At 48.1% G+C, this 222,040-nt stretch overlaps 1 protein-coding gene and 1 long non-coding RNA gene across 31 annotated transcripts; one reads left to right on the top strand and one right to left on the bottom strand.

The window, feature by feature from the left end:
- Nucleotides 1-85,622: 85,622 nt before the first annotated feature.
- LOC139361218 (disco-interacting protein 2 homolog C-like) lies at nucleotides 85,623-214,807 on the bottom strand. Of its 30 annotated transcripts, none has more exons than XM_071089727.1 (6): nucleotides 213,694-214,807; nucleotides 149,259-149,337; nucleotides 144,814-146,876; nucleotides 130,517-130,726; nucleotides 127,889-128,023; nucleotides 103,041-104,027 (listed from the first exon to the last, which is right to left on the bottom strand). In XM_071089727.1, exons 3-6 carry the CDS (start codon nucleotides 144,833-144,835, stop codon nucleotides 103,828-103,830), a joined length of 567 nt encoding a protein of 188 aa, XP_070945828.1. In that variant the 5' UTR covers nucleotides 144,836-146,876; nucleotides 149,259-149,337; nucleotides 213,694-214,807; the 3' UTR covers nucleotides 103,041-103,827. The 30 variants fall into 30 exon arrangements, with proteins under 30 accessions (XP_070945836.1, XP_070945835.1, XP_070945838.1 ...); XM_071089724.1 differs by having other exon boundaries at nucleotides 144,814-148,112; XM_071089722.1 differs by lacking the exon at nucleotides 213,694-214,807 and adding an exon at nucleotides 197,619-199,298 and having other exon boundaries at nucleotides 144,814-148,112.
- Nucleotides 140,905-145,127, top strand: LOC139361219 (uncharacterized). Its single transcript, XR_011618780.1, has 2 exons — nucleotides 140,905-142,449; nucleotides 144,730-145,127. It is a non-coding gene; the product is annotated as an uncharacterized lncRNA (long non-coding RNA).
- Nucleotides 214,808-222,040: the final 7,233 nt, after the last annotated feature.

Genomic DNA, 222,040 nt, shown 5'->3' on the forward strand with positions numbered 1-222,040 from the left:
TCTCATTTTCTATTTCTCCCCTAGTAGCCATGCACCCGGGGCAGGACATGGCCTTACATTTCCTTGGTTTCTTGATGATTTCTTAGGTTTAGTGTTTGACACAGTTAGGATTCTGGATAAAATCAGCCCTTCTGGGAAGTGTGTAAGTCAAACAAGGACTTTCTGGTGGCGTTATACAGGTTTCCCATGCCCCGTGAGTACAGGAATAGCCCCCTGGGGAAGGAGAATGGGCACATGATGGCAGGGAGCCATTCTTGGATGGTCCCATCGTTCTGCAGGAATTGTCATGCAGGAAGAAGAAGCACATGGCGACTGAGCTGGTAGTGATTCTGCTGATAGTTTTGATCGTTATGATTTGCTCCTGAAAGGTGATGTGGAATGAACTGCAATATTTAGAATGCTGACATTCCTTGAAACAAAGATATAGAAAAAGGCTTATAATTGCATGATGCCTTGTAGTTTTCAGCTGCTCTCATGTGGATCCTTTTTCGTCCTTCTGAAATGCTTTCCCAGGAGAGAGCGTTGTTCTTCGTGTATAGATGAGGAGCCTGGGTTTCAAATGGTTAGGATTCAGTGCACGCATTGGAATCTTTAGTTTCCTGGAACATTTTCTATTCAAGTATAGACCACATGGCCTCTAAAGGCTGGCTCATTCTTAACACCGCGAATGGGGATCCAGCCTCACCTCTGGGGTGGGTGGCAGGAACTCCACAGCCATCCTGGGTGCTCTGGGGTGGGGTGGCTGAGCTGTGGCAGCCCCTCCCAGCTGAGCAGCAAGGCTGGGGAAAGCTCATTCCATTCCCCTTGGTTCTAACCAGGTAGAGGCTTACACTGCACATTTCCTTAGCTGGGAACCTTTAGAACTTTACATGTAAATCTAGTCTGTGATCCAGGGGGTAGACACATGGGTATTCACTGTACAATTCCTACATTTTTTGTATATTTAAAAAATTTTTTTATGTGTCGTGGATGACAAAAGAAATGAGACCCCTTTGAGTTAGCTTTTCTGTACAGCATCTTCTAGAATCAGGAGGCTGGACAGGGTTTAGTTTCATCAGAAATCTGAATCTTTCTGGTCAAGAGACGGCACTATTAAGTTCTTGGTTGTGTGGTTTCTGGGAAAGAAATATTCCAAATGAGTTCCAGGAATCACCTCTGTGGGATTTCTACAGGAAAAGTGACCACTCTTGAAGCTTCGCTGTCACTAACAAGAATAATGGTGACGGTTTCTAAGCTGTCTCCAGCCAATCTTTAGTTCTTTTATGCAGAGTGCTTTTATTCCAAGTGAAGTGCCCTTCTGTTTAATAGTGACCTCCAGTTATTACAGGGATTGCAGCTGCATTTGATGGACGTGAACCTGCTCATCTCTGGCTCCCCAGCTTCGCCTCTGGGGTGCGTGGCAGGAGCTCCACAGCCATCCTGAGTGCTCTGGGGTGGGAAGTCTCTAGGGGGAGTGGACAGTGCATGGCCGGGACGTTCCTGTCCGACGTTCCACACTGGTGTATGGGCGTCTCTGCCCTGTTTCCTCCGTCCGTGCGTCTGTGGCGTTTCCTCTGTTCGTGCATCTGTGGACTGTTTTCTCCGTGTGTGCCTCTGTGGCACGTTTTCTCCGTCCATGCGTCTGTGGCGTTTCTTCCATCCGTGCGTCAGTGGCGTTTCTTTCGTCCCTGCGTCTGTGGCACTTTTCCTCCCTCCGTGCGTCTGTGGCACTTCTTCCCTCCATGCGTCTGTGGTGTTTCCTCCGTCCGTGCGTCTGTGGTGTTTTCTCCGTCTGTGGATCTGTGGCGTTTCCTCTGTGAGTCTGTGGCCTGTTTTCTCCATCCACGCTGAAGGCCGTCACTTCTCTCTAGTCACCACTTACTGATCGCTCCCTGTGTGTTGAGCCTGTGTCAGGCGTGTGGCGTGTGTCACCTGTGTGGCAGGGGTTTGCGTGACACACAGGGACACACGCTTGGGGATCTGCAGTGTTGGGGTCATAGCCACGCAGCTCAGCCCTCGGTCTGAGGGTCTTGGTACCCACCCAGCTCTTCCCGAAGCAGTCTCGGGGCAGATCCCAGCTCTGCTTTCTCTCCTCGAGGTACCTCATGAGGTAAACTAAGCAAATCGAAAGTAGGAAACAGTTGTGAAATGAGGCCTGGGTTCAAGTGTCCTTCTCGGGACCTGCATCCTTCCTCTGTGCTTCCTGGAAAGCCACACCTGGGACGTTGGAGTTCAGGCTGTCCTCCAAACCGTTTGCTCCTCTCTGAAGAGCGCCCCCCTTGACTGGCCGTGAGCAGCTGGAGTGGATTGCAGGGAAGGGAGGTGGGTGTTCCTGTAGAGACGCCAGGGTCTTACCTGGGGAGAAAGGAGCCTGCACTGGGCAGGCCGCCCTCCTGAGGAAGGGGATGGGGTGGGAGGAGGCTCTCGTGGACAAGGGGCCCACCTCCTGCCCTCCTTCCCTCTATCCCAGTCTGTTGTGAGGGAGGGCGGGACCCTAGGTGATTTCTATGCAGATCTTCAATTATCCACGCTGTGAAACAAATACTTCTGTTTTTAAGATCAGAGGAAATCTCCTTTGTTTGTCTGCCTTTTATTTTATTTTATTTTATTTTATTTTATTTTATTTTATTTTATTTGAGAAGGAGTTGCCCAGGCTAGAGTGCAGTGGCGTGATCTCGGCTCACTGCAACCTCCACCTCCCAGGTTCAAGCAATTCTCCTGCTTCAGCCTCCTAAGTAGCTGGGATTACAGGTGCCCGCCACCACATCCGGGTAATTTTTGCATTTTTAGTAGAGATGGGGTTTCACCATGTTGACCAGGCTGGTCTCAAACTCGTGACCTCAAGTGATCCACCCGCCTTGGCCTTCCAAGGGGTTGGGATTACAGGCGTGAGCCACCGTGCCCGGTCTGTCTGCCTCTTAGTTAGAACCTGTGTATTTTATGTTTTACATTTCACTTTTCTGGGTCAGAACAGTAGTGTTTCTTTTTCGTAGTGTTGCTATGAATGTCCTTTACGATTAGGAGACTGGGTTGGCTGCCCACTGGAGAGTGGTATCAGTGGGTCACGGTCACCATCTGCCGCAGCAGCGTCCAGAGTGTTTAGAGTCTTTCCTGGACGTAGACACCCTTTTGTCTGACATTCAGATAAAACCAATCACCACATTCAGATAAAGAGGTCAGAGCTGGGAACGGTTAGTGCACATCCACCTCTCCCGAGAGTGTTCACGCCTCTTCCACGCGGGGCTAGGCTGCTGCTGAGCATGGTTCTGCTGGCTGTGGCTGTGGCCTCTTTCCTCAACCACAGCCATCGCAGGCCTGCCACAGTTTTTATTCTTCTAGAAGAGAATAGGCAACACAAGAGAAGCAAGGTATGTTAGATATGAAACCGTTAAAAATTATTTCCTCAAACATTGTATATATTTTTTGCCCATACCTAATTTGATAGCAATTTTAAAAAGATTAAAATGAAAAAAAAAATTCCCCTATATTAAGTCTTTGAAAGGCATCCAACTTAGTTTTCATACAATTATTCTCTCTTTGGAGTCATACTTTATTGGTTTCAGTAATGTGTAACAAATGCACCAGCATAAACAGATTTAGGAGCAAACAACTGCTTCGTAATTATAGTTCAGCTCGCGGGGCCCGGCTGTGGGGGTGCAGCCTGCGCCTGCCTGTGCGCCAATAGGGCTGGTCACCTTGAGCATCTGGGAGTGTCTGGGTAAGTGAGGTCTGGGCAAGGCAGCATCCACACACCTGCGTAGTTCTCACTTTGTCCACGTTATCCGGCAATGCCACAAAATTATCAAGTAAGTGTTCTCCAAGCGCATATTCAGTTAGTGTTTGGAAAGTGCATAGGTACCTCATACAGCACCTTTAAGAGGAACTAGGAGCCCAGGAATGAGAGCGGGTGTGAGGCCTGTACTCTCTTTGCATAGATAAAATATGCATGTGCATATCTGAGGCCAGAAAGTTAGATTGGGGCCAGAATGTGGAAGTCCTTACCTGTGGGATACTAGGGAACCACTGAGGGTTTCGGAGAGAATCGTGTCTCTGATGTGCGGCATGCCGTGGAGCCGGGGGGTGACAGGGCAGGCTCATGCAGGGCACTCGCCGTGGCCGGAGGAGGAGAGAAGGCAGCCAGTGAGCTGAGCAATTCGGTGCCTGGGTCAGGAGGGGAAGAGGGAGTACAGGAAGGCGGATGAAGCTGCGAGTCTGCACCCCGAGGTCGCCGTTGCGCTTTGCCGGGAATCAGGAGAAGCAAGTGTGGACCTGACTCAGAGATACTTAGAGACACCACTGCAAGCTGCAAGTTTGGAAATACAGGAGGAGGCTTGGGGAAAATCTGGAGCAGGGAGCATTTGGGAGCCTCTTAGGTAGAAGTGCAGGTCAAGTAGCCAGAGTGTGAGGCGTGCATGTCCGGAGAGAGGAGGCCAAAGGAAAGCCCACATTTGGAAATGGAGGAAGGGTTGGAAGACCCAGAGAAGGCCCTGCTTAGAGTGCAGAGAAGAGCTGGATGGCACAGTTCACTAAAGCCCAGAGCCGAGAGTTTCCAGGAGAAAGTCCCAAGTGTTGCTGAAAACCAGGGGGCAGGACTCCAGTTGGAGCCTGTGAGGGGAGCCTGGCGGCCCTGATCCCTGAGAGCAGCCAGAGCCTGGGTGTCATGGTGGAAGTGGGTGGGAAGTGCAGGAAGCAGGTGGAGATGGTCCTTCAAGGCCTGGTGCTTCACACAGGTAGCCAGCTGTGGACCGAGACACAACTGGAGAGGGGCCTGAACCCGGAGCATCTCCAGGTGGAGGAGGGAGCCAGGAAGGGCAAAGGTATCTGGAAGAAAGGGGGCAGGCATGGAGCCAGGTCCCCAGGGAGGCTGCAGTCTTCTTTCCCTGTTCATGGACTGGTTGTTGGTTATTTTGAGTTCTCAAAGTCGTCCACTCGGTGCGGTCCAGAGAAAGTTCCCAGGGTCTCAAGCCGGAGCAGGCCTTGTGCTTTTCCGAACACTGTGCGTGTTGACTCAGGGTTACCGTCAATGGCTAATTCTAGCGTGTCTTTTGTTGAAGTCTGCAGAAGAGCCTCAACCAGCGCCGGCTTTTGAAGAACTTAGAAAACTTGTGTTCTTCTGATTCTGGGATTTTTGCCTGAAATGCCTCGTATATTTTTGGCTAGGTGTTGTTAGCACTTGTGTTACAGCATTTGGAGCTCTGTATTTTTGTGATGTGCTAGCTGTGAGGATGTTTAAAATTAGATTCCTAGAAATCAGGTTATAGGAGCTCTCGGCCATGCTTCATGGGTTATGTTTTGACCCCTCATAGTGGACCCCGTTGCAGTGGCTATTCTTAGTATTTGTGGAACACCTGACTGGTGATGCTAGGAGAATGTGATTTGTTTTCTTTGTAAGTCTAAAGTCTAACGACCTTGTAGAGTCTTTATACCTATCTCTTATAAATCAGCTTTAATATACTTGAAAATGTCCTCATTGTGCCCTTGAAAAGCAGGCTCACATTTTAAAAGTCATCCTTTTAAAATCCTTTTCTGCAGCCTGTGCCCTTTGTCTGTTTTGTTACCTTCACTGCAACATCATGAAACAGGGACAAGGGCTATAATCTATTTCATACACAGAGCTTGAAACAGGGACAAGGACTAGAATCTCTGTTTCATACACAGAGCTGAACTGTGCTGAGCGACCTGCTATGCTGACGTCTGTTTCTGTCATGAGAGGGAACCCAGGCCTCTTGACTTTTCCTTTTGTACATTTTCAAAAAGAATACTTTTTCCTCTCTTGGGTCCATTCCATTGTGGGATTCTCTCCTAAGGCTGTTTCTTTGCGTTCCATTTTGACAATTATGATTTATTTCTGAGATGATGAAAGGGCAGTGAAAAGGCCTGGGAAAGAGAAAGCAGGAAGAGAAGGAATTGTCTCATGATTTTAGTCAGAAGGAAATCACTCAGACAGAAACGCTATTCCAAATGGGTCAGATCCCAGGAAGTGGGATTGAATAAGTGACATGATATCGCACAACTCTGTTTTACATTCTTGCTGTTGCCAGGGGTAACGAAAAGAACGAGTATATTCATTCCGAGGTCAAATATATATCTTTGCTGACTCTGACTATAATTAGCAGAATTCGTTCAGTTCAAGTTTGAGAATACCTTTACAGAAGAGGGTCTTCGTGCACGTGTGCCTATTTCTATTTATATGTTCACACGTATTGGAGTATAAATGTGTGTGTGCTGTGTGTGAGACCTCATTATTTGAAACAAGAAATGTGCAGTAGAGCTTATTAATTACGGGAAGGTACATTTGGGGGATAAACCACTTTGTTTAGAATTGAATAATGGGGTCTTTGAGGGATGTATATATGTATGTGTGTTTGCATTTATGTGTATGAAAGTGTGTATTGCATGTATATGTGTTGTGCATGTATGTGTGCCTTTGTGTGTAATGTACATGTGCATGCATGTGTATATGTGTGCATGTGTATTTGTGTTGCATGTATGTGTGTGCATGTGTTACATGTTTAGGCACGACTGCACATATGTGCAAGTAGGCATGCATGGATGCTCATGTGTATATAGTTATACATGTATATTTGTGCATGTTATGTCTACGCACTTACGTATGTATGTGTGTCAGAATGTGTATGTATATGCATGTGTGTTTGAGTGTTGTGTGTATGCTTGTGCGTGTGTGTTTGAGTGTTGTATGTTTGTGTGCGTGTGTTTGAGTGTTGTGTGTATGTGTACGCATCTGTTATGTGGTGGTATTATGTGATTATGTGAACGTGTGTGCATGTGTGAATGTATGTATTGCATATAGGTGTGCGTGTCCATGTGTGTGTGTGTGTGTGTGATATGTGTCTGTGCATGCATGCATGTGCACATTTGATTTGTGAATCCTCTCTGGGAGGGGCATGTTCCTGGAGACAGTGCATGGGATCCTCCGCTGTCCTCTCAGGGAGAGAGACATTGTGAAAGTTCGAGCCATTAGGTAAACATGCCTGATGTTCTATAAAACATATATTTAAATATACCACTGGGGTTAAATATATGTTAAATGGGTGCAAAGCTGTTATATTGCATTAAAAGTCATGTTAGTACTTCCTGGTTAAAGGCTTTGTGAATGATTTCCTGTACATGGGACATAATACACCACACAGAATTACAGCAGGTCAATGGTATTTGCCAGGAGGTCTGGCTTATGATTGGTATTTCTAGTTGCAGACATGCAGGTTGAGCTTTGCTGGACTTAGAGGAGGGTCATTGACTCTGCCCACTGAATGATACCAGCGTCTCTGCTGCTTCCTTTTTCTGCCGGCTTCATCCAGAGCTGGGACAGCTGCTCTCAGACGCATTGTACTTTTTTCTACATAAAAATCTGCAGCATTTGTTAGCAGTCCAGTAGCAGACCGAGTGGCAGGTCCAGGGGCAGGTCCAGCGTCAGGTCCAGCATCAGGTCCAGCGGCAGGTCCAGCATCAGGTCCAGGAACAGGTCCAGCAGCAGGTCCAGCGACAGGTCCAGGGGCAGGTCCAGCAGCAGGTCCAGTGTCAGGTCCAGCGGCAGGTCCAGCCAACTTTCCACATGGCCCATGTGAAAATGTACCCTCTCCCTTCCATTTTTTAAAGCAGTATCATTAGTAGAGCCTACTGCCATTTCTCCTTGAGCTCCTCACAGTGGATGGTAAGCATTTGCTTTATTAAAGCAAAGTTCCGTGCTCTTTGTGCTAAGTCCCCTCTGCCTTTCTGTGAGAGGCTAGAATTGGGATCGACCCTCAGCTGTGCCAGAGCCTTGGTACATGTCTCAGTTCTGGAATCTACTCTGTGCTTGTTGCCTTCCATCCACCGACAGCCGTCTGTCTTCCTGTCACTCCTTCAACATGGAGTCCAGCAGTGTGCACACAGGTGAGCCTGTGTGAATGCTGGTTTTGTAGGATCTTATCGGGACCTTAGTCATCTTTTCACTAGGAAACCAGACACTGCAAAGGACTTAAAGAAAAGCCCAAAGAAGCCGTATCAGTAGAATCATAGAGACAGAATTCTACAACCATAGGAAATGGCATTGATTATCATGAAATGTGCATTTATGTGAGGCATAGTAAAACATCACATTTCTTACTGGGTAAGAGCTTGGAAAAGATTATGAAAGTATAACTGACTCTACTCTTGTATCGTAGAACATGGTAAAATGATGCAAGGTATTGTATAGAATGGAACAAACAGAATATAATTATATAGAGTAGCGCAGAATAGAACAAATAGCATAATGTTATATAGGGTAGCATAGAATAGAAGAAACAGTGTAACATTATGTAGTGTAGTATACAATAGGAAAAATCGTATTACATGGTCTAGAATAGAACAAGTGGGATAGTATTGTAGAGTATTCAGTTGAACTAATGACGTGGTATTGCATAGCATAATACAATCTAGATTAGAACACACAGCATAGTATTAATATTACGTAGTGTGGTGTGGAATAGTAGAGTCGCATGGCACAGAACAGAGAGGATAGTGTTCTGTAGCACTGATGCAGGAGTTTTGCTCTTTAGCTCAGCTGGGTCCAGGTTCTTGTCTCATGACCAGGAAGAAACAGGCACGGGGACATCGAAGAGTGAGTGCAGTGGAACTCGTTAAGCTAAAAGTTAAGCTCTCAGCGAAAAGAGGGGTCCTGAGAGCAGATTGCTGGTCGCCCCCTTCCCAGTTGACTACAAGGGCTTTTATATAGAAGCTGATGGGGCTGGTCTCGCTGTCTAAGGAGCAAATATCTGGTGGTTCCACCCCATTCCCTCGTGTGCATGGGGACCTTTAGTCTGCTGTGAGCATGCTTAGGAGGGCCCCCCCGTGCAAGTCCCCCTATCTGCACAAAACATGGGCTGGAGGCTCTCTGGGACCCTTCCCTTACTGTCTGCCTAAAGCAAGCTGGCTAACTCCTTTCTGTATAGAAGAAAATAGAATAGAATAGAACAGATAGTACAGCATTTTATAGTATGGAGTGAAGCTGTAGTATTCTATCATAGAGAATGGAATAGTATAGAATAGAACAAACAGATCGTACTAGTGTAGTATAGAATAGTAGCCTCAGGCAGCACGGAGCAGGGTTGTGCTCCCTATGTACAGAGTGTAACCACCAGGAGAGCGTTCTTCAGTGGGGCGTCACTGGCCCTTCATATTTCTTTGGTTCTGCGGAAATGAGGAGAGGAAGTTAATAGAGGGGGTGGAGGTTGGCTTTCTTACTTTTAAGGCGCTCATTACTTCTTGGGGATCATTTGATGGTCCCCTTTGGTAGTATTCTGTGAAGCAGTCTCTGTACTCTGTGTAGGGTGAAATGTGGGGCAGTCTGTGGACTGTGTAGGGTGAAATGTGGGGCAGTCTGTGGACTGTGTAGGGTGAAATGTGGGGCAGTCTGTGGACTCTGTGTAGGGTGAAACATGAAGCAGTTGAGAAAGGATGAAGTCAGAAGTAGCTCAGCAGAGATGCACCAACTCTTACCTGGGAGACTGTGGAGCAGTCTGTGGACTCTGTGTAGGGTGAAATGAGGTGTTTTGTGTGAATTGTTGTCTCATGCCTGGCACATAGCAGAGCCTCCGTGGATCTTGCCGTCGTGAACCCTCTGATAACTTCTCTACAGTGCCGTCCACACTATAAATACCACACATTGTGGGAAGTCCAGGCCTTTTCAAAGGCTGGGTTTCATTTTAACAAAATTGTTATGCCCTGCTCATTTGGAATGGCCAGATCATCCTGCACTTCTGACTTCACCTGTCCAGCTGGGTACACCTCCCTGCGTGCTGCCAAGGTTTATGGCGGAATTCCCTGACGCCACTACCCTCACTGCCTGCACCTGAATCTGCTGTGGGGTGATTTCCTTATTGGACTTGTCTGGGGACCTCCTGAGGGGTGGATGGGTGAGGACTGGGTTATCTGGGGAAGGTGTTCATGGCATTCCTGGTTGCAGTCTGTGTCTCTGTTGGAAGAGATGCTTTTAGCACATCCGTTAATCCAGACGTGATTAGCAAGGAGTGTCTCTCCCAGGTAAGAGTTGGTGCATCTCTGCTGAGCTACTTCTGACTTCATCCTTTTTCAAGTCTGTTACAAAGAGAACTTTGGTTTCTCAAGGTTTAAGAATTGATGTCAAAGAGCAATTTAGTGTTCTTTTTGAGTCACCAGCCTTGCTGTGGATGATTCATGAGTCTTTGGTGGTTAGGGCCACAGCACAATCGGTGGGCCGTCTGTTCCCCACCCTGGTGGATACTTTCTCACCCAAAGAAACGTATTCTGTTAACATGTCTCAGTTAGAATATTTTAGTAGGAGACAGAGTTATGGCTCTTGTTTTAATTTGTAATAGATGATTACTGTAGCAGGGTCAAGGTTGAGACTTGCAGTGTAGCTCATGGAAAACATTGATTAGAAACACCCAAAATATATCACCAGCTTTGTTGCTGCAGCTCCAAGGGACTAGGAATGCATATATATTTTTTCTTTTGTTATTATTTATTGTTTTTATTTTTGAGACAGAGTCTTGCTCTGTCACCCAGGCTGGATTGCAGTGGCATAATCTCAGCTCACTGTAACCTCTGCTTCCAGGGTTCAAGAGAATCTTGTGTCTCAGCCTCCCAAGTAGCTGGGATTACATGTGCCTGCCACCATGCCCAGCTAATTTTTGTATTTTTAGTAGAGACAGGGGTCTCACCGTGTTGGCCAGGCTGGTCTTGAACTCCTGACCTCAAGGGATCTGCCAACCTTGGCCTCCCAAAGTGCTTACATTACACACATGAGCCACTGTGCCTGGCCACCATGATCATTTTAAATGTGGCACTGAATATCTGCCTTTTTTTTTTTTTTTTTTAAGAAGTGCAAATGTTACCTCTCACACCTCTATTCTGTTGCTGGCCTGGGCTGGCCAGCAGGGTTCCCAGGCTCGAGGCCATGTCTGAAGTGTTGTTGGACAGTGTGGATCTGTGACCCCTTGGTCTTTGGGGACATGGGGCACCCCGAGACACCCACAGTCTTGCGAGGGCTTACGGCTCTGTGTGTGGCTGCTGTGAGGCAGCCTTCGGTGGGGAGGAAGGAGAGCAGAGCCCATCTGTCCTGGTGCGGAAAATGCCCAAGAAACCAAAGAAATGGTACAAAAAAACATCATCTGCCCTGGTGCCATTTCTGTAAAAAAAAAAAAAAAAAAAAAATTCACTCTGAATGTGGTTCTGTGCTTGAGGAGGATAGAAAATACCTGGAAAGGCACAGAAAGTGTTCTTATGGGGTCAGCGCCGGGAAGTGGGATGGGAGGCTTGGGAGTGTGTGCAAAGGAGGAAGTGGCATATTTTATTCTAGTTTATTTGGTAGAGCAAGTGATGAAAGTGAAGCTTGAGTGATCAGAGCAGCTCGGCCTGGCCATGGGTAGATCCCAGCGTGTCCCGCCTCCCGCCTGCAGCTGCAGCTCTGTTTCTCAGTCACAAATGAGACAAGTGGCCTGAGGTTGTGGGCCGAGGAGGGGCAGCTCGGTGTCCCCAGCACCTGACTGTCCAGGCTGCTCTTGGGCCAGCCTGAGGGAAGGGGCGGAGGAGAGCTGGGAGGGTGCACAGTGTGTCCTCCTCCCCCGCCCTGGGACTGAGGTAAGCCCAGGCTGCTGTCAGGATGGAGGAAGATGCCCTCAGGAAGGAGGAAGAGGCCGATGGAGTTTGGTCAGCAGCCAGTGTTGTCTTTCCCACAGGGGATACGCAGTGCCCCAACTAGCAGGAAAAAACTCTGCTTTAGTTTTTAAATTTTGCTCATTCTCTTTATCGTGCTGGTCATGGTAAGATTTGGATATTGTTGGTAGGAATCAGTGTCAATTGCGTACAGTTGACTCTTGTCCAACACAAGCTTGAGCTTTGCGGGTCAACTTATAGGTGGATTTTTTCAACCAAACTCAGGGAGAAAATACAGTGTTCTGCCACGTGAAACGCATGTCGGAGGGCTGATTCTTTGTACACGCAGAAAATACAGTGTTCCTGCCATGTGAAACGCGTGTCGGAGGGCCGACTCTTTGTACACGCAGGTTCGGCAGGTCCACCTGTGGGGCTTGAATGTGCCTGGATTTGGTGTCCATGGGGTCCTGGAACCGACTCCCTGAGTCCAGCGAGGCTGGCCCCGGGATCGACTCCTTGAGGACAGCGAGGCTGGCCCCGGGACCGGCTCCCTGAGGACAGCGAGGCTGTTTCTAGTAGCAGGTGGTTTATTTTGTGTTTTCCCCCTGGCTCCACACCCCGTTCTCAAAGACACGGCTGTCACAGGGGGACCAGCTGGGGCAGGGGAAGAGTGGAGGGCACCTGGTAGAAGTGGCCGTGGACTCTCTTAGGAACGATAACCGTGACACCTACCATAGACGAAGATGTTGGTCTGCACTCTTCTCGTGTTGGTCTGGGGCATACAGTGGCCGTGGGCTGGTGTGGTCCACAGCCCCGGTCTGGGGCATGCAGTGGCTTTGGGCTGGTGTGGTCCACAGCCCCGGGCTCCGTGGTCCCTGACCCCGAAATCCCATCCGGTCCTGTGTCACCTTGGGCCAGCTGTCTCCTGAGGGGAAGGGAACAGGGAACAGCCCTCCCCGCATGGCCTCCCCAGCACCACCCACCCCCAGGACCTCCAGTGTTGACCCTGCTGGGGGCTCCTCTCTCCTGGGGGGACCTTGTCCCAACAAGAGGACTCCATGGGCTGCAGGAGGTGTCGAGCTATTTTCTCTCCTGGAACTGGGTTGCTGGCAGCTCCCAGATGCAGGAGGAAAGGCTCAGAAGTGCCTTCATAATAAGGAGTTGTTGACGTGAACTTTGGACAGCAAACACTGCTTACATTTCCTTTTCCATTTTGATGCGTTAATGGTGTGCGGCAACACCGTGACACACGGGGATGCAGGTGATGGGTGACCCCCCCGCAAGGGGGCCATGCACCTGTTTGATAAGAAGGCATGCTTCTCTTACTGCAAATAAAAACTTTTAATGGTTTTCTGCCAGAAAGACCCTGTCCTTTATGTAGGATACATAGAGGATCATTTGGCAAGGGATTGGGGATTTGGGGTTAAACTAAAAACAAATTAATTTCATTTTGTAGCACTCTGAACCCATTTGAGTTAATTATTCATTGAGAATTTGAATGGCACACACTGTTCTGACTTCCAATTTCCCCCTAATGAACGGCATTTGCTGTAACATGACAAAAACCTTAGTCTTAGAATTACTGGGTAATGTGGAAAAAGTCAAAGTTGGTTCTCTGTTGTTTTGCTTTAAGGAAATTATATTACTTTGCAGCCACTTAGTTTTCTCCTTTCCAGTAAGAAAAATTGCTTTCTTACTACCTGAAAATTCGTGAAGGTCAAGGGGACACAGGCTGCAGTGCATTAAAAGCCACCATCAAATGTGGACGTGGACCGAGTTTTCCCCTGTTCTCTCCCACCATCAAATGTGGATGTGGACTCAGTTTCCCCCTGGTCTCGCCCATCATCAAATGTGGACTTTGACCCAGTTTCCCCGTGTTCTCGCCCATCATCAAACGTGGACGTGGACCCAGTTTCCCCCGTTCTTTCCCACCATCAAATGTGGACGTGGACCCAGCTTCCCCCTGTTCTTGCTAACCATCAAATGTGGACTTGGACACACTTTCCCTCTGTTCTTGCCCACCATCAAATGTGGACACGGATTCAGTTTCCCTCTGTTCTTGCCCACCATCAAATATAGATGTGGACCTAGTTACCTTCTGTTCTCACCCACCATCAAATGTGGGTATGGACCCAATTTCCTTCTGTTCTTGCCCACCATCAAATATGGGCATGGACTCAGTTTCCCTCGGTTCGTGCCTACCTTGCCACCATGGCTCATTTCACAATCACTCAGGAAAGGAAGAAACATTATTTTTAATAGGCATGAAGGCAGTTGTTTTTAACCTAAGGAACAGGACATAATTCCAGCAATGGGAATGACCAGCCGAGTGGGTCTGTGTGAGGTTTGGAAGAAAAAAAGGATTTTAAGTTCCCCTCTCTGTGTGTGCCCACCTCCCCCAGTTGAGAGTCACAGATTTAATTACTTTAATTTTGAGCTTAAAATAATTTGACAACCTAACAAAAACTACTACAGTCCTATAAAATTCTGCTGTGTGTTTGGTTTTTCAGTTGCTTTTCTGAATATGGTAAATGAATGCATTATGAGTTGTTATTTTAGTAATTGCTGTAAAAATTAATGTATGTTATAACCAAGTGTTATAAAGTTAATTTAGCACCAAAGTAAAGCTAAAGCTGCATTGATTTCCCAGTGTAGTTGTGCATAACAACGGCTCCATGAGGCAGGGGCTGTGACCCTGCAGTCTGGTGGAAGCAGGTGCCACCTGGCTGGTGCGTTCACTGCCCGTCCCCTCTTGCTGCCAGGCAGCTTTGCAGTTTCCAGGCTATGCGGGAATTGAGGCCGGTGGTCAGTAAGAGACGGTGGGGAGTTGGGTGGTGCAGGTTGGCGTGGGGTGGAAGGAGGCGTGGAGAGCCTGGGGAAGCCTGGACAGCAGCTCCGGTACCTGCACAGGGGGGCAGGGTGCAGCGGCACGGGACAGTGAGTAGCTCCTGGAAACAGCCGTTGGGGTTTTTATAGATGAGTCTGTCTTCAGCTCTGCATCCCTTTCCTGCTGAGTCCGGGTGGAGGGTGGAGGCGTCGAGCGCTTGTTTCTCCAGGTGAGGGCCCATCGGACACAGCCAGTGTTTCCTGGAGTCCCCTCACCTGGGAACGTGCCCCTGCTCTTTTCAGAACAAAACAAATCTTAGTTAAACTTGACACATCACCTTTCCAGAAGGTGTTTAAGTCTGTATGCCTGTTAAGTCACCTAACTTTAAAGAGTAATGATACAATATGCTTCTTTTTTGGGGAGAAAACCTAGCTGATTTAAAAGATAAAATCAGAGGTTGGGGTCGCAGCATTTTGGAGGAGACTTGGTTTATGTCCTAGTGGGCAGCAGTGTTTCCTCAACTATGGTGTTTGCTCTATTATTACATTACAGAGGTGACACTTCAAGCATAGGGAAATGGAAGGCAAAAGAGCGCCCCCATTCAGAGATAAACGTTATCAACATATTCATGCACTTCCTTCTGCTGTTTTTGCTCTTCACTTTTTGTTTTAAGACCACGTTCGTAGGATGGATATATAATTGTTTATGGTGACTTTAAAAGCACCTTTCTTGCTAAAAAGAGTATTTTTTCAGTCTGGAAAATTTAGACAACATGTTTTGTTTAAAAATTAATTATAATACCACCGTGAAGTCATCAATGTTTTTATACATTTTCTTGGTCTCTTTATGGACTTAATAGATACAATTTAACAAATTGGAAATAACGTAATATTATGCATAAAATGTTTCTTGGCATTAGAGATGGAGCAGAGAGGAGGCACAGGGCTTCCCGCTGGCTGAGGTCCTCCCAGGGTGTGACCAGCAGCCTCCCAAGTTTAGGGTCTGCACGGAGTAAGATTTCTAAATTGCCTTACACCACAACCCCTGCAGCCACGCGTCCCTTTGATAAGGGGGTGTAGTCTGATAGATTTTTCAAGACAAGAGTTTGCTGGATCTGAGGCTGTTTCAGCTGCTTCTGGAGACGGCAGCTCTGGGACGTTTGTGCCAGCTCTCCCTCAAGACCCCACGGATGCCACATCCTCATCTTTTGGAACCCAGTGTTGTAGAGGAGAAATCTGAAGCCAGTTTGATTTTTGCTTCTTGGTAGGAAGCTGATGTTTTCAGGCTTTTCCCCTTTATTTCCATAATGAAGATGATGTCCCACCTCATCCAGAGGTGTGTTTGTTACCTTGTCGGGAATGTCCAGCCCTTATGTCCCCCTTCAGGTCCTCAGTCCCTTTCTCAACTTCCTCGCAATCCTCCCCATCTCATCCATCTTCACTGTAATTCTGTTATTTTTTTCATTTTTGTGCTCACTTTCCCATGCGACTTTTGTTCTTGTTTCACAGATGCCCGTGCCAAACTTTATGTCTGGGGCTCGAGGGCCGTGTTTTATTCTGTCTGCCTCTGCATGTACTTTTGAGAAGTGGGGTTGGAGGTTGCCCCCCAGGTGCTGTTTCAGCTGGGCCTGCCCAGACTCTGTGAATTGGGGGCGTCGGGCAAATCCCATGTGGCTCTATGGTGGGCCGTGCCGCTGAACCGTACGTCTGAGGTTTGGGGGCCGTGTTTCATTCTGTCTGCCTCTGCATGTACTTTTGAGAAGTGAGTGTGGGGGTTGCCCCCTGGGTGTTTCAGCTGCACCTGCCCAGACTCCTTGAAGTGGGAACGTCGGGCAGAACCCGTGTGGCACTACAGTGGGCTCTGGTGCTGACAGAGCAAGAAGCCGCACTCCCAGGACGTGCTTGCAGCTGTGGGCAGGACTGGGATTGTGACAGGATCATTTCCTTCTCTAAAATACATCTCAACAGTTATCCAGAGGGTTGGCTGTAGGCTTTCAACAGCTTCACTCTTCTTAGTTACCAGGAGACAATTCACTAAACAGAGTTGCTGTCAGGGTTTAATTAGGAATTTCTGCGAGAGGCTGGTGGTACAGCTCCCTCTGCAAGCCTCCTGCAGCCTACCCGTCCCCACTCTTGGGCCCAGCCACCTGCATTGGTCTGTGGAGACTGCACATTCTCTGTTCTCCTAAGGGGCTCCTGGACTTCGGGACAGCCTTGGTAAGTTGATGTGTAACTCCCAGTCTCTTCTCTCTTTAAGTAAGTACGTTCATGGAATCCTGATCTTCGAAATTGTTTCATCTTTGTAAAACAGTCATAGTTTCCTAAGCCACCTTGTGTCTGAGTGTGAATCACTTGTTATTTTTCACTGCAGAATGAACAGAACTGGAATCATAAGATTTAGAGGGTGATGAAAAGACAGAGGTTAGCATATTCCATTTTCTCACCTTTTCCTTACACTTTTTCCTTAAATGCACCCCTCGTATGTCTGTGAAGTTCTTCCCAATTCTGTAACGTCACTCCATCCGCAAGTGGAACATTTGTGAACAGTAACAAGTATTGATGTATACACCTCTGCAACCCCGCTGGAATTAATGCTTTTTATTTATGAATGGATGGTCATCAGATGGCCAGAGGGATTCCCTGTGAATTGCGGGGGTCCTCATGCCTGCTTGTGAGTGACATGCACATGGCGAGGGCTAGGGAATCTGAGTCTCTGTGATTCGATTTGTGACATCGTTTACGCAAGGCAGGTGGATGACTCTTTGAGCTTGGCATGCTCCTGGGTGGCACAGCACAGCTGACATGGAGTGGGGCAAGGGCTTGTTCCACGAGTTTCTGTGTTTTTGTTGTTGTTGTTGTTGTTGTTATTTTTTTTGAGATGGAGTCTCTCTCTGTCACTCAGGCTGGAGTGCAGTGGCGCGATCCAGGCTCACTGAAAGCTCCACCTCCCGTGTTCACACCATTCTCCTGCCTCAGCCTCCCGAGTAGCTGGGACTACAGGTGCCCACACCACGCCCTGCTAAATTTTTTGTATTTTTAGTAGAGACGAGGTTTCACAGTGTTAACCAGGATGGTCTCGATCTCCTGACATTGTGATCCACCCGCCTTGGCCTCCTGAAGTGCTGGGATTGCAGGCGTGAGCCACCGTGCCTGGCCTGTTTTTGTTTTTTTGAGACGGAGTCTTGCTCTGTCATCCAGATTGAAGTGCAGTGTCATGATCTAGGCTCACTGCAACCTCCACTCACTGCAACCTCCGCCTTTCAGTTCGAGCAATTCTCTTGCCTCAGCCCCCCTAGTAGCTGGGATTACAGGCATGTGCCACCATGCCTGGCTGATTTTTGTATTTTTAGTAGAGACAGGATTTTGCCATGTTGGTCGGCTGGTCTTAAACTGTTGGCCCCATGTGATCCACCCGCCTTGGCCTCCCAAAGTGCTGAGATTACAGGCATGGGCCACTGCACCCGGCCCTGTGTTTGACTCTTAAATCTTCTTTTTCTTTTTAATATTTCTGTTTCTGGACGGCCACTCAGTGGATATGGAGGAAGAGTTCACAGATGTCCGTATTACATTTCTTACTTAAATTAGCCTCCCTTGAACACTGCTATAGGGTACAGATGCATGAAGGGCTGAAAGGGTGGTTGCGTCCCAGTAAGTGTGAGCGTGGAGCTGGTCTGTGAGACCCCGGTGCCAGTGAAGGCACCCGTGTGAGATGGCCTGGGATGGGGGTGTTCAGAGCCCTGACCGTGGCACACACCCTTCAGCTTTGATGTTTCAGGCCATTGCTCTGGTCATCAGTGAGCAGAAGGTCTAACAGCAGTGATATTTATCACTAGCTGTGTTGGCCAATGTGTTAGGAGGGTGAACCTGTTTGACTTAAGCTGTTTGACGGGTTTGCATTTAAATAGACAACTGGTGACCTGGTGCCTGGACGCTTGCTCTGTGACTTGCCCTACGTGGCTTCTCCCTCTGGTATGCGTTAGATGAGATGGGCGTGTTTAGGGTGGTGTGGCCCTAGACTAGAAATGCAAACCCTGCCTCACCCCAGATCTGCCCCACCCCAGTGTGACTTTTGGAGGTGGAGGCCCAGCATCCTTCACCTGCCCTCCAGGGTGATGCTGAGGATGCTGAGGTTTCAGAGCGCTGCTTTGTTGGCACTCCAGCAAGTCCTGCTTAAAGAGGCCAGGATCTGAAATGGCAGGTTACCAAATTGTATAGCAGAAAAATAGAAACGTTTCCTTAGAATGGGCGTAGGAAGAAAAATGATTTCCTTCACCATATCTGGAAAAGATTTCAAATTAGCAGGCACTATTTGGAATTATTAGTGGTCTCCTGTATTTCTTATCCTTTTTTTTGTTTTTTGTTTTTTCTTTATTTTGATACAGGGTCTCACCCTGATGCCCAGGCTGGAGTGCAGTGGTGCAATCTTGGCTCCCTGCAACCTCTGCCTCCTGGACTCAGGTGATCGTCTCACCTCAGCCCCCTGAGTATCTGGGACTACAGGCACGATACCATACCTGGCTATTTTTTTTTTTTTTTTTTTTTGTAGAGACGAGTCTTGCTATGTTGCCCAGGGTGGTCTCAAATTCAAGCATTTGTCCTGCCTCAGTCTCCCAAAATGCTTCTGTACCCCTGACCCAACAAGGAAGGACAAGAGGCGTGAGCCACACTCCTGGCCTCCTGTCTTTCCTTGTTGGAGTAGGGATGTAGAAGCACTTGCCGCAGCTGACTTGAGTATATCTCGTTTTGCTTTGTTTTCGTCACGGGTAACCTGGCAGTGCTGTGCACCAGTGCTGCTGGCCAGTTGTTTTTTCGATGGACTGGCAGAAAATCAAACTGAGACCCGGGTTCCTTTCTCCCCGGGTACTGACCAGGTGGGAGAGGAAGGACGTTATCTGAGTATCAACTTCATGAGGGCTGGTGGGGAAACGTCAACTTTAAGGTGCCTGGGATCTAAGGCATGGAACCCAGAGTGCAGCGGAACATAGGGGATGTAGCCTTGGGAGCAGAGACGTGCGGGCCAGTGCCCTCGTTCCTGGCAGGTTCTGAGTGCAAGAAAAGGTTAGTGACCCAGCCGAAGTCACGGAGCAACCTGCCAAGACCTGCCTGGATGTGTGGCTGGCATCTGTGCTGGCCCCAAAACTGCCCATTTGGGGATTCCTTGCAGTTTCAGACCCATCTAGGGGTCCGGAGAGGGTCCCAACCATGACCTCAAAGAACCAGGTGTTGCCTTGAGATCCTCCAAGGTGAGGGTAGGAATTTTTTTTTTTTCAATTAGCAATAATTTGTTGTGAATGATCTTGGACCTATTTTCCACTTCTTTGTATAGGAAGAGAGACAGAATAAAAAGTCTCAATGTGCCAGATGCCATGTAATGAAGTCGTGGGGTTAACATTGTTGATTATTATGTAACATCACGTTAAGTGGAACATATTCACACGTGTCCACAGCGTGTGCGTGTGCCCAGTCCGATGAGCAGGTTGGGTTGGGGTCGCTGCTGGTTCATGCAGCCCCTCTGGGTGGTGCTTTCTCTGTGACTTGCCCAACACCGTTGCTGCTGCCTCTGTTGGAGTTCAGCCTTGACCGGCCTTGCTGCCACCAGGTTCTCGGGGCCTGTGCACCCTCTTCCCCGCGCGCACCCTCTACCCCGCGTGCACCTTCTTCCTGGGGCACACCCTCGTCTCCGCGAGCACCCTCGTCCTCCGTCCTGCCCACCCGGGGTCTGCTGTGTGTTTCTACTCAGCCCATGCCTGCCTCTTGCTGTGAGCTCAGTTTATTGAGGTGCGGTGAGAAACCAACAGAGGGGAGCAGTGTCCCAGCTTGTCAGGGCAGGAGGGAGCCTTGGGCATCTCTTCCCCAACTCTGGCGACCCACCCTTCGCGATATAGTGCTGGGGAGAGAGGTGAGTTCTAAAGGTAAGACGGCCGTGATTTCCTGAGTCTTAATTACCTAACACTGGGTCATCTGCCATGTCGCCTCATCGAAGGGCACCTCTAGAGACAAAGCAAAGCCTCTGGTGGCCGTGGGCGGGGTGGCCATGCCTGTCTGTGGGTTCTGTAGAACCTACCCAAAGCCCCTCCAGCCGTGGGGATGTTCAGGCACTTGCCGCCTGTAGGAAGTGTGCGTTAGCCACGTGGTAGGTGCGGACGCCTGGAGGGATAGGCACAGGCCCACAGGCGTGGTGAGTGTGGGAGATTTAGCCACGTGGGGACGTGTGGCGGGATAGGCACAGGACCACAGGCGTGGCGGGTGTGAGAGAAAGTGCACAGAGTGCCCAGCAGATGGCGTGTGGTCAGCGGAAGCCGTGAACACAGGCCGGGCTCGGGAGACACATTTGGAAATACACTTTAAGCAACATCAATGGATAATGCTGCGATTTGGTTTCCTCCCGTGGTCCAAAACATGTTCTAGAGATGCCGCTGCTTTGTGTGTACCTGAGACAAGGGTCTAAATGTATTAGGGCCTTGATGTAATCTGTAAGACAGGTACAAAATGCCTATTTCAACGAGGCACTGAACAAGAAAGCGTGCTCTATTCAGTGCAATGAGAATGCTTCATTGTCATAAGCAAAGTAAAATGCCCCCAAGGCGAGCTTGCCATGTGTTTAATGACCCTGGACACGAGCCTCCTAAACCTGCCAGAAAGTGCTTCCAGCGTGGCTTCATGCAGTGGTTTCATGCAGTGGCTTCAGTGGAGAATGTGCATATGTGGCTGATACTGAGAGCTGCGCAGCACCCTCCTGACCTGACGCATGCCCATGTGTGGACCGTGAGCCGGACAGCACCCTCCCGACCTGACGCATCCCCACGTGTGGGCCATGAGCCGAGCATCCTGACCTGACAGGTCCGCATGTGTGGACCATGAGCCGGGCAGCACCCTCTTGACCTGACGGGTCTCCTTGTGCCCATTGTGGGACCTCCGTCAGTCAAACAAGTGACACATGTCAAACTGAATGCAGGGAAGAGGGTCCAGGATTGCACGCAGGCTGCATGTCTCATCCTTCTGAGGCCTTCTGGGAAGCCAGGAGGGCAGTGGGGTCTTTTGCGTGTTTCCTCCTGGTGGCTATGAATTTGTACCAATGGCTTTTTGCAAAAGGGCCCGGAGGCGGAATCAGACCCTGTCTTAGAAAGGATGACGTCTTCACGGGCACCTCTTTCCGCCACTCTAGTGCTCCTGTGATTTTTCAATATGTGCACCCTGCAGACTTCAGCCTGTTGGTGTCTTGGGGGAATAGATACCAGGATTGTTCCAATGTGTGCAAACCTGAAACAGGAATTTCTCTGCATTAAGTTGGTCACCAAAATGGGAGGTAAGGGGAGAGGGGAAGGAACTTCTTGGCCTCATCAGCCCTTTTCTTGAAACTCACAGTCAAACTTTGTCAAATTCTAGATGATGGTGCTTTAGTCGATGCATTTATGTATGTTATGTCTCGTTTTCTGAGTATGGTGCTTCGAGAATTTAAATATTAAGGTGAAATTGCCATGCACGGTTGAATTGGCACCATAATTTGACTCTCTGTAAAGCCTTTTGGTTTTCTGTTAGAGTGACTTACCATTTTTTGAGTTAACTGAAACAAACTCTGCTGTCAGCACGAAGGAACCACTGTCTAGTTAGGACATCCAATTAAATAGAATTCTCCTAAATAGAGCGTGCTCTTTTCATAAATTTTAAAAATTCATCTATTCATCAAACACATATTGAGTACTTATCACCCTGGTTGCTAGTCACTGTTCATATATATTTTTAAGGAATTACTTCCACCTAGCTCTGAAATAACATTGTATTTAGAATTTAGCCCAGAGGTGATTAAGCATGAACTTTTCTCAGCAGTCTTGTTTTCATTTTTACTTGATAACATGTTCTCAGACTCGGTGCCCAGCTGACGTTACTGTGCATTGCCCCAGGCACACACCTGGCCGGCGCTGTGTCTCTGGGGCTTTAGAGCAGGAAGGAAGGGCTGCCAGGTGTCTGGCCCTTCCATGTTTCCCTGGGGGAAGGATTAGGCCTTGGGCAGGAGTCTTGGCTTGTCTTACTGGATTAGCTGGTGTCATTCAGTCAGCTCTGCCTTGGTGTTAAGCTCTGGACTGACTCTGACCTCTGAATGGCAGAGGAGAGGATGGCGTTTTAGAATCAGTCATGCAGACCGGGGCACCCAGCAGGTCTCGGATAAAAAGTGGTGGCAATTGATCACTTCCCTTTTTGGGAGAACTGTGTGGATTGACTCAGACCTCTTTCTTTTGATTTTATCTTGAGACTTTGCAGAAGCAAAAATGCCTTTAAAAAAAATTAAATGATGGGCTTTTGTAATGTTTGTGTCTCCCCAAGATTCACAAGTTGGAATCCTCACCCGCGAGGAGATAGTGCTAGGAGGGGGAGCTTTGGGCGGTGAGGAGGTCGTGAGGGTCTCATAAATGAGATTTGTGCCCTCAAAAAAGGGACTACAGAGAGCTCCCTCGCTCCTTCCATGGTGTGCGGACCCAGTGAGAAGCGCCGTCTATGAACCAGGAAGCCCTCACCAGGCAAACCTGTCAGGCCTTGACTATGGACTTCCCAGCCTGAGACTGAGACTGAGAGCTGTGAGAAATGAACTTGTGTCATTTGCCAGCCCCTGCCCAGCCTGTGGTGTGTTGTTAGAGCAGCCTGGGTGAACGAAGGCAGGTCGTGAATTTTCTGTCATGCTTTCTGGCTTCAGATACTTGCTAGGGAGATGTCACCATCTTACCCAGGTGGAAGTGTCTGGAATCAGACGTTCCGTTATGATTTGACCTTGTTCTTGCCCCACGCCTGTGCCGTTCACACCTCCAGGTGTCTCGGCTGCCCGCGGCCCCTCCAGACGTTTCTGATTCGGGGTGTGGTGCTGGTCGCGGCCGTGCCGTCAGTGACCAGGAGTAGGAGCTCGCGCCCCTCGTGAAGCAGCAGCCTCACCCGGAAGCTGCCGAGAAGCATTTGACAGAAGGTGATCGCGCCTCGAGACTGAAACTTCCTGTTTACAGGGAATGGAGGTGCATAGTAGGGAATTTAATGATGGCCCTAGAAACAGATGCCTCTGGGGTAGGGGATATTCTGCAGGACAATGCAATGATCTTCTCGAAAAGTGAAGATCACAGATAAAAGGGGTGCGAGGCTGTCCCTGACTAAGACGGGGAAGGAGAGTCACTCAGCACAGTGTGTGCCCCGGATAGAAAAGACGTTTTCGGAACGATTGTGCTACCTGAACATAACCTGGACAACGATGCTCTGAAATCATTCTTGTCTGCCGATGATGGTACTGCGGCTGCAGAGGGGCCTTTATTCCTAGGGAACGTGTGCCTGAGGACTCGGTGAGGCAGCAGGAGCCTCTCACCTTCAAGTGGCTCCAGAGAAGAAACAAATCTGTCTCTCTGTCTGATCTACAGAGAGAGTGAGAAAGCAAATCTAACGAAATGTTAGCAGTTGTTGGAGCTCCACGTGGAGAAAACTTGACCACTCGTTGTACTGTTCTTCCACTTTTTAAATATGTTTGAACATTTTCATAATGAAAATGTGGGAAAGTAAAAATAAATCTGGAAATTAGAACGGAAGTGAGCCCAGCCAAGTGCTCTTGGGTTCAGCCGGGAAGAGCCAACGGTCCGTTGGTGTTCTCTCGACTCGTCGTGGGGATTTCCTCCTCCTGGGTTCACCACCTAGTTTTCCTTGTGATAGTTATTTTATACATAGCTATGAGCATAGGTGATACTGAAAACACACGTTTAGTGTGGTTTGTCATTAAGAATTTGGAGAACTGGCTAAATAAACCACTTGTACAGAGTTGAGATGAGCACTACCTGCCTCAGCGTCTGTGGTAACAGCTTCATTTGGGTGCAGAGCTTGGCAGAGGTTTGAGTGACTCTGTCTCGATGGTCCTCTGTCAGAGGACAAGGTTAAGCATCACCACCGAGGGCCCTGTTGAGCCTCTCGGCTGGAAGTAACCTCCCCCTGGCTGGTGAGGCAGCCTCTGAGGGCCTTTCCTGACAAAGCCCTTCACTGAGCTGCAGTTTGGCCATCTCTGCCCTCACCTCCCCGACTGCAGGGCCTCGAGGTCTCACCACCTCCAGCCTGAGCACCCAGTGCCCAGGGGCAATTTCCCACCTTCCCTGGGGGCTCAGGATTCTGGCTCCCGGGGCAGTGCCCGCAGCTGGGCCCCTCCTCCTGGGCTGGGGGTAAGGCTGGCCACGGCCTCCTGCTATGTCCCACTGGCCACTTCACCGCAGCTGCAGCCCTCACTGGGTGGCCCCTCCTGCTTCTGTTGGATGAGGAGATGCAGGCCTTCACCGAGGCTTCCTGGCCTCGCCCCTGCTGGCCCCAAGGCTGTGCCGCTTCCCCCTTCCCAGCCCCTGGTCTCTGTACAGTGTCTGTCCAGGATGTCTGTCCATCTGTCCTTGACATTCTGTCCAGAAGCAGCCACTGTCATCTTAGTTTGTGAGGGGCGAGCAGAGCCCAGGTGCGGTCGATGTGGAGATGCTCATGCACTTCAGTGTGCAGGGAAGTGAGTTCCTTCATATCTACAGCCTCTGCACAGCCAGCTGGGAGCTCACCCCATTCACAGGTGGATGTGCCTTGTTTTTTGGCCCAATCACCTGCATTAACTCAGAAGAGTCACAGTTCCCTGCTTTTCTGTCTTTCGTGACCGTCCACCTCCCTCCTCTGCCTGGGGCTGAATGGTGGGGTCTGTCGTGGGTTCGTGGGACCCTCTGTTCTTGTGCGGCCACCAGGAACTGTTATCCGGGCTGATTCCACAGGAGGAGTTTGGGGTGAGCTCCTGAGCGAGAGTTGGGAAGACTAACGTCTGTGTAAACCTTGCTTGTTCATGGTTATTCCTCTCAGTCTTCTTAAATTGTGAAAAATTGGGGACCATTTTGAAATATGGATTTAGGTATGGATTGGTGAGGAGAGAACGTTGATCTAATTGGGTTTACGTTGTGTATGATAATTTTACACTATCCTTGGGAAAAACTGAAGATGTTGACAGGGTCATGAGAATCGTTTCTTTCTTTCTTTCTTTCTTTCTTTCTTTCTTTCTTTCTTTCTTTCTTTCTTTCTTTCTTTCTTTCTTTCTTTTCTTTTCTTTTCTTTTTTTTTTTTTTTGAGATGGAGTCTCACTCTTGTTGCCCAGGCTGGAGTGCAATGGTGCAATCTCGGCTCACTGCAAACTCTGCCTCCTGGGTTCAAACAATTCTCCTGCCTCAGTCCCCCAGTAGCTGAGATTATAGGCGCTCACCACCACGTCCAGCTAATTTTTTGTATTTTTGGCAGAGATGGGGTTTTGCTCTTAAGGGCATTGTTCGTTAAGTATTAATTGGTGGCCTGCCGTTGAACTAATGTTAGTGTAGTGCTGACATCATCAGCCATGGCAGAAACTTACTTGGCATCCCTGGAAAAGAGGGCAGGGAAGCATAGTGCCCTGATACCACCTCATTCTCCAGTGCTACTTCCAACTCTGAGCTGATGGTCATTATGAGTGGATCTGCCCTGGACAATTAGTTTAGTGCAGCTGCCTTGGACAGTCAGGTTAAAAGTAACAAACCGCCACAAAACTCAGCTAATAAAATGTGAGGAGAGACATGGGGCACCAGGAAGGGGTGAGGCCTGTCTCCCTGTGTGCCATCTGTGTGGAGCCTCAGTACCTAGGGGACAGCGTTTACACAGAGCCCCAGGTTTTTATTAGCATTTCCCTGAATAAAATGTCACTGGTGAGCTGCGGACTGGGAGGCTTTTTCTGATGATTAGGTTTCGTAATGTGGGATCATCAGTAGGCAAGGTGGGCCTGAGGGCCATAGGATCTGGAGACTGTCCAGGGCTGCTTTCTGGGGATGACAGGCTTGTCCCTTCAGCAGTCAAGACACCAAAGAGAGTCTTTCTGAGAATAAAAGAGAGAAGCTTTTAAGGAAAAAAGCAGTTTCTCTCTCTGTTTGGGAGTTGAGTGCATTTTCCTACATTTACTCGGAGATGTTCCTTGGTTCCCACCATGTGCCATCGCCCCGCTATGGGGTAGGGTCACCCCACCTCGTACCTAACCCAGGAAAACTCCTCTGTAGTTATTTCAGAGGCTGTGTGCATTTCTCTTGCCTCAACGGGTAGAGTGAGTTTTTCTTCCTACTGTTTTTAGTCAGTTTTCTTAATCTAGCCTGTTACTGGGATAAGTTCCAGAGACGAGCAGTTTTAAAAACAATCTTTGTACGTTGAGTAGAGAGCAGTCCACCTGTAACCAGTTTGTTCTTGGAGGTACCGCAGCGGCCTTGGTTACGCGAGGGCCCCGTGGCTCAGGATGGGCCGAGGAAGGAGTGCGTGAGCAGTGGGCACTGGCCGGAGGCAGGGGAGGCGTGGCCACCTGTGGCTCGAACTCCCCCCATCCACTCTACCGCACCGCTGGGACGTGAACATTCTCGCCCTGGACGTTTTGTCTGAATGTTCAGTGCCCAGGCTCTTGGGTACACAGGCGGCCCCGGGTTTTATTTCAAAAGGGTGTCACGAACAGTGAAGTAACCCACGTGCCTAAGCTTTGATTGACATGAAGGAATGTAGAGGCTGCTGAAATCCTGGTCATTTTAGAACAAAGTATTTTATTAACAGTTTTCTAAAAGAAAGAAATCATTAAAAAATTGATCCCTGTTGAGGTAGAAGGATCTCGTCCTCATGCTCCTCAGTTCCTTCCAGAATCAGCTTCCAGTTCAGCTGCAGAACAGGTTCTGGTGGTGGCTGGAGCAGCCCAGGCACGTGCCGTCGGGTCTAAGTTCACACTGGTGTCCGTGTGGTCTCCAGTTATGGTGCGGGCCGTGGGGTCTGAGTTCACACCATTGCCCATGTGGTCTCCAGTTACGGTGCTGGCCATGGAGTCTGAGTTCACACTGGTGCCTGCGTGGTCTTCAGTTACAGTGCTGGCCATTTGTGCCTTTCTGGGAAGTTAGAAGGAGGATCATTTCATCACGTCTCTGACCTCCCACACCTGATCTATGCTGGGCCACCGTGAATTCTTCCTTTTAACTGTTTCTCTCATCACGGGCAACACTGGTGTTCTGTGGTCAATGTTTGCCATTTCTGAAAACGGATTCTGTGTTTCTTTATATAATCACCTGGTCTCTTTTACGAATTTCGCTTTTCTTTAAGAAAATCATCGTGCTTTTATCTCTTCAATGTCAACTCTGTTCCCTGACACAGGCTCTTACCAGCTCGAAAATTAAAAGTAATCTTTGATTATACTTAATACTTTCTAAAGTTTTCAAAAGTTTATCAGCATGTGGGTTACTGAACATTGCCTGTTTATTTAATGGAAAATTAGATTCTAAGTAGAGTATTAGAGTGAAAATGATCTTTTGATTTTATTAAAATATTCAGGTAAAAATATTAAAATGCCTTCGCCAAACTTCATGCCTGTGTAGCGTGAAAACATTAAGCTGCTCTCTGCTCCCGGGAATGCATGAGTAGAGTATGTGTTTGAAAGCGTCATTCCAGTCTTAAGTTTTAGGTATTCTTAAAGGGGTTGGCTGGAGAAGTGACATTTAGCATTGAGTGAACGTTTGACAAAGATTTGTCTCGATATAAAAATAGTTAAAAACAATCTTTAGTGTTTCCTGTCAGGGTTCACCCATTAAAGAATGGTCTTGTAAAAAACTCATCGAGAGTGTCGGCGCCCAGAGGTGCTACCTTGCCCACAGTTGTGTCATCTGCTGTCACCAGGCGACACGCCCAGCGTTTAGCTGCACGTCAGATGTGGCCACGGGGCCACAGGACATCCCTGCGGACGGATGTTCTTATGCAGATTAATGAGGATGGAGACCGCTGCAGAACTGTAAGCTCCCCAGGGGCTGACGGAAGCCTGGGAATACCCGAGACACCAGAGTCGCTGCTGCCCTGGGTGGAAGGAAACCTGCCCTGGAAGATGGGAAATGCAATAAGGAGAAAGTACCAAGGTACATGATGCTGTGAAAACGGAGATGTTTTAATTAAATTAACAATTAAAATCATTTTAATTATGTGAATTATTTGAATTCATGTTAGTTCTTTTTAGGAAATTAATACTTAAAGCAAGTTTGTTTTCTGAATTGTTTGATTTAATTGAGTCAGCACAAGAGTTAGCATTGATATCTGACCCTCTTCCAGGGTTGGGGCAGAGGAGATGGGGGCAGAGGAGACAGGCCTCCCACCCGCTTTCCCCTGGAGCTCAGCCAGAATTTCCCATTGAGGAGCCCTCAGCTCCCTGAGAGCCAGGAGCTCTTGCGGAGAAGCCGCTGTCGGCATGCCACCCGCTTTGATGGCCCTGCTCTGCCATCCCTGCGCTCCAAGGGCCGGACCCTGCCGCTGCCTGTGCCAGACGGGTCTCAGGGAGGTGCCAGCCAGGGGTTATGCATGGCGGGGCCTGGGCATCGCTGTCCAGATTCCGTGGCTGCCGGTTTCATTCTCTCGCTGTTTGTCCCCCTAGCAAGACTCATGAGGTTCCTTGAGGACAAGACCCCCTCCTGCCACCTGGTCTGTTTCATGAACGTTCTCTGCACGAGTACAGCCCCGGGATGCAGCCCTCGGGAATCAGGGTGTCGGCCATAGTAGGGCGGGTCGCTCTGCTGGGCACCATGATGGATATTAACCGCTGTGCTTCACTTTGGGGACGTGTTTAAGTACAAAAGTAATTTTAAAATTTCACCATTATTTCAAGACAGCTAAGAGCCTATTAGCACAGAATCCCTGGTCTGAATGAAATCAAACGGTTCTTATTAATTATTCATGATGCCACGAATATGTAGCCTTATTTTTTATAATTGCCAGTCTGTATAATTAACCTTTCATTTGGTTAAAGTACTTAACACTAAGTAGAGCTGTAATTTCAACTGTTTATAAAGCATATGGAAGAATGTTTAAATGTTTAATTAGAACCACTTTTTTAAGTTTCATAGAGAACTTTTTTTCTTGTCAACAAGGGTCTTTAATTATTTAAACCAAAAGAGAAAAACAGACCAGAAAAGAAAAACAACTAGTAAAGCTCGGAACTGCGAAGGTGGCATCATTCCGTTAGTCTCGGGTTTTGCTTCCTGGGTTTGTGACGTGGTCAGAGTCCTTGTCTTTGATTTCCTAACACAAGTTGTTAAAGTTGGAAGTGAGTGTGAAATTGAGTTAGTCTAGCTTTATTCTTTCACGGATGAGAAGTGAATTATCTTCAGCAAGGTGGGTGCAGGCGTGGTCCCCGGGGGTCACTGTGGTGAACAGGCCGCCCTTGTGGGGAGCCAAGTTCGTCATCACTGGGACAGAGCCCAGGACACTTCCCCAGCTGGCCAGCCTCTTCCTAGAACCTCACACATTGCAAAGGATGGAGTCCAGATCTATACCGTGAAGAAACGAGGGTGGTTACAGAAAGCACCACGATCTCAGCTGAGTGGCTCTGAGCACCCCAACGTTGGGGCACCTCAGCATCCTGTGTGGCTCAGGCTGTGCCCAGCAGGGAGGCCGGCCCGATCGAGCTGCGGTCTCCACCCTGAGAGTGAGGGCTCCTTCCCCCAGCGCGAGTTAAAGCATCATGTGTCCACCTGTGCAGTGGCTGGTCCCAGTGGCCCTGGAGGGCTGAAACCCTGGGTCCCGCCACTGGTCCGGGGCATCCGTTTCCCCTTCCTGCAGTTCCTGTGTCTGTGTGTCCAGGGGCCTCCGATCCCTGTCTTAGGACCATGGCTGAGGGGTCAAGTTCACCCGCTTTGGAGCTGGCCCGGATCTTGGTTCTGTGGATCCTCGCTGTGTGGCTCTGGAGCAGTTCTGTCCTCAGGAGATGGATCCTCACAGCCGCCTCTTGGGGCCATGAGGAGACTTAATAGGACGACCCCCGGCTAGCTGCTCAAAGCCCTGTGCGGGGCCAGCCCTGTGTCTCCACCAGTTCCTTTGCTCTGTGCTCCCCCCCACTGTCACATCGCCAGCCTTTATTTCCTTTACCTTGGACCCAGACAGCGAATGCTCCGCTGGTCTTGGCAGCCCCTTCTCTAGTCTATCCTCAAATCACTTCCTGACGGACAGCCATGACTAGCCATCGGCGTGACCAAAACCCCACAAAATAGAACCCAACTTTCCTATTAAGCTGTACAGAGCTGTCCCAGCCCCACTTCCCACAGGCTGGCCTCATTCACCATGGGATCCGTGGTTCTCACCTGGGGCTGGGGGTGCCCCTGGCATCTGGTGGGGAGTGTCAGGGATGTCCCTCCAGGCCCAGTACAGTCCCCCAGCCAGTGGCCGGCAGACAGCAGCACCCAACCTGATGTCCCTGTGGCTTCTGGTTCCCCGAGGCTGGCTGTGCTTTGCTGCCTCTACATGCTCTCAGACGTGTGCCCTCTCTCCACCTTCACTGGTTAGCAGTGTTCCATCCATTAGAGCTCAAAGCACTGCCTCCCGGCAATGCAGCCCCTTCTCCTGGCCTGCCGTCTGCCTGTGCCCCACGGTCTGTACCGTGTCCTCACGGACCGATCAGAGCGAGGCTCCCAGGGATGGAAAGGTTCCTGCTTGTGTCTGCTTGTGTCTCTGTCCCGCCTTCTCTGGACCCGGCACCGTGGCCTTTGCCGACAGAGGTCTTGGGTTGATTGTCAGCGAAGCAGACAATCTATATGGCTCTAAATGGTTGTGAACATGCTTGATTGGGTTATTTTAAAAATAGTTGTATATGTAAACATTTGAGTGTGACACAGGTGGATTTTTGGGCTAATGGTCTTGTTCTTCAGGGAGTAACCACAGGCCCATGCACAAGGACCATTTCCAGCCGATTTATGGAACGCTGTTCTACCTGGTTAATTTTCAACGTTATCTCAGCCTGAGAGGTAGGTCAGCATGTGACGAAGTTCACTGGTTTGAATCCTAATCTGCTCCTTAGGAGCTGCACCTTCCATGCCTTCGTTTCTTCCTTGGTTAGGTAGGGAAGGGATGAGCTACCTCAGAGTTGTGAGTGAGGCCTGCATCGAGTGACCGCATTAAAGTGACAAGGACTGCACCCGGAGTGTTGATATTTAAAGACCTTTAAACATCGCGATGCTGCATTTTGGTACCCAGGTAAAACAGCAAAGTTCTTTCAGATGCAGACACAGACCCTCGGTGAGGTGGGGGGCTGATGGCAGGAGGTGGACCACCGACCCTGTAACGAGGGCGTGGTCTGCTCGAGGCTGAACGAAGTGCACATCATTGCATGTACCACGGAAGTCCCTCTCGTGAAGTCCTGGAAGGGTCCATGTGGCTGAGCCGTGTGGTCTGTCCATGACGTCCGGCAGAAGCAGAGCTTTCGGGTGCAGCCTTGCTCTTGTGCGCACAGCCCTCAACGGTCTCAAAAGTCTGAGGCTTAAAGCAGGCTTGGGGTTTCCTTACACCTCCTGGACATCTAATTTGCCTGGCAAACATGTTTTTCTTGAGTGTAAAGGTGAAGGAGTGGGTGATTCTGGTGAAAGTGTACTAATTACTGTACTTCTGGGTCAGTGGCGCTCGGTTGAAGACACTATCTGCCCTGGATGGACATCTCTGGGATGGTGAGAACCGGTGGCTGGATGTCGCGGGGTTGCCAAGAAGATGCCAATTTTCTCCTTTTTCCTGAGTAACAACACCCTACTTTGTTTAGGGAAGCAGCACACCCAGCTGAAAATCCAATTCTCTTGTACGGCGGAGCGGCTGGTGACACAGGTCCAGATGCTGGGATGCTGATGGGGGGTCCTGGAGTGGGAGGTGTCAGGAGGCTTTCCTGACCCACAGCAGCCCTGGGCCCTTGTCCGGCCTTCTTGCCCGGGGCATGACACCTGGAGGGAAAGCAGCTTCGGGGGCCCGAGGGCCAGAAGGCAGAGTCCTGGCGTGTGAGGCAGGCCTGGGCCAGGCTCCTCGGAGGATGTCACAGACCTGCTGCCCATGCAGGGACCACCCACCTCTGAGCCCCACGCAGATTTTCCTCCATAGCCGAGTGAAATCCTGGTACAGCGAGTGAGGCAGTCAGAGGCACCTTTTGTGGAAGGAGGACAAAGCTGGAGAGAAAGAGGTTTTCCTAAAGGCACAAGGCGCTGATTCTGCGTTAGGGATAATTCCTAGGAGTGTGGTTGCTGGTGGGTGGAAAACTAGCCAGAGAATAAGTGGGAGTGGCACTTGCTGGTATTTAACTGATTCGTTCACGAATGGTCCGAACAGTTCCAGTGAAAAGAACATTTCGGACCCAGAAGTTTTCATCCTGCCTGACAATGAGCATGACCGTGGGCTGTTCCATCCTTCCTGGGCGACAGTGAGAGGGTCTCAGGCCCTTCCGGCCCTGTGCTGGCATTTCCCCAGGGTGTGTGCCCCATCCTGAATAGGCTGGAATGCCTCTGGGTGCAGCTGAGTCTCTTGAAAAGGGAAGAGACATGTGATGTGCTCTGGCTGAACAGGAAAACGAGGGAGGACAGGGAGAGGGGCCTGGAGGTGAGGAGGATGGTGAGCAACACTGGGGACAGAGGAAGTAGGGTAACACCAGGGACAGGGGGACGGAGGGTAACGCCGGGGACAGGGGATGGAGGGTAACACCACTTCTCCAGGTGCCTTTGGGGGATGCTGCCGCCTCTCGCACCCCAGAGTGAAGTCAACAGGATTCTGTCCCGAGGAGCCCCAGAGCCTGGCAGCTGGGATTGTCGCAGTATGAACCACTGTTCACTAGCTCTGCACCCTGGGACAGGCTCCCTGGTGTTTCCACCCTGGTTTCCCATCTGGACAGTGGGACCCTGAGTGTCCCCGTCCCAGCTGCGCCCAGAGCCCTGGACTCCAGCGTGTCGTCGGCACTCATTAGCGTTTCTTTTGTTGTGGTCCGTGGACGAAGTGGCTCTCTCTTTGTGTGTTCACAGCCCTCCTGCTCACTTTAGCTTCTGGGAACACTTTTTACATAGCTTCGTATGTGGGGAGGACTCGAGTGATTAATGGAATGTTTCATCAGGTGCAGTTCTTCTGTTTCCCAGTTTTGACACAACATTTGGTGAAATTTCCAGGGACTCCTGTGGTCAGCCTCACGGTTTCACTCTGTCACTTTCTAATGCAGTATTCTTTGGGAGTCTTTTCAATTAAGCGCCATCATTTAAAAATAAGTTTTATAATATGCAGTTTCAGGTTAATTCTTTACCTTTGTGTCTCAGGCAGTAGCTACCTACCTGTGAGTAGTCACAAAGGTTCACGCAGTTTTCTCTAGCTGTCCCTAGCTCGTAGCTCAGCAGGTCCCTTCAGATGAGTCAGCCAGCTGTGTACCTGCATGTTCAGGATACTTGTCAGGGGCCTTCCTCAGAGCAAGACCGACGCTCACCTCATCCTTGGGACTTTGGAGCCCGCCCTGGAGAGACTCCAGCCACGTCCAAAGGGGCCGTCCGGGTCCCACAGGCTGGTGGGAGTGACTTCTGAGCCACTCCAGACCACACTTTGTGTTCCTACACCCCACAAAGCCACTTAAAGTGCCATGTTCTGGTGCTGTGTGCCTCACCAGTGTGCCATACAAGCCTGCACGGGGATCTGAGCGGGCGCTGCCTTCCTCAGGCTATGCTGGAGTTTTGGGGCAACTGGAGCACTCCTGGCTGTGATTCTCGCCACTGTCTGGGCTTCCCTAGAGGGTCTCACCTGCAGCGTGAGGACCACATCGGCAGCCACTGAGGAGCCGCCAGGTGCAGCGTTGGTCCCACTCAGTCCTTCTCGACTTTGGTGAGAGAGTAGACAGCAAAACTTCAGCTGGGAGCCCCAGGCCTTCTCTGCTTGGGGCCCTGGGACTGACATAGCACAGATCCTGCCATCCACGTGCTGGGGGCCCCGCCGTGCGGCTCCCTCCTCTGGTCGGGGGCTGCACCCTTGGGCTGTGCAGCTCCTGGTTCTCACACTCAGGGGCCCAGGGAGGGTGGTGGATGAAGAGAGAAGGAGAAGGGTGGCAGTTTGAGCCCAATTGTGTTGGCTTCATCTTCCGCCTCTTGTCCCTAAGTACATTGGCAAAGTTTTCCAGGTGAAAACTCAGAAGGGATTTTTAATGACTGGAATCTGTGAATTCCATGGAAGCCAAGTCTGTCCACGTCTTTCACCCACCTCATTTCTCCCCGTTGGGGCTGATTTTGGCAGCGTTCATAGGGGCAGGGACGGAAGGGGTGGGGGCCAGCCGTCGGCCCTGTGTCCCTCCCTTCCTCCCCTCAGCGCCACAGCATTTCGGTGTCATCCCCTTCCGTGCACGCGTCCTCATGAAAACCAAGTGCGGCTGGAGGGAGATGCCTGCGCCCACTCCCGTGACCTTCCCGGCCGGCCTGGCTGCAGCGGCCTCTCGGCAGGCATCTTTCTGGTGCTGCCTCCGTGCCCCTCCCATCACCTGATGCTCGTGTTCCTGAATCTTCACGCGTGTGCTCTGTGCAGCCACCTCACGGGCTCCCTGAGAAGGAAGACAGTGTCTCACACTGGTCAGAATGCTCTTCTCTGTCCACTGAATAGTCCAACACAGAATCATTCCTCTGTGATTATTTATGCTTTGTTATGTAGAACTGGAATAAAGAAAAAGTGAATTTAGACATTACAGCCATCAGGTTGAAGCTTAGTAATTGCATTAGGGAATTAAATGGAAGCATTTGAGCTTCTCGAGTTCTAATTCCACATCTTCGTATCCCCATCACCCCCCATACCCAGTGTCTAACAGAGCTCTTGGTCTAGGAGTTTCTTGATAAATGCTTACTGAATTGAACTGGACTGAGCTTAACATTCCCACCCAGAGTTAGAAGCCAGTCCCTGAATAAATTGCATTTAGAATATGAGTTTGATGTTACTGTGGTAAGGGGTATCCTACACGTCATAATTCCTAGTCAATATCGGGTATTTAGTCAAATAGACTCAAGTATAGAGAAGCATAGGCCCATCTGGCAAAAGGGCAAGGCACGCTGCTTTAGGTCCAGGTCCCCAATATCAACTATGAAAATAAAACGTCAACTCCAATGACAGCCCTGTCCTCAGCTGGTCACTGTTTATGCTAACAATTATAAACAGCTTGAACTTGCTGTCCTGAGAGGCAACACACCCTCCATTCTCTCTGCAGTGTAGCTGCCTTGGTGGATGGAACATGCCCCTCCTCCCTCCCTCTCCCTATCCCTCCCTCCCCCCTCCTCTCTCCCTCCCTCTCCCCTCCTCTCTCCCTCCTTCCCCTCTCCTTCTTCCTATCTTCTCTCACCTTTCTCCCCCCACCTTCTCTCCTGGACAAGGGGCAGAAGAGAGGAGATCTCCGGAATCTTCTGCTTCATCCAAGCAGCTTGGGGGCAGCATCAACAGCTGCAATTTGGCTGCCCCAGCAGGTGCCTCAGGGCAGCCTTTCTAATGGGAATCCTGGAATCATGTCTTTCCTTAATGTGTCCTAAAGGCTGGAGGACATGAAGTGAAACAATGCTCCATGCTCAGTCCTGTGATTTTGTGTAATTATTGGACTTACTTTGAAATTTAACTAAATGATACCCAAGGTAGAGCATGAAAAAAAAGAAAAAACAGGCTATGGTGTTTGAAAAACAAACAAAACCGTTTGGTTTGTTGGTTTGTTCTTAGACCTTCACAGGCTCCTAGGTCACACGTTTCAGTTTCTTAGCAAGTGGCATTCTCTGCAGAAGCTGTGTCAGTCTCTGTTTGATGATGTCAGCCACAGCAGAAAGAAGCACTCCGTAGGCCCCGTGCTCAGCACCTTGGCGTGAGCTCCTGCCATCTTCTGTTCATGCTCATCACAGCTCTGTGCAGTGGGCATCCTCCTGATCCCTGTGGGAGGATGGAGGATGGAGGCGGAAGGGTGAGTGATGGCAGGATCACATGAGGGGTCTCTCCCGAGGTAGGGAGGGGAACTGGCCCAGGACCTTAGTGCCCATCGCATCCTTCTTCCTCCTCCTCTGCCTCTCTGTGACTGTTTGACTCAGGCTGCAGGGACAGACATGAGTATGTGCAGAGCCTGTGTGCACCCCTGGGAATGTGTGCTCATATTGGCAGGGAGGGATGTGAGTGTGTACAGAGCGTGTGTGCACACCTTGGCGGTGTATGCCGGCGTTGGCAGGGACAGATGTGAGCGCGTATGGAATGTGTGTGCACACCTTGGGGATGTGTGCTGGCATTGGCAGGGACAGATGTGTACAGAGCGTGTGTGCACACCTCGGGGTGTATGCTGTCGTTGGCATGGACAGACGTGAGCGTGTACAGAGCGTGTGTGCACACCTGGGGGTGTGTGCTGGTGTTGATAGGGACAGATGTGTACAGAGCGTGTGTGCACACCTGGGGGTGTGTGCTTATGATGTTTTGTAACCGGCAAATACGTGGCCTGTTGCATCGGGCAGCCCTGCGCCCATGCTGAGCCCGTCAGTGGCCCTCGGGTTGGGGTCTCCATCTGTCCAGACAGCACTCGAGTGGCTTGAGGTTTCAGATTCTTCCTCTACGGATACTTGGGCTTCCTCAGGACCAAACATCAGAACCAGCCAACTGCAAACTACAAGAACGTTCAAATGCATCTTCAGTAGGAAAAACAAAAGCAATTGGAAAAATTTTCCAACGTGACCCCGTGGTTAAGCCGTTAGATACTCCAGCCAACAGATTGAGTCACTTTAAAATTCACACCAATTAAAATGGTTGTAAGAGTTGCAGAGCTTTACCGCTAAACCTTGAAATAATTGAAGCATTCTGCTCCACTTGCTTACAAACTAGAGTTGGGGATACCTTTCAGTCCAAAGTAGCAACCTTCTAAATCCAGCTTAGATGCGAGGCTCCCACTGACACAGGAAGAGACAGTGGCCCTTGATTATTCTCCTGTGTTCAGATACTGTGTCATTTCTTTTTGTTTTTTTCTTTCTTTTTTTTTTTTTTTTTTTTTTTGTATCCTGATCATCACTTCTGCTTTTCCAATTCAAACTAAAGGGAGTTTAGCTCTGTTTTGGAGAAGCTGTGGTTAGTAGTTTCTTTTCATGGTTTGCTTAATCTCTTAAGTCTGGTGCTTACATTACCCAAATAGACTTTTCTTTAGTACGACAGTGCCATAACCCAGGGCTTCTCCCTCCATATCTGCTCCCCAGGAGGCTCCCTAGGAATGGGCGCTGGAGATCCAGCCCCCCTCCATGTGCCATTTTCTTTGAGTCCAAGGTAGCTTTGGCTCAGAGAAGAAAAGAGGCCTCCGGGTTAGGTGCCTCTGACTGCTTGCTTGTGAAATGTTTAATGATAAGGCGACTTCCAAACTAATTTACACATTGATAGTTGTAGCTTGAAGTATCACCGCAGTCAGAAGAACAAGAAACACTCCCATAAAGTAGATAAGCAGAAAAAAGCCATAGAAGTTTAATAAAGCGCAAATAAAATGGTGTTGTAAGAATGTCCAGTGGGAAATGCTCTCAGTCCAGCCAGATCCAGCTGTGGCGTCAGTCCAGCTGTGGTGTCCTCCTGTAAAAACATTCAGCCACATGTGGCCCTGATCGCAATCACTACTCTGAATTGTGATCCAGAATGTTCTTGGGGGCCGATGCTGGGACTGTTCCAGCAGTTCAATCTGATTGGGCGTCACGGTGGTGATGTGCTTAGCGCGGCCAGCTGGGCTGAGTGGTGGCCACCCGTGCACTCGCCACGTGCAGCCGTTATTCTGGTGATGGGGTTGCATGCGCCCCGGCTTGTCCACCTGGGCTATTAAAGTACTGGGAACCCAACCGCGGGCGGTGCCTCCCGATATGGGAGCTGTCTTTTTTATCCAGGGCCCTCTGGCGCTGCAGAACCCTGCTGCCAGTCTGAGCTCACAAGGAGGTACCGGAGGGCTCTGCTGGGGCATGGAGGTCCCTGAGCAGGTGGTCGCTTATTGCTTGTGGAGTGGTCCATGGCCTGTGAGTTTATTCTCGGGGTTTGTGTGGGCGAGGTTAACCAGTTCACAGCTGGGCACTTACCCCTTACACAGGTGACACTAGTTAAAGTGGAATCTATATTAGCTCACACGGGAGTGTGTGAGGAGCTGGGAGGGTGGGGAGGCTTGGCCTTAGCACTAGGTTCCCGGGCTCCTGACGTTTCTGCGTCTTCCAGTTGAGGGGCCGTCAGAGCCGCTGTGGGTCCTGAAGACAGTGGGTGCCATATGGACCAGGGGATGCAGAAGCCTCTAGAGGCTGCGGGAGGCAAGGAGACGGTCGCTTCCCCAGAGCCAGCCCTGCCACCACTTCGACGTTAGATGGTGGGACCTGTTTTGAACTCCAGCTTCCAGAAATGTGAGAAAATAAGTCAGAGTTTAGGGCGCTAAATTTGGGGTGATTTAGTGGAGAAATAGAAAACTAGCCCACAAATGTGCACGCATTGAAATGTGCTCTGTCCAGGTGTTCACAGTGGTGTGAGGGAGATGGCATCAGGGTTCTGGGAACTGTGCAGTTTTACTGAAGGAAGGGGGCTCGCCACGCCTTTCCTCATATAACTGAAGGTATGTATGCCTGCCACACTGCCCAGGAGACAGGGACTAGAATTCTGACTTTATTTCTTATGGGAACCAAGCCACAGTCAGAACACGGTGAGGGCCGAGACGAGCTTCCTACAGCGTGAACTGGGAAGAGGAATCGCAAGTAGTTTGTGTTTTTCTACACAGACCTGTCCTTTTCAGGTTTTGTTAAGTTTTGGAAAAAGGGAGAAGCCAGGCACACCTCGGCGAGGGACAGTGTTTCTGGAGGTGGTGCGGCTTCAGCCTGAAAATGGCCGTGTGGTTGGGAGGCTCAGAAACTGCCCTCCAAGGGCACTCATCTATTCCTTATTGCAGTAATACCTCGTTTACAGAAATCCACAGAAATGACAGTGCGGGAGGCTTCTGGTCTGGATGGGTTTGTGTGGACCGAGGTCACGGGGTGTTGTCCCAAGTGCTAATCCTGACCTGGCAGAGGCTCTGTTCCCAAATAATTATTCCACAGTTTCAGAGCCTATATCTGAGTGATAGTCTTTTAACTTTGTTGCATAAAAGGAAACAAAGTATGTCTTGAGGGTCTAAAAATCCATGTGGTAATCATGGCTGTAAACTCATACATGGGGCTTTGGGATGGAGTGAAAACCACCGTCACCTGGCGTGGACGCTGCGTGGTATTTTTAGCATGGTGGCCTGCTCTTGCCTTGAACTCTATCTGCAGTGTGAGCAACAGCTGTGCATTTGAGAAATGTGGACAGGTCAGGCTTGCTCCTCCAGGGGCCTGCAGGCATCCGGGTGAGGGGCCTGGGATGAGGCCACATCAGTGGGAAGGAGCTTGGTTGTGTCAGCAGATATGTCTGCCTCTACAGGCCCGCAAGCCAGCCAGAACCCAGTTTTCCTTTGGTCATCTAATGCCAGAAGAAACCTGTTTCTTAGAGATTTTCATAATTTATATTAATGAACCATTTGACCGTACATAAAATGTTATAAATGCATGAGGCTTTACAACTTGGCAGATGTGTAACTCACATGTCATTGTACCAAACTGTTGAAGATATTTGTTTCACTTGAAGGTTGTTAGCATTTTATGTGCAAAGCAAATGCCAGTAGCATTTTGCAGGAGTATTTTGGAATTTTAAACACAGTGGGATAGTGCTGGGTCTCTGGGATACTGGTGAGGTGGACGTGACCTCAAGCTCTTGTAGCTTGCAAGCAGGATTGCTAAATTGTCACAACTGCAGTGCTGGAAAGTCAAAGTGGATTTCTGTAAATGAGGTATTAGTGCAATAAGGAACAGGTGAGTGTCCGTGGAGGGCAGTTTCTGAGCCTCCCAGACACCCCAGGAGGAAGCGGGGGACGGGGGCAGTTACCCACCAGAACCTGGACGGTGAAGCTGGGTTTGCCGGTGGCCCTGCTTGGCAGGTCATTACATGCAATAAGAAACAGGTGAGTGCCCTTGAGAGCGGTTTCTCGGCCCCCTTCAGAACCACAAGTGGAAGACGCTCCAAGGTGGGGGGTGGGGGTTCGGTTAATCCACAGGAGCCTGGATGGTGGAGCTGGGTTTGCTGGTGGTCCTGCGTGGCAGGTCATTACATGCAATAAGGAACAGGTGACTGCCCTTGAGGGCGGTTTCTCGGCCTGCTTCAGAACTGCAAGTGGAAGACGCCCCAAAGTGAGGGGGGGGCTGGTGGTCGGTTATCCAGTGGGGCCGGATTTGCTGGTGGCCGCTGCGTGGCAGGGCACGGCGTGGAGCGATGGGAGGGGAGTGGAGTGGGAATAGAGGATGCACCCTCCACAGCTACTGCTGGGAGTTGGCTCTGGTAGCAGAAGGGGCATAGATAGAGGGATTCCCATCAGGGGCAACACGACTGGGGTCCCACGTGTGGTGGATGCCGAGGTGTGGCTATATGTAATCTCAGTCTGCACAGCCGTCCTGGTGAGTGGGTTCAGTTACCTTCCCATCTCACATTTGAGAAATCTCGGGGGCTCACATCACAGCTAGGTGGGTTGGAACTAATGTCTCCGGCAGGACGTTGGCCCCAGAGCCCAGATCTTACCCGCCCCCGCTCTTTTCAGTCCACCAAGCTTGTAGAGAGGGTTGTGTGGTGGTGGGTGGCGGCTGAGAAACCAACACAGTAGAAGGCGGGGAGGAACTAAACCAGGCAGGAGACACAGGCAGTGCTTGGGAGGTCTGCACGGGGTGTGGGTGTGGGAGACACCTCTGGGCCAGTGAACCCCGTTCTGTGCTCCTGGCTTGCCCAACCTTGGCCCTCAGCCACATGCTGCGTGCTTTAGGTGAAATCTCAGTCGCTCGTGTGGTGCGGGCATCTTTTCTCCCTGGCTTTGCCTCTCTTTAAATCACGGAGTCTCAGTGGGGATGGCGGGGCGGATGGTGGTCCATGGAATTTGCCCTCCACCTCCTCATCCTTGTCCTGTCCTGTCTGGCCTGTTACCTGAATCTGTGTCTCTTCAGAGCCTGCAAATGAGTGGAGGCCACGACAGCCTCTCGCTGACCGACCTCTCAAACTTTTATTCATCAGAATAGTGTTAAATGCCGATGCCTAGGCACCCCCATTGGACTCTACGCCTGCCTAGCATGGGTACTTTGGGGAAGGTAGAGGATTGCTGGGCTGTTCCAGGGGGGAATTTGCATTGTTGAATGTCTATTGTGTTCCTTCCAGCACTCTACTTTCCACGCACACGTGGCATTAAACCTGGAAGACCTCTGGGTGCTGTGCTGGTGAGGAAGCCCCGGCTGGACGAGGGGCTGCTGGGGCTCGGACTTGATTCCTGGGCTGGGGGCTGCGGGCTGCGGGCTTATTCTCTTCAGTGGGTCTGCTGATGGGATGCCCTGAGAAGTCCTGCTGTGCACTCAGGGGAAGGTGCAGAGACAGGCTCAGAAAAGACAGACCATGGATTTAAAAATTCCTACTGGAAAATCTTTTATGAGCAAAGTAATTTGCATCTAACTGAAGACAATCATTGCTTGAATAATTGGTTTGTTTACAAAGTTGGTCCTATGAACAGATTAAAGTTTTCATTCATGCCTTATCTATAATGTGAATAGGAGCTATTACCGCAACTTAAATTAGCTTTAAATTTCGTATCAGATTGCAGTCCAGATTACAAACGGCTGCTTGATAATCTAATTGATAAAACGGAGGAATTTAGTGCTTGGAACCCAGAGTGAAGGGAACAGAATTGCTTTGGTTTCTCAAAAGGGTGTTGACTGAGTGGTGACCTGGGGTGAAGAGAAGTGGCTAGAGTCATTACACTCGAGGAGATGATCTGCCCCCGCCTTTCTCAGCTGTCTTCTGGACAAAACAAAGGGTGATAAATGGAAAAAATTCAGCACTGAGTTCGTCTATGCCCTGAGCTTCTCATACAGTCATTAATGGGCTGTATCTGTGAAGCCTCCATACAGGCACAAAGGAATTAGGCTAGAGTAAGGCGGCCGGCGACCTCTGGCGTCTGGACCGCGTGTCACTTCCTAAAGCCCTTTTGGGTGAAATGACAGTGGCAATGTCGTTGTTCGGAGGAGTGTAATCTCACGTATGAGATGCAGATTTTAAACACCAAAGTCAGGAAGCTTGGTGGGAGTGGCTGTCTTCCAAGTGGTTTTCTGTGCTGCCATGGATGAGGCGTGGATGTGTCATCTGTTGGTGAGATCCACTGGTGAAGGGGCTAAGCAAACCATGGAGGTCGGGGGTGTGAAGCTGCATCTCTTCTGGCATCCCAAGGAAATACATCTTGTAAAACTTGTGAATTTGACCCTGACCCTAACCCCAACCCTGAGTGTTGAAGTCTGGTGCAGTGTCTTGAGCCCTCTTCTGCATTGAGGGTGAGTGACTGTAAATGACCGATTCCTCAGTGGTGAAAGTTCAAATGTAGCTTCCCTGAGGAAGCCAGACCTCGGTCACCCGTATCTCCATTGTAAACACTGCGGCCCCTACGCGGGTGGCTGCAAGTTTCCAGGCCTTCCTTGGAGAAGCAGCCGTGAGGTGCTTGATGATTTGATAACATCAGCCACCTTCTGTCTTCTGTCTAATCACGGTACAAATGATTCTCCTACAAGGAAATGGATCTGGTTTCTTCCTGATCGTTGGAAGAAGCAGCCTGCCTAGGGACTCCACCGTCCTCTGCACTTTCACAGCGAAGCCTGTGTCTGTCTCCAAGGAGTGTCACGTGTGTCGTGGGAATCGCTTCCTTAATTCTTCCTGCTTTTGATAGCTCGGGTAGCTCTGCCTGTTTCACCCGGGATGAGCAGCGGGTGGTCTCTGGCTGCTGTGGGACTAGGGCTTGGGGGTGCATCATCACATCCGGTGGCCTGTCCAGGTGGGCATCATTGTCTTTTGCCTGTTGCCTGAGGCAGCTGTGATGCCATGGGGGTCATGCTTGTCAGGGCCAACCCAGTTCTTCCCGTGTACACCTCTCCTGCTGGAGTGCCTTTCCTTATGATGACTTGTTGAATTAACGTGGAGAATGCAGAGAGGCTCTGGGCCTCTCTCTCTCCCATTCTTACTCCCTGGAGCTGTGAAGCCCGAGAAGGGAGCCCATAGCCAGAGGCTCCTTTAAATTGAATTAGAATAAAGATTTGATTACATAGCTAAACACATTTGAAAAGAACTTCACAGATGAAATTCCAGATTCAACCCTTCAGGCCCAGTGGCCACGTTTCGGGGCTCAGCAGCTGTAGGTGGCTGTTGTCTTTCTGTGTTGGCTGAGCAGATTGGGGCGTTTCCAGTTCAGCAGGCAACTCTCTTGCATGGCTCTGCCTGTGGTGAGGGCACCTAGGCTGGAGAGCCTCGTGGGGATCCCTTAGGCCTCCGGCTGCAGCCAGGCTGCACGGTTCCTGTGCCCCGGGTCCTCTGCAGGCCCAGATGGATCCCACCACAGAGCCAGCACTGCTAGACTTGGGTACTGTGTGCAGACAGCAGAGGGTCACGTCCGGGCCTTGCAGGGGCTGGGGTGACTGGCCTCCTTGGCCAGGCTTCTGTTTCCGAGTCTTCAGGGGAAATGCATCCACCATCCACCATCCACACCGTGCACCAGAGGAAAACTGCAGGCTTCTCTGTGGATGGTGAATTGAGATCATGCAGAGTGACTAGGTTTGGGCTCCTGAGCAGCGTGGAACCTGATACCTTTAGGTGGAACCTGACATGCCTCCATGTGTACATGGCAAAGAGAATGCAGCATTGTCAGCTTGAATCCAGATGTGCTCCCGTTTTGAGGTGGAAGGTTCTGGGAGTATTGGCCATTGGTGATTGTGCTGCCGTGGAGGACTTTGAATGCAGGCACTGGTTTGGGATAACCCTGGTTTCCTGGTCCTGTATGTGGGCATCCCTGAATATCCCGGACTGGAGGAAGGCAGGGCAGATGGGAGGGTGACAAGAGGTGTCAGGTGTTTCCAGCTTTGGGGACTGATGCCATCAGACGGCCGAGATCAGGATGGTGGTGGCCAGGGACCAAAGCAGAGGTGCGTGGAAATGCCATGTTCCTCGGAGCATGGGGAGGACCTCTTGAACTCTATTCCTGGGCAACAGATCTTCCATTCTCAGGAATCTGTGCCATTGTAATTGAGTAGCAAATTCTGTAATTGCTCTAATTACTTACTGTTAAGTCCCCATGCCAATTACCATAAATTAGCAACAGTGATAACAGTTTGCCTGGTCAAACCTTACCAAGAAAAACCAGTGGACCTAGTTTTAGTTGCCTCCAGTTCCCTCCAAATCAGATTCCTTAGCGGCTTGTGTCCCCACACTTGCTGCAGTTCCTCCTGGGCCTGGCAGGCACATTCCAGACATTCACATCTCAGCTCAGATGCAGGCGTGCACATTATTTATAGAAAATCGCACTGCGCTGTGATCGGCTTGAGCTGACGTTCTCTAGGTGGGAGGTGGAGGTTCAAAAGTTCTAATGGGATGAAAGTAGAAATATGAATTTTAAAAATTCACGTGTTATGAACTCTGTTCAGTGATTTTCTCTGAAATGAGAGACTATTTGCAGATGAGGCAGTCAGCCTGCAGCTCTCCTTAAATCTGTCCTAGACCTCGATGCCATCCTTCGGCCTCTTCCTGGGTGTGGGGTGCTCTGCTTGAAGCAAAACCAAAGGAAAGAACGTGGTCTGCATCACTACTGCAGCCAGCTCAACGCGCACACCCACTGGGAGGGGGGTTTGATCACTTAACATTTTAAATGCATTTAACATTAAACCAGCAAGTCAGCCAGTGCTTTCTGTACGCAAGCTGCCTGGCTCATGGGAACCTGACACTTGACTTTTAGGAAGAGAGTACTTGCTTCTGTGGAGTGTCAATATTTGCCTCATTTCTTGAGACTCTGCTCAAAGTGATGAACGTGAGTAAATTAGGACCTTTTTTTTGTAAATTGGGCCACAGACCTCTCTAGGCAGAGTCAGGGGAGTAAACGGCTGTGAAAGATGCCGCCTGATGTGAGCCACGGCCAGGCACTTTGGAACCTGGGATCCCATCTCCAGCCTTTCAAAGGACACAGACGAATATAAAATGCAGATGGGAGAGTTCATAATTTGGGCATCTCTGTTCTTTTGAAATCAAAGTGCAAAGAAAAAGTTTTGCCTTGAGGTCTTAACCCATACTTGTTTTTCTCCTGAGGTTTTAAGATTTTCTTAACTGCTTTTCTCTCCCCCAATCCTTGAGGAAGTTCTATCTTCATATCTTCTTAAAAGGTATGGTTAAAAGATATGGTTAAATTCAACACTGAAATATAAAAACATGCTTTCATATTTTTCTTTAAACTGAGGTATCTGACATTGGTGAAGAACTAACTGGGAGTATTGGTTTATTTTTATTTTTTTGAGACAGTCTTGCTGCGTTGCCCAGGCTGGAATGCAGTGGCACGATCTTGGCTCACTGCAGCCTCACCTCTTGGTTCACGCCATTCTCCTGCCTCAGCCTCCTGAGTAGCTGGGATTATAAGTGCCTGCCACCATGGCTGGTTCATTTTTGTATTAGTAGAGACGGGGTTTCAACATGTTGGCCAGGCTGGTCTTGAACTCCTGACCTCAGGTGATTCGCTCACCTTGGCCTCCCAAAGTGCTGGGATTACAGGCAAGAGCCACCACACTCGGCCTGGGATATTCTTGATTATAATTGTAACATATCCCTTTAATAAAAACAAAACAGAACAACAACAACAACAAAACAGCTGTCTGAAAAGTCTCGAAATTAAAGAGCTCAATTGGACAGGGATTTGGACACCAGTTGAATGGCCCAGCACACCATAGTTACATGGGCCACTCGGCCTGTTAGGTCCTTAGGGTATTTGAAGTCATATGGATATTTGCATTTCTGCCTCTGGATATCGTGTTAGTATTCGGCTAGTGTTTGAGGGCCAGGCTCAGATCCGGGAAAACAAGAGCCCCTGCCCTCACGGCACTTCTCTTCCATGTGTGTGTGTCAGGAAAATAGAAAGCATAAGATTTTTTTTCAATGAGCTGGGAAGATGGAAAAACAAGCTTAAGATGTTTACTTGTTCAGAAGAAGGGAAGTGCAAGGAACACTCAGCTTTGTTGCTGCTGAAGGAGGCCCCTGGTGGAGGCTGTTTCAGAGGTGGGGTTTCTCTGAGAAAGGTGGTAAGAGCCAAATAGGATGCCCCATCTGGTTTGCCAGAGATGGGGAAAGTTAGTATCCCCAAAACAGCTTCAGCATTCTGGCAAAGCTTTGGAAAACCAGCTACGGTGTAGGACCTTGTTGGCCGCTGGGTAGAAGGAAAACATTGCTGGTCCTGAGGACTGTACTGTTGTTCCACTGCTATAAAGAACTATCTGAGGCTGGGTAATAAGGAAAAAAAATGTTTAATCGGCATACAGTTCTGTGGGTTGTACAGGCTTCTACATCTGGGGAAACTTACAATCAGAGTGGAAGGTGAAGGGGAGGCCGGCGTGTCTTCACATGGCTGGAAGGGGAGAGAGAGTGAAGGGGAAGGTGCCATGCACTTCCAAACAACCAGATCTCAGGAGAACGATCATGAGGACAGCACTTGGGGGATTGTGCTAAACCATTAGAAACCACCCCCATGAGTCAATCACCTCCCACCAGGGCTCACCTCCAACATAGGGTTAGAGTTCAGCATGAGATTTGGGTGGGGACACACAGCCACACCATGTCAGGCTTCCCATTCTTCTCCTGCACGTGCTTCGCAAATGGTTCTTTCATTGGTTTTTGTTTCTGTTGATACATAATATACGTACATATTTTCAGAGTGCATGTGATACCTTGATTCACCCCTATATTGACGAAATCTGTGTACTTGGGATGTCTTTCACTTTAAATAGTTTCTTTTCCTTGTGCTGGTTATGTTAAGTTATTCTCTCCTAGCTGTTTTGAAATACACAGTAGATGACCCACTGCCATCCCCCTGCTGATTTATCAATAGTAGGTCTCGTGTTCCCATTAGGCTGTGTGTTTGTGCACATTACCAGCCTCTGCCCATCCTGCTTATGAGTGGGCTCTGCTGGGCCCTGTTGACCACCTACTTTTGGCCTCCATGAGATCTGCTCTCAGCTCCTGCTTATGAGTGAGAACATGCGCCGTTTCCTTGCTTGGCTCGTTTGCTTAACGTAATGTCCTCCAACTCCATCCATGCTGCCGCGGATGACAGGGCTCTCCGCTGTGTGGTGGAGTATTGCTCCTGTGTGTGTTCGGGCCACGTTCCCTTCATCCCCTGTTGACGGGCACTCAGGTGATTCCAGACCTTGGCTACTGTGGATGGAAGCTGAGAGCAGTCACTGGCTTTATACTCGGGGGACGTGAGCCACTTTGATGTTCTCAAGCAGCCTATCCCCAAAGCCCTCCGTAGAATGCCGCATTCGTTTGTACTCATGGCTTCTTCCACTAGGATGAACAGCTGGGAAGGGGCTTTGAGTGAATGCTTGGGTTTCTGTCTTTAATTGGTACCCAGCTACACTGGCCAAGTAGAGGTCCCAGTGACCCTGGACACTACCTCACATAAGGTCCAAAGATGCAGTTAGGTTCTTTTTTTAACTTAAAAAAAAAAAATGCTTTTGACCTGGGTAAGCTATGGCATCATCAGTTAGAGTTTTTCATATTGGAAAGGTGTATATTTTATTTTCTAAGAAGGAAAGAAATCCTGTTAAATACTCTAACCACAGATTAAATCATGTCAAGGAAAGAGGTACTATTTTGGGGGAAAATTACCCCTTCATGTCAAAGATCAAGGAGATGACTTACATTGTTTAATTGAGTTAATTATGAAATCTTAAGTGGTTTTAAGAAGATGAGCTGTGGATCCTACAAGACATGAGACTGATACTGATTTAATGTTAGTCAGCCCTGACAGAATGTGGCTAATATTTAAAGCTTGCTCCAGTATTGCTTGATAGATTGTAAGTTAATGTAAAGATCTGTTTGACGCTTTTATTTTACAAAATATTATTGAGAAAAAGTTTGACAGCCAAGGAACGGCCTTCAACCAATTTCTTCCTAATTTCTATCACCAGAAAATTTTGTCCTGTTAATTCCAGAATTTACTTTTGGAAAGTTCCCGTAAGGAGAGCAGAGGTATTGGTGGTTGAATGGTGACTTGAATTTAGGTGAAGATCGTTAAATATTTCATAGTCATGTTTGTCTTGGTGGTTTTAGCAATTTTATATTAAACTTAGAACTGTGAGTCAAACCAAATCTGTTCTTTTGCTTTTGTGATACTCCTTTGTATGACTATACTGGTAAAGAATGATAAAATGTGTATTGGGTATTTTTTCTGTGTAGATATTAGGATTTTTAGGGGAACAAATTAATCATTCTTCTAATATACACTGTGCTGTGTGTTGGGTCCTTTGTATATTAGTTGAATCACTCTAATGAGGACCACTTGAAAGTCTGTTTCTATAGCAGATGTTTTATATGTTGACTTGTGTTATGCAAAATCCTTCATCCTCTAAGAAGACTAAGCAATGGGTTGGAGGAGAGATTTAATCACCCATTAGGTCTATTCCGAATGCCCAGAATTGAATGCAAGTACTAATTTTGTTTTTGAAGTGGTGTGTGTGTGTATGGGTGTGTGTGGTGAACTCCTTTTTAGGTCATGGGAGGGAGGTAAAGCGAAGATGAGATTTGCTGATGAACATTTGTGCATATGCTAGTGGAGAAGTCATATGACTTGACTGCACCTGCGTACTCTGATTTTGGTTTCGTTAGTGTCCGTAGCCACAAGCCTCAACTGCCTCTGGGACCCACCCTGAGGGGCTGTGGTGAGGGTTATTACAGAGTCGTGCGTCTTAGTGAAGGGCACAAACGGCCTTGTGGGCCTACTTTGGCTTTGTTTGAACGTCTAGATTGTTAAACTAAGTTTAACATTTTGAGGATTATAAATTGTGATTCTTGTCTAAGAAGAGGTTTCTGTTGTCTCTGAAGACAGGAGCCCCAATACAGAGGGTCCCTGGCTCCCAATTGTTACATATCTGATTTTTTTTTTCAACCTTGTGATGGTGTGAACTAGTCACACTCAGTGCATTGTTTGGCCCAAGATGGGCTGCCTCTGGATGAACCCGTTGTAAGTTGAAACTATGATGTCAAATGCACTTTCTATTTAGGATATTTTCAGCTTACGCTGGGTTTATTGGAACAGTTTCATCCCATGGTAAGTCAGGGAGCATATGTGCTCATAAAAGTGGAGACGATCTCATAGATACCGTGAGATATAGTGTCTCTGATGTTATAGAGATACGATGAAAACAATCAAGTGGGACTTGGAAGCCTTGGAGGGACTCACATGGGCGGCTCCTGGAATGCAATCTTGAGCGCCACTGGCTTCTGAATGTGACATCTGTACCTTCTGCTTAGCCCAGTGTGTTATCGGCTGCTCTCGAGGGCAGAGAGGTCCAGCGTTCCTGTGTTTAGGTATTTGAGCTGCCTTAAGAGGCTAGGTCAATTCTCACTGGTGTCTTCAGGGCTTTAGGCCTTCTGAACAAGCAGGAGGAAGCACGACTTTGTAGAGCTTTGGAAATCTCAACGGACTTCAGGGCCATCCCCTTTGGCAGGAGAGAGCCCCACTGGAGGCGAGCAGGGTGCCGTGCGGGCCTCTGCTGGGCCCAGGCATGTACGGACGTTGTGAGGGCCACAGGACACAGATCGGTCTTGGTTCACAACTGGTGTCGATGGCCACGCAGCATTTCTGCCAGGTACATGAGTGCGGGGACTTGGGTTTTGGGGTGTGCGTCCTGGTTGCCTAGTTGCTTGGAAGACCCCCATTCAGACCCCAGCCTGAGTCACCGTGACAGGCCTCCTGCTTCACACGCCACACGGAAGCCGTGGCGTCGGTCACTGACGTCCACCGGGTGTCAGATGTGCGTGTGTATCTTCCTTGGTCTCGGGATGTGTCTTGTTTTGAGGTTATAGTAAACGTTCTTTACGAGGGGTTTTGGATTTTTTATGTTGTTTGCAAGGAGGCAGCAGGGAGTGCTTGAGCAATGAGATCCCCTTTCCAACCAATACAATTTCAGATCCCAGCAGGTAATTAAGGCAGCGGAGCTGTGGGATCACCTTTGCAACCAATGAGAATTCAGATCCCAGGAGGTAATGACGGCAGCGGGGCGGGTGTCAGAACCCTGAACTGTGGCTGTTTCTGGTGTCTTGCCCCGCGGACAGAGCGTGCTGGGGCCTCCGTGGTCCTCTGTGGGGTGAGTGGAGCGCATGAGCTGGGTGCTGCTGGGCCCTGGCTGGCTCCCCAGCCCGGGGTTTATGCAGGACTCGTTAGACAACTTGGAACCCAGAAAGCAGCACGAGGAGAACGGGATTGTGCCTTTCTGGATCCTTGGTGCTTCCCAGTCTCAGACACTGAGTAGGCTCTGAGGGGTCTCGCCGGGAAGACTTGCACAGTCGGCCCCCGGGATGGAGTGGGGCTGCAGCGGGTCTTGCAGGAGCTGGAAGTGGGGGTGAGTGTCTCGCAAGCGGGACCTTTCAAGTGGGCCCAGCAGGATGCATCTGTGGAAATGGTGCCACCTAACGCAGGGCTGTGGCCAGCAGGACCTGAAAGGCTACAGCGGGCTGTGTTTCTGCTCTCTCTCTCTCGAGTCTCTGCACGGTTTTCCTTGGTTTTTGTCTGTTTGGAGGACGCTTCCCCCTTTCTTGCGCTTACCTAGCCTTCTGAGCTTCTTTGTTGAGTACGACAAAGCCCTGAGAAGGCATTTTTATCGCATAATTGTGTTATCCTGGTGGCTGGATAAATGACCTGCAAATGTGGGTGACTCAGGAGCTCTGAGGGTGTTCAATATCCAAGACAGAGGTGGGAAGGAAATGTTCAGGCAGGCATCAGAGGATCTGTTCTCTGCTTTACACTGGGGCCCTGGTTTGCTGACAGTCTTCACACTCGATCCAAAATGGGGGATAATGAAGTCTCACGGATTCGGCTTCAGCTGAGAGCTGCCTCCAGCACAGTCTTGTGTGAGTAACAGTTTCTATGTTTGGTGCGAAGGGCGGGCGTCAGTCAGTTGATCTTATTTGTGGTGGTGCTTATGGTGGGTTTTCCGTAAGGAATGTAGACTTTATTAGCTTTGGCAAGGGAATCCTGAGTGATAAATTGGAAGAATGTCTCAGGAAATTCTGGAACCTGCAGTGAATCTGGAATCTGTATGAAATTGAGATTTGGATTCTCACGATTTCCTAATGCTACCCCGAAACCCAGTAGTTGAGACAGTCGTAGAGCTTCAGTTGTGCTGCCCCGGTTCCCCATTTTAAAAGGGACACGTTGCTTTCCTCTAGAATGTTCTGAGCTCTGAGTGCTGCCGGCAGAGTGACCAGCTCTCTGCATCAGAGGGGAAGCCAGGGCTGCGTTCACGGCGTCGCGGCAGCCGGGAGCTGACCCTGGACCTCAGGCACGTGTGAGGCTGACCATTTTCTGTAAACTCCAAGGGTGCAGTGGTCTCCTTGGCCCTTTACAGTCTTCTGAAGCTTTTGATGTGTCTGCACTTTGTAGATTTTTCAGAAGTAGACAGCCTTTTCCCACACCCTTGGGCTGAGTTTCGTCAGAGGCTGGTGTGTGGGAAGCACCACACCCACATTCTGACAGGGAAGACTCTGGTGCCCAACTGAGGTCAGAGTGGAAATTTGTTCTTCCTTCCCTCCAGTCTGGTCCAGCTGCTCCCTGCTTGGCCAGAAGAAAATCATGCTTATTCAAGTCGTAGGCAAACCCCCGAAGTCAAACATTTGTCTTTTTTCTTTAATATGCCCATTTAGTTTATATGGAATGATAGCTAGAGAAATGCCTTTTAGGGGAAAATTAATTTCCTTAATTACAGAGAACTTTTTGGATAAAAATCAGGAGGCTATTTTGTAATAAGATCTAGTTAAATACTACAGTGGAAAGCTCCTTATATTTGGTCTTACACTTGGGCCCTGTGTGCGTGTCCGCATGCTCGTGCTCATGACGCCAGGCGCAGATGTGAACTACAGGCACAGTACATACTTTCTGGTTGCTTTTTTGAACGTCTTATTGCTTGACCTCTCCGACTCAAATGTTGAGTTATGTTGATTCTGTTCAGAATGTTTATCCCTCCGTCTAGGGTCCAGTCGTCTTTCAGGGAGGAACCGTCTTCCTCATCTCTGTCTCCTACAGTATTGTATATTTAATAGTCAAATATTTATAGGTTACATGGGTGACTGATCTGTTCATTAGGAGGAAAACAATGCCAATTTTCACATCATTATAATGGACTTGTTAAATGATTGTTAGTATAATGAAGTTTCCATGGCAAAAGAGGCTTTGCAGATGTGAGTGTAACGGACAGTGAGATGGCGGAGGACCCTGGGTTGTCCAGGCGGGTCCAGTGTCTTCACATGTGCCTTTTGAGAAGGCAGTACGAGGGTCTGCCTCAGAGGAGGAGACCTGAGGACGAGATAGAGGCCAGAGGGCTGTGGGGGTGAGGGCAAGTGTGGGGCAGGGGCAGGGTCCGGAGGGGTGCAGGACTGAGGCCGGGGCAGTGGTAGGAGGGGTGTGGGGCTGTGAGCCAAGCTGCATGGTGGCTTCTATGAATTGGGAGACTCCAGGCAGGAATACAAGCTACTGAGCCCTTGACTTCAGCCCTGGGACTCCTGACTCCCAGGGCTGAGAGGAGGTTTGCATTTGTGGTAATTTGTTGCAGCAGCAATAGGAAGCTACTGCATTGTATCTGTTCTTCACCTCCAAACCTTTGAAAAGTAACCCTGTTGTATTGGCCTTTTGTGTGCCCTAAATTCTAATGAGATGGTTTGTAGGAAATAATGGACACAAACGATGGCAGAACAAAAAGTTGGACAGAAGCAGTGTCTTCTGTGGTTCTGTAGTTTGGGTCTGGGAAGTTAGATTTCGGTCAGAGTGTGTGGTCTTGTTCAGCGTATACCTGGAGTACTTGTTCAGAGCTCCTGGGGGAGTGGTCTTTAACACTGTTAGGATTAAAACTCCAAGCACATCAGGGCCAGAGTTCCTGAGTCAGTGTTAGGCGACCTTTGAATAAGAGTTGGCATGTAGAGTCTGCCCACTTTACTAGTATGAAGAAGCAAAATCTTTTTTTTTTTTTTATTTTTTGAGATGGCGTCTCGTTCTATCACCCAGACTGGAGTACAGTGGCGAGGCCTCGGCTCACTGCAAACTCCGCCGCCTGTGCTCAAGTGAGTCTCCTGCTTCAGCCTCCAAATTGCATGATTTATTTTCCTGTTTTATATACTTAGTATGTGAAAACTCTGCAAACTTTATTAATACAAATGACATGCCAGAACTTAGGAGAATCTGGTATTTTCCCATGCAAATTAGTAGTGATGTGGAATTCCTGGGCTGATTTGGTTTTATAAGACATGGGGCAGATTCTTTGCCTTATTTCCGTGGAACTAACAATTGTTAATCACCCAGCACTCTTACCTCCCCCAACAGCTCAGGTGAGGGGGGTGTTACCCCCACTGTCGTGATGAGAGGCAGGAGACTGAGGCTTAGATGAGCAGGTGACACATTACTGTCCAGCCCCACCCACCCTGTAGTTTCCTGCCATGGCTCAGCTGTCTTCCTGCAAGAAAGGACAGACACCCTGGTGCTGGGTAGAATTCCTTGTGAACCCCTTTCCATCCTCCAGGGAGTTCTTGCTTTACAGTGGTGGCTCATGGGGAGTCCTCTGGCCCACTGAGAAAGTGACTCATGTTGTGACATTACTGTCTCTGTCCGGCTGCTGTCGATTGGGTGATTTGTAAAGAGACATTTATTGCTCACAGCTCTGGAAGCTGGAAAGTCCAAGGTCAAGGCAGTCCAAGGTCAAGGCACCTGCACATCTGGTGCCCCAGGGCCTGTGGCTCACAGACGGCAGCATCTCGCCGGGTCTTGCGTGGCAGCGGTCATCTCGTCAGAACTCACGTGGTGGAGGAGCAGGAGGGCTCCTCCAGGCCTCCCAAGAAGGACACCAACCCTGGTCCTGAGAGCAGGACCTCCCAAAGGCCACACCTCTTAATGTATCCCTTCGGAGATGGTTTCAGCATGAGGTTTTGGGGACATTCAGGCCAGAGCCATTGCTCTGCTGGGGTGTTAGGGCTGCATGGCATCATTACTGCAGCAGAGCCACAGCTTCTTATCTGCATTTGCTGCAGGAGAAGGACGCAGGTGCCTGTGCAAGTTGGGGTTCGGTGCAAGAAGTGGAGACCCTCTGGGAATCTTAGCAGGAGGAACTTAAGGACTTTGAGAACTGACACCTTAGGACTGTAGTTTTCTTCAGACTGTAAAAACCTTGGTGTGTGATAATACTGAACATTGCCTGAGCCCTGTGATCCTTCAAAACAGTGATGGTTAAGACATTCCCCTTCCCCACAACTGCGCCCCCACTTTTACTTCAAGAAGCCCGTTCCCATGTGGCTTAGGCTGACTGGTGGGATGACCATTTACCGAGGACAAGACCAGGTACAGGCCTTCAAACCCCCCTTCTCTGCCTTATAAGTGATTAGCTAAACTGCCTGTTCCCACTGATCAATCACTTCCCACCTTGAAATGGTTCTTCGTGGTGCATTTGCGCCTAGGGGGATGGACTTGTCTTTGACTGTCGCCTTCCACAGAGGACAGTTAGGGTGGGCAGGAAAGAATTCTCTGCTACAGGTCTGCATTCCTGGCTGTTTCCAGAAGTGGGAATTCTGGTGCCCTGGAGTGTGGGAATGGATTTCTAGTGTCCCAGCTTCAGGTGGAGTTGAAATTGAGTGAGGCAACCCACCACACCCATCTGGAGCCAGGGACTAGAGCCATTTTTAAAGTGGCAGTTTCTCCATAAGATTACCCAAAAAATGCGCTCAGCACGTTTCTTTCTTTCTCATATGCATTTGGCCATCTAAAATGGGAATGGTGGTTTTTTGAAGCATGGATGTAGTTTTAAATTTTGAGTATTGTAAACCTTAATGTAGCTTCTTAAAATGTTTGCCTGATTATCTGGAGATTTACTAAACCTTTGGAGTGGTAATAATGAGTTGATCTATATGACTTTGCTTTCTATGATGCAATGAAAGTACTCTAATTAAAACCTCTGCAGTTGGGTCAGCACGCGATTGGCCAAAACAAATTCTGCTTTTTGGGTTTCTTTAACCAAACAAGGGAGTAGAGTGTAGGCTGAAGTGGCAAATTCATTTCAGAGCACGCCAGAGCCCTCGTGACACCACAGAGCCACACCTAGGAAGATGTGGTTTCTGTAACAAGCTTTGGAAAACCAAAGTTCAACTTAATTATCCAACTTTGTTACAGAAAAAGCTTAGACCAGATGGCCAAAGACCTGATTGTTTCATGGTTGAGACATGGTTATAAAATTGCCCTTACTTGGTGCCAATCAGTGTTGGTCCACAGTGATACTCCTCCAACCTCACTGAATAGTTTGGAGACTGATATGAGACTGTGAAAATCTCCTTAAGGTGAAAAGGTCTCTGGAGCACCTGGGAATATCTGCACACCCGTGGCCATTCCCCTATAAGATGGAAAGGACGGCTGGGTCACGCGGGAGCATCCGCACACCCGTGGCCGTCCTCTTTAAGACGGAAAGGGCTGCTGGGGTGCCCCGCAATGTCTGCACACCCGCGGCCATTGTGGCTGTCCCCCTTTCTGCTCAGTCACCTCTGTGTCCCCGCATTCAGGCTTTGGGACACTCATGAACAGCTCGTACCCTGGGCTGGTGAGGAAAGAGTGGGAGGTTGTTCTGAGGCTCTGTCACTGTCTGCCCTGTCATGAGCTGGGCAAGGCAGTGGCAGTGACCCTGGAGGAGTCTGGTCAGTGAGGGCTCCGGCAGGAAGTGCTGAGGCTTGAGGTGGCTCTGCCAGTCGTCACCAAATGTCTTCCCTCTTATTTCCATGATTCCTTCTAGTTCTGCACCTTGCACTGCAGAGTCTCTGTGTGTCTATAAATACACATGAGTTACGATACAGGTGTCTCTTTCCCCTCTTTCAGGGGCTGGGCCCAGGGAGTGAAGTGCAAGACTCCCTTACTGCTGGATGCCCACCAGCACGAGGCACTGCCTGCCCTGCTGACGAATGCCTACAGCGAGTCCTGGAAGCCTCCTTCTGAGCACCTGGCCTGTTGACGGTGTATACGGGAGACAACGGAGCTCCCCTTGCCCCACCCTGAGCAGAGACTGGGGAGGCGGGGGCAGCACTGCCCCCATGGTGCATCCTTGGTGCATGGAGGAAAGTCTGTTTAGCCGGGCGAGGTGGCGGGCGCCTGTAGTCCCAGCTACTCGGGAGGCTGAGGCAGGAGAATGGCGTAAGCCCGGGAGGCGGAGCTTGCAGTGAGCTGAGATCCGGCCACTGCACTCCAGCCTGGGCGACAGAGTGAGACTCTGTCTCAAGAAAAAAAAAGAAAAAAAAAACACAGCCCATCCTCTCAAAAGCAGGGTGACAACCACATTTACTTCTGGAATCTTAAGAAAGGGCCTGTCTCTTTGAGAGAAGAATGTGGCATGAATGTGTGTACCTCCTTTGTTTTTTTTGAGACAGTTTCCCTCTGTCACCCAGGCTGGAGTGCGGTGGTGCAATCTCAGCTCACTGCAAGCTCTGCCTCCCGGGTTCATGCAATTCTCCAGCCTCAGCCTCCCAAGTAGCTGGGACTACAGGCACCCGCCACCACGCCTGGCTAATTGTTTGTATTTTTAGTAGAGACGGGGTTTCACCGTGTTAGCCAGGATGGTCTCGGTTTCCTGATCTCTTGATCTGTCCACTTCGGCCTCCCAAAGTGCTGGGATCATAGGTGTGAGCCACCGCGCTGGGCCGTATGTGTGTACCTCTTTACAAGTCTTGCCCGATCTTGGCATTGAAAAATTATTGAAAACCTTAAGGATGTAACTGACAAGATCTTTATAGATTTCTCCAAGTAAAAATTTGGAAAAGTGAAGTGAACCCATAATTTGTTTTATTTCTGAGTCCCACACTTGGATTTTTAAATGTGGGCAAAACATCTGTATGTTCTTCAGCCTGATTTCCGTGGAATCGTGAAAGAAACGTGCTGAAGTTGCCGTGCGGATTTTGTTATGTGGCGGTGACAAGTGGGGCTGGTCATTAAACAACTGGAGGGATCCCTATCCTTTCTGTGCTCTTGTTGGACACTAGGCACGTGCTTGGGTGTTTTCTGTGTGTGTGGACAAGATGAGGACAGAATTTCCAGATTCACACGGTGGTATCTTCTCCCTTTTCTGTTAAAACGTGTCTTCTGCTGCTTCTACATAGACCAAGTGTTTCTTTCTCTTGCCTGTCTACAGAAACGCTGTTTAACAAAAACTGCATTGTAAGCATGTGAAGCTGAATTCCACATGATAAAGCAGATAGAGATGACTGAGTATACTGTTTTGTGGAAGGAAGGTTTAAAATGATTTTTAGCTTTTTCCCTGAAATAGGGAATACTTTTAACTTTTTCCCTGAGATAGGGAATAATGAAATGGGAAAATAATTAAATTTTCCCATATAATTGTTAGATTATATTTAATTATTAGATTATTCATGTATTGCAAGGGAAAAAGGAACTAGATCATCCCATGTACCCAAATGAAAATTTAAAGGGTATGGGCGAGTTCATTTGAACTCCTTTAATTTGTTTTTGTTTGTTTGTTTTTGACAGTCTCACTCGGTTTCTCAGGCTGGGTGCAGTAGTACAATGACAGCTCTCTGCAACCCCAACCTTCTAGGCTCAAGTGATTCTCCTGCCTCAGCCTCCCCAACTGCTGGGATTTACAGGCGTTAACCACCACACACAGCTTATCACCTCTTGGAGACTAGCTATGAGTTTGGGCATTCACTGAACTATATTTTGGTTAATTCTCAAAGTTTGTCACTGTTTATCTTTAATTTGCTAAAAATCTACATATATTGTAAAATGAGTTACATTTCCTTAGCATTCACGGATTCCCTGTTAGTGGGGCAGAGACGCAGAAGGGCAGAAGGCATTCGGACGTCATCAGGTTTGCAGTTGAGTGCTTTCCCCGAACACACTGGAGCTCTGGGCTCTGTGGCCCCACGGGGGTCCTCTGTCCACTGAGGGGGCCAGGTTACCTGGGAGGTCCCTCCAGCCTCTGCAATTTTGCCCTTTTCAGGTTAACATCTCATCGTTGTCCTGGACAGCACTGTCTTTCGTTCACTGACCCATGAGTGGACAGCTGGTCAGTGGCCAGTGCTGCTTCCTTCAGCTGGGAGGTGGTGATGTGATAACACTTCCGTGGAAATTGGTTCTTGGTGTATTAAGGGTTCAGTTGTATGTTTATTTTTAATCTGCACCTCTGAATTGGTCTTTTGATTGCAAAGAGATTGCTTACTGGATTTGTTTCTGAATATTTGGTGGATAACAGGAGAACCTTGCTTATCTGTGTGTTCATTTAATGTGTTTTTGCCAGGCATTTATATGGGTGTGTTAGCCCCTAGCCCACTTTCTGTGTGTGGTGGAGTCATTGAAATCATTTATGTGAAGTCTCTCTTCTATCAAGGCTAGAGGACGTGGGGTGGTGTCTCCCTAAACTAGAGGGAAATGGCATTGTTCTGCCCTCCTCCCTGGGAACGCTGGTGTTTCCAGGTCTCTGAACTTGGCTCCCACACTGGGAGAGTGGCTGTGGCTTCTGGAGCCCGTTTTGGGCGGGACTGACTCCTTCATTTGCTTTATTCCCCACCGTCTTTGCTGCTTTGTGACGCAGGGATGAGGGAGTTGGGCCCGGGGGCCTTGCCTGTGCCTGAAGGGCCCGATGCAGAAAACTCCTGGTGGGAAGGATGTTCCTTGAGGGCAGCTTTTGGAGTCTCTTCCTACTTTTAACTAAGAAGCAGCTATTCACATGGTTCTATTCTGCTGGTGTGTTTCAAAATAATTGGTGTAGAGTTGCGAAGATGTCCGAGACACCCATGATCCACTCCGGGCCAGTGCCGGGCATTGTGCTCAGATGCCTTCAGACCACATTCACATGCCAAAGATTCTTGCTTGGTTATTCTCAAACTTAAGAGAATCTAAAACGCGAGCCACGGTATGGATTTTCTCTTGAGCCCCCATGACTTTGCCTTGTATTTTGGGCATGAATGACTTCATCAAGGGGAAAGAATTTGAGGAAGGAGCCTCTGAGGCTAGGAGGGGGTGGGAAGGGGTGGGGGGAAGAGGAGGGAAAAGGAGCTGTAGAGGGAGGAACCAGGCTGGGGCTGGGGCGTCTCCCCATGATGCTCCCCCACCCCTGGCGCGAGGCCCCAGGGACTGACTGATTTTCCCACAAGAAATGTGTATAATTGCGTGTCTGTTTTGTGGGCTGGCCATTTGGATTGAGGGAATGTCTGTGTTGTGATTCCTTATTGATTCGAAGGTTGGAAAGGTTTGTGCTCAATACAGGGGTCTCTTGGTGCTATGGGAAATGTGATCGCAGCTGCCTTCTGGGTGGGGAGAGCCCTCGAGGCCATCAGTGGTGGCCGGTGTCGGCCTTCGCTTCCCTGGGTGAGCTGCCCTCAGGGTGGGAAGGGAGGCCCTCGGTGGTGGCCGCTGTTGGCCTTCGCCTCCCTGGGTGAGGGCTGCTCCATCCCCGGCTCTCCGACTCCTTGCCTGGCACCTTCCTCGTTGGGGGCCGTGATCCATCAACTTTGTCCACGCGTGTCCTGCAGACTAGTGCTGACTGCAGGTTGAGGAGTGGTCAGAGGAGGCCAGAGGAGGCCCTCGTGATGCAAAGCTAAACGTTTAATGATGGCGCTGCTGAGTGCATGAGCCACGTCAGCCCAAGAGTCTGAGTAAGAGGAAACCGCGGGGTGGAGGGAAGACTGGACAGATGGGTGCTTTCCTCGGCCCCTGGGAGCACGGCCATGTCCACGCTCAGACCTCCTGGTTTCTCCCATATTTCCATAAATAGCAAGGGAAGGATATGGGGCACCCAGGGACCTCAGGGGTATAAGCTGTGTCCTCGCGTGGCCCCAGCTGTGGCCAGTGACGTTATTCTCTTTAACCTCAGGCTTATTTTCTATAAAAACACAAAGGGACAGAAGTAGTTCAAGGGCCTGTAAAGACTTACGTAATTGTTAATAGGCCTACTTTTATGCTTTCTTATGTATTAAGAGCAAATCATGAAACAAACTCATTTCTGTTTGAAGAAATCTTTACTGCTCTCATTTTTGTGGCAAGCAGCCTTGATTCTTTGCTTAGTGAGCGTTAGTGCCCTCCTGCCCAGTGCTGCTGCCTGGCGTGTCCTCGCACACACCTCTGTCCATTGGTCTCCGTTCACCTTTCCGCCTAGAATTGTAGGAGGGGCGCTGGGATCTTAGGGCTAGAAAGAAACCCTGAAGACCACTTTTAGGGGCGACTTTTAGTCAGGGCTTCCAGAGAGACAGCCAGCCGGGTGTGCGTGTGTCTCCAGGGCGAGGCCTGCTGCAGGGGCTACAGAGTCCAAGAAGCCCCAGGACCCACAGCCTGCAAGCTATAGTCCTGAGAGGGTGTGGCTTGAAGACTTGAGAAGCGGAGGTTGCAGATCCGACCAGGGTCTGAGGAGCTGAGACCCAGGAGCACGGGCTGCAGAAGACAGATGTCACTGGCCCATCAGCCAGAGAGGTGGAGTGAACCCAGTTTTCCCCGCCTTGCTGTTTTACTCGGGCCCTGGGGGGATAGGGTGGTGCCCCCCACACCGGCGAGGATGGGTCTCCACTCAGTCCAGAGACAAACATGCATCTCACACAGAAATAATGCAGAACCAGCCATCTGGGCACCCCGGGCATGCTCAGGTTGATGCACAAAACCAATGCCGCGCGTGGCCCTGACATCTGCGTGTTCGCATCACTCCACACACATTGCTCAGTCATCGCCTTGGTGAGTTTGTAAGCTCGTTGTGTGGTTCTGGGGCTCTTTGTCCCTGGTGATGAGAGGCTCCCCACTGTCCCAGCTCAGGTATGGAAGGTGATGGCACCAGCGGCTCCTTGTTTCTCAGACACCTGAGTGGGTGCTCTGTGCAGCCAGTTCAACCTGCAGCAGCATCTGTTTCCTATGCCGATTCCATTCGGAGTATGTGCCTCCCTTCTGTTGAGGGTGCAGCCTTCTTTCAGGGAAGAACTGTGTCCTGTTCGCCTATATCTTTTGTGGTGTATCTCATGGCTGAATAAGTAGCTATAGGATACCTCGGTGGCTGAATTATAAGCCGCATGTTCTCCTAGGTTCTGGGGCCCTATCATAAGCCGCGTGTTCTCCTAGGCGCTGGGACCCTCTTGTAAGCCGCATGTTCTCCTAGGCACTGGGACCCTATCATAAGCTGTGTGTTCTCCTAGGCGCTGGGACCCTATCGTAAACTGCATGTGAGGGATCTCGGAGGTGCTCCTTATGAGGATCCGCTGCCTGACCTGAGGTGGAACAGTTGCAATCCAAAACCACCCCCCAGAAAAATTGTCTTCCATGAAACCCATCCCTGGTGCCAAAAAGGCTAGGTGACAGCTGGCCTAACAGGTGCTAAGATGTCAGTAGATTTTTGGACTTGGGCCTCAGTTGAAGAGGATTAGATTTTGAAAGGTGGGGTTTGAAGGCTTCTAAAGGGCAGATTTTTATCTCCAGTGGGGCCTGGGCAGAACTGGGTAGAACTGACCCAGAAGCTGACAACTAGTCAGGCTGGCTCACTGCCTGTGTCCTGTGTGTGCAGCCTTGCTGTTTATTCAATTGGTGTTGTGGATTCCATCCACAGCTTCAGAGTAGTGGAACCCATTATTTCAGGGCTGACCTTATTTAACTTTATCAAAAAGACATGAAAATCATTTAGTATAAATCTTCCAGATAGCTGTATCCTTTCTTTTCCCAGAGGCCTTTAAGTATTGCAACTTAAAAATCTTCAAAAATATCTTTAAAGGAAAACCTCTAAGTACATTTTTGATGAGCACCCTTGACACCTTTAATATGTGAAGTAAATTCCCTTGACTTTTGTACTCCTAGAAACTCGTTCATGTTTGCAGAAGACTTTGTATTTTGTCAACAGTGGCCACTGTTCAGTGACCATCATACCTGCCGTGTCTCATTTAGAAAGTTGGATGTGGATGTATTAACTTTTCAGACACACTAACACATGGGCTGTTTGTTTTTGGTTTTGATTTTTTTGGGTTCCCCCCCCCAGCTGAATTCAAGAAAGGGAAACAAGGAGACAGAGTAAGTCCCCGAAAGCGTCTAAGTGGCTGGGTGGGGGATCCTACTATGGTGTTGGATTGTGTTCTGCCAGACATCGCTCCTCGAAAAGCTGACCCTGAAAGGGCTAGCAGTGCCCTCACCCTGGGACATTCGTCTGTCTCACCAGTAAATGAAGAATCTGCCAGGGTACTGTGAGTCAAATTCAGTCAGAACTCGATTAACTAAGAGGGTTTGTCTCAAAGGCCAAAACATGAGGACACATTTTTAATTTTTAAGGATCGCTTTAGCATGAGTCAGTTCTGACGTGTACTGCATTAGGAAACCTCTGAACTTCCACGGTCAGGCCCAGAACTCTGAGGGAAAGTGGTTGTGCCCTTCCCACTGTTTTTGTCACTAGCTGTATTGATTTCCTTAAAACCCTTTTTATATGAGTTCTATTATAGTTTGAAAAAAATTCACTTAGGTAGAACTGGAAGCGTTTCCGCAGTATTAATACTCATGACCCGTTCTGGGTCTCGGTATATGTGTACTCTATAAATGTACATGTGTGTATGTGGTGTACGCATACTACGTGTATTTCCACTGTGCATGTATTTACAATGTATAGGTATGTACACTACCTTTGTGTCCTACACACGTGCATGCTGTAGGCATGCATGTACATGTGTATATGTGTGTATCTATGGTCACTTTGGTTATATGCACACTACTTGGACACCTATCTGTTCTGCATGTGTACATACATGCATGTATTTAATGCCATATACATGGCTGTGTACGTACACCATGTGGGTATGTGCACATTATTTCTGCAGATATATATATACATATGTGCACACAAGCATGCATGTACACTATGCACACTGAATAAACTTCTGGATATGTACACACTAATACATATACATGCTGCATATGTATGTACACTGTTGCATATGTGTATACGCTTTATACGTTAGTGTACTGATGTACGTTGTATACATGTGCATATGTGTACACTGCGCATGTGTATGCATGCTGTAGTGCACCTACGTACATTGGATAAGAGTGTATACTATTGGACAGGCGCGGTGGCTCACGCCTGTAATCCCAGCACTTTGGGAGGCCGAGACGGGCGGATCACGAGGTCAGGAGATCGAGACCATCCTGGCTAACACCGTGAAACCCCGTCTCTACTAAAAAAAATACAAAAAACTAGCCGGGCGAGGTGGCGGGCGCCTGTAGTCCCAGCTACTCGGGAGGCTGAGGCAGGAGAATGGCGTGAACCCGGGAGGCGGAGCTTGCAGTGAGCTGAGATCCGGCCACCGCACTCCAGCCTGGGTGACAGAGCGAGACTCCGTCTCAAAAAAAAAAAAAAAAAAAAAAAAAAAAAAAAAAAAAAGAGTGTATGCTATACGCACGTGTATACATATAGCAAATAGCATACCTATGTACATACGGATGTGCATGTGTATGCCATATGCATGTACATACAGGTTATAGTATACCTGTGTACGCTGTATGCATACAGATGGGTGTACGTGCTATGCATGCGCATACGTGTTAGCATGCCTATGTACATTTGCTATATGGATGTGTGTATGCTCTATGCTTTTACACACGTAGTGAACTTGTTTGTACACTATATTTGGATGTGTGTACACTCTATGCATGGATACCACATGGATCTGGATGTGTGTGCACTCTACGCAGGTAGTGCACTTATGTACACTCCACGTATTCGGATGTGTGTATGCTCTATGCAGGTACACGTGTTACAGTGTACCATATACGTACACTATGTGGATGTAAATGTGTGTGTGCTCTATGGCACCAGGAATAGGGCTCCCGCAGGGATCCAAGAACACACCATCTCGCTGGCACCGGAGAGTGTAGGATGAAAACAGTTGTTTGTTGCAACCTAGTTGAAATTTGGCAGGTTGCTATATCCTTTGCAATGATTTAGGAATAGTCACTTCATTGATGTGTGTGTTCCTGAAATCATAAACAGCTCTGTGAGGTGTGTCTCATCCCAAGACGAGAAAGGGAACCGAAACAACAATGACTCGGTCACTTAAGTGAGGTAGAACTAACAGAGCAGCTGTCTAGCTTTCTGTATTATAACTTTGTCAGCAGCTCAATGAGAAATCGGCACTCATCAGGAAATGTGTCCACTTTCTACTGTTCTTTACTCGTGGCGTATTTACTGCCTCGTGTTATTCCTCACGATGTAGCAAAATCCCTCCTAGAGTTGTGAATATAAACAGTTCATGACAAATGTAGTATCTTCTTTGTTAACATTGAAAATGATATGTAAGTTCATCTTCAGATACTGTTTGGAAGGATGAGAAAGAAGATGTTTAGGACAAAAGAATAGAGAGCTTTCAAGTAAACAGGGAAAATAAGGACTTTGTGCAAAATATTTCCAAATTTGAAATTTGAGAATACTAAATCTCACATCTAAGATCGTAGGTAGTTTTTTTTGGGGGGGGGTTAAAATTAGTACTTGGTTTTCCATGCCTTTGGGAATTTCACTCCTGATGGAGGATTGTAAGAATAACCTGAATTTTCAGAACAGAAGGATAGTCTGTCTCAAAGGTAAATTCCAGGTTCTACCATAGAGAAATAGAAAATGCTGTCAACTTTCTGTAAGGTTCTTCAGTTCTTTCCTCTTCTGTGGTTAAAAAACCATCTCTGGGTTTGGTCTCAGCCAAGTTCCTCTTACTAGGTTGCCTTACATTTCGCACAGCTGTTGAGAGTCTTCATCATTCGTAGTTAACTCGTCAAAAGTAAACTTTGTACTAGCTGGATCTGAGCACCTTGAAGGCAGGGCTTTGTTTTATATTTTTAATAAGCAGCAGGGTGATGGCAGGACTGGGGCCCTTCATCCCATCATGCGTTCCTCTGAGCTTTCGGAGTTCTCACTGCGTGCCGAGTGTGGTGTTGGCTGTGTAGCGTTTAAATAGGAATATGAGGATCTGTGACTTGGGACGCTCTTACCACCTTCATAGAGAGCTTGGTGACAGCTTAGCATGACAGCTTACACACCTGTTGTGTATACTTTATTACGGCCCCACAGAAAGGGTATTGATTTAAACGTGACTAATTTCTCATATTTATTTTTGCCTTTATTCCTAGTTACAGTCCCGATACTTTTTCTTCCTTTAAAATCTTGCTAATCGCTGGTGAATTAGTGATAAACTATATTTCTGTGTTCTGTAAATCTAGCGATTTAATTGGAGGTCGTTATTCTTGTACCATGTGTCAGTGCTGTGTCAGGAAGTCTCAGTTTTATGTTGTCAAAGGATTAACTAGAGCAGGATGCAGTCTTACTGGAACTTGCTCATTTATGAAATATAGGCACTTTATTTTTTGTTATACTCGAGGTGTGCTCAAATGTAAACATTTTGAGCCGTGTTAGAAGGATATACAAGATTGTAATGAAGAAATCAACAACTTGATCAAGTACCAGCTAATGAACTTTATGTTTGAAGTATATGGAACATGGACCTTGGCAATCAGTTTTCATCTTGACCTTTTATTTTTTTACTAGAATCTTGGTCTGTCACCCAGGCTGGAAGTGTGGAGCACAGTAGTACGACGTCCGTTCACTGCAACCTCTACTTCCCAGGTTCAAGTGATTCTTATGCCTCAGCCTCCCTAGTAGCTGGGGTTACAGGGTGTGTGCCACCATGTCTGGATAATTTATTTTTAGTAGAGATGGGGTTTTGTCATGTTGACCAAGCTGGTCTGCAACTCCTGACCTCAAGTGATCCACCCACCTCAGCTTCCCAAAGTGATAGGATTACAGGTGTGAGCCACCATCCCTGGCCTGATCTTCTGTTCTAATATTGGTTATTCAGTCTCAATGATAGCGCCTGGTTGTATTAACTTGTTGTAGAAAGCACAATTGCAATGAATTTGGTTGTGTATGTACGTGCTGACTTAGCGTTCATGGCAGCACTGTGAGGTGGGCATTGTTCCTGAAGGAAGGATGGATGGGCAAGTCGGGGCTTAGATACGGGACTTGTGGGCAGTCACTGTTGTCCCATGGCTGAGATCAGGCCTGTCTGTCGCCTGTACCCTGAACTCTTTTTTTTTTTTTTTTTTTGAGACGGAGTCTCGCTGTGTCGCCCAGGCTGGAGTGCAGTGGCCGGATCTCAGCTCACTGCAAGCTACGACTCCCGGGTTTACGCCATTCTCCTGCCTCAGCCTCCCGAGTAGCTGGGACTACAGGCGCCCGCCAACTCACCCGGCTAGTTTTTTGTATTTTTTAGTAGAGACGGGGTTTCACCTGTGTTAGCCAGGATGGTCTCGATCTCCTGACCTCGTGATCCACCCGTCTCGGCCTCCCAAAGTGCTGGGATTACAGGCTTGAGCCACCGCGCCCGGCTCCCTGAACTCTTAACACACGAACGAGCAACGGTCAAGAGTCGGTGCTCGAGTGTGATGTGGCCTGTGGTGTGTGCCTCTCAGCCTTGCTTTGGCTCGGGGTAGCAGGGCAACAGCTCCATCCCTCATGCGGCCGCCTGGGAGTCCCAGGAGAACCCACTGATACCGTTTATAAATGCCGGGCATCGAACGTTCTCCTTGGTACCAGCACATCTGGAATCGGACAGTGCAGTTAGATTCTCGGCCAGCAAACCTGTACAGGAGTGTGTGAAGTCTGCGTTTGCTTCTCCCGGACAAAGGTGAAATCCCGGTCACTAGTGGATGACAACAGGTGTGGCCTCAGGAGCAGCACGGAGACAGGCACCCGGGTGCAGGAAGAGCACCTGCAAGAGGGGTTGGGAAACGTGACAGACGCACGTGCGAGTTTAGCTGTTACCGTGGCAGGTGGGGGGTGGGTGAGACCAGATTTTCTCATTGTTGCCCCTTTCTGAAAAGGGCCCTGAATTGACTTCTCTGTGGCTCCTCGCGCCTCCTTGTCAGGTTGGAGGAGACTGCTCCCCTGGCTCAGGCCCTGCTTGCGGCAACACGGAAGCTGCTGTTGCTTGCCCTGCCCTCCCTGTGACGTCATCTGTGCTGTTGTCCGGGAACAGTTCTGCCGAGCAAGCTTGCACTCTGCTCCCTTCTGCTCTTGGATTTCATGTCTGGAAGGCTTGTGTTCTTTCCTGATTTTTGATAATGCTGAGCTATGTTTTCCCAAGGATCACACGTGCCCATACAGGGAGAAGCTCCTTTGCAACTTTAGCATCTTGACGCTCTCAAGCAGAGCTTGCTATCGAAGTTGACAGCCTCCTGTGTTTTTGTTTTGGCAGAAACTGAATTTCAGTCCTAGGACAGCTTCAGCACACTTGATCTTAGCTCTTCTCTCTCACTGCTCCCCTTGTGTGTGACAGAAATCATATGCCCTGAAGTTTACCAGTCCCTTCATTTGAAAATCAGTTAATGTATGCAATCCTCATGAGAATTTTTATTAAAGCAATCGCAACGACTGGGTTTTGTGAAACCAGTGTTTTATGTGTATATTACTTGCACTCACAATGAGCTTTGTCTTCTAAATATTTCATGTTTCAGATTAGCAGTGGAATCATGCCCTGGAGTAGTTTTACTTTTCCGCTTTTATTTTTGGCTAAGGTAAAGTTGAGAACATTGTGATATTAGGTGTAATGAGCCCTTTTAGCTTCTTCTATGTCTGTTTTCCTTTAAGCCAGAACCAGCAGACGGATACCAGTTTGTGAGCACCTGGCATCTCCCAGGCCTTTCCTGGGTCTTCCCTCAGCTGTCTCGTGGACAGAGCAGTCACTCGTGGAACGTGAACCTGAGAATTTGTGCGTGGAATTAAGTAAATGTCATAGCTCTCTTCTGTGACGAACGGAATCACATTAAGCCCAGTAAATTGTAACAGCAGGTTTTGCACATGCAAAGCATTGAACACCAGGACAGGTAACCAGGCTGCGACGCTTCTGGTCCTGCACAAGACCTCCGGTATCACAGCACATTTAATAAATTGGCTGCATTGAGTGCTTGAAAACGTTGTGTATGTACCATGTCCGTGATTTTCGAGGGCCTGGAAAAACACCTCTGTGGTTATAGCAATCTTGATCGTTGGGAGCTTAAGGTTAGTACTGGGGCAGACTGTGTTTTAAAGAATCAAGGTCTCTCGAGTATGTTTCGGTTTTCCCATGAAGAAGAAAGATGTTAGCTGTTCTTTCCTGGACTGTGGCTATCAGAGTGCCCCACCACGGTCACTCACACGTTTACTTCATTTTCATTTAACCGGGCTGGGCTTGGGCCAGAGTACTTCGGTTGTCAAATGTCATATGAGGCTGAGGAACTGTCTTCTGCTTCATCGTTGGCACATGGAAATACTGTTTTTCAAAGCATACTCTACTCTCTCATTTGTGTTTATATAAAATAATGGAATGGTTATTTTAACTGCAGTTTCCTATGCTTGCTTATTTAATTGCGGAAAGATAATGGTTTTATTTTGCTAAAATCTGTGCTAGGAATTGTGCAAAATCTTTGTGAAATGCCCATTTTACTAGCTTAAGTTATAGATCTTTGTATAGAAAAGAAAAAGCCTATTGCTACAAGGAGCATTGTCTTTACCGATGCAAAAAGCTTTAGGCTTATTGGCCGTGTAGTCAGTAAAATGCATTAGAATGTGGCGAACATTGAGAAAAGCATTGAAGTTTTAAAATCTGCTATGCAGTTTTCTTCAACTCCCTCGCAAGATACTTAATTTGAATAAAAGACAGAATAAAGTGTTCCCATTGAGGAAAGGGGCAAGAGGACTGTTGAGAATGTGTTCTGAACCTGAGCAGTCCTGCCACGCTCATCTGTGATGTGGTGGTGTCCATGGTATCACTTTTACAGAACTTTAAGAATGCTGCTTCTGTGAATAAAATACATTTATTCTTAGCGTTTCAGTTTTGAGTTTTGAGAAGTGTAAAAAGTGTTAATGGTTTCTTTCCCTTACAGAATTTGCTTGTTCTTTTTTTTTTTTTTTTTTTTTTTAATGCCTACAAGACTGTGAAGCACATTAGTCACTTAAAAAGAAAACAAAACAAAAAAGGGCCGGGCGTGATGGCTCACGTCTGTAATCCCAGCCCTTTGGGAGGCCGAGGCGGGTGGATTGCTTGAGCCTGGGAGCTTGAGACCCAGGGAACCGGCCTGGGCAACCTGGTGAAATCCCGTGTCTACAGAAAACACACAAATTAGTTGGGCGTGATGACTGCACACCTGTAGTCCTGGCTACTCCAGAGGCTGAAGAGAATCGCTTGAGCCTGGGAGGTGGACCTTGCAGTGAGTGGAGATCACGCCCTTACTGTCAAGCCTTGTTGACAGAGTTTGGACCCTGGCTGATAAACAGCAACGTTCATAACGTATGGGTGAACTGCCCGGCTGCTCTGTCTAGAGTAGAATAAATCCAATTATGTTTTTGTCTTTTATTAGCATTGAAATTTTCTTAATCATCCCTTTGTTTTCATTACATTGTAGCAATATATTGCTGCTTAGAGTCTGGAACAAGTAGGCTTCTCTGGATCAGGTTCTTACTGGATTGCTAAAACTTAGAATGATTTTTCCCCTCCTTGGATGTGACTTATAGAACTTTGCCTTTTGAGGTGATGTGTTGCATTTGATAGCGGACACAGGAACGCCCAAAGAATTCACTTACGGGGCTAAAATGTACGTACTTTGTAGTGTTTCCCTCCTAGAATGAAAACGGTACCTCTCATTTGTGGGTCGATGATGCTATTTGCTGAAAACATTTTAAATTTTATTTATTTTAATTTTTTGAGACAGAGCCTTGCTCTGTCGCCCAGGCTGGAGTGCAGTGGCACGATCTCGGCTCACTGCAAACTCCACCTCCCAGCTTCACGCCATTCTCCTGCCTCAGCCTCCAGAGTACGTGGGACTACAGGTGCCCGCTACCATGCCTGGCTAATTTTTTTTTTTGGTAGAGAAGGGGGTTTCACCGTGTTAGCCAGAATGGTCTCGATCTCCTGACCTTGTGATCCACCTGCCTCGTCCTCCCAAAGTGCTGGGATTGCAAGCGTGAGCCGCCGCACCCGACCGAAAACATGTTTCTTTACTGCCTCAGTCCTCAGTTGGGTAGTCTGTTCTTTGTAAGACATTCAGGGAGCGGGGACATCTTGAGTCTTGAAAGGCGCTCTCTGTGAGATGGGAATCTTCCGGCTGCTTATTTAGGGAATCCTGCTGGTTGTCATTTACTGTAGAGTGCAGTTTCCTGGCTGCCCTGGTCTTTGAGGGGAGGGAGACTGAGGGGTCATTTTCCGACCTGGACCAATGTGTTTATTAAACCTGGCTTGTGTATCATTTGGATCTTTTCATGAAGGAAAAGCCACATCTGTGACTTTAAGATGAGTGGAAGTCATGTTAAAATATATATATATATATTTATATATGAAATATATATAAATATATAAATATATATAATATATATATATATATATATATATATATATTCTGGCTACTATGGAGAAGTTTTGTCCTTGTGACCTGTGAATACAGTCACAGGAGAGCAGAATGTTCACGGTGTGGGTGCTTACAGTGTACATCCAGAGTCACATTCTTCACTAGTATTACGTTAAAAAGTGACAAATAAGAGAAAAATATTTTGCTCATTACAACGTCGGTAAGAAGCTGGCAGCACTCTTGTTTTTGGAGGGGTGTGAAGGGAATATTGAGAAAGTGTCATCAACATTAGACTCGCCCACTCTGCAAATCCTGTGCCAGCTGGAGTGAGGATCCCGTGATGGAAAGATGCACCCCTGTTCCCGGAAGGAGTTGAATCTTTGTAGCGCTCAGGACGCATGGTTCATCTCTGTATAAAGGCAGAGTGTGAAACGCCGTGGAGGCTGAGAGAAGCGATGTGGTTAGCAAGTATGAGTGAGACGTTTGGGGCTTGTTAGCACCTGGCGTGTGTGCAGCAAGCTTTGCTATCTGCACATGTGTGATTCTTAGAACACTGGCGTCTGGAACCGTGGGGGCTGTCGAGGGCCCCAGATCTCGGCGGGCTGAGGAGTTCCCTGTTACCACCAGGATAACCGTGATTTTGAAGGCTGTCACTCAATCCCAAGTCCTGGAAGGGGCTCCTTTCAGAGAGGAAAACACCCCTAGAGCCTCGGGCAGAATTCAGTGATTTTTCTTATAATGTTGCTTAGATTTCGCAAACATGAAACCAAGAACATATTTCAGAATGCTTATGGTTCTTCTGTAACCATGGAAACAAAGTAAGTTGCAGTCGATGGACAGTTTGCGGAAGCTGAACTGCCTACATCGTGAGCACGGCGCTCTCCCTACCGCCCTGGGCCTTGCTCCGGCTTGCTGGGGAGGCTTTGCAGGGCCTCTTGGCTGGGATACCTCTCTCATGTCCCATGTTGCTACTCCTGGTCACAGCCATACTGCTGGGCACCTGCGACGTGAGGACACTGAGTGGACACGGAGCCGCGGGGCAGCAGTTGGTCAGGAGGTGGCATCCACTTGGTCCGAAACAGGTTTCTGTTCATTAAGAATGATCATTGCAATAAAAACAGAGTGAAAGAAACCTCTACTGACCTGAGAATGCGTCAGCTGAGTTCCATAGGGAAGTGCAGTGAGGAAGGTGAGGGCTGAAAGGAAATGAGGGAGGGAGAGGAAAGGAGAGAAGGGAAGCAAAAGGGGGAGGGCGGATGGGAGTGAAGAGGGAGATGGAGGAGGAAGAAGAGAGAGGGCGGTGGGCAGGAGCCTGGGAAATGTGTCCCAGAGCCGGTTCCTGACCGTCGTGGGTGCGTCAGAGCTGATCTTCCAGGAGAGGTGGCCTGGGAGGGTTGACCCTTAGGAAGTGAGGGCCGGGGGAGCTGATTTTTTGGCCCTCAGCGGGGCTGTTGTTGACCTGAGATACAGTCGATAGTTTTCCTGAAGAGATCGTCTGCACAGCCACCGTTTGCTGCCAGGTTGGAGACAGAAGTGCTCCTCCCCATGGATTCTTTCTAGTTTGTGGATTTTTCCCAGTTTACCTGAGCAGCCTGTCAGTGGAAATGTCGGGGATTACTAACATGTCTCCATCCTACAGAGCAGTCGACCAGCTTCCGATCCTGTAGTTGTTGGGGGCACCATTCCGGTCCTGTCAGTGCCGGCCCAGCGTGGAAGCCGCAGCCCGAGGCGCTGGGAAACCTGCGGGGCTCTCACTGCCAGGGTTCTGATGGGAATCGAGCGCTGGAAGAAAGATGTCCTTAGGGCAGAGCCTGGCGAGGAGGGGGTGCTGCTGTTGCAGCAGTACGTGGAATTTCAAATGACAAATGAAACAAGCTTTTAATTATGACCAGAGCCCTATGCTCTGCGTTTCTTCAAATGGAAATGTTGTGCTGAAATGAAATTGCTGTTAATCGGTTGCCTCATGCAAGACGCAAGACGGAGGGCTGGGAGCAAAGTAGAACGTGGACTTATCTACAAAGCTTCCTCCTCTCAGACTATCATCAGTTGGATGGTGCTACACAGGAATATGTGAGATTTCGTGTGAGAAAGGTGATGGGTGCAGACCTGTGTGACCGGCAGGTGTGGGGGGAGGTTTGAGAGAAGCTTTTGGCTGAAGTGATGTCAGATGCAGGTGCTGAAGTGTGATGTCTGTCTGGATGGAAGAGCACACACGCCTCAGGGCTGCGGGAAACAGATAAAGGAGGAGGTGGGCAGACGTGAGTCGTGTCTTAGGAATGGTAGCAATTCAGGCAGACCCAGGATCAGGCTCCCACGGGGGAGGAGTGGATATCAGGACCCAGGGAGCGTGGGGCGGGGGTCATGCCCAGGCCTCTGCGGGTCTTGCTCTTGTGTCAGCAGGGCCCTGTGCTTGCCCTCCTTAAAACTTTCCTGATCCATAAAACGGGCACGACAAAATCCACCTTGTGACACTGAAGCTTAAATGAGATGATGTACATGGTGTCTTCCTTCCCTTCCTGACACATCCTAGACTCACAGCTATGGTAGCAGCGACAGACTGGATGGAATGCTGGAGCCGCTTTGCGCCTGGTGAAGCCACATGGATTTGTGCAGTGCTGGCGACTGTCTCTGAAAGCCTTTGGTCATGGCAGTGGCAGCCTGGAGTGGCTCTTGGCATACTTGAGTCTGTGGAGTGCAAGGTTGACTGGAGCTCCGAGGCCATTGATACTATCCAGGGGTGAGCTGATGAGGCCCTAAAACATGGGGGGAAGGCCGAGAGGACTTGGCTGCCAGAAGTATTGTAGATTTCTGGCTTTGAGAACTTGCTGACTTATGGACATAGGAAGGTAAACCCAGATGGCTCCAAAATTGTAAGTCCAGAAGAAAGGTGGGAGGGTACAATTGCTGACTAGGTCATGGTTGCCCTGTCCCTTTGTTTCTGGCCATCGTTTCTCCTCCCTGCCCCTGCCTTTGTGGGCTGGAGGGCCTGAGCCTGCACAGTGGTCTATTTCATGATGACAATGGCCGATTATTACCCTGCAGTAAGAAGTCTCTCCATTTTATTTGGCAGCAGTAGTTAAATAAATTTAAGGAGTGATGGTGTAGTAGTATTTGTTTTGTTTGTGCTTTTTTTTTTTTTTTTTTAGTGTCATTTAACTGAATGTTATTTCCAATTTCACTGATCACTTTGAGAGGCCAAAACATGCTTTGATTTGTTATTTTGTGTTTGAGCTAGTTTATTGCCTCACAGGAATGCCAAGTATTCTGTTGTCACACATCATTAAGTATCTCAAATTGTGTTACTATAATACTTAGCTGAATTACCTCCCTTATTTTGGCTTTTAAAAATCTAAAATCTGTGTGAAACACAGGATGGTGCATCTCCATTGAGGGTTGTTGAGAAGTGTGACTTTTGCTGGCATGCTTGAGAATCAGTGACATTATTTTATAGAAACACTTTGTAACTGACAGCAAAGCTAGAAGCTCCTGTAAAGGGCAGAGTAGGCAACGTGTTATGCTTTTAGGGCCACAGAAGTCTCTGCATATATGTCTTTTGTGAAAACTTCAACGTGTAAAAATCCATGTCCAAGGCTCGGTCGGGGATCATGGTTTGCAGACCCTTAACAGCAGCTTAGCTAAAAGCTGGTCTCCCATGCGGTGAGCAGGAGCCTACCTCATTGCTTCAGCCAGGAAGATGCTGCCCTGATGCTGGAATTTACTTCAAACAAACTTGAAAGCTCTGGCACCGCTGCTCATTTCCATACTGTTGCAGGCTATCTAAAATACGGAGGATGCCGTGGCGTTTTGATTTTGTTACTCCTCTTGAACGGCTCTGAGATGGCTCATCATGAGTTAGACATTTGCAGAAATGATCAAGCAGAGCTGCAGTCATCTTGCAGATAAAGTGAAGTTTTTTCTGAAAACTCATTACAGGCTTAAATTTCTGATCCCATTCCATCCACTGATCTTGTATGATTGGTTTCTTTTTGTACCCATTTGGGTCTATGAAGCGTCTCCCCACCGTGGTAGAAATTTAGCTCTGATTTTGTGCATGAGTCGGTATCCTCACTCCTCATCTGCGAGGAGAAAGTGCTGCAGGTCCTGTGTGGTTTCCATCCCCTCCCTGCACGCGGATGGATTGGGAGGTATTTGTAGTGTGTGAACTTGCTACACCCAGAGCCTTCTGCTTCATTCCCTGGACCGCTTTCCTCCCTCCTCCCTCCTGACTCACTCCCCTGCACCACACTTCTCCCTCCTGGTTCACTCCTTGGGCCGAACTCCACCCTCCTCCCTCCTGGTTCACTGCCCTGGGCCCCCACGCCTCCCTCCTTGTTCACTCCCCTGAGCCCCCACGCCTCCCTCATAGTTCACTCCCCAGGGCCCCCACTCCTCCCTACTCTCCTGGGCCACATTCCTCCCTCCTGGTTCACTCCCCTGGGTCCCCAATCCTCCCTCTTGGGGGCTTGGTAGTTTCTGATGTGCTTGTGCCAGCACGATAAGGCTGAGTGGCAGCTCCAGGGCTGCGGCTGCTCACGCAGCTGTGGCATGAGTGCAGAGAACTGCGGGGATGCAGCTGCCCTTGCTGTGATGCTTCGAGTGTCATAGTCGATATTGGAAACTGGGTGGGATGTGGATGTCCCAGGAAGGGACAGGAGCCTCCCCTCAGCCTCTGTCAAACAGTTCTCAGCCAGGCGTGGTGGCTCACGCCTGTAATCCCAGCACTTTGGGAGACCGGGGCGGGCAGATCACCTGAGGTCAGGAGTTGGAGACCAGCTTGGCCAATGTGGTAATTTTTGACGCATTAAGGATTAAGGAAAATGACTCACACTAGTTTGCCTTGCTTTTTAATTGATAATTGGTGTACCCCAGTAGTCTGAACTTGTTAAGCAACCATTCTTACCGAAAGACTAATCTTTAAAAGTCTCTTCCTCTGGACACGTCTTTGGCTGCTGTAATCAAATGCAATGTAATCAGCACTGGTTAATGGCTTTCCTTGCTTGGCTAACAAATGCTCCTCAAAAACTTTGATTTCTTGTTATTTTCATTTATAATTATGTTTTAAGCCTTCTAAATTTTCTAGCTTTCCTGCGAGTTGGGAATAACTGTGATGGGTGCTTAGTTTGGGATGTTGACATACACTCTATGCCCAGCTACTATGCCATTGTGTGAACACTGATTTCTCACTTTCTCATGAAGACTGATTTCACCTAGTTTGGTAAATTCTATTAATTTTAAGGAAGGGGGTGGAATGCAACTGCTGTTAGGAGGCTTTTCTAAGGATCGAGGAAATGTTGCCATGATTATTACCATTACAGAAGGAACATAAAAATGCGTGCTGCCTTCAGTCATGATGAATCTGTAAGTCCGCATCTGTGACTGCAGAAAACGGCAGCCCCAAATCCTAAAATCGTGTGGATGCACCAAGCCCATCTGCAGGGCACTGTGGAGCAGCCTGCATTAGCCGAAGTTAGCCCACAAGCCCTGAGGGATGGTGTCTGAGTTATGATAAGGCTCTGACTTGGGATTAAACAGGCCTCCAAATAGTGTGATATTCTAAACAAAAACATGATACTGCCCAGGGAGCCCAGTGGGCACCTGTAGGCAGTGTAGGTGAGAAAAGGTTCCAAAGAAGATTCCTGCAGCTCAGCTAGGAGGATTCTGTAAGGCAGTAGACACATCAATGTTCACATAGGAGTGTTGAGCTATATTCATTCCTTTTAAGCAGCCAGGCTTGTGTGTGTTTTTAGGGGCACTCACATGGCGCCCTTTCCACCCTCACTGCTGGTTGTGCCTGTTTGATGTTGCGTACTTCTGTGTTAAGTGTGTCCACTCTCCAAATGTATCTCTGTCTCTAGAATATTTTAGAGTAAACCATTTATTGTTTAAACGCTTGTTTTTAGTGAGGAAGAAATCTTTAAAATGGGCCATACAGACCCTGCTATAAATGTTGAACAATGGCACGTGTAATGTTTAACACGTAGTGTTTAAAGTAGAAGACAGTTTAATTTAGAAATCCTGTTGGAATGCCAACTTAAATTACGACCATCTGTACACATATGGAAAAGAATGAGAGTGAAGGTACAGAATTGGAATTTTGTCTATTTTGTAGAGATTCTGTAATGTATCAGGTACAAGTCTCACTTCATGATTTAAATGCATGAAACTGAAATTAGAAAACTTGACAAAAACATGCCTTTGAATAGTGAGCCTTTATCCTCCTTGAAATAGTGATTCATTCACTAAAACGTCCACCTGCAACTTTGTCAAATACATTTGTTGCATTAGTCCTCAAGTGAGCTCAGTTTTCCAGACAGACAGATTATTACTGTTTAAAGTTTGTCCTGATGATGTTGGTGAACAGGGAAAATCCTTTGACGTGGATCCTCTGTGTGTGTTACACATCAGACGCGGCCTGCCCAACCCTCTGCCTGTAACTGGGAACCTTGACTGTCAGGATCATTGTAGAGAACCTTGAGGAAAGCAAAACAAGCCTCTGGAGTAGCAAAAGATGTAGCTGATTTCATGCAATAAAACTTACACATTTTTCTTTAAAATGCTTCCTTCGGAACGTCAGCTTGCTGACTATCTTAGAATCGCTGTAGTCCGCTGACAGCAGTCGTGGGAACAGGTGCATGGCCTGGCTGATGCAGGAGGGTCTCAGAGTGGAGCCACACTCCTGACACTGAAGGAGGGGCTGGAGCCATCACGCTCGTGACTCGTGCAGATGGCCTTGGCTGACCTCCAGAAGAGAAAACGTCAGTATCCAAGGAGGAAAAAGTCTATTAATTTCATGAGTGTTTGCCTTCGCAATGGCTAATATCCTGAGTTTGTGGCACCTGCTGTCTCTGGAATGAGGAGTCTTCCCTTCCTGGCAGACAAGCTCTAGATGGGAACAGGAGCTGTGATTGCTGGATTGAAGAGATTTCCTTCTTGGGGAGGTGGCCTTCGAGCCTGACATGAAGGAAGCTGTGACTGGCGGGAAAGGGCCTTGGAGACAGTGTATTTACCAGGAGGGTCGGTGACTGAGAACCATCCTGTTCCGAGTGTTGCCATTCTGGTTCTAGAGTAAACTTGGGGAGAAACAACAGCCAAAAGCCCCGAGGAATATTCTGTGATGTTGATCACGTTTGGTAGATTTGTTGCTGAGACTGTGAAATGAGAAGCCCTGGAGGTGCAGGTCTATCAGGCCATGCGACGTGAGACAGCTGCTGCTTCAGGGGTTGGAGTCCCCGTGCCAGAGGCTCAGTCCTGCAGAGACTTCTGCACAGTGGGCAACTGATGCCTCCGGTTGATTGTGAGTCCCCCAGATGAATACCCATGAAAGGTACCGTGTCAGCAAAGAGTCAAACTCTGTGAAGCATTTGGAGATTTATTCTGAGCCAAATGAGTTACCATGGCCCTTGATACTGCCCTCAGGAGATCCTAAGAACATATTCCCAAGGTGGTCAGAGCCCAGCCTGGTTTTATAGCTTTTAGGGAGACATAAGACAATCAATCAAATAAATGTAAGATGTACATGGGTTTGGTCTGGAAAGGTGGGACAACTGGAAGCAGGGGTGTCCAGGTCATAGGTAGATTTGAAAATTTCCTGATTGACAGTTGGTTAAGAGAGTTGTCAGATAAGGGGTTGTGGAGACCAAGGCTTTGTCATGTGGAGGAAATCCTCCAGGTAGCTTTGGAGAGAATAGATTGCAAATGTTTCCCATCAGACTAAGCGTCTAAGTTCTGTCTAATTCCAGAAGGGAGGTGGGGTGATGAGGCAAGTCCGACCCCCCAGCAATCATGGCCTGGACTAGTTTTTCAGATTAGCTTTGGAATGCCCTTGACAAAAGCCGGGGCTGTTCAGATGGGCAAAGGGGCTTCGAATTCTAATGTTTTTAAAACCAGAAAGTGATTGTGTTTTTTTCTGTGGATAACAGCTAGTGTAGTAATTAATATTTTATTAGCAGATTAATTTGGAAGTCAATGTGTTTTCAAGTATGTTAATTATTAAGTCATCAACAAACAGAGAAGGGCTTACTTTGAAACCAGCCTGAGACTCAAGAGGCTCATCAAAGAAAACGATGGACTTGGGAGAACTGATTCACGAGTTTACTGCGCCAAGTTTCAGGCATTATGAGAAGTCTGTGCTGATACATTGTGACTTGAGAACTTAAATCTTGATGGACTCTTAAGAGTGAGGCTTTTTTTTTCTTTTCTTTTTAAATGGTCAGTGTTTCTGTCTCCTGTGTTTTGTCTTCCAGCCGCTGAGCACTTTAGCTTTGTGTTCACGTGGCCTTGTTCTCCGAACCACCTGCTTTGTGGCTCCTCTGTCCTGCCCACCTTGATCGCGTCTTCCCTGCCCCGTGGGTTTTATCCCGAGGACTGTTCTCCGCTGTGGGGAGGGGAGGATCAGTGGACACTGGCTTTACCGACTCATTTTCTGTGTAGCTCCCAGTTTCTCAAATTCTTAATTGTCTTGGATTCCCTGTGAAACTGGGAGTCAGGCCTTGGGCGCAGTGCTGGGTGGCCTTGGGCGCAGTACTGGGGCAGGAGGGAGAGATGAGAACAGGAAGGATGGGTTTGTCAGGGGAAGGAACCCCTTGCCAAATTCCTGTGTCTGTTTTAGGTTAAAGATGAATGGCCGGATGGTGGATGTCTCACCTGCTGTGGCTGGACCTCGCTGTGCTGAACCCTGAGCAGGGGCCCCAGCAGCTGCCTCCTGCCAGGCCGGGGCCACAGGGCTGGGCTTCTGCCTCTGGGAGGGCTCGTGCCAAGGTGCAAGGGTCTGCACCGCTCGTGTGTGACCTGAGGGGCATGTGGGAAGCTTTTCTGTGCTCCTCACCTGGGAGAAGTTGAGCTCATCTGGGCTAGAGCCTCTGGGGAGGTAGGAAGGCAGAGGCCTGGAATTCCTGCTTTCCCCAGACAGCAAGAAAGCTCAGCGTTGCACCTGCTCTGAGATGCCCTCAGCAGCCATATATAGTTGATTTTAACATGACGGAAGGTGCCAATTAACCCGGCTCTGTGGAGAGCTTTGAGGATTCCAGGCCCTGGGCCCCGGGCTTTTTAATATGTTCCTTCCTGAACAAAAAAGAACAAAAGATCCCTGTGGCTGATGTCGACTGCGTGGGGTAGGACATGCTGAGCTTGGGTGGGGCTTGCCCCTGAGTTTCCTTGGTGCTCCTCCCAGCCCCAACGGACACCAGCCTCTCCAGGCCGAGGCTTGTCCTGTTTAGACCCTCGTTGGTGGGGTCTGTGGTCCTGGATCGAGGGCCCAAGCACTTCTTTCATTATTATAAATGATTCACCAGAGATGCGCGGCTGTGCCCAAACCTCTCACGAGCATGAGATACAGCCAGTGTCGCTGCCGCAAGCTCATAATTCTAGTGGAAAGAGGAAATTTTACTTTTAATGTGCTCGTGTGACTCAGATGCAAATATTCAATTCCCATTAAACTTTCAAGACCTTGAGATCCTCTGAGATTCCTTGGGAAGCCGTTCCTTGGCCCCACGACTAACTCTCCTGTGGAAGGAGGCTGGGGTGGTCCGCGGGGTCTGGGATCCTGCTGCGTTCTCCAGGATTCCTTAGGTTTCATCATTAGTCCCAGCTCTTCAGCAGGTGGAGCTGATTGACTCTGACATTTCCATTATATTGTTCTTGTGTTGCCTCAGTTAACTTAGAATAATCAGTATTTACCAGAAATAATTGATGGCGAGATGGGAATTATTGGTGATTCCCTGACATAGGCAGCCTGTATAGATAAGCGTGTTACACGGTGTCTAATTTCTGAGATGTTGGTCCACACCTTCTCAGGAACACACTTTGAGGGGTAGATTCCTGTGCAGGAGAAGCTGCTTTTCCCCGAGACGCGGTGGCGGCTCCTGCACTGGCATGGCAGGGTGGCTGTGTGACTGGGCAGGGCTGGACATGCTCCTGCGCTGGGCGCCCACCTCCGCCCTACATCTGTGTCGAGGGTGCCTGCCTTTGTTCCCCCAGGTCGAACTCATAGAATTGTATACCTTCCTGACACATTCCTGCATAGAGATGATTAGATCTGGGGGCTGAATCTCAATCTGACATGCATGTAGGTAAATTATTGACGTGAATGACTTGGGTCCTCCACCTTCAGGGTCAGGAGGCACGAGGTGGGTTTGGAGACAGCTGCCTGGCTTCAGGAAGTTTCTCTCAGAGCCTGTTTCTTTCTCTAGCAAAGTAAATGATGCCTACCTCACCGGGCTTAACACACGCTCAGTACTCAGATGCTGTCTGATCTTTGTTATAGTTAGTATTTGGGGAACAGCGTGGCTGGTAAGAAAATGTGTTATCTTTACAATTTATACAATGTCATACAAGGCAAGCGTGAAACCGGGACACTACCTTAATCTGAAGATGCTGGTGCTTAGTCTTCTCCTCAAGCATTTTGTTGTCATTCTGGCGTGTGTCAGCCAAGTCATATGACGGTACCGCGTGCGTGATGCCAGCTCAGTTACCTTGGAATGGGGAACCTGAGGCTGCCAGGGAGCATCCCTCCTGCCTCCAGTCCTCGGGGGTTTCTCTCTCTCTCTCCTTTCCTCTGTCCCTCCCTATCCCCCAATCTTCCTCACCACTCCTGCTCCCCTCCCTACCCTCCTCACTTACTCTACAACAGAGGTCCAGACTTTGACAAATCCCAGCTGGGCCTATTTATCGCTTGGCTGGGAAAGCAGAGGGAAAGGGGCCCAGTTACTACAAAAATAGAGAATTGAAATAGAATGTGAGCTATTTTTGCGTCTTGTTTTTTATTTTATTCTGAATATAAAAGGCAAGTGTCAAACAAAATCGGTGCTAACTGCGCCACTCAGCTCCGAGTCTGCTTTGTCGGGGCTCCGTGGGTTCCCACGCCCTGGCCTTCTCCATGAGCGTCTGGACACGCCGTGGCTGTGAAAGGAGCATTCAGTTATGGTCCTTTGAATGTTGCAGAGTCATGTTTAATAAAAATCTTCACGTTTACCCACAGCCAAGTCTTGATTTAATAACAGGTACTGCAGGTCTCTGGGTAGGGCTGAGCCTCTGTTATAGAAGCAGCTGCACCATCTGAGGGGCAGGTCCGTATGGGCTGGCAGGCGGCCTGGTCCTTGGAGCACAGGGTGGACCTGACTCAGTCCTGGCAGTGGGGGGCCTTGCAGTTCTAGGATGTAGTGATGCAACCTGTGGCATAAATAAAAAGCCTCATGTGCCCCCATGAGAAGCTGGGGCTTCCCCTCAGTACTGTGGTGTGCTGTGTTTGTGATCGTGCAGATGTAAAAGGGTGAGGGAGATGTCTAAAAACCAGGCTCCCAAAGACAGCCCTTCATGTCTGGTGCTTTCATGTGTATATGCACACGTGTTTGACGCGTGTGCACCTTCACACGTTCACCTCTTTCATGCATGTACACCTGTTCCTGTGTTCATACACCTGTTTCGCGCATGCACCTGTTTCGCCTGTGTATGTGCCTGCGCGTTCACCCTGTATTGCGTCATACGTTGTATTTTACATATTGGGTATTTTCAGTTTGTATCGTGAGCTTGTAACGACGTCGTGAAGAAAAGAGGGGGCCCTGGCAGCCTTTGGCTCTGAGAAACGTGATGTCACGGGAACAGATGAGACAGCCCGGGTGAGGCCGGCAGAGGCCATCGTGGCCTTGGGAGTCCGTGCACATCCACTGTCTGTCGCTGTGTGACAAGTGACCCCAAAACCTAGGGGCTTAAGGCAACATACACGTACGACTGTACAGCTTTTTCAGGTTGGAAATTCAGGGCAGCCCTGCTGAGCGGCTCTGGCCCAGTCCCCCGGGTCACTGTGAAGATGCTGTCCAGGGCTGCAGCCATCTGTAGGCTCAGCTGGGCTGGAAGTTCTGCTCCAGGATGCCGTGCTGACGTGTCTGCGGGCAGAGGCCTGGTCGTCCACACCTGGCCACTCCCCGGGGCTGCCAAGTGCATTCCTGCCCAGGGCCGCTCCTTTCCCCAGAGACGTAGCAGTGCTGGTCTTATGCCCAGCGTCAAGGTGGCCGGGTCAGGAGCAAAGACTTGTTTCCCCTACTCGGCGGCTACTCCTGCAGGGCTGGGAGACAGTGGAGGTCGCGCAGGAAGGTGTTCGCTGAAGACCGTGCTCTGTGACTTGACGGGTGTTCCTCCCAGGAGGGTGAAATGGAGACTGGACGCCGGAAGCAGCATCCTGCGTGACCCCATGTGTAGTGGGGTCACAGCAGAGCTAAGTCCTTCCTTTACAGATACTTTTCAGAGTCTACCCGCCTTTAGATTCTCTGATTAACGTGTCTGAGGAGGGTCCCAGGAGTCTGCCACCTGCCAGGCCAAGGAGGTTCCCTGCATGTGGCTCTCCCCTGACACCTTGAGAAACGTGACTCGAGAGAATCACCGAAGTTTCCTAAATGAGTCACCTGCTTTCTCTTCTCTTTGCTTTCATGCCTCCCCAGGGTAGGTCAGTCCTGTCCGCCACAGCGATACCTGCATGCTGGAGTTCCAAGGAGTTTGGGGGTGTGTCGGGTCCCCCAGGGAGATTCGGTGACTGAGGATGCTGTCATAGCAGCCAACATGTCCTTATTGTTTTCACTTTTAATGAAGTTCAGTTACTAGGTTTTCTGAGGCACAATGATGTCCTTGTGAAAAATTGGTGATCAGGGAAGCAAGCAAGTGTGGGAAAATGATCCTGCCCTTAAATCTAAAAAACGATGAAACAGCAAACAGCCCTGAAGAGCCCATGAACCTCCTCATGGGGCGGTGAGGAGACACCTCAGTAATGGCTTAAAAAAAAAAGTGATAATACTGAAGAAAAGGTAAACTAAATTTTGGGTCTCCTATGGGTAAAGAGATTGTGGCTTACATTTTGGATGTATGCGTTTATATACTTATTTATTTTTCTTTGTTGGATTTAGAATTAGTTGAAATAATTGTGTTTTTTAAATTTAAAAATTATGGGGTATACGAAGTCTAATCTCTGTGTGACATTTCTGTACTGTGAGACTCCACATACAAAAGTGAAGCCCAGACTGTCTGTCTCTAATGAGCCAGAGAGAGGTGGTCATCTCCTGCAGGCCGGTCTGGTCTCCAGGCATCTGGCCATCCTCCCAGTCTTGGGCACACCTGCATCACTGGTGCTTTCTGCCAGACTGTGACTCTGCCCAGGTTTCAGGAGCACCCGGAACTGTTTTCCTAGGGGCTCCTGCTTTGTCCTGGCTCCTGGAAGCACAGGCTTTTGACGAAGGACTCTCCCCACTGCCAGGTAAATTGGTGATTGCCCCACAGTCTGTATTTGTCACATGGGGCACAGAGAGTCTGGGCGTGCTGTCCTGGCCCTGGAGCCAGCTCTAGGACTGCCCGGCGGCATTGCCTCCACCCCTCATCTGGGAACAGGGCGGTGGGGAGGAGAAGGGAAGCAGGGTCTTGACCCTTCTGCGTCTCGAGAACACGGGAACACATCGTCCCATTGCCTCACACCATTCACAGCCCAAGCTTGTGTGAAGTATTATTTTATAACCTCCCCTGACAATGATGTATTTTATATAAGCAGCACATAAAGTGGTAATTTAATACCCTATCGAGCAGGATTAAACAATAAGGAGCAGATATCACTGTAGAAAAGTTACTTTATCCGGGAAACATTTATCTACTGCAGGTGGATGTGAATCATGGCTTCCTCCTCGGTGGCTCCTGATGAGCCTGTGAAATTCTGTCCTGTTCACCACTGTTAGTTATAAGCTACACCTTTCCTTCTATGACGCGTTAGTTACAAGCTCTACCTTTCCTTCTATGATGTTTATTTCTTGCCTGTTCAGCACTGTTAGTTACAAGCTATACCTTTTCTTCTGTGATGTATATTTCTTGAAGGCATGGACTAAATCCTAATTCCACAGTATTCGATGCACATACTCAAGAGATACTTGTTTGAATGAATGGATTAATAGAAAATAGAAGTGGTGACTTCACTTTATTTCATTATGTCAAACTTTGTCTACACGGAAAATTTTATGGTCCTTTGGAAAAACAGGGCCTCTGTGCAGGGTTGTTAGAGATTGTGAGAATGCCGCAAATGGCTCTGTGGCTCTAGGCTCACAAAGGGCTTGAGGGACTTGGTGGCGCACCTGTGTTGAAAACTGAGTTATGCAAATCCATTGGAGTGACCTGCCAGCACCAGCACACACAGCCCTCCTTCCCAGTTGATTTCTGCACAGAGGCTTCTTCTGAATGCCCCAGGTGAACGTGGGTTCAGCCATCACTGCTGGGCTTCCACAGCAAGCCAGGGTGCTGCAGGGACGAGAGAGAAGAGGGGCAGGACCAGGATCTTCCTGGGCCCCAGTGCCCGTGTGGGGACGCTGCCTGGCCTGGCTTTTCTGGGGGAGGTCAGGGAAATGATGGCATGGAGGGACTGTTGGTATGAGTCGCTTGCTCAAACATAGATCCCAGGTCTGTGTGGGAGGCAAATAGAAATTTATGTGGGTATCATCAGTAACATAGCAAACATGGGCTTCTTCACTAGGGTGGCTGACCCTCTTGCTCATCTGCTGAGCAAAGGCCCGGCCCGGCCAGGCCCGGCCTGGCCTTCTACGCCTCCACAGTGAGCTTTTCTCAAGCTCTGTCCACTCCATGGAGATGGCCGGAGCCAGGGCAGATATGGGGTGTTTTCCACTTTTTATTTATTTTTTCTTTTTTGAGATGGAGTCTTGCTCTGTCGCCCAGGCTGGAGTGCAGTGGTGTGATCTCGGCTCAGTGCAAGCTCCACCTCCCAGGTTCACGCCATTCTCCTGCCTCAGTCTCTCGAGTAGCTGGGGCCACAGGTGTCCGCCAACACACCAGGCTAATTTTTTTGCGTTTTTAGTAGAGTCAGGGCTTCACCGTGTTAGCCAGGATGGTCTCAATCTCCTGACCTCGTGATCCACCAGCCTCGGCCTCCCAAAGTGCTGGGATTACCGGCGTGAGCCACTGCACCCGGCCAGGTATTTGTCAGTTTTTGAAAGCTACATTTAAAGAATGAAATAGACCGAACAGAATTACTTCCTTTTGAATATTTAATACTCAGTCTACCAGAACACTTAAATATAGTTAATGTATTCAAATAATAAGAAAGAACTTTCCCTCTGTTCCAAAGAAAAAGTATAAACAACCTTTTACTTGTCAGGGATTTCACTATGTTTCTAAAAAGCCAGCAAGCACTTTTCCTGAAATAGACCCATCTCTTCCTCTGCATAGACCCTATGAACATTTTAGCTACATTTCTGCTGTATCTTAATGTGATAGATTGTAGAAAATTCCTTGCTACTGGAACTTCACGATGCTTTCCTTTGAAACATCAAATAGAAAGTATGGATAGTAAATCTCAGACTAGTTGCAATTATCAGTCTTGGTAGAGCTGCCACCCACAGCCTCTGTCAATTACAACAGAGTGTGTCTCCCCAGCAACCCGGATTAGATTGCGGACCAAGCCAGGCTCACCCAGGATTCAGTGCAACGTCTTTCAAAGCTGTAGTCACTGCCCCTGGAGGAGACTTGAGAAGTCCTCCCTTTGATGCCTGTGCATGGCTGTTCTCAGATCACAGCAGCTGCAGCAGCATCTCAGAGGATGCCAGCAGGGGTGTCCTGGGTATTGACACCACGGTAGGGGCCTGCAGTGTCTGAATGAAATGGGCCGTGAAAGTGAGCACCCTAGAGGAGTCCACAGCCACGTTTCAAAGGTGCAGTGGCCCGAGGTGAACCCCAGAGCACTGAGGAGCCTGGAGTTGACCTGTCACGACTTCATTGAGAGAGCTGACTGAATTCCGTACCTGTGCGGGCAAAATATGGCTGTTTGCGCTTGGCCCCTTCTCAGTCCAGGGCTAGGGAGGTTGTCTGCACAGCTAGTGGGAGCTTAACTTTGTGCACACTCGGGGTTGGGTCCCACTCCTTTCTGTGAGCCCAGGGAAGATAGACATGCCGAGCTCTCCTGGAAGGAGGGCCCTGACGAGTGGAAGCTGAGCTTCAAGATGGTCGGCCTTGTGGTGTGCGTGGCGGGTTCGGAGTCTGTGTGTGCTGAGTGGGGGCCCGGCTGCTGCTGTCGCTATTGGGCTCAGCAGACGCTGCGGGGGACGTGGCTCCTGTTGTACTTGGTGGTTTTCTCCTCACAGGAGTGGGTTTCCCTGCTGTGAAGGTGTCGGGGCTGTGACAGGCAGCCTGGCAGGAGGAAGACGCTCGTGGGGTTGTGCCCTGAAGCCCCCTTCCTCTTGAGGAGCATGAAGGGGGTTTGGGACCCTGCTTCCGGCTGCGCTCCCTTGCTAGGTTCTTGGCCTCGGGGGCCAGGAGAAGCTGAGTACAGGCCTGAAACCTGGACCCCTTCCACAGCCTCCGTGGCGTTTGTGGTGTGATGCGGGACGAGGCCCTTGGAACTCCAAGCCCTACCCTGGCATGCCCGCCCACTGGGGCGTCTTGGGCACCTGCTGTGTGCTAGGCTCCGTGGTGGGGTGGGCGGTAGCAAGGGCTGTGGGGTAGAGTGGACACGGTACGCGTATGATGAGAAGCCTCAGGGAGGCAGTGGGAGCACAGCTGAGACCTGCAAGGAGGGGACTGGCTGTGGGTGTTGGGGCTCAGGGAGCTGCCTCTACCCAGAGCCACAGTGGCCAGTGAGGGCAGAGCAGGGGACCGAGGCCCAGGGAAGCCGTGTGTATGGTTCGCATCAGGTGTGCGGGTCTGCCGGGCTGTGCGGCCCTTCTCAGTCCTGGCTGGGCCTGGGGTCCCAGAGGGAACGGAGGGTCTTTGCATCTCCCTCCTCTTGCTTCCCTGCTGCTTCCTGGTCAAGGGATGCTTCTTTATTGCAACTCTGGCAGTTATTGTGCATATTAAGAGGAGTTTCACAAAATCGTAGGGGGGAAGGCGGACTAGGGATTCATTTTTTTTTCTCCCCCTGATTTTACACGGAGCCTTCTACTATCCCTTAGTGTGGAGGCAGAGTGCAGATGCTCTACAGTTATCTATCCAGGAAGAGAAGAGCTGATGGGAAGTCACAGATCTGATCATTGCAATAGCACTGACATTTTTAAGTGGGAGAATGCTGATGTCTATAATAATCAGAGTAAAACTTCAGTAGCTTCAACATAAAGATTCTGAGATGATCTTAGAGCCATTTCGTCCCTAGATCCTTCTGCAGTGTGGAGTGTGACATCTCTACCAGCCTCTGGTCAGTGGCCACCTGTGGGTAACTGAATGCTTGAAGTGTAAATGAGAACTTCTAATTTTATTTAATTTTAGTCAAATTTAAATAGCTATATGGGCCGGGCACCGTGGCTCATGCGTGTATTCCCAGCAGTTTGGGAGGTCGAGGCGGGTGGATCATGTGAGGTCAGGTGTTCAACACCAGCCTGGCCAACAAGGTGAAATCCCATCTGTACTTAAAAATATAAATAAAATAGTCAGGCGCGGTGACAGGCGCCTGTAATCCCAGCTACTCGGGAGGCCGAGGCAGAAGAATCACTTGAACTCGAGAGGCAGAGGTTGCAGCAAGCCGAGATCGAGCCACTGCACTCCAGCCTGGGTGACAGAGGGAGACTCTGTCTTAAGAAAAAAAAAAGATTTTAAAAAACCCTACATGCCCCTAGTTGCCTCTGTAGGAGACGGCATAGTTCCAGAAGGTAGACTTTGTGTTGAGGACTCTGCAGCGTCAGGCTGGAGACAGTCTCCCTTCCTAGCAGCGTGGGCCCCTGGGCTGTTCTTCTACCAGAAGGGATGGTGGCGTCTCTGGGAGGTATCTGTAGACTCAGATCTGTGTGGATTAGTGACTTGTGTTACTCACAGATACTTAATTTTATGGGTAAATGAATACCTGGACTGGCTGCAACTTCAGGGCGAGATTCGGGAGTAGGGAGTGAAAAGTGACGACGGAACCCTGGGCTTGTCCTGCTGCCCCCAGGACCCGGTCGGGGTGCCTTCTCGTCTGAAGTCCCAGCACGTGGTCAGGGTACCCCTTGCCTCTGAAGCCCCCAGGAAGTGATCGGGGCACCAATCCCCTCTGAAGCCCCAGCACCTGGTCGGGGCACCCCTCCCTTCTGAATCCCCCAGCCACCTGGTCGGGGAGCCCCTCCCTTCTGAATCCCCCAGTACCTGGTCGGGGCGCCCCTCCCTTCTTAAGCCCCCAGACCCTCCTGGCCTGCGGTGCTGCTTCTCCAAATGCTGTCCTTGGCTGTTTTCCAGGAGTCACCTGCACCAGAGCAGGCTGCGTGTGTCATTTCTTGTCGGATCTGGGGTGTCAGTGAAGCTCATTTATCTTGTCTTCCTCCTCATGTGCCGTATCTCACCTGTTGACTGTCTGAGTTTGTGTGAGTGCGTGTTGTGCGTTCTCAGGCTGTACTCGGTGCTTAGGTGACAAGAACGTCTTAGAGCAACGGACTGTCTGCTCCAAAGGACGCTGGGCATGAATCGAGACACAGTTTACTTGTGGGGTTTAAATTTCCTGGGTGTTGGAGGCAATTAAGGGGAAACAAGGTCTAAAAAACCCCTGCAGATGAGGAAGGCAATAATGAAAAAAATTACTCTATACACACTTAGCAGATGATTTACTTTGTAGGTGAATTTTGCATTTCGGGAACTACTAAAGCTACTGTTTGTAGGGATTCCTTGATGAGCTTCTTGTTTTCTGTCTAGAAAGTAAAGTGGATCGGTTTTGCCTTTAATGCTGACTGACTAGAATCTACTTCCTTTTCCCCCCATTCACGTTAGGGTGGGGATTGGACTGGAAGAGCTGTAGGATCTCTTTATTTCTGATCTTAAATGAATTTTTTCTTCAATGCCCGGTTCTTTGGTTTGGGAAATGTGCTCAATTTGTACCGTGCTTTAAATGTACACAATGGTCGAAATTGCTACTTTTCTTTAAAGTTAGATATAACATCTTAAGTAAAATGTCATCTATAAATCAGGCACAGTCTGGGGCCTGGAGACCCCTCTTGTCACTTCCTTCCAGCTGTGTCTTCTTCCCTGGCCACATTGCCCCTGGCCACATCTCCTCCCCAAACCACGCCGTGTCATCCGCCCACCACCTCACCTCTGGTCACAACACCTCCCTCCCGGCCACATCACCTGTGGCCTCACTGCCTGCCTCCCTCCTTCCTGGTGGCCTCCGTGGCTCCCACTGTCTGCCCTCCCGAGGGTCTGTTCAAGGCTCCTTCCCCGTTTTCCACTCCTGAGTGTGGGTCTCGGGGCCTAGATGTTTCACAGGATGCAAGTTTCTTCCCTTCCAGCCGTGGGTCTCTGAGCGACAACTCCAGAGAGGGCACTAAGCTCTCCTTACCTACCTGGGGGGCCCTGAGCCCTGACCACCGACCACCAGGGCTTTTCTGCAGTGTGTGGGGCAGACTCATGCATGAATTGGACTAAAAAGATGCTTCCAGGAATCCTTGTTTTAAGTGCACTGGAGCAGAGATGGGGAGAGGGGACCACCTGGTTTGCTCAGAATTTGGTCCTGATCACAGCCAATGAGGCAACATAAGCACCTCCTAAATGAAGCATTCCACAGACTGATTTTACACATGACAGAAAGGCTTCACACAATGAGTGAGTTTGAGCTGCATTTGAAGGAAGAACAGGTCCCTGTAGGTGGAAATGAAAGGTAAGCGTGACCCAAGCCATCAGCAGCAGCGGGGGTGGGGTGGTGCAGACTCCCCATGGATGGTGGGCATGGCTGAAATGCAGGAGAGGGCAGGGGTGCGAAGGAACAGCAGGGCGGCAGTAAAATTCCCCTGCAGAGAGGGGACGTGACTGAGATATTATCACATGTATACAACTGAGAGATGATTTGAGGAGGATTTCTGGGAGCCTGTGGGAAGAGCACGTGGTCATCATCAGTTCTCGGGATCTCTTTTTATGAAGTGAAAATAGTCTTGCCTCTGCCTATCTTGTGAGCTGTTGTGACGATCAAATCAGATAATCTTCAGCGAGCCTTGTAAATGCTAAAGCTTATGACAGACTGTTCCAGCCCCCTTGTCTCTACCCTCCTTTCCTCCTGAGTAACGTGAACCCTGCTGGGTACCTCACTATCTGCCTGGTTTCCTCCTCCATAACGTGAGCCTTGAGTACTTGCTGGGTACCTCGCTGTGCACCTTCCTTAGTAACGTGAGCCCTGAGTATTTGCTGGGTACCTCGCTACCTGCCGTACAGCTGGCTGTAGAATTGTCAAACGCACTTGGCTGGCACATAAGCAGAAGTGCTCGCTGGGCCTTGGGAGGGCTTTGTGACATGTGGGTGCCTTCTGTTCCCTGTTAGGCTGGAGCTGCAGGAGCCCCCCTAGACCAGATAGAGGACCAAGGCTGTGGCCTCGGGGTGGGGGCTGGGGGAGCTCCCTGGGTTTATTGTGTGGGTGAGAGCAAACTTCAGTCCCGCTGTGGCATTGGGATTCAGGGTTCCTTCTGGAATGTTCTGAGTGAGAAACAGGAAGTGTGCACAGGTGCGTCTTCTGTGGATTTTATGGTTATCTCTTGGGAGAGCACTGGTGCCTCTGAACTATGAACCTGCAGAACCACTTCTTCCACTAACGGCCGCCTTTATATAAAGAATGACTTACAAAAGATGCCACTTCAGATGGAGGTATTTGCAGGTGTGGCCTGAAAAATGAACAAAATGACTTTCATCTCAAGGAAAGTACCTTACATTTTTCCCAATGATAGACATTTGAGCTTTCCAGTGAATATTAAAACATAAAAATCTTGTGTCCACCACTTTCTCATGTGACCAATGGTGATACTGACGTGGGGTTTTTTTTTTTTGTTTTGTTTGTTTTGTTTTGTTTTTTTTTTGGGGGGACATATAATGTGGAAGCCGCTCATAACTCTGAACCAGTATTTTCTAACCAATGTGTGATTACAAAATCGTGTGCTGGTAAAAGCCATTCAAGTGCAAGACCGACCAGTCGACTTAGAAGGAATTGGGGCAGAAAGGCCCGTCGACCAGAGCACAGACTCTGTGTTGCAGACAGCCTGTACGGAAGTGCCACTTGTTACATTTGGCAGCAGAGAATACCTAAAATGATCTGAAAACACAATGAAAATACTGCTTCCTAATTGTATATCAGTAGGGGGTCGGACTTTCTTCATAAACTTCAGCCATGGCTCTGCAGCCCACTGAACGCAGATGCAGGCATGAGAACCCTGCTGTCTGAGGTGCAGAGATGTTAGGTGTTTTCACAGTAGCACAAACTGTTGCCACGCTGCTGCTTATTTTGGAAAATGGTTTCTTCTTTAAGACTGTGTTAAGATGTAATGACTTTATCCTTGTAAAAGAAACTAAATTATGTTCTTTTTTTTTTTTTTTTTTTTTTTTTTTGAGACGGAGTCTTGCTCTGCCACGCAGGCCGGAGTGCGGTGGTGTGACCTCAGCTCACTTCAACCTCTGCCTCCTGAGTTCAAGCGATTCTCCTGCCTCAGCCTCCCTAGTAGCTGGTACTACAGGTGTTCAGCACCATGCCAGGCTAATTTTTGTATTTTAGTAGAGACGGGGTTTCACCATGTTGGCCAGGCCGGTCTCGAACTCCTGACCTCAAGTGATCCACCTGTCTCTGCCTCCCAAAGTGCTGGGATTACAGGCATGAGCAGCCACCACTCCCGGCCTGATGAGAAAGCTTTTTTGTGCTCTTTAATAAAGTGCAAAGGGTTCCTGAGACCCAAAAGTTTGAAAACCACTGGCTTAAACCGACAAAATTGTCCATGATTCTTCAGTGTATCTTCTAATCTGTTGATGGAGAGAGGACAGCAAGGGTTGCTTTACTTTTTTCCTTTCACAACTCAATGGTGCTGGGACAACTGGGGTATCCACATAGAAAAGGATGGACTGGACCCTTCCTCACCCTACACGCAAAGCTCAACATGGTTCCAATGTAAGGAGCTGACTGAGACCCATTCTGTCAGTCTGCTGGGTACCATAACGGACACCACAGACCGTGCGACTTAGACAATAGCATCTTATTTCCTTTTTTCTGGAGACTGGAAGCCTGGGATCAAGGTGCGGGCAGGGTTGGATTCTCTGGGGCCTCACCCCATGCTTTGTAGACAGCTTCTTCTCTGTGTCCTCACAGGTTTCTCTTACGTGTATGCAGCACTGAGGACTGTGTCTAAATTCTCTTAAAAGAACACCAGTCATACTGGATCAGGCCCTACTTTTAAGATCTTATGGGACCTAAATTGCCAAGTTAAAGGCCCTGTATGTAAATACAGTGACATTTTGGGTTTCCGGGGTTGTGACTTTAACATGGAATCTTGGGGGAGGGGGACAGTTCAGCTCATAACACCTTTAGGGGAGAATCCTGGAGAAACTGTTAGGTTGGATTAGGCAATGTTTCCTTGGCTGAGACGTCTAAAGCTATAACAAGCAACTGAAGGGAAAAAGACGGTATCAAAATTAAAAATGTTCAATTCAGAGGATACTATTAAAGTAAAATGACAACCCACAGAACAGGATACATTATCACGATAAGGACCTGATATCAAGAATATATTCAAAAACTCTTAATAAAAATCCAATTTAAAAATGGACAAAGGATTTGAATAGACACTCTCCAAAGAAAGACATATAAATGCCTTAAAAAGCACATGAGATGTTTAGCAGAATTCGTCATCTTAGAAATGGAAATCAAAACCACCGTGAAATAACACTTCACAACCACCGTGATGGGTGGGTAAAACCCCAGTATTGGACAGTGACATGTTGGTGAATTGGGGAAAACTGAAATCTTGATATATTGCTAGTGGGAGGGGAAGTAAAATGGTGCAGTTGATTTGGAAAAGTCCGACAGTTCCTCAGAAAAGCATGAAATCACCGTACGACCCAGCAATTTCACTCCTAGCCATATGCTCAAGAAAACTGAAAACATTTTTCCAAAAAGTATGTCATGCCTGAATCTTCACAGCAGCATTATTCATAGTAGTAGAAACAGTCCAGGTGTCTGTCAACCGGTCACTCACTGAGATTCCACTCACCTTAGACGTGAAAGATGTCAGCACCGAAGGTCACACCAAAGGTCATGCACTGTACGATTCTCCTCACAACAGGTGTCCAGAATGTGCAAATCCAGAGAAAAGGAAGTTGGCTGGTGATTGCCAGGGGCTGGTAGAAGGAAGGAGCCAGGTGCTGACTCTTAATGGGTTCAAGGTTTCTTTGGCCTGTGGTGAAAAAGTCCCGGAATTACATACTAGTGGTTGATGTGCAGCTTTTAGAATATGCTAAAAAGACTGAATTGTATTCTTTAATATTGGGGCTTTTGTGCTTTGTAAATTGCTTTTCAATTTAAAAAGGAATTCAAGAAGTTATTTGGTGTTGATATGATAGTATCCAAAACAAGTTACTATGTAACTCACGTCCCCAGCGTTAAACTTCATTTTCTGAGGATCTTGAAGTGTTTGAGGCTAGGAGACACAACGATCCTATACTGTATGTTACACCCCATCTTACTGATTTCTATCTCACATAACCATATTCAGGAAAAACCGACATGTAAATGTGAGCTGAATGCTATGCAGAGGCACATTCCTCTTACCCGGATGATCTTTAGTGGTACAGTAAGAGATGAGATCATAGCAACGTTAGTTTAGTTAGTTTAATTTCCATGGCAACAGGAATTTGGCACATGGGATGAGTTAGATCTCCCTGCACAGCTCCTAACGGGGTTGCCCATTTCTGTGTGGTGTCTGTGTATATTCTCGCTGTGGAAATAAGTGATAGCGCCTGCACAAACACTTGTCCAGAAGCGCACACGAAGCTGGTGAAGGCAGAGGACAGGCGAGAGGGAAGCATGGCTCAGCCCTGGCAAAGAAGACCGTTATTCCAAACGCAAAATATTCAGGAACACAATCCTTGGGAAGACTGGTGATGTCTTTAGACCTCACCACTATCGGGTTGTATCTGTGCAGCCAGTTACCAGAGCCGCAGAACGGCGTGTGTTGGTATTGGTGTCATCACTCAACGATTCTGACTTTTCCTGGTGCTGAGGATGACTGCATATGGCAGAAGCAAAGTGCTAATCTAGCACAGGTCATCATATCCAAGTTCTTTTCTATGAAGGCGGGCAGGGTTAGGAACCACCCCACCCCACCCCACTCCCCAATCCTATAAGAACTGGGATCTGATGATCTGTGCTGTCGAGAGAGGCAGGGTTAGAACACCTCATTCCTCAATCCCATTGTTGAAAATAATAGTTGGATTGGGAGGGTTTTTACTCCTAAGGTTGAAGCCGTGCATTTCTGGAGCCTGGGCTGTCAGTCATGGTGGCTGGGGAATGCTGGGGCTGCGGTTGTCTGGCTGCCGGTAGCCCTGCTGGTGGGTCCTCCCTCTTTGACACCGTTCATTTCTGAAGCTTGCTTTCCCCGGTGTTGGAAGTAGCAGCACTGGAAGAATGGCCGCCTTCCTACAGTGAAGCTCTGGCAGGAGAGGAGAAGATACGGAGCGTCTGTTCAAGGACGTGACGTTCTGGGCACCGCACCATGCGTTCTGCTTCTCAGCTGTGCCTCCTGGTTGATGTTACCATCACCTGGCATTTCCCAGGAGGTAACTCGCGAATGCCACACTGATGGAACAGTGCGGCTCGAGTCCAGGGCCGCTGGAGCACATCAGCAAGGTCAGGCTGGACGCATGTGCTTGCTGACAGGAAAATGACAGGAAATGTCATGTCAGTTCAGGAAAATGACAGGAAATGTCATGTCAGTTCAGGAAAATGACAGGAAATGTCATGTCAGTTCAGGAAAATGACAGGAAATGTGTTTGCTGACAGAAAAATGACAGGAAGACGACAGGAAAGAGGCCCATGAGGAGAGGAACCAGTAGATTCAAGGCAGTTAACCGAAGGAGCGAGCCATCACAGGCTGGGAGGACACCCCAGCCACAGTGGATGTCAGCGGTGGTGGCTGGACTCGGGGTCCGTGAATGTTGCATGATCGAACGTGTTTGGTACATTCTCAGCTCCTGCCCAGGTGCCTCCCAAGCATCGGGTGTTGTGGCTCCCCACACCCTTCCCATCTGTGTGTAGCATGACCACCACCTTCCTACCGTGTGTTTGTCCTATCACGGCTGCTGTGCCTAACGGACGCTTTGCTTTCCAGCTACTTTCCTATAACCAAAGCCCTTGAACGACTTTGCGTTTCAGAGACGACAGGGTATTAGTTTTTCATGATTGCTCTGAGGATTTCCGAAAGCAAATGTAACTTACAGGATGGAAGATATTGGAGACAGTAATTATAGATGACTTTTCTCAGTTTTTTGATTGTGGTAAAGTTACACAGCACTCTATTTTTAACTGTATGGTTTTGTGGCATTAAGTGTGTTCACACTGTCGTGCTGCGATCACCGCCATCCATCTCCAGAACTTTCTGGTCTCCCCACGCTTGAAACTCGGTCTACCAAACACTAGCTCTCCTCCCGCCCCAGCTCTGGTAAGCACTACAGGTTGCTTACAAAATAAGCTTTTTCAATAAGAGAAGGGGCAAGGAAAAGAGCTCTAAAGACTGTCTTGAGATTTGAGGAAGTGTTTTAGGTTTTGTTGTGTGGTTCCCGGTGTAAAGGAACTATTGAAGACGTGGGAAGGCGAAGGTCTGTGATCTCAGGAAGTGCTGGGCTGGGCAGCTTTCCCACTGTGACGGGGACACTTGCCCTCAAACCTGCCTGAGATAATCGCGTGAGGATGGTGCTGCATTGTGACAGCTCTGAACTTGGTCTCCTTGAACGTTGCCAGGTACATAAGCTTTGGCGGTTACCATCTAGTGTCTGTGGGAGACCTAGAATTTGAACATTGTTGACTTTAGGACACACTCATTTTATAACACTCTACCTGTTCTCATCAGTAGGAAATATGCTGTGTCCTTTTTTTTTTTTTTTTTTTTTGAGAGGGAGTCTCGCTCTGTCGCCCAGGCTGGGGTGCAGTGGCCGGATCTCAGCTCACTGCAAGCTCCGCCTCCTGGGTTTACGCCATTCTCCTGCCTCAGTCTCGCGAGTAGCTGGGACTACAGGCGCCCGCCACCTCGCCCGGTTAGGTTTTTTTTTTTTTTTTTTAGTAGAGATGGGGTTTCACCGTGTTAGCCAGGATGGTCTCGATCTCCTGACCTCGTGATCCGCCCGTCTTGGCCCCCCAAAGTGCTGGGATTACAGGCTTGAGCCACCGCGCTCGGCCTTTTTTTTTTTTTTTTTCCCTTAATATTCTGTGTTGCTGTAACAGTAGTTGCAGCGGACGCTACTTCTGGTTCATGGTCATCACCAAACACAAGCTTCAGGAAACCGTGTGAAAAATGAAGGGGAAAGTGCTTTTCTGCAAAGGGCTTTTTTGAACATCCTGTTTTTTTCTGGAATATCTGTTTTGGTGTAAAACGTTTTCATATTTAGGGGTTTGTAACGTGTTTTATACTGGTTAGCTTTGAAACCCCATGTTTTTGCATGCCATGGGGCTGCTTTATCCTGTTATTCTATGATATAGCAGGTTGGCAAAACTATTGGTTATTTCACTTTAAAAACCAAAGCAGCTTACAGATTGAGTGTGATTCTTGTAAGAATTTAATTGTAAAATTGATTTGTGTTCAACAAGCTTACTGGAATGGCTAGATCCGTGGACAAAAAGATAAGAACATGTCAAGTCTCTGGGCCAGGAAGGACTTCCAAATAATACAAGTGATACACATTAATTTCTTAACAAAAGATTAGATTTAGTACATAACTGTTTAAAACCTCCATATTTTCTATTATAGCCATTCCACAGTGCCCATGGGGGTGGGCTGCAGGACTGCCTATGGAATCCAAGGTCTTTGGGCGTTGAGGTCCCTGCAATAAAATGGCATCGTGTTTGCATATGACATATGCACATCCTCCTGCAGACAGTCATGTCAGGGTTGCTCGTAACAGCTATACCATGGACATACCATGCGAGTAGTTGTTTAATGAATAATAAAGTCTGAATGCTTAGTACAAACACATTAAAAAATATGTTGATCTATGGTTGGTTGAATCCACAGGCCTGGAACCCGGGGAGAGAATACAAACTCTAGAAGCAAAACGAACAAAGCACTTGAGGTCAGCAGTGACGGGTGTGGGATCACACTGAATCTCATGTGTTTTGCTGTCTGTGTCACTGTGTCCCGTGTAAACGGGAATCATTTGTAGCTTAAGGTAAAATAGGTAACAGGAAACACTACAGAGTGGGCACGAAGGCGCGCCCCTCATTACCCCGTGTTACAGCCAAGCGTCTGCCTCCTAGGGAAGGATTTGTTCTGTGGGGAGACTAGATGTTGATGATTTCCGCATGTGTGAAGGGAAACTCCCTCCGAGAAGCGTGGCTTTGGCCGGAGCACATCAGACGAGAGTTAGCGTGGCATGGAGTTTCCACAGTGGCCCTCAGGCCTGCTGCTTCTCTCCTCTCCCCACCCCTGGCCCTGACGCTTACCAAGGGAGGCAAGTTCAGCTCCAGCTGAGCCCCGCACAGGGCTGTGGGTCTCTAGGGCAGGTGCCCACCTTCGCCTGAACAGGCTGTGTCAGAGGAGGGTCTGGCTGTACTTGAGCTGTGAGAGATGCTCTCAGAGATCCAGCATCCTGAAAACCCAGGTGCTGAAGGTTCCTCCTCTTCCACCATCCTGCGGGGAAGGGGGTCTTATCCTGCTTCCCCTCAACCCGAGCTGACTTCTTGTCTGTTCTGTACACCTAGGTTTTCAGAAGAGTTTTGTTAATCATCTAGCAGACAAACAACCATAAGGTGACAGCCTGGGAGGGTAGACGGCGCTGGAAGGTAGTTTCCTGAATAACAGCGTTCAGTTTCCTGTTTTGCCATCATTTGACCCAAGGCCCCAAGATAATTGAAATATTGTCTGCCAAACACCGATTTTTTATCTGAGTTTTTTTTTTTTTCTTTTTAAGTTATGGGTGCAAACTTATAACCAGGGACCTGACAAAAGAGAAGGATTTATTTGCAAAGTGAATGTCGGGGATGGTTGGCATTTGCCAACTCTGACTAGCAGGGACCCAGGCTGCTTCCGTTCTGCCGCCCGACTCCTGACCCTCCAGCTCCTGCCCCTGTTCCCACCAGCAGGAAGAGGAGCGGGAAGGTGCCTTTTCCCCTTTAAGGGGGTGAGGTGAGAGTTGCACCTGCCACTTAGCTAGTCCCTGGGGTGATTCTCCAGCATGGGTGGGAGTTGGGTTTGGAGGCCTGAGCCCCGTGAAGCTGGGGTTGCTGTTCCCTGAGCAGCAGGAAACTGGACTCTGGGAAGTGGGGTCAGAGGGTAGCATCCTCAGGAGGGGCCTCTCGTCCCGTTTGACATCTTCACTGCAAAAGGGGGTGTGGGCTTCATGGTCCATTGACAAATAGAACGTTACTTTTTTTTTTTTTTTTTTGAAGCACATAGAACCCTAATTCCTTTGGCTTTTACTAAAGTGGCATTTTGTAATTCCACATGATTTCATTGATATACTCGCAGGAGAGAATGCTTCCTGTAAACCAGAAGGATCTCTGCGACAGTCCTCGATCCATAGAGAGTTCATTTTCCCAAGGTTATAGACACAGCCTTAGGGAGGGGTTGAGGACACACTGCGGCAGCCTCAGGAGGTCCTGGACATGTGTCCAAGGTGTTTGGGGCACAACTTGGTCTTACACATTTTAGGGAGACGTGAGGAATCAATACATGTGAGACGTACGTTGGTTCAGTCTAGGAAGGATGGATGGCTCGAAGCGGGGAGGGATTTCCAGGTCACAGGTAGATCAGACAAATGCATTTCTGGTGCATCTTTCCAGAGGAAGCAGTCAGATCCGCATTTATCTCCGTGTGCAGATGGTGACTTTGAGTTCTGTCCTCTGTCCATGAGGAATTTCCTTGTGGATCGGTTGTGAGGGAGGTACGTGGCTTTTCCCCCCACCCCCAGTAGCTGTCTCTGTTAGGAAGAGCATGGGAGGCAGGTTTGGTCTAAGCTCTTCCTCACCTTGACGTCCCTTTAGCGTAGTGATTTTGGGGTCCTGAGATGTAGTTTCAACTTCATGTTTCTGAATACACTGGCACTCTAAACAGTGTTGTAGGAGGCATCTAACTTACTTAGAAGAAGAAGAATATTTGGAAACACTTGAGCACCTTCGTCCTTGAGAGAACCAAGCCTTTGTTTAGTTTGCTTTGCCCTGAGGCTGTTACGCTGTCCCGGGCTGTGCGGCCTTAGAAAGCTGTGCCCCTGTGAGCTACTGCCTGTGGAATCTGGTGACTTTGAAGTTAATCCAGCAGCTACATATTTTGGAAAGCAGATTCCCTCTTAAAGTGTTGGTGATTATGATTCTAGCACTAGAATTTCAGTGTGTGTTTTCCACCCTTCTTACTTTGTCTCCTCATACACTGAGATGCTGCTGCATTTGCCCTTAGGCTTCACTGAGGGAGGGTCAGTTCTGACCCTTTCTTAGATATTGATCTTGAACGGACAGAATCGAGATTCAGGAAAACTCTCGAGCTGGGAGAGTGTGCTGATATCTATGTAAGTGGGGTTCATGTGTCAAACTCAGGTTTAAGAAAAACCAATTCTAGGCTGGGCATAGTGGCTCACACCTGTCATCCCAGCACCTTGGGAGGCTGAGTTGGGCAGTTCACTTTTGAGCCCAGGAATTCAAGACCAGCCTGGGCAACATAGCAAGACCCTGACTCTACAAAAAATTAAATAGGAGAGGTGATGTGCACCTGTGGTCCCAGCTACTCGGGAAGCTAAGGCTCCCCACACACAAAGTATCAATTCATGCAGTGGCCAGTTCTGCTGGGACCACCTGTTAAGACTACTCTGGGCCTCATGGTTTGAGAAGCGTCTGTCCAGGGTCGAGAGGGAGTAGCTTGAGGGCCTAGAAGCCAGTTCTTGTGGTTGAGCGTGATTGCGGGTGTGGAGTTGGGGGCAGGGCTCTCCACGGCATGAGTGGGTAAATGGATGGGCTTCCAGGACGAGCCCCTGTGACTTTGCCTGGTTTACATCCGTCCAATACAAATCCACAGGCTCTTACTCTAGAAGCTTCTGCTGGGGCTGATGGACTGGCCTGGGGACAGAGGGTGCCCTCAGAGCCTCATGGTGCCGTCTGGTTTAGGAAGAGCACTTAGTCACCTAGATCTAGGATTTATGGCACTACAGGGGACTCCTCACACTCAGAGCAACAGCCATCTGCATTCTAGACTTGGTTCTAGGCAAAGTATTTTGGAGCCTGTTGGTAGGTACCCTGTGTTCTGTTTATGTGTAAAACAAGTTAGAGTTATAACTAGTTAAAACCTATTTTTAAAATTTTGCCACAGAATATGGCAGTTGTGGTGGAGCCTGGCCAGAGACCCCCACACTGAGACGCTGTTGCTTGCTGGGGTTGCAGGCGTTGCCTGCATCGGCTGCCCCTCCCGGCGTGTCTGTGTTCTTGACACGGGCGCCCATCGAGGCTTGGCCTGTGGGAGTCGTGCAGCCATTTGTCTCCGTGTTCCTCTGAGGTTCCGCAGACTTCACGGTCCCGTGGCAGAGCATACGGTATCTGCTTGCATCCTGATTTCCCCAAACCCCAGGACAGGCCAAGAGTTCCTTACACACAACTGCAGAGGGCCCCGTGGCGTGGATTTGCAGAGACACAGCCTTTCCCCAGCTTGGCCTTCGTCTCCAGAGTTGGCTTTAGGGTGATAGAAGCTTCCTTCAGACTGGGGGGCCTTGAAGCTTTGGTGCTAGGAATTCGGTGAGCAGCACGGATGATACCCCGTTTCTCTGCGTTTGTAGCACTAGTTGTTAACACGACCACGAGATGTACAGAGGAAGGAAAAAGGAGGTTTTATTTTCAGAGTAACACTCTGTGCTTTGGGAAATGTGGTCTTGGGGGAGCTGTAAGCACACGCCCCTCAGGAGGAGAGGAGGCCGCGGCGTTACACGTTCCGGGGTTTGTTGGCTGTGTGTGTTCATCGTGCTCAAGGAATGTCTGAACGTTTACAGGGAAAGTGGGGTTTGTTCATCCGGTTCGTGCAATGTCTGAACACTTACAGGGAAAGTCTAGCACACATGCAGTGAGTTAACCTGTAACATCCGTGTTCGCCTTGGGGCAAGTGTAACATTTGAAATGAGGTGGACTGGGCGTGTCATGTACAAAGGTGAGCTGTTGGGCGCAGACGTTTATGCGCAGCCTCAGTCACAGCCAGGACTGGCTCGGGGTCTGCAGCCTGTGGCGGGAAAGGACACTCATGAGGCCATTCTGTCCAGTCGGGGCTGCCGGCAGGGTCCCAGGGTGGGGCTGTCTGGTCGGCCGGCATCTGGAGTCCACCCAGGTCCAGTGGGCAGCGTTCCTCTAAACCAGGCTTCTGATTGTGGAGGAGACTTCATGCTGGTTAACACACTGTGCAGGAGTAATGTTGTGGGGCTTTGGGGTCCACCTTCCCTATGATGCCGGTTACATTTCTCTCCGGACCTCACAGCCACAGAGATTGCACCTCGTCTGGCAGCAGGGGGTGCCATGTTGACATAGTAATTTATTGTATTAACCTTTTTATTGCTATTTTAATAACCATTTTTTTTCTTTTTAAAGAGATAGGGTATTGCTGTGTTACTCAAGCCAGTCTTGAACTCCTGGCCTCAAGCAATCCTCCCACCTCGGCCTCCCAAAGTGCTGGGCTTATAGACGTGAGCCAGTGCGCCCAGCCTACAGCCACGTTTTTAAAACTCAGCAGTTTAAAAATCCTATTCCTTTTACCCCCTCAAGCAGGCTGGTTGGCCTTGTGCAAACTGGGGTGTCACGATCTTAGCCCCCCTTTTATTTTTACCTTTGGCCTCAAATTCTGATGAGAACAGCAGTTACAAAATGGGCTTTAGGTGATTCTTCCGTTACTAAAGCCAGAATTCTCACCAGGTAGAGATGTTTGTCCCCAGGATTCCAGAAAGCTGTTTTGAATCAAGCCCGTAGGAAATAAGTAAGGAACTAAACTCTTGGTCCTCTGCTTAGTACCAGGGGAATGGGTTAGTTGCTGATACCCTTTGATCTGTGCTCACGTGCTGCATCTCATCACGGGAAGCAGAGTCGCCCTGTGGAATAAAGCCCGGCTCAAGGTGGCGCGTCGAGACGCTTGGGGCTGTCAGTCCCTTATACAGCGGCAGACTTGGAGACTCAGTATCGCGTGCAGAGCCCAGGCAACCGGAGTGCATCCACTTTAGAGACCACATGGACGGTCGGCAAGGTGGATGTCCGGGCATATGGCCTTGACAGGCCCACTGCGAGGTGAATTAGGAATTCGTTAGCAAAGAAATCAAACTCGCCTTTGGGTCCCGACTACTTGGAAGGTTGAGGCGGGAGGATTGCTTGAGGCAGAAGGTCAAGGCCGCGATGAGCCATGATTGTAATACTGCACTCTGGACTGGGTGACACAGCGAGACTCCAAGTCAAAAAAAAAAAACAAAAACAAAAAAAACAAACCTTACTCTTCATAGCAAGAGGGAGAATTTATCAAAGTAACTGCAACAAAATCTTAGATGATGTAATTTCAGTGGCTAAGTGAGCTGTCCAGCCCACGTGGCTGGCTCACAGCGCAACAGAGCCAGGTGCTGCTGCAACTGCCCCCCCACCCCGATCGCTTGTGGACATTTTCTGTTTTCCCATATCTCCCTTTTGGATACGTAGCTCGCTACTTTATAGCTAAGCATCAGTAAAACAGGTTGTCTATTTTGAAAAGTAACTATTTTGTCTTTTAAGGACAGAAAATGAAGCAGGTGACAATAGCATGGCGACCTGGTGAATAGATTTAGAGGAATATTTAATACTTGGCACCACTCTGATCCCTTCTTCTCTCATGCTTAGTTACAGCTACCGCCTCCTAGGACAGAACACTTTGAGCTCTGTGAGTAGGAATTAAACATGTTCTAAATCAGAAGTTTTAGTTAAGCAGTATTTTATGTGAATGCCCAGATCCTAAGTGTTCACTGTACTGGTGTGTGGTGTTGAAGAAGGAACGAGGGCTTGGGGCTGCGTTTATGGTGCAGCGTCCGGGTTCCCATATGTGAGATGAGGGCCAAGAGACACGGCCTGGAAGGTTCAGACTGTAGGATTGAATGGATCTACCCACTCCTGGAAAGCCTCAAGTCTAACTTGACTTGGGCTGGTTTTAGGGAGATGCTGGCAGCGCCGTCCTCACAGGTCACTGGGAGGGGCTCTGGCACCGTCCCCGTCAGGTGTCTCATGATCAGCCCAGCTTGCTCATCTCAGAAGCTGTTGGTCGTGTTCTCGTTCCTGTTGTTCGTTGCGTGTTATTTAGGTTCTGTTCATGTGGGGACCTAGGAAGTTCCACAGTGAGAGGAGAGCCGCTGAGCCGCCTTCCTGCCTGGATGCCAGCCCCACGGAGGACCGTAACTGCTTGAGGTTGGCTTCTGCCCCCGGCCTCACCTGTGGAGGCATTGATGCAGTGGTACTTTCTAAGCTCCTGGGGCACACAGTGCTGTTGTGTGGATCCACAGGCTACTGTGGCGTCCAAGCACGTGCTCCCGGAGGAGAGGACTCTGCGGGCACTGATAGTGGGAGCTGGCTGAGAGTCGAGCGAGTTGAGACTCCCTGTGACCTGCACAGCTGCCATTTGCACAGCCCCTCCTGACACCAAGATGGTCGTGCGATAAATGCACAAAGCACATCTCCAGCAAAAAGCCGCCGATTGTCCATATCCAGGATATCCACCACGGTGGCTTTTTGGTGTTAATACGATGAATGTGAGCAGCAGGTGGTCTGCGTCGAGTGTGACTGTGCCACTGCAGTTTTGTTCTCATGTCTTGATGAGCATGAACGGTTCCTGACGAGGGTAGGTAAGGATGCTGTGACCTGAGACTCTGCAGTATTGTAGCTTGAGGAACCAAGGAGTTTTTCTGTCTTGCAAAGCCGTCAGGGAGGATGTTCCAGGCTGGTGACTGCTCCATGAGGTATTTAGGGATCCAGGTTTCTTCCCGACCCCTGCTCTGCGTTCCCAGGGACACGGCTGTCCTTGCCGTGGTTGGGAATGGGTGATTGCCATGCTGGCGGGGGAGGCTTAAGGTGAGAGTGGCCGTGATTTACCTAATCTACATAATGACAGGGAGCCTGGGAGTAAAGTGTAGCCATGGCCTGGAGGATGGATGATGGTTGTTGGTGAACGACTGGCTGCACTCACCGCAGCTGGCCCAGGAATGGGGAAGGATGGCTGAGTATGCCGTTCAACGGTACCTGGTTCTTTCAGATTTGACTTCCTTACGGATTTTCTGCTGTAAAGAGGAGAGAGCCTGTGGTTCTAGGCCAAGCATCTCACTCATCTCATAACATCTTGTATCCCTCAGCCAACATTTATGTCAAGTTTTAGAAGTCCTATCAAACTGGCAAGCATTTCTCAATTTGGTTTAACCATTGGATTTTATATCTGTGTCTGCATCTCTATTTTACATCTATGTGGTTATTTGACACTCTGTAGTACCTTTGTAATAGGTTCTCTTTGGTGGAAGTTACTCTCAACAAACCCTTGCTGCTACTTGAATTTTCAAGGTTGCAAGTAGAAAGGAGAGAATAAAAACCACATCTTCTCTAATTTTAAAATTTGTTGTTTCTCAAATCACACCAGAAGTAAAGATATTACAAATTACAAAAGCAGCCAGAATCAAGGTTAAGAGATTTCTGGGCGATTCTGGCTAATCAGCAGTATTTGCTGAGGTGTGTGCAGCAGAGCAACATGCCAAGAAGCCCGCGACGGGGGAGAGTTGGGAGGCCAGGCTGTGACTTCGGAGGTGTGTTGCCTCAGGGAGAGGAGCTAGATGTAGAGAGGATAAATGGCCACAGGTGTGACCACCGCCATCCTTGCTGCGGTACGGAGGCCTTTGTACAGGGGCCTTTGTGAGCTGAGTTAAAAATCAAAATTGAGAGAGTGCAATGCATTCTTAGTTTTTAAAATAAAATGCTAATAGAGAACGTTTTGTAAGAATGTAAAATGTTACATCTTTGTTTAGAATTTAAGAATAATAATTTGCTTCTGAGACCTTTGCGACTGAGATTTGAAATCTTAAGTATGGTTTTTTCTTCCATGTTTTATACATATGCACGTGTACACATATATGTAAGGTATATAAAAGGAAAATAAGCGTGTCTGTATTCACATTTATATACACTTCCATAATGTGTATACTTCTAGTCACACATAGGTCTAAGAGACTATGACGTGACTTGATAACCATGAGAGGGTAATCGCGCCTCCCGCGTTCCAGGCCTCACACAGCCCGTGCCAGGTTTTGGAAGTAGGAGTTTGTCTGCAGCCACTTCGGGAAGCATGTGGTTGCCAGGATTGCCTAGAGCTCCAGGCTGTCTCCAGTCCCAGCCTCCCTGGGGTAGAAGCTGCCCTACCAGGGGCCTGGACATGGACGTTAGGGCCTGGAGCCAGGGACCGCTCCTGAAGTGGGGGGCTCCCCTCACGGCTGGGCATGACAACCGAGGATAGGAGGCGGAGTCAGCCTCGGGCCAGTGCACGGCCTCCCTGAAGTGCTTGCGGGAAGCCCCAGCTGCACTTTGATGACCCCATAGACAGCACCACAATCTGTGAGATCCCCCTGGCCCACCCCTCAGGTTCCTAAAATGATGAAGGTTTCCTGAGCTGCGAATTTTTAGATCTAGGCTAAAAAGTCCTGGGACAGACTCACAGGGTTCTTTATGTAGAAATGATGAGTGTGCTGGTGACTCAGAGCAGGCACTGTACCCTCACTCCAGGGTCCTTTGTGCCAGGTGGAAACGAGCGTGTGGGTCACCCAGAGTCCCTGCATCCTCACTCCAGTCACTGCTCTTTGGTTTCTTAATTAAAAGCCTAAAAGCCTTGATAATGAAAATGTATTCTCCCCAGAGAGTAGAGTTTCCGGTTATGGAGGCTCACCAGTAAATGCCGTGCCAGGTCAAATATGCTGAGATCTGGGCCAGGTCCTGCTTCCTGCCCACGGCCAAAGCAGGTACTTCATTTGGGAGGTGACCCGGGGGATATCTGAGAGGCCTGCCGGTCCCCGAGGGATGAATCCGCTGGCCTTCACATTCTGCTCCGGCCTCCATCGGCTCCTTCCTACCTGCAAACTGCCGGCTTTGACGTTGCCATCATTGGAGATATGTTAGGGACTTGGTATGGGTTGATGCCCATAGGACCAGCAGATCGTGAAAAGGTGGGAACCAGGGCTGGGAGGGTGGTGACCACGGCCAAACTGAGAACGTGGTGGGCTGGAAGGTCCATTTTCTGTCTGAGGTGTTTTTTAAAATAAAAAACAGTGTCTCAGGGACATGAGAGGGGAGGCCACAGACGGGGAGAACGCATCTGTAAAAGACTTATCTGATAAAGGCTGTTATCCAAACCGTGCAAGGAACTCTCAAAACTCAACAAGAAAATGAACAACCTGATTAAAAATGGACGAAAGACCTGGACAGATATCCCAACAAAGAAGATACACAGATGGCAAATCTACACGTGGAAACATGACCCGCGTCTTATGTCATAGGGCGAGGCGTCACTGTGCACCCATCGGCCTGGCCAAAACCTGAACTCCGACACCACCACGTGCTGGTGGGTGTGTGGGCATCAGGACCCTCACTCATCGCTGGGGGAAGTGGGGCAGCTCCTGTGGGAGGCAGCGTGGCGGTTTTCCGTGGAACTTAGCTCTCCGACCACAGGAGCAATCACAGTCCTGGACGTTTACTCGGAGGAGCTGAAAGTTTACTTCCATGCGGAAATGTGCACACAGACGTTGACAGCAGCTTTATAATTGCCAAAACTAGAAAGCAACCAAGATGCCCTTCAGTAGGTGAATGGATAAACTGTGGTATGTCAGATACTGGGATATTATTCAGCACTAAAAAGAACTGGACCCCTAAGCCATGAAAAGACACAGAAGGATCTTAAACGCATGTTGCTAAGTGAGACTCCAATCTGGAAAGGCTGCCTGCTGTCTGAGTCCAACTACAGCACAGTCTGGAAAAGGCAAAGCTGTGGAGACAGTCAAACAATCAGCGGCTGTCAGGGGTTGGGGAGGGGAGAGATGAATGGGAGGAGCATAGGGGGTGTGTAGGGTGGGGCAGCAACTCCAGGTGGGGCTTTCATGGGGGATCCATGCCGTTCCACGTCTGTGAAACCCACAGAGTGAGCAGCAGCAGGCCGAGTCCTCGTGTGAGCTGTGAACTGTGGGTGGTGGTGCCGTGTTGATGCGGGTCTGTCGGTCGTACAGACATGCTGGTCTGGTGAGGGCAGGAGAATGATGGAGGCTGTGCCTGTGCTGGGAAAGGATATGTGAGGACTCTCTGTACTTTCCTCTTGATTTTGCTATGAACGGAAAACTGCTTTTAAAAACGTCTATTGAAAAGGCAAACAAAAGAGTGCTGGCCAGACAACATCAGTGTGAGGGTGTGGCCTGTGTTCTACGTTCAGAATTTCCCTTTTAGAATACACATATCTAAATTTTTCAAAGTTAAACCTTTGCATTAAGTAACTCACTACCAAGTTACAGTATCAGCTTGAGCGCTGCCAGGATGGCCAGGATCCTGTATCCTGACCGGCTTCTCCCCTTACAGGTGCAGTTGACGTCCATGGCCACATCTCAGTAAGCGGCAGGGCTGGAATCAGGAGTCAGGCTTTGCGGGACAGAGAGGAAGTGAGACCTTGTAAGCACGTGGCTGAGGGCGGGCAGGGAGGAGCCCGTGGCAGGGAGCCGGCAGGGATGACTTTTTGACCAGTTTTCCTTATCGCTGAGGCCTTCTTAGACTTGGGGAGTTGGGAGTCCCCACTCTCGGGTGCCTCAGAAACCAAAGGCTGCTTGTAATGCTCAAGTTCCAGATGCCTCAGGGGAGGTACCTGGGTTGTTGGGTGCAGTTCCGTTATTTGCTGCTTGGTGGGATTTGCCCGCAGCATTTCTGGTTGTTTTTAAGAGCTGATGTTTGAGCTGCTTAAAATCACATATGGATGTCGATTTATCTATAAAAGTTAAGAATGGAATTTGAGTGCAAAGAGTTGTGAAAATGCTCAAGGTTATGTACTAATGTATACATTACATTTGTGGAAGTATTTGAAAGTGCAGGATTTACATTAAACACTTCTCTTGATTTTTGTAATATCTACCTGTCATTTTCCCATTTGATTAATAGATGTCAGAGGGCTTAAATTTTGAGTGCCTGAATTCACTGAAATTAAAACTTCTTACATCAAATGTAATTGAACTGAATGTAGCAACAGTGCATACTTTTAGAAGTACTGATTTAAAAAAAATATATAAAAACACATATCCATGAACATGCAGATGGGGGCAACATATTAAACCATGGAAGTAGAATTAGTATTGTTTTCTGAGAAGACAAATTTTTAAAAAGTCAAGGGGTTTTATAACTTTCTAGTTTCCAACTTATTTGCCCTAAAGTGGAACATTGACAGCAGCAGAAGAGGAGATCCTGGGCCAGTGCAGGCTCTGGGAGCAGCGGGGTGAGTGCTGGAAGGAGCTGGCTGGAGGCAGAGCAGGGAGGTGCTCAGGCAGGCCAGGACGGCCTCAGGGCACGCGGCTCAGTGAGTGAGAAAAAGTTCACATTTCTTGGAGAGCCCTTGACTCTGCCCACAGAAAACCCAAACTCCTTCCAACGGGGATGTGCATCTCATGTAAAAGTTGTTACTCCCAGAAAGAAAACCAGTGGAAGTAGAAATTTTACGTATGCAGAAATTACTTCAAATTTGTTTCTAACCTTATCCTTTTCTTCCCCCATCTTAATGTGTGGTGACTTTCTGCAGGTGACGCACACATCTTAGGAGAGCGCTGTATTTCAGTTGCTGTTGGCTCTGATGTGACTTTGTGGTGTCCGATGTTCTGGTTCTGAGGTTCTGCGCAGAACGTGGCTCCTCCCTGCTGAGTGTTGCTTGTTGAAGGCCCGTGTGGAAACTTTTCCTGTAAGCTCGTTGACCGCAGCAGTCTTGGTTCAGAAACCTTTGGACCTCCTGAGACTTCACACAGCCTTCTAACCTTTCTAGTGTGACCTTTTCATTTTACTGTTCCCCATTAACCCAGATGTTTTCCAGAATGTAAGCAATCTGCTGAATGCAGGGTCGGGGGTGCCCTCCGTTGGCTCTGGGGAGAAGCATGGCTGTTTCTCCGGGTGGAGCTTCCCGCCCACCATGGTGTGCTCCAAGCCGCAGCAGGGTTCTTTGGCAGAAATAATCGTCGAAGGCCTGCGTGGTATGGCTGTGGGTATGCGACCTCGCGGCCATACCGGCCCCTCCCCATCAGTGGTACCACAGAGAGGAGCAGGGGGAGGCCTGATGTGCTTCTGAGACTGCGTTGTCCGTGTGTAACTAGACATGCAGAGAAAGTGTTGGAGATGAGCAGGAGACGGTGTCTGTCCCTGATGAGCTTAGCCGTGCCCTTGAGCGGGTCAGGTTTCTGTGCGGCTGATCTGGACTCAGCCTGGCTGTGGCAGTGCAGGTGACTGCTGGGCTTTGGCAAGGCTGCACCCACTGTCCGTCTGAAACGGCCCCCTTCCCAGGCTCGCTGTGCCAGCTGGGCGCCCAGGCCTGATTTCCCGCCAGGACGGAGGCCCTGTGTATGTGTTGGGGAAGGGGGAGGTGGGAGTCCTGCTTTATTGCCGTATCCAATGCCACGTGGGGTCAGCACTCAGGAAACATGTGCTGTGTGGGTCAGCGATTGAGTTCAGAAACCTGGAAAATTCAGCAGTGTAGGCTTTGGCCATGACCTGTCCAGCCCTGCGGCTCTTTGTTTCTGTCTCTGAATTTCCTGCCATAGCATCCTCCTCCTTCCAGGGGCCCCTGTTCCCATATGGCTGTTGGCAGCTTCACAGGTTCCTCTGCCTCCCCTCCCGGGCCCTGGTGTGGCTGGGGCAGCTAGTAGCTATGCAGATCCCACAGCCAGTAGACGGTTGGTGCCAACGTCTTGGGCCTGGGTTACCTGAGTCAACGACTCCAGTACATGGCTGAGCTTACCCCGAATGTCTGGATCGGAAGGCCTTGGGTTGCAGAAAGGTGGGAGTTCGATATCAAAGGACAGCCTGCAATGCAGAAGGGGAAATGGCTGTGCTGGATGGCCAGCTAGAGGAGTCTGTGCAGAGCCTGGGACCCGGTGCAGACACAGAGCTGACATGGGCAATGCAGTGACACGGCCACCGTGGAAGTGGGCAAAGTTACAGGCTTCAGACCGATATGGAGGGGCTGGTCTAAAACAATCCTCATTTTCCTTTAATCCTAGCAACTGCTGGCTTTTGGGGTGGGGAAGTGAGATCTGTGGTGGCCGCGAGGAGAGACAGGGATTTTAATTAAACCCCTCTTTCTGGGAGAGGGGAGTAGCCTTTTCTTTAGGACGGTGAGCATCGTCATCTCAGGCAGCTCAGGCTGCTGTAACGAAACACCATTGACTGAGTGGCTTATGAACAACAGGAATTTGTTTCTCACAGTTCTAGAGGCTGGAAGGCAGGATCAGGGTGCTATTGGGTGGGTTCTGGTGTGGGCTCCTTCCTGGTTGGCACATACCTTCTCTCTGGCCCTGATACAATGGGAGGGTGAGGGATTTGCTGGACCCCTTTGTGAGGCACAAATCCCATTTAAGGGTCTCCAGCCTGAGGAACTCATCACCTCCCAAAGACCTCCTGACAGCATCACATTGAGGGTGAGGATTTCAACCTGTGTTTTGGGGGGCAGGCAGTTCGCAATCGTCACCCTCTTTGTGTATTTCTGACTCAACATTGAGTCTGCCTTTGGCTCTCCAGGGGACAGAGCCTGTGTGGACACTGAGCAAGGTCAGAGCTGCAAGCATGTGCACATCGGGGGCAAGGGAGCTGCCAGGGGTGTGAGAAGGGGGTTTCAGCGTCAATCGGAGCTGCTTTCCTGGCAAATGTACTCATAAGCTATCCTGGCAACATTTGCTTTTCACGAAGAGTCGATGAGGCAGTGGGGGCAGCAGGCGGTGTTGCCAGAAGCTTGGAACTGATGGGCAGCAGAGAAGGGGCAGAGGCCACGACCTTGGGGTGGTCAGCAGTGCCAGGTGTCTGCCCTCCAGGACTCACGCCTGTGATTGTGCGGAGACTGAGCCGACCGGGGCTTGCCGGCCAGTGTGGCTCTCATGCAGGTGATTATCGGGGTTGGTTTCTATGTAATGTTCCCTCAACCTCATGCCCCCCCCCCCCCAACAATTTCTGTGCCTAGCAGAAATCATGCTGCATTTCCTTGATGAAGCCTTGAGTTTCCTGTGGAGATGTAGGAATAGCACGATTTGGCTCACGTCAAAATACTTTGCAGTGAAGCTGCACGGAAGAGGTTTCTAGGCTTCCATTTGACGTTTTCAACAATGCCTGAGTGTTACAGGACTGTCTTGCTTGTTAAAAAGCACCAGATGAAAAAGGCTAGTAGTTAATTATGGAGACTTTTTACATTAGCACAGAGACGGTGGCTTGAGGCAAATTCAGTGTAACGTAGGTGTGTTTGTAAGCCGTCAAACGGACCATCTCTCTGCGGGCGACACATGTTTTCCGGTATTGGTTTTGTTCTGTAAAAGGATGACTGGCATGCGGTACAGTCGTTCCAAAATTCACCTGGAAGGTGTCCACATGGTGCTTTGTTTTCTCCTGACATTCTGGGCACCACGAGGAAGTATTCCTGTCTTCAGCACTAGCAGGAGACTTTTCCTGAACACCTGCTCCTCTTTGGCGTTGTGGGTGTGAAGGGGTCAGAGTGACCCTGTCTTCATGGAGCTTTCAGACACCATGGGGATAGTGTGGCACAAGTGTCGGGCTCAGGTGGGACTCAGGTGGGACAGAGGCTTTCCCCAGAAAACAGCTGCCGATTCCAGGACGGCCCTCCTGCATCATGTCTGAATTAAGGCTGTTCTATTACAGCAGGGGTGTCATGTTAACTGGAAGTGCGCTTTTGTTCTGGGCAGTAAGTAAATTAATTGTACATTTGCCAAGGACAGTGAGGTTTGATTTGATGAATCCAGTAGGGAAAAGGAGAAGGGGCGTGGCTGGGTGGGGACGTGTGTGATGGGAGCAGAATGGAGCAGCCATCCAGGCTGTTGGGATGGAGGGGCCGCGCCCGCATTTTCATGGGGTCTGTCGCTGTTTGTGCCACTAGACCTGAACCTCTGTCTCTACAGTAGTAACGCATCATTCACGTCCCAGCAGGCCAAGTCCTCAGGAAAATGGGGCCAAAAAGTAGAAAACCATGACCGTAGAAGGCAACGGCACGTGACTGAGCTTTCTGGGTTGTGCGTCCTTGTGATAAAAACAGTCCTAACTGAGCTGAACACCAGAATGAAAACGAACCTTCCTCCGTGCTGAAGTCGGAAGAGGTGTGCTTGGCTATCCGCAGTGCCTGCCTGTTTGGGCGGTGATTACTGCAGGTCACACGTGCTGTACAGGAGGAGGGCAGTGAACTCTGGAGCCAGGCTGGCCGGGTGCAAGTCCCAGCTCCATAGCCAGCTCTGTGATCTGGGACAATTCACCTATGTCCTCTGCCTCTCGGTTTCCTCCTCTGTAAAAGGGGGGTAATAGTCGCATCTATCTGAAAGGGCTATGTGAGAATTAAACGACCTTGTAAATGTAAGGGGCTGAGAACAGTATCTGCTCTTGGTGAGCAGAAGGATGACCAGGAGGTGACCAGCAAAATACCCCTTTCGAAGCCTCAATACTGTTCTGTAGTGAGCAAAGACATAGCTCCTCTCTGGACGAAGCCATTAATAGTCGATCCTGGCAGGCAGAGTGCAGATTCCTTCAAATCAGAAATTTGAACTCTGGCCAATGACTGCTGTACTGATTAAATCTTAGGATTTGTTGTTAATGGTAAAGTAGTCTACAAAAACAGAAACAGTCTGAAGGAGTTTGAGAGGGTGTGGGCTCAGCTGCAACCTCTCCTCCCAAGGCCGTTGGTCAACATCATCTCTAGCCCTGTGGAAAGACAGAAGCAGTGAAGAAAATGTCGGACAAACATTTGGTGTGTTTGTACACTTCTCCCAGAAATCCTAAATGCTTTGCATGTTTCAGCTAATAATTCATTAAAATGGATTATGCTGACCATTTTATAACCTACTTCACTGCTCTCCTGTCTAAATCCATCCCTTTGTGACACATTTTTTTTACACTTGGCTCATTTTTTCAATTGTGTTTGCTGTCTTACTCCCATGTAAAGGATAAATGTGCATGTTTGTTGATTTGACTGAGACAGCTAATGCTAAATGTCTCTGTTCCTTGAATGTTGACTTGTGATGGTGTCATTTAAGTCTCTTCTCTTACCCCTTGAGTCAGCAAAATATTCCGTGTTACTTTGAGCAAAACTTGCTCATTAGTGTTATGGAGAGTATAAAAGCAAATGGAATAAGTTTCCTGCCTTCAGGAGGATTGAAATCTCAGTCGGTATGACAGCATGGATGGGAGTCGGCTCAGTTTGCAGCTTTTAAAACATGTTGGAATCTTTCCTCTGCCACTTTTGATGGTGAGACCCTGAGCAAATCATTTCCACAAGCATCATGCTCTCCATCTATGACATGGAAGTAAAAATAGCAATCTTGACAGAATTGTGATGACTACAGACGTGTACCTAACCTCTTATTTACTGCCTCCCGATAGAAGATATTGTAACTCATCCCATTTGAGAGCAGGTGGTGATCACCCCATCCTGTGAGATTCAAGTATAAGTATCTGGAATCCCCCATCTGCAGGTGAGGAAGACCCAGCAGCCCTCACAATGTCTTCTGGAAACTGGATTTTGTTTGAAGGGTGAACTGACTCCAAGTTTCTTCTGTTTTCACGTATTGTCCTTCCTACGTGGCTCCTGGGGTTTTTCCCTTCCTCCCAATCTACATTAACCTGATAACAGCCAGCTATGTTTTCTAGAATTCCCCTAAATTGACTCATGCCAAATACTGAATACAGTAGATTGTGAGGGGTTCATTAAATCACGATAGAGCATCCTAAGAAGGAAAGTAGACACCTTTGTTCTTAAAGGGTCTTCAGCTATCCCACCCTGGAGAAGGTTGCTGATTTCCTTTTCTCCTCGGGCAGTCTTGTTACTATGCATCACTTCTTTTCTCTGAGATGGAGTCTCGCTCTGTCACTCAGGCTGGAGTGCAGTGTCATGATCTTGGCTCACTGCAACCTCCATCTCCTGGGTTCAAGTGATTCTCCTGCCTCAGCCTCCCGCGTAGCTGGACTACAGGTATGTGCCACCACACCGAGCTAATTTTTGTATTTTTGGTAGAGACAGGGTTTCACAATATTGGTCAGACGGGTCTTGAACTCTTGACCTCGTGATCCATCCACGTTGGCTTCCCAAAGTGTTGGGATTACAGGCATGAGTCACCGTACCCGGCCTGCATCACTTTTTATGCCTCGTCTTCATCCTTACAGCTTCTCCTTCCTAGTGGCCTCAACTCCCAACCCCGGAGTACGGGTCACAACTGTCCATCTTCATGCACCACAGCTTAATTCCCCTTCTTCTCCTCCCCACCATGCCCTATGGGCTGCTTTTCTACAACCAGAGTGGAGACCCAGGGAGATCTGCTAAACTAAGACAGTGCTCACCCCTGGGAGAAAAATCTACTTCCCAGTTCTCAGTCCTGCTAAACTATTGTTAAGATAAAGAAGGACCATGATAAATCCTATTGGCTAAGAGAAGAAGAGTCTCCATGTTGCCATAGGACAAGAGAGGAGGTGACAGAATCTGCAGCCATTTGGTCGAATATGTGATATGTGAGTCATTCTGAGGAATACGTTAAAATTCTGTAGTCAGATCTTGGAAAATGGTAGTTCCAGCAGAGGGAATAATATAACAAAAAACCCAGGCAGAAAACAAGTGTGTGTGTGTGTGTGTGTGGAGAAGAACAATAATGTGATGTGAATGAAGGGTTCGGTGTCATGAGTGAGAAATGGCTGACCGAAAGTAGGGAGATGCAGAGAGGAAGATACCACGGGAAGACTGAACATCACATTAAGTGATTTAGGTGATTCTGCCTGCAGTGCAAATATTTTGGGCTCTGAAGTGAAGTCATCAAAAGGTTTACGTCTGTAATGGAGGATTGGTCTAGATAGCCTCTCAGATCCCACTCGGCTTTGAGATCCTTGATTCCGGGTCACACCTGCGGGTCTGGAGGGCAGTTCTGCAGGGTCATGAAGGAAGGATTCCAGGAGGCTGTGACACGAAGGGCATTCAGGTGACCACATCAAGAGATCAAGTGGGGTAACAAAAGCCTGAACTAAAAGGAATGCAGTGTAAATATGAAGGAGAAAGAGGAAATGGGAAACTTACTAGAAACGATAAGTAGAGAAAAAGGGGAACGTGTGATTCCAAGGTTTAGAACAGTATTTGTAAGTTACAGTCCCACAACTTCTTGCATAAACAGTATCTAAGAGAGTCATTTTAAGAAGAAGAGCAAACTTCCAAGTTCCACTGAAAGACATCAGCATCTCTGTGGAGTGAATTGGGGAAAGAGAATGAAGAAGTCTGCTCAACTTTTAGACACACAAAATGTGAATTGAATTGCATGAGTGACAACAATGTGAAGATATTTAACAGGAGCTCTTTTTTCTCTTTTTGGCCTACGGTATTTAATCCTTCTATCATTATCGTCCTTTCTCTAATTTGATGTCTTTGAACCTTTATTCAAAAATCTACTACGTATATGTAACATGTTTGTGAGATTATTACTAGACCCTCTAGGAGGTTTCATTAACCCAGTTTTCTCTTATTATACCAATACCACACTATCTTGGTAGTTCAGGTAAGTCCTCCACCGTTTTATTCCAAGTTGTCTTAGCTCTGTTGGGTTCTTTAAATTTCCAGACACATTTTGGAATCCGCTAGTTCATTTCTACTGAAAAATAAAAATAAAAATAAAAATCATGCTGTGATTTTGATTGGAATTGCATTAAACCTCTGATCCACAAGCGCAGAACTGACATCTTAACAATATTGAGCCTGCTGATCCATGGACACAATATATCACTTCATTTATTTAGTTCTTTAATTTATTTCAACATCACTGCCTGCTTTTCAGTGTATAGATCTTACACATCTTTTGTCAGATTTAGTCTGAGGTATTTCATGTTTTGATGTGCTATAATATTGCTTTGTAAATTTCCATTTCCAATTATTTCTTTGCCAGTGTATAAAGAGATATTGCTTATGTGTTTAGCTTGTATCTTGCAAGCTTTCCAAACTCACTTATTAGTAAGTAATTTATTATTATTAGTTTTAGTGGCTTTTTGTGATTTCAGGAGATTTTCCACACAGGTGATCACGTCACCTGCAGATCCAGATAGTTTTAAATCTTTTCTAATAAGGGTGCATTTTATATATTTTAACTTGCCTTATTGCACTGACTAGACTCCAAAAAAATGCTGAAAAGCAGTGAGGAAAAAGTCATCAGGTGGGATGGTAAATACAGCCCCTGTTCTTCCATTTTGACCTGAAGCACCCAGTGTGATCATTTTCTCATTTGATTTTCGTGAGGACTTTTTGTTTCCTTTTTTTCCTTTATTTTTAAAAAATACACTATCTTTTAGGCAGTTTCACCTTCACAGAAAAATTGAGGGAAAGGTGCAGAGAGTCCTTCTATATGCCTTCCCTTCCCCCACGTGCACAGCCTCCCCCACTAAAAACTCTCCTGCCCAGAGGGAGCGTTTGTAACAATTGAAGAACCGACGTTGACATATTGTCACCCAGAGTCCACAGTTTACATGAGGGCTCCGTCTTGGTGCTGGTTCTATGGGTTTGAACAAAGGTGTCATGACATGTATCCACCATGATAGCATCGTACAGAGCAGTTGCACTAAAATCCTAAAAATTTCCATGTTCCACCTCATCATCTCTCCCTCTTCCCAACACCTGGGAACCACGGATAGTTTCACTCCATAGTCTGGCCTTTTTCTGAATGTCCTTTAGTCTTTTCTGATGGGTCTCTTTTGTGTAGCCGTGCATGTTTAAAGTTCCTAAGTGTCTTTTCATGGCTTGACAGCTCACTTCCTTTCAGTGCTGAAGAATATGCCATTGTTTGGATATATCACAGGTTATTTATCCACTCACCTAGTGAAGAACATTTTGGTTTCTTCGTTGCCTCCAAGTTTGAGCAATTATGAATAAAGCTGCAATAAAATTAGCAATTATGATTAAAGCTTCTATAAATGTCCGTGTGCAGGTTTTTCTGTGAACACAAGTTTTCAACTCCTTTGGATAAATACTGAACAGTGCAATAGCTGGATCACATGTTAAGAGGATATCTCGTGCCCATCAATGATACACTGGATACACAAAATGTGGCACGTATATACCACGGAATACTATGCAACCATAAAAAAGAATGGGTTCCTGTCCTTTGCAGGGACATGGATGAAGCTGGAAGCCATCATTCTCAGCAAACTAAACTAAAAGAGGAACAGAAAACCAAACACCACATGCTCTCACTCATAAGTGGGAGTTGAACAATGAGATCACATGGACACGGGGAGGGGAACGACACACACGGGGGCCTGTTGGGGGTTGGAGGCAAGAGGAGGGAGAGCATTAGGACAAATACCTCATGCATGCAGGGCTTAAAACCTAGATGATGGGTTGACAGGGGCAGCAAACCACCATGGCACATGTATACCTATGTAATAGACCTGCACATGTATCCAAGAACTTAAAGTAAAATTTAAAAAATAGGGAGTATAGTTTGGTAAGACAATGTGATAATTTTACAAACACAAAACATGTCATACCCACTTCCCCACCTCCCTCAAGTGCTTTCAACAGCATCCTGTTGCTGTTATTAAGAGAATAAAGCATCTACCATCATCTCCCAGCCCCTGCCTGCCTGCCTTCATTCTTGTCTTGTGCCACTTTCTCCCGTGCTTACTTCCTTGCACGTGCCTGTTTCCTGCTGCAAGAGGCATTCTGCAGCACCCCCATCTCTGTTTAGACCGTGGTGTCCCTACACTCCACCGCCCTCAACAATCAACCTCTACTTCTCTCCAGACTGCAAGGGGATCATACCTTCCAGAATGCATCGGTTTTCTACCTCTCATCCCAAGATACGCCAGATTCTTTTACAGCATAAATTTAGAGAACCCCGCTTCCCTTTCTTTGGTGTGCTTTCCTGAATTCTTCATCAGAAACCCATTAGAGTGATTGTCTTATTAGTGCCCATTCTCCCCATCAGGCTGCAGGTTCGTGAGAGCAGGGGCCACGGTCATGTTGGTGAACCACGGTATTCTCAGTGACTATCCATGTGCTTAGAAAGTATTTGCTGAATGAGTAAATGGGTCTGCAGTTCCAACCAAAGCTAGAAGCTTGACTTTGGAAGAATGAAAGTAGATAACGTCTCCAAAGCAGACCCCATAGCATGAGAAAAGAAAGGAAGAACGGAGGCAGAGCTGAAGGATGAATATCGGCACAGGAGTAGGTGAGAGTTCCAGAAATGCTGGGTTTTCACGTGTTTTTACTTACCTCCTATCTGTGTTTCCATCTCTGTGTAGCGTGACTCTCACATCCCTCTCAATTTCTACATTTCTTTACTGACAAGGACAGAGGTAGTGCATTGGACACACTACTAACCAGCATACTCTCTCGGACTTGCAAGGAAATGTAGAGAAAACAATCTAGAAATGGTATCTCAGAAGAAAAAAATATCAAAAATATGAGAATAAATGTGGGAAAAAAATCAATGTTTAAAGACAACTTCTCAACATATTTAGGTATCTCTGGGACCTAAAATTTCATCAGAACTCCCCACACTTCTTTCTTTTTACATTGCTCTGTGTGTGTGTGTGTGTGTGTGTGTGTGTGTGTGTGTGTGTGTATTCAACAGAAATCTACCAAAAAAAAAATAATAATAATGCTATTGCTAGAATAATGCTACTACAGGGGAGAAAAATGTAATCTTTTCTTCCACCCATCTTAGCTTCATTGGTTGGGGTTCCTATAACAAAAGACAGATGAACCCCCAAAAAAGCAAGCGGAGGTTTATTAGCATGTATATTTCATATATACATGAGAGATACACAGGGAATGAGGGAATCTCAAAGAGACAGCTCAGACCTTTCTTTTATATAACATCTTCAACAAGGATAATAAATGTTTCTAGAAGTGCCAAGACAAAGTAAAAGGACTTTGGGTCATTGGGGGCAACAAATTGTGGGAAGGCCAATAAATGATAGATTTTTGTGTAAATTCCTCTGGTGCTGTTTCCTGAATAAGGGTCTGAAGTTGTCTACAGAGATTGAGCTGCGTCCTTTCTGGCAGAGAGGGGAGAAAGGGCACTTTTGTCTTTGTATAATATGATTATGTTGTGTGCTTTTCAGAAACTAGAGGGAAGGCCAGAGCGCTTCTTAATTGCTTTCAGCTCAAAATATTTTAGCATGGCGTGTTGTATTCTCTGCACTGTTCCTGCTGCAGATATCTCTAAAGGCATCAGTCGCATCCACAGCACTACTTGTGGGGAAATATTGAGCAGAACTGGAATCAAATGTATAATTCAGCCCCATAGAATCTGAGCCACAGGACAGAGAGAACTGCCCGGGAGTCAAAGCAGACACTGAGCAGCTGACATTCTAAGAGTCTCCTTCCAGTAGATCGGCGCATAAACTCAAGTTCTTTTCACAGATTTGTCTGTGTTTCTTTTTTGGAAAAAAACATAACCCTGTAGCGAAAATGTCTACTTCACAGTGCACCAAAACATCTGGAGCCTTAGCCAGAAGCAGCACAGACCCAGGCAGCCTGGTGATGTCCGGCGGGGGCAGCCCATAAAATCCATCAGCATGTGGCCCTGCGAGCCGCCACCAGTAACATATGTTTACATGCTAATGAATGTCAGGCTCATTTAGAACAAATTTGCATCCATCAAAGTCAAACAGCGAGCAGAGCAGCACATTTTCCTGTGTGTCAGTGGCCCCTGAGATACCAGGGAGAACTTGAATTGCCTGACCCCTTCAACTTCCAAGCATCCCAGAGGGAAAATGCAGACCCCAGGAAAGGACTGTGCTGGAAACCATTTGTTCTTACAGATGTCCGGAGTAGTCTTGTGACTGACCCAAAGACTCCCCTCTGAGGGTGGGGGAGACCTAGGTTAGGAGAGGGTGAACCGTGCTGCCTTCTAAGACCTTCCTTCTAAGGGAGGTTGGGAGAAACCCAGAGTAGGTGGAGGTGAGCCATGCTGGCAGGACCTTCCTTCTAAGGGAGGGTGGGGAGACCTAGGGTACGTGGAGGTGAGCCATACTGGCAGGACCTTCCTTCTAAGGGAGGGTGGGGGAGACCTAGAGTAGGTAGAGGTGAGCCATGCTGGCAGGAACTTCCCTCTAAGGGAGAGTGGGGGGACCTAGGGTAGCTGGAGGTAAGCCGTGCGGGTAGGATCTTCCTTCTAAGGGAGGACGAAGTGTGCTTTGCTAGACTCTGCGCTTGAGTCTCAGCGTGGCGGACCCAGATGGGAGCAAGTCACTTCTATCCTATGATTCTGGGTGTCCTCATCTGTCATGGAAGGTTTGGTTAGATGAGCTTAAAGTCACTCCAGTTGCAAAGCTGTGTGACTTGTAGATACATGCCAGTGTGAATGACTCACTTCACTTTTACAAGTTGCACAGATAGCCAGGCTTCCCCTTGTATCAGTCAGGAGGTCCCAGAAGACTTTGTCACAGGCAAAGAGGTGATTAAAAGGAGTCACTGACGGGATTCTTTGGAGATCGGTGGGCAGGGCCCAAGGGAAGTGAGAATAGCACTCCCCAGATTATGGGCAAGGGATGCCTGGGGAGGGGCTGCTAACGTGGACAGGCATGAGTAAGAGAGGACTGAGGACAGCTCCTCTCCCTCCTCCACCTTCTACCTGCTGCCAGCAATGAATCCAACCAGCAGCCCTAGGCCAGGCCAGGCTCCCAGAGTCAGAGCCAGGAAGAAGCCAGGCACATGGAGAAGCCACTGGTCCCCACCAACACCAAGGGTGCAGTAAGAATTTTGATGGAAACATTTAAAAACTCATTCAACAACTTCCTATCTCCCCAACCAGCCTCTACATATGATTCCACCTTTTCCGACTCCTGAGCCATCCTCAGGGGTGTCACAGGGGTGGGGCTGCCTGCTCTGCCCAGGGCCTGGGACCCTCCAACCTTCGGAGGTCTGGAGTCCCCTCTCCCCTCCCTGGCAGCAACTGTCTTCTCTGCTGTCAAATTATCACTTCCATCCTCCCACAACACATGAGAATTTAAGACGGGATTTTGGTGGGGACACAGCTAAACCATATCAAAGGGGGGACCTGGGGCTTCCTCATGGGGCTCTGGCATGAGCTTGGGTGACACAGGTTATAAGACCCCATCTGCTTCAGGTTTAATTGCATACCCCAATATTCCCAGGTTGTAGTCCTAACCAAGGACCTCAGAATGTGTCTGTATGTGGAGATAGGCCTTTTAAAGAGGTGATGAAGGTAACGAAGTCATTAGAACTGATGCCCTTGTAAGAAGAGATCAGGACACAGACATCTATTGAGGGACAACCGCACGAGGACACAAGAGAAGATGCCATCTGACAGTCAAGGAGAGATGCCTTAGGAGGAGCCAGTCCTGAACCCACCTTGACCTTGGACCTCCAGACTCCAGGACTATGAGAAATACATCTCTGTCTTTTCACAAAACTGCCTGTGGCAGCCCAACCAGAGCCATGCGCCATCTTTGGTTCTCAGAAATTCCACTGGTTTTTATACTCCTGGATTTTAGGAGGCCCCTGGATGACCAGCATGTGGCTAAAGTTAGAGAAGGAGTTACTTGTGTAAGAGAGCCCCACACATCTCTGAGCGGACACCGTACAGCCCATGAGATATTGGGTGTAGTACCATCCTCTCTTCCCTAGGATATTAAGAACAATATCACAGGAGGGGTGTACAGCCACAGCCCCTGCGTCACTGGGAGCAATAGCATCTTCTCCCCCTCTCAATATAAGGAACAATATCCCAGGGTGGGTGTACATCCCCTGTGATATTGGGTGTAACGTCATCGTCTCCCAATGCGGATATTAAGCATAGTGTCACAGGGGGGTGTATACCTTCTCCGCTATCGGGAATAATATCCTCTCCCCTCAGGACTGTATGCAAAATATCGAAGGGGTTTTACAACTCTTGCGATATGGGCAGTAATATCATCCTCTCCCCACCTAGATGTTAGGAACTCTATCACAGGCGGCCGTACATTTCTTGCGATATTGGGAGTCATATCCTCTCCCATCATGGATATTAAGAACAATATTACAATGGAGGTGTACCACCCACTGCCATATTGAGAGTAATATGCTCTCCCCTTCGGGATATTAGGAACAATATCGCAGGAGGTGTGTACAACCTCTGCGATATTGGGAGTAATATCATCCTCTCCCCCTGAATATAAGAAACAATATCACAGGAGGATGTACACCCCCTGTGATATTGGGAGTCATATCATTTTCTCTCCCTCTGGATATTTGGAACAATATCACAGTGGGTGTGTACACCCTCTGCGATTTTGCCACTAGTATCATCGTCTCCCTCCCAGGATATAGGGAACCATATCACAAGGAGGTGTACACCCCCTGCGATACTGGGAGTGATATCGTCCTCTCCCTCCCTGGATACTAGGAACAATATCACTAGGGAGTGTACACCTCCTGCAATATGGAGACTAATATCATCCTCTCGCCCCCTGGATATTAGGAACCATATCATAGGGGTGGTGTACACCCCCTGTAAAATCAGAAGAAATATCATCCTCTCCACCTTTGGATGTTAGGGACAATATCACGGGGGAGGTCTACGCCCCCTTCGATATTGGGAGTTGTATCATCCTCTCCCACCCAGGATATAAGGAACAAGACGACCGAAGGGAGGTACACCCACTGCCATAGTTTCAATAATGTCATCCTCTACCCCCTGGCTGTTAGGAATAACATCATAGTGGGGTGTACACTTTCTTCGATATTGGGAGTGATATCATCCCCTCCCCGCTGGATATCAGGAACAAGTCTATTAATTATTAATATTAATAAATATAAGAAAAATTAAGAGTAATCATCGACATTAATAATCACAATAAAGATAGTAAAATAGTTAAAAATGTTAACGATTAGCATTAATAATCAGTAGTAATATCACTACTAATAAAATAATGATATCAGCAATTGTTACTTAAATCAATATTAAGTGATGCTGGTAATAAAATAACAATATTAGCAATTATTTTAAGCATGCATAATCATATATTTAAAATAATTATCCATAACAGTATCCTATTAATAGTATCATTGATAATTGTTAATATCGATCATGGATGTTTAATAATTAATCATATTACTCCTAATACCGCAGGGGGTGTACACCTACCTGTGATGTTGTTCTTAATATCCAGGGACAGAGAGCATGGGATGTTGTTCCTAATTATCAAGGAGGGGAGAGTGCAATATTACTCCCAATATGACAGGGTGTGTACATCCCCCCCAAGGCACTGTTCTTGCCATTCAAAACAAGAGAGGATGACATGACTCCAGATATCGAAGAAAGTGCAAACCCACGTGTGATATTCTTTCTAATATCCAGAAAGGAAGAAGAGGATAGTAATCCTCATATGGCAGGAGGGGTACACTCACTCTGATATTTTTCCAAATATGCCGGGGGAAAAGAGAATAATTGCATTCCCAATATCGCACCAAGGGTTGTACACCCCGTGTGAGATGGTCCTTCATAATGTTTCAAGGCGGGAGGGATGATATTATGACATATATGGCAGAAAGTGTACACTCCCCAGGGATATTGTTCCCATGATCCTGGAGGGAAGGGGATGATATTACTTTAAATATTACAGAAGGTGTACATGCCCCCAGTGATATTGTTTCTAATTTCCACGTGGGAGAGGAAGATATGACACCCAATAATGCAGGGAGTACAAACAGTCCTGGGATATTCTTCTTAACATTCAGGGAGGAAGAGGATATTACTCCCAATACAGACGGGTGTACACCCTCTGACGGTGTACACACTGAGGGTATACACCCATCTGTGAAAGAGTTCATAATTTCCAGAGAGGGAGATGATATTACTCACAATATCATAAACAGGCTGTGAGTCCACCATGGCCCCTAATAGCCAGCGGGAGGAGAAGGGGTGGCTATTAGTCCCCACCTTGTGGGGGTGCCTCACCCCCCTGCGAGGTGACTCCTAATAGCCAGAGGGGGAGAGGGGGTGGCGATTAGTCCCCACCTCGCGAGGGGTGCCTCACCGCCCTGCGATGTGGCTCTTAATATTCGGGGGGGAGAGGGGGTGGCTATTAGTCCTCACATCGTGGGGGAGGTCCTAAAATAAAATATATGTTAACTATTTAAAGGTGTGAATTTTATTACATATAGAAAAATGTGCGTTTAGCGTACAAATGTGCACATTTATGTCAAATACATGAAAACACATAATCCAGGTGTTTCGGTTCATACCACTGTAGAGACTTTTCGGTTTCTTTTCATACAACTGCCCAACTGGGGCCCAGAGCCAACACCCACCAGCTGTGTCACTGCGTCTGTTGTTTTACTGTCACACACCGGCCCTACCCCACAAAAAAAAAAAAAAAAAAGCCATGGCACTTAATAAAAAATTAATTTTACAACGTTATTAGAGATGACTTGTAGTCCTCTTTGAAGAGACTGCAGCATGTGAAGGATTTCAAATACAACTGTGTTCTGGGTCTCCTGATCTAAGGACCTATCCGCACTGGTGGCTTTAGCAGTGCTTCATGCAAACTTCCAGAAGGCATGTGTGTCATGTCTAAGAGCAAACTAGAGTTCACGCCTCAGCACTGTGTGCCTCTTCTTTCTTCCGTCCCACGGGCACCGTCTTCTCCCAGGGAGCTGGTGCTGTGCTCTGAGGCTCTGTCCCACCAGTCCCTGCCAAGTCCCTGGGGCCACTGTGGAGAACCAGCCTCCGTCTGTCAAAGTGTGTTGTGCAGAAAACAACTCATCCAAATCTGTTTAAAAACCACACATTTGCGACGCCTCTAGGCCTCAGAAGGTGGAGGCAGACAGGTAAAGGCAGCTGCCATGGGGGCTGAAGTTCAAGCCGGTCTGTCCGGCGACTGATGGGCACTGTCTGCAGTGAGCCACTGCACATTTAGCGAGGCTGTCTGGCCCCTCACCTCTGCCAAGCCTCCACCCGTCGAGTCTGGCCTGGATTCTCACACGCCTGCACAGCCTTCATCTGGTTCATAACTCAGCTCACAAAGGGCCCCATACAAAGGCCCCCGTACCGCGGCAAGGACGGCGGTGGTCACACCTGTGGTCATTTATCCTCTCTGCATCTAGCTCCTCTTCCTGAGGCAACAGCACCTCTGAAGTCACAGCCTGGCCTCCCAACTCTTCCCCGTCCCGGGCTTCTTGGCATGTTGCTCTGCTGCACACACCTCAGCAAATACTGCTGATTAGCCAGAATCACCCAGAAATCTCTTAACCTTGATTCTGACTGCTTTTATAATTTGTAATATTTGTACTTCTGGTGTGATTTGAGGAACAACAAATTTTAAAATTAGAGAAGATGTGGTTTTTATTCTCTCCTTTCTACTTGCAACCTTGAAAATTCAAGTAGCAGCAAGGGTTTGTTGAGAGTAACTTCCACCAAATAGAACCTATTACAAATGTACTACAGAGTGTCAAATAACCACATAGATGTAAAATAGAGATGCAGACACAGATATAAAATCCAATGGTTAAACCAAACTGAGAAATGCTTGCCAGTTTGATAGGACTTCTGAAACTTGACAAAAATGTTGGCTAAGGGATACAAGATGTTATGAGATGAGTGAGATGCTTGGCCTAGAACCACAGGCTCTCTCCTCTTTACAGCAGAAAATCCATAAGGAAGTCAAATCTGAAAGAACCAGGTACCATTGAACGGCATCATCAGTCGTCCTTCCCATCCCTCGGCCAGCTGAGGTGAGTGCAGACAGTCGTTCACCAACATCCATCATCCATCCTCCAGGCCATGGCTACACTTTACTCCCAGGCTCCCTGTCATTATGTAGATTAGGTAAATCCTAGCCACTCTCACCTTAAGCCTACCCCTGCCAGCGTGGCAATCACCCAGTCCCAACCACAGCAAGGACAGCCGTGTCCGTGGGAACACAGAGCAGCGGTCTGAAAGGAACCTGGATCTCTGAATACCTCATGGAGCAGTCACCAGCCTGGAACATCCTCCCTGACGGCTTTGCAAGACAGAAAAACTCCTTGGTTCCTCAAGCTACAATACTGCAGAGTCTCAGGTCACAGCATCCTTATCTACCCTCGTCAGGAACCGTTCAATGCTCATCAAGACATGAGAACAAAACTGCAGTGGCACAGTCACACTCGACGCAGACCACCTGCTGCTCACATTCATCGTATTAACACCAAAAAGCCACCGTGGTGGATATCCTGGATGTGGACACTCGGCGGCTTTTTGCTGGAGATGCGCTTTGTGCATTTATCGCACGACCATCTTGGCATCAGGAGCTGCAGCGCAGATGGCAGCTGTGCATGTCACAGGGAGTCTTATTCGCTGGAATCTCAGCCAGCTCCCAGCATCAGCTCCCACAGGGTCCTCTCCTCTGGGAGCACGTGCTTGGACGCCACAGTGTCCTGTGGATCCACAAAACCGCGCTGTCCTCCCTGGCCACTGTGCCTGTCCACTGTGCCTGTTGCGGCTCCGATAGTCCTCCGTGTCTACCTGTTGGGGCTCGGATAGGCCGCCTTGTCCGCCTGCGAGTCCCGTGCACTACAAGATTACGCCATTCCAAGGCTGCTCGATGAGGCTTCACACGGGGGCATTGTATTTCATTCACTGCTAGGTTCTACACTGACTTTTATGACCCCGGGGAAGGACTAAGACTTAAATAGAACAGCGGCTAGGTGATACAAACCGCCGCTGTAATCAGAACATACCAAGACCAGGCCACAGGAAGGAAGAAGCAGCCCTGGGCCGCAGCCTGTTACCAAGTCGCTGACATCTCTGTCCAACATGGATAAAAAGACCCTCTTTCCTCCGAAGTCTAAAGCAACATATCGGCCCATCTAACAGTAATTCTGTTGTACATTTAACTTCATCTTGCCCTTCTAAGTGACTGTTCACGGTCTTAACACCTGAACAAGAATTTCTCAGTTGCTGAACCACTGTTCGTTATTCAGCAGATAAAATGGCAGCAGATTGCACCCCAGGAAGAAACACACCCAGTCACGGGCACAGAACGGGACATCAGCACAAACCGTTTCCCAGAAAAAAACGCATCTCTGCTTTGGGACATACCATCCCCGGTCTCCATGAGCTCGGCGTTGCAGTACTTGGGCGCTGTCCGGGACCCCGTGGAACCCTGTGGTCGCTCCATCTGTATGGAGTGCTCTGAGGTGTACGTGGTTACGTCAGGAGGTGCAGAATGATTATCTGTAAAGAAGCACATCATGAGTGTTTCTGGTGGTTGTGGCGTTTGCTCTGCAGGTTGAGCAAGCCATAGCTCAGGAAGAGACGGGAGCGCAGACGCTCACCCTGGGGGTGCCGTGAGAAGCCAAAGCCGATCTCAGCCACGTCTGCCACAAACATCTGGCACAAAGGGGGACCCCAGCATAACTCATGTTGCCGAAAATGGAGTAGAGTTCGGTGAAACCTCAATTTCCTAACAGGAGCCACGTCAGCGGCATTTTAACTAGAATAACGTTAGACCGGCAATGGCAGGGCGCCAGGAAGCGTGTGTGTGTTCATGGAAGGGTCCCGTTTCCTGTCGGCCACCGTCCACACAGCCCAGGGCTTTACTCGCGCTTTGGAGCCCAGGGCCTGGAAATGGAAGCCCAGCTCTGAAAACTTCTGGGGATTTGGGGATGTCCCTAAAGCTCTCCGTGCCTCAGTTTCTTCATCAAATGGGAACAGTAATGGCTATGACCATGTAGGATCGGGGCGGGGGGGTTGGCCAGTGTGACTATGTTGTGCCTGGACTCCTTAGAACACTCACGCACACATGATCACAGATGCTAAGTTCTCATTCACAGGCTTCTGATTATCTCAGAAGGTCAAATGCACATCTGACTTTTTACTTCTCTTCTTTTGCCACACAAAATATTTCTGCTCTTCAAGTTTCATTATTTTGTCACAGCTTTTCCAAAAAACTCCCAAACTTATAGAAAATTTCCAGATAGTCTAGGAGGATTATCTTTGTGCCCAATTAGAAATTACCGGAACGCGATCAGCCGAGAGTTACATTTGGGTCACACTGAGCCCTGACGTACATGAGTTAGGAGCCCCTCATAGTTTGGATAAATTAATTCTTTGTACTAAAACTTCCTCCAGTATTGAAAGGGTAAACCCACACAGGGAGGCCCAAGTGCAGTGATCCATTTATTCAAAAATATGTGTTTTCCTTGGTAAGATTCTGTGCATTTTCTTAAAATTGAATAAAATCTGAGGATACAAATGCTTCCACCAAGTGGCAGAGGCGGTGTCTGGCCTCCCCGTTCACGTCTGGCAGAGCCTTGGCCACTATCCTGCAATCCAATATACACATGGAATTTTATTATGGAAAAATACGTAGCAGTCACACATTTCTGTTCAATGTTTAGCCTGCTGTGATTTCAGGTAGGGTTATTAATTCACATAAACGAGTGTACATGTTCCTGAAACTGTGTCAAACTGAAGTTTAACACTGCTTTGCATTTGAGTACTACTTTGCAAACTTTTAAAGAGTATTTCTGTTTTCTCCTTTATACTCACAACAGTTGAGAGAGAAAAATTATTGTTTTCAATTTTTTTTCCCTCACTCAAGCCTAAAGCAGGAGAAGGGACTTCAAGATCCCAGCAGCAGTAATTGGGAAAAGTGAGACAGACCCAGCTCTCCTGACAGCAAACTCCTGTTCCAGACAGAAAACAGTTGACGCTTTCAGTGTCAGTGAGCACCGAAGGGGCTGGGACCCAAGTCAATCCCAAACACCTCTGGGTGTGAAGGAGTCAGTGATCTAGAAGTGAACATTCTGGGGTTCTGGGGTGTCTGTCGGCTATCTGATCACACATGACGTCCACCTGCTTCCCACTGAGGGTTTTGCAGAGATCAGGCTTTCCTGTGGTAGCTGGTGCCGGGAGGGTCTGAGCCTGCGGCTCGTGCTCCGTCATCGGCGAAGTGGTACACAGTCATCTCCGGTTACTGCTTTAATAGAGACACACACCAAAACCTATTCAACCCAAGTCCCATACTTGATGGAAAACATTTTCTCCTGAACCATTCAAAGGCAGAGCGACGCGAGGCTCATCGTGGCTCCCCCACGTGTCGACTCTAGCTCTAGTAATTCTCACTTCACTCCTTTTCCACGGCATCTTCAAACGTTGTAGGGCAGTGATCCTAACTTTGCTCTTTTTCTAATACAGAGGATCTCCCTTGTCATAGAACCTACACAAGACAGTGCGCCACGCCCAAGAAATCTGAACACCTGTGGCAGACAGCAGCGTAAAGCGGCCGTGCTTAAAGCCCTCGTTTCCTTAAATGACTCCCGTGGTCAGGAGGAGCACACTTTAAAACCCTGTCCTGTTGACTGGGACTGTTAAGGTTTCACGCAGGAGCATAAGTGAGAAGAAAAGATAGAAGCGGATATGGCTGCAGGATTCCCCAGGAACACGAAAGGACTTATAAAACAGAAGGCCCCTGGAATTCGGATATGGCTGCGGGATTCCCCAGTAACAAGGCCCCTGGAATTCCAGCTGTGGGAGGAACCTGGGCATGAGAAAAGCAGTACAGCAGCTTCCAGAAACAATCCAACCAAAGCACCCCAGGGGCCAGAGGGGCTCTGCGCTCTTTCCACTAAGGGATTCCACAGCCAAGATACAAACAGAGGAAAACGTGCACACACAAAGGGGTTTAGACAACAGGCACAGAAAGACACTGTGAAGCGTGCTCACCCATGGGGGTCTGGGCCATGACATCCGCTAGCCTGTGGGCAGCTCTGCTGCCCCCGCTCTGCGTGGAGGACGAGGAGGTGGTGGACGTGGTGGAGCCGTGGATGGCCTGACTGATCCAGTGCTCCACTTTGATGCTGCCCTGGCTGGAGGTCGGGGCGCCCTGGGAGTCCACCTGCACTGAGCCTTCATCTTCTGAGCCATAAGAGGTATCTGTGTAAGAAGAAAGGCAATTTGCTATATGCTGCAGCAAAAACAGGCACTACAATCTCAGTCCCTCCAACACAGATTTACTTCACGCAAGTCTGAACAGTTGTTTAATGACTTTTTGCCGTAGACACTCTTGAGAATTTAAACCACTTTTCAGATAATGAACCATTTATTTTAGCATAATGAATTTTGCTTCCAAAGCACCTTATACAAACATGCTATAAGATGTTTGATACTGTCATCTCAAAGATGCACTGACACATTTCCTCTACACAGCAGTTTGGGAAGAAACCAAGTGTTTTCTTGTGTCAGTCAGAAAGTGAGAGGGCAAGGGGAGGCGGAGGGCCTGTGCAGCTCTCAGGAGTCTCAGTGTGACTATGTTTAGCCCCGAGATGGGGCTGAGATGCTCTTCTGGGCTCTGATTTATTTCTACGTTGGTGTGTGTGTTAGATACCCTTGCAGGTGATTTTTGCATCTGTGTGTTAGTTACCCATAGAGCTGATTTGTTTCTACATCGGTGTGTTAGATACCCATGCAGGTGATTTCTGCGTCTGTGTGTTAGTTACCCATACAACTGATTTCTTTCTATGTCAGTGTGTTAGATACCCATGCAGCTGATTTATTTCTACATCGGTGTGTTCGATACCCATGCAGCTCTCTAAGGATCAAGACGCTGATGATGGTAACAGGAGGGAAAGCAGAATGTGCCTCACATAGAGCGGCCCCTCCACCTCCCCGCTTTCCTCTGGGGCACACAACAAACCCTCATGTTACATTTTGCACTCAAATCTATTCACCTTTACACTATTCGTTTCTTATACATTGTCATTATTGATTTTTCTATCTGTACAAATTGGATATCTTGGATTATGAGAAAATACATCCCTTTTTTCACTATAATTCGCGAGAACATTTTTCATTTAATAACTTTTCATGCAGCACCAAGGTTTTTGGGAATAAATTGCTGCTGTATTTGTTAAACTTCAACGTAAGAATGACACTCAGAATCCTACCTACAAGTGAGTGATGGGAGGCGCTGGCTCAGGTGAGCAGCTCCAGATCATTGAGTGAGAGAAGGAGTCACAGCAAATAATCTTAAGACACTGGTTTGCTTCTTAAAAGACAGTAAGGGCAAACAATATTCACACTTATTACCACTGTCACATGACTTACGCTGTTTGGGAATTTTTTAAAAAGTTTACTTGTTAGACAAGCAATAATATTAGGAGCCTGAAAATTCTCTATCATCTTGCTTTTTTTTCTTTTGAGACAGAGTCTTGCTCTGTTGCCCAGGGTGGGGTGCAGTGGTGTCATCTCTGCTCACAGTAACCTGTCACTCCCCGGCTCAAGTGATTCTCTTGCCTCAGCCTCCCAAGTAGCTGAGATTATAGGCAAGTGCCACCATGCCTGGCTCATTCTTGTATTTTTAGCAGAAACGGGGTTTCACCATATTGGCCAGGCTGGTCTCGATCTCCTGACCTCGTGACCTCATGATCTGCCTGCCTTGGCCTCCCAAAGTGCTGGGATTACAGGCATGAGCCACTGCGCCTGGCCGACCCTGCCTTTTAAGAAAACTTACACAATTTATATAAAAGTAAAAGTAAAACTGACACAGCCTTGAGACTTTTGAGAAAGGTACACAACCAGGTGTCCATTTGGAGCACAACCATCTCCCCAGAACGTCTTCTCAAAACCCTTTCCAATCTTTCATTCCTCACTCCCACCTACCTTTTCCAAGAAACCTGCAGAATAATGTGATATAGACACTCGACAGAATAGCAGCAAACCAAGCAAGCAGCATATGAAATGGATGATACAGCATGACCAGTGGTGACTAGAATTACACACCATGGGGACAGGAAGTCAGGTTGATTTAACATTCAAAACTGAATTAATGTCATACGCGGTAAAGAATTACGGAGTAGAACCGCGTGTTAACCTTAGGAGACATAGAAAAGTACTGACAAATTCAAGAGAACGAAACTCAACAAACCATGAATAGAAGGCAATTTCCTCAACCTGTTAAAGTACATTCCTGAAAAGCCACAGCTAACATTGTATTTAATGGTAAACAATAGAATGCGTTTTCCCTAAGATGGAGAACAAGACAAAGATGTCCCCTCTTGCCACTTTTATTCAACATTATCTGGCAGGTTCTAGCTGGTGAAATAAATTAACAAGTTTAGTAATAAAGACATCCAGATTAGAAAGGAATAAAAGTGTCTTTATTCATAGATGACCTGACTTTGGCATGTAGAAAATGGCAAGAAGTACACCAAAAATTACTAAAACAAAGTTTGATGGGATCATAGGACACAAGATAAAGATATACATATACTAGCAATAAAAAACCTGAAAATAAAATTAAGAAAATCGTTCCATTCACAATAGCATCAAAAGCAGAAGACATTCAGCTGAACTTCTAACAAAAAGGTGCAAAATGTGTACAATGACAACTATAAAACATTACGGAGAGACATTAAAGATCCAAATAAATGGAAACTAAATAAATGGAGGCAGATTCATGATCGTGAATTCGAAAACGCAGCATTATCAAGACAATTCTTCCAAAACTGTTCCATTAATTCAAGGCACTGCCTAATAAAATCCCAGAAGGCTGTGTGTGAAATGGAAAGCTTATTCTCAATTTTATCTGGAAATACAAAGGACCTACAATAGCCAAAATAAATTTGAAAAAGGGAAACAATGTTGGAAGACTTCACTATCTGATTTCAAAACTTTACATAAAGTCATAGTTATTAAGGCAGTGGTATTCGCACAAAAATAGATGTATACATCAAAGGAACAGAATTAAACTCAGAAATAAAGCCTTATATTTATGATTAATTTATTTTTGACAAAGGTCTCAAGACAATTCAGTAAAAGAAAGGTAGTTTGTTTTTTCAACAAATGTTGCAGTGGCAACTGGGTACCCACACACCAAAAAGAAAAACCGTGGGGGAAAGAATCCCCCAAACCAAACGAAAACAAAAATCCGACTTAGATCTTTACTGCACACACAAAAATTAACTCCAAATGGATCACAGACCTAAATGAAAGAACAGTAAGACCATGACACTTCTAAAACTCCCAAAGACACAACCCATGAAAATTAGTGAAATGGACTTCATTAAAATAGAAAACTAGTAAGTTTTAAAAGATGATTATCTCCCTATAACTAATGTAACAAATTACCTTGATCTTAGTGGCTTACAACAAGACAAATCTATTATCCTATTGATGAAGAAGTCAGAAGTGTAAAATCTAAGTGTCAGCAGAACTACGTTCCTTCTGGAGGCTTCAAAGGAGAATCCATTTCTTTACCTTTCCCAACTTTTAGAGGCCACCTGTGTCCCTGACTCATGGCCCCTCTTCATCTTTAAAGTGCATCAATCCAGTCTCCAGTTCTTTTCTCTTTTAAGGACCTTCTTGATTACAGTGGGTCTACCTACTTAAACCAGGATAATGGTCCCATCTCAAGATCTTAAATTAATCAGCTGCAAAATGCCTTTTAACCACTTCAGACAACAGGTTCATAAGTTCTGGGGAATAGGACCTGGGTATCTTGGGGGAAAGGCTTTGTTCTGTCTGCTACATAGTAGTTTGTTCTTTCACTGAGAAACGTTACATCTGTAAAACTCTTATATTCAGATTGCATAAGGCACCTGTAACCCATAAGATGACAACCAACCCATTTACAACATGAGCAAAAAATCTGAACATTTTACCAATATATACAAATGGCTATGAATAGGAATTAGCACATTAAAAGCTAATAAGCACATTAAAAATGCTTAGCATCATTCATTGTTGCAAAGTAAATACACAATGATATACCATTCCACATCAATTAGAATGACAAAAATAAAAATAACAGTAACTATTGGTGGTGATGATGTGGAGAAACTGGGATGAGCATATGCTGCTGGTGGAAATGTGAAATGGTGCAGTTATTTTGTAAATAATTTGGCAGTTTTTAAAAAGCTAAACCTAAACTTACAATAAGACTCAATCATGCTACTTGGCATCCACTTAAGATAAAAGAAATTATATGCATACACAAAGATATGTACATTAATGTCAATGGCAGCTGAATATGGAAACAATGAATAACCAACTGGTAAATGAATAAACAGAATGTGTCATATCTATCAAATAGAATATAAATAAATAATAAGAAATAAACTACTGGTGCATGGTACAGCAAGGACTTCAAAACAGGTAAAGGAGGCATAGAGAAGTGTGTACATTGTATGATTTTATATCATAAAATTATAAGATCATAAAAAAACCAAAAACCATAAAATCAGAGTAAAATATTCTATGATTTTATATTCTAGAAAATTTAGAGTGCACTGTTATGATTTCTAGGGTTCTTTTCCGTAGAGCTAACCTTTCATCTGATATCCTTTGCAATCAGCCAAGTACATTCTTTAGCACGTTTATAGTGTAGTTCTGCTGATAACACATTCTCTCAGCTTTCATATTTGGGAATGTGTTGTTTCACCCCTGTTTATAAAGGAGATTTTCCCTGGATATGAGTTGACAGGCCTTTCTCCTGCTTTTAGTGCTTTAAAAAAATGTCTTTCCATGGTCTTCTGGTCTCCACTGTATCTTCACATAAGTCACGCGTTTTTGAAATGCTTCTCTGGTATGTAACGTGTCTTTTCCTTCTGAGTCCTTTCAGGATCTCCTCTTAATCTTGGGATTTCAGTACTTTGGCTATCATGAACTCGGATGTGCTTCTTGCTATACTTGTTCTGCTTGGAGTTCACTGAACTTCTCGGGGCCGGACACAGGTGTTTGACATCAATCTGAGAAAATTTTGACTCCTGTTTTCAAAGGTTCTTGCTCTTCTCTCTCTTTTCCTTCTTGTATTACAAGTATATTGACGTATCACAGGAGCTTGAGGTTCTGTTGGCTTTCCTTTCATTTTGTTTCTCTGGGCTTCACTTTGGTTAATTCCTTTTCATCTCCCTTCGAGCCCACAGACTTCATCTTCCTTCTCCAACCTGTTAAGCCCATCAGCGCCATTTCATCTCAGTGTCATATTTTCCAGCTTCATAGTGATGTCTCATGTATACCCTATATATGCACAGCGTCTCCTATCATGGACATTGCCTACCAGACTGGTACATTTGTCACAACTGATACTTCTACAGTGAAACATCATTACCACTCCAACTCCATCATTCACATCAGGGTTCATTCTTGGTGTTGTACAATATATGGCTCTGGACAAATGCATAACATGTATCCACTATTACAGTATCATACAGAGATCACATGATACTAAAAACTCTCCTGCTCTGCCTATTCATCCCTGCCTCCCCCTGGCAACAACTGATCTTCTTACAGTCTCCATAGTCTTGCCTTTTCCAGGATGTTGTAAAGCTGGAATCATACAACAACCTTTTCAGATTGCTTCTTTCACTTAGCAATATGCCCTTTAAGTTTCCTCCGTGTCTTTTTATGGATAGCTCATTTATTTTCAGCCTCAAATAATATCCCATTGTCTGGATGTACCACAGCTCACTTATACATTCACCTACTGAGGGGCATTTTGGTTGCTTCCAAGTTTTGACATCTATGAATAAGGCTGCTCTAAATATCTACTTGCAGGCTTTTGTGTGTAGACATAAGTTTTCAACTGCTTTGAGCAAATGCCAAGGAGTGTAATTGCTTTATCATATGGTAAGAGTATAGTTAGTTTTGTAAGAAACCACCAATCTGTCTTCCTAAAGGCTGTTCTATTTTTATTAAGACCCGCCATGAATGAGAGAGAATTCCCACAGCTCCACATCTTCACAGGCTTTGGTGTTGATAGTGTTCTGGATTCTGGTGTAGTGATATCTTACTGTTGCTTTCATCTGCATTTCTCTATGACACGTGATGTGAAGCATCATCTCATACGTCGATTTGCCATCTCTATATCTTCTTAGATGAGGCATCTGTTAGTCTTTGACCCATTAATGTGATGAATTACGTTAATTGGCTTTTCAATGTTAAACCGGCTTTGGATACGTGAAATTCCATGTGGTTTTAGTGCACAATTTTTGCTAGATTTGCTAATATTTTATTGAAGATTACTGCATCTATGTTCATGAGAGATGTTCTGTAGTTTTCTTGTAATATTTTGTTATTAAAATGGTATTTGATATTAAAATGATGCTGGCTCTATAGAATGAGTTAAGAAGTATTCCTCAGCTTCTATGTTCTGAAAGAGATTGTAGATAATTGGTATAATTTCTTCTTAGATATTTGGTAGAATTCACCAGTGAACCCATCTGGGCCTGGCACTTCCTGTTTTGAAAGGTTATTAACCACTGATTCAATTTAACAGATACAGGCCCATACAGATCGTTTCTTCCTGTTCAAATTTTGGCAAATTCTGTCTTTAAAGAAATTGGTTCATTTCATCCACGTTATCAAATTTGTGGCCATAGAGTTATTCATAATTTTTATTATCCTTTTAATGTCCATGGGATCTGTAGTTATGTCCCTTATTTCATTTCTGATATTGGTAATTTATCTGCTGTATTTCTTTTTCTTGTTAGAGGCTTACAGATTTTCTCTCAAAGAACCAGCTTTTGGTTTCATTGATTTTTCTCTACTGATATTCTGTTTTCAATGTATTGATTTCTGCTCTTTCATTATTTGTCTCCTGCTTAGAATTTAATTGGATGTTCTTTTTCTAGTTTTCGAAGGTGGAAGCTGATTGATTTTAGATCTTATTTTTAACGTATGCATTTAAATCTATAAATTTCCCTATAAACATTACTGTCACTGCAGCTCACAAATTTTAACAAGTTTTCATTTTCATTTACTTCAAAAATTCAAAGAAATCTTCAGGTTTCTTCCTTGAACAATGTATTATGTATAAGTGTACTGTTTAATATCCTAATATATTTTCCAGTCGTCCATTATTGATTTCTACTTTACTGTGGTTGAGAACATACTTGTTTGATTCCTATTCTTTTAAATGTGTTAAGGTGTGTTTAATGGACCACAACATGGTATGTCTTGGTGAATGTTGTGTATTCTGCTGCTGTTGGAGGAAATAGTCTATAAACTTCAGTTACATACAGTTGACTGAGGATGCCGATTTCAATTTTGTCCTTACTGCTTTTCTGGCTACTGAATTGGTCCATTTCTGATAAAGGGGTGTTAACGTCTCCAACTATAATAGTGGGTTAATTATTTCTCCTTGAAGTTTATCAGTTTTTACTTTGGAATTCTGATACTTTGTTAGCAAAAGTACATTTAAGGATTGTTACATCTTCTTGGAGTATTGACCTCTTTATTACGTAATAGTCATCTCTGGTAACTTTCCTTGATGTAAAGTCGACTCTGTCTAAAATTAATATCACCACTTCCATTTTTCAAAATGAGTGTTGGCCGGGCACGGTGGCTCATGCCTGTAATCCCAGCACTTTAGAAGGGCAAGGCAGAATGATCACCTGAGGTCAGGAGTTCAAGACCAGCCTGGCCAACACGGTGAAATCCCATCTGTACAAAAATAGAAAAAATAAATAAATTACCCAGGCATGACGACAAATGCCTGTAATCCCAGCTACTCGGGAGGCTGAGGGAGAATCACTTGAACCTGGAAGGCAGAGGTTGCAGTGAGATATCAGGCCATTGCACACCAAAAAATTAGTGTTAACATTTATATCTTTTGCCATCCCTTTACTGTTGATCTATATGTATGTCTTTATATCTAAAGTGGATTTCTTATAGATAATATATAGTTCGGTGCATTTGGACTGACATTGAAAGTAATAATATACAGTTGAATTAACATCTACCATATTTGTTACTATTTTCTATTTGTTGCCCTTGTTCTTTGTTTTTGTCTTTCACTTTTTTTTCCTTGTGGTCTTTATTGAGCATATTCTATGATTTATTTTCTTTCCTTTCTTAGCATATCAGTTACTTTTTTTTTTTTTTTTAAGTGGCTGCCTTGGAATTTGCAATATAAATTTACAAGTAACCCAAGTCCACTTTCAAATGACACTACACTGGTTTCTTGATAATGCAAGCACACTATAATAACAAAATAACCCTAATTCCTAATTGCTCTCTCCCATCCCTTGGGTATCACTGCTCTCATTCATTTCACTTATATTTAAGTGTGTGTATATGACATATACATAAGCATATAATACAGTATATTTACCGTCGCTATTATGAATGAACTGTTAAGTTAGATCTGTTAAGAAAAATGAAAGATTTTCTTCTACCTTCACTATTTCTTCTTTAATGCTTTTTGTTTTTCTATTTATTTTTTTAAACAGACAAGGTCTTTCTCTGTTGCCCAGGCTGGAGTGGAGCAGCATCATTATAGCTCACCGCAGCCTTGAACGGGATCCTGGGCTCAAGAAGTGACCCGTCTCAGCCTCTCAAAGTAGCTGGCACTATAGGTGTTGGCCACCACGTTTGGCTTTTTTTTAATGAGACAGAGTCTCACAACGTTGCCCAGGCTGGTCTCAACTAAGCGGCCTCCAGCTCTACTCCCATCTTTGCCTCCCAGAGTGTTAGGATGACAGCTGTGAGCCCTGTAAACAGACTGTGCTCTTCCTTTCTTTGTGCACAGCTGAGTTACTGACCTCTACTATTTTCTCTAGAGAACTTTGAACATTTTTTGCAAGGCAGGTCTACCGGCAACAAATTTTTCAATTTTTGTCGGAGAAGGTCTTTTCTTTTTCTTCACTTTTGAAAGATAATTTCACAGAGTATAGACTTCTAGGTTAATGGAATTTTTTTCCTCTCAATAGTTTAAATACTTCACTCCACTTCTTGCTTTCATGGTTTTTGAGGGGAAGTTGAAAATAATTCTTATCTTTGATCCTCCATAGGGAAGGAGATTACTCTGGTTTCTTTGCTTTTTAATCTTTGATTCACCATAGTTTCAATATTTTATGCCCAAATAGAGTTTATTTTTGTTTTGTTTTTGTCGTCATCGTTTTTACATTTATCCTTCTTGGTGTTTCTTGAGCTTCCTGGATCTATGGTTTGGTGTCTGGCATTAATCTGAGGAAATTCAGCTATTACTGTTACAAATATTTCTTCTGTTCCTCTTTCTTCCCCCTTGTATTACCGTTATGCATATTTTATGCCTCTGTGGAAGTCCCATAGTGCTTGGATACTCCGTTCTTTTTTGCTTTTCAGCTCTGGAGGTTGGAGTTGGGTATTTCCCTTTCTCCCAGGTCAGAAGGCTCTGATAAAATCCCACCAGGTTAGTCTCCACTTAACTAGCTTCTCAGGAAGGTGGACCTAGTGAAGAGTGCACTTGCATATTGAAAAATGATTCCTATTCTCTTTCCCCTGTAGTAAGTATGAGGGGATTTTTCTCTGATGTTTACTTCGAGAACCTGATTGAGCTTCTGATGATACAACTCACAAAAGCATGAGACCCATATGCACAGGCCTCCTGGAGGTTTTAACTCTCAGACGTGGCCACACCTCACCACAGCAATTTGTCAATTCCAGTTCAGGGTTTCCAATCCCAGCGTGGGTTCCTTGGAGCATTGTGCTCCAGTGTATGGTGATTCATCTGCTTTACCTGTCCAGCCAATCTGGGGACAGTGGCTTGCCGGTGACCTCACGTCTCTTGCAGGTTTAAGAAGAGCTGCTGATTTTTCAGTTTGCTCAGCTTTTTACCTGTGAGGAGGGAGTGACAATTCTCAAGATTATCGTGTACAGAACCTGAAATTCCCCAACTGCATTATAGTGAAAAGTGTCTTCCCTTCCTCTGGCTCAAGAATTAAAATATTTTCATTCTCTGACACGTTGTACTCTGATTCCCTAAATATTTATAATTGCAGATTTAAAAACTCAGTTTTCTGCTGTATCAGACATGTAGACTGGCACTTTCCAACAGAATTATGAGAGTCCTGTTATAGAACTTGAAACCTTCCTTGTAGCCTCATATAAATATATAAACAGGTATAATTAATTTTACTGGTATATTTTTAACTCAAAATGCTCATGCTATACTTGCAATAAGAAATACAAATAGGCCGGATGCGGTGGCTCAAGTCTGTAATCCCAGCACTTTGGGAGGCCGAGGCGGGTGGATCACGAGATCGGGAGATCGAGACCATCCTGGCTAACACGGTGAAACCCCGTGCCTACTAAAAATACAAAAAATTAGCCAGGCGTGGCAGTGGGCAGCAACTTGGGAGGCTGAGGCAGGAGAATGGCATGAACCCGGGAGGCGGAGATTGCAGTGAGCCGAGATCACACCACTGCACTCTAGCCTGGGCAACAGAGCTAGACTCCGTCTCAAATTAAAAAAAAAAACAAATACAATATTTTCTATTTTTTATATTAACTGGCATGTCTTTCACGCAGCAAATCCAGTTCAGACCAGGCACACGTCATGTGCTCAGCCGCCGCATGTGGTGAGTGACAGAGACCATCCTGCATGTGTGTGCACTTTTTACTGCCTTTTTCTTGACCACAGATTCTACCCCCCGTTTCTCTGTGTATGCGGTGATTATTTGCTGAATATTACACATTGTGGGTAACTTGTTGAGCACACTCAGGATCCCTAACCTCCCTCTGAAGCTTTCCAGCTCTTGTTTTAGCAGTTAGCACAGGCACGGCTGGGTCATCGTGACATGGGCAGGCTTGGTTGGATTCGCTGTTGGTGTGAATCTGTGGAGAGCTCCCATCCTGCACCCACTTGGGTCTCCCCCTCCTGGACGTGGTAAGATGGCCATGCTCCGCCCACACCTGAGCTCTCTCTGATCTCCCCCTCCCGGACATGGTAGGACGGCCATGCTCCGCCACACCTGAGCTCTCTCCGAGCTCCGCCTTCTGGATGTGGTAGGATGGCCATACTCCGCCCACACCTGAACTCTCGGCACCACGGTCTGCAGGTGTTCTCCAGAGGGCAAGTGTACTGTGGGTGCATCTCATTCATTCTCCTGCCCTCGCCCTCAGGTTCTGGCTGGTACAGCTGTGGTCACAGACTAAAAACAGCCACCTCATTCGTTTTGTGCAGTTTTACAGTTGTTTAGGGCAGATGGGTGATTTGGGTCCCTGTTCTCTCATCATGGCTAGAAGTAGTTTTGGCAAATTATTCTTTTATCTTTACATTCGGAAACTAAAGGAAAGTTTCACCCATAGAATACTAGCGTTGCGACAATCCTAATGAGAGTTTCTCCAGAAACTAGGATCCAGGTCAGCAGCCAGTCATTTCATAGAAGATAAACTTCAAGAACATTCTCTGAAGGGCAATGAAACTGAGTAAGATCTAACCACTGTTACCAACAACCAAGAAAAATAGGTAAGAAAATGCAGCTAAGATTTGGATCAAGTAAGTACGGTAATAAACATGCAAACTATCGCTAAGCACAAATAGGCTGGGAGTAAAAAATTTTTATGACATTGACATTTACGATTTTACAAAACTGCCCCATATGATATATCAAGAGGACTCCTGATGAAAATTTACAAAGGATGCTTTATGGCTTATATAAAACTGTTGGTCAAATCCAAATATTTCACAAAAATAACATTTCAAATAATATTCTTTTATATTTTGCAGACATCTGTACAAGGAGGTTATTCATCACACATGACCCAGTAACATTTGTCAGCGGTTGGATTCAATACGAGAAATAAGCAAATAACCGTAACCGCACTGTTTCTTCCATTTCAAAGTCTTTTCTCTTATACAAAGTGGTCAAGAAAAATGCCCGTTGCCTTACATACTGGTTAGTGCCAAAAATTTGGTTTAAAATATTTCAACCCTTGAAATGTTTTACGTCCATGTTGTTAGTTACACAAAGAACACATACAAATACAATTATTTTGCCATAAGTTTTGGCAAATTATAACCATTAACTAAACAAACAGGAGTAAGCATGTTATTTTTGAGATAGGGTCTTGCTCTGTTGCCCAGGCTGGAGTGCAGTGGCACGATCATGGCTCACTGCACCCTGATCCTCCCACTCCAGCCTCCCGAGCAGCTGGGACCACAGGCACACACCACCATTCCTGGCTGATTTCTGTATGTTTTGCAGGGATGGGCTTTGGAATGTTGCCCAGGCTAGTCTCAAATGCTGGGAACTCAAGCAATCTGCCTGCCTTGGCTTCCCAAACTGCTGAGGTTAGAGGCATGAGCCACCATGCCTGGCCTAATCATTTTTAAAGAGTCTGCATTTATTATCGTTATTTTTTTCTAATTGAGATGGGGGTCTTGCTCTGTTGCCCCGGCTGGAGTGCAGTGGTGCCATCTCAGCTGACAGCAACCTCTGCCTCCCGGGCTCAAGTGATTCTCCCACCTCAGCCTCCCAAGTAGCTGGGACTACAGGTGCACACCACCAGGCTCAGCTAATTTTTTGTACTTTTGGTGAAGACAAGATGTACAAAAGGCATTTCTGTACATTTTGCCATGTTGTCCAGGCTGACCTTGAACCCTTGGGCTCAAGCCATACACCTGCCCTGGGTTCCCAAATTACTGCAGTTATAGGCATGAGCTATCGTGCCCAGTCCTTCATTATGTGCTGTGGCTTAATATTAAAATAAGGAAAGGGAGGAGCCCAAAGGAGCACGTTGGCAGAAAGGGCTCCCTTGTCAACAACTTGCTAGCATGGCATTCACTCCCTTGCCTGGCTGGCACTGCGTTCTTTCGATGAAGAACACGTTATGTGTCAATGAGAAACAGAAACGACATAGGAACACCCTGTCTCTACAAACACTTAAAAATTAGCTGGGTGTGGTGGCGAGCACCTGTGGTCCCAGCTGCTTGAGGTTGAAGTGGGAGGACCGCGTGAGCCCAGGTGGTCACAGCTGCAGTGAGCCAAGAGCTGCCATCATGATGCTGAATTCCAACCTTGGTGACAGAGCAAGACCTTGTCTCAAAACAAAAAGCAACGAAAACCCAAAATGATGCACTCTAAGTTCTGTCCTTTAAATTCCAGTACCTTCATTTGTAAAGGTATGTAAAGGTGAAACTCAGGAGCTGCCTGTAGTAATGTGGACGTACGCTTGACCTCAGCTCTGATCTGAAGCACGTCCTTCTGTCTCACTGCTTGCCAAGACTAAGCTAAATTTCAGAAGTAAAAATACTCCCGAAAATGTTGTACATTTTCAACTATTCGTATTGTACCTTAAGTTTCTTTGGTATTGGAGCAAAAATACTGGGTCATTTAAAGTGATATGTAGCTTCAACGTGGGATGTAAGGTGATTCAGGTCCTTTGAGAAGACAAGCTTGCAACAACGGCATGAATAATGTTGGAATCAAAATCACAGAAACTAAACACCAAATAGCATAGGTTCAATCCGTGTCTCTAACAAGTATCTGGATAACTAAACTTTCTGCTTTACTTGGGTGTGAAGATCATGAAATGTAGTTTATAATTATTTGGGCAGAGAAAATAGAGAATTGGGGTAGTTATGTAAAATTCAAGATTAAAGAAAAGCAGTATTATATAGCAGAAATATAAATTGGCTATTACCTTCAGTAATTTAGATCAGGGGTTGGCAGGTCCCTGCACCAAATCTGGTCTGTTGTTCTTGTAAATAAAGTTTTATTGGTAGACAGTCACACGCACTTGCTGTCACCCATGGCTGAGGGCAGAGTTGAGTGGTTGTGAGAGACCTTATGGCCTGCAGGAACTAAAATACTAGCTGGCACCTTGCAGGCAAACTTTATGACCTGATTCGGGTAGCTGCCTAAACTGTCCAATTCGCTTGTTCTAAAACAATCCAATAATGTAGCACACTTATCTGAAGATTTGAGAATATGCATGCAACAGCCTAATCAGAAGAAAAGTCCAATTCCACCCATAGGGTTACAAACTCTTCCCTTTTCCCTACAAGGAATTAAATGAATAAAACTGTGTGAGATTTTACTGGTATGTATCATATGTATCAATCTTGATGAAAAGTTAAAAATGTGTATTTATACAGATACATAGTGTTACTTTTCATGCACTGTTTTCGGACTTCTGGTTCACAAAATCTGCATTTCTGCACCATGATTTTGAAGGCAAAAACCCAACTTCTGGGCTAGCGGTCAATTCTGAGGCGCCCAGCATGTTCAGGAGGCAGCGTCGGGGAGCGTGTCCCTTACCTGGAGGGGTGTAGGCGTCCATGGAGGTCTACACGACCAGGGACCTGCGTTTGGAAGGCATAGGCACCGCCATCTTCTGCTCTTTGTGTCTGGCCAGAGCCGCCTGGACAGCTTCCGTGTGGACGTCTGAAATGGAGAGAGCTCAGTCACTCAGTGCTCAGCTTAGGTCCCAGAGGCCAAGCTGCACCCTCCTCTCTGTCCCCGCAGCACGGTTCATCCACCTTCTGAAACTCACCAACAGATGGGTGGGTGAGGAAAGAAAATCAGTGTTTACAGTTCCATAAAGACATTAAAATTTATTCACAGACTTTTAATTATTCATTTTATTACTGTAGAATCCATATCCGCAAGCAAACACTGGGTGTAAACTGCACTGAGATTTTTCTTTTTAGGGTGAATGCACCTTGATCTTTGGAGATTCTTTGTAGGTCACACGTTTGAGCCTCCAAATCCTTTCACTGTACCGTTGAGAGGCGTGTGCACGCCTCGCACCCCAACTCACACAGCCACGGTCGCAGCTCAGCTCAACACCGGCCATGGGCCAGGACTGTGTTGGCTATGGTTATGGTTTGGCTGTGTCCCCACCCAAATCTCAACTTGAATTCTACATCCCAGAATCCCCATGTGTCGTGGGAGGGACTTAGGGAGAGGTAACTGAATCACTGGGTCCCGTCTTTCCTGTGCTATTCTCGTGATAGTGAATAAGTCTCATGAGATCTGATGGCTTATCGGGGTTTCCGCTTTTGCTTCTACCTCGTTTTCTCTTGCTGCTGACATGTAAGAAGTGCCTTTCGCCTCCCACCATGATTCTGAGGCCTCCCCAGCCATGCGGAACCGCAACGCCAACTAAATCTTTTTCTTCCCAGTTTCGGGTATGTCTTTATCAGCAGCATGGAAATGGACTAAAACAACCATTAAGACATTTTGTGGCTATTAACCCATTACATTAATTCCACACATTCACTGAATGCCTTCTCTGTAAGTCCTTACGGGTTGGGGTCGCAGTGGTGATAAGGCAGACAGTCTCATGGCATCTCACGCAGGCCACTTCTTAAGGGATGAGACAAGTGATAGATGGGCTAGAGAATTAAAGCAGAGACAGATGCAGCAGCAACTCCAAACTGTGAAGCCAGGGAAGAACCCTCTTAACACAGAATCGGAACAACAGGAATGAAACATACCGGCTGTCAAGACGAGAATCTTCGAGACACAGGCAAAAATCCGCTCAAAGGCCCTAAACTGTCAGTGAGAACGGTGTTAGCAGAATAAAACCACCACCACCAAAAATGGCCAGCGTGAGTGAAGACGAGTTGGGGCAGTTTTCTCTGAAGCTGCGAGAATGATCCCACTGAAAGAGAATCAGACGTGGCTTTCTGGCTTAAAACCCCCAAGCTGCCACCTGAGACAGGACCCAGACCCTCAGCATCACGCCCACAAGCAGCTCATCGCACTGCTTGGTCTTGTCAGCCTTTGTGCACACTTCTCTCCCTAACTAGATAAAGAGCCTGGTCATCTGGCCACTATTTCTAATTCCCAGGTCAAAAACCATTATGTGACTGACTTGGCTCATGGCCGAAAACTGAAGGGATCAATGAGGTGACAGTCCACTCACTTCCACAAATCGCTTTTTGTTTTGCATATTCTCCGTTTTAAACTTTTTGGATGTAATTTCAAAGACACAGAAAATCTGCAAGACCAGCGTAGTGAATTTCCACATAACTTACCAGGCTCAACTTAGGCCCAACTGCTCCTATCTTACATCACTGCTTTCCCCCCTCCCCCATGAATTTTCTAAGTCAAATGAAAATAAATATCAGATACTATATCCTTCCATACCTAAATGTTTCAATGTATTTCCTAAACACAAGGATATGCTCTCACATTCACTTTCCTCAAGATCCGGAAATTTAACTGTCATATACAAAGTTCACTTTCAAATGCTGTCAACTGTCTCCATAATTTTCTTACTTTGTCTTCTTCTACGATCCAATCCAGGATGATGAATTGATTTGTCATGTGATTTTTACCCGTCCAGCATCCAAGTTTCTCAGGTTTTGTGTTTCCTGAAATTGGAAATGTTAAAGAATACAGGTCAGTTATTTCACAGCTTGTCCTTTATTTTGGTATCTTCCGGACTAGACTCAGGAGTATGCATTTTAGCAGGGACACCGCAGAAGTCTGTCTTACGTGACAATGTTAACATCGGCAACTCAGTGAAGGTGGTGCTTAAGTGCCTCCAAAGCAAAGATGCTACTTCTCGCGTTGAAATTAAGATTTGGGAGGAGACACCCTGACACTATGTGCATATTCTGTTTTCCATGAATTCTCCACTACTAGTTTTAGCATCCACTGATTTCCTGTCATTCCTTCTAAATCATTAGATCTTCCATATTCACTGAAAAATAATTTTATCTTTCAGCATTCATTTACATATGTCCATATATACTCACGGAGTCTGGCTTCGTGGGTTATGATTCATAGTTACAATGGTTTGTTCTGTTGCTCAACTGGTCCCAGATTTGACACCGGATTCCCCAGCCCTTAGACCAGGGCTCCTTCTAGTGAAGAACGGAGTTTGGAAGCTAAGAGTGGGCACCGGGTGCTGCTGGGCATTGCCGGCAAGTAGAACACACACACGCATGTACACGCATGTGCACCCACACCCATCCACAGGCACTTCTATCCCTGTCTACATCTGTCGGGAGCCACCAGCTGATACTTGTACCTCCTGCTGCAACCTAATCCCACGTGATCCATTCCAGGCTTTGGCCTTTTCTTATTTCTACCTCTTACCAAGAAAGAAACCTGGCACCTGCAGCACTCAATATATTCACTGATTTATTAAGCTTATTTGCTTAAGTCTGGAGATACAGAAATGCTTTCAGAATTGCTATCTAATACCACGGTGAAAAATCTATCGAGTTCAGTGCTCATTTGTAATTATTTTTTCATTGTTTTTTTGGAAGGTAGGGAGTACAAAGTATACACAGTGAAATGTTCAGATCTTGAGTACACTTGGCGCATTTCGATAAATGGAAATCTATTACCCTAATCAAATCTTTTGCATCAAAGTTCCCACAAGTCCCCTCCCAGTCAATCCCAGCCCTCAAGAGACAGCCACTGTTCATTCTCGAGGAGTGTTCTTGGCGCTCTTCCGTCACCCGAGACTCGCATAGATTCTCCGTTGTCACATGGACTCCACGGCGTGGTGTTCACTCTCTGCTCAGTTCAAGGCTCCTGGAACTCATCCCCGTTGTCTGTTTTGGTTTCAGCATTTTGTACGTTTTTCCTGCTGGGAACTAGGACAATGTATGAATATATCAGAATTTGCTCATGTTTCTCCAGATGAGAGAGATTTATGTTGTTTCCAGTTCTTGGCTATGACAATTTACTCTGGAGATAATGTGCATTCTTTTACAAGGACACACATTTTCTGCTCTCCTTGGTGAACGTCTACAGCATACCTGCTGGGCCATATGGTAAGTGTACACATTTTAAAGAAACTGCCACATTTGCTGAAGTGGCTGTGCCATTTTAAGTCTCCATCAGTCTGAGATCCAGTCTGTCATATCTTCACCAGCACCTGCTACTGTCCTCCCTTCTCCACTCTTGTGAAGGGGAACCTCGCGGGTTTAAGTTGTACTTACCCAATGACTCCCTGGTGAGCACCTCTCATGGGCCACTGGGCATCTGTATACATCTGTTGCGAAGAGTCCATCTTGCATGCTTGCAAAATTCACACCATTTCTGGTTGTTTGTACATTTCCTAAAATGTTCTAAATAAGGCCCTGTGTCTTCTGTACATCAAGCATCTCCCCCTGCTTCCAAGTCTTTATGCCTTTTAGTTCTCCTAACTAACTTCACGGACGAGGGCCCCAGTGTGCACCATGCGAACCTGAAGCACGGAGAATGGCCATGCTCCCGACACCCCTGACTGTGGGCAGAGCTCCCCGGCTGCCACCACCGAGGAGGGGGGTCAGCTCTTGTTTTTCAGGAGTGGCCTTTATCAAACGGAGAAAGTTCCCTTCTGTTCCTGATGTGATAGGAAATTCGTATAAGGACTATTAAATTTCAACAGATGTTTTCCAGTGTCTACCGGGAGGATAAAATGGGTTTTCTGCTTTATTTTTTGTTAATATGGTGAATTACATTGATTTTTGAATGATGAGCCAAATGTGCAATGCAAAACTACAGATCATGAGAACAAACTCTAAGTGTTCATGGTATTCTTATCCCTTTTACATATTTCTGGGTTTGATTTAGTAAGAATTTGTTCAAAGCTTTGGCATCTGTATGTCAACAAGAGTGAAAGGCGTGAGATTTTGCCTCACATGCAAACTAACAAAGGGGGCCAGCACCACCCCAATGCACTGAAAGAGCCAGGACATTTCCAGGCCAGAAACAAAGGGCTTGTCACACACAGTGGGGCAGCAGGACCCACTCACCCCTGTCGATATTCAGGATCACACAGTGGGGCAGCAGGACCCACTCGCCCCGGTCAATACTCAGCAACGTCCTGTATCCCTGTACAACGACAAGATGTTATTTAGGCAAAACAAAATTAACGATCATGTCAAGAACTGCTTACATTTTTCTCTTCTGAGAAAATTTGTTTTTAGCAACCATGGCTCTCAAGGCACTCACTTGCACATTATACATAATACTGCTTGTGGCCAAAGTCATGGTACCTTCCTATTCTTATTTACCAAGAGTTCTGAAAGGTGAGTATTTTAAAGAGAAAAGAGGTATGTGGCTTACCCCAGGCTAAGGAGTGAGTTAGCTGGACAATTCTTGTGAAATATGTGCTTTTTCTAATTAGAAAATCTGAGAACAAGGTATCAGTGTGAGTCTGTTATCTCCATGAAGGAGTGAAATGGATGCTGGGAAATTGAAGGAGCTTCAGAACGGGAATCTCACAACCTCAAATGGGGAGACCAGCAATTGGGAAAGCAGTCACTCTGATTCATGGAGTTTTCGGAGATTCACGTCCACTCCGTCCTGCATTTGAGCGACTTTTCTTCTTGTGATGTGGACCCGATAGAAGAGAGGTCCCACGTAGACATTCGGCATTTGTGAGGGTCTGGCACCGTGACTCACTTCTACAGATTTAACATGTTTGTGTATAAATTACAATGGCTCAACTCTATAAAAACTGATAGCAGTTATGGATCAATTCCCTCATTTCTCACTTGGGCCACACTTCCTGTTTCTGCAAGAACATATCGCTTGGCTAGAAGGCACGATGTTGACATTGAAAGGAAAAAGGACCTTGTATAAAAATGATGTAGAGAATTCTTCTCAAAGGCCACTGGGACACACACTGTGTTGGTGACCAGCTGTCTACCGGCGCGGCAGCGAGAGAGACAGAGCTGCACGCGTGAGCAGTCACAGCTCCCGTGACCCACACCAAGACCCCCAGGGTGATGAAAGGCCAACCAGCAGCCTTGGAACGTACACTTCCTTCCCAAAATAGCTTCCCGAGAAACAACAAACAGTGATAATTGCAGGCATTTCTATGACTGGGAAGCAAGAAACCCTCCCAGTCCTGTTCCTTCTACACCACATCCAGAACAGGCGTACACCCGGTGTAGAAAGCTCCCAAGGCCTGAACAGATCATTCGATTCTAATTCAGACTGACCTAATCTCTGCAGTGCAGTCCTACAAACAGACTTTCCAAAAGTTACCAAACCACTACCTCAAACCTCATGCTTTCTCTGCTTCGAAAGAGGACATGCGGCTCGGTTTATACAGCCACCAGCACACACACAGGGTATTATCTTATTGCCCTTCAGTGCCAAGAAGAATCCTGTGGTCTCTCACAGTAAAAACAAAACCACAGCCACCACAACCCAGCTTTTCAAGTTGCAGGGAGTTTTACAGCCTCTTTCTATGTCGTCTTCCTTTTTGCCCCAAACTGGATATTCTTTTTACTTTCTCCTTATTTCCTGAATATAATTTGATCAATATAATCAAAGTGCTTGTGTTAGAAGCAACTTTACTTAAAAAGAATTCAAAGAACTACATCAAAATATTAAGAGTAGCCATTTCAGGGTGACAAGAGAACAATATATTGTTTTTGTTCATTATTTCCAACATTTGCGAAGTTTTTTGCCTTGAGTGTAGTCACTTTTGCAATCAGAGGTTACAGTGCTTGATGGAATGAGGCCATGAAGCGCACACACCACCGAGTTTCTAACACAGAGCAATCTGTGAGGAAGGATGGAGACACAGGAAAGGTTCATTTTAAAGCAATGCAAGTGTTTTTTTCATAAAGGCAAAAGACGTTTTTTAAAGTGTTTGTATCATACACAAGTCTGCTAAATTTGGTCAAAAAACAGAGAAAACAGTAACAGAAGAACACTTTAGCCCACAAGGAGACCAGCACACCCAGCTCGAGACCACTCCAGATGAGGCGTGGAGAGTGGTTTCCTCACAGCTGACCCACAGGATCGGGTAACACAAGCAGAAGGGAAACATGGGGACCACAGAGACATCAGACTGTGGACTTCATAGCAAGAGACAGCAACACAAACTAGCGGAGTAATTAAAAACTATGGTAAAAAGAGGTCCACATTCTATTTTAACCTGAAATCAGTGGCACGGGGACCACCACACCACCCTGCAGTTGCCTCCTCCCTCCCCCACACACAGCAGCCTCCTGGGACAACATCCTACTTCCAACTTGCAGTTGCCTCCCGTCCCACCCCCCCACAGTGGCCCCCTACGACAACATCGTACTTCCACCCTGCAGCTGCCTCCCATCCCCAACACACAGCAGCCTCCTGGGACAACCTCCTACTTGCCGGCCACAGCCTGGAGCCCCCAAAGCATGGAGGGGCTTAGCGAGCCACACAACATTCCCCCTTCACACCTGGGAAGTCAGCCCCTCACTGAAGTGGGTCCTGCGCCCACCAGCTGTGCACGATCAGAGGTGTGAGGTTATGGACCTGGTCACCAACTGTGCAGAGAGGCGTGAGGTCATGGACCTAGTCGCCCGTTGTGCACGATCAGAGGTGTGCAAGGTTCCAGACCTGGTCACCTGCTATGCACAATCAGAGGTGTGAGGTGATGGACCCGGTCACCCGCTGGGTATGAATAGAGGTGTGGGTGGTTAGTGACCTGGTCACCAGCTCTGCACAATCAGAGCCATGTGAAGTTACAGACCTGGTCACCAGCTGCACCCAATCAGAAGCTTTTGAGGTTAGGGACCTGGTCACCTGCTGTGCACAGAAGTGTGAGGTTATGGACCTCGTCACCCGCTGTGCATGATCAGAGGTGGGCCAGGTTAGGGACCATGTGCGTGGTGATGGACCTGATCAGCAGCCAAGACACCTGACGTTTCCAGTGTCATCCCGGCTTCTTTCAAAACTGGAAAAGTCTTCAGATATTTCCCAAAAGCTTGTCCATCTTTGAAAACGATATGCGTGTGCACAGGTGATACCGATGACTGAAGATTGAAGTTTAGAGCATTCCAGCCCCATGCCCATGTCCCATCCCATCTGCGAAAACTTGAGCACAAACATCTCCCTCTCTGAAGCTCCCTGAACCCTGTGGCAGGCCTGAGACTCAGGTCCAGTGTCCTGTCAGTTACACTGAACAAAATGTAATTCAACACTGGCCATGGGCCCTGTGCTTTAAAAACCACATATAAATCTCCCAAAGAACTACAATCTATGAAAGCTTTCATGGCTAGTATTTTAGGAAGACTGATCAGTCTTGACCTAAATCAAAGCCGACACTGCCCAAATTCACTCTAACCCCAGCTTCGTGCACAGGCAGCCATCGCCTGGCCGTCAGGGTGACCAGCAGCCTGGGCACAGACAGGACCAGCGCCGGTCCCTCCCTGCACCTTAAGGGGGCTTCTGAGCTGCTGTCCATGATCAGTGATGGTGACGCCCAGAGCAGCTTTCCGGGAAAGCAGTAAACCTTTCAGGTCCTCACCTCACGAGGATGGCCATGTATAAATCAACCGCCTTTGTTACTGCCCTGCCATTCTCAAAGAGGGGATGGGTTAAACTTCTTTATCCACATGCCCAACACAAGGCACACCTGCTCCAGCACGAGGCTCATCTACTTAATCCCGGGAAACTCACACAACCCACAATCAGAGGCCGCACACAATCAGAGGCCGCGCACAATCCGAGACTGAGCACAATCAGAGACCACACACAATCAGAGACCACACACAATCAGAGACCACACACAGAGACCCACACAATCAGAGGCCACAAAGAGGCCAGAGGCCACAATCAGAGACTATACACAATCACAGGATGTGCACAATCAGAGGCCATGCACAGTCTCTGCAACCTCATCAGAAACTGTTTCTGACCATTCACCTGAGGCCACCAAGTTTAAATGAGAGGCCCAGGTTTTAAAAGACAGCAGGAGTTCTCTGAAGGCAAACTCCGTGCATTCCACCATCAGCACCATTTGTGCCTGTCACGGTCAGGAAGAACCACAACCACGTCTCGGTGCCCTTGCAGTGCAGGGCGCTGCGTTTCTCCCCCTTTCCAAACCCGCGGCGGCTCCTGGCGACCCAGCGCCTCTGCTCAGCCACACGCCCCCAAGGCCTTCCTCCCTCACCCCACAGGGGAGCTCCCGCAGCCGGGCTATCTGGCTCATCACTCCGATTCAGTCACTTACACCCTCATTCCAGGCTGAAAATCTCTTCTGAAAATATCCAAATCTTACCCACGTCAGGCTCCATCTTTTCCCCAGAGCTCCTCATCCCCTCCAGAGCAGCAGCCCTGGTGCCCGTGCAGCCGGGGCCTGTGGGCAGATCCGTGGGCTCAGAATGCCCAGCCCCTCAGCCCCTCTGTGTGTCCCCTTACTCCCTGCTCCCTGGCGTTAATGCCCTCCGTCTTCGATTTCCTGATAGGCAAAAGGGGGTTAATTCTAAGAGTGCTAACCGAACTGGATCACTTAACACCATGTCGGGCCCAGAATACCCCTTGATCAATGACAGGTATTGCTGCGCTGTTACCATTGCGCTGGGTCCAGGTTTCCTGTGAGCCCTTTAGGCTCTTTGCCGTAAAGGCCACTCAATGGTCCTGTCCAAGCCTGTCTGTGGCAGATGGACAGGTGAGTGGCCGATGCACACGTGTGATGCTGAATGGGATCGTGCAAAGCTGGCCCCGCGTATTGTGGTCAACGTAAGAAAAAAGTCGCCCATGCTTGCTTGCTGCTGCCCTGCGGTGTCCAGAAGGAGCCGCTTAAAGGCAACTGCGCCGCACCTACCTTCTTGGAAGGAGACGGCAAGACCAGATTGGCTGGAGCTGGGAAGTTGTGCCCTACAGATCAGGGCTGCGTAACCCAGGGAAGGCATCACTCGAAACACGTGCTGGAGGGCAGCCAATCCGACCCGACCGTCCACCTCCAGGGTCAGCCATGGGGCTCCACTTGATGTGTCATCCTGATCACCCCTCACAGAGCAAATGAGCCTTTGACTTCAGCCTGTCCTAGGTACAACACCGACTCCCACCTCCCACGTCCTGAACCAGCCTGTTCCGGGGATTGCTGTGGAGGTAGAGGAGCAGGCCCAAGACATCTAGTGGCATTTCCTGGCAAGGACACTCACCATGCTCGACCATAAAACTCGGGTCAACTGGTTTTCGGAGGGACTGTAATTTACTTGTGGCACGCATGGATACTGATTGACCCAGGGAGGGGCACGGAGGAGGCTGAAGGAAAACCCATGGTGACTGCGCCAGGCATTCCCGCACACACCGACATCTTCAGACTAGGGCGGCGTCCTAGTCTTACAATCAAACCGAAAGCCCAGAGAAACTAGGGACCTTGTCCAAGACCAGCAACAGGTATGTGGGCAGCTGGGATTCAACTAAGTCCTTTCCTGGATCCATCCACGCTGCTCCCTGCCCCCACTCCCACCACCCCGCCATGGCCCCCGATAGACACAGCAGGTCTGAACATCAGGCACCCCGCACGCAGAGTACGGAGCAGAGCCGGCTTCCGCAGTGGGATCTCACACACATCCCACTCCCCTTCTTGCCGAATGCCTCGGGACTCTGTGCGGTCAATTCTGCAGATGTGGCCTCACTCTGCGCTAGGAGATCTGGGTGGCCGGCAGCGTTTTGCAGAGTGCTCCTCCAGACGGGGCTCGTCGGCTGATCCATGAGACACAGGACACCTGAGAGAAGGGCCGACAAACCCCACAAAGTCGCTCCCAACATGGAGAGGAGAGGACCACAGCGGGGCTCTCGCAGTCCACGCTTTGGACAGGTCTTGCTGCAAACTGTGGTGCTCGTCAGGCGCGAGGAAGTTTCCCAGGGCAGGAGCTCTAAGTGACACAGCAAAAGCGACACAGGCGATGCAGCAGGATGTACTTCAGCTCAGGGCTCAGGAACCACGGGGTGCAGCGTGGCCTACAGCAAACCAGACACATCAGAAGCCAATGTCCCACCTTTTACATTCAGTGACATTGAACGGAGGGAGTTATCCGTAGCAATCATCTTCCTGGGGGACCCGTACAGCACGCATGACCACCGACACTGACCACGAGTCCTTCCTAGGTCCTGGGGGCTACCCCACTTTACACGCACGGTTCCATGCACAAATCTACGCGTGGCAGTTGTTAGCCCCAGCTTAGAGATGAGGAAAACGCTGCTGGAAAAGCTAAGTGAGAAAATCAGACTTCAGCACACCTGCCATCTCCAAGACCACTACTGCTCTATGTGCTAGGGTCTCAAGGGTTGGGTGTGTGGCATTTTAAGTGACTAATTGTAGGTGATTTTCTTCTCTCCTACACCTGTTTAGCCTGAACGTGCACGTACATGCTCTGCTGCAGGTGCACTGCCCTATGTAGACCAGCAATGCTCTTTCCTGCCTCGGGTTCTCGTTACTGCCTTCCGGAAAATCTCACCTGCTTTATAGCCAAGCCAGGTAGGCCTGGTCAGCCGCACAGTGAAACTCCTGCAGTGTCAGAGCTAAGTGCTGGCTGAGACTTTAACAGCGAAGACAGTGGAGTAATGGGGATAAACTGAGCAAAACTGTATTGTAACGCAGATGAACGTCTAGAAGCAAAAGAAACTGACACCCCTGAGAGCAGGCGACTGTCTCTTACTATGATGTTAATAGCAGCTTGCTGTTTCCAGTGTCTCCGTGTGCCAGGGTTTCCAGTCAGCGTTTGTGTTTATCTGCTCTTGGGCTACCTGATCAAACCTCTGCAGAGATCAAGGGTATCTAAATTGACCCAGTATCTGCAGGCTGGCTGCTCAGAGGCCGTGGTGTGGAACGGCCAGGACATCGCTTAGTCATACGGGGCACAAGCACGTCCCTTGCCACTCCTGTCTTTCTGTTTCATCAAACCCTCTTTTCTCCTGAATATTGACCATAGCAAAGTCATTAGCCTTCGAGATGCATTTGAAACATCAACTTGCTTTGTTCAAGAGGTTTAAGACACACGTAAGTCTTTCTTGCCATGCTCAACACACACAGCCGGCCATTTCTGAAGTCAGTGTTTCTGGAACAAAAGCCTTGGCCTGCCCCAGTGAACATTCACACTGAGCACACTGTCGCAAGGCTGCTTGGCCAACCAGCAGGGGGCAGGAGAGAGCTGCAGGGGCCACGTGGGGTCTCTGCAAACCAGCCTCACTCCCTCAGTCAAGCGCGGTGCCTCCTGCCAATCCAGCGGCTTCCTCCAAGGGGAAGAGGCCTCTTCAGCTGCTACTGCACTGATTTCAGACGGCTCAGCCAATGGGGCAACAGATTCAACAGAGTTCTATGTTGTTTAAGGAAAACTTCTGTTACCAGGCAACCTTAGTACCATATTCAACGTAAAATAACCAACAACATTGTTTTCAAAACAACATGCTACTAGTGCCTTATCCTTCAATGCTGCTTAAACACGGAAAAGTATGAGGAAAAAAGAGCATGGCACTTACTTCTTAAAAAATAACACCTCTTCCAGGTTATTTTTACCCCTATCATAAAGACTTAGAACTATGGATTCCCTACAGGAATGTGGAGTGGGGGTGGATCCCCACACTGACCCAGCCTCACCCCAGGTCAGTCATCCCCCCACCACGGGGTTCACACCTCTCCAGGCCCTGTCACCTCATCAAGGAAAGGTGGCGTCTCTGAGCTCTCTTCGCAGGAAGCACCCGAACGGGAGCTAGAGACACAGACACACCCACAACTACTTTGAAATCCTAAACATATTTAAGGACTTCATTATTAGCTTTTTAAAACTGTAAGAACAAAGTGACCCTGGTTTTAACCTCTCTGCCACAATAACACCGTGTACATCTGTCTTTTGCTATTTGTTCCTTCTCCAGCAGCTGCTGCCTGGCTGGCCGACTGCAGAAGAACAGCCTCTGGTACTCCCGGGAAGCCCTCGGTAAAAGCGTGAACACCACGATCACGTCTCAGGACGCCGCACATGTTAGGGTCGCCCACAGACCGCCATTCCCAGTGCCTAGAAGGCACTGAACGGGCCTCCTGCTCTTTGTAAATGTCAACTTTCCTAAGCTAAGTTGTGTTGAAAATTTTTAACTGCAGTCCACACGTACTTCTTTGTGTCTTGTTTTTATCCTAGAGGAATACTTTTATGGAAAATTAAGCTTGCAAGGTTGAAGGATTTTCTGAAAGTCGACTCCTAATCCTGGAAGAAAAAAAAAAATGGGCCAAATGTGGTGCTCACGCCTGTAATCCCAGCAGTTTCGGAGGTTGAGGCCAGGAGATTGCTTGAGCCCAGGAGCTCGAGACCAGCCTGGAAAACATGGCAAAACCCTGTCTCTATTAAAAATACCAATAATAATAATAATAAAGCTGGGCATGGTGACGTGTGTCTAGTCACAGCAACTCAGGAAGCTGAGGTGGGACGATCACCTGAGCCCAGGAGGTGAAGGCTGCAGTCAGCCCAGATTTGCATCACTGCACTCCAGCTTGGGCGACAGAGTGAGACACCGTCTCGAAAAAACGAAAAGCAAAAACAACTGTATAAATCATTATAGAAGGGAGCTGGCCAGGCGCAGTGGCTCACGCCTGTAATCCCAGCAATTTGGGAGGTCGAGGTGGGCAGATCACCTGAGGTCAGGAGTTTGAGACCAGCCTGGACACTATGGCAAAACCCCATCTCTAATAAAAATACAAAAATTAGCGGGGCATGGTGGTGGGTACCTGTAATCCCAACTACTGGGGAGGCTGAGGCAGGAGAATCACTTCAACCCTGGAGGCGGAAGTTGCAGTGGGCCGAGACTGCCTCACTGCACTCCAGCCTGGGCAACAAGAGTGAGAGTCCACTTCAAAAAATAAAAATAAAAATCAAGGGAGCTAATGTTTTTCATTTAAAGGAAGGGAGAAGAACATTCAGTATTTATACCTCTCAAGCACACATCTCCAGTGGTGTCCTAAAGTATTCAAGATACACATTCCTACAAATATAGCTCAAAACTACTCACCAAGTTACATGCTAAAAGCACATGCATTGTAAGAATGCTACATTATATTTTTTGAGCGTCTGTATCCAATATTTTAGCATACTGGCAGTTTTCCCTTCAGGTGCTGTATGCCTAAATTATTACATGTTTAGTCCTTCATTTTAGAATTTATGACTATTATGCTTTAGGCAATAAACATAAGCTACTAAATTAATGACTTAGGGGAAAAGTTACTAAGTTAACTTGGAAGTTAAACTTTGCAAACTGAATTTGTTGGACCTCATTCAAGCTAGATGATCAGTTTTTTAAATTGTTTCCTGTGTGTTTCCCTCCAGGATGGAAATAGCTTCACTCTCATCCACTGTGCACACTGCAGCCCACGCCTCTCGTCCACCACGCCACACTGCAGCCTGCAATTCACCCTGTACCAGGCTTTCCACACCGTACCTGAAAGTCACTAAGTATAACCAAGAAGGAAATGAAAAGCAGATAAATGACCTCCACCCCTACATCCAGCATGCAAATGTTAAACATTCATCAAAGTAAAACCAAAATCCCATGTTAGCTCACGATTGTAACTGGTAGAGTTATGTGCATGGCAATTTAAAAAGTCTAGTTAAGTAAAAACCTAATTGAGACTCTCAAGAAAGACATCTGCAAAGATTGACAGTGAGGAGAGGACTTCACTCTGCATCCAGCCTGTTCTGGAAGCCACGGCCAAATATCAGGTTGTATAGATCCGAAAAGCAGGAAAAAACAAGTGTTGAAAGGTGTACAGTCTCAGCAATGTACAAATTCGATGTAGGATGCTCAGAAACCTTGAATTTCCAATCAGGAAACAGCAGCATGAGCAAGTTTCCCAGCAGTGCCCACTTTCTACCTACGGCACGTGTAACAGTTACGCTGGCCACCTCCGGGGGAACAGAGGCTTCCTGGTCACATTCGCTCTGGCAGCCACACAGCTGGCCCCGCCAAACACCTGTCTAATACTGAGGAACCACTCTCTCCCTGGGCTTTGCTCACTCTAGCCAGGAGAGCATATTTACAGAGTACTTTACTGAGTCCTCGTTCAATGCGTCAAGCTTGTTGAAGGCAGGGCAACCCCATTCCTGGCCCAATTAAGTGAACTGAGCAGAGCAAATGCCTCCAGTTGCACGGCACTCAGTCACGACAGCAGTGGCCACTGTTCACAGGACGCTGGCTTCGTGCCGAGAACAGTTACAAGCGTCTTCTCTCTGTCCGAGGAATGTGCACTGCAACCCTGTGGGGCCGTTTGCAACGTCCACCAGAGTTCTGAGGCAGCCAAGTCCAGGCTGTCCGTGGGCCTCGCCACATGGCCGTCCACATCCCCTGCAGATCAGACCTCACTGCAGGGACCACGGGTTCCAGGGCTGCCTTGAGGCACATACTCCCTTCACCACCTCCTCCTGGCCCCTGACATCAACCCTCACCACTGCTGCCAACACTTGATTTTCTCATGGCTCCTGAGGGGCCTGTTCTGCCCTTCCCTGCTCCCTGCGTCCGGCTTGGAGGGTGCCCACATCAACGCCAACGCTCACGTAAATCACCAACCTTTCCACGGGGCTTGATGCCTAGGAGTCTCAATATCAGAAAGTCAGATTCCTGTGCTTGTTGGAGAATTTCTTCCCATTGTACAAGGAGATAAAATTCTAGGTGCCTGCAATAACCTCATTTCCACAACGAAGCAACTTCAGTAGTAGCACAAAACAAAACAAAAAAAAAAGCTTTTTTTTTTTTAAAACTTCTTTTATACAAGCTAAATACAATTTAATTTTTACATCCACGTTCTCATCAGCTCCCACCTGGTGAGCAGGCAAATAGTAATTTTCAAAGAAACAAATTGTTGCATAATTTTAACACTTAGCATTATCACTATTAAGCAAGATTTATCCCAAAAATACATGATGATCTTGTTCTCACGTTCAAAAATTGATTGTCACAAAGTGAAATAACACTTAATGCAAAGGAAATTTTCTTTTCAGGTATCTGTTCTGGAAAAGAAAAAAAAAAGATTTCTGGCAAAGAGATAAACATTAATTATATAACAATCCAAAATGCCTCTGGGAAAAATGATGTCATCCAATTAGTTCTTTGAAGTGTTACAAATGCAGCTGAGTTTTAATAGTAATTTCTCCATAATTATCAAAAGAGTCTTTAAAAATCTTAGTGCTGAAATAACTATAAATGGATATAATACGCAAAGCAGAAGAGTTAACATTTGGGGTAGGATTTTGGCCCATATTTTTAACATATGCATAGTTATTCACCTAGTTGAAGCTTATCCCTCTCCTCCTAGGCTCTTCAAGACTGATTTTCAAACATAGACTGGCTTTTGGTACATGAAGGCAGCTTTAAAAGATGTCAGGATCAGGCCGGGCACAGTGGCTGAAGCCTGTAATCCCAGTATTTTAGGAGGGCAAGGTGGGCCGATCATTTGAGGCAAGGAGTTCGAGACCAGCCTGACCAATATGGCAAAACCCAGCCTATATTAAATATTTTTGTAATTAGCCAAGCGTGGTGGCACACACCTATAATCCCAGCTACTTGGGAGGCTGAGGCAGGGAGAACTGCTTGAAGCCAGGAGGCAGAGGTTGCAGTGAGCCAAGATCGCACCACTGCACTCCAGCTTGGGCGACAAAGAGAGACGGTCTCAAACTAGAACTTAGCCCTCAGGAAAAGCATTGAGCACCCCCCACCCAAACCAACCCAAGGAATCACATGGCAATGGTTATCATCTGATTTCGACAAATAAAGTTCTGTTCTCCCCTCTGAACACAATGGTAAACACCTGCCATCAGCCCACAGAAACTCCCAGGACCCAGTAACACTGGACTAGCAAGATCAATGGGCCACGTATGCAGGGTTCAGCAGCAGAAAGTCATGGCACCGAGAATGGTGTGTGCTCAAACCAGATTCCTTGCTTTCGGGGTGAAGGGGCTTCCCGGGAAAATCTAGTCCAGTGGGATGGTTTCCACTTCCACCATGAGGAGGAAATGGGGGGTTTCCTGAGGGCACTGACAGGACCTGGGTCTCTGCCCCTTTGTCCTCTGTCCTGTTATGGGATGAGGGTGGGCTGAAGGCAGGTTTCCCCTACATCTTCCGGGCAGGAGAGATGGAGCTGACAAGTGGACGACGCTTTTTCCAAAACATTCCCATGTTTATAACCTGTTATCAACCTGTTTTCCCTGGAGATCAGTGAAGCAGCATCATTGATTCTCTTCCATTAGGGACAACCCGGTGTTACGGGAGGCAGGAGACGACATGCGAGCTGGTCTGAGTCAGTCACTTGTGTCTGATCCCCAGCGTGGTCGTCTATCAAATGGGCGGCCCCACAGACCAGTGACTTTGAACCAGAGTTCCATGGAGGTTGCCCAAGGACAGGGAGGGGGAAGAGGGGGAAGAGGGGGAAGAGGAGGAAGAGGAGGGAGGAGGTAGAGGAGGGAGGAGGAAAGGGAGGAAGGAAGGAAGAAGGGGAGGAAGGAAGGAAGAAGGGGAGGAAGGAAGGAAGAAGGGGAGAGGAAGGAAGGAAGAAGGGAAAGGGAAGGAAGAAGGGGAGGGGCGGAAGAGGAGTGTGGAGGGAGGAGTGTGGAGGGAGGAGTGTGGAGGGAGGAGTGTGGAGGGAGCACTGTGGAGGGAGCACTGTGGAGGGAGCAGTGTGGAAGGAGGAGCAGAAGGGGGGTTCTCTGAGGAGGAGGGCCAAGTTTTTGAGGTGTCTTGGAGTCAGAGGTGGCAGTGGCTTGGGCTCTAGGCCCTCTGTTGCATAGTTTTAGGCTTTAACTATTTATATTTGTGGACTCTTTAAAAGATTTAATTTGAAGGAAACCGGAGTTGGGGATACCTTGCTTCTAAAACACAATTTCTCAAGCCTGAGACTAAGTGCTAGGCATTGCTCATTCTGTTACAATCATTTCCTCCTATTTAAAATCAGCCACACACCCCCAATCTCTCTTCAGGGCAAACATCTTTTCCGAGGATCTCAAACAGCAGAGCGAGCGGCCCGTGACCCCAGCCGTGGGCACGAGGAGTGAAGAGGAGACGTGTGGAGAGGGCTGCTGATGACATGAGAGGTAGAGGCCCGGCACCTCCCTCTAGGGGCTGTGCTCCTCCAGGCCTAAAGGACATCCTCGCCTCTGGGGTGAACAAGCAGCACAAACTATCAACACTTATTCCAAAAGAACAGGAAGAAAATTCAAACGAAGTTAATACAGTTACCCCAACACAACACTGCAGCAGCCCAGAAACAGGAGGGCCAGTGAGCCTGAGGTGGGCGGTTCCAATAGCAGGACAGCGACGTTGGCATTAGGGCTTTTCGGCAAAGAAAAAAAAAGACACAAAAGGTAACATGGGCCACCCATTATTTCCTGCCAGTGGAAAGACACCCACAGGCCCCCAGATGCCAACGGCCCCTTGGGAACGAGCTCAAGCAGCACTTCAGGTCTTCGCACGAGCAGGCACGTGGTGTCCTCAGTACCCCCGCCTGTGACACACACACCACACTTGACTCCCATACCTGAGGGTCCAGGGGAATGGCGGGAAGTTCTCGGGGGACCGGGCATCCTGTGAGGGCACTGCATGACTATGTACCTCAGAGGGGTCCCTGGGCAGGTGCTCTCTCTCCAAAGGATGAACTGGATCCTGACCACACCCAGATTGCGCTGGCCTCCAAGCCGAGCGCCAACATCTCACATCCAAAGGGATGCACAGATGCCTGCTGCACGTGGAGCCAAAGCCCCTCGCAGAGCTCAGGACGAACCCAGTGTCCAGGCCTGGGGCCGTCACCAGCCAGGAGAGGTGTCCGGGGCACTTCCCAGCGATGGCCACAAGAAGAAACAACTCAGGACAAAGCCAGTGTCCAGCCCCAGGGCCGTCACCAGCCTGGAGAGGCGTCTGGGGCATTTCCCAGCGATGGCCATGGGAAGTAACAACTCAGGCCCATCAGGGGCTTCCTCACTATACGGGTGTTAGAAGTAGAGACAGAGGTTCAGGTCTAGTGGCACAAACAGCGACGGATCCCATGGAAATGTGGGCGTGGCCCCTCCATCCCAACAGCCTGCATGGCTACTCCATTCTGCTCCCATCACATACATCCCCACACAGCCAAGCCCCTTCTCCTTTCCCCCACTGGATTCATCAAATCAAACCTCGCTGTCCTTGGCAAATGTACCATTAATTTACTTACTGCCCAGTAAAAAAGCACACTTCCAGTTAACATGACACCCCCGCTACGATAGAACAGCCTTAATTCAGACATGACGCAGAGGAACAGAGGGAGGAGGGGTCGAGGGCCGTCCTGGAAACGGCAGCTGTTTTCTGGGGAAAGTCTCCCTCCCACCCGAGCCCGACACTCGTGCCACACTATCCCCATGGTGTCTGAAAACTCCATGAAGACAGGCTCACTCTGACCCCTTCACACCCACAACGCCAAAGAGGAGCAGGTGTTCAGGAAAAGTCTCCTGCTAGTGCTGAAGACAGGAATAATCCCTCGTGGTGCCCAGAATGTCAGGAGAAAACAAGGCACCATGTGGACGCCTTCCAGGTGAATTCTGGAATGACTCTGCCGAATGCCAGTCATCCTTTTACAGAACAAAACCAATACCGGAAAACATGTGTCACCAGCAGAGAGATGGTCCTTTTGATGGCTTACCAACACACCTACGTTACGCTGAATTTATCTCAAGCCACCCTCTCTGTGCTAATGTAAAAAGTCTCCTTTATTAACCAGTAGCCTTTTTCATCTGGTGCTTTATTAACAAGCAAGACGGTCCTGTAACACTCAGGCATTGTTGAAAACGTCAAATGGAAGCCTAGAAACCTCTTCCGTGCAGCTTCACTGCAAAGTATTTTGACGTGAGCCAAATCATGCTATTCCTACATCTCCACAGGAAACTCAAGGCTTCATCAAGGAAACGCAGCATGATTTCTGCTAGGCACAGAAATTGGTGGGGTGGGCGTGGGGTTGAGGGAACATTACATAGAAAGCACAACGCGATAATCACCTGTATGAGAGCCACACTGGCCGGCAAGCCCCGGTCGGCTCGGTCTCTACACAGTCACAGACGTGAGGCCTGGAGGGCAGACACCTGGCACTGCTGACTACCCCAAGGTCGTGGCCTCTGCCCCTTCTCTGCTGCTCATCAGTTCCAAGCTTCTGGCAACACCGCCTGCTGCCCCCACTGCCTCATCGACTCTTCGTGAAAAGCAAATGTTGCCAGGATAGCTTATGAGTACATTTGCCAGGAAAGCAGCTCCGATTGATGCTGAAACCCCGTTCTCACACCCCTGGCAGCTCCCTTGCCCCCGATGTGTACATGCTTGCAGCTCTGACCTTGCTCAGTGTCCACACAGGCTCTGTCCACTGGAGAGCCAAAGGCAGACTCAATGTTGAGTCAGAAATACACAAAGAGGGTGACGGTTACAAACTGCCTGCCTGCCCCTCAAAACACAGGTTGAAATCCTCAGCCTCAATGTGATGCTGTCAGGTGGTCTTTGGGAGGTAATGAGTTCCCGAGGCTGGAGACCCTTGAATGGGATTTGTGCCTCAGAAAGGGGCCCAGCAAATCCCTCACCCTCCCATTGTGTCAGGGCCAGAGAGAAGGTGTGTGCCAACCAGGAAAGAGCCCACACCAGAATTCACCCGTGCGGCACCCTGATCCTGCCTTCCAGCCGCTAGAACTGTGAGAAACAAATTCCTGTTGTTCATAAGCCGCTCAGTCAATGGTGTTTCGTTACAGCAGCCTGAGCTGCCTGAGATGACGATGCTCACCGCCCTACAGAAACGGCTACTCCCCTCTCCCAGAAAGAGGGGTTTAATTAAAATCCCTGTCTCTCCTCGCGGCCACCACAGATCTCACTCCCCCACCCTGTAAGCCAGCAATTGTTAGGATTAAAGGAAAATGAGGATCCTTTTAGACCAGCCCCTCCATATCGGTCTGAAGCCTGTAACTTTGCCCACTTCCACGGTGGCCGTGTCACTGCGTTGCCCATGTCAGCTCTGTGTCTGCACTGGGTCCCAGGCTCTGCACAGACTCCTCTAGCTGCCCATCAGCACAGCCATTTCCCCTTCTGCTTTGCAGGTTGTCCTTCAATATCCAACCCCCACCCCTCTGCAACCCAAGGCCTTCCGATCCAGGCATTCGGGGTGGGCTCAGCCATGTACTGCCGTCCTTGACTCAAGTAAACCAGGCCCAAGGCGTTGGCACCAATGATCTACTGGCTGTGGGGTCTGCACAGCTACTAGCTGCCCCAGCCACACCAGGGCCCGGGAGGGGAGGCAGAGGAACCTGTGAAGTTGCCAACAGCCATATGGGAACAGGGGCCCCTGGGATGAGGAGGATGCCATGGAAGGAAATTCAGAGAAAGAAAGAGCCCCAAGGCTGGACGGGTCATGCCCAAAGCCTACACTGCTGAATTTTCCAGGTTTCTGAACTCAATCGCTGACCCACACAGCACATGTTTCCTGAGTGCTGACCCCGCGTGGCATTGGATACGGCAATAAAGTAGGACCCCCACCTCCCCCATCCCCGACACATACACAGGGCCTCCGTCCTGGCGGGAAATCAGGCCTGGGGGCCCAGTTGACACCGCGAGCCAGGGAAGGGGGCCATTTCAGACGGATAGTGGGTGCAGCCTTGCCAAAGCCCAGCAGTCACCTGCACTGCCACAGCCAGGCTGAGTCCAGATCAGCCGCACAGAAACCTGACCCTCTCAAGGGCACGCCTGAGCTCATTAGGGACAGACACCGTCTCCTGCTGATCTCCAACACTTTCTCTGCATGTCTAGTTACAAACGGACGACGCAGTCTCGGAAGCACAGCTGTGACTCTGGAGACAGATCCCAGGCCTCCCCCTGCTCCTCTCCGTGGTGCCATTGATAGGGAGGGGCCGGTATGGCCGCGAGGTCCCATACCCACAGCCACCCTGCCACGGAGACGCAGGCCTTCGACGATTATTTCTGCCAAAGAACCCTGCTGCGTCTTGGAGCACACCATGGTGGGCGGGAAGCTCCACCCGGAGAAACAGCGATGCTTCTCCCCAGAGCCAACGGAGGGCACCCCCCACCGTGCATTCAGCAGATTACTTACATTCTAGAAAACATCTGGGTTAACGGGGAACAGTAAAATGAAAAGGACACACTAGAAAGGTTAGAAGGCTGTGTGAAGTCTCAGGAGGTCCAAAGGTTTCTTAACCAAGACTGCTGCGGTCAACGAGCTTACAGGGAAAGTTTCCACACGGGCCTTCAACAAGCAACGCTCAGCAGGGAGGAGCCACGTTCTGGGCAGAACCTCAGAACAAGAACATCGGACACCACAAAGTCACATCAGAGCCAACAGCAACTGAAATACAGCCCTCTCCTAAGATGTGTGCGTCACCTGCAGAAAGTCACCACACATTAAGATGGGGGAAGAAAAGGATAAGGTTAGAAACAAATTTGAAGTATTTTCTGCATACGTAATATTTCTACATCCACTGGTTTTCTTTCTGGGAGTAACAACTTTTACATGAGATGCACATCCCCGTTGGAAGGAGTTTGGGTTTTCCGTGGGCAGAGTCAAGGGCTCTCCAAGAAATGTGAACCTTTTCTCACTCACTGAGCCGCGTGCCCTGAGGCCGTCCTGGCCTGCCTGAGCACCTCCCTGGCTCTGCCTCCAGCCAGCTCCTTCCAGCACTCACCCCGCTGCTCCCAGAGCCTGCACTGGCCCAGGATCTCCTCTTCTGCTGCTGTCAATCTTCCACTTTAGGGTAAATAAGTTGGAAACTAGAAAGTTATAAGACCCCTTAGCTTTTTAAAAATTTGTCTTCTCAGAAAACAATACTAATTCTACTTCCATGGTTTAATATGTTGCCCCCATCTGCATGTTCATGGATATGTGTTTTTATATATTTTTTGATCAGTACTTATAAAAGCATGCACTGTTGCTACATTCAGTTTAATTACATTTGATGTAAGAAGTTTTAATTTCAGTGAATTCAGGCACTCAAAATTTAAGCCCTCTGACATCTATTAATCAAATGGGAAAATGACAGGTAGATATTACAAAAATCAAGAGAAGTGTTTAATGTAAATCCTGAACTTTCAAATATTTCCACAAATGTAATGTATACATTAGTACATCACCTTGAGCATTTTCACAACTCTTTGCACTCAAATTCCATTCTTAACTTTTATAGATAAATCGACATCCATATGTGATTTTAAGCAGCTCAAACATCAGCTCTTAAAAACAATCAGAAATGTTGCGGGCAAATCCCACCGAGCAGCAAATAACGGAACTGTACCCAACAACCCAGGTACCTCTCCCTGAGGCATCTGGAACTTGAGCATTACAAGCAGCCTTTGGTTTCTGAGGCACCCGAGAGTGGGGACTCCCAACTCCCCAAGTCTAAGAAGGCCTCAGCGATAAGGAAAACTGGTCAAAAAGTCATCCCTGCCGGCTCCCTGCGCCACGGGCTCCTCCCTGCCCGCCCTCAGCCACGTGCTTACAAGATCTCACACTTCCTCTCTGTCCCGCAAAGCCTGACTCCTGATTCCAGTCCTGCCGCTTACTGGGATGTGGCCATGGACGTCAACTGCACCTGTAAGGGGAGAAGCCTGTCAGGATACAGGATCCTGGCCATCCTGGCAGTGCTCAAGCTGATACTGTAACTTGGTAGTGAGTTACTTAATGCAAAGGTTTAACTTTGAAAAATTTAGATACGTGTATTCTAAAAGGGAAATTCTGAACGTAGAACACAGGCCACACCCTCACACTGATGTTGTCTGGCCAGCACTTTTTTGTTTGCCTTTTCAATGACGTTTTTAAAAGCAGTTTTCCGTTCATAGCAAAATCAAGAGGAAAGTACAGAGAGTCCTCACATATCCTTTCCCAGCACAGGCACAGCCTCCATCATTCTCCTGCCCTCACCAGACCAGCATGTCTCTACGACCGACAGACCCGCATCAACACGGCACCACCACCCACAGTCCACAGCTCACACGAGGACTCGGCCTGCTGCTGCTCACTCTGTGGGTTTCACAGACGTGGAACGGCATGGATCCCCCATGAAAGCCCCACCTGGAGTTGCTGCCCCACCCTACACACCCCCTATGCTCCTCCCATTCATCTCTCCCCTCCCCAACCCCTGACAGCCGCTGATTGTTTGACTGTTTCCACAGCTTTGCCTTTTCCAGACTGTGCTGTGGTTGGACTCAGACAGCAGGCAGCCTTTCCAGATTGGAGTCTCACTTAGCAACATGCGTTTATGATCCTTCTGTGTATTTTCATGGCTTAGGGGTCCAGTTCTTTTTAGTGCTGAATAATATCCCAGTATCTGACATACCACAGTTTATCCATTCACCTACTGAAGGGCATCTTGGTTGCTTTCTAGTTTTGGCAATTATAAAGCTGCTGTCAATGTCTGTGTGCACATTTCCGCATGGAAGTAAGCTTTCAGCTCCTCCGAGTAAACGGCCAGGACTGTGATTGCTTCTGTGGTCGGAGAGCTTAGTTCCACGGAAAACCGCCATGCTGCCTCCCACAGGAGCTGCCCCACTTCCCCCAGCGATGAGTGAGGGTCCTGATGCCCACACACCCACCAGCACGTGGTGGTGTCGGAGTTCAGGTTTTGGCCAGGCCGATGGGTGCACAGTGACGCCTCGCCCTATGACATAAGACGCGGGCCATCTTTCCACGTGTAGATTTGCCATCTGTGTATCTTCTTTGTTGGGGTATCTGTCCAGGTCTTTGGTCCATTTTTAATCAGGTTGTTCATTTTCTTGTTGAGTTTTGAGAGTTCCTTGCACGGTTTGGATAACAGCCTTTATCAGATGAGTCTTTTACAGATGCGTTCTCCCCGTCTGTGGCCTCCCCTCTCATGCTCCTGAGACAATGTTTTTTATTTTAAAAAACACTTCAGACAGAAGATGGACCTCCCAGCCCACCACGGTTCTCAGTTTGGCCGTGGTCACCACCCTCCCAGCCCTGGTTCCCACCTTTTCACGATCTGCTGGTCCTATGGGTGTCAACCCATACCAAGTCCCTAACATATCTCCAATGATGGCAACGTCAAAGCTGGCAGTTTGCAGGTAGGAAGGAGCTGATGGAGGCCGGAGCAGAATGTGAAGGCCAGCGGATTCATCCCTCGGGGACCGGCAGGCCTCTCAGATATCCCCCTGGGTCACCTCCCAAATGAAGTACCTGCTTTGGCCGTGAGCAGGAAGCAGGACCTGGCCCAGATCTCAGCATATTTGACCTGGCACGGCATTTACAGGTGAGCCTCCATAACCGGAAACTCGACTCTCTGGGGAGAATGCATTTTCATTATCAAGGCTTTTAGGCTTTTAATTAAGAAACCAAAGAGCAGTGCCTGGAGTGAGGATGCAGGGACTCTGGGTGACCCACACGCTCGTTTCCACCTGGCACAAAGGACCCTGGAGTGAGGGTACAGTGCCTGCTCTGAGTCACCAGCACACTCATCATTTCTACATAAAGAACCCTGTGAGCCTGTCCCAGGACTTTTTAGCCTAGACCTAAAAATTCAGAGCTCAGGAAACCTTCATCATTTTAGGAACCTGAGGGGTGGGCCAGGGGGATCTCACAGAGTGTGGTGCTGTCTATGGGGTCAGCAAAGTACAGCTGGGGCTTCCCGCAAGCACTTCAGGGAGGCCGTGCACTGGCCCGAGGCTGGTTCCGCCTCCTATCCTCGGTTCTCATGCCCAACCGTGAGGGGAGCCCCCCGCTTCAGGAGCGCTCCCTGGCTCCAGGCCCTAACGTCCATGTCCAGGCCCCTGGTAGGGCAGCTTCTACCCCAGGGAGGCTGGGACTGGAGACAGCCTGGAGCTCTAGGCAATCCTGGCAACCACATGTTTCCCGAAGTGGCTGCAGACAAACTCCTGCTTCCAAAACCTGGCACGGGCTGTGTGAGGCCTGGAACGCGGGAGGCGCGTTTCGCAGGGTCCCTGCTCACATACAAAAGCAAGGCTAAGAGCAGATAAATTATTTAATTACCCTCTCATGGTTATCAAGTCAAGTCATAGTCTCTTAGACTTATGTGTGACTAGAAGTATACACATTATGGAAGTGTATATAAATGTGAATACAGATATGCTTATTTTCCTTTTATATACCTTACATGTATGTGTATACGTGCATATGTATAAAACATGGAAGAAAAAACCATACTTAAGATTTCAAATCTAGTCACAAAGATCTCAGAAGCAAATTATTATTCTTTAACAAAGATGTAACATTTTACATTCTTACAAACAAAATGTTCTCTATTAGCATTTTATTTTAAAAACTAAGAATGCATTGCACTCTCTGTTTCAATTTTTAACTCAGCTCACAAAGGTCCCTGTACAAAGACCTCCGTGCCACGGCAAGGATGGCGGTGGTCACACCTGTGTCCATTTATCCTCTCTACATCTAGGCTCCTCTCCCTGAGGCAACAGCACCTCCGAAGTCACAGCCTGGCCTCCCATCTCTCCCCCGTCCCGGGCTTTTTGGCATGTTGGTCTGCTGCACACACCTCAGCAAATACTGCTGATTAGCCAGAATCGCCCAGAAATCTCTTAACCTTGATTCTGGTTGCTTTTGTAATTTGTAATATCTTTACTTCTGGTGTGATTTGAGAAACAACAAATTTTAAAATTAGAGAAGATGTGGTTTTTATTCTCTCCTTTCTACTTGCAACCTTGAAAATTCAAGTAGCAGCAAGGGTTTGTTGAAAGTAACTTCCACCAAAGAGAACCTATTACAAAGGTACTACAGAGTGTCAAATAACCACATAGATGTAAAATAGAGATGCAGACACAGATATAAAATCCAATGGTTAAACCAAACTGAGAAATGCTTGCCAGTTTGATAGGACTTCTAAAACTTGACATAAATGTTGGCTGAGGGATACAAGATGTTATGAGATGAGTGAGATGCTTGGCCTAGAACCACAGGCTCTCTCCTCTTTACAGCAGAAAATCCATAAGGAAGTCAAATCTGAAAGAACCAGGTACCATTGAATGGCATACTCAGCCATCCTTCCCCATTCCTGGGCCAGGTGCGGTGAGTGCAGCCAGTCGTTCACCAACACCCATCATCCATCCTCAAGGCTACGGCTACACTTTACTCCCAGGCTCCCTGCCATTATGTAACTTAGGTAAATCACGGCCACTCTCACCTTAAGCCTCCCCTGCCAGCATGGCAATCACCCAGTCCCAACCACAGCAAGGACAGCCATGTCCCTGGGAATGCAGAGCAGGGGTCGGGAAGAAACCTGGATCTCTGAATACCTCATGGAGCAGTCACCAGCCTGGAACATCCTCCCTGACGGCTTTGCAAGAGAGAAGAACTCCTTGGTTCCTCAAGCTACAGTACTGCAGAGTCTCAGGTCACAGCATCCTTACCTACCCTCGTCAGGAACCGTTCATGCTCATCAAGACATGAGAACAAAACTGCAGTGGCACAGTCACACTCAATGCAGACCACCTGCCGCTCACATTCATCGGATTAACACCAAAAGGCCACCTTGGTGGATATCCTGGATGTGGACACTTGGCGGCTTTTTGCTGGAGACGCGCTTTGTACATTTATCGCACGACCATCTTGGCGTCAGGAGGGGCTGTGCAGATGGCAGCTGTGCACGTCACAGGGAGTCTCACTTGCTGGACTCTCAGCCAGCTCCCACTATCAGTGCCCGCAGAGTCCTCTCCTCCGGGAGCACGTGCTTGGACGCCACAGTAGCCTGTGGATCCACACAACAGCACTGTGTGCCCCAGGAGCTTAGAAAGTACCACTGCATCAATGCCTCCACAGGTGAGGCCGGGGGCAGAAGCCAACCTCAAGCAGTTACGGTCCTCCGTGGGGCTGGCGTCCAGGCAGGAAGGCGGCTCAGCGGCTCTCCTCTCACTGTGAAAAATTCCTAGGTCCCCACATGAACAGAACCCTAAATAACACGCAACAAACAACAGGAACGAGAACACGACCAGCAGCTTCTGAGAAGAGCAAGCTGGACTGATCATGAGACACCTGACGGGGACGGTGCCAGAGCCCCTCCCGGTAACCTGTGAGGGCAGCGCTGCCAGCATCTCCCTAAAACCAGCCCAAGTCAAGTTAGACTTGAGGCTTTCCAGGAGTGGGTAGATCCATTCAATCCCACAGTCTGAACCTTCCAGGCCGTGTCTCATGGCCCTCATCTCACATATGGGAACCCGGACGCTGCACCATAAACACAGCCCCAAGCCCTCGTTCCTTCTTCAACACCACACCCCAGTACAGTAAACACTTAGGATCTGGGCATTCACGTAAAATACTGCTTAACTAAAACTTCTGATTTAGAACATGTTTAATTCCTACTCACAGAGCTGAAAGTGTTTTGTCCTAGAAGGCGGTAGCTGTAACTTAGCATGAGAGAAGAAGGGTTCAGAGTGGTGCCAAGTATTAAATATTCCTCTAAATCTATTCACCAGATCGCCATGCTATTGTCACCTGCTTCATTTTCTGTCCTTAAAAGACATAATAGTTACTTTTCAAAATAGACAACCTGTTTTACTGATGCTTAGCTATAAAGTAGCGAGCTATGTATCCAAAAGGGAGATATGGGGAAACAGAAAATGTCCACAAGCAATCGGGTGGGGAGGGGGGCAGTTGCAGCAGCACCTGGCTCTGTTGCGTTGTGAGCCAGCCACGTGGGATGGACAGCTCACTTAGCCACTGAAATTATATCATCTAAGATTTTGTTGCAGTTACTTTGACAAATTCTCCCTCCTGCTATGAAGAGTAAGGTTTGAGGGGTTTTTTTTTGTGTTTTTTTTTTTTTGACTTGGAGTCTCGCTATGTCACCCAGGCCGGAGTACAGTATTACAATCATGGCTCATCGCGGCCTTGACTTTCTGGCTCAAGCAATCCTCCCGCCTCAGCCTTCCAAGCAGCTGGGACCCATAGGCGAGTTTGATTTCTTTGCTAACGAATTCCTAATTCATCTCGCAGTGGGCCTATCAAGGCCATATGCCCGGACGTCCACCTTACCGACCGTCCGTGTGGTCTCTAAAGTGGATGCACTCCGGTTGCCCGGGCTCTGCACGCGATGCTGAGTCTCCAAGTCTGCCGCTGTATAAGGGACTGACAGCCCCGAGCGTCTCGACCTGCCACCATGAGCCGGGCTTTATTCCACAGGGCAACTCTGCTTCCCGTGATGAGATGCAGCACGTGAGCACAGATCAAAGGGCATCAGCAACTAACCCATTCCCCTGGTACTAAGTAGAGGACCAAGAGTTTAGTTCCTTACTTATTTACTACGGGCTTGATTCAAAACAGCTTTCTGGGATCCTGGGGACAAACATCTCCAACTGGTGAGAATTCTGGCTTTAGTAACGGAAGAATCACCTAATGCCCATTTTGTAACTGCTGTTCTCATCAGAACTTGAGGCCAAAGAGAAAAATAAAAGGGGGAGGCTAAGATCGTGACACCCCAGTTTGCACAAGGCCAACCAGCCTGCTTGAGGGGGTGAAAGGAGTAGGATTTTTAAACAGCTGAGTTTTAAAAACATGGCTGTAGGCTGGGCGCACTGGCTCACGTCTATAAGCCCAGCACTTTGGGAGGCCGAGGTGGGAGGATTGCTTGAGGCCAGGAGTTCAAGACTGGCTTGAGTAACACAGCAATACCCTATCTCTTTAAAAAGAAAAAAAAAAGGTTATTAAAATAGTAATAAAAAGTTTAATACAATAAATTACTATATCAACATGGCACCCCCAGCTGTCAGAGGAGGTACAATCTCTGTGGCTATGATGAGATCTGGAGAGAAATGTAACCGGCATCATAGGGAAGGTCAACCCCAAAGCCCCACGGCAGTACTCCTGTAAAGTGTGTTAACCAGCATGAAGTCTCCTCCACAATCAGAAGCCTGGTTTAGAGGAACGCTGTCCACGGGACCTGGGTGGACTCCAGACGCTGGCTGACCAGACAACCCCCCCCGGGACCCTGCCGGCAGCCCCAACTGGACAGAATGACCTCGTGAGTGTCCTTTCCCGCCACAAGCTGCAGACCTTGAGCCAGTCCTGGCTGTGACTGAGGCTGCGCATAAACATCTGCACCCAACAGCTCACCTTTGTATATGACACGCCCAGTCCACTTCATTTCAAATGTTACGCTCGCCCCAAGGCGAACATGGATGTTACAGGTTAACTCACTGCATGTGTGCTAGACTTTCCCTGTAAGTGTTCAGACATTGCACGAACCGGATGAACAAACCCCACTTTCCCTGTAAACGTTCAGACATTCCTTGAGCCCGATGAACACACACAGCCAACAAACCCCGGAACGTGTAACGCCGCGGCCTCCTCTCCTCCTGAGGGGCGTGTGCTTACAGCTCCCCCAAGACCACATTTCCCAAAGCACAGAGTGTTACTCTGAAAATAAAACCTCCTTTTTCCTTCCTCTGGACATCTCGTGGTCATGTTAACAACTATTGCTACAAATGCAGAGAAATGGGGTATCATCCGTGCTGGTCACCGAATTCCTAGCACCAAAGCTTCAGGGCCCCCCAGTCTGAAGGAAGCTTCTATCGCCCTAAAGCCAACTCTGGAGACGAAGGCCGAGCTGGGGAAAGGCTGTGTCACCGCAAATCCACACCACGGGGCCCTCTGCAGTTGTGTGTAACGAACTCTTGGCCTGTCCTGGGGTTTGGGGAAATCAGAGCGTACGCAAGCAGATACCGTACGCTCTGCCATGGGACCGTGAAGTCTGCGGAACCTCAGAGGAACATGGAGACAAACGGTGGCACGATTCTCACAGGCCGAGCCTCGATGGGCGCCCGTGTCAAGAACACAGACACGCCGGGAGGGACAGCAGATGCAGTCAACGCCTGCAGCCCCAGCACACGGCAGCGTCCAAGTGTGGGGGTCTCTGGCCAGGCTCCACCACAATTGCCATATTCTGTGGCAAAATTTTAAAAATAGGTTCTAACTAGTTATAACTCTAACTTGTTTTACACATAAACAGAACACAGGGTACCAACAGGCTCCAAAATACTTCACCTAGAACCAAGTCTAGAATGCAGATGGCTGCTGCTCCGAGTGTGACAAGTCCCCTTGTAGTGTCATAAATCCTAGATCTAGGTGACTAAGTGCTCTTCCTAAACCAGACAGCACCCTGAGGCTCTGAGGGCACCCTCTGTCCCCAGGCCAGTCCATCAGCCCCGGCAGAAGCTGCTAGAGTAAGAGCCTGTGGATTTGTATTGGACGGATGCAAACCAGGCAAAGTCACAGGGGCTCGTTCTGGAAGCCCATCCGTTTACCCACTCATGCCATGGAGAGCCGTTCCCCCAACTCCACACCCGCAGTCATGCTGAACCACAGCAACTGGCTTTTAGGCCTTCAAGCCACTCCTTCTCACCGCTGGACAGACCCTTCTCACACCGTGAGGCCCAGAGTAGCCTTAACAGGTGGTCCCAGCAGAACTGGCCACTGCATGAATTGATACTTTGTGTGTGGGGGGGTGGTTGTTCTTCTGTCACTCAGGCACAGTGCACCATAAGTACAGTGGTGCTATCATGGTTCACTGCAGCCTCAACCTGCCAGGCTTGGGTGAACCTCCAGCCTCAGCTTCCGAGTAGCTGGGCCCACAGGTATACATCACCACTCCTATTTAATTTTTTGTAGAGTCAGGGTCTTGCTATGTTCCCCAGGCTGGTCTCGAATTCCTGGGCTCAAAAGTGAACTGCCCACCTCAGTCTCCCAAGGTGCTGGGATGACAGGTGTGAGTCACTATGCCCAGCCTAGAATTGGTTTTTCTTAAACCTGAGTTTGACACATGAACCCCACTTACATAGATATCAGCACACTCTCACAGCTCGAGAGTTTTTCTGAATCTCGATTCTGTCCGTTCAAGGTCAATATCTAAGAAAGGGTCAGAACTGACCCTCCCTCCGTGAAGCCTAAGGGCAAATGCAGCAGTATCTCAGTGTATGAGGAGACAAAGTAAGAAGGTGGAAAATACACACTGAAATTCTAGTGCTAGAATCATAATCACCAACACTTTAAGAGGCAATCTGCTTTCCAAAACATGTAGCTGCTGGATTAACTTCAAAGTCACCAGATTCCACAGGCAGTAGCTCAGAGGGGCACAGCTTTCTAAGGCCGCACAGCCTGGGGCAGCGTAACAGCCTCGGGGCAAAGCAAACTAAACAAAGGCTTGGTTCTCTCAAGGAGGAATGTGCTCAAGTCCTTCCAAATAGATTCTTCTTCTAAGTAAGTTAGATGCCTCCTACAATACTGTTTCCAGTGCCAGTGTGTTCAGAAACATGAAGTTGAAACTACATCTCAGGACCCCAAAATCACTACGATAAAGGGACGTCAAAGTGAGGAAGAGCTTAGAGCAAACCTGCCTCCCATGCTCCTCCGAACAGAGACAGCTACTGGGGGGAGGAGGAAAAAAAGCCACGTACCTCCCTCACAACCGATCCACAAGGAAATTCCTCATGGACAGAGGAGAGAATTCAAAGTCCCCATCTGCACACGGAGATAAATGCGGATCTGGCTGCTTCCTCTGGAAAGGTACACCAGAAACACATTTGTCTGATCTACCTGTGACCTGGAAACCCATCCCTGCTTGGAGCCGTGCCTCCCTTCCTGGACCGAACCAACGTACATCTCATATATATTGATGTCTCACGTCTCCCTAAAATGTGTAAGACCAAGTTGTGTCCCAAACACCTTGGACACATGTCCAGGACTTCCTGAGGCTGTTGCAGTGTGTCCTCAACCCCGCCTGAGGCTGTGTCTTTCACCTTGGGAAAATGAACTCTCTATGGGCCGAGAACCGTCTCAGAGATCCTTCTGGTTTACAGGAAGCATTCTTTCCTGCGAGTATATCAATGAAATCATGTGGAATTACAAAATGCCACTTTAGTAAAGGCCAAAGGAATTAGGATTCGATGTGCTTAAAAAACAACACAAAAATAACGTTCTATTTGTCAATGGACCATGAAGCCCACACCCCCTTTTGCAGTGAAGATGTCAAACGGGACGAGAGGCCCCTCCTGCGGATGCTACCCTCTGACCCCACTTCCCAGAGTCCAGTTTCCTGCTGCTAAGGGAACAGCAACCCCAGCTTCACGGGGCTCAGGCCTCCAAACCCAACTCCCACCCATGCTGGAGAATCACCCCAGGGACTAGCAAACTGGCAGGTGCAACTCTCACCTCATCCCCTTAAAGGGGAAAAGGCACCTTCCCGCTCCTCTTCCTGCTGGTGGGAACAGGGTCAGGAGCTGGAGGGTCAGGAGTCGGGCGGCAGAACGGAAGCAGCCTGGGTCCCTGCTAGTCAGAGTTGGCAAATGCCAACCATCCCCGACATTCACTTTGCAAATAAATCCTTCTCTTTTGTCAGGTCCCTGGTTATAAGTTTGCACCCATAACTTAAAAAGAAAAAAAAAAAACCTCAGGTAAAAAATCGGTGTTTGGCTGACGGTATTTCAATTATCTTGGGGCCTTGGGTCAAATGACGGCAAAACAGGAAACTGAACGCTGTTATTCAGAAAACTACCTTCCAGCGCCGTCTACCCTCCCAGGCTATCACCTTATGGTTGTTTGTCTGCTAGATGATTAACAATAACTGCTCGGAAAACCTAGGTGTACAGAACAGACAAGAAGTCAGCTCGGGTTGAGGGGAAGCAGGATAAGACCCCCTTCCCCGCAGGATGGTGGAAGAGGAGGAACCTTCAGCACCTGGGTTTTCAGGATGCTGGATCTCTCAGAGCATCTCTCACAGCTCAAGTACAGCCAGACCCTCCTCTGACACAGCCTGTTCAGACGAAGGTGGCACCTGCCCTAGAGACCCACAGCCCTGTGCGGGGCTCAGCTGGAGCTGAACTTGCCTCCCTCGGTAAGAGTCAGGGCCAGGGGTGGGGAGAGGAGAGAAGCAGCAGGCCTGAGGGGCACTGTGGAAACTCCATGCCGCGCTAACTCTCATCTGATGTGCTCCGGCCAAAGCCACGCTTCTCGGAGGGAGTTTCCCTTCACACATCCGGAAATCATCAACATCTAGTCTCCCCACAGAACAGATCCTTCCCCAGGAGGCAGATGCTTGGCTGTAACACGGGGTAATGAGTGGCGCGCCTTCGTGCCCATTCTGTAGTGTTTCCTGTTACCTATTTTACCTTAAGCTACAAATGATTCCCGTTTACACGGGACACAGTGACACAGACAGCAAAACACATGAGATTCAGTGTGATCCCACACCCGTCACTGCTGACCTCAAGTGCTTTGTTCGTTTTGCTTCTAGAGTTTGTACTCTCTCCCGGGGTTCCAGGCCTGTGGATTCAACCAACCATAGATCAAGATTTTTTTTTAATGTGTTTGTACTAAGCATTCAGACTTTATTATTCATTAAACAACTACTCGCATGGCATGTGCATGGTATAGCTGTTACGAGCAACCCTGACATGACTGTCTGCAGGAGGATGTGCATATGTCATATGCAAACACGATGCCATTTTATTGCAGGGACCTGAGTGCCCACAGACCTTGGATTCCATAGGCAGTCCTGCAGCCCACCCCCATGGGCACTGTGGAATGGCTATAATAGAAAATATAGAGGTTTTAAACCAGTTATATACTAAATCTAATTGTTTGTTAAGAAATTACCGTGTATCACTTGTATTATTTGGAAGTCCTTCCTGGCCCAGAGACTTGACATGTTCTTATCTTTTTGTCCACGGATCTAGCCATTCCAGTAAGCTTATTGAACACAAATCAATTTTACAATTAAATTCTTACAGGAATCACACTCAATCTGTAAGCTGCTTTGGTTTTTAAAGTGAAATAACCAATAGTTTTGCAAACCAGCTATATCACAGAATAGGATAAAGCAGCCCCATGACATGCAAAAACATGGGGTTTCAAAGCTAACCAGTATAAAACACGTTACAAACCCCTAAATATGAAAACGTTTTACACCACAACAGATATTCCAGAAAAAAACAGGATGTTCAAAAAAGCCCTTTGCAGAAAAGCACTTTCCCCTTCATTTTTCACACGGTTTCCAGAAGCTTGTGTTTGGCGATGACCATGAACCAGAAGTAGCGTCCGCTGCAACTACTGCCACCGCAACACAGAATATTAAGGCGTTAAAAAAAAGGACACAGCATATTTCCTATTGTTGAGAACAGGTAGAGTGTTATAAAAATGAGAGTGTTCTAAAGTCAACAATGTTCAAATTCTAGGTCTCCCGCAGACATTAGACGGTAACCGCCAAAGCTTATGTACCTGGCAACGTTCAAGGAGACCAAGTTCAGAGCTGTCACAATGCAGCACCATCCTCACGCGATTATCTCAGGCGGGTTTGAGGGCAAGTGCCCCCGTCACAGCGGGAAAGCTGCCCAGCCCAGCACTTCCTGAGATCACAGACCTTCGCCTTCCCACGTCTTCAATAGTTCCTTTACACCGGGAACCAGACAACAAAACCTAAAACACTTCCTCAAATCTCAAGACAGTCTTTAGAGCTCTTTTCCTTCCCCTTCTCTTACTGAAAAAGCCTATTTTGTAAGCAACCTGTAGTGCTTCCCAGAGCTGGGGCGGGAGGAGAGCTGGTGTTGGGTAGACCGAGTTTCAAGCGTGGGGAGACCAGGAAGTTCTGGAGATGGATGGCGGTGATCGTGGCACCACAGTGTGAACACACTTAATGCCTCCAAACCATACACTTAAAAATAGAGTGCTATGTAATTTTACCGCAATCAACACACTGAGAAAACTCATCTATAATTACTGTCATTTCCAATATCTTGCACCCTGTAAGTTGCATTTGCTTTTGGAAATCCTCAGAGCAATCTTGAAAGACTAATACCCTAATCATCTCTGAAACGCAGGCAAAGTCGTTCAAGGGTTTGGTTATAGGAAAGTAGCTGGAAAGCAAAGCGCCCGTTAGACATGGCAGCCGTGGTAGCACAAACACATGGTAGGAAGATGGTGGTCATGCTACACACAGATGGGAAGGGTGTGGGGAGCCACAGCACCGGATACTCGGGAGGCACCTGGGCAGGAGCTGAGAATGTACCAAACGCGTTCGATCATGCAACATTCACGGACCGTGAGTCCAGCCACCGCCACTGACATCCACTGTGGCCGGGGTGTCCTCTGCCACAGAGATACACACCCTGCCAAGGATAGTGTACAGATTAAACGTCAAAGCACAGACATGCTCAGGTCCCGCTGTTCACATAGAAGCAAACACAACACATTTCCCAGACCCCAGCAGCATGACTCTCCACTTGACTGCAACCCGGTCCCATTTATTCTCGAACCCATCTCTCCCGGACCCCACAGCATGACTCTCCACCTGACTGCACCCCATCCTGTGCATCCTTGCATCTGTGTCTCGGCCCTCACTCACTCCCTCACTTCCTCGTTGGGTCAGGAACCAAAAGTCCACTGTGTCCCTGGTGCACTGAGCTTTGTCAGGGGCCTCTGGGCCGCATGCTGGGACACGCAACTAGGAACTCCCAGTGCACACGTTGGTCTCCTGCAAGACGCTTGGCTCTTATGTGCGGGAGCCGGGAGCCGGCACCCACCCCTACAATTGACTGCACTCTTAGAAAAGTCACAGAAGGCCCCTCACCAACCCAGCAGCACCCTGAGGCCACATCCCACTTGCCTGCTGGCTCCTGAGCCTCCCACCCTGTGATGACTCGCTCCTTCAGTTCCCCGCCTTGAATCCACTGGTTCCTCTCCTCATGGGCCTCTTTCCTGTCGTCTTCCTGTCATTTTCCTGTCAGCAAGCACATTTCCTGTCATTTCCCTGAAATGACATATTTCCTGTCATTTTCCTGTCAGCAAGCACATGTATCCAGCCTGACCTTGCTGATGTGCTCCAGCTGGCCCTGGACTCGAACCGCGCTGCTGCGGCTTTCCATCAGTGTGACATCTGCGAGTTACCTCCTGGGAAATGCCAGGTGATGGTAACATCAACCAAGAGGCACCGCTGAGAAGCAGAACGCATGGTGCGGTGCCCAGAACGTCACGTCCTTGAACAGACGCTCCGTGTCTTCTCGTCTTCTGCCAGAGCTTCACTGTAGGAAGGCGGCCATTCTTCCAGTGCTGCTACTTCCAACACCGGGGAAAGCAAGCTTCAGAAATGAACGGTGTCAAAGAGGCAGGACCCACCAGCGGCCGGACGACCGCAGCCCCAGCATTCCCCAGTCACCATGGCTGACAGCCCAGGCTCCAGAAATGCACAGCTTCAACCTTAGGAGAAAAAACCCTCCCAAGCCAACTATTATTTTCAACAATGGGATTGGGGAGTGGGGCGTTCTAACCCTGCCTCTCTCAACAGCACAGATCATCAGATCCCAGTTCTTATAGGATTGGGGAGTGTGGGGGGATGGTTCTAATCCTGCCCCCCTTCATAAAAAAGAACTGGGATCTGATGATCTGTGCTAGGTCAGTACTATGCTTCCGCCACATGCAGTCATCCTCAGCACCAGGAAAAGTCAGAAGCATTGAGTGATGATACCAATACCAACACGTGCGGTTCTGACAGCTCCGGTAACTCGCTGCACAGATACAACACAACAGCGGTGAGATCCACGGACATCACCAGTCTTCCCAACGACTGTGTTCCTGAATCTTCTGCGTTCGGAATAACGGTCTTCTTTGCCAGGGCTGAGCCATGCTTCCCCCTGTTGCCTGTCCTCTGCCTTCACCAGCTTCGTGCACGTTTCCGGGCAAGTGTTTGTGCAGGTGCTATCACTTATTTCCACAGCAAGAATATACACAGACACCAGACAGAAATGGGCAACCCCATTAGGAGCTGTGCAGAGAGATCTAACTCATCAGATGTGCCAAATTTCTGTTGCCATAGAAATTTAACTAAACTAACGTTGCTATGACCTCATCTCTTACTGTGCCACTAAAGATCATCCGGGTAAGAGGAGTGTGCCTCTGCATAGCATGTAGCTCACGTTTACATGTCGGTTTTCCCTGAATATGGTTATGAGAGATAGAAATCAGTAAGATGGGGTGTAACATCTAGTGTAGGATCGTTGTGTCTCCTAGGCTCACACACTTCCTTTAAGATCCTCAGAATATGAAGTTTAACTCTGTCGACGTGAGTTACATAGTAACTTGTTTTGGATACTGTCTCTTTCACCATCTAAATATCAACACCAAAGAAGTTCTTGAGTTCCTTTTTAAATTGAAAGGAATTTACAAACCATAAAAGCCCCAATATTAAAGGATACAATTCAGTCTTTTTAGCACATTCTCAAAGCTGCACATCAACCACTAGTATGTAATTCTGGGACTTTTTCACCATGGGCCAAAGAAACCTTGAACCCATTAAGAGTCAGCACCTGCTCCTTCCTTCCGCCAGCACCTGGCAATTGCCAGCCGACTTCCGTTTCTCTGGATTTGCCCATTCTGGACATCTGTTGTGAGAAGAATCGTACAGTGCATGATCTTTGGCGTGACCTTCGGTGCTGACATCTTTCACGTCCAAGGTGAGTGGAATCTCACAGTGAGTGTCCTGTTGACAGACACCTGGACTGTTTCTACTACTACAAATAATGCTGCTCTGAAGATTCTTGCATAAGATTTTTTTTTTGTTTGTAAAAATGTTTTCAATTTTCTTGGGCATATGCCTAGGAGTGAAATTCCTGGGTCGTATGGTGATTTCATGCATAACTTTTCTGAGGAACTGCCAGACTTTTCCAAATCAACTGTACCATTTTACTTCCCTTCCCACTAGCAATATATCAAGATTTCAGTTTTCCCAAATTCACCACCAAGTCACTGTCCAATACTGGGATTTTACCCATCCAGTGGTTGTGAAGTGGTATCTCAGTGGTTTTGATTTCCATTTCTAAGATGACGAATTCTGCTAAACATCTCACGTGCTTTTTAAGGCATTTATATGTCTTTCTCTGGAGAATGTCTATTCAAATCCTTTTTCCATTTTTAAATTGGATTTTTATTAAGAGCTTTAAAATATATTCTTGATATCAGGTCCTTATCGTGATAATGTATCCTGTTCTGTGGGTTGTCTTTTTACTTTAATAGTATCCTCTGAAATGAACATTTTTAATTTTGATACCGTCTTTTTCCCTTCAGTTGCTTGTTATAGCTTTAGACGCCTCAGCCAAGGAAACATTGCCTAATCCAACCTAACAGTTTCTCGAGGATTCTCCCCTGAAGGTGTCATGGGCTGAACTGTCCCATTCCCCGCCCCCCAAGATTCCATGTTAAAGTCACAACCCCAGAAACTTAAAATGTCACTGTATTTAGATACAGGGCCTTAGCTTGGTAATTTAGGTCCCATAAGATCTTAAGAGTAGGGCCTGATCCAGTATGACTGGTGTTCTTTTAAGATAATTTAGACACAGTCCTTAGTGCTCCATGCACATAAGAGAAACCTGTGAAGACGCAGAGAAGACGCCATCTACACAGCATGGGGTGAGGCCCCAGAGAATCCAACCTTGCCCCCACCTTGATCCCAGGCTTCCAGTCTCCAGGAAAAAGGAAATAAGATGCTATTGTCTAAGTCGCACGGTCTGTGGTGTCCGTTATGGTACCCAGCAGACTGACAGAATGGGTCTCAGTCAGCTCCTTACGTTGGATTCATGTTGAGCTTTGCTTGTACGGTGAGGAAGGGTCCAGTCCATCCTTTTCCATGTGGATACCCAAGTTGTCCCGGCACCACTGAGTTGTGAAAGGCAAAAAGTAAAGCATCCCTTACCGTCCTTTCTCCATCAACAGATTAGAAGATACACTGAAGAATCGTGGACAATTTTGTCAGTTTAAGCCAGTGGTTTTCAAACTTTTGGGTCTCAGGAACCCTTTGCACTTTATTAAAGAGCACAAAAAAGCTTTCTCATCAAGCCGGGAGTGGTGGCTGCTCATGCCTGTAATCCCAGCACTTTGGGAGGCAGAGGCAGGTGGATCACTTGAGGTCAGGAGTTCGAGACCGGCCTGGCCAACATGGTGAAACCCCGTCTCTACTAAAAATACAAAAATTAGCCTGGCATGGTGCCGAACACCTGTAGTACCAGCTACTAGGGAGGCTGAGGCAGGAGAATCGTTTGAACTCAGGAGGCAGAGGTTGAAGTGAGCTGAGGTCACACCACCGCACTCCGGCCTGCGTGGCAGAGCAAGACTCCGTCTCAAAAAAAAAAAAAAAAAAGTAACAATTTAGTTTATTTTACAAGGATAAAGTCATTACATCTTAACACAGTCTTAAAGAAGAAACCATTTTCCAAAATAAGCAGCAGCGTGGCAACAGTTTGTGGTGCTGTGAAAACACCTAACATCTCTGCACCTCAGACAGCAGGGTTCTCATGCCTGCATCTGCGTTCAGTGGGCTGTAGAACCGTGACTGAAGTTTATGAAGAAAGTCCAACCCCATACTGATATACAATTAGGAAGCGATATTTTCACTGTGTTTTCAGATCACTTTAGTTATTCTCTGCTGCCAAATGTAACAAGTGGCACTTCCGTACAGGCTGTCTGCAACACAGTCTGTGCTCTGCTCGTTGGACCTTTCTGCCCCAATTCCTTCTAAGTCAACTGGTCCGTCTTGCACTTGAATGGCTTTTACCAGCACACGATTTTGTAATCACACATTGGTTAGATAACACTAATTCAGAGTTATGAGCAGCTTCCACATTTCGTTATATGTAAAAAACCAAACCAAACCAAACCAAACCAAACCAAACCAAACCGCATCAATATCATTAATCACATGAGAAAGTGGTAGACACAAGATTTTTATATTTTAATATTCGCTGGAAAGCTCAAATGTCTATCATTGGGAATAATGTAAGGTACTTTCCTTGAGATGAAAGTCATTTTGTTCATTTTTCAGGCCACACCTGCAAATACCTCCATCTGAAGTGGCATCTTTTGTAAGTCATTCTTTATATAAAGGCGGCCGTTAGTGGAAGAAGTGGTTCTGCAGGTTCATAGTTCAGAGGCACCAGTGCTCTCCCAAGAGATAACCATAAAATCCGCAGAAGACGCACCTGTGCACACTTCCTGTTTCTCACTCAGAACATTCCAGAAGGAACCCTGAATCCCAATGCCACAGCGGGACTGAAGTTTGCTCTCACCCACACAATACACCCAGGGAGATCCCCCAGCCCCCACCCCGAGGCCCCAGCCTTGGTCCTCTGTCTGGTCTAGGAGGGCTCCTGCAGCTCCAGCCTAACAGGGAACAGAAGGCACCCACATGTCAGAAAGCCCTTCCAAGGCCTGGCGAGCACTTCTGTTTATGTGCCAGTCAAGTGCGTTTGACAATTCTACAGCCAGCTGTATGGCAGGCAGCGAGGTATCCAGCAAATACTCAGGGCTCACGTTACTGAGGAAGGAAGGTGCACAGCGAGGTACCCAGCAAGTACTCAAGGCTCACGTTATGGAGGAGGAAGCCAGGCAGATAGTGAGGTACCCAGCAGGGTTCACGTTACCGAATAGGAAAGGAGGGTGGAGACAAGCGGGCTGGAACAGTCTGTCATAACCTTTAGCATTTACAAGGCTCGCTGAAGATTATCTGATTTGATCTTAACAGCTCACAAGATAGGCAGAGGCATGACTGTTTTCACTTCATAAAAAGAGATCCCGGGAACTGATGATGACCACGTGCTCTTCCCATAGGCTCCCAGAAATCATCCTCAGATCATCTCTCAGTTGTATACATGTGGTAATATCTCAGTCACGTCCCCTCTCTGCAGGGGAATTTTACTGCCGCCCTGCTGTTCCTTCGCACCCCTGCCCTCTCCTGCATTTCAGCCATGCCCACCATCCATGGGGAGTCTGTACCACCCCACCCCCGCTGCTGCTGATGGCTTGGGTCACCCTTATCTTTCATTTCCACCTACAGGGACCTGTTCTTCCTTCAAATGCAGCTCAAACTCACTCGTTGTGTGAAGCCTTTTCCAGCCATCACAACCGTCATGTGTAAAATCAGTGTGTGGAATGCTTCATTTAGGAGGTGCTTATGTTGCCTCATTGGCTGTGAGCAGGGCCCAATTCTGAGCAAACCCGGTGGTCCCCTCTCCCCATCTCTGCTCCAGTGCACTTAAAACAAGGATTCCTAGAAGCACCTTTTTTGTCCAATTCACGCATGAGTCTGCCCCACACCCTGCAGAAAAGCCCTGGTGGTCGGCGGTCAGGGCTCGGGACCTCGAGGTGGGTAAGGAGAGCTTAGTGCCCTCTCTGGACTTGTCGCTCAGAGACCCGCGGCTGGAAGGGAAGAAACTTGCATCCTGTGAAACATCCAGGCCCTGAGACCCACTCAGGAGTGGAAAACGGGGAAGGAGCCTTGAACAGACCCACGGGAGGGTAGACAGCAGGAGTCACAGAGGCTACCAGGGAGAGAGGGAGGCAGGCAGTGAGGCCAGAGGTGATGTGGCCGGGAGGGAGTTGATGTGACCAGAGGTGACGTGGTGGGGGGATGACACGGCGTGGTGGGGGGAGGAGATGTGGCCAGGGGCAACGTGGCCAGAGAAGGAGACACGGCTGGAAGGAAGTGACAAGAGGGGTCTCCAGGCCTCAGACTGTGCCTCAATTATGGATGACATTTCAATTAAGATGTTGTATCTAACTTTAACGAAAAGTAGCAATTTAGAACCATTGTGTACATTTAAAGCACGGTACAAATAGAGCCCGTTTTCCAAACCAAAGAACAGTGCATTGAAGGAAAAAGTAATAGCTCACCGAAAACAAAACAAAACAAAACAAAACAAAACAAAACAAACAAAAAAACTAATTAAAGAAAAAATTCATTTAAGATCAGAAATAAAGAGATCCTACAGCTCTTCTAGTCCAATCCCCACCCTAACGTGAATGGGGGGGAAAAAGGAAGTAGATTCTAGTCAGTCAGAATTAAAGGCAAAACCGATCCACTTTACTTTCTACTTGACAGAAAACAAGAAGCTCATCAAGGAATCCCTACAAACAATAGCTTTAGTAGTTCTCAAAATGCAAAATTCACCTACAAATTAAACCAACTGCTAAGTGTGTATAGAGTAATTTCTTTCATTATTGCCTTCCTCATCCCCAGGGGCTTTTTTAGACCTTGTTTCCCCCTAATTGTCTCCAACACCAAGGAAATTTAAACCCCACAAGTAAACCGTGTCTCCATTCATTCACAGCGTCCTTTGGAGCAGGCAGTCCCTTGCTCTAAGACGTTCTTGTCACCTAAGCACCAAGCACAGCCTGAGAACGCACAACACGCACTCACACAAACTCAGACAGACAACAGGTGAGATATGGCACGTGAGGAGGAAGACAAGATAAATGAGCTTCACCGTCGACCCAGATCCGACAAGAAGTGACACACGCAGCCTGTTCGGGTACAGGTGATTCCTAGAAAACAGCCAAGGGCAGAATTTGGAGAAGCAGCACCGCAGTCCAGGAAGATCTGGGGGCTTTAGAAGGGAGGGGCGCCCCGACCAGGTACTGGGGGATTCAGAAGGGAGGGGCTCCCCGACCATGTGCTGGGGGATTCAGAAGGGAGGGGTGCCCCGACCAGGTGCTGGGGCTTCAGAGGGGATTGGTGCCCCGATCACTTCCGGGGGGGTTCAGAGGGGAGGGGTACCCTGACCACGTGCTGGGACTTCAGACGAGAAGGCACCCCGACCGGTTCCTGGGGATGGCAGGACAAGCCCAGGGTTCCGTCGTCACTTTTCACTCCCTACTCCCGAATCTCGCCCTGAAGTTGCAGCCAGTCCAGGTATTCATTTACCCATAAAATTAAGTATCTGTGAGTAACACAAGTCACTAATCCACACAGATCTGAGTCCACAAATACCTCCCAGAGACGCCACCATCCCTTCTGGTAGAGGACCCAGCGGCCCACGCTGCTAGGAAGGGAGACTGTCTCCAGCCTGACGCTGCAGAGTCCTCAACACAAAGTCTACCTTCTGGAACCATGCCGTCTCCTACAGAGGCAACTAGGGGCATGTAGGGTTTTTTAAAATCTTTTTTTTTTCTTAAGACAGAGTCTCCCTCTGTCACCCAGGCTGGAGTGCAGTGGCTCGATCTCGGCTTGCTGCAACCTCTGCCTCTCGAGTTCAAGTGATTCTTCTGCCTCGGCCTCCAGAGTAGCTGGGATTACAGGCGCCTGTCACCACGCCCAACTCATTTTTTATATTTTTAAGTACAGATGGGATTTCACCTTGTTGGTCAGGCTGGTCTTGAACACCTGAATTCACATGATCCACCCGCCTCGACCTCCCAAACTGCTGGGAACACACGCATGAGCCACGGTGCCCGGCCCATATAGCTATTTAAATTTGACTAAAATTAAATAAAATTAGAAGTTCTCATTTACACTTCAAGCATTCAGTTACCCCCAGGCGGCCACTGACCAGCGGCTGGTAGAGATGTCACACTCCACACTGTAGAAGGATCTAGGGACGAAATGGCTCTAAGATCATCTCAGAATCTTTATGTTGAAGCTACTGAAGTTTTACTCTGATTATTATAGACATCAGCATTTTCCCACTTTAAAATGTCAGAGCTATTGCAATGATCAGCTCTGTGGCTTCCCAGCAGCTCTTCTCTTCCTGGACAGAGAACTGTAGAGCATCTGCACTCTGCCTCCACACTAAGGGATAGTAGAAGCCTCCGTATAAAATCAGGGGGAGAAAAAAAATGAATCCCTAGTCCGCCTCTCCCCCTATGATTTTGTGAAACTCCTCTTAGTATGCACAATAACTGCCAGAGTTGCAATAAAGAAGCATCCCTTGACCAGGAAGCAGCAGGGAAGCAAGAGGAGGGAGATGCAAAGACCCTCCATTCCCTCTGGGACCCCAGGCCCAGCCAGGACTGAGAAGGGCCGCACAGCCCGGCAGACCCGCACACCTGATGCGAACCATACACACGGCTTCCCTGGGCCTCGGTCCCCTGCTCTGCCCTCACTGGCCACTGTGGCTCTGGGTAGAGGCAGCTCCCTGAGCCCCAACACCCACAGCCAGTCCCCTCCTTGCAGGTCTCAGCTGTGCTCTCACTGCCTCCCTGACGCTTCTCATCATCCGCGTACCGTGTCCACTCTACCCCACAGCCCTTGCTACCGCCCACCCCACCACGGAGCCTAGCACACAGCAGGTGCCCGAGACGCCCCAGTGGGCGGGCATGCCAGGGTAGGGCTTGGAGTTCCAAGGGCCATGTCCCGCATACCACCACAAGTGCCGCGGAGGCTGTGGAAGGGGTCCAGGTTTCAGGCCTGTACTCAGCTTCTCCCGGTCCCCGAGGCCAAGAACCTAGCAAGGGAGCGCAGCGGGAAGCAGGGTCCCAAACCCACTTCCTACTCCTCAAGTGGAAGGGGACCTCGGGGCACAACCCCACGAGCACCTTTCCTCCTGCCAGGCTGCCTGTCACAGCACCAACACCTTCACCGCAGGGAAACCCACCTCTGTGAGGAGAAAACCAAGTACCACAGGAGCCATTTCCCCCGCAGCGTCTGCTGAGCCCAATAGCGACAGCAGCAGCCGGGTCCCCACTCAGCACACACCGACTCGGAACCCGCCACGCACACCACAACACCGAACATCTTGAAGCTCAGCTTCGACTCATCAGGGCCCTCTTCCAGGAAAGCTAGGCATGTCTATCTTCCCTGGGCTCACAGAAAGGAGCGTGACTCAGCCCCGAGTGTGAACAGAGTCAAGCTCCCACTAGCTGTACAGACAACCTCCCTTGCCCTGTCCTGGGAAGGAGCCAAGCGCAAATAGCCATCTTTTGCCCGCACAGGTTCGGAATTCAGTCAGTTCTCTCAATGGAGTTGTGACAGGTCAACTCCAGGCTCCTCAGTGCTCTGGGGTTCACCTCGGGCCACTGCACCTTTGAAACGTGGCTGTGGATTCCTCTAGGGTGCACAGTGTCACGGCCATTTCATTCAGATACTGCAGGCCCCTGCCGTGGAGTCAGTACCCAGGACACCCCTGCCGGCATCCTCCGAGATGCTGCTGCAGCTGCTGTGATCTGAGAACAGCCATGCACAGGCATCAAAGGGAGGGCTTCTCAAATCTTTTCCAGGAGCAGTGGCTACAGCTTTGGAAGACGTTGCACTGAATCCTGGGTGATCCTGGCTTGGTCTGCAATCTAAACCTAGTTGCTGGGGAGACACACTCTGTTGTAATTGACAGAGGCTGTTGGTGGCAGCTCTACCAAGACCAAGAATGGCAACTAATCTGAGATTTACTATCCATACTTTCTATTTGATGTTTAAAAGGAAAGCATCGTGAAGTTCCAGTAGCAAGGAATTTTCTATAATCTATCACACATCAAGATATAGCAGAAATGTAGCTAAAATGTTCATAGGATCTATGCAGAGGAAGAGACGGGTCTATTTCAGGAAAAGTGCTTGCTGGCTTTTAAGAAACATAGTGAAATCCCTGCCAAGTAAAAGATTGTTTATACTTTTGCTTTGGAAATGGAGGGAAAGTTCTTTCTTATTATTTGAATACATTAACTGTATTTAAGTGTTCTGGTAGATTAAGTATTAAACATTCAAAAGGAAGTAATTCTGTTCAGTCTATTTCATTCTTTAAATGTAGCTTTCAAAAACCGACAAATACCTGGCCGGGTGTGGTGGCTCATGCCTGTAATCCCAGCACTTTGGCAGGCCGAGGCGGGTGGATCACAAGGTCAGGAGATCGAGACCATCCTGGCTAAAACGGTGAAGCCTCGTCTCTACTAAAAACGCAAAAACCTAGCCTGGTGTGGTGGCAGACACCTGTGGTCCCAGCTACTCGAGAGGGTGAGGCAGGAGAATGGCGTGACCTGGGAGGCGGAGCTTGCACTGAGCCGAGATCACACCACTGTACTCCAGCCTGGGCAACAGAGCAAGACTCCGTCTCGAAAAAGAAAAACAAAAAGTGGCAAACACCCCATTGTCTGCCCTGGCTCTGGCCATCTCCACGGAGTGGACAGAGCTTGGGAAAAGCTCACTGTGGAGGCCCAGAAGGCCGGGCCTGGCCTTTGCTCAGCAGATGAGCAAGAGGGTCACAGCCACCCTAGGGAAGAAGCCCATATTTGCTATGTTACTGATGATATCCACATAAATTTCTATTTTGCCTCTCACACAGAACTGGGATCTATGTTTGAGCAAGCAGCTCGTGCCAACAGTCCCTCCATGCCATCATTTCCCTGACCTCCCACAGAAGAGCCAGGCCAGGCAGCGTCCCCACACGGGGACTGGGTCCCAAGAAGATCCTGGTCCTGCCCCTCTTCTCTCTCATCCCTGCAGCACCCTGGCTTGCTGTGGAAGCCCAGCAGTGCTGGCTAAACCCACGTTCACCTGGGGCATTCAGGAGAAGCCTCTGTGCAGAAATCAATTGGGAAGTAGGATTGTGTGTGCTGGCAGGTCACTCGAATGGATTTGCAGAACTCAGTTTTCAACACAGGTGCCGCCACCAAGTCCCTGAAAGACCTTTGTGAGCCTAGGGCCACAGAGCCATTTGAGGCACTCTCACAATCTCTAACAACCCTGCACAGAGGCCCTGTTTATCCAAAGGACCATAAAATTTTCCATGTAAACAAAGTTTGACATAATGAATTAAAAGTGAAGTCACCACTTCTATTTTCCATTAATCCATTCATTCAAACAAGTATCTCTTGAGCGTGTTCATCAAATACTGTGGAATTAGGATTTAGTCCATGCCTTCAAGAAATATACAGCACAGAAGAAAAGGTATAGCTTGTAACTAACAGTGGTGAATAGGGAAGAAATACACATCGCAGAAGGAAAAGTATAGCTTTTAACTGTAACAGTGGTGAACAGGCAAGAAATAAACATCATAGAAGGAAAGGTAGAGCTTATAACTAACATCATAGAAGGAAAGGTAGAGCTTGTAACTAACATCATAGAAGGAAAGGTGTAGCTTATAACTAACAGTGGCGAACAGGACAGAATCTCATAGGCTCGTCAGGAGCCACCGAGGAGGAAGCCATGGTTCACATCCACCTGCAGTAGATAAATGTTTCCCGGATAAAGTAACTTTTCTACAGCGATATCTGCTCCTTATTGTTTAATCCTCCTCGATAGGGTATTAAATTACCACTTTATGTGCTGCTTATATAAAATACATCATTGTCAGGGGAGGTTATAAAATAATACTTCACACAAGCCTGGGCTGTGAATGGTGCGAGGCAATGGGACGATGTGTTCCCGTGTTCTCGAGACGCAGAAGGGGCAAGACCCTGCTTTCCTTCTCCTCCCCACCGCCCTGTTCCCAGATGAGGGGCGGAGGCAAGGCCGCCGGGCAGTCCTAGAGCTGGCTCCAGGGCCACGACACCACGCCCAGACGCTCTGCGCCCCATGCAAGAAACACAGACTGTGGGGCAATCACCAATTTACCTAGCAGTGGGGAGAGTCCTTCATCAAAAGCCTGTGCTTCCAGGAGCCAGGACAAAGCAGGAGGCCCTAGGAAAACAGTTCCGGGTGCTCCTGAAACCTGGGCAGAGTCACAGTCTGGCAGGAAGCACCAGTGATGCAGGTGTGCCCAAGACTGGGAGGATGGCCAGATGCCTGGAGACCAGACCGGCCTGCAGGAGATGACCACCTCTCTCTGGCTCATTAGAGACAGACAGTCTGGGCTTCACTTTTGTATGTGGAGTCTCACAGTACAGAAATGTCACAAAGAGATTAGACTTCATATACCCCATTTTTTTAAATTTATAAAACACAATTATTTCAACTAATTCTAAATCCAGCAAAGAAAAATAAATAAGTATATAAATGCATGCCTCCAAAATGTAAACCACAATCTCTTTACCCATAGGAGACCCAAAATTTAGTGTACTTTTTCTTCAGTATGATCTCATTTTTTTTTAAGCCATTACTGAGGTGTCTCCTCACTGCCCCATGAGGAGGTTCATGGGCTCTTCAGGGCTCTTTGCTGTTTCATCATTTTTTAGATTTAAGGGCAGGATCATTTTCCCACACTTGCTTGCTTCCCTGATCACCAATTTTTCACAAGGACATCATTGTGCCTCAGAAAACCTAGTAACTGAACTTCATTAAAAGTGAAAACGATAGGGACATGTTGGCTGCTATGACAGCATCCTCAGTCACCGAATCTCCCTGGGGGACCCGACACACCCCCAATCTCCTTGGAACCCCAGCATGCAGGTATCGCTGCGGCTGACAGGACTGACCCACCCTGGGGGAGGCATAAAAGCAAAGGGAAGAGAAGGCAGGTGACTCATTTAGGAAACTCAGATGATCCTCTCGAGTCACATTTCTCAGGGTGTCAGGGTACCAGCTACATGTAGGGAACCTCCTTGGCCTGGCAGGTGGCAGACTCCTGGGACCCTCCTCAGACATGTTAATCAGAGAATCTAAAGACGGGCAAACTCTGAAAAGTATCTGTAAAGGAAGGACTTAGCTCTGCTGTGAGCCCACTACACGTGGGGTCACGCAGGATGCCGCTCCCAGCGTCCAGTCTCCATTTCACCCTCCTGGGAGGAACACCCGTCAAGTCACAGAGCACGGTCTTCAGCGAACACCTTCCTGCGCGACCTCCACTGTCTCCCAGCCCTGCAGGAGTAGCCGCCGAGTAGGGGAAACAAGTCTTTGCTCCTGACCCGGCCACCTTGACGCTGGGCATAAGACCAGCACTGCTACGTCTCTGGGGAAAGGAGCGGCCCTGGGCAGGAATGCACTTGGCAGCCCCAGGGAGGGACCAGGTGTGGAGGACCAGGCCTCTGCCCGCAGACACGTCAGCACAGCATCCTGGAGCAGAACCTCCAGCCCAGCTGAGCCTACAGATGGCTGCAGCCCTGGACAGCATCTTCACGGTGACCCGGGGGACTGGGCCAGAGCCGCTCAGCAAGGCTGCCCTGAATTTGCAACCTGAAGAAGCTGTACAGTCGTACGTGTACTTTGCCTTAAGCCCCTAGTTTTGTGGTCACTTGTCACACAGCGACAGACAGTGGATGTGCACGGACTCCCAGGCCACGATGGCCTCTGCCGGCCTCACCCGGGCTGTCTCATCTGTTCCCGTGACATCACGTTTCTCAGAGCCAAAGGCTGCCAGGATCCCCTCTTTTCTTCACGACGTCGTTACAAGCTCACGATACAAACTGAAAAAAAACAATCTGTAAAATACAACGTATGACGCAATACAAGGGGAATGCCCAGGCACACACACACGCGAAACAGGCACAAGTGTGAAACAGGCACATGCACAAACAGGTGTGCATGCGTGAAACAGGTGCACGCGTGAAGGTGTACACTCGTCAAACAGGTGTACATACACACATGAAAGCACCCGACATGAAGGGCTGTCTTTGGGAGCCTAGTTTTTAGACATCTCCCTCACCCTTTTACATCTGCACGATCACAAACACAGCACACCACAGTACTGAGGGGAAGCCCCAGCTTCTCATGGGGGCACATGAGGCTTTTTATTTATGCCACAGGTTGCATCACTACATTCTAGAACTGCAAGGCCCCCCACTGCCAGGACTGGGTCAGGTCCACCCTGTGCTCCAAGGACCAGGCCGCCTGCCAGCCCACACGGACCTGCCCCTCGGATGGTGCGGCTGCTTCTAAAACAGAGGCTCAGGCCCACCCAGAGACCTGCAGTACCTGTTATTAAATCAAGACTTGGCTGTGGGTAAACGTGAAGATTTTTTTATTAAACATGACTCTGCAACATTCAAAGGACCATAACTGAATGCTCCTTTCGCAGCCACGGCGTGTCCAGACACTCATAGAGAAGGCCAGGGCGTGGGAACCCACGGAGCCCCGACAAGGCAGACTTGGAGCTGTGTGGCGCAGTTAGCACCCTTTTTATGCTGATACTTGCCTTTCATATTCAGATTAAAATAAAAAATACGCAAAAGTAGTTCACATTCTATTTCAATTCTCTATTTTTGTAGTAACTGGGCCCCTTTCCCTCTGGTTTCCCAGCCCAGTGATAAATAGGCCCAGCTGGGATTTGTCAAAGTCTGGACCTCTGTTGTAGAGTAAGTGAGGGGGGTAGGGAGGGGAGCAGGAGTGGAAAGGAGGAGTGGGGGATAGGGAGGGACAGAGGGAAGGAGAGAGAGAAACCGCCGAAGGCTGGAGGTAGGAGGGTTGCTCCCTGGCAGCCTCAGGCTCCCCGTTCCAAGGTAACTGAGCTGGCATCACGCATGCGGTGCCATCATATGACTTGGCTGACACACGCCAGAATTACAACAAAATGCTTCAGAAGACTAAGCACCAGCACCTTCAGATTAGGGTAGAGTCCCGGTTTCACGCTTGCCTTGTGTGACATTCTATAAATTGTAAAGATAACGCATTTTCTTACCAGCCATGCTGTTCCCCAAATACTAACTATAATAAAGACCAGACGGCATCTGAGTACTGAGCGTGTGTCAAGCCCCGTGAGGAAGGCATCATTTACTTTGCTAGAGAAAGAAACAGGCTCTGAGAGAAACTTCCTGAGGCCAGGCAGTTGTCTCCAAACCCACCCCGCGCCTCCTGCCCCTGAACGTGGAGGACCCAAGTCATTTACGTGAATAATTTACCTACATGCATGTGAGATTGAGATTCAGCCCCCAGATCTAATCATCTCTATGCAGGAATGTGTCAGGAAGGTATACAATTCTATGAGTTCGAGCTGGGGGAACAAAGGCAGGCACCCTCGACACACATGTGGTGCGGAGGTACGCGCCCCGCACAGGGGCGGACAGGAGCAGGTCCAGCCCTGCCCAGTCACACGCCCACCCTGCCATGCCAGTGCAGGGGCCGCCACCGCGTCTCGGGGAAAAGCAGCTTCTCCTGCACAGGAATCTACCCTTCAAAGTGTGTTGCTGAGAAGGTTTGGACCAACATCTCAGAAATCAGACACCGTGTAACACGCTTATCTATACAGGCTGCCTATGTCAGGGAATCACCAATAATTCCCATCTCGCCATCAATTATTTCTGGTAAATACTGATTATTCTAAGTTAACTGAGGCAACACAAGAACAATATAATGGAAATGTCAGAGTCAATCAGCTCCACCTGCTGAAGAGCTGGGACTAATGATGAAACCTAAGGAATCCTGGAGAACGCAGCAGGACCCCACACGCCGCGGACCACCCCAGCCTCCTTCCACAGGAGAGTTAGTCGTGGGGCAAAGGAACAGCTTTCAAGGAATCTCAGAGGTTCTCAAGGTCTTGAAAGTTGAACGGGAATTAAATATTTGCATCTGAGTCACACGAGCACATTAAAAGTAAAATTTCCTCTTTCCACTAGAATTATGAGCTTGCGGCGGCGACACTGGCTGTATCTCATGCTCGTGAGATGTTTGGGGGCAGCCGTGCGTCTCTGGTGAATCATTTATAATCATGAAAGAAGTGCTTGGGCCCTCGATCCAGGACCACAGACCCCACCAACAAGGGTCTAAACAGGACAAGCCTCGGCCTGGAGAGGCTGGTGTCCGTGGGAGCTGGGAGGAGCACCAGGAAAACTCAGGGGCAAGCCCCACGCAAGCTCGGCATGTCCTACCCCATGCAGTCGGCATCAGCCACAGGGATCTTTTGTTCTTTTTTGTTCAGGAAGGAACATATTAAAAAGCCCGGGGCCCAGGGCCTGGACTCCTCAAAGCTCTCCACAGAGCCGGGTTAATTGGCACCTTCCCTCATGTTCAAGTCAACTATATATGGCTGCTGAGGGCATCTCAGAGCAGGTGCAACACTGAGCTTTCTTGCTGTCTGGGGAAAGCAGGAATTCCAGGCCTCTGCCTTAATACCTCCCCAGAGGCTCTGGCCCAGGTGAGCTCAACTTCTCCCAGGTAAGGAGCACAGACCAGCTTCCCCCATGCCCCTCAGGTCACACAGGAGCGGTGCAGACCCTTGCAACTTGGCACGAGCCCTCGCAACCCACCCTAGAGGCAGCAGCCCAGCCCTGTGGCCCCGGCCTGGCAGGAGGCAGCTGCTGGGGCCCCTGCTCAGGGTTCAGCACAGCGAGATCCAGCCACAGCAGGGGAGACATCCACCATCCGGCCATTCATCTTTAACCTAAAACAGACACAGGAATGCGGCAAAGGGGTCCTTCCCCTGACAAACCCATCCTTCCTATTCTCATCTCTCCCTCCTTCCCCAGTACTGCACCCAAGGCCACCCAGCACTGTGCCCAAGGCCTGACTCCCAGTTCACAGGGAATCCAAGACAATTATGATTTTGAGAAACTGGGAGCTACATAGAAAATGAGTCGGTAAAGCCATTGTCCACTGATCCTCCACTCCACACAGCGGAGAACCGTCCTCAGGATAAAACCCACGGGGCGGGGAAGACGCGATCAAGGCGGGCAGGACCGCGGAGCCACAAACCTGGTGGTTCAGGGAACAACGCCACGTGAACACAAACCTAAAGTGCTCCACAGCTGGAAGACAAAACACAGGAGACAGAAACGCTGACCGTTTAAAAGAAAAAGAAAAAGAAAAAGAAAAAAGCCTCACTCTTAAGAGTCCATCAAGATTTAAGTTCTCAAGTCACAATGTATCAGCACAGACTTCTCATAATGCCTGAAACTTGGCGCAGTAAACACGTGAATCAGTTCTCCCAAGTCCATCGTTTTCTTTGATGAGTCTCTTGAGTCTCAGGCTGGTTTCAAAGTAAGCCCTTCTCTGTTTGTTGATGATTTAATAATTAACATACATGAAAACACATTGACTTCCAACTTAATCTGCTAACAAAATATTAATTACCACACTGGCTGTCATCCACAGAAAAAAACACAATCACCTTCTGGTTGTAAAAACATTAGAATTCGAAGCCACTTTGGCCATCTGAACAGCCCCGGCTTTTGACAAGGGCATTCCAAAGCTAATCTGAAAAACTAGTCCAGGCCATGATCGCTGGGGGGTCGGACTTGCCTCATCACCCTACCTCCCTTCTGGAATTAGACAGAACTTAGACGTTTAGTCTGATGGGAAACATTTACAATCTATTCTCTCCGAAGCTACCTGGAGGATTTCCTCCACATGACACAGCCTTGGTCTCCACAACCCCTTATCTGACAACTCTCTTAACCAACTGTCAATCAGGAAATTTTCAAATCTACCTATGACCTGGACACCCCTGCTTCCAGTTGTCCCACCTTTCCAGACCAAACCCATGTACATCTTACATTTATTTGATCGATTGTCTCATGTCTCCCCCTAAAAGCTATAAAACCAGGCTGGGCTCTGACCACCTCGGGAATACGTTCGTAGGATCTCCTGAGGGTAATATCAAGGGCCATGGTAACTCATTTGGCTCAGAATAAATCTCCAAATGCTTCACAGAGTTTGACTCTTTACTGACATGGTACCTTTCATGGGTATTCATCTGGGGGACTCACAATCAACCAGAGGCAGCAGTTGCCCACTGTGCAAAAGTCTCTGCAGGACTGAGCCTCTGGCACGGGGACTCCAACCCCTGAAGCAGCAGCTCTCCCACGTCCCACGGCCTGATAGACCTGCACCTCCCGGGCTTCTCATTTCAGAGTCTCAGCAACAAATCTACCAAACGTGATCAACATCACAGAATATTCCTCGAGGCTTTTGGCTGTTGTTTCTCCCCAAGTTTACTCTAGAACCAGAATGGCAACACTCGGAACAGGATGGTTCTCAGTCACTGACCCTCCTGGTAAATACACTGTCTCCAAGGCCCTTTCCCGCCAGTCACAGCTTCCTTCATGTCAGGCTCGAAGGCCACCTCCCCAAGAAGGAAACCTCTTCAATCCAGCAACCACAGCTCCTGTGCCCATCTAGAGCTTGTCTGCCAGGAAGGGAAGACTCCTCATTCCAGAGACAGCAGGTGCCACAAACTCAGGGTTGTAGCCACTGCGAAGGCAAACACTCATGAAATTAATAGACTTTTTCCTCCTTGGATACTGACGTTTTCTCTTCTGGAGGTCAGCCAAGGCCATCTGCACGAGTCACGAGCGTGATGGCTCCAGCCCCTCCTTCGGTGTCAGCAGTGTGACTCCGCTCTGAGACCCCCTGCACCAGCCGGGCCATGCACCTGTTCCCACGACTGCTGTCAGCAGACTACAGTAATTCTAAAATAATCAGCAAACTGAGGTTCCGAAGGATGCATTTTAAAGAAAAATGTGTAAGTTTTACTGCATGAAATCAGCTACATCTTTTGCTACTCCAGAGGCTTGTTTTGCTTTCCTCAAGGTTCTCTACAATGATCCCGACAGTCAAGGTTCCCAGTTACAGGCAGAGGGTTGGGCAGGCCGCGTCTGCTGTGTAACACACACAGAGGATCCACATCATAGGATTTTCCCTGTTCACCAACATCATCAGGACAAACACTAAGCAATAATAATCTCCCTGTCTGGAAAACTGAGCTCACTTGAGAACTAATGCAACAAATGTGTTTGACAAAGTTGCAGGTGGACATTTTAGTGAATAAATCACTATTTCAAGGAGGATAAAGGCTCACTATTCAAAGGCATGTTTTTGTCAAGTTTTGTAATTTCAGCTTCATGCATTTAAATCATGAAGTGAGGCTTGTACCTGATACATTACAGAATCTCGACAAAATAGACAAAATTCCAATTCTGTACATTCTCTCTCATTCTTTTCCATATGCATACGGATGGTGGTAATTTAAGTTGGCATTCCAACAGGATTTCTAAATTAAACTGTCTTCTACTTTAAACACGACGTGTTAAACATTACACATTCCATTGTTCAACATTTATAGCAGGGTCTGAATGGCCCGTTTTAAAGATTTCTTCCTCACTAAAAGCAAGCGTTTAAACAATAAATGATCTACTCTAAAATATTCTAGAGACAGAGATACATTTGGAGAGTGGACACACTTAACACAGAAATCCGCAACATCAAACAGGCACAACCGGCAGTGAGGGTGGAAGGGGCGCTATGTGAGTGCCCCTAAAAACACACACAAGCCTGGCTGCTTAAAAGGAATGAATATAGCTCAACACTCCCATGTGAACATTGATGTGTCTACTGCCTTACAGAATCCTCCTAGCTGAGCTGCAGGAATCTTCTTTGGAACCTTTTCTCACCTACACTGCCTACAGGTGCCCACTGGGCTCCCTGGGCATTATCGTGTCTTTGTTTAGAATATCACAGTATTAGGAGATCTGTTAAATCCCAAGTCAGAGCCTTATCATAACTCAGACACCATCCCTCAGGGCTTGTGGGCCAACTTCGGCTAATGCAGGCTGCTCCACAGTGCCCTGCAGATGGGCTTGGTACATCCACACGATTTTAGGATTTGGGGCTGCCGTTTTCTGCAGTCCCAGACGCGGACTTACATATTCATCATGACTGAAGGCAGCACGTATTTTTATGTTCCTTCTGTAACGGTAATAATCATGGCAACATTTCCCCGATCCTTAAAAAAGCCTCCTAACAGCAGTTGCATTCCACTCCCTTCCTTAAAATTAATAGAATTTACCAAACTAGGTGAAATCAGTCTTCATGAGAAAGTGAGAAATCAGTGTTCACACAATGGCATAGTAGCTGGGCATAGAGTATACGTCAACATCCCAAACTAAGCACCCATCACAGTTATTCCCAACTCGCAGGAAAGCTAGAAAAATTAGAAGGCTTAAAACATAATTATAAATGAAAATAACAAGAAACCAAAGTTTCTGAGGAGCATTTGTTAGCCAAACAAGGAAAGCCATTAACCAGTGCTGATTACATTGCATTTGATTACATTGCATTTGATTACAGCAGCCAAAGACGTGTCCAGAGGAAGAGACTTTTAAACATTAGTCTTTCAGTAAGAATGGTTGCTTAACAAGTTCAGACTACTGGGCTACACCAATCATCAATTAAAAAGCAAGGCAAACGAGTGAGAGTCATTTTCCTTAATCCTTAACGTGTCAAAAATTACCACATTGGTCAAGCTGGTCTCCAACTCCTGACCTCAGGTGATCCACCCACCCCGGCCTCCCAAAGGGCTGGGATTACAGGCATGAGCCACCATGCCTGGCTGAGAACTGTTTGACAGAGGCTGAGGGGAGGCTCCTGTCCCTTCCTGGGACATCCACATCCCACCCAGTTTCCCATACCGACTGTGACACTCGAAGCATCACAGCAAGGGCAGCTGCATCCCCACAGTTCTCTGCACTAACACCACAGCTGCGCGCGCAGCCATAGCCCTGGAGCTGCCACTCAGCCTTATCGTGCTGGCACAAGCACAGCAGAAACTAACACGACCCCAAGAGGGAGGAGTGGGGACCCAGGGGAGTGAACCAGGAGGGAGGAAAGTGGCCCAGGGGAGTAGGGAGGAGTGGGGGCTCAGGGGAGTGAAGAAGAAGGGAGGCATGGGGGCCCAGGACAGTGAACCAACAGGGAGGCGTGGGGGCCCAGGGCAGTGAACCAGGAGAGAGGCGTGGGGACACAGGAGAGTGAACCAGGAGGGAGGAGGGTGGAGTTCGGCCCAGCGAGTGAAACAGGAGGCAGGAGTTCGACCCAGGGAGTGAACCAGGAGGGAGGAGTGTGATCCAGGGAGTGAACCAGGAGGGAGGAGTGTGGTCCAAGGAGTGAACCAGGAGGGACGTGTGTGGTCCAGGGGAGTGAGCCAGGGAGGAGGAGGGAGGAATGTGGTCCGGGGAATGAACCAGGAGGGAGGAGTGCAGTCCATGGGAGTAGGGAAGAGTCTGGTCCAGGGGAGTCAACAAGGAGCCTTTGGGGGTAGCAAGTTCACACACCACAAATACCTCCCAATCCATCCGCGTGCAGGGAGGGGCCGGAAACCACGCAGGAGCTACAGCGCTTTCTCCTCACAGAAGAGGAGTAAGGATATCGAATCATGCATGAAATCAGAGCTAAAGTTCTACCACGGTGGGGAGACGCTTCACAGACCCAAATGGGTGCAAAACAAAACCAATCATACAAGATCAGTGGATGGAACGGGATCAGAAATTTAAGCCTGTAACAAGCTTTCAGAAAAAACGTCACTTGATCTGCAAGATGACTGCAGCTCTGCTTGATCATTTTTGCAAATGTCTAACTCGCGATGAGCCATCTCAGAGCCCTTCAAGAGGAGTAACAAAATCAAAACGCCACGGCATCCTCCGTATTTTAGATAGCCTGCAACAGTATGGAAATGAGCAGCGGTGCCAGAGCTTTCAAGTTTGTTTGAAGTAAATTTCAGCATGAGGGCAGCATCTTTCTGACTGAAGCAATGAGGTAGGCTCCTGCTCACCGCATGGGAGACCAGCTTTCAGCTAAGCTGCTGTCAAGGGTCTGCAAACCACGATCCCTGACCGAGCCTTGGCCAGGGAACCAGAAGTGATTTTTACACTTTGACGTTTTCACAAAAGAAATATATGCAGAGACTTCTATGGCCCTCAAAGCATCACACGTTGCCTACTCTGCCCTTTACAGGAGCTTCTAGCTTTGCTGTCAGTTACAAAGTGTTTCTATAAAATAATGTCACTGATTCTCAAGCATGCCAGCAAAAGTCACACTTCTCAACAACCCTCAATGGAGATGCACCATCCTGTGTTTCACACAGATTTTAGATTTTTAAAAGCCAAAATAAGGGAGGTAATTCAGCTAAGTATTATAGTAACACAATTTGAGATACTTAATGATGTGTGACAACAGAATACTTGGCATTCCTGTGAGGCAATAAACTAGCTCAAACACAAAATAACAAATCAAAGCATGTTTTGGCCTCTCAAAGTGATCAGTGAAATTGGAAATAACATTCAGTTAAATGACACTAAAAAAAAAAAAAAAAAAAAAAAAAAAAAAAAAAAAGCACAAACAAAACAAATACTACTACACCATCACTCCTTAAATTTATTTAACTACTGCTGCCAAATAAAATGGAGAGACTTCTTACTGCAGGGTAATAATCGGCCATTGTCATCATGAAATAGACCGCTGTGCAGGCTCAGGCCCTCCAGCCCACAAAGGCAGGGGGAGGGAGGAGAAACGATGGCCAGAAACAAAGGGACAGGGCAACCATGACCTAGTCAGCAATTGTACCCTCCCACCTTTCTTCTGGACTTACAATTTTGGAGCCATCTGGGTTTACCTTCCTATGTCCATAAGTCAGCAAGTTCTCGAAGCCAGAAATCTACAATGCTTCTGGCAGCCAAGTCCTCTCGGCCTTCCCCCCATGTTTTAGGGCCTCATCAGCTCACCCCTGGACAGTATCAATGGCCCCGGAGCTCCAGTCAACCTTGCACTCCACAGACTCAAGTATGCCAGGAGCCACTCCAGGCTGCCACTGCCATGACCAAAGGCTTTCAGAGACAGTCGCCAGCACTGCACAAATCCATGTGGCTTCACCAGGCGCAAGGGGGCTCCAGCATTCCATCCAGTCTGTCGCTGCTACCATAGCTGTGAGTCTAGGATGTGTCAGGAAGGGAAGGAAGACACCATGTACATCATCTCATTTAAGCTTCAGTGTCACAAGGTGGATTTTGTCGTGCCCGTTTTATGGATCAGGAAAGTTTTAAGGAGGGCAAGCACAGGGCCCTGCTGACACAAGAGCAAGACCCGCAGAGGCCTGGGCATGACCCCCGCCCCACGCTCCCTGGGTCCTGATATCCACTCCTCCCCCGTGGGAGCCTGATCCTGGGTCTGCCTGAATTGCTACCATTCCTAAGACACGACTCACGTCTGTCCACCTCCTCCTTTATCTGTTTCCCGCAGCCCAGAGGCGTGTGTGCTCTTCCATCCAGACAGACATCACACTTCAGCTCCTGCATCTGACATCACTTCAGCCAAAAGCTTCTCTCAAACCTCCCCCACACCTGCCGGTCACACAGGTCTGCACCCATCACCTTTCTCACACGAATTCTCACATATTCCTGTGTAGCACCATCCAGCTGATGATACTCTGAGAGGAGGAAGCTTTGTAGATAAGTCCACGTTCTACTTTGCTCCCAGCCCTCCGTCTTGCATCTTGCATGAGGCAACCGATTAACAGCAATTTCATTTCAGCACAACATTTCCATTTGAAGAAACGCAGAGCATAGGGCTCTGGTCATAATTAAAAGCTTGTTTCATTTGTCATTTGAAATTCCATGTACTGCTGCAACAGCAGCACCCCCTCCTCGCCAGGCTCTGCCCTAAGGACATCTTTCTTCCAGCGCTCGATTCCCATCAGAACCTTGGCAGTGAGAGCCCCGCAGGTTTCCCAGCGCCTCGGGCTGCGGCTTCCACGCTGGGCCGGCACTGACAGGACCGGAATGGTGCCCCCAACAACTACAGGATTGGAAGCTGGTCGACTGCTCTGTAGAATGGAGACATGTTAGTAATCCCCGACATTTCCACTGACAGGCTGCTCAGGTAAACTGGGAAAAATCCACAAACTAGAAAGAATCCATGGGGAGGAGCACTTCTGTCTCCAACCTGGCAGCAAACGGTGGCTGTGCAGACGATCTCTTCAGGAAAACTATCGACTGTATCTCAGGTCAACAACAGCCCCGCTGAGGGCCAAAAAATCAGCTCCCCCTGGCCCTCACTTCCTAAGGGTCAGCCCTCCCAGGCCACCTCTCCTGGAAGATCAGCTCTGACGCACCCACGATGGTCAGGAACCGGCTCTGGGACACATTTCCCAGGCTCCTGCCCACCGCCCTCTCTCTTCTTCCTCCTCCATCTCCCTCTTCACTCCCATCCGCCCTCCCCCTTTCGCTTCCCTTCTCTCCTTTCCTCTCCCTCCCTCATTTCCTTTCAGCCCTCACCTTCCTCACTGCACTTCCCTATGCAACTCAGCGGACGCATTCTCAGGTCAGTAGAGTTTTCTTTCACTCTGTTTTTATTGCAATGATCATTCTTAATGAACAGAAACCTGTTTCGGACCATGTGGATGCCACCTCCTGACCAACTGCTGCCCCGCGGCTCCGTGTCCACTCAGTGACCTCACGTCGCAGGTGCCCAGCAGTATGGCTGTGACCAGGGGTAGCAACATTGGACATGAGAGAGGTATCCCAGCCAAGAGGCCCTGCAAAGCCTCCCCAGAAAACCGGAGCAAGGCCCAGGGCGGTAGGGAGAGCGCCGTGCTCACGATGTAGGCAGCTCAGCTTCCGCAAACTGCCCATCGACTGCAACTTACTTTGTTTCCATGGTTACAAAAGAACCATAAGCATTCTGAAATATGTTCTTGGTTTCATGTTTGCGAAATCTAAGCAACATTATAAGAAAAATCACTGAATTCTGCCTGAGGCTCTAGGGGTGTTTTCCTCTCTGAAAGGAGCCCCCTTCCAGGACTTGGGATTGAGTGACAGCCTTCAAAAATCACGGTTATCCTGGTGGTAACAGGGAACTCCTCAGCCCGCCGGGAGCTGGGGCCCTCGACAGCCCCCATGGCTCCAGACGCCAGTGTTCTAAGGATCACACATGTGCAGATAGCAAAGCTTGCTGCACACACGCCAGGTGCTAACAAGCCCCAAACGTCTCACTCATACTTGCTAACCACATCGCTTCTCTCAGCCTCCACGGCGTTTCACACTCTGCCTTTATATAGAGATGAACCATGCGTCCTGAGCGCTACAAAGATTCAACTCCTTCCGGGAACAGGGGTGCATCTTTCCATCACGGGGTCCTCACTCCAGCTGGCACAGGATTTGCAGAGTGGGCGAGTCTAATGGTGATGACACTTTCTCAATATTCCCTTCACACCCCTCCAAAAACAAGAGTGCTGCCAGCTTCTTACCGACGTTGTAATGAGCAAAATATTTTTCTCTTATTTGTCACTTTTTAACGTAATACTAGTGAAGAATGTGACTCTGCATGTACACTGTAAGCACCCACACCGCGAACATTCTGCTCTCCTGTGACTGTATTCACAGGTCACAAGAACAAAACTTCTCCATAGTAGCCAATATATATATATATATATATATATATATATTTTTTTTTTTTTTTTAACATGACTTCCACTCATCTGAAAGTCACAGATGTAGCTTTTCCTTCATAAAAAGATCCAAATGATACACAAACCAGGTTTAATAAACACATTGGTCCAGGTGGGAAAATGACCCCTCAGTCTCCCTCCCCTCAAAGACCAGGGCAGCCAGGAAACTGCGCTCTCCAGTAAATGACAGCCGGCAGGATTCCCTAAATAAGCAGCCGGAAGATTCCCATCTCGCAGAGCACACCTTTCAAGACTCAAGATGCCCCCGGCTCCCTGAATATCCGACGAAGAACAGGGCTACCCAACGGAGGACTGAGGCAGTAAACAAACATGTATTTGGCCGGGGGCGGCGGTTTATGCTTGTAATCCCAGAACTTTGGAAGAAGGAGGCAGGCAGATCACAAGGTCAGGCGATCGAGACCATCCTGGCTAACACGATGAAACCCCCGTCTCTACCAAAAATACAAAAAATTAGCCAGGCGTGCTGGCGGGCACCTGTAGTCCCACGTACTCGGGAGGCTGAGGCAGGAGAATGGCGTGAAGCCAGGAGGCGGAGTTTGCAGAGAGCTAAGATCACACCACTGCACTCCAGCCTCGGCGACAGAGCAAGACTCCGTCTGAAAAAAATAAAATAAAATAAATAAAATTTTAAAAGTTTTCAGCAAATAGCATCATCGACCCACAAATGAGAGGTACCGTTTTCATTCTAGGAGGGAAACACTACAAAGCACGTATATTTTAGCCCTGTAAGTGAATTCTTCGGGCATTCCTGTGTCCGCTATCAAATGCAGCACATCACCTCAAAAGGCAAAGTTCTATAAGTCACATCCAAGGAAGGGAAAAATCATTCTAAGTTTTAGCCATCCAGTAAGAACCTGATCCAGAGAAGCCTACTTGTTCCAGACTCTAAGCGGCAATATATTGCTACAATGTAATGAAAACAAAGGGATAATTAAGAAAATTTCAATGCTAATAAAAGGCAAAAACATAATTAGATTTGTTCTACTCTAGACAGAGCAGCCGGGCAGTTCACCCATACGTTATGAACGTTGCTGTTTTTCAGACAGGGTCCCAACTCTGTCAAGGCTTGACAGCAGGGGCGTGATCTCCACTGACTGCAAGGTCCGCCTCCCAGGCTCAAGCGATTCTCTTCAGCCTCTGGAGTAGCCGGGACTACAGGTGTGCAGCCATCATGCCCAGCTAATTTGTGTGTTTTCCGTAGAGATGGGATTTCACCAGGTTGCCCAGGCTGGTTCCCTGGGTCTCGAGTTCCGAGGCTCAAGCAATCCGCCCGCCTCGGCCTCCCAAAGCCCTGGGATTACAGGCGTGAGCCATCACGCCTGGCCCTTTTTTTTTTCTTTCCTTTTTAAGCGATTAATGTGCTTCAGAGTCTTGTAGGCATTTAAAAAAAAAAAAAAAAAAAAAGAACAAGCAAATTCTGTAAGGGAAAGAAACCATTAACATGTTTTACACACCTCAAAACTCAAAACAGAAATACTAAGAATAAAATGTATTTTATTCACAGAGGCATTCTTAAAGTTCTGTAAAAGTGACACCATGGACACCACCACATCACAGACGAGTGTGGCAGGACTGCTCAGATTCAGAACACATTCTAAACAGTCCTCCTGCCACTTTCCTCAGTGGGAACACTTTATTCTGTCTTTTATTCAAATTAAGTATCTTGCAAGGGAGTTGAAGAAAACTGCAGAGCAGATTTTAAAACTTCAATGCTTTTCTCAATTTTCGTCACATTCTGATGCATTTTTACCTACTACACGGCCAATAAGTTTCAAGCTTTTTGCATCGATAAAGACAATGCTCCTTGTAGCAATAGGCTTTTTCTTTTCTATACAAAGATCTATAACTTAAGCTAGTAAACTGGGCATTTCACAAAGATTTTGCACAATTCCTAGCACAGATTTTAGCAAAATAAAACCATTATCTTTCTGCAATTAAATAACCAAACATAGGAAACTGCACAGTTAAAATAACCATTCCATTATTTTATATAAACACAAATGATAAAGGAGAGTATGCTTTGGAAAACAGTGTTTCCATAAGCTAATGATGAAGCAGAAGACAGTTCCTCAGCCTCATATGACATTTGACAACCGAAGTACTCTGGCCCAAGCCCAGCCCGGTTAAATGGAGGGGAAGTAAACATGTGACCGACCGTGGTGGGGCACTGTGATAGCCACAGTCTAGGAAAGAACAGCTGACATGTTTCTTCTTCATGGGAAAACTGAAACATACTCGAGACACCTTAATTCTTTAAAACACAGTCTGCCCCAGTACTAACCTTAAGCTCCCATTGATAAAGATTGCGATAACCAGAGGTGTTTATCCAGGCCCTCGAAAATCACGGACATGGTACATACACAACATTTTCAAACACTCAATGCTGCCAGTATGTTAAATGCGCTGTGATACCGGAGGTCTTGTGCAGGACCAGAAGCATCGCAGCCTGGTTACCTTCCTGGTGTTCAATGCTTTGTATGTGCAAAGTCTGCTGTTACAATTTACTGGGCTTAATGTCATTCAGTTTGTCACAGAAGAGAGCTATGACATTTACTTAATTCCACACACAGATTCTCAAGTTCATCTTCCACCAATGACTGCCCTGTCCACAAGACAGCGGAGGGAAGACCCAGGAAAGGCCTGGGAGATGCCAGGTGCTCACAAACTGGTATCAGTCTGCTGGTTCTGGCTTAAAGGAAAACAGACATAGAAGAAACTAAAAGGACTCACTACATCTAATATCACAATGTTCTCAACTTTACCTTAGCCAAAAATAAAAGCGGAATAGCAAAACTACTCCAGGGCATGATTCCAGGGCTAATCTGAAACATGAAATATTTAGAAGACAAAGCTTATTGTGAGTGCAATTAATATACACATAAAACACTGGTTTCGCAAAACCCAGTCTTTGCGATTGCTTTTATAAAAAGTAAAATTCTCATGAGGATCACATACACTAACTGATTTTCAAATGAAGGGACTGGTAAACTTCAGGGCATATGATTTCTGCCACACACGAGGGGAGCAGTGAGAGAGAAGAGCTAGGATCAAGTGTGCTGAAGCTGTCCTAGGACTGAAATTCAGTTTCTGCCAAAACAAAAACACAGGAGGCTGTCAACTTCGATAGCAAGCTCTGCTTGAGAGCGTCAAGATGTTAAAATTGCAAAGGGGCTTCTCCCTGCTATAGGCACGCGTGATCCTTGCAAAAACATAGCTCAGCATCATCAAAAATCAGGAAAGAACACAAGCTTTCCAGACAGGAAATCCAAGAGCAGAAGGGAGCAGAGTCCAAGCTTGCTCGGCAGAACTGTTCCCGGACAACAGCACAGAGGACGTCACAGGGAGGGCAGGGCAAGCAACAGCAGCTTCCGTGATGCCGCAAGCAGGGCCTGAGCCAGGAGAGCAGTCTCCTCCAACCTGACAAGGAGGCGCGAGGAGCCACAGAGAAGTCAATTCAGGGTCTTTTTCAGAAAGGGGCAACAATGAGAAAATCTGGTCTTACCCAACCACCCCCCATCCACGGTAACAGCTAAACTCGCGCCTGTGTCTGTCACCTTCCCCACCCCCTCTTGCAGATGCTCTTCCTGCACCCGGGTGCCTGTCTCCGTGCTGCTCCTGAGGCCACACCTGTTGCCATCCAGTAGTGACCACGAATTCACCTTTGTCCGGGCGAAGCAAACGCAGAGTTCACACACTCTTGTACAGGTTTGCTGGCCGAGAATCTAACCGAGCTGTCCAATTCCAGATGTGCTGGTACCAAGGAGAACGCTCGATGTCCGGCATTTATAAACGGTATCAGTGGGTTCTCCTGGGACTCCCAGGCAGCCGAACGAGGGAGGGAGCTGTTGCCCTGTTGCCCCGAGCCAAAGCAGCGCTGCGAGGCAAACACCACAGGCCACATCACACTCGAGCACCGACTCTTGACAGTTGCTCGTTTGTGTGTTCAGAGTTCAGGGTACAGGCGACAGACAGGCCTGATCTCAGCCATGGGACAGCAGTGATTGCCCACAAGTCCCGTATCTAAGCCCCGACTTGCCCATCGGCCTTCCTTCAGGAACAATGCCCACCTCACAGTGCTGCCATGAACGCTAAGTCAGCACGTATATACACAACCAGATTCATTGCAATTGTGCTTTCTACCCCAAGTTAATACAACCAGGTGCTATCATCGAGACTGAATAACCAATATTAGAACAGAAGGTCAGGCCAGCGATGGTGGCTCAGACCTGTAATCCCAGCACTTTGGGAAGCTGAGGTGGGTGGATCACTTGAGGTCAGGAGTTGCAGACCAGCTTGGCCAACATGGCAAAACCCCATCTCTACTAAAAATAATTTATCCAGACATGGTGGCACACACCCTGTAACCCCAGCTACTAGGGAGGCTGAGGCATAAGAATCGCTTGAACCTGTGACGTAGAGGTTGCAGTGAATGGAGATTGTACTCCTGGGCTCTACCCTTCCAGTCTGGGTGACAGAGCAAGATTCTAATAAAACAATAAAAGGTCAAGATGAGAACTGATTGCCAAGGTCCACAGTCCATATACTTAAAACATAAAATTCATTAGCTAGTACTTGATCAAGTTGCTGCTTTCTTCATTACAATCTTGTATATCCTTCTAACACGGCTCAAAATGTTTACATTTGAACACACCTCGAGTATAACAAAAAATAAAGTGCCTGTATTTCACAAACGAGCAATTTCCAGTAAGGCTGCATCCTGCTCTAGTTAATCCTTTGACAATGTAAAACTGAGCCATCCTGACATAGCACTGACACATGGTGCAAGAAGAATGACCTCCAATTAAATCGCTAGATTTAGAGAACACGTAAATATAGTTTATCACTAATTCACTAACCATTAGCAAGATTTTAAAGGAAGAAAAATTATCAGGACTGTAACTAGGAATAAAGGCAAAAATAAACATGAAGAAATTAGTCACGTTTAAATCAATACCCTTTCTGTGAGGCCGTAACAAAGTATACACAGCAGGGGCACAAACTGTCATGCTGAACTGTCACCAAGCTCTCTATGAAGGTAGTAAGAGCGTCCCAAGTCGCAGAGCCTCGTCTTCCTATTTAAACCCTAAACAGCCAACACCACTCAGCATGCAGTGAGAGCTCTGAAAGCTCAGAGGAATGCATGATGGGAGGAAGGGCCCTAGCCCTGCCATCACCCTGCTGCTTATTAAAAATATAAAACAAACCCCTGCCTTCAAGGTGCCCAGATCTAACTAGTACAAGGTTTTGCTTTTAACAAGTTAACTACGAATGATGAAGACTCTCAACAGCTGTGCGAAATGTAAGGCAACCTCATAAGAGGAACTTGGCTGAGACTAAACCCAGAGATGGTTTTTTAACCACAGAAGAGGAAAGAACTGAAGAACCTTACAGAAAGTTGACAGCAATTTCTATTTCTCTATGGTAGAACCTGGAATTTACCTTTGAGACAGACTGCCCTTCTGTTCTGAAAAATCAGATTATTCTTGCAATCCTCCATCAGGACTGAAATTCCCAAAGGCATGGAAAACCAAGTACTAATTTTAACCCCCCCCCCCCAAAAAAAACTACCTATGATCTTAGATGTGAGATTTAGTATTCTCAAATTCCAAATTTGGAAATATTTTGCACAAAGTCCTTCTTTTCCCTGTTTACTTGAAAGCTCTCTATTCTTTTGTCCTAAACACCTTCCTTCTCATCCTTCCAAACAATATCTGAAGATGAACTTACATATCGTTTTCAATGTTACAAAGAAGATACTACATTTGTCATGAACTGTTTATATTCACAACTCTAGGAGGGATTTTGCTACATCGTGAGGAATAACACGAGGCAGTTAATACGCCACGAATAAAGAACAGTAGAAAGTGGACACATTTCCTGATGAGTGCCGATTTCTCATTGAGCTGCTGACAAAGTTATAATACAGAAAGCTAGACAGCTGCTCTGTTAGTTCTACCTCACTTAAGTGACCGAGTCATTGTTGTTTCAGTTCCCTCTCTCGTCTGGGGATGAGACACACCTCACAGAGCTGTTTATGATTTCAGGAACACACACATCAATGAAGTGACTGTTCCTAGATCGTTGCAAAGGGTAGAGTAACCTGCCAAATTTCAACTAGGTTGTAACAAACAACTGTTTTCATCCTACACTCTCCGGTGCCAGCGAGATGGTGCGTTCTTGGATCCCTGCGGGAGCCCTATTCCTGGTGCCATAGAGCGCACACACACATTTACATCCACATAACGTACGTATATGGCACACTGTAACACGTGTACCTGCATAGAGCGTACACACATCCGAATACGTGGAGTGTACATAAGTGCACTACGTGCGTACAGAGTGCACACACATCCAGATCCATGTAGGGTACATGCATAGAGTGTACACACATCCAAATATATATAGTGTACAAACAAGTTCACTACGTGTGTACAAGCATAGAGCATACACACATCCATATAGCAAATGTACATAGGTATGCTAACATGTATGTACATGCAGAGCATGTACACACGTCTATATGCATACAGTGTACACAGGTATACTATAACCTGTATGTACATGTATATGGCATACACATGCACATCCGTATGTACACAGGTATGCTATTTGCTATATGTATACACATGCATATAACATACATTCTTATCCAATGTACGTAGGTGCACTACAGCATGCATACACATGTGCAGTGTACACATATGCACATGTATACAATGTACATCAGTACACTAACGTATAAAACGTATACACATATGCAATAGTGTACGTACATATGCAGCATGTATACGTATTATTGTGTACATATCCAGAAGTTTATTCAGTGTGCATAGTGTACATGCATGCTTGTGTGCACATATGTATATATACATCTGCAGAAATAATGTGCACATACCCACATGGTGCACGTACACAGGTATGTATATGGCATTAAATACATGCATGTATGTACACATGTAGAACAGATAGGTGTCCAACTAGTGTGCATATAATCATCCCCGTAGATACACACATATACACATGTACATGCATGCCTACAGCATGCACGTGTGTAGGACACAAATGTAGTGTACATACCTATACACTGTAAATACATGCAGTGGAAATACACGTAGTATGTGTACACCACATACACACATGTACATTTATACAGTACACATACACCGAGACCCAGAACGAGTCATGAGTATTAACACGGCGCAAACGCTTCCAGTTCTACCTAAGTGAATTTTTTTCAAACTATAATAGAACTCATATAAAAAGGGTTTTTAAGGAAATCAATACAGCTAGTGACAAAAACAGTGGGAAGGGCACAACCACTTTCTCTCAGAGTTCTGGGCCTGACCGTGGAAGTTCAGAGGTTTCCTAATGCAGTACACATCAGAACTGACTCACAATGAAGCACTCCTTAAAAATTAAAAATGTGTCCTCATGTTTTGGCCTTTGAGACAAAGCCTCTTAGTTAATCGAGTTCTGACTGAATTTGACTCACAGTACTCTGGCAGATTCTTCATTTTCTGGTGAGACAGACGAATGTCCCAGGGTGAGGGCAATGCCAGCCGTTTCAGGGTCAGCTTTTCGAGGAGCGATGTCTGGCAGAACACAATCCAACACCATAGTAGGATCCCCCACCCAGCCACTTAGACGCTTTCTGGTACTTACTCTGTCTGCTTGTTTCCCTTTCTTGAATTCAGCTGGGGGGAGAAAAAAAACCAAAAAAATCAAAACCAAAAACAGCCCATGTGTTTGTGTGTCTGAAAAGTGAATACATCCACATCCAACTTTCTAAATGATACACGGCAGGTGTTGATGGTCACCAACCAGTGGCCACTGTTGACAAAATACAAAGTCATCTGCAAACATGAACGAGTTTCTAGGAATACAAAAGTCAAGGGAATTTACTTCACATATTAAAGGTGTCAAGGGTGCTCATCAAAAATATATTTAGAGGTTTTCCTTTCAAGTTATTTTTGAAGATTTTTAAGTTGCAATACTTAAAAGCCTCTGGGAAAAGAAAGGATACAGGTATCTGGAAGATTTATACTAAATGATTTTCATGTCTTTTTGATAAAGTTAAATAAGGTCAGCCTTGAAGTAATGGCTTCCACTACTCTGAGGCTGTGGATGGAATCCACACCACCACCAGACAATTGAATAAACAGCAAGGCTGCACACACAGGACACAGGCAGTGAGCCAGCCTGACTAGTTGTCAGCTTCTGGGTCAGTTCTACCCAGTTCTGGCCAGGCCCCACTGGAGATGAAAACCTGCCCTTTAGAAGCCTTCAAACCCCACCTTTCAAAATCTAATCCTCTTCAACTGAGGCCCAAGTCCAAAAATCTACTGACATCTTAGCCCGCGTTAGGCCAGCTGTCCCCCAGCCTTTTTGGCACCAGGGATGGGTTTCATGGAAGACAATTTTTCTGGGGGGTGGTTTTGAATTGCAACTGTTGCACCTCAGGTCAGGCAGCGGATCCTCATAAGCAGCACCTCCGAGATCTCTCACAAGCAGTTTACGATAGGGTCCCAGCGCCTAGCAGAACACACAGCTAATGATAGGGTCACAACACCTAGGAGAACATGCGGCTTATGATAGGGCTCCAGCACCTAGGAGAACAGGCGACTTAGGAGAGGGTCCCAGCACCTAGGAGAACAGGTATTAAATGAGTTGGCAAAGCCAAAAATCCACCGGATCTACCACTCCAAAGCAAACATACACCACTGCCCAATATTGATGTGAGCCAAAAACAGGGAAGTCCTGAGGGCCCACACTGACCACAGCCAGACACCACTTCTGCAAGAAGCAAGCACGCACCTAGAGATCACCAGTGATGACCCAGGAGAGCAGCTTTGAGCAGAGACAAAGGTGAAGGAGAGGCACATGGGCCAGGGTGCTGGGTGTGCCCGTCTTTGTGACCTCACTGAGATTGCTGACCTCTGGCCCTTGGTGTCCCTTCCTGTGGAGGTAGCAGCCCCCAAATCCCTGCCTCCCTTCAGCACTGACTGAGGCGGCCCTGAAGTCTCCCCAGGGCTGAGACTGCTTCTAAATCCTGTTAACTGCACACCCACATGAAAAACAAAAAACAAAATATCAAGTATGCAGACAGGAAAATAAAAATACGTGAATCCTCCCTTATTCAACAGGCATTTAAAAAGTAACAGGAAAATTGTGATAGTCTTTAAACAACCACCAGCTATCACGTCCTCTTGAAATGTTTTAGCTAATCAGGAACATCTTTACCAAGCACTTGTGTGTTCAGGAAATCAGTTGACAGGTCCCAAATAACCTCGGAGCCTGCGACCTGACCCCCACTCACGCACATCACCTCTCCAGAGGAACGTGTCCTGGACACCTTTCAAATGGTGAGGAACAGGAACAAGGGTAGCTTTCCCTCAACACCACAAAACAAGCTCGACCCCGAGGAGCCCGGAGAACAGCGACGTTTGTTTAGATGCTTTCCCACTGTCCTTGTCAGAGCAAACATTCCCATCCCACACCGCCCAGTGTTTAACTCTCCCTGGGATACCAGCAGCCGTCAACCCTCAACAAGCTGGAAACAGAGGCCAAGCTGATAGGAGGCCTCTCTCCATTCCTTACTGAATTCGCTCAGGACACGGATGTTCCCAAACACATATGGCCCTGAGTATTCCACACCTGGGGAACATTCAAACAGCAGACTCTGCAAAGACGTTCCCCTAAAGAGAAACTCAGTTTCTAACTTCCCTTAGGGAAAAACAGGAGACCCAGAACTTTCCAGAAAATCAAGTGTGAGAGGAAGCCACTCACCTCTGGCACTTCCTAAACCTGCCTTCCCGCGGGTGCTCAGGGATGTCCCCGCGACAGCCCCGTCCACCCAGGACGGCAGCAGGTCTCAGGCAGCCAGCACCTGGGCAGCTGGCCAAGCAACCCCAGGGTGAAAACGCCATCCCAGGCACCACTTCCCGGAGCCCCTCAGCAAGAAAAACAGAGGTGGGACAGAACCGAGGGCTGACTCGAGGCTGGGGAGCCACAGACCCGCACAGCTCAATCATCGGACATGCTCTTCTGTGGACAGAGCCCAGGGAGAGGCCAGCAGAGAGACCCTCGTGCCGGCTCCACGGGCCAGCGTCCTCCAGGGCTGCAAGTTTGTGATCACAGCTTCAGAATTTGGTTCCAGAATCTTCCGGAATCAAAGACGCACCAAACTGTGAAGCTGCCAGGACAGCAGGGCCCAGGAGCAGGCTCAGGGGAGGACCACTTAGAAACCCCACACACAGCATACACGTGTGCATGCTTACTCCACACATGCCACCGCTTCACCCAATAGTATACACGCAAACGCATGTATGTACTCCATACACACCCTCAAATACACTCACCAAATATGATGCGTGTACACACTCCACACACACCCTCAAATACATACGACACACATGAACATGCTCACTCCACCCACACCTGCTAAATACACTCAACCACACATGCACAAACGTGACACACGTGCACACTCATTCCGGACGTCACACCCCTCACCAAGTACACAGGTGCACACACCTCCAAGTTCAGAACCTGTAGACTCCACAAGCTTTGGTTTCCCCCACTGTTTCTCTCATCACATGAGATCCACACACAGGTGTCATTTACTGACATCTAACACCCGGGGAGGCCCTTAGACAGAACTGCAGTCACAAGTCGGCTTCATTCAGGCATTCATCGCCAGCCTCCTGAAGCCACCTCCAGTCCCCAGGGGGAGCGGGGGCCAAGACCGGAGACGTCTCTGGGCTTACAGATCCCCAGGCTGGCAACCCATCGAAATGAGGAGGGCTGGGCCACGGCCCTGGAGGGAGACGGGTACTGGCTCAAGTATGCGGAACATGAGTCCTCATTTCCAGACAGTGTCACCTACGACAGCGTCAGGTGAAAGCCAGTGGTTTGGCATTCCTGGGATAGACAGTTCTGGAAATACAAGGGAAGCTTTTTACTCCTCCCCTCTGAACACATGAGGTCCATGGTCCCCTCACATCTAACACTGGGAATCCGAATCGGTGACTCCTTGTCCACCTGAGGACCACCCAAGAGGATCCACACACCTGCTACAACAGCAGCACCGCACCTGGTCTGCAGGGGAGCAAAGCAAATCCCACCTTTATGACTAAAACTGGATTACCCTGACACTGGCAGCCTGCAGTGTGTGTATCGTCAAGCCCCCACGTCTGTGCCACCTGCAAGAGGAACACAAGCCCTTAGTCCCAGGTTCTCAGGACGGCCTGTGAGGTAGATGCTGGCACCTTCCCATCTCCCAGGGGAGAGGAGAGAAGGCCACGGTCAGGGCTTGCATATCAGGAGGGTCGGGATTCAAACCCCATCTGCCTCACAAAGCAGCCCTTACCATTCAAGTGACTTCTATCATCAGCCTTAAAATGTACCACAGTTACCAGCAATTCTGAGTGCTGTTCCTTGGGACATCATAAGCAAACATTTTGTTAGAAAGGTTTTGCCAAATCTGCTTTCAAAATCCTATGGTATGAAATGACTAATGAAAATTTGAGCTATGAAATAAAGCACATAGTTAAATGAATCCCAAAATGACTATCGCGAAGGAAGTTTTAACTTGAAGTGAAAAATATCCTCCAAATGACATCGGCCAGAATTATCTTCAATCATTACTGATCCCATATGCTTCAGGAATTATACAGCATCATCTCAGATATGAACTTAAAACCATTAGCTGAATGCACATTTCAGCACAACCAAAGTTCTGCTATAATAAGCAGCACAGGCGTCTCTGGAGAGGATTTTAATTGGGACTACAAACGATGTGCACGATCGTGGTAAGAGGTTTCATGCTGGCTGTTCTCCAAGGTGCGACACAGAGAAACACCACTAACCTCAAAGACACCTGCTGCTTTGTAATGAGATGAGAGACGATGTGGACGGACTACTGTAAATATTCGAAAAGGAGAAACAATGCAAGGAAAGAATCGTATCAGTTACCCTTTACATTCTTAGAAAAAAACGATTTTTCTTTTGGGATGATTTTAAAAGAAAATGACATTTCTGGATTTTTTTTTAACTTTTCTTTCTGAGACAGGGTCTTGGCTCTGTCGCCAAGATTGGAGTACAGTGGAGCAATAGCAGCTCACTGTAGCCTTAAGTGATCTTCCCACCTCAGCCTCCAGAGTACCAGGGACCACAGGCACGCACCACCACACTCAGCTAACTTCTGTTATACAGATGGGGTCTTGCTATGATGTCCAGGCTGGTCTTCAACCCCTTGGCCTCAAGTGATCCTCCTGTCTTGACCTCACAAAGATTTAGCCTAAGTGACCATGTCTTATCGGAAAACAGACATTAGAGCAAATGTATTTCTGTAAGATTTTCTACCTCTTTTCACTGGAGAAAAAGGTAACTTGCCTCCAAGGGTCGGAGACAAAGACGTTACTGCAGACAAGAGCGCTGTGCATCCCGGGAACCGCTACACCACGAGGCACGGCCGTGCACACTGGACGCAGCAGTAACAAACGAGGCTAGCACAGGCCGATGCTGGCCCTCTCCAGAAGCAGGCCTATCCTTCCTCCTCTCCTCAGCCCCCTCTCCCTTCAGGCCTCAGTGGCTGCTGACAGCGGAGAGGCCACAACTAGAGGAGGCTCTCAACTCCACCAGGGACAGGAGTCCCGGACGCTGGGGACTCAACTGCTGTCCTCCGCATCCACCTCCTTCTGGTCCAGCCTTCTCAGGAGCCAGGCGTGGCCACTTTGACCCTCTTTTCCCTTCTGTGGCTCCTACAAAAAACCAGTCAGAGAGCCCAGGCTGCCTTGCACTCCAGGGATACCTGGCACAGGCCCCCTCCATGTCCTTATCCAAGCTCCTGGGGCCAGAAGGGTCTTGCAATATTTCACTTTCCAGTTGACCATCCCCAGCCTGAAATCCAAAGTGCTCTAAAGAGCATTTCCTTCGAGTGTCATGAGGAAGCTCAGAATGTTTCAGGTTTTGGAGCATTTTGGAGTAGGGACTCTCAGCCTTAATTTGAACCTCTTCAAGGAAGCCACACACTGAAGCCCCCGATGTCCACCCTACACAATCCCAGCACACCATCTGAAGTCCTCAACAACAGATTTTCTTTCTTCAAAAATAACCACAAGTCACAAACTCACACGCAATCACAGAAGGGGGTTGTGGACACCCACACAGATGATGAAATTTAACTGTCACATTTTTACCTAGGTAATTTAAAGTCATTCCTCAAAACACACCTGTTTTACTGAGTTGCATTTTAAGGTGAACACACACAAATCATTTCAGGGAAACAAACGTCACTTTGGGCTGCGTGTGGTTTCTTGACTCCCGTGAATAACTCAGCGTTCACCCTCACTTCTGGATAAGGGAGACGATGCAAAGAAAACTGTTAAAACAAAGACATGAAAACAAGTTTAAGAAGGGTTTGAAAGGTTCCTCCTGTCCTCCTGGAGGGGAGACGAGGATGCCTGGAAAGCTCACGGGGGACGGGAGCACAGCCTCCTCGGTGTGTCATGGACGCTGCCTCACCAAGGGGAGAGGATGATGCCTGGAAGGCTCACAGGGGTGGGAGCACAGCCTCCTCAGTGCTTTCTACACTCAGCAGCTTCAGAAATTCCTGCAGAAGCAGAACACATCATGAGAACTGAGACTGGAACACCCCAAAGAAAGGGATGAGGGGTCAAAAAAAGCATTCGATCATTACCAAGGAGCGCGGGCATGAAGCCGCTTCAAAGACCGTGTGAGAAGTCACTCATAGGCGTTTCAGAAAATAAGGGTAGTGCGAGATTGCTCGATCAGCTCAAACAGGCTGCCGTCCCTCAGGCCATGAAGTCCCTGAGATGAGCCTGTCACTGAGCAGAAGTCACTCGCATCTCTGCCAGAGAAAGTACTACAAGCTGACACATAACCTCATGAAACCTAGGCTTCAGCCGGTCAACAGTGAGTCTGACATGGTACATCCCTCCAGATAGTTAAAGACCCCAGGGGTTCATCGGACAACCTCGAAGGGCTGTGTCTGTCCAGCTCCTTTTCCAAGTTCTGGATGATTTTTCCTAATGCACTATAAGCAGCATGTTCCAATAGAGATGTAATTAACTGGATGGGTGTCCTCTTAATTTTGAAATTAGAAACACACTTGGCCAGGCACGGTGGCTCATGCCTGTGATCTCAGTACTTTGGGTGGCTGAGACAGCTGGACTGCTTAAGTCCAGGAGTTCAAGTCCAGCCTGGGCAACATTGCAAAACTCCACCTCTACAAAAAATACAAAACTAAGTCAGGCACGGGGACACATGGAACATGTGCCTGTGGGTCCTGGCTACTCAGGAGACTGAGGCAGGAAGATCACTTGAGCCTGGGAGGTTGAGGCTGTAGTAAGCTGTGCTCACACCACTGCCTGGGCAACAAAAAGGTTTTTTTGCCTGTCTCAAAAAAACCAAAGAGAAAAAGAATTATATACCTGACTAGGCCAAAATAAAAGAGGCCTTCGCTGCCTACATAAAGGGCTTTCAGAATTCACTTCCATCCTTAGGAAAGGGGGCCAACACCAGGCTGTGTCCCTTAAGATGCCCTGTCTCATATGGGAAAAAAAATCAAGAGAAATCAAATAAAGGCCATAAAATACATCAGTTTCAACACTAAAATTTGATAGTATGCTTTAAATTGAAGATGAGTTAAGTCACATTTCCAAACCTCTGAAAGCACGGTTACTGGGAGGGAATGGTTTGCAACACACAAACGCAGCTCTGTAGAAGTGCCCAGGCTGGATGAAGGCTCAAACGTCAGTGCAAGGAGAAAGTCTGAACAAACTCTCTCCTGCCCTGCTGCTGTCCTCTTCCAAAACACACTGTTTATCTGTCAGTTTAGAACAAGGCCTAGGGAGGTGGGAGGCAGGCCTGGGAGGGTCACCTAGCATCCAAGCTCCTCATCCACACAACTGCACGAGGCTGAGCTGAGCAGTACACACAAACACAACTAATTCTCCCCAAAAAGAAGACGGAAGGCAGCACACTGCCATGCCAGGCACCCTGCAGATGAGAAGATTGAGGGGAGCCAGAGGTACCTTTAATCTTGCTTGCATGGTGGAGGGAGAGGAATAATGCCACTCACTTGAGTGTTGCACAATTCTTTCTAGCACTGAGTGGCAGAAAACAAAAATGATAGATGCTTCCTCAGATAAATGTTTCTGAAGAACTGAACATAAATTACGTTCAGGAAATAGCATTATGAATGCCTCAAGTGCTTCTGTTTTCAATAATCCCAGAGTAATTCTATAAACCCGGGAATCAGTCTCACCCAACTCCAGGATCACAGCCCAGGTGACGTGGGCACACATATCCTGAAGCTCCAATACTCAACTAAAGTGGGGCGAGTGAAAATGATCCTGGGTATAATTTACACGGACACAGGAAGGTGGCTGAGCCCCAAACCCCTAAACCAGGAAGACCAGTGTCCTTCAGGGGCCTCACCTCTGTCCTTTCGCAGCCTCTGGGAACCACCACTCTGCTCTCTACTGACACAAACGCCCCTCCCAAGGTACAACACCAGGAAGATCATCATTCAAAACTGAGGAACGTGGCAGAACAAAGCTGTCAGGAGATTTTAATCACCAACACCACTTGTTACATGACCCAAAGATGATTAAAATCCCAGGCCCTTCAAGACTGAATGCTATCTATACTTAAATGCATTTCATCACCATATTGGGGGGTTATTCCTTTGTTTTGCTGCAAATATATCCAACTGCTGTAAAAGGAAAAGGCAATTTGTTAACGAAGCTTCTTGGAGTGTCTCAACAGGCCTCGAGGTAGGATAAAAGGCAGGACTTCCTGGCAGAAACGCTCAGCTCTGAGGTCAGGTGGAGTTCTTGAGCACCAACCAAGGCAAAATAAGGTCGAAGACCACACCACACTTTCCTCAATCACATCTTCATTCCACCTTTCCTTCTATTTCTCACGACTTCACTGGGAGAAATTGTGCTAAAAGAAAATGGAAACACAGACATACATAGGAGAC

This window comes from Macaca nemestrina, unplaced genomic scaffold (genome assembly GCF_043159975.1).
Source record: "Macaca nemestrina isolate mMacNem1 unplaced genomic scaffold, mMacNem.hap1 Scaffold_105, whole genome shotgun sequence".
Lineage (NCBI taxonomy): Eukaryota > Metazoa > Chordata > Mammalia > Primates > Cercopithecidae > Macaca > Macaca nemestrina.

Coding starts and splice junctions, on each gene's coding strand:
- LOC139361218 (XM_071089732.1), bottom strand. CDS start 144,835: ATGGACGCCTACACCCCTCCAG. Junction 128,024..130,516: donor CATGGCCCAGACCCCCATGG/GTGAGCACGCTT, acceptor GCTTCTTTACAG/ATAATCATTCTGCACCTCCT. Junction 104,028..127,888: donor GCTCATGGAGACCGGGGATG/GTATGTCCCAAA, acceptor ATGCCTCCACAG/GTGAGGCCGGGGGCAGAAGC.